Source organism: Cygnus atratus, chromosome 10 (assembly GCF_013377495.2).
Source record: "Cygnus atratus isolate AKBS03 ecotype Queensland, Australia chromosome 10, CAtr_DNAZoo_HiC_assembly, whole genome shotgun sequence".
Lineage (NCBI taxonomy): Eukaryota > Metazoa > Chordata > Aves > Anseriformes > Anatidae > Cygnus > Cygnus atratus.
The window spans coordinates 9,378,173-9,620,314 of record NC_066371.1 but is presented as its reverse complement, the minus strand read 5'-3'; the positions used below and the strand labels follow the sequence as shown (position 1 = coordinate 9,620,314).

The 242,142-nt window shown below is 46.3% G+C and overlaps 15 protein-coding genes and 1 long non-coding RNA gene across 26 annotated transcripts; 9 read left to right on the top strand and 7 right to left on the bottom strand.

Moving 5' to 3' along the window:
• The first annotated feature begins 4,920 nt into the window (after positions 1–4,920).
• Positions 4,921–17,226, top strand: IMPDH2 (inosine monophosphate dehydrogenase 2). 2 transcript variants are annotated; one of them, XM_035546705.2, is made up of 15 exons: positions 4,924–5,080; positions 5,207–5,255; positions 5,368–5,469; positions 5,703–5,777; positions 6,171–6,377; positions 8,493–8,580; positions 9,842–10,041; positions 11,075–11,165; positions 11,899–11,994; positions 13,374–13,445; positions 15,666–15,809; positions 16,018–16,162; positions 16,247–16,390; positions 16,766–16,849; positions 16,965–17,226. In XM_035546705.2, exons 1-15 carry the CDS (start codon positions 4,983–4,985, stop codon positions 16,984–16,986), a joined length of 1,617 nt encoding a protein of 538 aa, XP_035402598.1. In that variant the 5' UTR covers positions 4,924–4,982; the 3' UTR covers positions 16,987–17,226. The 2 variants fall into 2 exon arrangements, with proteins under 2 accessions (XP_035402599.1, XP_035402598.1); XM_035546706.1 differs by lacking the exon at positions 13,374–13,445 and having other exon boundaries at positions 4,921–5,080.
• Positions 17,227–18,703: 1,477 nt separating this feature from the next.
• Positions 18,704–19,963, bottom strand: NDUFAF3 (NADH:ubiquinone oxidoreductase complex assembly factor 3). Its single transcript, XM_035546700.2, has 5 exons — positions 19,868–19,963; positions 19,579–19,771; positions 19,394–19,460; positions 19,191–19,291; positions 18,704–19,037 (listed from the first exon to the last, which is right to left on the bottom strand). Exons 1-5 carry the CDS (start codon positions 19,924–19,926, stop codon positions 18,942–18,944), a joined length of 516 nt encoding a protein of 171 aa, XP_035402593.1. The 5' UTR covers positions 19,927–19,963; the 3' UTR covers positions 18,704–18,941.
• A 3,691-nt stretch (positions 19,964–23,654) lies between these two features.
• DALRD3 (DALR anticodon binding domain containing 3) lies at positions 23,655–28,249 on the top strand. Its single transcript, XM_050712785.1, has 13 exons — positions 23,655–23,834; positions 23,971–24,275; positions 24,353–24,621; positions 24,846–24,904; positions 25,000–25,122; positions 25,539–25,609; positions 26,147–26,205; positions 26,357–26,439; positions 26,764–26,887; positions 26,995–27,053; positions 27,152–27,265; positions 27,441–27,509; positions 27,729–28,249. Exons 1-13 carry the CDS (start codon positions 23,664–23,666, stop codon positions 27,846–27,848), a joined length of 1,626 nt encoding a protein of 541 aa, XP_050568742.1. The 5' UTR covers positions 23,655–23,663; the 3' UTR covers positions 27,849–28,249.
• Positions 28,135–32,983, bottom strand: WDR6 (WD repeat domain 6). Its single transcript, XM_035546987.1, has 6 exons — positions 32,917–32,983; positions 30,396–32,805; positions 30,107–30,202; positions 29,870–29,986; positions 29,471–29,589; positions 28,135–29,346 (listed from the first exon to the last, which is right to left on the bottom strand). Exons 1-6 carry the CDS (start codon positions 32,981–32,983, stop codon positions 28,859–28,861), a joined length of 3,297 nt encoding a protein of 1,098 aa, XP_035402880.1. The 3' UTR covers positions 28,135–28,858.
• Positions 32,979–48,730, bottom strand: P4HTM (prolyl 4-hydroxylase, transmembrane). The gene is made up of 9 exons (XM_035546988.1): positions 48,464–48,730; positions 48,300–48,381; positions 39,492–39,682; positions 38,777–38,873; positions 37,630–37,792; positions 35,842–36,027; positions 35,296–35,386; positions 34,582–34,705; positions 32,979–33,315 (listed from the first exon to the last, which is right to left on the bottom strand). Exons 1-9 carry the CDS (start codon positions 48,728–48,730, stop codon positions 33,092–33,094), a joined length of 1,425 nt encoding a protein of 474 aa, XP_035402881.1. The 3' UTR covers positions 32,979–33,091.
• Positions 41,802–46,357, top strand: LOC118248251 (secreted frizzled-related protein 5-like). Its single transcript, XM_050712827.1, has 4 exons — positions 41,802–42,127; positions 42,530–42,702; positions 43,550–43,639; positions 44,522–46,357. The coding sequence occupies exons 1-4, from the start codon at positions 41,802–41,804 to the stop codon at positions 44,854–44,856; spliced, it is 924 nt and encodes a 307-aa protein (XP_050568784.1). The 3' UTR covers positions 44,857–46,357.
• An 882-nt stretch (positions 48,731–49,612) lies between the features above and the next one.
• Positions 49,613–80,661, bottom strand: ARIH2 (ariadne RBR E3 ubiquitin protein ligase 2). 4 transcript variants are annotated; one of them, XM_035546998.2, is made up of 16 exons: positions 79,455–79,529; positions 75,641–75,987; positions 63,684–63,751; positions 61,921–61,984; positions 59,832–59,979; positions 58,993–59,114; positions 58,222–58,331; positions 57,044–57,161; positions 55,569–55,619; positions 55,452–55,473; positions 53,796–53,947; positions 52,579–52,722; positions 52,166–52,234; positions 51,320–51,403; positions 50,742–50,840; positions 49,613–49,849 (listed from the first exon to the last, which is right to left on the bottom strand). In XM_035546998.2, exons 2-15 carry the CDS (start codon positions 75,887–75,889, stop codon positions 50,769–50,771), a joined length of 1,473 nt encoding a protein of 490 aa, XP_035402891.1. In that variant the 5' UTR covers positions 75,890–75,987; positions 79,455–79,529; the 3' UTR covers positions 49,613–49,849; positions 50,742–50,768. The 4 variants fall into 4 exon arrangements, with proteins under 4 accessions (XP_035402891.1, XP_050568783.1, XP_035402889.1 ...); XM_050712826.1 differs by lacking the exon at positions 79,455–79,529 and adding an exon at positions 78,801–78,910; XM_035546996.2 differs by lacking the exon at positions 49,613–49,849 and adding an exon at positions 78,801–78,912 and having other exon boundaries at positions 50,378–50,840; positions 79,455–79,544.
• On the top strand, positions 79,679–90,869 carry SLC25A20 (solute carrier family 25 member 20). Its single transcript, XM_035547001.2, has 9 exons — positions 79,679–79,922; positions 80,397–80,489; positions 82,403–82,530; positions 84,727–84,817; positions 85,708–85,825; positions 86,982–87,054; positions 87,595–87,704; positions 89,081–89,205; positions 89,727–90,869. Exons 1-9 carry the CDS (start codon positions 79,818–79,820, stop codon positions 89,787–89,789), a joined length of 906 nt encoding a protein of 301 aa, XP_035402894.1. The 5' UTR covers positions 79,679–79,817; the 3' UTR covers positions 89,790–90,869.
• A 3,852-nt stretch (positions 90,870–94,721) lies between these two features.
• LOC118248252 (uncharacterized) lies at positions 94,722–111,640 on the bottom strand. The gene is made up of 2 exons (XR_004778697.2): positions 111,227–111,640; positions 94,722–95,458 (listed from the first exon to the last, which is right to left on the bottom strand). It is a non-coding gene; the product is annotated as an uncharacterized LOC118248252 (long non-coding RNA).
• A 99-nt stretch (positions 111,641–111,739) lies between these two features.
• On the top strand, positions 111,740–165,467 carry PRKAR2A (protein kinase cAMP-dependent type II regulatory subunit alpha). The gene is made up of 11 exons (XM_035547000.2): positions 111,740–112,144; positions 133,640–133,675; positions 147,648–147,700; positions 149,096–149,179; positions 153,804–153,910; positions 154,999–155,152; positions 158,285–158,386; positions 160,175–160,249; positions 162,509–162,574; positions 163,263–163,401; positions 163,978–165,467. The coding sequence occupies exons 1-11, from the start codon at positions 111,892–111,894 to the stop codon at positions 164,109–164,111; spliced, it is 1,203 nt and encodes a 400-aa protein (XP_035402893.1). The 5' UTR covers positions 111,740–111,891; the 3' UTR covers positions 164,112–165,467.
• A 4,222-nt stretch (positions 165,468–169,689) lies between these two features.
• Positions 169,690–172,515, top strand: RPP14 (ribonuclease P/MRP subunit p14). The gene is made up of 5 exons (XM_035546885.2): positions 169,690–169,897; positions 169,983–170,067; positions 170,526–170,602; positions 171,194–171,272; positions 171,881–172,515. The coding sequence occupies exons 1-5, from the start codon at positions 169,812–169,814 to the stop codon at positions 171,935–171,937; spliced, it is 384 nt and encodes a 127-aa protein (XP_035402778.1). The 5' UTR covers positions 169,690–169,811; the 3' UTR covers positions 171,938–172,515.
• HTD2 (hydroxyacyl-thioester dehydratase type 2) lies at positions 171,966–172,515 on the top strand. Its single transcript, XM_035546884.2, has one exon. The coding sequence runs from the start codon at positions 171,966–171,968 to the stop codon at positions 172,470–172,472; it is 507 nt and encodes a 168-aa protein (XP_035402777.1). The 3' UTR covers positions 172,473–172,515.
• Positions 172,516–174,447: 1,932 nt separating this feature from the next.
• Positions 174,448–210,299, top strand: PXK (PX domain containing serine/threonine kinase like). 6 transcript variants are annotated; one of them, XM_035546887.2, is made up of 18 exons: positions 174,448–174,696; positions 184,348–184,398; positions 185,062–185,109; positions 189,472–189,658; positions 191,616–191,693; positions 191,851–191,924; positions 192,807–192,881; positions 194,067–194,171; positions 194,326–194,427; positions 195,139–195,300; positions 196,623–196,740; positions 197,174–197,252; positions 199,440–199,488; positions 200,083–200,160; positions 200,577–200,663; positions 201,212–201,281; positions 202,259–202,318; positions 209,205–210,299. In XM_035546887.2, the coding sequence occupies exons 1-18, from the start codon at positions 174,595–174,597 to the stop codon at positions 209,408–209,410; spliced, it is 1,731 nt and encodes a 576-aa protein (XP_035402780.1). In that variant the 5' UTR covers positions 174,448–174,594; the 3' UTR covers positions 209,411–210,299. The 6 variants fall into 6 exon arrangements, with proteins under 6 accessions (XP_035402780.1, XP_035402779.1, XP_035402781.1 ...); XM_035546886.2 differs by having other exon boundaries at positions 202,256–202,318; XM_035546889.2 differs by having other exon boundaries at positions 174,449–174,696; positions 202,256–202,318; positions 209,094–210,299.
• A 618-nt stretch (positions 210,300–210,917) lies between these two features.
• PDHB (pyruvate dehydrogenase E1 subunit beta) lies at positions 210,918–215,492 on the bottom strand. Its single transcript, XM_035546891.2, has 9 exons — positions 215,243–215,492; positions 215,013–215,120; positions 214,873–214,935; positions 214,759–214,794; positions 214,387–214,672; positions 213,399–213,509; positions 212,676–212,767; positions 212,056–212,197; positions 210,918–211,698 (listed from the first exon to the last, which is right to left on the bottom strand). The coding sequence occupies exons 1-9, from the start codon at positions 215,372–215,374 to the stop codon at positions 211,553–211,555; spliced, it is 1,116 nt and encodes a 371-aa protein (XP_035402784.1). The 5' UTR covers positions 215,375–215,492; the 3' UTR covers positions 210,918–211,552.
• An 83-nt stretch (positions 215,493–215,575) lies between these two features.
• KCTD6 (potassium channel tetramerization domain containing 6) lies at positions 215,576–222,156 on the top strand. Of its 2 annotated transcripts, none has more exons than XM_035546893.2 (3): positions 215,576–215,641; positions 220,059–220,167; positions 221,360–222,156. In XM_035546893.2, the coding sequence occupies exons 2-3, from the start codon at positions 220,141–220,143 to the stop codon at positions 222,044–222,046; spliced, it is 714 nt and encodes a 237-aa protein (XP_035402786.1). In that variant the 5' UTR covers positions 215,576–215,641; positions 220,059–220,140; the 3' UTR covers positions 222,047–222,156. The 2 variants fall into 2 exon arrangements, with proteins under 2 accessions (XP_035402786.1, XP_050568738.1); XM_050712781.1 differs by lacking the exon at positions 215,576–215,641 and adding an exon at positions 217,026–217,043.
• Positions 222,157–223,781: 1,625 nt separating this feature from the next.
• ACOX2 (acyl-CoA oxidase 2) lies at positions 223,782–241,835 on the bottom strand. The gene is made up of 15 exons (XM_035546892.2): positions 241,746–241,835; positions 240,765–240,938; positions 239,621–239,783; positions 237,250–237,401; positions 236,679–236,786; positions 235,420–235,539; positions 234,864–234,979; positions 234,282–234,454; positions 232,778–232,940; positions 231,908–232,098; positions 230,480–230,641; positions 229,417–229,522; positions 226,539–226,756; positions 225,459–225,591; positions 223,782–224,507 (listed from the first exon to the last, which is right to left on the bottom strand). Exons 2-15 carry the CDS (start codon positions 240,922–240,924, stop codon positions 224,445–224,447), a joined length of 2,028 nt encoding a protein of 675 aa, XP_035402785.1. The 5' UTR covers positions 240,925–240,938; positions 241,746–241,835; the 3' UTR covers positions 223,782–224,444.
• Positions 241,836–242,142: the final 307 nt, after the last annotated feature.

Sequence of the window (242,142 nt, the reverse complement as noted above, 5' to 3'; positions counted from 1 at the left end):
TTCAGCTAAATTCGGCCATCGGGAGTCAGCTGCTGCCTCCTGGTAGGGTGACTGTCAGGGTTGCTAGTGCCACTTCAGCTGTCGGAAGCCTATAATCCTTTCACCGTACCTTAGCGACTGAAGTGTCTGTCTGTGGCCCTAACTTAAATATTTGATCAATGATTTGAGAGAAACTGCAGACTGACCACCTGTGCTCAGGTCCCAGTGTGTGCTCTGCAGTACTGCATGTGAAGTTAGCTCCAGCATGCCTGCACTTCTGTGTGAGCCTGCTGCTTTGTCTCCATCAGAAATGCAGTCAGCTGCCAGGTACTAAGTGTACAAGTCGCTTCGTTAGGCGGCTTTGGGAGTTGCTTCTTATTTGAAAAATTGCCAGAAGCTGGAATAACTCAATGGAATATTAGGGCAGTTTCAGGTTAGGGTTGAACAGATATTTCAGCTGAACTTTCACGAGAAACAGAATTCCATGTTACCTTGAAAAATTCCAGCTGATGCACTCTCCTTACTGCCCTTAATAGCAGGATGATCTAAAATCCTAGCAGGAGACAAGTTCTCCGTGGTCTCGGACTATACTGCTTAGGAGTGGAGGAACTTGGCACGTAGCCGTGGAGATCTCCTAATGATTGGTTTTGTTCTGATAGACTGAATTGTTTCCATTACTTTCTTGTTGTTCAGACCTACATAGGAGATGAGCTTGCTGACTTGGAAGTGGACTGCTGTACTGTTGTGTACCGTCTCATCAGAATGTCCACTGTGTTAATTTCATTCCCTATTTTTAGAGACAATCGATATACTGTGATTTAAGGATTATTTTTCTGGGCCTGGCTTCTAGTCTGGCTCTCTGGAGCTAGTTTAAAAGGTACAGTATTTCTAGGGTATAAATACTATGTTCTTTGATAGTGAAGAACAGGATCTGCTCCCTTTTAGGGGCTCATAGGAAGATGTGCACAGAGTAGCACAGACGAGTGCTGTGGCTTGGGGTTGCTATCCAAGTTCTGGGAAGTGTTCCCAGTCAAACGTGTAAAATAGCTTTTTAACACTTTCCTATAACCAGCTTGTTTGAATGCTGCTTAAAGGGCATTCCACCTAGGCTCTGAGAGTGCCAAACTGCTAGCTCTTGTATGCGTGTATATATTAAATGAGAACCCTCCGTGCCCTCTGCCTTGTATGAGACAGGCTGAAAATATGTCAATCTTTAAATAACTAAAGCTGAAAAAGTCAAGCTAGAAGACCCTGCATTGTTGGTTTCGAACTATGCCCATCTTGTCTCTGTGGTATGAAAGGAGCTGTAGAAAGCAGAGTATGACAGAGTATGATGAGGTAAAGCACCTCACACTCTGACATTACTCATGTATTGTCCTCTCTCTTGACGCTAATAGCATTGCTTTCTTACAGAAACTTGTAGTCCTCTACACACTTGTCTATGGCACCATTAGATTTTCATTCACTTTCAAGAGTTGAAGCGTTTTCTTTATGTGGTAATGGCTGAAGCAGCAGACCAGAGTGGTTCTCCGCTCCTGCCTAGAGCGGTGAGTGAAGGGAACAGTCTAGGTGTAGCTTAGCAGGACGTTTGTTGGCTGCTTTACCCCCAGAGATCTCCTGGGTTTCAGGTAGGAGACAAGGTCTGAAGTAGATCTTGCCTTAAAAGACTTATTGTGAAAAAGACTTATTGTGATCCCGAAATAAGAATCCTCTTCTGCGCTGTTGCTCCTAGGGCAGGGATTAAGAGTCTTGTTCTCGACTGCGTCAGGGCTACCAACTGCTTTGGTGTACTCTGAATGAATTAGGCTATCTTCAGGCCTCCTACACAGTGATAAGAACAGCTCCAGAAGTGGTAGAAATGAGCCCTCTGAGCATACGTGGGGTGGAGGCCTTCGTAATACTGTCGTTGCTCATCTTCTTGCTGATCTGAGTGCTGCTAGACACTAACTGGCTCTGCACAGTCTAACCAAACCGCGTTCTTATCCAATTTTAATAGTGACTTACTTGCAATTAGTGTTTGGGCTCTTAAATCACTGTTAAAGCGGGATGTAAACCGTCTTCCACCCTTATACGGGACTTTTCTCCCCATCTTCTTGCTGGAGCTGCTCCTCTCAAATACTACAGGGAACGTACCTTACTCTGTCATTTCAGCCTGTTCCGTCTCACTGGTGCCAATGCATATGAAAAAGCCCTTCTCAACTGCTGGCAGTGCTAACCCGAGCATCTTCCTACCTTAAGAAGCATCTCAAATCTTCTTCCAGAAGTCTCACTGACATGCTGCCCCAAGTTTCTGCAGCAGTTGCTGTGTCCCCTACCTGTCGGTTCCCTTCCGTTGAGCGGCTGAAGCTCAGCTCTCAGCGCCGCAATCACTTTCCCTCTACAACCCTGTGCATAGCAGCAGTTTGCCTGCTTCTCTGCTCTTATTTGAGCTCATCAGGATGGGGAGGCAGATCGAACCCACTTACAGCAGCAATAAACTGTGTCTAGAACTCGAGGGAACTGCAGGAGAGACCAAGGTGGAGGGGATGTCTCAGAAAGGCAGGGTCCAGTTGCAGCCCAGAGCCTCGCTTGATAATGAGTGTGCAGCCTATATGCAAAATACGTCTTGTCTGTCCCTCCCGTGTTGACCCTGATCTAAACAGCACATGTGATTGGCATCCTGCAAAGTGACCTTCAAAACTCTCCAGTAGCTTTGCCCCGTGAGTAACTCACACTACAAATCATTTTAAAGAGATGCACTCAACTATTTTTTTAATTTAATTTTACTCTTATATTCTCTGCTCTTTGTAATCTGCTTGGAAATAAAATGTTTTTCCCTGCAGCCTTTGTTGTAGTCTGTTTGAGAACCATTAAACTTTGCCTGGTGTTTCCGTTGGAACAGAAGCTAACTTGCCTATTTACTGCCGTGCCCGTGCACTAGCATCGCAGCTGAGTTCAGTGTGAGACTCCTAGGTAGGGTTAAGAAACCTTGATAGCACTGTCCTTATTTAAAATAAAGGGTTTATAGGCTAGTTAAACTGATCTTGGTCTGGCACAGTGCCTCCACTTCTGATCCCGTAACAGGTAACGCTGACTCAAGTGCGCGTCCTCGGCAGGCAGAGCTCTCCTTTGGAAGGCGGCGTCTCTGAGCTTGGCCTCCTGAACGAGCCTCTAGGTGTCCTTGCTGGTTCCTGTGGTGAGGGGTGTGAGCCTAGGCACGTTGTTTGCTATGAAGGACAGTGCCTTTCTTCTAGCTCCACGGCCCTAGCAAACCCCAAACACTGGGAAAGGGGTGGCTGGACAGATGAAAACTCTTAGCTGAGAATTGACCCAGGGTTTGTCTAAAACCAGGGTGAGGTGCAGTCTTTTGTAGGAGACTGTCAGGGAACCAGAAGTGAAACGCTGTCAGTTCTGGGCATAGCCTAATGGCAGGCATTGTTAACGTGTGGCTGTAGGAAGGAGATTGCATTGATGTTTGTGTTCACAGTAATAGTAACGAGATCCCTACTAGTCTCTGGGTTTAAGCTTTGAAGCATCACTGATTCCTAAGTGTGTGAGGGCCATCAGAACCCATGCTGCTCCTTCCTCGTAGCAAAGGGAGCATCCCTGCGCTTAGACATGCACCTTCTTTTCCTGCTGGAAACAAAGCCGCAGTCTGACCAGAAACATCTGTAACTTGTAGAAGCTGCAGCCTCTACTCTGTACGGATTACTGCTGTTGAGACCACATGAACTGCCTGAGACTCCTGCTATGGTCCGAAGCATCTCGCTTGTGTGGTTCCCCCACCCTGGGTAAATATAAATGTTAGCATCTACCAAAGCTTATCTAGCTGGTTGCTCTCTAAACTCTGCATTGTGTTTCAGACAACTGACCAAAACGTGTTAATCTGAACTACAGGATCGAACCTGACTGCCTAACCTTACGGCATACAAGCGCTGTTTATTTGAGTTCCACAGGAGACCTGAGCAGCCCTGTGTGTTCTGTACCCTATAGGTGGGCAACACGAGTAACGTGTTCTTAAGGCTACTTGCTGATCTTTGGACAAGGATTTAACCTCCTGCAGTAAGAACGGGCGGAGGTACAGGAGCACCATTCTTTAGCTTCCTGAACATCTTCGGTTTACATTCTTGATTGCCTTGGAGAGACTGCTGTAGCAGAGCAGGGGGAGAAGGGGCTGATCACTCCCTGGTGCTCTGAGGTCAGACCGGGTGTATCAAGACCTCTGGGGAGGAGGTGTTTCTGTAAGCACATAGCACGTGAAGTTTTCCTGATGCCCTGATGGGTCTGCCAGGAGGGGGAACGCCTCACACTGGAACCAGGATCGCTGCTTTCTGCAACTCCCCTCCACGGTGGGACTCTTTATGCTCCTTCCTCTCCTGGGGGCACGGTGCTGTTGTTGCTCCCTGAAGGCCCTGCTCGGTGGCACGGGCAGGAGGGCGATGCGTGGATGCACCAAGACCCTGCCAGGGGAGCGCTGGTCTGTGTGGCCTGGTGCTGTGGCTTTGGGGAAGGGGGCACACATGAGGCTGGCACAGTTTGGGGTAACACAATCACAGGCTGGCCGAGGTTGGCAGGGACCTCTGAAGATATTTCCAGGCGGGTTTTGGCTATCTCCAGAGCAGGAGGCTGCACCACGTCCCTGGGCAGCCTGTCCCAGTGCTCTGCCACCTCACAGCAACGAAGTACCCCTCGCACCGAGGCGGAGTTTTCAGCGCTTCAGCTTGTGCCCGCTGCCTCGCCCCGTGGCTGGGGACCCCAAAAAGAGACCGGCTGCGTCCTCTCGACGTCCCCCCCCTCGGTCCCCTCTTCCCCTGACTGACCAGCCCCGGTCCTCTCCGCCTGTCCCCGGTGCTCCCGTCCCTTCACCATCCCCCCAGCCCTCCCCGCTCTCCCTCAGCCCCGGGGCCCCGCCATGGCGCCGGGGCGGGGGGAGGCCGGGCCGGGGCGGACCGGGGCGGTGCCGCCTGGGCCCTCGCGGCCGCCGTCGGGGCGGAGCGGAGCGGGGCGGCGCGGCGCGGGGCGGCATGGCGGACTACCTCATCAGCGGCGGCACCGGCTACGTGCCCGACGACGGGCTGACGGCGCAGCAGCTCTTCAGCTGCGGCGATGGGCTCACCTACAAGTGGGGACGGGACGGGGACGGGACGGGGGGCGGCGGGTTGCGGGGTCCCGGTTTGGGGGGGGGGGGGGGGAGTGGTACCGGGGGCCCTGCGGGGTGCTGAGGCCTCTCCTGCTCCCGTTACCGCAGCGATTTCCTCATCCTGCCCGGCTACATCGACTTCACGGCGGACCAGGTGGTGAGTGCGGGCTCGGAGGGGACGGGGCTTTTGGGGGGGGTGGGTTCCGTTTTGGGGTCCCCGCCGCTCAGCCGCTGCCCCCCCCCCCCCCCCCCCCCCCCCCCCCCCGCAGGACCTGACCTCGGCGCTGACCAAGCGGATCACCCTCAAGACCCCGCTCGTCTCCTCGCCCATGGACACGGTCACCGAGGCGGGCATGGCCATCGCCATGGCGGTGAGTGGTGTCCCGGGGCACCGCGTGGCGGCCCTGCCCGCGTGTGCTCCCAGCGAGGCCCGGCCCCATCGGGCCCCTCAGGGTTTTATCCCTGCCGTGCCCCCCCCCCCCCCCCCCCCCAAGGGACGGATCCTGCCCTCGTCCCCGGCTCCCTGCTGGGGTTCGCTCAGGGGGAGGGCTTGTGCCCCCCCCCCGCCCGCCAGCCGCTCACGGCCACCTCCGTGTCCCCCCAGCTCACCGGCGGAATCGGGTTCATCCACCACAACTGCACCCCCGAGTTCCAGGCCAACGAAGTGCGGAAGGTGAAGGTGAGTGGGCACGGGCAGCTCCCCGCGGGTGGGCAGGGGGCACGGGCCCGCTGGAGGAGCCACAACCACAAGGGGAGGCCGTTAGGTGTGCGGGGCCCGTGTTTCACGAGGGGGGGTGCCAGTGTGGTTGTCTGCACAAAGCTCTTGCTTGTGCTGCGCGTTATCCCATGCCCAGCGTGGGTTTTGAGGACTGAGTGGGAATATTCCCCTTAATTTCATCAAGGAGGTTATTCTGGGAACTCCTGGGAATCTAATGCTTCTTGAGTGAGCCTTGGTGCTGTTTAGTGGCTCGTCCTGTTGGTGGGGTGGTTGCAGACCTCCGTGACCCACCAGATGCGTACCCAACTTCTGCTCAGCCCAGCGGCGCTGCTCAATCTTTTTTTTTTTTTTTAGAAATACGAGCAAGGATTCATCACAGACCCCGTGGTGCTGAGCCCCAACGACAGAGTGCGAGACGTGTTCGAAGCAAAAGCTCGTCACGGATTCTGTGGGATTCCCATCACGGACAACGGGAAGATGGGGGGCAAGCTGGTTGGCATCATCTCATCTCGAGATATCGACTTCCTGAAGGAGTCGGAGCACGACCTGCCTCTCGGCGAGGTGAGCGCCTGTCGGATGAGCGTTACGGTAGGAAGCAGTGCGGCTTGTGGTGAGGAGAAGGGCCGGTGCGTGGCCGTGAGGAGGCTGTGCCAGCTGGAGGTAGCAGGCTCCGTGTTAGCTCTGCCGGGCTGATCCGTGCTTCCAAGGGAGAGCATCTCCTTTGTTTACATTCCCTCTGTGACTCCTGCAGCGCAGGGATGAGTGGCTGCGCAGTTAGTGTTTGTGCAGCTCCTCCTGCGGGGTTATCTCAGTGCTGTGGGAGCCATCCTCTCCACAGCTGGTGCTGCCCCTTGGTTTACAAGTTCCCGGTGTTGCTGCTGCTGTCCCGCGTAGTGTCTGGTGTGGGCCGGGGCTGTGGCAGCTGTGCTGTGCCCAGCAAGCCCCCACGCGCTGCTCCTCCTTTTCTGGATCGCCTTTTCCTTCATGCCTCATACATGCTTTTTAAAATAACCCCCTGGACTTGAAGATTGATGGCTTTCCTTTCGTAATGCTGCCCTCTCAAACTCTCCTCTCGCAGGAGCACGCCCTGTGGTGCGGTGTTGATTCCCGTTAGCACTGGTACTCGTGTTACTCGAGCTGCGTAACCGTACACCTGCGGTGCTGTCGGGTTACACCAGCGGTGCCTCGGGGCCGGCTGCTGCTCTTGACTCACGGCTATTTTTAGCTCTTGCTGACCAAACCTGGTATCACATGCTCATCCTTGTTTGGTTTGAAATCTCCTATAAATACCCCTAACAGAAGTCCTACAGCTGCAGCAGGTTCTAAAAGTGCACGTGGCCCTTTGAAGCGATGCTGACCCATTCAGCAGAGCTGCATGAGAACCTCCTCTCATCCTTCCCGAGTGTCATTCAGCATCGTGGAGCTGGAAGCTTGCTGTTAGGGTTAGATGTTTGCCTCTGTCACCAGACGAGGCTGAGTGGATGAATGTCTCCTAGACCTTTCCCCACCCGCAGTCCAGCAGTGGTCTTGCCAACCCGTGCATTGCCATCCAGTTAAACACGCAGCTCTCCTGTAGCTCAGGAAGATCCCACAGACGTAGGGAGCACAACTGGGTATTTCTGTGACTTTTTTTTTTCCATGCTTTTCCTGAGATGTGGGTTTTGTCAGGGGCAGGATTTTGGGTGGATGCAGGCAGGGCGAACATCTTCCCTGATACAAAATGTCTGTTCTTGTGGTATAAATAACTAAAACGTCCCCTCTTTTCTCTGTTACGTGTGACTAACTCACCTTCCTTGAGGTTCGAACAGTCTGCCCTTTTAGCTTTGCCTGGCCTTCTTGGGTAACTTTTTATGGAAATGTGAGTTTTGTGATCGCAGAACGCCGTGGGTGGGAAGGGGCCGCGCGGTCCCTCCTCAGCCCCTCTGCCTGAGGCGCCTTCAGCTGGAGCAGGTTGCCTGGGGCTGTCTGGGCTGTCTCCAAGGATGGAGCCAGGAGCTAGGACTGCTTCTGTGGGCCACCCTACCGACGTTCGATGTCACGGTGAAGGCTATTTTCCATATCTCGTGTCAGATATCCCTGTGTTCCAGCTGCGGCCGTTGCCCTTTGCCTTTCTGCTGTGTTTTGGTGCTTGTTTGTCAGGGCGAACGTGGGTGAGCGTGTTTGTTTGGATTCAAGCGACTCCTTTGCCCCAGTGACCTTCCCAGCAGCAGCGGGCTATTCTGAGCAGAGTCCTGCCTGAGCCCGGTGCTGGGGGCTGCTGCGAACACAGGGCCGGGGGCAGCGTTTCTGCCGGCACAGCAGGGGGCTCTGGAAGCGTCTCCAGCCCTTAAATGCCTGTGCTCTATTAAAAGGGAGGCTGTTTGGGTGACATCCCAAGCAAGGGTCGTCCGAGAGTCGTCCCTCGCTTGGCAGTGCTCTCCCTCGGCTTGCTGAGGCCCCCTGCCATCTCCTGGCTTCACTGCACCGATGGGTTTGGGGGCTGAGCGTGACAGATCCCATCTGGCCACCGCTTGCACGGGGACAGAGCATTGGAGGCTGTTCCCGTGCGGTTCTGGAGGCGTGTTGCTGTGCTGTGGGCTCCTTTGTCTGTGGAGCATTTCACGTGGGCAAAGGGGTTTGGTATTTTCAGATCCGTGCGCGGGAGTTTGTGTGACTCGATCTTCTCCCTCCCACTAGATTATGACAAAGCGGGAGGATCTTGTTGTGGCCCCAGCTGGCGTCATGTTGAAAGAAGCAAATGAAATTCTGCAAAGAAGTAAAAAAGGTACCTGCGAGCGTCTGTGACGCAACGGAGAGCTTCGGGAGCTGGGAGCAGCAGTGGGAGAGAGGGGGCACGTGTCCCTGAGGGGGTGGAACACGGAGGGGCTGCGTGCCAGCACGAGGGAAGGAGAGCGGGGAGAGAGTGCCCGCAGCCCTCTGCCAGGGTACAGAGTTCACGTGCGTTCATCGCAAAGCTGTTTGAAGTTGGGGGATTCCTGGCAGCCCGGGGACTGAAAAGCGCCTGGCTGTCCGGCCACACGTCTTCAGTTCTGGCACCCGCTTCAGCTCTGTTTGGGTCTGGTAGTTTGACTTCAGCACAGCGTCGTGGATTTAATTATTAAAAAGGTGCACTTTTCCTGCAGTAAGTGTGAAAATACTGAGTCGTTTTCCAGCCGTGCCCACTCCTCGGTCTGTTTGCTGAGCCAGGGCTGCTGGCACCCTCACCCGCCGCTAGTGAGGACAGGCAGGTTCATTTATGGATCCTTGGCAGAACGAGGACTGGCCACAAGGTTGTGGTTATAATTAGAAAGTTGTTATTGCATAAAAATGTCAGCAATCAGCATTAGCTCATTATCTACAACGTCTAGCACTTAGCATGGCTGCACAGAATTTCTACAATTCTCGGTTACACGGATTATTCTCAGTTACACAGATTTTTCAGTCACCTGGACCCTCGGCAGATTGGGTCAAATTCTTAATAATGAGCACACAATAAAATAATCATAACTCAGGCTCTGCCTAAAAGAACGCGAGCCCCTCGCTCCTCAGAGGCAGCGGAAGATGGCGGAGCCATCCCTGGCCACTTGGGACTGGCAGCTTTTGCCATCCAGCAGCAGTTCTGGCCCGATTCCCACTCAGGGCTTGCAGCTGCTTGATTTTACAAGGCCAGTGCTCCCCATGCAATTATGTGTCCCCTTCCCTGGTGGGTGTCACCGTGTCAACCCAGCACCTGGGCTTTGATAACGCTGATGGCTTTAATTACCCTGCTAATGGGTATCCCCATGCCCTGGTGCCACGGAGGGGGAGAAAGGAGGAGGGAAGGTGATCCGAGAGCAGCCTGCTTGCACGTTATGGTTGCTTGCCTTACTGTTGGTTACATTAACCCTATTATCAGGGGGCAGGAGCAGGGGGTGCCTGTCACAGGCCAGATTTGATAACACACCTCTTTGAATCACCATTTCCTCGCCAGTTCCTGCCTGCCTGATGCTCCTGGTCTGCCGCGCTGCTCCAGGGCTAATGCGTGGTGATGTTCTGTTTGTTTCAAGGCAAGCTGCCAATTGTTAATGAGGACGACGAGCTGGTGGCCATAATTGCCCGCACGGATCTCAAGAAGAACCGGGACTACCCTCTGGCCTCGAAGGACTCCAAGAAGCAGCTGCTGTGTGGCGCCGCTATCGGGACCCACGAAGACGACAAGTACCGGCTGGACCTCCTGGTGCAGGCTGGCGTGGACGCAGTGGTGCTGGTGAGCCACCGCCGGCAGCGGCGCTGGCCCCAGGGGCTGGGTTGGCTGGGGATCCCGTGAGAATGAATCCCTCCTACAGTGGGACAGCAGCAGGGCAGTTACAAAAGGACCTGTAATGAGAAGTGTCGGAACGTGACCGTTTATTGACCTCTCAGTTTCATTCAGGTTGGAGTCCCCATATTTATCCTGCCTGGAAATTTATGTGGCCTTAAGGGAATATGTAGGATGTGGCAAAGTTCTGAAGGCTGAGAAATGCTGTCAGTTGATGCCATCCTCTGTGACGTTTCTAACTAGCTTTCTGTGTTTGACTTACAGTTTTCCTTCAACTGTTCAGTGTTTGTTGTTGTTTGATTCTCTTAACTGCCTGGTGTTCAGGGTCGCAGAGCTGGAGTCATCAGCCCAGAGCTGCTCTGCCAGTCTCCGCTCTGGCCTGTAAGCTTTCAGGCACGGCAGTCACCGCTGGTATTTGCACATTGTTTTCTCATCGATCGTTGGCTTGCAAGTCTGCCTGCTCTGAGGGCACGGCTGAGCAGTGTTGCAGCTGGAAATGTTTAACAGACACTGCCAGTTGCCTGGGCCACTGAGGATTGGCAGGGCGTGATCGCTGGGTGGTTGACAGCTGGTATTTCAGCTGTTCTGCTGCACAGCAGGGAGGGATGCATTCCTCCTGCCTTTGTTTCACCTGCAGTTTGAGACGAGGCTGATGGTAGAGCAGCTGGTTCTTATGTGCAGCCAGACCTGCTGCTTGTTACTGTAGGTAGTGGGGAAGCCGCAGGATTTTAGTGTGAAGGATATTACTGAAGTCTTTATGATAAAACTGCCTCACATGGGGAGGTACGTTGCTGTCTGGACAGCAGCTTCTCCTCTGGTTCTGTGCTCAACTTGGGGTGTTACATTTGGCTGCTCAGCCAGCTGAGCATCCCAGAAAGCAGAGATCCCAGAAAGCAGAGTAAAGATCCGAGGTTCTTCCAGAGCTGCATTTATAACCTTTTTGTAGAAATGGTCATTGAAATTGGGTTCCTTTCTGTTGCAGGATTCCTCGCAGGGGAACTCCATCTTCCAGATCAACATGATTAAATACATTAAGGAGAAGTACCCCAACCTACAAGTTATTGGAGGAAATGGTAGGCATGCGTTGAAGACTTCCCATTTCTAAAGTATGTTTGCTTCTTAGGCATAGAGGGTGCTGCAGGGACGTGAATGAGATGAGCCTGTTGATAAACGTCTGAACTTAAAATGGTGTCACCTCACTTGTGGAACAGAGGAAGACCGCTCTGCAGATACAGGGCAGTACCTGCTGCTGCCACTGCTGCAAATATTTTGAAACCTTCGTTCTGCAGCGCAGTGTGCTACAGTGCTTGGTAGCCTCTAATTAAGAGCCTACACATTAGCCTCTTCTACGCACCAGTTTTAAATTTTGGGTAACACTACTGAATATTGCTATCTGCAGAGATCTAATGGAAACGTTCCCTGCCTCTTGACTGCAGAGTTCAGCAGTCCTTGTCTTTACCAGGCTAGCATGTTACGGGTGCTGCAGTTGACCTGTGCTCTACCCTCGCTGCCTGGTGTGGCCCAAAGGGTGTTTGGCACCAGGTGGTGCCTTCAGTTACCTCAGCCTTTGGGTATAAGGAAGCCTGACAGACCGCTGTCATCTCATCTAATGGGGGCAGCTGGAACAGAACTCGACTGCTGCTTTTGCAGAGAGGCGTGGTGGCAGGGGACAGATAGCCCTGGCTCTGGCACGGGTGCGCAGCTGGTGTAGGGGGGGTGTGCAGCCCCGGGGGCAAGCACCAGGGCAGAGCAGGGTCGTGCACAGATCTGTTTGTCTCTCTTCAAACCAGTTTCTGCTCCCCACAGTTGTGACCGCTGCTCAGGCCAAGAACCTCATTGACGCAGGGGTCGATGCCCTGAGAGTCGGGATGGGCAGTGGCTCCATCTGCATCACGCAGGAAGGTGAGAGGGATCGGCTGTCTCCCCAGTAGGCTGAAGACATCCGTTCTGTAGAGGTACCCTGCTGAAAAGCAGCCCAGCCCGGACAGACTTCTCCCGCTGCGACGGCAGCGTCTAACAGCAGGCCAGCTCCTGCCCCTTTGTCCAGGACACACATCACTGGGCTCAAACCTTTGGGGTGGCAGCAGCAGCAAAGGCATTTCCCAGTACTGACCCACACTGGGTAGAGCAGGTGTGACACGCGCGGCTTTGCCCGGCAGGAGCCGCTGCCTCGGGGTGGGGTGGGCTCGGCGGGCGGCTCTGCGGTGAGAGGGACCTGCCAGATCCCCGGTGCTGCCAAAAACAGCCGTGGGGATGGGTTTAAGGCACCAGGCTCTCTGCTCCCCTTCCCTCCGGCAGTAGTGTGCGTGGTGCTTGAGTATCGTCTGCTGGGCCTGATGCCTTTCTGCAACTTCCAGGCTGGAATGGGGTTTCTGGCCGTCGTCTCTGCGGATAGCTGGAGCTTGTGCTGGGCAGAGGCAGTGCCACCCTTAGCTAAGAGGCGGAGAGGGTGTCTCCAGGGCCTGCAGAAAGGCTGCTCTGAGGACAGGCTCAGTCCTCGTGTTCTGAGCCCGGCAGGTGAGGGGCAGAGAGGGTAGTGTGAGGTGCTGCGGCCTGTGAGCACCTTGGTCTTTGCCACAGGAGGCAGCAAGAGGGTGGCTGACGGGTGAAGGCGCTGCATTAGCGCTCTGCTGACTGCAGTGTGGAGCCTTAGAGCAGCCCCGGACCCAGACTGTGCTCTTGCTTTGCCTGCTGCGGGCGCAGTGGCTGCAGGGGGTTCCCAGCCAGGGCAGGCTGCCCCGGGTGACCTTTACAGGGAGGCTGCGGTGCCCTTGGCCGCCTCCCAGGCGGCATCAGAGCGATGCCTCCACGGCAGGAGCAGAACCAGGATGCACGTGTCCTGCTCTGGCCCTGAGGCAGAGGCGTGCTCTGCTCTGCAGCACGGTGAACATCTCCAGAGGGTGCCGCAGGAGGTAGGGCTGGGTGCTGGCTTGGGGGAAGGAGCAGAGCAGAGCCAGAACATGGCACGCCACAGCAGATGGGGTTGCAAAACTTAACCACAGCTCCCCAGGTTTTTGGCCCTCTTTAGGGCAAGAGCTCTGGTTCTCGGGGTTAGCGGGTTACCTCTCTGGATGGCTGCTGGGGCAGGGCGAGCATGCGCTGTGCACAGCCGGGCCTGGCTGCCTTGGGACTGGCCTCTGGCTTGGCTCGGGCTAGGAAGGGTCTGCGAGGTCAGCTCTGTCCCACACCGTATGCTCTGCCTAGTCGCAGGTCACTGCTGGGGTCCTTTGTTCTGCTGCTGTTCTTCTGTCTCTAAAATGTGTGTGTTTGTTTTTGTTTAGCTGCTCCAAAGATCCCTCCAGACCTAAAGTCCCACAGCCCCAAATGCCCTTCTACTGTCACGGGCACCTATAGTAAGTCACTTGCCCTGTTCCCAACCCTAATTACGTGTCTTGAAGCAGGACCCTGATTTGGCTGCACATGGCCCTACTGCTTGTTTGAGAATAATTTAGCTGTAGATGCACTTGGGGTTTTGTGGCTTTGGATACTGGTTTTGAATCTGAAATTGAAGCTGAGAAGCCTTTCTGAATTCCTAAAGCAGGGTCCCAGCTGTCAAAACTGATGGCGTTCAGGCCTGTCCACCCTCCACTCCAAAGTCCAGTTCAGGAGCCTTCTGGCAGCATCTGCTGGCTCTCTAGCTGGGCACGCACTTGCTGGTCCAGCACCGGGAGGCAGTCCCCAAGCAGTCCTTGATCCTCCTCTAAATCTGGCCCCAGTTGTGGGGAAGTTGTGCACTGGCTGAGCTCCACTTGAAGCTGGCTCCCCTGGGGGTTACAAAGGGACTTGACTGCACGTGGCCAGCTCGGCAGCTGCGTACCAGAACCACATCTTTCCCCGCTGACGCCTGATCCTTAAGGGGAGAGAAAGGGCTCCCCCCACCCAGCACAGGGTGCAGCTCTGTCTGCTCTGCACTGCTCTGATGGTACCTGAGCAGATGCTGAAGGTGACCCTTGGTTTTTGCCCTTCCTCCCTGTTTTGGAGCACCTCAAAGGGAAAGGGGTTTCTGTTGAAGATCCTGGAAGGTTTTCTCCAGCGGTTGATCTTGTAGGGCCGCCCTTTGCAGATATGCTCAAAAAGACAAACCCTCACCCCCACTACTTGGTGTGTGCGTGCTCTGAACCCTGCTTTGGAAGCCTGCACTTGGAAGCTGTGGCACTGGGCACTGGGACAGCCAGAGCAGCGTGATGCTCCCAGGGGCCCCGAGCCAAGCAGTTCCTTAAAGGGCTGGTCTCAGTGGTTGCTGTCGTGAGGTTTCCGCAGGCTCCGTCTCCTGGTTCCGTCTATGGCACAGTCTCGTAGACCCCAGGCTTCAGACCCTCCCGAATCACTTCCTTCTCTCCACAGAGCTCTTCCTTTGCAGCATTTTGCAGCCTCAACGTGGCCTTTAGCAGCGCGGTACCAAGTGAGACCATCTCTTTAAGCCTAACGCCATTCATCTTGTACCTGGCAGACACTCCCTGGCTGGCTGAGACCTAGCTTGACGCAGTTTTGTTTGATTAAAACCATTTCTTTCATGATTCCTGCCTGGCTTCCCTCTCTCAGCACTTGCTGCTGAGCCCTGGGAAGGGAGCAATCGCAGCCTCTTGGCCTTGGCAAATGTGTCAGGGATGTGCGCTGCCAGCGCTGCTGCCAGCAGGCTAAACCACACCTGGAGTTTGCACTCTGAAGTACTAATCCTGCATGTCCGTAATCTTATCTGCTGTATCAGACTAACTGACTGAAGAAAAGGCTTCCAGTTAATTGTGGGGAAGGGAAGTCTCCACGCGAGGAGCTTATCTCAGCATACTTGCATGCCTGCAGCTGACAAACGTGTTACAAGACATGCCCTGTGCTGGTTTTCCCTCAAGCCTTCCATGCTCAGTGGAAAGCCTCTAACCGCTAGCGACTGGGAAGAGCAGGTAAATCTGGAGCTAATGAACTCCCTCCCGTGGGGCAGCTAAACTCGACCAAATCCTCATTGCCTCGCAGGGCAGGAACAAAAATGATTTCCTGTACGCCATCTAATCATCCTGCCCGTTTCCTTTTCCACTGCTGCATGTGTGTTTGTGTGTGTGCGTGCAGATATATATATATATATATATATATAAACACGTGTACATGTGTATATATACATATCAGCTCTCTCCCAGCCAGCTGCCTTGCCATGCCAGGGGCGCACCGGGCAGCTGCTGGTACACAGCGAAGGGCTGGCACTGCTAGGAGAAGGGGCGAGAGGCGGGATGTGGCTAGGGGTGCTCTGGAGAGGGGCTTTCGGAGGCTGCCCCGCTTCCTTCCCCAGCTCCCTGCCTGCTCGGGAGGAGCCGGGGGTCCTGGCTCGCCCCAGGTGTTCGACCAAAGACCCCAGAGCCCAGGTCACCACAGCCCTTGGAGCTGGGGGCCGTGAGGACGTCCCAGCAGGCACCTCCCAGGCATCGGCTTCTCTTGCACCGCGGCCTGGGGAAGGAGCCTCCGGGGATTTGTGCGTTCCTGAGTGCTGGAGCATGTGTGCGCTGCAAGCCTGAAGGGCCTGCTGGGGTGGGGACGCGCTGCTGCACGGCACCTCACCCCTTTTGCTGCTCTCTCCCCACCTGTAGTGCTGGCGTGCGGCCGCCCCCAGGCCACGGCGGTGTACAAGGTGTCCGAGTACGCCAGGAGGTTCGGCGTCCCCGTGATTGCAGACGGAGGGATCCAGACAGTGGGGCACATAGCCAAGGCCCTCGCACTCGGGGCCTCCACAGGTGAGCACCCGGCTCGTGCGCGCTGTGCCACGTGGGCAGCGCCCCAGCAGGGGCTGTGCACGGCGCTGGACTGGGCACGAGAGTCCACACCTGCGGGAGGCTGTGGGCACGGGTATGCAGCACAGGTCGGGGAGCCGTGCCCGTCACCCCGAGGGTTTGGGGGCCTTCCTGCCGCTGACACGCTGCTCTTGGTGATCCCTTGCACTAGTGATGATGGGCTCCCTCCTGGCTGCCACCACGGAGGCCCCAGGCGAGTACTTCTTCTCGGATGGGATTAGGCTGAAGAAATACCGTGGCATGGGCTCGCTAGATGCCATGGACAAGAACCTAGGCAGCCAGAACCGGTATTTCAGGTGAGAGATGGTGCTTTGGGGCAGCAGAGCAAGCTTCTGGGACCTATCTGCTTCACAGACTCTCTCAATTTTGCTCCCCTGCAGCGAGACAGACAAAATCAAAGTGGCCCAGGGGGTCTCTGGCGCGGTGCAGGATAAGGGCTCTATCCACAAGTTCATTCCGTACCTGATTGCTGGGATCCAGCATTCCTGCCAGGATATCGGTGCCAAGAGCCTGACCCAAGTCCGGTGAGTGCTTCCCCTCGCTTCCTGGTCCCTGGTCGGGACACGGTGCTGCCCGGTGGGGTCTCTGTGGGCTGTGCCCTCGCTGCAGTGCGTTCCGCACTCTGACTGCTGTAGCCCTCGTCTCCAGTGGGTGCTGCCTGCTACATTTGCCGGCTCCAGAGCTGCAGGAGCGTGGTCTCCCCTGGCACGTTCTGCTGGCTGGGCCTGAAATATGGTGGTACCTTACTCTGCCTGGCTCTTGGGAGCACAGCAAAGATCCTTCTGGCCCCAGCTGGAGGAACCAGTGCCTGCCTAGTCCCAGCTGCTTCAGGGGAACGTGTCAGAGCCTCTTTTCCCTGGACTCTGGCTGGCATGTGACTGGCTGTCCTTCCTCCTCAGAGCAATGATGTACTCGGGAGAGCTGAAGTTTGAGAAGAGGACGACGTCTGCCCAGGTGGAAGGAGGGGTTCATGGCCTCCATTCGTAAGTGCCTCTGCCTGGGGCAAGTGCTCATCCCTCAGCACCTTGTGTTCCTAGCTGCACTTTAGGCCCTTTCAGGTCAGTAAAAGGTCTCTCTGGTTTGCTGCTGTCCTCACAGGTACGAGAAGCGCCTCTTCTGAAGGAGGCCCGTTTGTGTCCATCATTGTGCCACTCAGCCCTGTGCCACCCTGCGCGGGAGCTGCTCGTGCTGCAGAAGTGCCATTCTTTTTGTGGGCTGCCTGGCGCTCCCTGTGTCTGTTGGCTGCTTCATCATCACCTTCAAGGCTCCGCCAGCTACCCAGGAACAGCGCTCCTGGGCTGGTGCCTGGAGCCTTGCACGTGTTGGCCGTGTTTTACAATAAAAAAGGAAAAGATGTGCAGTTGGTGTGTGTCCAGACCCCAAGCCAGCCCTCCCCTCTGTATGGCCCTTGCAGATTCTCCTTCCCTGGCACTGTCCTTCCCATCCTGCACCCTCAAGGGTGGAGGAACAGTGTGAGTGAAAAGGCAAGAAGCGCTCTGAGTTCAGAAGTATTAAAAAAATAAGTACTGTCACAGCTCCAGGGGCCTTTGCTGGGGTGTCACTGAGAAGTCATGAATCTCCTTCCAAGCCACTAAGGGGAGCTGATGTCCCTAAAAGGGGCACTGAGGGGAAAATTGGAACAGTCCCTTGACAGGGCTGAACAGTTAATGCAGCTCAGGGTGTTAACAAACCAGCCTGGCTGAGAGCAGAAAAGGAGTGGCCCCTGGGCAAGAAAAGAAGGGGTTGTCACGGGGCCTTTAACCACTGCTGGGAGCTGCCAAACTGCTGCGGGCCCCACTCATGCTGGTGCAGTGACGAACGTGTAGGTGCTTGTGTAAGTGTGCAGCCCTACACCTGCCTGCACACATGGGGCCCTCATAGCTGTGTTTTCCCAGGCTGGGCCTTCTCCTCCCCATCACGTCCTCCCCCAAATGTCCCCTAACATCTCCCACCTCTGCACCACCCAGCCCAGTACCAACCCCGTGCTGGGGGCACGGTCCTGCCGCAGGAGCCTGTTGGCATCAGGGCTCTGGCAAGGGCACACCGTGTGTCTGGTTGCTGGCAGGCATGTGGACAACGAACTTGAACACAGGCTCACAACCAAACAGCAGCTTGTGGGCCCATAAATGGGGGGGAGGTTTGTTTTTCTGCATGACTGCCCATCAAACCACTCCTGCCTGCCCAGGTTAGCTTGCAGCACCGGGTGCCAAAGGTATTTCACACCTGTAGCAGGTCCGCCCCCCCACCCCCACCCCCCCAGCCAAACGCAAACATTGCCCTTGCTGACAGGAGCTCGTTTACCACCCATGTTTTGTGGCTCTAACACTGCCTGAAAAAAAAAGCCCCATAGGACAGCGACATCAAATTAGATTTGCACTTGCTAAAAGCAGAGCCTTGAATTACAAACTAATCATATCAGCGCCAAACGTTAATTAGCACAGCCAGCTCGTTGAGCAAAGCTAAGCCACAGCCTGACTGAAAGCCAGGGACTGCAGCAGAATCCCCTCTGCGGGGCTGTGGAGGTGGCAGGAGGCTGAGCCTCGACCCAACCACCCCCCCGTGGGGAACAGCACCCTGCTCTGCATCCCCTGCTTGAGCTGTTCAAGCCTGCAGGGAGAGGGAGAGCAAGCACCACGGGTAACCCACAGCAGCCGGGGGCTCCCCAGGGACCCCACCGCTGCGGGAGGTCCAGAACCCCACAGCAGCGCCTCGGGCAGGTCGGGGACACTGCCGGGCAGCGCCATGTGCCTGTGCTCACACCAACGGCGCTGCTGGCAAGAGGCACGCGTAGCCTAACGGCTCATCACAGCTCTGCTGTGCGTTAACCACCAGACAAGTGCGCTGTACTTCCACTTTATGTGTATTCTCCTGGGGGAGCCCCCACAGCGTGCCGGGGGCTGTGCAGCCCTGGCCTCTCCCAACACCCTCCTGCACGCCGAGAGCCGCTGCTGGGCAGCCGGGCTCTGACAGTTCCTTCCGCAGCGTTTCTCCCTCGGGAGCAGCGATGGGGGAGCGCAGCAGCCCCTGCGCACCCGGCAGGCGAGGGGCTCAGTCCGTGGCGGAGGCGGGCGGCACCTAGACCTCCGTGTAGGTGCCCCGCGGAGGGATGAGCCCGGCAGCTACGAGGCGCCCTTCATTCGTTAGGAAGTTGAAGGTGGCACAGGCGTTTGGCTGGGAAACGAAAGATGAAGGGGTCGAGAGGGTGAAGGGGTCGCACTGCCCCCGTCCGTGGAGGGAGCTGCCCCCAGCCGAGGGCAGACCCGAGGCAGGACCCCCTCCCTCCGGCCCGCCTGTCCCCCAGGACGCCCCCACGTCCCCCCTCACCGTGTCCTGCACATCCACGGCGATCCCGCACGCCCGCATCTGCTTCTGCACGGCGGGATGGAGCCGCTCCACCCTGTCCCCGGTACCCAGCACCAAGATCTCTGCAACGGAACACGGTGGGGGCAGAGGGGGGCTGACAGGGACCCGAGCCCCTGACACCTTCCCCTAAGGGTGCCCGGAGGAGGGCTGGTTGCCCCACGTACCGATCGGGGGCTCCAGCAGCCGGAACAGCGACAGGCTCTGAAAGGAGATGTCCTGGTAGGAGCCGACCTGCGGGGACAGCGCGGTCCTGAGCGGGGCGGCTCGGTACCGGCCCCGGCACCACACCGGCCCCATTCCCATTCCCGGTCCCGGTCCCGGTCCCGGCCCCTTCCCGTCCCGCACTCACGTTCCACTGCAGGATGGCGCGGGGCAGCACGGCGCAGGGCCCCACCACCACGCTGCCGCTGATGGTGAAGCCGCGGGTGCTGTAGCCCTCGATGAAGGCGCTGCCGGGGTTCTCCGGCTGCAGCACCGTCACCCGCGTCCGCCGGTACAGCTCGTCGTCCGACGGCAGCAGCCGGTAACCGCGGCACGGCGCCCTGCGGGGACCCGCGGCGCCTCAGTACCGGCGGGGAGACCCCCACCGAGCCCCCCAGGACCCCCACCGGACCCCCCCCCCCCCCCCCGGCCCGCACCGTGCCGCCAGCCCCGCTGCCTCCCGGCCCAGCCGCCGCAGCGCCGCCGCCGCCGCCATTTTGTCGCCGCCGGATGCGGGGCGCGGCCCCGCCCCTCCCGGTGCCCCCCCCACCCCCACCCCCTCCCGCCCGGTCCCCACGCGTGGCGCTCCCGTGGGCTCGGGGCCGTGGGGGGGTGCTCGCCCCCCCTCACCATCTCTTCTCGCCCCCTTCCCCCCCCCAAGCCCCAGCCCGTGACAACGGCACCCGTGGGGAGGGGCCGGGGCTGCCCTGACACGGGGCGGCGGGGACACCGGGGCACACCGGGGGACACCGGGGGGGGACACATGGGGGGGTCCCGTGGCGGTGGCCCCGTAGCGGGGCTGAGGCCGGGGACTCCGGTGGCGGGCGGCTCCGCTGGCGCCGGGTCCGCCCGGGGCGGGCTTTGGCCCCGGCTCCGGAGCAAAACCGAAACCGGCAGCGCCGGGAAGGGGAAGCGGGCGGCACGGCGGCGGAGCGCTGCCTCCGGGGCTCCCCGCTCTGCCCCGACCGTGCCCGGGGGTCCCCCCCGGCCCCGCGCCACCGGGGAGGTCACCGGAGCTGCGGGTGCCCGGCGGGCGGAGGTGAGCGGCGGCGGGCAGCGCCGCGCCGCACCGGGGAGGCGGCGAGGGGCTCGTCCGCCCTGCACCGGGGGGCTCGGGGGGGTGGACCGGGGGGCGCGGAGCCCCGCGGGGGGACGTGGGGGCCGTCCCCGCGGCCGTCCCGCCGAGAGCGGGGCGCTCAGCCCCGGAGCAGCGGGGACCGGGCGGTGCTGGCCGTGCCCACCGGGCTCCTGCTGCCCCGTGGGGCTGCGGGCGATGCCCCCGGTGCGGGGTGGGGAGCCCCGGTGTCGCCCCGTGGCACGGCGGAGCCCCCGCCAGCCCCGCCGTGCTGCCGTGGCCTCCCCAGTTCCCGTTTCCCCTTCTCTCCGTGCTGTGCTCGGCGGGGAGCTGGGGGCACAGCGGCGGGGGGCCGGGACGGCAGCCACAGCCCCCTCCCCATGCCATGGGGCCGGAGCCAGGGACAGGTGTAACAGGAATCCCCGGTGTCGGTAACGAAACCGCTCCCGCCAGCCCACCGGGACCCCCCTACAGGGGTAGGGGAGCCGTCGGGATTCCCCGCACGGCAGGGGACGGTTTCATTTCCCCGGGTGCCCAAGGGGCTCCTTGCCAGGGCTGGGTGACACAGGGCTGGCGGCAGCGGGGGGGCTGCGCTATGCCAGTCTCCGGCACCCCCAGCACAGGTGCCGAGGCGGGTGCCCTCCCTCGGGGCTGGCTCGGGTTTCCGGGCCCCACTGAGGGCTGCTCTGGTGGCACCAGATGCTTCAGCCCCACCGGGGCTTTGTTCGGAGCTGTTTCCTTGTGGCCCTCCCCTTGGCACTTGGCCCGCGGCGAGAGGGGGGGAGCAGCGGCACAACCCCGGCCTCTCCCGGCACCCCCAGCCACAACCGGCCCGGCCGCGGCCCCCGCGCGGCTCCTCCACCCCGGCGGTAAGTTGCCCTTCTCCCCCTCAGCTCAGTTGACCCGGGTGCGGGGTGGTGGCCCCCGTGCCCGTCCTTCCACGGCGCCGGCGCGGGCAACGGAATCCCAAAAGCAGCTGTCCCCGCTGCGCCCAGCTGCCCTGGGATTTCGTTACCCGCGCTCCCGCCTCTGCCTCAGCCGCCACCGCCATGCACCCGCCGTCCCCACGCCTGGCCAGAGCTGCTCGCCCTGCTCTAACCCCTGTGTGGGGCCGTGCGGGGAGCAGGGGGGTGCGATGGGGCTTCACGGCCAGCCTCGTGGCTCAGCCCCGCATGCCGGGGGCTCTCCGGTGGGCTCTTGCTCCTGATGGCTAAAGATAGCAGCTTGCTTCCTGGGGACGAACCACCAGGGCCAGCGTGCTGAGTGGTGGTGGCCTCCAGCTCCTGGCCATGGTGGAGACGTGGCCACCTGCTTTGGGGCGTGTGGGTCCCGAGATGCTGCACGAGCCTCGTGCCACAGCCAGCCCGTGCGGGGCTCTCCCCGTCCCCCTGGGTGTCAATGGGCTGCAGGAGGCCGTGTGCCGGCAGGGGTGAGCGGTGCTCGGGCAGGATCCAGCCCCCAGAGAGAGACGGCTTTGGAATGACACGATCACTCCCGCTGAGCGCGCAGCCAGAGAGCCATCGGGGATGTCGTGTCTGTCCAAAGCTCTTTCGGCACCTCTGAGAGCCCCCCCCGGGCTGCACAGTGTGCGCAGGAGCCCTTTTCCTGTGCTGCAAGGAGCTGCAAAATGACGGCGCTGCCATGTGCTGGCCCCCCTCGGTGCTCTGGTGACAGAGAGGGACAGAGCCAGCCCCAGCCCTGCTCTACAGGCCCCATTGAGCGGCTCTGGGGGGGGGGATATCAGCCCAGCGTGCGTGTCCCCCCCTCGGCAGCCGGGCAGGGGGTCCTGGGCGGCTCCTGCCCTGCGGACAGTCAGCAGTTGGTCTGGTGTGAGCAGCGATTCTCAGATCACCTCTTGGCTGTGGGTGGTGCAGGGAGCACCCCACCTCAGGGGCTGCCTGGGGGGCCTGTCCCCATGGGGGGGCTGTGTCCCCCGCTTCAGGTTTTGGACTTGCAGGGCCCACGGAGGAGCTGCCGGGTTCCTGAGGGTGCCCAAACAAAGGGCTGCGCTGCCGGCATCGCCCTCGCCCTGCCGTGCACATAAGCCCCGGAGGAACCGGTTTGGGCCCTGCGGGCAGAGCGGCCCCCCCACCGCACGGAGGGAAGGGCGGGGGGGGACACACGTGCTCCTGGCTGCCACGGATGGGGGTTTCGGCGCTTCCTGGATACCAGCTCCCCACAAACCAGGCCCCATGGCACAGGGCTGCAGCCTGGGTGACGCACGGCCCCACCAGGAAGCGAGGCTGGGGCTGGGTGGGTGCCTGCGGGGAGCCGCTGCCGGCCCCCCCCGGGGCCCTGCGCTGCAGCTGGGGACATGAGGCGGGGACCCGCTGCCTGCAGGGACGGCAGTGCTGGGGGAGCTGAGTGGCACAGCGCGGGGCCCTGCTCGGCAGAGCTGCCACCGCAGAGGAACCGCGCTCTGCAGATGGAATCGCGAGCACGAGGGCGGGATCTGGTCGCTTCCATCTCCTTCCTGCCAGGCCGCGCTGCTGGGGCGGGCTGATAAGGAGCGGGGCTGCAGGCAGCGGGTCCCCACCGCAGCTGGGGGGTACGCGATGGGGTGCGCAGCCCCGCGCCCCGTTTCGCCGCCCCGGCTGCGAGGCCCGGAGGCTCCATGTCGGCAGCGTGTGGGCACGCGGCGCGGCCGCTTTCGGTTTCGCTTCCTGCCGCCCCCAGCCGGGTTTGGGCGGGCGCCGTGCGGGAGGCGCAGCACCGGGGCTCGGGGCGCCCAGCGCAGCGCTGCCTGCGGCTCCCCTGGGGGCTCCCCTCTGGGCCCCGCAGCCCCCCCGCCACCCCGCCATGGCCAGGCCGTGCCGGGCCGGCTCAGCCCCGCGGGATCCCCGTGCTGCAGGGCCAAACGCCCGCAGCCCCCCGGGCCCCCCCGGCCTGCTGGGGCCGTGCCCGGCTCCCCCCGTTGTGGCCGTGCCCCCCACCAGGCCTTGGCCCGCCACGCCCAGCATGGCGCCGCCGCACCGCCCGCCACACCCAACATGGCGCCGCCGCGCCGGCAGCCCCCAAGATGGCCGCCGGGCAGCGCCCAAGATGGCCGCCGGGCCGCGCCGCGCGCCTCGCTCAACATGGCGGCCGCGCCGCTGCTCGGGCGGGGGCCTTGGTGTCGTCACTTCCGCCCCGCCACCGGAAGCGGCGGCCGGGCTGCTATGGAGACGGCCGAGGGCCGCCCGGCGGTGGCGGCGACGCTGCGGGCGCTGAACGCGGCGCTGGGGGGGCCGGCGGCGCTGTGGGTGAAGGAGAGCAGCGCCCGCAACCTGCGGCACCGGGACTTCCTGGCGCCGCGGGCCGCGCTAAGGGCCGCCTTCACCGGGGGGCAGGTAGGCGGCGGGGCGGGCAGGCCGCGGGGCCTGGGGGCCGGGGGCCTGGGGGCCACCCAAGGGGCGTGGCTTACGAGCCAGGGGGCGGGGCCTCGCCTCGTGCGGAGCCCCGACCCCCGCGCTTCTCGCCCCGCAGGTGCCCGCTGACGTCATCGCGGGCGTGACGTCAGCGTCGGGCCCCGGGGTGCTGGCGGTGCGGGGCTGCCAGCAGACGGCGGCGGGGCTGGCCGTGCAGCTGCGGCGCCCCGAGGCCTTCCGCCGCCTGCTGGGCCCCCCGCCCGGCCCGCACCCCCCGCCCGCCGCGGGGCCGGGGCCGGGGCCGGGGCCGGAGGCGGTGGTGCTGCACTGCCCGGCCCTGCGCAGCCCCGCCGCCCTGGCGCCCCGCCACCTGCGCCCCGTGCTGCTCGCCGACCACCTGGCCCAGCTGCTGCGCGCCCAGGGGTGAGTGCCTCGCCCCCACGCCCCCGCCCGCGCCGTCCCTGCCGCACAGCTGGCACGCGTTTGTTGCTCGCCCGCAGGGTCGGCGCCCGCCTGGTCCCTGCTGTCAGCAACCAGGGGAGCCTGGAGGTCCTGCGGCAGCTCCGTGTGGAGTGGCCCTCCGGCGGTGCCGCCAGCCCCGACGCTGTCTCGGCCTTGAAGCAAGCGCTCGGCCGCTGTCCCTACGCCGCAGCGTGTGAGCCGGGCGCGGCCTCGCTGCCTGAGGAAGTCATCTGTAAAGTGCACCTGAAGAGCTTCGTGGAGCAGCAGGGCTTGGCGGGCTACGACCCCAACCTGGATGTCCTCCTAGGTGAGCCTTACGTGGACGGTGTCTGGTGTAACGGCAGGGGGAAAGGCTGCACAAGGCCCGTTTGTTTTTTCTAGTTCTTTTTACAGAGAATAACGGGCGTTTAGATTCAGATTGTTTCCTCCCTTTCGATCTGGTTTGAGCCAGAAACGCAGACAGCCTGAGGCAGACCCAGCTGGTGGGAGATGAGCCTTTTGTCCCACTCTGAGTGTCCTTCCTCCTTTCAGTGACAGAGGGGAAGCTGCGGTCCCTGGCTGAGCTGCAGCAGGCCGTTCTGCAGTGCACGGTGAGTGACCCCGCGGTGCTGCCTGGCGATCGCTCTCCAGATGTTCCCTTCTGTCACGCGGCAGCGTTTGAACTCGCTGCTGTGCTCTGCCGCAGGCTGGAGGCCAAGGGAGCCGCTGCAGCGTCGTGCACGTGGTGAGCTGCGAGGAGGAATTCCAGCAGCAGCAGATGGACCTGCTCTGGAGGATTTTGGATCCAGGAGCCCACACAGCTTCGCAGGTGAGGAATTGCACACCTTCCTCGTTGTGGCCCCCTGCGTCCTTGTGCTGAGGCAGCCCGTCTTCAACCTCTGCGGTGGATGCTGAGGCCCAGCCTCGCACCTTTGCACGTGTTCCTTTCCCTTTGGCAGCCCCCCTGCTCTTGGCTGGGCAGTGGAGCAGTGCCCATTCCCTTGGCATTTTAGCACTAAAGAAGGAAGAACAGGAGAAAACTGCGGGGACGCAGCTAGAACAGGACTGTTCTTAACTGAATGCAATGCTGTGTTTTAGCAGCCTCCCCTTTTCCCGTGGCACCTGTTCCCACGATGCGAACAGAGGTTTCCCTGGCAGCTCTGCAGGCGCGGTTCTTCCTGCGCCGCATTTCAGCAGAGCTTCTGAGCCTTTGACTCTGAGCCTTTGACCTCCTCCCTCTTTCAGAAGCACCTTGTCTGTGGGCCAGTGAAGGTGACGAACCCCTCGTTCCCCATCGGGGCAGACCAGTACTTTCAGTAAGTTGGTGCTGAGCAAGGAGCCCGTTGTGCTGCTAGCCTGCCGAGTCTTGTGCTGTGCCGTTTGGCCCTGCAGAGCTCCCTGGTGGTGCAGGGAGAATCCTGTGCAACCCCAAGTTCCTCTGTTCTGCTTTTCTGTGCCCCGGGGCCATTTCTAGAGGACTGGAGATGCAGGACGGGGCAGGGGAAGGAGGAGAACAACTGTTTTGCCCTCCCCAGGCTCAGCGTTCCCCTCTCGCAGTGCTGCTCTGGCCCTGTCAGTGGACAGGAGCTGAGCTGCTGCCTCCCCGCATTAGCAGACAGCCCTGGCATGGGGGCAGCCCTTCTAAAGCCAAAAGGCAGAGCCTGGACCCAGTGCAGCGGCATTTTCACCACTGCTAGCAGCAGTGCTGCTGCCCCTGGCCTGCTGCGGGCGGGTGCCGCGTGCAGTTGGTTGGCTGGGTCGGTGTTGCAGCGGGGCTGGTGGAGGCTGGGGGAAGACTGGGCGGGGGCGCACGCGGGAAGGAGGCGGCGGCTCTGAGCACGCGTTCCTCCCAGGCTCCGAAAGCGCCAGATGTACGACGCCTCCGTGCTGAAGTACGGGGAGCTCGCGCAAGGTGAGAGCCTGAGGGGCCGGGGCTGGGGAGGCGCCGTGGTTCCCAGCCCGCAGCCCAGCCTCAGCAGAGCCCCGCGGCCCCAGCGGAGGTTTCCTGCCTGGGCGCCGGGGCTGCAGCGAGCTGTGCCCGACGCCACCCGCGTTTCCCGCAGATGAGGCCTGGACCGAGGTCATCGACACCCTGACGGCGGCTGCCATCAGGTTTGAGCTGCTGAGCACCGCGCACCGCAGCCAGGTAGGGCGCCCACGAGCGCCGTGGTTTGCGCAGAGCGGGGCAGGCGGGCGGTGGGAGCGGGGCCCAGGTGGAGGAGCAGCAGGAGCAGAGGGACACGAAGCACGGCGTGAGGGGAGGCACTGCACAGACCCTTTGGCTGCCCTGAGCTCGGGCAGGGGTTGGGTTTCCACGGGGTGCAGCAGTGGATGCGCAGGGTACGGGCACGGTGCTCAGCACGCTGGTGGTCGTGTTCTGCCTGGTGGGGACAGCTCAGCTGCCCCTGTGGGAGGCGCAGGGCTGGCTCCGTGCCACGCAGCCCGGCCCGCAGCTCGCCCCTGCCCGCAGCTCACCCTGGACCTGGAGGCCAGCAGCATCTCCACAAAGGGAACCAAGAGCGGCGCCTTCGTGATGTACAACTGTGCCCGGCTGGCCACGCTCTTCGACACCTACCTGCGGGCTGTGGAGCAGGGTGAGCGCCCGCCCTGCCGCCCCCCTCCCCTAACAGCTGCCCCTGGGCTGGTCCTCGCGCCTGCAGGCTTCTCTGGCCACAACCGCGGTCTCCCCCCTCCTTTCCAGGAACGTACCCGCCTCTGCCACCAGCAGCCACACTGAACTTTTCCTGCCTCCGGGAAGAGGTGAGTGCAGAGGGATGGGGCCCGCGGAGACCTGCGTGCCCGCAGCTCCCCGGGATGGCTGCTCCTGGCCCTCTCTGACAGGTGTACGCCTTTCGCAGGGAGAATGGCTCCTGCTTTTCAACTACCTCCTGCCTTTCCCCGAAGTCTTGCAGCAAGCAGCACAGCTGCCCGCACCCAGCAAGGGGCTCCGGATCACAGCCAACACCGAGGCAGTAAGTGCTGCGTGCCAGCGCGCCCTGTAGGTGCTCTGAGAGCCCTACCCCTGGGCAAGGCCCCGCGTCCGCAGGGTGGGTGCTGAGGGGGATCCCTGGGGGAGACGGCAGGCAGCTGCACGGGATGGCTCCAGCCTGGCCAGACCCCTTTACTAGCACGAGCTCCGTGTTGCAGGTGTGCAAGTTCCTGATCCAGCTCAGCATGGACTTCAGCTCCTACTACAACCGGGTCCACGTTCTCGGGGTGAGTCGAATGGCCCCGGCTGGTTGCTGGAGGGTTGCAGCCCTGCAGTCATGCCCAGGGCGGGACCAAGCTGCGGGGTGGCTGCGCTGGCAGCAGGCTGCTGGGTGCCAGCAGGGTGACGGCCCTGCAGAGCCCCTCAGGGACATGGAAGCAGGGTGAAGAGGCAGCACTGTCAGGAACTACGGCCACCACCCCGTGCCACTGCCCTTCTCCTTGCAGGAGCCCTTCCCTCACCTCTTTGACCAGATGTTTGCCCGCCTCCAGCTGCTGGGAGCAGTGAGAGACTTGTTCCACCGTGCCCTGGCGACTCTGCACCTCCCTCCTCTCAGCCAGATCTGAGCCACCTCTGAGGAGTGGCACCATGGAGGGACAGCCACCAGCCCCGCGAGGGGAAGGACAGGCCACAGGGGGCTGCCTGAGGGCTACGGCTGGAGAGTCCAGGCACCCCTGAACCCCGTAGTGGTGCTTCCCCATTCCCAGACTCTGTTCTGAGGGTTTTAGACACGCAGCCCGTAGCTGTGCCCAGCGTGGGCGATGGGCGAGCCTGCCACCCGCCTGCTGGGGATGAGAGCCTGCAGCGTCCCGGGGCGCACCAGGGGACCAGCCCACCCACAGCACCAGGCACTGATCTCCAAAGCCATTTATTGAAGGGCAGCTCTGCCGGCAGAGAGCTCCTGCGGCCCGAGGGCTGCCAACGCTCCAATCGGTCCAGTACGTCCAATACAGTCGTTGCTGGACAAGTGCTGCGTGTCTGACCCAGCCGCGAGCACCAAGGGGCCGGGAGGGACACGGGTGTGGGGACTGGGGAAGGGGCTGTGCTGCCGCCTGTTCCCACACCACTGCCCCGCTGCAGGGAGCAGGGCAGGGCAGCGCCTGCGTGCAGCCCGATGCCCCAAGAGCACAGCACCGGGCTCTGCGGGGTGGTGGGACTGCACCCAGAGCACAGCCCCTGCCAGCACGAGCCCTGGAGTTGCTGAGTGCTGCCTGAAGGGGTGTGGGCAGTGCAGAGCTGCGCTCAGCGCTGTCCTGAGCAGCCTCCTCGCTAGGAGCGGGGCTGGAAAGACGCCCCCTTGCCCTGGGAGGAGAAAGGAGGGAGCTCATACCCTCCTGGGCAGGGCAGGCCCCGGTGGCCTTGCTCTTCCTTTATTGCCTGGAGAGCCGTCAGGGACAGGCCACAGCTGCCTTCCCCCCTGAGCCCCCAGCCTGGAGTCACCCAGGCGCGGCCGTGCTGTCCCCGAGGGACTGAGCCCCCCCCCAGCTCCAGGCTCGGGCAGGGGCCGCGGTGACAGAACGCCCGCTGTCACCGCACGGGCGCAGCTGGGAGCGGGATGTGCTGCGCGCCTCCCCTCTTACTGGGCATCGTCTTGCAACGGGGTGCCCGGGGCGGCGCAGCGCAGGAGCTCCAGGCCCTGCCCGCAGAGCACGCAGTACCAGCGCCGCTCCCCACCTGCCTCCGCCGCCTCCCAGCAGTCCAGCTCGGCCAGGTCGGGCACGTGGAAGAAGGTGGTGCTCAGCGCCTCCAGGCTGCCCCGGTCCAGGCGCCACAGGGTCAGGCGCTGGTCCACAGAGGCGGAGAGCACCAGGTCCGGCCGCAGCACCCTGATCCCCGTTACGTGGGCGGCGTGGGCGCAGGGCCTCGAGACCCGCTCCAGGACACGCAGGCGGGGCTCCGGCGCGGCCTCGTCGGCGCTCAGCGCCACCTCCAGCAGGCAGACGTGGATGGAGCCGTCGTCGCTGCCGCTGGCCACCAGGAACCGTCCCTCTGGCAGCTCTCGGATGTGGAGGCTGTTCACGCCGCAGCTGTGAGCCACGACGGTGAGCAGCGGGGTGCCCAGGGCTAGGAAAATAGGCTTTGTTAGGACGGAAGGCTCCCCGTGGCTGGAGAGAGCAGAGCAGCTGCTGGGACGGCCTCGCACCATCCCCTGGGAGGCAGGAGAGGGGCTGCCCGGGGCTGCACTCACCCAGGGGCTGCACCTCTCCCTCGGCGTGGTGCAGGGCATCCGCAGCTTCCCAGATGGAGGCGGTGATGTCCCAGAAGGCGACACTGCCATCGGTGGCAGCACTGCACAGGAGGTGTCTCCTAAGAGGGAGGTGTTCAGGGAGACTTGAGCCACCACCCTACAGCTCAGAGCGCAGACAGACAGCCCCCAGGTCCCCGCTGCCACCCAGGGGACCCAGCAGAACGGCCCCGCTGCCACGACGGAGCAACCTCCCCCTTCCCTCCACCAGCCCCGCTGCCATCTCCCGTCCCTGCTGTGCAGACGCCACAAGGATGAGCGCTCCGTCCCTTTCCACCAGCCTCGACGAGACTTCTCCCCAAAGCCCCGGTGCTGCGCGCCGTCCTTGTGCTCAGGACTCACCTCTCCCCTCCCGCCCCCGCCTGCAGGAACGCCTCCACCTTCAGCACGCAGCGCTGGTGGTGAAACGACTCCGCCACGAGCGCCAGCTTCTGGAGGGCCTCCAGCAGCACAAAGAGCCTGCGGTGGAGCAGGGGGGGGTCGGTGCTGGGAGAAGGGGGCTCCCAGCACCGCTCCCTGCGAGGTGCCGCCCTGCTCCTGGCGTGGAGCTGGCAGCTGAGCCCGCCAGCGGCTCCTCACCGCACGGATCCGTCGCTGCACGCGGCGGCCAGGAACTTGCAGGGCACCGGCAGCTGCTCGGTGGCGGTCCCAGGCACGACCGAGAGGGACATGTACCTGGGCAAACACAAAACACTTGCTCCACGCCCAGGTGACGCCTGCTGCCCCAGGGGAAAGGGAACACAGCACAGCAGCCCGAGCCCAACGTGGGTCACAGCCCTGGGCCCTCGGTGGTCCCAAGGACCGAGCCTTTCCCTAACCCCAAAGCCCCTTGGAGCTGTATCTGCCTCAGGCAGCCACCGAGCATCACCTTGTCTCCGGGTCCATCTTGACGAGCTTGTGCCGGTTTTTCATCCGGTCCCAGTGCTCGTCCAGCCGGTGGGAGGCCACGTGGACGACCTGGCAGGCCACCGCGCTCTCGGAGGCCAGGTCCGCGGTGCACAGCAGCCGGTAGCACTCGATCTGCGCCCGGCCGCCCGCCGAGAACAAGAGGGTGGACAGGTCCGCCGCGTCGGGCTGCGCAGGGCTGGCCAGCGCCAGCGCCCTCACGCTGGAGATGTGGTCGCTGAGCCTGGCGAGGGGCACGGCTGCGCGGGATCGCTCGCTGAGCGTGAGCACGCAGGCCGTGGTGTCCTCGCTGCCGGTGACAAAGACGTTAACGGTGCCGTGGCCGGGTGCCCGCACCGCCCCCAGGCGCCGCACGCAGGCGATCTCCCGCCCATGCAGGGACTCCAGCAGCACCTGCTGCTCGCAGGGCTCGGCCTCGCTGCTGTAGAGCATCACGTCCCCGCTCTTGATGTAGGCGAAGGTTTCGGCCGAGGGGCTGCTGCAATAGCTCCAGGAGCGGTGTCCTCCTCCGCAGGGGATGCAGTGGAGGTTCTCCCCAGTCCTGGTGCTCCACACCACAAAGTTGTCGGCGTGAAATCCCAGCACGAGCAGGTCCCCGCCGGGGGCGAAGCGCAGCTCCTCGATCCACTGCAGCCCTTTGCAGGGCCTGTGCTTCCACAAGACCTCCAGCCGCTGGCCCTGCAGGCGCAGCTGGCGGTAGCAGCCGTCCCGGCCCGTGCTGTAGAGGTAGTCCTTGTGGCAGGTCACCGAGGTGACCCCTGCCTTCCCGTGCAGCCCAAAGAGCACGGACAGAGGTTCCTCAAGGGGAAGCCCCCCACTGTGTGAAAAACAAGAGGGCTCCGACTCGCTCTCGGAGTCCTCACCAACCGGGGAACCTCTGTCGGCAGCGCCGGTGTTCTCCGTGTCCGTCCCCGGGGAGCTGCTGCAGGGGAAGAGGAGGAGGGAGCCCCGGCGGTCCCCGCACACCAGCAGCCCTCCCTGGGGCAGGAAAACGGCACAGGTGTGCCAGCGCTGCTTGCAGGGGGGCAGCCGGTAGCGCCCCATCAGCCGCACCGAGGGCGCCCGCCCGGGGCAGCAGGTGACGTCCATCCAGAGCATCTCCCCGTGGGGACCGGAGGCCAGCAGAGCGGCGGCAGTGGCGGGGGGCAGCCCGGGGCGGGGGGCCCAGCTGAGCCCCAGCACGGCCCCCTCGAACAGCCTCAGCCTGGCGGCGCGCTCGGGCCGGCCGAGGGCGAAGACGAGGAGACGCCCGCGGCCACCGGCCAGGGCGCAGAGCGCGTCGGTCCCGCCGGGCAGGGGGGTGACGGCCAGCACCCCGCGGGGCCCGCAGGCGGCGGCGGGGCCGAGCAGCGGCACCCAGCGCCCCGCCGCCTCCTCGTACGCCTCCAGCCCGCCCGCCTCGCCCAGCGCCAGCACCCGCCGGGGCCCCGCCAGCCGCACGGCCCGCGGCCGCCCCGGGGCTCCCAGCGCCACCGGCGCCGGGCTCGGGGCCTCCCGCCGGGGCCTCCAGAGCCGCGCTCCGCCGTCGGCGCCCCCGGTGGCGAGGCACCCCCCGGCGGGGCGCAGGGCCAGGGCTCGCAGGGCCCCGCGGTGCCCGCGCCTCGCCCGCCGCACGCCGCCGCCGCCGCCCCACTCCAGGCAGGCTCCGTCCTCCCCGGCGCTCACCGGGCTCGGGCCCCGGAGCGCCACGGCGGCCACCCTGGCGCCGTGCCCGTAGCACAGCAGCAGGCACGCGGCCTCGCCGCCCCCCCCCAGCTCGCCCACGGCCCAGAGCCGCACGCTGCGGTCCTCGGAGGCGGACGCCAGCAGCCCCCGCGGCGCCGCGTAGCTCAGCGCCAGCACCGCGCCCCGGTGCCCCCGCAGCCTCCGCCGCGGCTCCTCCGCCTCCGCCGCCCGCCACAGCACCACGGCCCCCGCCGCCGTGCCGGCCGCCAGCGCCAGCCGCCCCCAGCCCGTCCCCGCCAGCACGGCGCAGCGCAGCGCCCCGGCCCCGCCGCACCGCGCCCGCCGCAGCCAGCGCCCGCCGCCCCGCCACTCGTACAGCGCCACGGCCCCGCCGCCCAGCGCCAGCGCCAGCCGCCCCCCCGGCGCCCAGCGGGCCTCCCACACCCGCTCCCCCAGCTGCCGCGCCGCCCCGCCGCCGCACGCCGCCAGCCGCGGGGAGCCCCCGGCACCGGCGGGCCCCCTGCGCACGGCCAGCACGGCCAGCCAGCGGCCGCCGAACGCCGCCACCCGCACCGCGGAACCCCCCCCGCCGCCCGGCTCGGCCCGCAGCCCCAGCACGCTGGCCTCACGCAGCACGCTCCGCCGCCCCGCCGCCGTCGCCACGCCGCCGCCGGTCAGCAGGAACGCCGCCACCTCCGGGCCCGTGCCTGCCGGAGAGCGCGTCAGCCACCGCCCGGCCCCGGCCCCGGCCCCGGGCCCGGCCCCGGCCCCGTCCCCATCCCGCTCCCGCTCCCAGGCCCCGGCCCCCGGCCCCTCACCCGCCAGCAGCACGTCCCCGGCGAACTCCAGCGCCGTTACCGGCGCCACCAGCGCCACCGACTCCATGGCCGGGAGGCGCCGCCCTCCCCCGCACGCTTTTATTGGCGCGCCGCGAGGCCCCGCCCCCGGCCGGCGCGGGAAAAAGCCACGTGCTCGGTGCCCGCCGCCCCGCGCCTACAGCTCCACGTGCGCCCCCCCGTAGGCCTTGTCCACGGCCCACTCGCCCGGGCTCCCGGCCCCGGCCCCCGGCCCCCCGTAGCGCTCCATCTCCTGCTGGAACCGCTGCTGCCGCCTGCGGTTGGGGTCGACGTTGATCCAGTTGTTGGCGATCCACTTGGTGCCCTGCGTGACCAGGCAGCCCCCGTGCAGGGCGAAGTCGTCCAGCTCTCCCACCCAGCCTGCGGGAGCAACGCGCCGTTAGGAGGCAGCGCGGGTGAACGCTGACGCCGCTCCCAAACCGCAGCGCTTGTAGGGAGTCACCGAGCTACAAGCCAGGAGCTGGCTCTTCTCAGGCAGCTCCTCCTGGTGCTCCTCCACCTTCGCTCTACCCCATCCTAGAACACGAGGTTTTCCAGGTTGAGCTCCCCATGTGCAAGATGCCCATTGTCTCTCTGTCTCCGCTCTGTACAAGGGGCTCTTGCATTCTGCTTTGCAGATGCCATTTTTCGCAACTTTTCCCCAAAGGGGAAGGTGGCATCAAAGAGAGGGGCGCTGCCACTGGAAGGCTTGTGGAAGCCAGAGGTTCGAGGCCTCGCTATGCATTGTGTTTCAGCAGTTCCAATCAATCCTCTCTCTTAATAGAGATCCCATGGATTTTCTGTGGCAGACTTCTGCAGCCTTTTTCCATTTAGGAACAATTTACTCACAAAAAATACAACAGGGGTCTCCTAGCAGGGCAGTGATGGTGTTGATATTATTGTCCAACGGGACAAACAGCAGTCCTGTGACCTCGCTGAGGATTTTCTCAAGACGGAAACTAGCTGGGCTGCTCCCAAAAGACATGGGATGCTACATTCCTGCCTGCCAGTGCTCAAAACCCACCGTTGAAACGCTCTGGAGTCATGCTCCCCAAACAGCTTAGAAGACTGAGGTTAATCCCCCAGCCTGGCTGTCAGGGAAAACTGCACTGCACTTTGTGAGAAAGACAGCCCCAAGGAGATATATCATCGGCCTGCAGCTGAGCTACAAAGCAGGAGCCGGCCCCAAGCACGGCAGAGCCCCGCGCGGGGTGGACTGCGCCTCCCTGTGCTGCAGAGCTTATGGCCATGCCTTTGTCTGCCTCCCCTCCCCACCCCTGTGGGCAACACCACATCAGTGAAACACTTTGAATTGCAGACCAAGTTCCAGCAGGAGTTTCAGCTCACACAGCAGGGTGGAAGGCAGCTGGCGATGGCTAGTGCAGCCAAGGTCTTTGTTTGCTAGCTAGTCCCGTCCCCCAAAGACATCAGGAGCCACTGACCTACTGCCTATAAACAAAGGCTTTTCAGAGTCAGGAAGCTCCTAGCCAGCTGGTGACAAGTAGACCCTACAGTTCCCACTAGCAGGCAGCTACCACCCTTAGGCTCTCTTCTGAGCTCCCAGCTGCCGCAAAACCCACAGAAGACAGCTGTCACCTCCTGCAGTCCTACCCTCCCCAAGAGCCAAGTCTTGAAGGGGAACTCTACCTTCTCCATCTGACAGGTAGTTGTACCAGAAGACAGCAGTGCCTTGCTGAGGTTTCACTCGCAAATTGCCCTTGTCACAGTTCTTCCGAGTATCTCGCAGGTCAACGTCGTTCTGGATCAAAGACTGATCAAAAAAAAACCAACAAAACAGGGAAGGTGTCGTAAACAGAGCTGGAACAAAGCGCGCGGACTGGGTTGCCTCTGCTGCCAGCCATCACCCTGCCCTTGGCTTGAATGCCCCACAGGAACAGCTGAAGGCTGACAGGGCTTTCACAACCCATTTGCAACAGCCGATTTCAGCCCCCTGGAGATCCATGATCTGTTTCTGAGCAGTCGCTCGTTCCTTAAAGCATTGCCTGACGGCAGCACAGCATACCTGGAAAGATTTATCCTGAGATCAATCTTTATCAAGATTTTCCTCGTCTGAGGAAAATTGCCCAGATACAAGCAAGCAGGACCTGTGTTACGGCAGCAAGGTCAGAAGACCACCCCTTGTGCATCTCAGCAGGGAAGAGCTGCAGTTGCCAAAGCCCTGGACCTCTTCCCTTGGCCTCTGAGCAAAAACACTGCACGTGGAGCACAGCTTTCCCATTTTCTGGCTGTGAAAGCTAACGTCCTCCAACCTCACGCACCCCTTCTGCAGCTACAGTGAATCCAGAGGCTCACAGTGGGACTCAGAATCCCCGGGGTAACACGTAGGAGAGACTCACTCACCATCTCTTCGTACGTCCTGTTGTCAGCTATAGGAAAGACCGTTTCTCCTCCCCCGGTCACATTGTTCAGGTAGAACAGCACTGTCACGTACCTGTGAGGCAGAGCGCAGTGGCTGTCAGGGCACACAGCCGCAGCAGGAGATGCACAGGGCTGTCCCCACCCTGCCCTCCACCATACATCCCTCCAAGGCATCACAAGACATGCAGTTTACATCATTTTTTTTTTCCCAAGGACAAGACAAGGACAACAGAGAAAATCCCAAATCACGGCGGTGAGGGTGCATTTCTAGCCTCAGGTGGGGACAGTCCAGCAGCTCTGCAGAACCACTCTGCGCTCCTTGGGCTGGCCCCACGGGATTCGCCCACCTCCCCCTTCATCCCAGCAATCTCCAGAGCTCATTTGTGAGCCCCACCGAGGAGTCCCAAGCGAGGTGAGGTGAAACAGCTCTCCACACCTCTTCTCTAATACGTTCCAGATTGCAAAAAGCTTTTTTTCAAGACCTCGCTGAGCTCTGCAGTCCCCCCCGGCCAGATGTGCAGGCCTTACCGGCACGAGGTCTCAAAGGGAGCGCTTTCATTGGCGACCAGCTTGGTGTGACTGCAGGCGGTCTCGGGGAAGACGGGGCCGCTGTCCATGTGGGCATGGTAGTGGCCTCCTTGGTCGTACCGCACAACCTGCAGGGGCTCGCTGTGCTCCACAATCTCGGGGGGCAAGCGAGTGAGGCGCATTACCCTGGGAAGAGGAGAGCAGAGCAGGTGAGGGGAAGACAACTTCGGTCTGGTCAGCCGCTACTCCCGAAGCACCGAGTACATCCGGAGAAAGAAACCCCCCTTCCCCAAAAGACCGGAGAGACGGATGGGCTGCAGGAAGCATGCCAAGAGATAACTAGGTCCTTACAGATCTGTTAGACCATCAGCATCAGCTCAGAAACTCCTCGTCAAGGTTAATAAAAAAACAAAAACGAAGGGTGCATCTCCAGCAGGACTGCTCTCATGAAGACCTTGCTCGCTCAGAAAGATCCCTCCTTTGTGTGTCCCTGGAGCCTTCATGTGCCATCTCATCGCTTCTCTGGACTCCTGCACACCACCTACAGACCTCGGGGACAGTTAGCAAAGCACAGGGCCCCTGCTGAGAGTGAACGAGAGACTAGCTCTAGGAATATTCTTGGCACCTAACTCACCTTTCCCTGTTGCCTTTTCAACAGCCTCCCCCCAGGGCAGAGGGGCACGGAGGGCTCTGGGGTTTTTCCGCTGCTTACATCTGAGATCATCCCCAAGGCAAGCAGGTACCGCTCGAGACCTGCCAAAGAACACTCACAGCTCTGAGAATTTGGACTGGTGAAGCCCTCGGGGTGGGCGCAAGGGGGACGCCACACCAAGTCGGGATGGCAAAGCCCCTCCAGGCACCACACAGTCCCACGGAGGATTGTAACAGCGTCCTTCAGCACCGTGCCTGCGGGTCCACGGGGGCTTTCTAACGCTGGCAAACCGAAGAGGGTGAATGCAATATGCCAGTGCCTGTGTGTGCCGGCTAGCTGGCACGGAGAAAGTGGCAGCCACAGTCTGCTCTAATTAAGGCAATATGCAACCCCATTCTCCCTCTGGAATGTGCTGAAGAAAAGGAGTGGCCAACGGCCGTTTTCAAGCCTGAGGACAGATTTTACCCACCCATGTCCTGGGCGAGGACCAGCACCGCAAGAACGAGCGAGTCTCCAGCCAATTATCTGAAACTCACCACAGCTAAACGATTTGGCCTGCGAGCTGGGTTTCAACTCTTCCCAGTACCAAATCTGAGGTGAAGGGAAAGATAAGAGGTTCTCCCATCTGCTGTGAGACGCCCTGTGATCCGTGCACTCAGACGAGTAAACTAACTCGGTTTTCTCGAGATAAAGTCGTGCTTATTATTCAGTCAGCTCTGAGCAGCTATGACAGACTCCAGTGAAATGCATGAGTAACTAAAGCAAATGACAGTAACTACTGGCACGCAGACAGGATTGGAAAGGGGCAGTTTCTCCCAGTAAGCTCGTTTACTAATTAGAATGAGTTATTTCATATAATGCCAAGTCTTCTTGGTTTTATAAGGCTGTTCCCAAAAGTGAATGGATATGCTGAAAGGTTTGACTTTTCTTTTTCCTTTTCCAGGGGACAATACAAATTCTTGTTCTAATGAGAACCTCCTCTCCCCATTTCATGCCCGCGTTCAACGCTCTTTATACTCCAGATTTTCACGCGATTAGGAAGTGTGAATATTAACAAGTCTGCCACTGCATCTCCCAGCACAGGTGGTCCTTTTGCCTCCACAAACCCAACCGCCCCTTGGCTGCTCAGCCCTTACCTTTGCCGTATGGATCTCATGACCTGGTGCGCCCCCTCGCCCTGGTACAGCCAGGTGTGCTGGCTGTTGCGCACTGAGTCGCTCGTCTTCACTTTCTGGCTTCCCATGTACTTGTGGAAATCACGGATATTCAGCTGCTTGAACTCCTCCAGACTCAGCACGCCTGTGGGAAGACAGCAGAAGCAGGCTGCCCCTCGTGCAGGCAATAAATACACTGCTGCGTGCTGCCGGGGCTGCTTCCCGGGCACGCAGCACCCGCAGGCAGGAGGAAGGACCAGCCCCCGAGGTCAGCCTAGGGCAGCTCCTCAGGTGCTGCTCATCATAACCAAATCATCCACCGGTCTTATTTCTAGCATCCTGCTCACATCTCCCTGTCCCTGCTTCCCCTTACTCCACGTGGTCTTCGATGACGCAGTGCCACATCCAGGTTGTGACCTGGTCCCTTGGTGGCACACACCAGCGTAACAATGGAAGGAAGCAGCACTCTGGAAACAAGGCCCTGCCAAGAGCCCTTTAACAGGACCTTCCATTTGTACGTGTCCACAGTGGTGGAAAAGCCACTGACGACTCAGTCATACGCTCCTGCCCCTGCCAAGAATGCCACCAGCCCGGGGCACGGGGTGCCTTCCGGATATTTGGGCATTCACACGGGTACTGCTTCAACTCCAAAGCAGCTCCTCTCTGGTGCTCTCAATGCCAGGTCACTGGAAGAGAGCATGCACAGCCTGTGCATTCACTTAATTTGATTAGGAAATGAAGAGTTGCTTAATTGAGGACGCTCTAATTAGAGCAGCAGAGGTTAGAGTGCACGTCCGGGCCAGCAGGAGCCCTTGGGAGACCAGGGGAACAAAGGGCAGAAGTGGCCTCTTGGGATACAGAGAGCTGGCAGCAGCAGGGAAGGGGGTCAGCACCAAAAGCTGATCAAGGTGATCCCCACATCCACCAAAGCCACCCTCCCCTGCCAGGGAAGCAGAGCTCTCAGCCAGCTGCTGAAGTCTCCCTGCAAACAGGCAGGGAGCAGAGGGAGCACCTTAAAGCCCGCAGCCCACAGGCCTGGGCAGGGACATGGCTCTTGCTCCTCCCTGCAGGGCAGTGTCAGGAGTCCAGCACGCCAAGGACACGGGGATTCCCATGGAGCTGCTCTTACCGTTCCCATCAGGATCGGCCTTGACTGCAGTGTACATTTCTCGGATGTTTTCGGGAGTCATCCACCTGCCGTTCCCCAGGCGGGTGTGGGTCAACACCTGAAATTCAGACAAGGATCAACCAACGGGCACTGGTTTCTTGTACTAACACAACCCTACAACTTCCCTGCTTGAGGCCTGGCTGACTCTCCTCTGTAGAGCATCAGTCAGCCAGGCATCAGCACATCACTGCAGAAAGCTTTGAGTGGGAATCACCGGGCAGCCACACACACCGTGCAGCTGATCTGCACTGTTATTTCCAGTTTAGGTCATGGCAAATGACTGCTGAGGCTCAGTTAACCAATCCTTAGGTGAAGGGGACAGAGCTCTCTCCCTTGAAGGGAAAGTAAAACTGCTGATGATAAAACTGAATGCTTTTACTCCTCTGAGATAAGGGCTAAGAACAAAACACTTCCTCTCCAAGCCACATCTTGGAGAGCCCTCAGCAAGCTCTGACCTCCAGAGGAGTGCCTGGGAAGCGACATCCTTCAACGTGCCCGGGTGCACCCTGCCATACAGGACAAGGGTGCTCGTTATCCCCCTCCCAGGCTCACTAATATGGGAGACTTTGCTGATGTCCTGTCAGTTGTGGGAAGGCACAGCCAGCCCTGTCACAGGCTGCACAAACAGTACAAATTCACTTCACGAGGATACCTAGCAAGAAGAAATCCACGCTACCTCTTTGAGCTGCAGCTGCCCATCCTGATTGTGGTCAAGCAGATTGAAAATGTCCATCTGGCTGATCTCTATCATTTCCATGGCTTCTTCGTAGTCATCCGTTGGTAGGATCTGGCTCTTCTGCAGCCCCTTCAGCTGTGCCAGATGGATGATGAGCTTGCATTCCTCCTCTGTCAGGAAGTCTGGAATTTCTGCAGGAAAAGTGTGAGCAGCAACAGAGACTGAGGAATTGTTACAGTGGGACCCATACCAATGGCAGGCCACCCAAAAGAGAAAAAGAAACAGAAATTTAGAAACTTCCTAACAAGTCAGGGGGACGGGACATTCAAACACACCCACCCTTCTACCTGAAGAGCTCTAAAGCAGCACCCGCCACACACCGGAGGGTGGAGGCGGGTATTTTTACAGCAGCAGTTCCTTAATGTTTGGACCCTGGGGTCAAGCCCTTAAGTTTCTTGCAGACCAGCACAATGCACAAAGGAGAGAACAAACACGGGCATATCGCTGCGTATTATCACTTCAAAGGTTACGTGTGGAGCGCAGTCTGGGAACTACTGCTCTACAGGAAGGGAGGCCACAAGTCTTTGCAGTGGAGGCGGTGATGGCCAGGGTTTCAGGCTTCCTTACTCTCACGTGGAGCAGGCAGCAATCTGCAAAAAACCGAATGCCTTTCGGGTGGAACCTGCCACACTGCTCTTCTGTGAAACTCAAACAGCAAGAGACAGCTTCCTGACTTATTCCAATCCGTTCCCTTGATCCCCAACTAAAAACGATCTTCAAATGTGTTATTGAAGTGGAAGGCTCTGCACGTTGCGGATGCCACGCTCCGTACCCAGGCAGCATCCCAGTATCACTGCCTTTACTTTGCAGCACGACAGCAGCAGCAGTCATGCAATTCTCAGATCCCAAGCAAATTTTAATTAAGAGAATTTAAATTAAGCCCCCGCTGATGACTGAGAGATCTCTAGCTGCACGGTGCACTGCACACACACTTGCGCAGCACTGCGAGATCCCGTCCCGCAGCGCGGTTACGCGGCTGGGGACATCCCGCTGCCTGGCTCCTGTTACTGCTACGGCTGCCTCATTCCCAGCTGCTGAGGCTTTTGAAGAGGGAAAGAACCACCATCAAAGCAGGACAGGTTTAAGTGCTTCTGGACCCAGAGCCCTGCTCTCTAAACTGCAGCCCGGCAGAGCTTCTGCAGGTGTGTGCCGAGGACACGTTATATCCCAGCTACAGCAGCAATCCTTCAAAGGGGGAAAGGAAAAAAAAAAGTTAATTACTTCCATGACCTTAACTCAACCCTGTCTGCTCCAACTGTCACTGTGCAGTTGGCTTCTTGCTAAGTACAAACCAGAACTAGCCCTGTAGAAAATGAAATGAAGGCCCAGAAACACAATGCAGCCGGCTGTATCCGTAACACCCTCTGAGGAAACAATTTCCGCCACCGGCAGCACAGAGTCCTCGGAGCAGGGGATGCTTCAGAGCCGGAGCTTCCGCCAGCTGGGATCAACTCGGTGGCACGGCACCAGGTCAGCGCTAACCGTACAGGCTGGCAAGCGACGGTCCCAGTATTTCCAGTTACCTCAAACTGGGCTAAAATAATGACGGCTTCTGGAATCTTAATTACGTGCCGGAGGAAGGACAATCCCTCTCTTCAGCGGTGGTAATAGGATTTCGTAACGAAGTACAAATCGTGTTAGCCAGGAAGTGCTCTCCGCCAGGCAGGTTGCAAGGTGAGGGGCTTTCCAGCTAAGCGCCGGCAATCCGGAGCGCAAACAGCCTTTCTCCACAGCTGTAAATTAGTTCCTCAGCTCTGCGAAACAGTTAACTTCTGGCTGCGAGACCATCCTATCTCCCTGCCCGCTCAACAATAGATCCAGCTAAACAAATGCCTCCTAATTGACTTTGAGCAACACTTGATTGCTTTTACAAAAAAAAAAAACAAAAAACAAAAAACAAAAGAGAGGAAAACATTGGGCTTTATGAAATAATGACTAATCCTGGAGCGAGAGAAAGGGGATGGGTTGGCGCACTGGTGTCAAACAGAGGGCCCCAAGACACACGGCCAAGTCATTCACCCCTCCCCGGCTGCCCTCATTTCCACACCTGCTGATCTAAGCCAAACCCCTGCTAAAATCTAAACAATCGGGGCCGCTGGCAAACGAAAATTGGAGCATTGTCTTCCCCATGAGGGCTCTGAAAGGGCCGCACTTAATGAGGATGGATCGTCACGGAGGTGGCTCGCAGGCTATAAAAGGCAGCCCGCAGTCCGCAGCAGCTCAGTCCGGGGTGCGCCGCTCGCTCCGAGCATGGAGGCGGCTGGGCGCAGGCAGCCCTCGAGGCGGGGAGGCCGCTGGCTGCCGGGCCTCCTGGTGCGCCTGCTGCTCTGGGGCTCCCCGGGGACCTGGGCGAGCTACCTGAGGAGGTCATCCAGCTGCACGGCCATCCCACGGGGCATGGCGCTGTGCTACGACATCGGCTACTCCGAGATGAGGATCCCCAACCTGCTGGAGCACGAGACCATGCCCGAAGTGATCCAGCAGTCTTCCAGCTGGCTGCCCTTGCTGGCCAGGGAGTGCCATCCCGACGCCAGGATTTTCCTCTGCTCCCTCTTTGCCCCGATCTGCTTGGACAGGTAAGAGGTTTTTACGAGTTATTTCAGCCGTAGCCAGTATTTCAGCCCCGGCAGCACGACTGCATTCGCCTCCCGAGAGCAAACACGTGAAATCCGATCGTTGTGGCCACTTTCAGGCAGCGCTGCTCCGCGCAGCGAGGGGACGCGGGATCACCCAGCAGGGACCTTCCCTCTGAGCGTGAAACACGAACGCTCCTGAGGGAGGGAATAAAATTCCCGTCCGATGATCAAAAACCAGCCTTTTGTTGTTTGCTCCCTGGGTTGGCATGCCCCAAGTACACTGAAGAGCCCACGGCGTGGCGGTGCACGACACAACCCCGTGGGGCAGGCAGCGCGGCGGCGGGGCTGAGCCGTCCGGCTGCTGCGAGCCCACCCTCCCTGCCATCCCGCCTCCCTCCCCAGGCTCATCTACCCCTGCCGCAGCTTGTGCGAGACCGTCAAGAGGAGCTGCGCGCCCGTCATGGCTTGTTACGGCTACCCCTGGCCCGAAATCCTCAACTGCGACAAGTTTCCTGCAGACCATGAGCTGTGCATCTCGGCAGTCTCCACGGACGAAAGCTCCTCCAGCAGGAGAAGTAAGGGTTTTTTCTCGTTCTTTTTCCCTGCGCCTTGTTTGTGTTCCTAACGCTTCTGGCTGTAAGCTGTATTTAAAACAAAAGTGGAAATTTTGTTCTCTGGGGGAACTCCCCTGTGACTAGAGAATGAGCAGAGCGCTGACTGAAGCTCGTTCCCTCGGGTGCTGTGCTCGTCGGTCACCTGGGTGCCATCGGACCCCGCGGGGCTCGGGGCAGGGGGAGAAATCTCTGTAAAAGACACGGGAGTGCACGGTGTGCAGCCGCCGGGAGGTGAGGGGTGCTTCCAGCCGAGCTGGGACACTGCAGCCCTGGTGTTTCTGCTACACCCAGGGTTCACAAACACGCAGAAAGAAAGGTTTTTCAAGCCATTAAACGTTAGGAAACAGCACAAAGGGGCACGATCCTCTGCAGACATGAGCTACACAAGAAAAAATCTTGTGATTGTGAAGACTGTGAAAGACAAAAAGCACCCAGATAGTAACGAACACTGGTGGGAAACTCAACAGAAACTACAGGGAGAGCAGACGCCTCCTTTCAGCCCCACCGGGTGGAACCTGGCCCCACTGACTGCTTTACGGTTTCGTCCCAACCGGCCGCCGTTCGTTAAGCACTTTCACTGCTGCTGCAACAAGCAGCAACAGACGCAAGCCGAAACAAAGCACGGCGAGCAGTGCCCGCCCCAGCCACGGCAAAGAGAGCTTAAACTTTTCCATCCCGGCAGCCCAGGCTGTCCCTCGGGGACTGGGTCGCTCCAGAGGAAGCACTGTTTCAAAACTGCAAGCCAAATTGTTTTATGCCTTTTGCAGCGAGGTTTGACAAGGGTGGTATAACCACATTTCTGTTGCAGCAGTGCCCCGAGCCAGCTGCAAGGACTGCGAGCTTGAGGAGGCCAGCACCGCCAGGGAGATCCTGGAAAACCTCTGCGCCAACGACTTCGGTGAGTGCACCCACCTCCTCCTCCTCCTCCTCCTCCTCCTCCTCCTCCTCCTCTCAGTCGCTGGCCCGGCCTCCAGCAGCCAAGCAGTGGCATGCACAAAAAGCGGCTTGGCCACAAAAACACGACTTGGAGGAACTGCAGCTTTTACAGCAGATCCCAGAGATTTTCAGTTCTCAACTTACCCGTTAAGTAGCAGGACGACCCAGATCCATGCAGCACCGAAGGGGAAGTCTTGCTTATTTTCTGTGGGCTCTGATTTGTTTTCAGCCTGTCTGCTAGATACAAGCACTGCACTGGTTTTCTCAGAGACCAGCTTTTCAATCGATGCCCATAAAATCCTTCACAAACTCCACGTTAGCCATTTCAAACTTCAATACCATCGTCCCAGTAGTGCAACTCTCCCTCTCCCAGCCCAAGCAGGTGGCAGAACTGAATCTGCTCGGTTTGCTGGCCTGAAGTTTGCAGGACATTCTTCTGAATTAAGGCACATAACCTTTACAAAAGAAGTTAAATTCCTGGGCAGCTGGCAGCCATGTCATCCCAAAATCCCAGCTCAGAGAAAAGTCTGGTGATTTGCACGAGCCCAGGACTTCGGTGCATCCACTTGCTTGTGCCGCTGCTTCCTGCAGGGTTTCTGCGCGGGCCGCGGTGCTGCCGTGCCTTCTTCACTCATGAGAAAAGCAGAGTGAAAAGAAGAGCGTTCAGTACTGGGAATGCTAACCACAGCTGAGGACTTTTCTAGGTTCGCTGCAATTACATGGGGTTGGACGGCTGTGTCACCACACCACAGGAACAGCGAGAAAGCTTCGCATTGCTGCGTTGTTTAAGTAGCCGAGAGCTACGAAATGTAAACAGAACTAACAGCTCTTTTTCCCCCTCCAGCGGTGAAAATCCGAATCCTCAGGAAGAACACGACCACAACAGTCTCGGACTTTGACCTGGACCCCTCCAAGGTGGAGGTCCTGAAGCACGGCCCGCTCCTCCGAACCGAGATCCCAGGCAGGCTCCAGCAGTGGCTAGACATAGACGCTACCTGCGCCCACAACATCATGAGAGGCACTCACGCAGGGGTCTTCGTTGTCAGCGGAGAGGTGCAGAGCGACAAGGTGGTGGTGAACAAGGCCTACGCCTGGCAGAAGAAGAACAGGAACCTGCACCAGGCAGTGCGGAGGTGGAAACATCACCGCTGCCCCGAGCAGGCTGGCAGGAAGGTCTGAAAACCTCGACTTCAACAAGGAGAAACCGCTCCCTTTCCTACGGCTAGAAAACTCCTCTTCCTGGCAGTTGGTCTTCCGGAGATGCACAGTATTTTTAGGCGATTCAAAGCAGTCATAGCCAGCAGATAGGGCCTCACCACAGATCCCTGACAGATCCCTAGAACTGTTTTACTGAGACAGAGCTCACGGACACAGCCTTAACACACTGCTCTCTCAAGGTTCTGCAAACCCAGGACTTACGATAACATTGATCTTGCCCGAGTGCGGGCTCACTTTCTGTCCAGAAATGATACTAAAGTTTCCCTGACCGATTAGAGATGCTTTTTATGTAACGGAGCAAATACTTTACTTTTGAACAGCCTGAAGTAAATTATAGGGGGAGAGGAACCCACCCAGGCAATGCCTGGCCCCTTAAAAATTAATGCGAACCTCATCTCCTGAGCAGTCTTTCAGGCTGTCCCTTCAGCTTGCTGCTTGAGCGTTCACGGGCATCTGCACAGGCAAAAGGAAACAGCCCTCCTTGAGCAGGAAAGGCACACAGCAGAGAGAGATGAGGATTTTTGCTCCAGTGGGAACACTTTTTTTACATTAGAAGTTCAGTTTGGATCAGAAGATTCTGGTAACTGCAGAATTACTGAAGGTACCACCAGAGCCTTGAGAGAGCAGAGCAGGGCTGGGACCTCAGCTGCTGGAACAGCTCCGCTTCGGTTTGCAGCAGCGGTTTGCCTGGGGCTCGGAGGGGAGCCCCAGCCCAGCAGCAGGTATTTCTGCACAACCTGAAACTCCCTTCTTTGCAGATCTTCTCCCTGCCACCTCAGAAATGTTATGCATCTTCCTGGCCTTCTCTCTGCATGCAGAAAAGACAGAAAATGGCCTCAAGAAGCTCTCTGCAGATCACTCTCTCTCCCAAGACTGTAATTACTTTCAGCAGTGAACACAGCCATAGCTCGACACGACAGACCACAAAGCAGAACACAGCAACCCCTCAAACAAGAAAACAAGTCGGATTTCTGCTGTCTAACAAAGCGTTGTCCGTGGAAAGTTTTCTACACTGGATTAAACTTGGGACTGAAATAAGGAGACGACAGAGAAAAACAGCTTTGGGGATAAATATGTCCTTCCCTGTGCAGAAGTCGGCAGCCTCAGTTGTGGAGAGAACCACCAGCTTTGGTGGAGACACATTGCCTCCCTGTGCTCGTAAAGCACACCAACAGCCCGAGCAGAGATTGCCTCTTCAGATTCGGTGTGGGCTGAGATTAGCACTCACGATGCTCCCACTGAAATTCAGCTGCGCCCTGACATTTGTGCAGCGATTACTTCTATTCCCCGAGGCTCAGATGGAAAACGCAGTGAGATTTCTTATTTTTATTCCTCCCTGCTGCCTTGCCTTGCAGACTGCCGCCCAGTCCGCAGAACCGGCTGCCAGGTGGTCCCTGCAGGGGCAGGATCCTCCGAACAGACTGCATTTTGAAAATACAACAGAACAAGTAAAAGCTCCGAAGGTTGAAAAGGCTTTGTCTGATACTTGTTTTCCATTAACAGGATTATTTGATTACTAGTGTTTCCTAACTAAAAAGTGCACAGATGGTCTGACTTACAAGCTTTAGAAATGACGTCTCATAGCCAGAGGGGAGAAAAAATAGGGCAGGGACTTTTGCATAGCTCTGTGAAATACACTCGGGCTCAATGCAGATGACTTACCCACATTTAAAAAACAAACCGCAAGTTCCCTGGTGGTGCCCAGGCCCATGCTCCGAAGCACAGAGCTCACATTAAGCCATTAACGAGCCGTCTGCTGCCTGCAGTCCCACTGCAGCCGGCTTTACTAAAAGCAAACCAGCCACTTACTTCCTTAAATTGGCTCTTGCACGCCACAACACTTCTTGTTAAGTGAAACCCCCAGAAATTCAGGAGCCTCTCTTTGCCAGGGACTCCTGGTTTCGTCTAACACTGCCACGTTAAATCCACACCTCCGCTCGTTTAAACAGCAGCAATGCAATAATTAGCTTTTAAAAGTTAGTTTAGATTGGTGGCGTTTGCATAGATAGAGAAGTCTCTGGAAGTCTTTTAAAGCCAGGGCTGGCTCCTGGCAGGTTCATCTGGGAGATAAGAGCGGTCTTGCAAGTCGAGGTTTCTAAATAAGGGCCTCCTATCGGAGGAGAAAAGGGAACAGACTTGTGGGGGATCTAAAACATTGACTGTACATCGCTGTCCCTTGAGCTTTCCCTGATGCCAACCTCAGAGGGCAAAGCCTGCCCCAGAACCTGACAGAGGTGCCAGAGTGACACACCAGAGGTTGTGGGATTACTGCTGCCAGGAACAGCCGGCCTTTATCAGCTTCAGCTCCTTCCTTGCAGGTCGGGATCAGCTCTTTTACATGAGCAGTACCTGTGGAGCAGAGAAGGTGGAAACAGGAGCAGGAAAAGCAGCCTGATCACCCCGGATCCTGAGTCTGGCCATTAGAACAATCTCGTGAATGCTGAGGGGTATTCGTGTGTCAGTTTCTGAGGGGTTCGTGTGTCAATTTAATGAATGTCTTTCAGAGATCCACTTAGAAATTTGCAAACCAGGAGTATCACCTATGTAGAAATGACAAGAGAACTCTGTATATTTCCTACAGATACTTGTTGCATTAAAGGACCTTAATAAGAAACTTATCTGGTTTATGGCCAGGTTTTCAGCACGTATAGTTAATTTTTAATCAGAAGAAAACTCGTATTATTGACAAAACACCTAAAAGACTCTCAGCATCATCTTTGTCAGAGACAACAGGTTTTCCCTGAATTTGGAGTAATAGGGACTTCATAATTGTTTGTCCCCAAAAATTAATTGGTATATTCTCAGCGGATTTCCAGAGCACAGAGATCAACCAGGGAGACTTTACCAACCGCTGCAAGAATCACAGAAAGGCAAAGGCGGCTTTAAAATATCTGAAATAGGGATGTTGTGCGGGTGTGCGCCAGGGCAGCCAGAAATAAAGACAAATCTAGAGCAGGACGCAGAACGGTGGAAGACATTAAGTCTAGCACTTCTGGCATTATTCATCTCCTCGGCACTGAAGCACCAAGTCGCTTTGCCACCGTTTATTGCCAAAACCTCGCGCGCCTCCTGTCCGTCCCTAACACCGAGGGGCTTCTTCGAGGTCCTCTTCGGTGCTCGTCTTCGAATGGGTGGTGGGTCAGGGGGACCCTGCGACGCCTGGGAGGCCAGCCTTTTAATCAACCACCAACCTTTTAATTACTCGCTAACCTTTTAATCAGCCACCAGCCTTTTAATGAAGCTTACAGCCAGCCTCGCCATCCACCTTTCAAGCAACCTTCCAAACCCCAGGGTCAAATCCCGGGGGGTGCCCGCCCCGTACCCGCCCCCCCGCGGGCCCAGCCCCTCAGGGAGCACAGCCCCGGAGCCCAGCCGCGGGGCAGCGCCCGGTGCCCGGCACTCACCGAACAGCAGCGGCTTGAGGCTGAGGGTGCGCACGGCGTGGGCCCTGCCGGGCACCAGCTCCACCCGCTGCGTGTGGCCGACCTGCGGGGAGAGCGGCGGTGAGCGGCGGCCCCGTTACCCGCCCCGCCCCGGTTCCCCCCCCTCCCGGTTCCCCCGGCCTTGCCTTGATGCCCTCCAGGCGCGGCAGGGCGCGGGCGGGCGGCGGCGGCGGCGGCGGCGGCAGCGGGGAGGCGGCGGGCGGGCCCCCGGCGTCCCCGGCGCTGAGGTGCACGAAGAGCAGCAGCCCCAGCACGTTGAGCACGTAGAGGTGGGCGAACACCATCAGCACGAGGAAGTAGGGCCGCGAGCACACGGGCCGCGGGCGGCCCCCCGGCGGGCCGGGCAGCGGGGGCCCCTCCGGCCCTGCCGCCGCCGCCGCCGCCGCCGCCATCAGCGCGTCGCGGCCCGCCAGGCCCCTCGCGTCGCCGCGGCAACCGGGCGGCGTGCTGCGTCACCGGGCGGGGACACGGCCCCGGCTGCTTCGCCGCCCCCCCCCCCCCCGGTACCGGCGCTGCCGGCTCTTCGCGGCCACCCCGCGGCCGCGCGGGGCCGCGTGCCTGGTGTGAGGGGCAAAGGGGCCTGCCCCCGTCGCAGCCCTGCTCCGCCCGCAGCCGCTGTCAGCAGCTCCGGGACACCCCTGCTCCCTCACCAGGGAAGGGAGGCAGGAGAGAGCAGCCCTCTCCCTTTGAAAACCTCCGCTGGGAACAAGCAGCGGGCGCAGGATTAGCTCCTAGGGCTATATTCCTCTTAGCAGCCCTCGTTCAAATCCACCCGCCCAATTTTAGGTGCTGCGAAAGCTTGCCTCGTGTCTCGGGTACATGAAAAGGGCCCCATATGCTGACACGCAGGAATCTAGCGCCCCCAACCCCCAGGTTAACCTTTGTTGTTTTTATATAGTGTCACTTGACAGGACACATCAAAGGCAACGTTTCCACACACAGCATGGAAGAGAACCCCCTGATGTCCTCAACTCAGAGGCTCCAGCTCCACCTTACCGGCCGCGCACCCCCCGCTCCTGGTGCAGGTGGCACACACACGCCTGTGAAATCTGAACACGGGGCCTGCTTCCTACAGCAAACAGGCAAGCATCAACATTTAAGCAACCTTTTTTTTTCACGTTAACCCCTACCAAGATAAACTAGGTTTTCATATTTTTATTTTAGTGTATATTTTACATTAGAAAAAATGTTAATAGAAAAGCTCCACATGCTCCTAACAACCAATTTTCTGATAAGTCCTCACCAGTATTGATACTAATATACAAATAAATTAATTTTGCTAGTTAATTTCCTGCCTGGCTTGGTGCAGGCTCTGCACGAGCAGCGCACACCTATGTTCAAGTGCCTGTCCACATTGCCAACAAGTGCCAGGAAGCGTGTTGTACATAATCGTTCCTCCTCATAGTGTCGCGGAGTTTTAGTTTCACCTTGATGAATGGGATCAAATTTTCTCAACCATGTTACCCAGCAGGCACAAGTATTCTTTACCAGGTTGCATGGATTGTTTCACCCTGAAAAAGCCCCAAGCTTTGATTAACAACTGTATGCTACTATTCCCTCATCACTCATTTTGGCAATACAACACCCTCCCCACAAAAACAAGGAAAGCAAAAAATCTACATGGAAGACCTAAAATTCATCAAATGCAGAATGTGACCTGGCTCAAGGCATATCTATCCCCCCCCTTGGTGACCTGCTCCCTCCCCTACAATTCCTGTTTGCTTTTGTTTGAGCAGCAGGACTTTGCACAGCTGATTTACAAGAAAAGAGATGTCACATGTAATTGTACTAAATCACAGCCACTGCTGGTCCTGTCAGGTCAGACACAGCAGCAGCCACTCTTAACACCAGCAGCTCTCCTCATGCAATGCCAGTGCTACAATGTCCTGGCTAAAGGAGCATCAGGAAATACAGCCGAGTTATTTTGTACCATCCTTCGGTGCCTAGGAGGATTTCTGGGTCAGAGGAAGGGAGCAGAAGAGAGCAGAAGAGCCCATTAAAATTTACCAGCAGATTAAGGAAAAACACTCCACTGCCAATTTATTTTTAAAAAGGGTTGTGTGTTATTCTAAGGTTTGTCTGTATAATTGTACAACCGTTGAAAATTACATAAATTGTAATGATCTAATACTATTAACAGCCATTCAGAGAAAAACTCCCTCCCCTTTTGAAACCATCAAGGGCAGGAGGGAAATGTCCCAGGAAATATGCCAATCTGGACTCTGGCCTCTAGCCTGGCAGAAACAGAAACAGAAAGATAAGAGAACAAACTGGACTAAGATGTGGTGTTTGCATGTGTCTGACTTGCAAGGGGAGGGGTGGCTTTGTCCTTGGCCGTGTTCTCCCAGAGGCAGTGCCTGCTTATCCTGGTGAAGCTGCCATCACTTCACTTGCTGCTCTCACCCCTGCACTTTGTCATTTCCTCCTGTCTTATGTGTCATGGAAGTCTTTCAGCAGGGTCCTTCGTCTCTGCTCCGCTATGTGCATCTGATTCTCTAAGTCCTGGTAAAACAAAAGGTAGAAACAGTTAGTGTGAATTCCCCAGAGGTAAGTACATTTCTTTTTAGGGACTCAGCTCATCTGATAAACACCAACCTTCACACTTCACGTGCGCTCTGGATCACAAGATTACAGATCCTGTTTCCTTTTGACATAGGCTGACTGCAGTTACCCAGCTCTTGCTCTGTCTAAAAAGCCAAGCACTTAAGGAGTCTGCTCTTAACCAGAGGTCTACAGGCAGCTTCCTCCACACTTCTGCTGGTTCTGCTTCAGTTCTCCAGGACTCACTGCAGCCCTCCCTCCTCTCCCATAAAGCAGTGAGCATTCCATTTTTACAACACCCACTGGCTAAAGGAAGAACGGCGAGATTCTGGGTCTAGTCTCTCAGCATCCTCACTGAACTGCCTTAGCTCTCCTGCAGAAGTGGTAAGCCTGACCATTACAAAATCTGGCCAGCAGGCTCAAGCAAGCAGAACACTCACCCCTCTGTCATAGCTGTCTGCTCGCTCCACCTTCCATGAGAGATTTTCAATTTCAGCTTCCAGCTGGGCCTGCTGGTATTCAAACTGCAAACAGCAAAATTAGAGACAGCAACAAGAAACTGGCTTAGTGGAGCAGCCTCATTCCACAAGCTATACTTGAGGAGCAGACAAATGTGTTCTGCTGACAGCTGTGCTGGCAGAGCAGGTTTGTGCCTCCTCCTGATCTGCCTTTAGCTTCCAGGAGTTCCTTGTGTGAGCACTCCCCAACCTGCCTCACTCAAAATTAACCATGTCAGCCTAGAAACACTACAAGCCACAAATACCTACTAAGTCAGCTCACTCTGCCAATAAGTGGGTCAGGAAATGCTCCTGTGAGCAGCTCTGCAGGCAGAGCTGAGGGACTGCTAACCACTGCTGGGAGTAGTAACTTGTTCCACTGGCACAGTCAGCTCCGCAAGAACATCTGTGCACAGCCTGAGAGACTGCACATGATGCTACGGGAAGAGCTTGGATAATAGCCACAGCACTGTGACAGCCTTACCAAGGAACAAATGTACACTTCAAGCCTCAAAATATTTTGGATAAATTGCTTGTTAGTGAAAGTGCAGTGCTGCCCTGGGAAAACAACGTAACACATCAGAGGACTGAGCTGCTGGTCCACTCAAAGTGAGGAGAAAAGTTGCAAAACCACGTACGTTTGTCCTGTCCTTACCTCAAACTCAGGACTACTATTTCAGACACTCAAGTTGTGGAATTGAAGAGGGATGTCTGTCTATTCATTCATCCCAGCATGCTGCCAGCTACACCCCAAAAAGCTGTAAGCGAAAAAAGAGCAAAACATCTTACCAGTTTCTTTCTGGGACCAGACTCCATGTAGTAGGCATATGGATATGTGTACTGCAGGGTATAACGACACTGTGGGGGGCCAGAGGGGAAGAGAGAGAGAAAAGAAGGACAAGAGCTCAGACCTGGCACAGTCAGTTGTCTACAGTCACTACAATGAGCTACCTGCTGACAAGGGTGACTGGACACTTGATGCTGGAACTTCCTACACCTTCCTTGGAAGGATCTGTACAGTTAAAGTGTAACTTTCCAGAGGTCACTTCCAGATAATTTTTGGCTAGTTCATGACCTAGAAAGGAGGTACTGTCCCACACATCCATAATCCCCAAATTCCCTTCCTCTCACTAGGTGTTGTGAATTCAGCATTCTCGTGTGTAGATTCTCTTCTCTGCACCAAACAAGCCACACCTACCCACCTTTGCAAGGAGTTTTGCAGCATTTTGTAGGTATTGCCAGTCTATCCACGTTCCCAAGTTGTTCATAACTCTTTCCTGGATTTTTTCCTGGATTCGCTGGTACGTCTGTGCCTCCAGCTGCAAGCTTTTATTGTGATTCTCCCACTGCAAGGGGTGGGGAGAAGGGGAAAGGAAAAAACAGCATGAGACCAGAATACTTTTGCTGTAAAAGCACAAGCTCTAGCAAGCAGAAATCAAAGTGGGACAGGAGTCCAGCAAGGCAAAACATGCTGTGGGAAAGAACAGCAAGGCAGCGGCTCCAGTAGCAAGTAGCAGAGGCTGTGTGCAACAGACTGATGGCAGGAAAGAGCAGGGAGCAAACCCAGCTCCTCAGAACGGGAATGCCCTCTGGTTGCACAGTGACCTTGTATCTAACACAGTGGAGAGTAACAGTGATTCCCCTACTTAAATGATTTCTACAGAAAGGACAAGAGTTCAAATTAACATTTAACACGGGCTCAGTGAACTCCAACAGCCACATGCACACTGTAAGCATGGCCATTTCCCAGAGCCTGTTGGTCTAGAGAGCCAAGAATGAACACATTTATTTTATCATAGGACTTGGCTCATAGTATGAAGAATAAACTCATTTTAACGGGGAAAACAAGTGCACTGAAATGCAGCAGAATCGAACCTCTACCACATTCTCTTCTAGAGATGCTGTTCTAGAATTGCACCATATGTCCAGGTGCATTGAATCAGCTGTGGGGACAGAGGTGCTGTGACTGCAATTAAAAAAAATGTGATTATGTGACCCTTTAGGAAAGCTTTGCTACAGCCAATGGAGTTTTGAACATAAGAGAATTTATTCTTTGTTTTTATAAAGACATACTGCAAGGAACTGAAGTTCCCAAATCTTGAAAGGAAATAATAGGAGCAATATCTACCTACTGCAGCAGCACCCAGCCTGCAGGAAAACAATATAGTGGCACAGGGGTAATACTGATTTTCTCTAGCACAGGGAAACGCAGGAGCAAATGTGATTTGCTTTGGGGATGACATTAGTCATTTGGATGGGACTCACAGGGCGGGACTAAGTAAGAAAGAACAGGGCCTGAAAATTCAGCACAAATTCTCTTTGGGCAGTTTCTTGCACGGAGATTGCTGGCAATGACCTTTGCACCAGGCAGGGAGCATTAAAAGGCTACAGCAGCTCTGGCCAAAGAGATGTCTCCTACCCTCTCAAAATAGAACAAGTACTTCTTAAGGGCCTCCCTGGCCTGTGCTTGCTGACTCTGGTTTACAATATCAGGATTCTCTTTGTACCGACTGCATTCGTAGTACTCGCTGCCATGAGTCTTCCAGTCTCCCAGACACATCCAGCAGAAGTCTGCAGAAAACAGTGAAAAACCCACTGTGATGCCCAGAAAAAAACCACATCTTTAAGAGAGAAAAGCTTCAGGAGACACAACCCATCTGCTTTCAGCTATTTCTGCTAAGCCAAGAAATATACATTTTGTATCATCTTGCAAAACAGAACACACCAGTGAGCCAAAAATACCAGCCTGTCTCGAAGATTTTCACTGTACAGCCTCCTGTGCAATTATGGAAAGTAAACCCTGGAGTGCTGCATTCTGTACACCAAGACCCATGCACAGATCTTGTGCTCTGCACAGGCTGTCACTCCGGGTTAAAGAAGAGGCGGGCTGTGGTCTTATTTGTGAGATGCATCCTCCCCACTGCTGGCGTACTGCCCCATGCGAATCTCTGGCTGAATAAAATACGAACAATCAAATCCAAAAGAAAACTATCTCATGCAGAAGTCTGCCCTCAGCTCTCTCAAAGAGAGAACTACCTGGGTGACTTCAGGTATCAGTGGTTAATAACGCTTCAAGTTAGGAGCCACTGAACTGGGAAGAAAGTGGAGGAAAGAGAGCAATAGCAAAACCCGTTTAACGGTTTCCTGATTTCAGAGCGAGGCTGTGAGTGTTCTGCTAGAAAGGAAAAAAGATGGAGATTAAGTTGCTACAATAAGAATCACTTTTGTATCACTGATTACGAGAGACTGAAATTGCTATTTCCAGAGTTCACCAGCCTTCTCGAGTGCTAGTCACCATGGTACCTTTGCACTTGCTTGCTCACCCTTGTCACAGAGCTCCATCAAATCACATCCAGTGCTGCTGAGGACCCCAAAGCAAAGGAAATGAGAAAGGACAGCAATCTTTAATCATCATCCAAATAAGGTTCTGATATTATAATATTTCCTAGCAGCACACAACACAAAGGGCCTGAACACGAGCTATCTTGCTCCAAGGCAACAGAAATTAATTCTGCCACGAGAAGATCTTTGCAAGAACAGGCTGTCACTTTGTCGGAGCACACAATGGACCAAAGACAGTTCGGCCGCTAATTGCACAGGGGTGGACTAAGAAATCCAACAGATAATGTTATGCGGAACAGTTCACAACTCCTGCAGTTTCAGCTGGGCTGTGCCTCATTATTTCTATCAGCGAGCAGAAGGACTTAAGCTGATCTGAGTAAAAAGATCAGTTCTGCCAGTATTTTCAGCTGATGATAAGTACATTTACATGGAAAGCATTTAATAAGATCATTTCCACTGTTAATATTACAGCAGAGATGAACACTTCTCTATTTATTGGACATGTCAGGGAGAGGGAGCCAAACTAGCGCTGAATCAGAACCCAGCTGAGATCATAGACAATGGGGAAAAAAGCTACCACGCAAGGCTGTAATTAAAACCCTGTTGACCTTTTACTAGGGGGGAAAAAAAGAAAATTGGCCGGTGTTGACAGTTCACCTTTATAGCACAAAAAAGAGAAGAGAACATCTCTAACCCCCATTACTGAGAAAACTGTTTTCCAAATTCTACTTACCATGCTTGCATTTGGAGCATTGCTGAAAGAGAAGACAGGAGGCACTGGTTAGTGGGAAGTGGAAAAAAAATTCTGCTTAGAACAAGGAAGATCTGATGCGTTCAGGGAACTGCTCACCATGTGATTGCAGCCTCCATTCTTTTCAATACAGATATTGCACTTCGGACACTGGGGAAACAGAAGCATTTGTTAGACCCAACTCTGTCTCTAGCAGATTTCTGGAGAATGACAATGCTTGCATGATTATTCTACCCTGGCTTCCCCTCCCTCCCTCTTTTTTTTTAAATATGCAGATGTGAAAATATTAACATATACACACTCTTACTCCCACCAATTACTGGCAGCTCAATTTAAAAAGGAGGCAGAAAGCCAGGGATGTTACACAGCAGCACTGGACTGCTTGCTCCAGAAAACAAGTTTGCTGCTGTTACTCCTAAAACTGAAGATCTCAGACAGCATTTAGCAGTTGCCCAGGTACAGGCACACGTGACAGAAGCTTCCACAGCTACTTAGACAAGATAACCAGCTCTGTATCCTGCCTTCAACAGCCCCTAACAGATGATAACTTAGCTAGTAGAAGAGAATGTCTGACCACAGTAAGCTGCACACTTCTTTGCTCCATCAGCAGTCCACTGATGCCGTGGGGTGTCAAGTTCAGGAACATTTTTTGGGTTGCATAGGTACAAAGAAGGAATCGAGTTTTGTTGTTTTTTTATAAGTTTTAACAGCAGGTAAAATGTGTGCCACGACAACGCTGAATATAACAGAACCTTATATTTACAAATGAGCACAGCAAACACAGCGCCATCACATGTTGACATCTCTCCAGAAAAAGAAAGGTATTTAGGGTCTCTAGTCTAATTACGCACTTTCCTAACATAACTGAAGCTTGTGCCTAATTAGCACTGTTACAATTGCCATCAGCTGTGGTAAAATAAATGCCAGCCGACTAAGAACTATTTTGAATTCAGGCCACAAAATTCCCCAAAGAAACTTAAAGTTCCAGTCTACAGACAGCTAATCTAGCCGTTTATCTACAACCTTTTAAGATAATTCTACAGATAGACTAGAGTGCACAATATGTAGTACTATATATTTTTCCTGAGTCTAAATCTACTCGAAGTACTTCACCATCTAAGTTACAGATTTCATCTAACACCCTTTTGTTTTCTTTGCCAAATCAGGACTATCTCCTTCACCTAGTTCACAGTACTCCACACAGGTGTTCAGGATTAAACACCACCAGCATGTACTGACTCTTGCACCCTCTCTTTCCATTTGAAATATACCGTCACTGGTCATTTTGAAGCAGCCACAATTCTGCCTTTTGCCCATGGGAGGGCAGCACACCTGGCTGCCAAAGACATTCACACTAGGTCTGGAGTGAGGACCATGCTGCAGGAGGGCAGCTGGACCTCCTGCACAAAACATTCCCAGCACATCCAGCTGTGTTGTGTCACTGTCCTTAGAAAGCTGGGAGAATTTACAGCCTGTGAAAAAGCAGCACGCGATGCTAAGTATGTACACAATTGTAGCTTGCTTCCCAGGCAGGACTAGAGGACAAGGAAAAACACGCAGGTGCTTGGCCTTACATCTTTAGTGTGAGCACTGATGTAGTTGGCTGTTTCGGAGTCATCTGCACACTTGGTGAGCCATTTCCGGATGGTAGCACAGTCTGTAGGTGCGTGGTACATCTGCCGACACTTAAAGCTTAATAGAGAAAAGAAGAAAAAGACACATCATATCAATTTCCAGGGAAGTTATTCAAGAACTGAGGTTTTCCTGATGACCAAAATCTGGGAGGCCAAGTGAGGGTAAGGGATACAAATGCACTCACGTATTACCAGAGTGCAAAGACCAAGGCTGAGGCGCTGCACAGTGAGAGCTCCAATAAACCACCACTCTCCTATGCAGAAACTGGCACCAGGATGAGAGTGAAGAGGCCTTCTCTGTCAAGAACGTGTCTGAGCGCTGACACATCCCTCCCTACCGACTCTACCTACGCCTGCTCTAACACGAGTGTAGAGGCCTGGAGCATACCAGTGGCTTTACAAGTAAAATAACTCCAGTGACAGATATCATGCTCCTGCATTAGCACAACCCGAACAGCCCCGGGTGAGCAAGGGCTGTTTGCATGGACATACCAGGGAGCTGGGGCTCTAAACCAGTTGTATTGTGCTCCACAGGCATTCTCAACAGCAGTGATGCTGGAGACCAATAGCAGAATACCCTTCAGCAGCCCTACAAGCTACCTTTTTTCTCTTGCCCCATTTATACCTGAGGCAGACAAGGAACATTAGTGTTCCTATTCAGCAGAAATTTATTCTCCTGTCAGCCTCGAAACACACCAGACACTCTGGGGATCAAAAACTTGTAATAAGCCTAAAAACACAATACCAGCAGATAGCTGCAAGGCCTCCACAACCATTACCAGATTCTCTACCACTCACTATGACTGCAGCAAAATTTGTAACCTAGCCAACCAGCAAATCAGAAAGGAAGATTTTTAACCCCTTTGTTACTCAAGCCCTGTGTTCCCTGACTGTCAGAACACCCAACTCCAAGGAGTTTAGGGAGCAAGGGGAAGGCTGACCACCTGCAGAAGTCAGACACCGAGTGTCCAATTACTCAAACTAACTCAAGTTACAAACAACTCTAGCAAAGCATTTGAGATGCTTTTTCACACGCTGAACCTGTTGGCAAGCAAACGGAGTAGCTCTGAGGACAGCATATAATTTCCCCATGATCTTTAACCTTTTCTGTTTCTTACCAGAAGACCTCATTGCAACGATTGCACTGCACTCGCCGGGCTTTTGGCTCCTGTACCTGTATGACCATAGGACAATCTGCACCAGGACACAGCTGCAGCTGATAATGGCTCTGTGAACATAGCAAGGTGATAAGATCAGCAACATATGCAGAAGATCAGCAACATTCCCCATCCTCATCTTATGCCCCAGAATGTACTCAGCTGCTTTCCTGTGGTGCCTGTTCCCTCCCACTTATTGAAAAGAGGTGACACCACTCTTTCATACTGCTTCCTTGTTTCTTTACTTTTCCCGGCCTGTTCCCAGTAACCAGAACACTTTCTGCACATTTAACCTTAACCACGTATATCTTAATATCAATAAATCTCACATAAAATGTTATTGAGCAAACCAATCCAGTTGGTCCTTCACTAAGGTGAGGGACTTACTTTTCAGAGCCTAAAATATCCGTGGCAAGAGCAAGGAGGGCTTTAAAACTCAGACTTAAGTTTGAAGTTCTCAGCTGAAACACTCTGAGAATTCTACTTGAGGAAAAGAGCCAAGCACTAGCCAAGCAGTTACTGGGTGACCTTACAGCAGAATTTACTTTGGCAACCTGCTAGAGCATTTTGTCAGTGAGGCTGTACCACAGGAGCACCGACGTCATGTTTATGAGGGACAATTCTGCTGCAGTTACTGCATTTCTAATCAGAGATGCAAGGCACCTCAAACAAAATTTCTGCAAGTCATTGGTGAATTAATCTGGGGTATTTTAAGCCTGAAAAAGACAATACCTCCACATAGTCCCTGAAGAGGTAGCGCCTGTATTTGTCTTTCAGCTCTTCGCTAGGCAGCAATGGAAACACAAAGTCTTCTGGTGTCCGAAGTAGGCAGTCCTGAGCCATGCAGGAGACCCCTGAGAAAACAGCGTTTCAGCACAGTGCAATTTGTGCTAAAAGGAGCAGAGACAGAGATAGCATTCAACACAGTTTCCTAGGTGCCATCTGTTGTTGTGGCAAGGGGGACACAACTGTGAAACAGACCTAGCAAATCTATCAGGGCTGCTGAAAAGCTGAAGCCCAACTGTCTTCACGGAAAGATGACAGGGCACAAATGTATCCAGGATCAGTGTTTCAACCGGGATTCACAAAGTCACATACTTAGAGCAGAAAATTGGATGTTACTGCCACACCAGAAGGAATGCCAGGACACAAGAAGCACAAAGCAACTCTGGCTACTACTGGCTTCTACCCAACGCAAAGGGAACAGATGTTTGCATCCACACCGATTCCCAGGGCAATGCAACAACACATCACCCGAGATGGAATCTCAAAACACAGAAGATTTGCAACTTTTAATTTGCTACAGTCACCCTGCTGAGATCACAAAGGGGAGGAGAGCAGCAAATGGAACTCTGGACTTGCAGGTTTCGTTAGGTGGGAGGAGAGCTCTCCAGGTGGTATGCCAACGCTCACCAGGGATTCAGGTAAGACTGCTAGTTAAAGTTAGGTTTGTCGCAAGAACCCACTCCATTTTCTCATTACTGAGATATTTTAGAGCAATTCAGCCGGTAGTCTGAAGAGCAGCCAACATGTAAAATACAGACCCACTACCATACCCAGCTCAAACTCACCAACTCCGACGCCATCCTTGACAAGCACTGTACAATGCTGCTCCCAGCAGCTGCGACAGAACTGGTGCTGACAAGCCAGAGAAAGCAAGTTCTCCTTCCGGACAAACTGCATGCACACTGCGCAGTGATGGGAGGAATGTACCATTGCCTGCGAGAGACAAATCAGCGTTATGGTGAAAGCATCCCGGCTCCCCTGGCGAATTCTCACCTCATCCACAGTCGCTTTCATCACCTTCACTGGGACAATGGTCTCAGATGAGCTCCAAGCCAGAACAGGTTCCCAAGTGACTGGCGTGCTGGGGTGCTGCACTGCCCCAGCAGTCAGCCCTTCTCATGAACCTCTTCAACCTCATGGAGCACAACAGATGTACAGTCACTGAACAGCTCCTGCCTCTCGTCTAGTGCTACCCAGAACTCACCTTTACTTTTCTGGTTCTTACTTTCTCCTTGTTTGAAAAGTGAGAAAAGAAATCTTTGTGTATGTCCTTTCCTGCATTTACTGATATTCTTTGTTAGCTGGGTCAGACTCGATCACTGTTCCACAGGCCATGAAGAGCAGCTAGAGCTGGAAGCAGGCTTAGCAATGCTCTCTTCCTGGACAATGATTTTGGGTACCGTATTTGATATGCAAATGAAGGTACAGCACGTAGAGAGCTTATACAGAGAGAAAAGGTTGTTCACAGACCATCACAAAGTTCAGGGATCTTCTCACATCTCTTATTTTCTGCCTACGCTACATTTGGCAGAATAGGCTTCATCTCTCCAACTGAAAAGGATTAGAAGGTTTGTTTCAAGTCAGGCATAATCCTGCTATTGCTTCACCGGGAAGCCGTCTGGTCTCCCCGTGGGTAGTGCAGAACTAATCCCTAGACAACAGATCCAGCCTCTAACACATTTTGGCTCACCCTTGGGACCTGAAGAACTAAGTCTAGCACAGCATTTAGCAAAAGGGAGGCTCTACAAAGCTGTTAACAGGACTTTATGCTCCTATTTCCCTTTTCACAGAGAAGCCATATAATCACTTTCCACTGCTTAAACCTTTGCTACTCGTTGAGAAGCTCGTGCGAGGCAGACGTCAAGCTGCCATGCATAGCTCCGCATGCCAGAGACAGGGAGGAGCGGCAGCATGAGTGCCCAGCCACATGACCAGTAGAGCTTGTTTTGTAGCATGACCACATGAAAAAGAAATAAAGCAACTTTGTTCTAAGCAGCCTCACTTATGGACAAAAACAAAATTCACCAACTCAGCAACTGCGCAGATCAACTGCTCAACTCGAGCAGCAAGCACACTACCTAGAACCTTTGCAAGCCGTCCCTCGGAGCTTTTCTCTGAGCTGTCCCACTGTAGCTTCTCCCTGTACGGTCAGTTGCTCTACAGTATGAGTGTATGTCCCAAAGAGTCCCCCCAAAATACCATCATTCTGCACTAGGAGCCGAAGCACAGAGCAACTAGCCCTACCACATACAAAAAGACTGTACTGTACTGCTATCAAACCAAGTTTGCCAAGCCTTAAACTAACTTTTAGAGGAAAGAAAGTGTCCAAGAACACACGGAGCCCTGGCTGCAAAACACAAGCTGGGGGTTCAAATGTCATTACTGACTGGCTCAGCAGAAACACCACTGGGAGATTTGGCTTAAGCATCTCCGAGCAGAGCAGTGGAGCCAACTTAGCCATCTCAAGAAAAAAAATGTATTCTAGCCACTGACAAGCACTGCTCACCCTGTGCAGCCAGAACTTCCCTTAGTGTCTTTTACAGAGCGAGCAGTATCAGAAGAGGTAGCCAGGCCCATGCACTCTGCTCCTGCCATTGTTTATCATCACTCCTGCCAAAAAAAATAGCTTAATTTTCTTGAGGCAAGTAATTCTTGAACACAACCTGCAAGACAACAGCAAAGCTGCTGTTTACGTCAGACACTTCTTGAATGCAGTCTCATTTAAAAAGTAAACCCAGCACTTATTTAGGGTGTAGGACCTTGAGTCTGCAAGGAGTTAACATGGGACAGGCCCATTGGTAACGCACACCTCCGACAAGGTGGGTCGGAGGCACCTCTGCCAAGGGAAGAGACCAAAATAGTCAGCATACTTACATGTTTGGATGAGGTGGGCTGTACTCGTGCTTCTACTAGCAACTGGGCAGCATTAGACTTGTGCCTGAAAAGGCAATTAAAGAACGATCAAATCCATTTCTGAATACATTTTGCATTGTTAAACTGGTCCTTCTCACCTGAATAAACAGCAGGCTCTCTGCAAATGGTAGTGGAGGTGTTGATGAGGAGCATGGAAGCGTGTGCTGTGTGAGGCCCCCTCACAAGGCGAGCTGAACTCTCATCACCACAACTTTACGATAGTTTCTTCAAAATGTTGATTAACATTTCCCTTCTATTCTTCAATAGATATTTTGCTACAAGTGCCCTCCTGCCCTGAGAAATTTTTCTGAAGTGTAGCTTTTTCTACCCGCACTAGTATTTTCACTCCTCGAGTAGTCTCAAGCCATTGCCCATGACAACACACTCCAGCGAGGCTCCTGCCTGCCTTCCATTCCTTTGTAAAATCAAGCTGTCCTGGTTAGGTCTCACTTTGGCTGCAGTCTACTGCCTAGCTAAGTATTTACTTTATGACAGATTATCACCCTTTAGGCATATGAAGCTGTCCATCAGCAGCCTTAGAATTAAACAGGTCTTGCTCTTTGTGATTTCCATTGCAGAGGAATGCTTGCATTGCCAATAATAAATCAGTGAATTCAGGAATAGAAAGGAGCGTCAGAGTTGGGACTATGAAATAAATCTTCAGTCCCCACAAGCACTTTTAGGTGTGTTTAGGGATCTTTAATTTGATTATGCTACTTTATACCAAGACAGAGATCTGATGACCAGATCAGCTGGAGAAAACTTGCAAAGTCACAGCTTGAGAAGTAAACCCTTCCTTCCCCAGAGTTCCTCTTGTTTAAACCTTGTTAGTTAACCTGCAGAATCGCTCTGAGCTGCTGTGCAGGAATCTCACCCTCCACATTCCCCAGGGAAAAGCTTTCACAGGATGCATGGTAACCAACGAGCCAGTTACCAGAGATGCTGCGACAGTATCCATACGTGAGATGCGTCTCCCATACGTTCTCTGGATGAAGCTGCTGGCTAACAGGGCCAAAAACGGCACGGCAGAATGAGTCAGGCTGATGTGCTCTCTATTTTCAGACAATGTTCAGTTCTGAGCCAGTATTTTCTGGAGGGGCTGCCAGACAGCAGTGCCTCCTGACACACTTCCCGCATACATTTGGGCAGAGTCCGAAGCCTCCTTTTGAAATCAGCCAGAGGACTCACTGCAGTGTGACACTGTCAGAGCAACAAAGGGGCTGCACTTGTTAGTTCTCTCACACCATCGTCTGCTGCTCTCCAAATGCCAGTCAGCTTGGAAAAAAACCTCACATTCAGAGGGAGCAAAAATCTCGAAGCAAACGTACTAAATTGTACATCAGCATAAGTTCAGTGTTTCTTTATGATTTCTGGCTCATATGTTCCAAACAGAACATATGTTAACTTTATATTTGTTTAAATATAGATGCAGCTCTCTCAATCTGCTATCTCATTGTTTAAGCTGTGTGCATCTCCAGGGTTCCCAGCGTGAAGATAATTCCTCAGACTGAAAGACATTCGCTGACACTCCCCTCTCCCTGTTTACAAATTCTTTACAGGCAATGCAGCCTCAACAAAACAGCATTTCTCCTCTGCTCCCTGGCACGGCAGTGCGGCCTGCTTTCAGGTCCAAAGATGCTTGTCAAAAGACACTACAGGAGGACTCTTGCAAAGAGAGGGGGAAAAGCACTGAGCACTGAAGAAATAAGATTAGTTACACTTACCTTTCCAAAATCTCTGAGATTTGCCAGTGGAAACTAACTAATACAAGTTTTGCAACAGCATGTGACACCTAGGTTAAAAAAAAAAGAAGAAAAAAAGTGAGGTATATTTTGAGGACACATCTCTGCTCAGGACTATGATGTTCTTGTAAGGCTAATAAATTGTACAAACCCAGTAAAACAGCTCAGTGATATCAAATTCCCATTAAACTAGCAGACATAATTTCACAGCCAGTATATCCACAATATACAGGTTGGAATGAAGCATGGATGTACCAAATTAACTCAAATATTCATCACAACAGCACAGAGAAGAAGGAATAGGGAAATCACTGGATTAGTTTAAGTAATCCTGGAAGCCCAACATCGAGCACTAACTGTGGGCACCCCTTGAGAGGCTCAGACCGGACTGGGCTCGGGGTCCTTGAGAAGTGCCCCTCATCGGCCCCGCAGGGCAGGCTGAGGCTGCTTACAGAGCTGGAGAAGCAGCAACAAACTGCAAGCACAGACATGCTCTGTCAGCACAGGGTAGGGGGGAAAAATAATATACATATATACATAAATATATTTTCCCAAGCTTTCAGTGTAGAAAAGAAAGTTGTTGTGCACTGGAATAGACTGGGGTTATGGAAAGCTCCTCTGGCAGGGACTATTTCCAGGCAGGCTTGCTCACCTTACACGGGCTCCTGGCAAGCACTAGCGCAGTCCATGCTAGCCAGAGCAAGTGCCTGAGCAGCCTCTAGAATCCTGCCACACGACATTTGAAGTCATGTTACAAGGGTACAAGCGAGCAAGTTCCCCTTGCTTCTACGTACCGGTTCAGTTCAGGAGAAAACGGACTGGTCTGCTCGCACCCACCGGGACCACAAGCATCCACTGGGCTGCTGAACTTTACCCGGCCTCTGGACCCTTCGTGCCTTGATCGGGCTCACGGAGTCCAAACAAGGCAGGCCTCCTGCAAACACAGCGCCTCTCCCCTGGATTTGGGGAGGCTCCTGAGCCGACCTCCTCGCTCTGCTCTGTTTGGAGCACCTGAGCAAGGCCAGAGCTCTGTCTCCCCCACTCAGAGAGAAGCCATCACCATCACATCTCTGTCTACCACACATTCAGAAAACACAATTTCTTCCATCCCAGCTGCAGGAAGAGATCCATTTTTTCTAGAGAAGCTGCCGGTCCCAGTCACCAGCCGGAAAGCCACAAACCACCTCAAACCCTGCTGCAGGTGAAAGGTGGAGCCCGATGCACTGGTAATACGGCCACGCAACAACTCCAGCACGGCCCCACAGGGAAAAACTAGCTGCGGCTGCTGCTTCTGTGAAACGGACAGGCTCTGCACACCTACTGGCAACGTATCATTACCCTTCTAAAACCAACCCACTGCAGAGGTGCAGTTTCACAACGTGACAGACCTATTCCTGCTACCTCTGCTTTCTGATCTGCCCAGGGTCATTTTTCAACGTTCAAATAAACTTCTTCTAGAAGAACTGAAGCACCAGCTCATGCTGCCAGAGACCTGGGAGGTGACCTGCCCCGGCTTCACCAGCAATGGGATGCATGGAGCACACCCCGGCAGTGCTCGCTCCCAGCGCAGCAGCCTTCGATCAGCGGCAGCGTGGCACACGGCGGACACGTGCAGCCTGCTCCTGTTTGCACGGACGAAGTGCCACTGCCCATCTCAGACAGGTTGCTTCAAGACCTCTGCCTGGCGGACCCAGGCAAGAGCTTCAGCTCGGGACAGACACCTTTGATTTGCTTGTACGAGGAAGACATCTGCATTTTGTTTCTGTAAAACAAACAAGCATCAGAAATGTGGTCTCTACAAGACCGGCTTCCTGCGAATGCAAACCACATGCTAATGAATCATTCTCTAACAGTAACTAAATTATTTCTCGGTAGCAGTAAGAACTATCATCCTGACAAGAGGAAAAAAAAAAAAAGACTTAAATGGGAAGCTCATCTGTAACACATGAAAATGAGTAGCTTTTGGTTGGATTTTCACAGCCTGAGGTGCAGCATCCGTCGCAGCACCACGGCTCCAGGAACAATATACGGAGCGACTTGTTCCCAGAGGAGGAACCAATCGACAAGTCCCTCCAAGAATGAAAAATTACAGAAATACAAACGGTAGCGCTTACATCTAACAAACTGCCCTAACAATGAAACGTTTTTGAGACACATTGTTAGGTAAAACGCAGAACTAGTGTTCTCGAAAGATGCCAGGTTAACAGATCTGGAGATAAGTCTATCATGGAAGAAATTTAAAATCAAGACGAGTGATTCTGCAAGGCTATTTCTTTTTATTCCAGAACATGCTCTGAGGAAGTCCCATCATAAAGAAATTCCTTTCTGGCCTTGGCTGTGAACCCGACTCCTCACAGTGGCCAAACTTTGCTCCCCACCGACACGCTCTCTTGTTCTTGGTAGGGGATGAAAAATAAAGCTTCTGCAACCTGTTTTGCTCCATCTACAAGCCCTGACCAGACCAGCTGTAGTGCCAATCTTATTACTCGCATCATAAAATCACCTGAAAATAAAAGATTTTGAATTCTTAACGCCATGTTCATGATGCGAGTCCACTTTCACAAAAGCCCCAAAGCGGAAGAAAAGCACCCACTGCGGCCTCACAGCACAGAAGTGAGTCTCGGCTGGTACTCAGGGCACGCTGCCCAGCAGGGCGATTCCTGGACAGCCAGGAGTTTTACACAATTAAAGGTCTCAAGCTTGAGAAACATTTCAGAAAGAGCTATGATTCAGTCCTCTATCAGCAACTGGGTGACACAAGGGCCTTAGGTCATCCAAGACCAGTAACACCTCATCTCAGACACAAAACGAATTGGAAAAGATGCTTTTGAAAAACTGCCAGCTTCGTTTCCACTTTTCTGTTCTCTTCTCAGAGAATTAAGACCCAAAGAAGATGCAAGATGGCCCTCTCAGTGCCTTGCTGGCAGCAGGATATTTGAGTAAAATACTTTTATAAGGACCCCAGTGCAGAAGGGAATGCATATTCTAGATGCTGCATTTCTATTTCGGTTTTTGTGTGCAACTGTAGAACGGTGCCAATGCTTCTGCATAACTTGAGTCCTCCAGAACTTTTCCAGCTCTGGTTAAATTTATTAAAATTGAGAAGAGGAAAACTAAAAACAACAACCAGGCTGGAAGATTTTATTTCAAATCATATAATCTTTTAGGTCAGAAAAGACCTTAGAGATTATCAACCCGACACATCAAGTCCCACCACTAAACCATGTCCCCCAGTGCCACGTCTCTTAAATACCTCCAGGGACAGGGATCCACCGCTTCCCCGGGCGGCCCGTTCCAGTGCTTGACCACACTCTCCACAAAGAGAGAATTTCTTTCCCTCATTCTCATTTCCCCTTTTTCTTACCATCAGTTTAAAACTTGCAGATCAAAGATTGGCTCAGTCCAAAACTGAACTTGGAAAATTCCTGACTCAAGACTGGTTTCTTTCTCTGTGATCGGGGTGAAAAGAGAAAGTTGGCTGGGCAACACATCATCCAACCTGCAGTTTCCAGCTTGACGTTCAAACAGAAATTTGGTCACTTCAGAAGCCTTTTCCAAGTCTCCCTCAGTTTAACTCTGACCTCCCAGCGACAGAAGACCGCGGATCGTCAGAAATGGGCACCCACCGCTCATGTTTGGCACCGTGCTGGAGAAGTGGCGCAGCGCCTCTGCACGAGGGAAGGGTGCCAAAGAGGAAGCTGCTCTGCTTAACGGGAAGTCTCTACAGGAGTTATAAAAAAAAGTCTAAAAAATTTACATAATGCCGGACAAAATTAGATTCTGAAAGTAGAACAAAGAAGAAATGTCATCACATTAAATACGTTTATTCGCTTTTTGAAGAAGAGAGCACAGTGTTTTTCCCTCCTTATTTCAATCTCAAGGTTAATCTCCCTGGGCTCTCTCTTCTCCAAGATAAGCAAAATTCTCACGGTTCTGAAGTGTGAGAAAGAGCGTGGCACTCTTGGACAAGGCAGTATCAAAAGAATTTGCAAAGCTGCTCTGCAGGTACCTTGCTGGGTTTGGAAAGCACAAAGACAGCTCTGCCTCAACTTGCTTCCCCCGATAAGCTGTGTTGTTTGAAGAGCTGAAGTTTCATCTCTCTACAGCAGAAAATCTTTTCAACCATGCCACTTTGACAGTTGCTCATTCAGACAGAAACGTTTCCTAAAAGCTAAAAAAACAGTCTTTTGTAGAGCTTATATTCTACAGAAATTGCTCATGCATATTGATGTCGCATGCATACATAGCTCATGAGTTCATTTCGCTTTTTCCGAGGGATGGCCTATTTTTTTGGAGGTCTGCTTCAATCCTCACTTTTGCAGAAATCTGGTATCAGGAATTTAAAACGAAAACCCCCACATGATTCTCAAAGATATTCAAGTCAGGGTGAGTTGGAGATGTTGTGATCTGGATGGAGCTGACGTCCCCTGGCTTTGCATCAAGCTGACAATTCACGTTAGATCAGGGTTGCGCCGAAACGCCTGGCCAAGACGAACACGAACCTGGCATAAAGAAATGCTACTTCCATTTCTTGTGTTTCCCCTAATCAAAGGTTTTATACAAATACAGCTAAGCAATTAGGATTAATCTTGAGAGGTATTTCTTTTAATCCACAAATACAGGTTTTGTTAGTTCTACCAGGAAAGGAAAGATTCATGAAAATACTAGTTTGTGTTGCATCAAAACTTCTAAAAACACGCTCCAATTCTTTAGAACAGTAAGAACACAGAGCAAGAGCTTCTGAAATTGTGGCTGTGGTAAGCAACGATGGGCAAAATAGAAGAGACTGAACTGAGCTCACAGTGGAGAACACTAACATGTCAGAAAGATACCATACTTTTAATGGAATAATTTTGTTGAAGAAAAAAATACCTTCACATGTGCTTTACTTTAGGATACTGGGGTAAAGAAAGTGACCCAGAAATTGAAAAAAAAATAATACTATTTTACTCTCATTTCTCATGTGGAAAATAGATCTGATTCTGTACATATCCCACTGGAAGAAACTGACTTCCCTGTTTTTACTGGAGGATTTATCAGAAAACTGCAGAAATATTAGGAATTAAGACAAAAAAAAGGCAACCAAAAAGCTTTTTTTTGGACCACGTTTTCATTTTTGCTTTGATCTCTCTCTCTTATAAGCAGGCTTCCAAAACTCAGTCCTGGTGGAAAACTCCCGAGGTTGCAGGGGCTCGAGCTATCATTGACATCACCTGCTATAAACACCCGAAGCGTTCAAAGTCTTGCAGCAAAGTCCTCCCTCCGCAACCGTCACGGGTTTCCGAGCGGTACAAGGCCGTTTTCAGAACTGAGCCCTAATTAATTTTGCTCAACAGCAAAAAAGACAAAGTTACAACAGAGCAATCGCATGCCCTGCCTAAAGTGTTCTGGCTTCAGTCGTGCTTTCAAAAAGTGAGAAAAGGTCATCATCCATCTCTAGATACCAGCCACAGCACTGCTCTGAATTTTTGCCTGATGTTTCACCCTCTGCTGGTGCTGCCCTGGTGAAATAAATGCAATTTGGAGCCCGTAGCTGCAGCCTTGGCACCACGGAGCGGCCCCAGCGCTGCGTGAGCCCTGCTTCATCCCCGGGTTTGACTCTGCAGCCTGCCACTCACCTCTGGCGTGCAGAGCCCTGGTGTCGGCACACAAACGAAGCATATTTAGGAGGCAGAGAGCAGTTTGGGAAGGACAAACACCACCAGTGTTACTGTGCGAGGCTCACGGAGCTGTCAGCGCACAGCCTAGTCTGCCACGCGCTGCAGAGAGGAGATCTCAGGTTAAATTCCAAGTCCTCTCTAATCCATCCACTCTCCTGCACAGGACAGCGCAAATTTCAGCTGCCAACAAACAGGATCAGTGGGACTCAGCTAGGAAATCTCCACGTACGTATTTCTCAAGCTGTTACGCTATTCCTCCTGAGAAGATTCAGAAGCAAATTAAAAAAAAAAAAAAGCTTAAGCAAGACGGTGTGCCAGAAGGCATTGTTACAAAATAGCTAGGAGGTTTCTTTCAAAGATTTAGAGTCAAAGAAATGCGGCAAGAGAGCTGTAAGACTGCACACGGGCATAATACTGACACAAGACTCACAGCTGTACTCGCAGAAGGTATTTTTTTTTCCAAGGCAACGTCTGAGATCAGCAGGGCACGCTGCACTAATTCACCGCGCGCTGCCGAGAGCCCTGCAAAGCGCCCCACTGCTGCGCTCACCTCAGCCCTTGTCTAGGGACTCTCCAGCAAAACATAGGAGAAGTAGAAAATTCTTTCTGGCCACATGGAGGACGCTTGGGTAACAACCTGAATGACCGTGAGTGGGAGCAGTGGCTCAGGACACAGCTCACGGGGCAGCTAACTCAAACTGGCGAGCACTGGCGCACGCACACGGCTTGGGTAACTGCAGTGAGTAATCCCTGTTCAACCCCAAATAAAAAGGCCTCCACCTGACAGTCCTAGCTTCTACGGGCATTTTTTTTTCCTTTTGTACTAAAGATGAAGAGGAGGAACGCCTGCTTTGTAAAACAGCTTCACGGTGCACAAGTGAGCTCGTTTCTGTTGTGCCATCCTTAACAGCCACAGCACAGGGAGCTGGCAATGGACTTCAGCTGCGTTGTGCTGCTCCTGTAATCACCTTGTCCAGCTGTACGGCTGCAACAGGGAGCAGTTTCTGAAAGATTGTTTAGACATTTTTAGTGACTTCTGCCTTGCCTCCACCTCCCACCAAGACCACACTCATCAGCAGCTGTGCACAGATCTTCTGCTCGCTGCAGTGCCACGCTGGCTGTAAGACACACGTAACGTCAATCACAAAATGCGTGGGCTGTAATCACCCTCCACATTTGTGGCTCATTTTTCCAATTAAGTTGAGAACTTCGGCAGTCCTGGGCAATGCAGGACAAAACCAATTTCTCTCCTCAAATGACTTCATGGAGTTGTCATAGTTGCAAGGTCCAGGCTCTCCAGCCAGCTCGCCTATCTTGCCAACCAGAAGCCTAAGAACACTTACTACACTTTTTAAAAAGCAGTTTGGGAGTCAAAATAAAACACACACCGAGGACAGTTACAGACATCCTCGTAAGAAGTTTACCCTACTACTAAAACACAGCCACCGTGACCCTGACAGGCAACACCACAGCTCTTGTACAGCACAGCTTCCAGGATCTTTTGGGAAACAAGAGCAGAGCAAGGACGAAGGCACTCCTCAAACGTGTTCCTAGGGTTACAGCTTCAGATGGCGTGCCCACGTAACGCTGGCTGGATGTCAAACCGCAGAACAGCACAGACGTAAACCTGCATGCCCCAACTAATCTAGGGCTCACAGGTACTCTGAAATAGCGCGTTATCGTTGCCAGCCACCACCCCGTGGGTTTTGTGGAGAAGTCAAATTTGCACGTCATGGTCTACCACTTACAGTAAATAATATTTAAATATTTACTAACTTTCTACTACTATATTTAACAATTTTGCTTAACCTCACATATCCTTGTGTTCTTACAGGCACCAACTTTGAACACGTATTTTTCAAACTCTGTTTTTACGTACGTACATTTGAATATTTCAAGGAGCTTTAAGCACAGGAGAGGTATTGGGGTATTTAGGCACAGCTAGTCTTTCCTGATTGCCATTTTATGTTGTATGCAAGTTCCATTAAGTCGTTACGGTGTAAAAAAGGATGACGACCCAACAGCACAGGTTTTCTCAGACAAGCACCCCACACTACATACTGGTCGTGGTTTGCAGAGTGCTACGGGGAGGCAGGAGTCAGTCATTTGACATCTCGCTCTTTACAGACTTTCTGCAATCGCACCGAACCGGCGTTCTGCGGGTGCCAGCTCCTTTGGGTAGAGCTGCTCGTTCCGGCTGCCAACCTCCGCGCACATGACTCTGGATCTGCTAAAGATGGTATTTGAGAAGGACGGCTGCCAGCTTCCACCAAGCAGCTCTACAAACTAACTGCTCTGTGTCAGCGCAATTTGAGTGTGTGGAAGGGTTTCAAAGGGCTGTGTTTTTATGAGCAAACGCTAATTTGGTTGAATTAAGAGACAACATCAATAAGGTGAGCAAAAATATGTGAAAACAGGTTTAACGCTGGCAGATCAGCAGCAATAACAGATTAATAGGTTCAGTACTACGTCATGGCATCGAATCCTTTTTTGCATCTATATTTTTATTCTTCAGAGGATGGGGTTCAGAGAAACGCATCAAAAGTGGTTATTTCACAGATCAATGGAAATATTTGTTGTCAGGTAAATATTAGCAGGTTACTCACGTTAATTAACATTTTAAGTTCTCCAATCAGTTTTCTCAGTTTTACAATCCCTTCAGTTTTAGTGAAAAGCCTACAGCAGTATCAAGTGCCTGTAAAACAACATCCCTCTTTCAGTGTGCAAAAATGTCAGCTTCCTCGTGACTGACAATCAGCTTCTAAAAAAATTCTAAAGTCAAGGTAACATTCTTCATGAACTTTAATTACAAATTGCTTTATCTGGTTGTTTAGATGGCCACTGTAAGAATTTGGTAAAAAAAAAAGAAAAACAGAAAGATCCATCTCATCACTGAAATAGCGAAAACGCTGCCGGTTATTTGGAGCATCACAGATATTCCAGGCGTGTACAGAGACCCTCCGCAGAGCCAGGAAGTGTCATTCACCACCAAAAACAATATGACCTCATCACACTCCTAATTGCTCGCCAGTAACAGGGTCAACTTTGTTTGTGTAACTGCTGAGTCTCGTACTGTTTGTGTGTATCTGCTGATTCTGCCACTCTGGGACTCACAAATGTGGAGTTGACGGTCATCTTGAAAACAAACTCACTACTGTCCAATTTTAATTCATTATTTTTTCTGAAAGATACTGGATTTTATAAATATATCTACTTCTTAAACAGAACTGCTGCAAATTCCTTTGCTGGTCTGCAGGCAACAGGTGCTGCTCTGCTTCCAGGACTACTGTCCTTAACAAGTGCTGATTGTTGGATCAGCTGGGCTTTTGGGGAATGAAAAGCGATCTGCTTCAATTCACAGGCCTCTTGGTCAGAAAAATCACAGTTTTGGAAAATATTAGCTTGAGATTTTCTTCAGGCATGTGTAAGTGGTAGCTCAGTCATCTATTTAGCTTTGGTAGGAGTGAGAACAACTTTGGCTTTAATTCGCAAGGAATGAGAAAGGTAGCCAAGAGGGTTTCCAAGGAAGATCACCCTTTACCTTGACGCTTGAAGAAAACAGCAATTTGACAGTCAGCCTGAAATAGCTTAATAAAAGTTAAAAAAAAAAAAAAAAAGAGGATTAACGAGCAGAGCAAATTGCGTACTACTTATTTAGACTGTTATTAGCTAATAACAGTACAGATTGAAAGTATGAAACGTAAAGCTCTGAATACTTGGTTTTGGTCTTAAAAGAGCATAGACAAAATGCCGTATAAGAAACACACTCACAAGACTCCTTCAATTTAACCTTCAGAACATGAATCACCTAACGACAACATATAATAGCAGAACATTCAAACCCGGCTTTGAGCTCATTCACTGTATTCGGTTTTTAGTTTGCTTTAGGGATTTGTATTAGTCTCTTCATTTCTTGCGATAACAAATTATTCTGAGTTCATGTAATGAATTGCCTTCAACACCGCTCCTCCTGAAAACAGTCTTTAATTTACCTTCTTCTTTCCCTGCCAGGGGCAACCACTCATTCTTTAGTACGAGCTAATGCTGAAAAAGCACTACATAACCACTACACATCACAAAGTCCAGCCCTGGAAACAAAAGGAGATGAAATCAGCAAAGTGAACTAGGGTGCTCCGAAAGAACAATCACAGATATCCAAAAAAAAAGACACTGTAACAGGTAGTCTTCAAGGGAAGGAAAAAAAAAAAGAGCGCAATGAGGTTAGAGGAGAAAAATGTTACTACAGATCTGACAAAAAAAAATCAGCCTCTATTTATGCATCTCCTCTAAGTCAATGGAAAAAAATGATAACAAATAGTTCAACATGTTCTATCCAATTTCCTTCTCCTCCATGCTAGCTAACACAACCCAAATTCTTTCCCCTCCAGTTTGTCTGAGAAAACAAGCGAAATCACAAGTTTCCTTGGGGGAAGAGAGGGGAAGGAAGAAACAGGGTTGCTAAAGCATTGTAAGAAAGGATGCCAGGAAACAAAAAGCACATGCTACAGATACACAACAGATTTCCAAGTTAAGAAATTTGTAATTCTTGCACCACCGTTGCTAGAAACACAGAGTTAACGTGGCACTTCAAGAGCCCGAGACTCAGTGAGTGGCTTACAACATTACATTTTTTCAGGTTTCTACCCAGATTTATTTTTATCTTCTCACGCAAAACCCACAATGTATAGCACTTCACTTTTAAGCAAATAAGCAGGCACATTCTTGAAGTGAAAGGAATCTAAAACGTTCTCTCCTTGGGCTCAAAAGAGTAGCATTTGGGGCCAGATTCAATCTAGCAGGTTGGTATTACCTGGTGAACTATCACCTTTGCTGTTTTAACATCAGTGAGACCTCCAGAATTCTTGGAAAAACTGATTTCAACTTTGGAAGCCGGATTTTAATGGCTAAATAAAGTATTGCTTTTGTTAACTTAATTCCAGAGAACAAAATGGCAGGCGTCGCCTTTCTGAAGGGTGCTTCATCTGAAGGCAAACAGTAAGCAGCAGAAAACCGTTTCTAAATCTTTACTTATTCGCTAAGAACCAAGAGCAACTGGCAGCTGGATCAAAAGTGCTGACCAACTATTCTCATTTGCTCTTTTCTTTTGCCTCCCTTTTCTTACAATCTGCAGGGAGCAGCAGGCATTCAGAGCTCGAACTGCACGTTTTGAAGAAATCACAGTCAAGAGTTTGAAAGCTAAGAAAGAGTAAAACATTTCATTTTCTGTGGTGGTGAACGCTGGAAATAAGCACAATAGACAGCAAAATCAGCTCGAGATGCAGTATGGGCACACTTTATAGCCTGTAAGCTTTAGACTTCAGGGTTTATACCATTTCCTTAAGACTCTGATGTATAAAGGAGGATCAAGATCTCAAATTAATAAAGGTTCAGGCCAAATTAATATGAGTTAAAAACTATCCAACGAGGTTTTTACGTGCTGCAGTTACCTGTCTTCAGGGGTTGCTCCAGAGACCAACAAGCACTGGGAGACGTGCTACAAGGTAGACACATTGCTAATTTCAACCAAATGCCAACACCTTGCAGCTGAGGAAAGTCAGCTTTCCTCTGACCTGTGCTTGGACCAAAGCACACTGACGAGGCAGAAAGGGAACCTCCCCTTATTTCTAGTCTATGCTAGAGTCATCAGTTGCACAAAGAGGAGGAAAACTTCACAGAAGTCTTACTGAATGTAATACCACGGAGCTGACTTGGAGTGGGAATCTTCTGTGATGAATTAGTCACTACAAGAGCTGGCAAGTTCATTGTACTTTAATTGCTTGTCACTGCACCGGGAGGGTTAATGCCTGGCACGACAGCTGATCTGTCTTTTTTGAAAGTCTATGATTATTCACTCAGAACCAACAAAGTGAGGTGTTTTTGTTAGAATTGGAGTTTTAGCGCGTCTTCCTATCTGTCAGTTATCTTCTCGAACACAGATGAACCAAACTGTACCATCTAGGATTTGATTTCTTTTCTATACATCCTCTTTGCACTGATGCCAAAGTGTTTAACTCAAGACTTTGGGCATGAATCTCAGCTCTGCAAAAAAAAGTTGTAAGAATCAACATACAGTAGGGAAGATTTTCAGGCCCCCAAACCAGCGTGCAACAACCATAAACCTCTGAATCCGTTTTGAACGAGGGACCTTCACGAATATTCCTCCAACCCCCCGTAACAGTAACATTGCCACAGCTTTCATTTCCAACTGTACGGCTGGCATTTGCCTTCTCAATCGCAGACTTACTTTACCCCTGTGTCAATGCAGAAACCTTTCCTCACCTTTAACGTGGCAGCCAAGCTGGCCATGTGTTCATTCAGAGTGCTCTCCGACTCCTTGTAAGTCAGGCAGGTGAACTGATATTCCTCTGGGTCAAAGGCATCTGCTCCCTGCTGCTCCACGTCGTTGGCTACCCCATCATAATAATCCTCAATATCCCCAGGATCCTCATCCTCTTCCTCCTCCTCGCAATTAGGGTCATAATCCTCTTCATTGCTGTCAGAGCCCTGGCTGTTCATGTCCACGGACATCTTAATGCCCTGCCAAACTGCAGACCAGGAAAGCAATTGCAGCGTCTTTCTCTCCTCCAAACTTTATCGTTCTTTTGATTTCATCTGAGCTCTGTCTCCTAAGGGGGGAAAAAACAGTTTTTTTCTGTTGCCTAAGAAATGGTAAGAGAGGCCGCGGCAGCGTCGCACAGGTGATCAAACAGCCAGGAACGGCCCGACCCAACGGCCCAGCTGAGGAGGATTTGGCTGCGCAGGCCCCTGGTTTGGATCCCCTGCAACTCATGCATCTGCAGAGCCAAGGCTGCTCTGGCAGGTGAAGTCTAAAACCTCGGAGATGGGTTTTTATTGCACTATTGCCTGCCCCCCAGCGAGGGCCCCAAGACTTCCGCCATTCGGAAAGCGGCCCCATAGCCTTCACTACATATATTTTCAGAAATCCATCCGGATTTTTAACATTAAGATTTTACCAACAGCCCGTAGTAGTGCAGAAAAGCATCGTCTGCATTTCAGCAGCAGAAAAAAACCACTTTAACTAAAATCACAGGAGCTATGGAGGCAACCTGTGATACCCTGCACAAGTCCACGTTGCTCCAGACCCACAGGATTGAGTAGGACTTTAGAAAACATGACAGGCAAACAGATCTTTCTCAGACACCCCATTTAACCCTCTCCAACGCCATCCCAAAGAAACAGTGGTGTTAATAATCCCTTTGACTAGGTTCTGCTGGACGTGATGTGGCTCGGGCCTCATCTCCGAGGGGGGGATAAAGCAAGTGCTCTCGTTACCGCCTGGATGTACGCATGTATTACCTTCTGAACATAAACATTTGTACTCAAGTGCTGGCAGCTGCTGTTCAAGAGGAATCAGAACAGCCAAGCTACTTTCTCAGAGTCTCACCGGTATTGGAAAATTCACGTGAAATTCATTGGGAAACAACATGAATTAGAGCTCTGAGAGGTTCAGCAGGCAGAGCACTTACCATGTAACCGATCCCTTTAGTTTCAAAAGAGAATCCACTGAACGCAAAAGAGTTAAAACCCAATGCTGCAACCAAACTTTTCGGATGAAGATATAGACGTAAAAGTTGTATTTTCTACAGGCAGCATATGTTGGTTTCTTACATGTACATGGCATTTCACATCATCTTGTTAGCTCTGATACACACATATAACACCCCCACGGTTTCACAATTTGTAGCTGCTAGGGAACATAACCGAGCTTTGACATTCCTGACTTTAGAGCACAGAAAATCTCAGCTGTAAGTCTTCGTTATTTTTCCTCAACTTGTTTTCTGGTTCCAATAAACTGACCAGGCAGCACAGATAAAGCACTGAGAGCCGTGATGTACCATTCAGCTGAGGCGACTTCAACAGATACAAACCTCCTCCAGTGCGAGAGGCTGAAGGCTAGGAGCTAATTATATTATCCCCGGAACTCTGGTCTCCGTTCCTTTCATTTGCCTCTTGATTTCTTAGCAACTCGCAGCGTAGCAGAGATCCTTCACATCACCGCCTCCCGCCGAACTCGGGAGGAGCAGTGACGATCTCTCTCCACGTTGGAAGGACCCAGATGCGAAATCTGGTTTGGCAGACACAAGGCAAGCCTATACCGCCCGTCCCTCCTGTCTGCGTAGAGTTAACAGCGCCGTTCCGGCTTAACCTGCATCACCACTGACCCCTTGCATAAAAGGAGCAACAGATCTTTACCGTCAAGTCTCATGTTAAAGGAACCGCTTGTCTGAGAACCTAAACCCCCCCCAAGCGTTCCCACAGGGATGTCAGTGGCTGAACGCGTGGCAGTTGTGCTCAGCAAGCCTCAGAGCACCACGAGGCCCAGGCACATCTCACCGGAAGAGCTCCCAAACTCAGTCAGACCGTTCCACACGTTAGAGACGGAAAAAGCACGTTTAACTTACGGTCCGCGTGCGACCTCCGCGCGTCTCAAAGCAAGGGACTGCTTTTAGAGGCCTCAGCAGAGCGAGGGGCCTACACAGTACCTGAGCAGTTACGCGCCAGCCCCAGGGAGGGCAGAGTCTTTCTCCGGGCACCTAACGCTTAACTTGAACAAACAGAGGAGCTGCTCGTGTGGGCAAACGGGGCGTACCAGCAGGGAGCGGGCAGCAGAGCGGACGTCTTTTGTGAGTCCTGTCACAGCACCCTAGGAGAGCATTCATCTCCGGCTTAACTTAACGCCGGACGGACGTGTGTGAAAGAGAGGAGGACCAAAGGCTTCTGGGGACAAAACCCAGCCAGGTGCCAAGAAAACAAGCGACACAACTCACCTAGCGCTCAGCCTCACGCTCTCAGACCCGTTCAGCTCTCGGAATACAAACTAAGAGAAGACATAGCTAATGTTTTATAGTTCTAGATTAAGACAATAAAGATGATAAACTCAAAAAGAGGGTCAAAAGAACAGAGTATTTGGAGTAACTTAATTACTACCGTTATCCCCCAGATCAGCTTATAAAGTTTTAAACAACATTTAGATCGCTTTCCTACACGGCAGCAAGGTGAGGTCCCACTTCACCACCTCCATCCAGTGTGCTCCCTCACCTCCCTAGCACTGACCCAGACCCCCTTCTTCCTCCAGCCGCCCTGCAGGAGCCTATAAATGCCCCCATCCCCACGCCCTGCGCCTGCAGCTCCAGCAGGGATGTCCCCTTGCCATTGGTCTCTGCCCTCAGCACAGCCAGACAGCGAGTTACCACGTCCCTCCTCGTTTCTGTCTCGCTACATCGCTTTCCTCTGGCTCCTTGCCCTCTGTATCTACCTCCGTGGGACTTCTCTAACTCTTTCGGAAGACACTCCTCCCTGCCGCTTCTTCTGTTGGGATTTCACAGTTACTTGAATGGATTTTTTCCGCCACTTTTTTCTCTCGCTTCTGTATCGACAATTCTGAGCGTGACTCGAGTCTGCCTCTGGAATTACTTACCCACGCCAACTTTAAGCGGACTGGCACCCTCGCTTTCCTCTGAAGCCCTCTACAGCCCCCGCTCCACGCTCGCTATCAGCGTTAATCGCATCTCTGCCTATGTCACTGGCGCCTGTAATCCAGGGATCAGCCTCAATCGCCTCCTCACACACACAGCACGCGCCCCCGGCCGCCTCCCCCTCCCCCGCGCTTCCAGGGGTGATTTTTCCACCCCAGGAGCCAGAAACCAGAGCTGCAGCCCGCCCCCTCCCCCCCCCTTTGTACCACGCCTGCAGAGACCCCCGTGCAGCCGCCCCCCCTCCCCAGGGGACCCGCGGGCTCCCCTCCCGCCCCCCCGCTGTGCTGGGCCCCCCGAGCCTGCCGTACCCCCCCCGCCCCCCGCCCCCGGACTGCGTCCCTCCCCCCCAGGAGCAGGACGGCCCGGCCCCCCTTCCCCAGGGCCGCTCCTCTCGGGGCCCCCCGGTGCGGGGGGAGCGCGGCCCGGGGCAGCGCTGGAGGCCGAGCCCCCGGACAGCGGCGCCCGGTACGGCTGCGGCGGCCCCGGTACGGGCCCGCTCCCGCTTGGGGACACCGCCACGGGCCCGACGGTGCCCCCGCTCCCCTCCCGGTCCCCTCAGGGCCCGGGCCGCTCCCCCTCAGCCCCCCCGCACTCACCGGGCTCCGCGGCGGGCGGGGGAGGCGGGAGCGGGGCCCGGGGCTCCTCCTGCCGGGCCGCCGCTGCTGCACGCCGGAAGCGCCGGCCTCCGTGTGGCGTCACTTCCGCCGGGCGGGGCGGGAGGGCCGTTCCACCGCCCTGAGGGGAGGGGGGGGGAGAGGGGGAGCGGGGCGCTACCACTGAGGAACGGGGGGGGGGGCACGCGCCCCGCTCCCGGCGTGCGCCGCGGCTCGGCGCTGGGGGAAAGGTCGCGGGGCGGCGGGGGCGGCGCTCGCTCGGCGGGGACGGAACGGCCCGGCCCGGCCCCGGCTCTGCCGCAAGCCCCGCCGCCGCCTCCGCAAGCCGCCGCCGCCGCCGCCGCCATGGCCGAGCAGCCGCAGCCCATCAGCCCCGTGAAGAACTTCTTCGCCGGCGGCTTCGGCGGCGTGTGCCTGGTGTTCGTGGGGCACCCGCTGGACACCATCAAGGTGAGGAGGGTGTGGAGGGGGAGGCGGTGAGGGCCGCGGGGACTACGCTTCCCAGCGGGCGCCGCGCGGGGCGCGCCTGCGCGCTGCGGGAGGACTACGACTCCCGGCGCGCCCCGCGGGGAGGCGAGGACTACGACTCCCGGCGTGCCCCGCGAGGCGGCGGGGCGCCCCCTGCGGGCCTGGGGGCTGCAGCGCTCCCCTGGGGCTGCGGGCGGGGGGTTGGGCAGCGCCCGGCCGGGAATTACCTGCGGGCATTAAGCACGTCGCCTGTTGCACGCCTGAACGCTCGCCTTGTTCTCTTCTGTAAAGGCTAAAGCGGTCTAAAGGCTAAAGCTGGCCGTCACCCACGCCGCGAAGGCTGCTCTCGCTACCTGGTGGCCCCAGGGAGCTGTTCTCCAGGTGCCAACGCTCAGCAGGGCGACACTGAGCAGGGCAGCACCCAATACACCACCGTTTCTTCTCCCTCCCTGCCAGGTCAGACTGCAGACCCAGCCCAAGCCGCAGCCCGGCCAGCCCCTGCTCTATTCTGGGACCTTCGACTGCTTCAGGAAGACTCTGGTTGGAGAGGTACCGCAAAGCTGGCGGCTGTTCCGTGCGTCACAGGAGCGGGGCCGTGTGGGAGTGTTCCCCCCGGGCCATACAAGTCTTGGCTTATCGGCTGAGTTGATGCTAATTCAGATGTTTCATTAGTCGACGGAATTTGAAGGGAGATCTCGCTGGTAACGCTCAGCATCCGCTTGCTCCAAATTTAGCTCTCGTTGTTTTGTTAGGAAGTGCTTTTGGTACAAAATATCGCGGTATTAACGTCTGGAGTGGAAGACTGGAGTTAAAATTGGCTTTGTTGTAGTTGGTGGCACCGTGCTGTGTTCGGCATTCGGAGCTGCCTCTGGAAGTCCTAAAATAGGCAATGACTTCTGTTGATTCAAGCAGTACTTTTACTTTCTTCTGTGAACTATCTGTGAGAAGGCAGAGGAACGTTTGTTTAAATTGTAGATAATACACTTTTTTTTTATTCTTTTTTGACTACAGGGACAATTATAGTAGTTTTGATTAACCTTCTTCAGAAGGTAGACAGCAGTTTTCCCTCCTGGATCGGCCATATCATGTGACTGAACTATAGTCTATTTTGTTTTTAGAAAGGCACGCAGCCTTGGTTTAAAGACTTTAAGTGACACAGAATCCACTCAGCTGCTTCATACGTTTTTCCAGTGGCTATTTACTATTTGGAAATAATGACTATAAAGCCCACGTGTTTATTTACGTGTCTTAAGTCTGATTTCTAACCACTGGATCTTGTTAGGTAACTCTACTAAAAGAATGAGCTGTCTCATATCTGAAATCTACTTTCATGGTGGCATTCGCAGGTTGTTACATAACCAAAGTAAATCTCGTTTCCCTGGTCTCTCCCACAAAGCACTGAATTGCTCTGCTAGCTCTGAATCTGTTGCAGTTTTTAACACCCCTGCTGAAGCACAGACGTCAGAGCTGAACTGTAATAATAACCTTCTGATTTGGCGTTCAGAAGTAACGCTGCCTCTCTACTCCTACTCAATACTCATCTGTTTCTGTGAGGAAAACTGAAGCTTCTCTTCCAAGTCCCTTTGTTTCCCATTGCTCATGGGAAGGTTGAGCAGGAGTGTCTGATTTTTGTGAACCCAACGGGATTTGATTAGTCGGCCGTATCTGTAAGCGTATGGACACCCGTTGGGACACACTGAATTATTTTGGGGAGGAGGGAGGATGAGTGATTGACTGGCAAATATTGAATTTGTGCACCTAGCCTTTATCTAGACAGATAAGTGCTTCCTTTTTATAAGAAAAAAATCACTTCAAAGGCAAGGTGAATGAAATAAACGCTGCTGCTGGGTCTGCATTAGAATTTTTCCATGTGTGCAGCTTGATGAAGGGAAACGTCAGGGATGTAAATTTGTATGGTGAAAGCTTTGATTTACAGAAGGAAAGGAAGAATGATTTCCTCTTGAACTCATTCCAAACTGGGTTTGGGTGGGGAGTAAAGTAGCTCAGGTTAGTCTCCCTGGCTCTTCCTTTACCCAAAGAGTGAATTTGCTCCAGCGTTCTCAGGCTCAGTGTCAGGATTGTACGCTGCTGCCTTTGATGACTTATCAATAAAGCACATGTACATTTTTTTGTATGTACCTGAGAGGAAGGACTTTCTGACCCAGTCTAATAGGAGTTGCATTCAGGTGGCTTTCAACTAAACTTCCTCATACTTGAGGTGTAAGTTCTGGATTGGAACAGCAGGGTGTTAAAGGTTCTGGTGTCCTCCGGGAAGGACAGCTTTCCTCTGCGCCAGTTAAACGTGTACAATTGTAAACGAGCAATAGATGCTGTAATTCCTCTGATTAATATGACTGGCTAGCTGATATTATCTTGTACCGTCGCATTTTGCTTGTCAATAAAATGAAATGTGTGCAGAGCGTATGCCAAAAAAGTAATTCTTGTGATAACGTTTCTTGCAGGGAGTCCGAGGCTTGTACAGAGGAATGGCAGCTCCTATTATCGGAGTGACCCCCATGTTTGCTGTGTGCTTCTTTGGATTTGGCTTGGGAAAAAGACTCCAGCAGAGAAAACCTGATGATGTTTTGACGTGAGTTTCTGAGTTAAGCAGATAGTTGGGAAAGGCACCCTGAGGCTCTTGCAGCTTCTTTATTGTCACACTTTGAGTTGTGGTGTAAATTTGTCTCTTCTCCTAGGTTATAAATATAGTTCTGAAAAATAAAACACTCGTGTGTTTTAACGCTTCTGGAAGCGTGGGACTGATAGCACAGGCTAAAAACAGCCAGGATGTGGGCAGGTGCTATGCAATTCCCTTTCTACGCAAGAGCGAGCCATTAAGGAACAATTCCATTTTTGTGGAGCACAGTGCGAGTTACATAATGATAGCCTGCGAACGCTCACTATTAACAGAAACTAAGGAATAAATACTTTTGTGGTCAAGCAGTCTTGACAAAATTGACGTTCAAAAATCCCAATTTTCTCTTCCCTGCTAGTTGTCGCTCTTGCTGGGCCCTTAGTTTAGGGTATAGTAGTAGCCATGGACATGTTTCATTATTAATTTCCAAAAAGCAGTGTTTATGAGCAGCCTTCCTCTCAGACACGTCTAACCTCATAGGAAAGAGAAGGGAAACTAAGAAAACTTTGTATTGCTCCCTCCAAGCGAACTTAAGCCTGAGGAAAACTCTCCCATAGAGTGCTCCCTTAACTTCTTTGCTGAATTGTGATTTATAGCTCCCCAGGAATAGACCCGTAGCTTAGCAACATTTCGTGCTATTATTTGTGCAATACGTAGGAGCCCTGTCGGAAAGCGGGAGTCCATTGTGTTGAGCCGAGCGTGGTGGGGTGGGGAGGGACGGTTTCTGTTGGAGCCTCGCCTGCTGTCTGGGTGGTGTGAGCGCACCTGGCGCGGAGCGAGCTCCGTCTGCTCGGATCACGCGGAGGGAGGCAGGGCCGGGCTGTGGGGGCGCTGCTGGCTTTCCTTGCTCTTCACTTTACCACGGTGGCATCATCGTGCAGGCAAGGCTGAAGAGTGAGACAGGGAGGTGGTGAAGCCTGGAGAATTCAGGGAAACAAACGGGCTGTGGGCTTACCGCCAGCAGCCTGAACACCTCGGGGCTTTGCGTTTTGTACACATCGTATCAAAGGGAAGTTAACGGGGAAGGTGGAGAAGTGCGGTGTGGTCTTTTGACTATTTATGTAGAACTCCTTCCTCTGCTCTGCCTTGGAGAGAAAGAACGCAGGTCAACGACTAGGTGGTAAATCCGTCATTGTGCACAACTGTGCTGCCCCTTAGGTGCACTTTACACAGCAAGATACGGTACTCGTGGCGTGTGAGGGCCAAAAAGAAAGGTCAGACCTAGCACCGTGGTTGTGGGTCTGAGGCAGGCAGGAGTGCAGTGGTTCACCACGCTGATTTTGCAGGGAGATTTTGGAAGGAAGGAGATGGAAAGAAACCTGAGGAGCCTATTCTGTCTTTTCTGAGGCTGAATAATCTCAAGGTGAGCTAGAAAACTCAGAGCTTAGTCTGAGCAGGAGGTGCATGCGAAGTGGTGGGGGAGGTTTGAAAGGTCTAGAAGATGGAAGTGGAGAAAATTGGATGGGAATTTAAGAGTAAAGAAAGGTGTAAGAATTGGAAAACCTGGATAGAATGCCGTCTCTTTGGCAAATGGTGACAAGTGGAAGGTGTGGAATTTAATTGAGATATTAGATCTTCTTACTAGGGAAGGGTTGGATGTCAAAATACATTTGTGATGCAGAAAGCCTATTTAAGGGACTTCTATCGTAGACTTTTCCACGTGAAAGTAGATGCAGAGTGGGGGGGGTATGATGCAGGTTGGCAGGACAGACTCAACAATGGCACAGAACCACTGAGAGGTTACAGAAATGAGGCTAGTGACTGCGCAAGCAGGACAAAGTGTGGAGGCTGAGGTCACTGAGAAGAATATGGGAGACTGTGGGAAGAAGAGACCGTTGAGAATAAAAATCAATGGGAAATGCTGTACAAAAACCGCAAGTGTGAGGAATATTAGCAAATACAATAGCTGTGAAGAGCTGACTTATGGTTGCTGTGGGAACCAGGGCTTTGAATCCTAGAGATCTTCAATGTTTAGCTCTAATTATGCATTGATGAGGCACTTCTGCACCGATCAAAAGCAGCGGATGCATTTCTAGTTCCACTGCCAACCTTGTATGAAGCAGAATAATCTTGTGATACAGAAGTCTTTCTGCCCTTCGTTTCCTACGTCCTGTGCTGTGTTAGGGTCTCACTTCTGTTTTCTCTGGGCAGATATCCTCAGCTGTTTGCAGCTGGCATGTTGTCGGGAGTGTTCACAACAGTGATCATGGCTCCAGGAGAGAGAATCAAGTGCCTTTTACAGGTAAGGAATTGGCTGATGGTGGAAGGAATTTAATGTGAGCGGCCTTGACTTTCCACACCAGGAACTTCCTTGGTTAGTGTATTCGCTCTGTTCTGGTTTTTGACAGGACTGAGACAACTGTCATTTAATGCAGCTGTGTCACGAAGAAGCATTACACACCGTGACAGCATAAGCACACACAGCATTCGCTGCTCCATTCACTTCACAGAGCACAAGCCTCACACTGTGTGGCATTATATGAGGCATCAGGGGATGACTCAGTCTGCTTTAAAGCATGGAAAAGCACAGCTTTTCAGAATGAAACTTTCTCTGAAAAAAAAAAAATAAAAAAATCCCAAACTGCTAGGTCACAAGACTTTGTATTGTAAAGATTTTTCCATTTTCTTGACAAGTTCCCAATACGTAATTGAGGAAAGTACTTCAAAATACATGGAATAGTTTTTGAAAGTTTGGGTGACTGCTGGCTCTACACCTCCTCGAGGGTTTTTTAAAGCATTGTAGGCAAATGTAAACCTGAGCAAACGAAAATACTGTCTGTAGCAGAGATGGGAAGGTTTGCTTATGTCAGACTCTCCTGAGCTCTCTTAGCGTGGTGGTGGGTGTTCACGTGTTAGTGCCGACAGATGTGCTATTCTCATGGAACGTTCTTTGCACGTACAAATTGTTTGGATTTCTCTAAATTTTAAGGCTACTTTTTGTCAGTGCAAGTATTACCTAGCTGGTTTCAGTTGTTTCAAACTTAACACTGGCAAAAAATAAGGGAGAATCTAGCCACTGCATGAACAACAAATATATCCTCAGCTTGCATGTGGCTTTCTAATTATTGACTAAATGATTGTTCACCAGCCAGAAACCTTCACTAGCCAGAAACTGTCACTTTAATCCTTCAGATCCAGGCAGCTACAGGTGAAACTAAATACACTGGCTCTTTGGACTGTGCAAAACAGCTGTACCGCGAGGCTGGGATTCGCGGCGTGTACAAGGGGACAGTGCTCACCCTCATGAGAGGTAACCGATGGAAACGTTCTGGTGCTGCTTCATCTTGGGGTACTTGAAGATAAGAAGCCTGGCGTGGTATCATGGGTCTCACTGCCCCTTTAGCCAATTGGAGATGCCCTTTTTTCTTTTTTTTTGCAGTCTTCAGAGTTACTCCAGTGCCTCAAAGGGACTGAGAAATAAACATGAGATTCTCAGTGAGTGAGGAAGAGATTAGATGACAGAGATTAGAAGGATCAGAGGGATATAGGAAATAATTAAGACATGAGAAGCCCAGAGGAATTAAAGGAGAGGAGCAGAGAACAAAGAGAAAAGAAAAATACAGAAGTGGGCTTTTTTTTCTTTTCTTGGGAGAAGTATTGTGAGTGCTGTCTGTGACTGCTGTGTAATAACGATTGCTTTAAAAGATATGATTGAAGCAGTTACGCTTTCTAACCTTTTGAGTGTGGGTTACCTTGGATTGGGATGTCATGACCCTACTCAGCAACAGCAAGAAAGTAATTGTGCCAGAGGCTGAAGGCTTTACATGTTTGGGGACTTTCTCCTTTGAATAGCGTTAGATTGTTCCCTGTATTGGGGCCGTGTTTTCCAAGTATAACCTGAAATGTCTTTTTTTGATATCTCAGTTTAAGAATTTGTTCTGTCCCCTGCTTCTCATAGTAGTGTAACAGCTAGCAATTCTGGCAGGGTCCCTAGCCAGAAGCTGTCGTCCAGCTTAGGCGTGAGCTAAGAATGGGCTGTGGAAGTACCTTAAAACAAAGCAAAACGAAACCTATCAATAACAACAGCAACGAATCCAGAAATCCAGCTTCATTAGAACAAATAGTGTGCCAAACTTGTAAAATTCCTGAACTGCTCTGGTTTGCTATGGAGCAATGAAGAAAGCTTAGAGCTGTCTCAGCTTAATGGTAGGGTTACAATCTGATTTGAAGGACTGCCAACCAAAGCATTCAAGGTATTTTTCTAGTTCTTCCCTTCAGCACCTGCTGTCCTTGGGAAAGTTCAGGTTCCTCCATTTCCAGAGCAACAGCTTTTTTTGTTTGCAGGGAATGCTCAGAAAAGGAATCTGGATGTATTTAGAGGTGTTGCTGAGTTGGCATGGGACTCCTATGTCTCTAGGCTTGGTTTTGTTTCCCACTACTCAAAGATTTTGTTGTTTACCCACTAGATGTTCCAGCCAGTGGAATGTACTTCATGACGTACGAATGGCTGAAGAACATTCTGACCCCTGAGGGAAAGAGGTTAGTGAAATCCCATAGTCAGCGTTTCCTGGACTAGCCAGACACTGCTGTTTAATTTCCCCAGTTAAGAAGGGATTTAGAGCGGTATCATTAAAATAACCCCCCAAAATTGGTCACTCATTTTGAGTTGTGTTGTTTTGGTCTGGGGTTAACTGACAGAACAATATTCTGCGTTTTGCTCAGACTCTAACCTTGGATCTTATTAGCCAAGTAACGAATATTTGGAGTAGCTCTTTGCTCTTTCACCCCTCTGTGTGTGCAAAAAGATGGTTTGTTTGTTTTGTGTCCCATTCCCCTGCATTTTGTGCTTGTGTTGCTGAATTAAAGGATTTGAACCTTTAGGGTGGAGTTGGCAAATTTTTGCCCAGAGGACTCCAATTCTTGCTCAGATACTGCACTCTTGTCTGTATCTGCAGCATTGTGCTGCCTTCTGGCTGTCTTTGGTTGTCACTTTAGTCAAAACGGATGAGTTTTTACTATTTATTTATTTGTTTGTTTGTTTATTTATTTATTTTTCCTCCCACCCCATCCCTGCCACAGTGTGAGTGACCTCAGTGCGCCGAGGATCCTCTTTGCTGGGGGCTTAGCTGGGATCTTCAACTGGGCAGTTGCCATTCCACCAGACGTGCTGAAGTCCCGCTTCCAGACCGGTGAGTAGCATGCCAGCTTGTCATGGCCACGCTCGGTGCAGCGCCCCGGGAATAGGCTGGACACTTGAGCACTGCTTGAGACGAATACATGAAAAACCTGTGTGTGTTCGTAGCTTTTTAGTTGGTTTCCGTGCAAATTTTTGGCAAATCAGGCTCTCCTTCTTTCTCTGCCTCCCTTCTGATACAATGATCCCCATTTTAGATACCTGTTCTGAAATCTAAGCATGGAAATCATAATAATAGAACCAGGTGCCTTGACTGTTTTATTACAAATCTAAGTCTTTGAAGGGCTTTGTTGCTTCACTTCAGACACAGCTGTGTAAATTCTAGCCTGTGCTGCCTGCAGCGTTACAGTAACTGGGTGTGCCTTGCTGAGAGTATTGCTTTTGGACTAACAGATCTGCTCTAAGCATCTGTGGCCTAGTTATAGTGAGGATGGCCCCAGGCTTTGAGCTTCAGTGGAGTTTGAGTTCTTCATTGGTTTCTCTGGGAGTGCTATTCAGTGCTTATTTTTACTAAGGCTCTCCTGTAGTCTCTGCCTGTGGACTCAGCTCTCCACTGGACATCTTTTGTGATCATGATTTAGTGCAGGAAATTTCTTTTTTTGTGTGAGTAGTGGCTGCTGTGGTGGTTGGCTATTGTACGGAGGGCCGTGTGTGAAAGACATTACAACTTTACGTCCTCGTTCCACTGAGCCAATCTACAATGCTGCTTTGAAGATGACGTGGTTTCATGGTGGTTCCGTTTAGTTGGGTTGTTTTGCAGAATACTGGTTCAGAGGGCTGGCAGAGGCAGTGCTTTCCTGAGGTGTCAGGGGAAGGAAGAACCTGTTCTTTGAATAGAATACATTTTCAAAACACCTCAGCAAATCTTTGTGACATCAGCATTAAAATAGCCTGTGCATTTCACTGGAATTTTGTTGCTCTTCTTGGTTGGGGCACATGATAGGATCACTTTCTGCTTCTTATTATCTAGCTTCATCAGTTATTAATGATGGCCTTCCTATCTCTTGGGAGAGTTGTCATCAGCAGTGAGAGTAACAGCTCAGGCATCCAATCCCGACAGAAGTTAGTTTCCTTTTTCTTCCCCCACCCTCCAGATGTCTTAATTATGTAAATCCTTTGTGGTGATGGTGAGCACTTAGCTTCTGTTTACTGAGCCTGTTGTAAGCCAGCTGTATTATTTCTTTGCTTTTGACTGAAATAAGTCATTTTCCCAAGCTGATACTTTCACGACATGGCTTCAGCAGCGCTTGGATTCTGGTGACACTTAGGTGTTGTAGCAATACAAACCTGTTGAAAATCCTGGGCTGTTAAATATGCCTTCAGTATTTGTGACTGCCATACAGCTTAGCTAATGTATTTCATCTCTTGCAGCTCCTCCAGGAAAATACCCAAATGGCTTTAGAGACGTACTGAGAGAACTTATCAGAGAGGAGGGAGTTGCATCTCTCTATAAAGGCTTCACAGCTGTCATGATCAGGGCATTTCCCGCTAATGCGGTAAGTAAATTGCAGTTCCAGATGGGTTTTGGGGACCTGGCCATCCAGTGCATATTTGTAGTCTGCCGGGGAGATGACTGGCTGCTTAGTGTTGTACCACCTCAGTGAGATTCTCGTTGCTGTAGGTACTTTGGGCTGTTGGTGTCTGCGTTCTGAAGTGTACCTTAATCTAGGGGGAACTACCAACCAAACCAACAAGTTCTAAGCTGTGCATGAAAGCCCTTTGACTTACTCTGACAGTATTTCTTGTCTGATTATACATCCACCGGTAGAATACAGAAATGTGTGGATAAGTTTGGACTGGCTTCTCCTTCAATAAATAACAGACTTAATGGATTAGAAGTTCTGCATTTGTATGAAAAGATATAGCAGAATTCTTGCCTCTGGTACAAGACTTTTTTTTGCTCTCTTCCTCTTCCCGTATCAGCCATGTCAGGTGTTTATAGTGCTACACTCAGAAGGCTTGTTTGGAATAGGTTTTTTAGAATCCTGATTTGTTCTGTACGTTCTCTCTTTTCCAGGCATGTTTCCTTGGTTTTGAAGTTGCTATGAAGTTTCTTAACTGGATTGCACCAGGTCTATGAAGACTGCAAAGTCTTTGAAAATCAGAGAGGAGAGGGAAGAGAGTACGAGTCTGCCTCAAAGGAATAAATGAATGATCACTTGAAGTTTCAGGAATGATTGCTTGCCTAATACCTTTTTGCCTTCCTCATATTCTTTAGGTGGTGCTATGTGCCGTTCAGAAATGTAAGCCGTAACTCTGAAATAGAGTTGATGAGGAGTTAAAGGTGATACACCTGTCTTCTGAGCCAATGTACCACAGCAGTAATGCTGCTAACAGACACGCTACACACACTACCTTAAGTACTTCCTCATGGAAGAAGAGTTTTCCTAAATATTAATTCTTTATTTACTGAAGAAACATAGAAATGAATGCTGAAAAACTTACTTATTAGGCAGCGTGTACTTAACTTTGAGGGCATAAGTTAGCAGCTGCACATACTATAGTATTTACAATCAATGTCAAGTAGCGTTCTTATCTCTTGCAGTTTTTTCAGTTGTCTGTTTGCATGTTGACAGCAAATCCTACATGCGTGTGATGCAGCAAACACAGAACTAAGCAGGTGGGGTTAGAGTTAGGTTTGGGTGGGTTGAGAGGCATTACAGATACCTTACAGGATATTGCACGCTTGCCTTTTCTGCGGAACTAAGGGGAAAAAGGCATTATGCTCAAACATTTGCAGTAAACTTCACTAAGGTCGTCAGTGGGGAAATGTTTACCTGAACTTTTCTCTGAAATCCCTTTGTCACTTTCTGTCCCATTGAACATATCCCAAATGTGGTTTCACAAGAACAGCACAATTCATAAAAGTCCTTGATGTATTTGATCAAATGTTGCAGTTCAGAAATTTTAACGGGACTTCTAAGAACTCAAACTAAGAACTCTGACACGAGGGGGGTACGTGAAGGTGACACTGGCTCTGCCATCTTGTCTAACTTTATTCTAACTCCTGTTCCTCAGTTTTATTGTAATACTATTGAGCACAATCACATTTTAATTTGAGAAATGACTAATCCTAACAAGCAAAAAGCACTTTTAATTTCTCCTGGTTTTGATGCAATGTTGTCAGAACTCAATAAAGCTAGCTGCTGTTCGGCTACAATGTGTGCTTTGGTTTATTTTTGCATGGTTGGCTTTGCAAAAGTTTTCCTATTCTTAATTCTGAGAGGTGAATGGGAGATAAGTTGTGCCATGCTGTGTTTAATCTCTAACGCCTTGCATCTTAGCTTTTGAATTTCTGGGCTCTTTAACATGAGGCCTGGAAATGAACGTCCTGCACCTAACATTCATCTTACAAGTCCTGTTAGGTGCTGTGTGGCAGCTGAAGCTCTTAAGCTATAAAGCCAGACACTAAATAACACATCTTGTCTGTGGAAAGGATTTCATGTTTTTCAGGAAAAGGACTGGACGCAAATGCAGGGGAACAGAAAAGATCTGTACTGACGCCCCACAGAAAAGGCAACTGAGAGGTTGTCCTTGATCCTCTGTGGGCGTGTTGGGCTGTGCCATAACGAAACAGTCCTCACCTTGGCTTTCCACAGACGGGATCTTTCCTCAGTCCATTCCACCCAATGCTGCTTCAGAAGCTCGGAATTCCATTTTCCTTCCCAATTCTTAGGAAGGACCAGAAGGGAACCTGCCTTCCCCAGAGTCCACCTTTGTGATTTACCTTTGGGAGGGGAGTGGGAGGTGTCAAACCATTGAGAGAGCCCCTGGGGTGGGACAAGCCCGGTTGCTTGGAGTTGGCTCTGCGTTCTCCCTGTCTTATTGCCAGCTGCAGACCTTCCCCATTGCCTAGGAACCTGCTGCTGCTCCTGCCTCTCAAATCACTGCAGCTATGGATGAATGAAATGCTTAAAGCGTGAACACCAAGTTAACACTGGTTCAGAGAAGCAGTAATTAAAGGCCATTAATCTCCAAAATAGTTTTAAACACAAATCTAGGTTTGCTGAGGCTAAATCCAAACTTGTTTCAAGAGGAACAGGTCTGTGCTTGCTAACCACCCAATGCTCTCCCTGTGCTGCTTTGGTTCCCTGCCTGCTCTGGTCATCTTTCTGGCTGCAATGCCTAGAAGTGATTTCTGCCAGCTTTAAAAAGTGTCATGAAGCTTTTTTTTTGTTTTGTTCTGTTTTGTTTTGTTTTGTTTCTTTTTCCCCTCTTAAGTTATACGTTCCAGAAATAGTGACGCTTGTTGGGAGGGACAGATGTGCACATCCTCTCAAAATTCCAAACACCTGCCTGTTCCAGCTGTCCTGTCAACTAATGCATCGTGGGCAGCTCCTGATCTCATAGGAAGCTAGGAAGAACTGAAACAACTGTCCTGGTTGTAAGTGCTGTTTTAGATAGTTTTTTTATCGATGCGATTGCCCAGCAGATGGCTGTCTGGGGCTGTCAGCAAGATGGACAAACCAGCAGATCTGAAGTCAAGGTCGGAAGCAAGCACACCAGCTGGTGCCCACGGGCTGCTGCTTCCATTGGTGGCAGCTGTAGCTTTGTGTCAGGCTGCAGAAGTTTTATGGCCAGCAGGACAGACAGGCAGCTGGAAGGGAGGAGCCTCTTCTCCTTCTCTACCGTGGCGAGGAAAGCTGTCAGCCTCCTGGCTTAATGATAACCTGTGCCGAGGGGGAATGGGAGACCTGCTATGAGCCGGGCACTGGGGAGCCTTCTCGGTGTGTGTGCTGTCCTGTTTGGTGCTCCAAGTGCTTGAACCTTGGCTGTGCCACCACCAGCTCAGGCTCACCTGCCCGTAGCCTGCAGCAGGACTTGCTCTGAAAGATACTTCAGTTCTTACTGGTCACTGTAAACCATCTACCTCCTTTCTCCCCTCTAATACATTTTCATTTTTTTTTAGCACTTCAGATCCCTTTTCCAATTTCAATTATCCTAATCATATTCTTCCCAAGCTGAAGTTTTCGGAGAGCTTTGCATTTTGCATAATAAAATTCTGCCTGTTTAACATGCTCGATTCCATTTGGTGCTTTTAGATAAGTAAAATACAGAAAATGGAGATCAGGAATGAGCGGCTGCTTTCCAACAACAGTGGTGGGAGGAGAAAAGTTTTGGGTAAGGTGCCTGGAAATGTTTAAAAAGCTGCTCGTGTCTCAGATTCTGCCATACAAAATTTGCCAAATGACTGTCCCCTCTTTCTGTGCAGCAGACACTTGCCTTGAGAAAGCACCCAGTGGAAGCGAGGGAATGGGCTGCAGGGCAGAGTACACTGCGTGATGCTGCGTGCTTGAAATGGAAGAGCATTTCTAATGCAGCGCCTTTTGTGCACAACTGCAGACATTTCCCATCAGCTCAGCGTTAGAATAGTTCTGTAACTGTATCTCAAACCTGGTAAAAATACAAACCTTAATTAGAGGATGGATAGGAATTTTACTAAGATCTCTACGTTCAGTTTAGTTTAAGCAGTTTATAACTCACAGGTTCTCTCTAGGCTTACTTGAAATGTGGCTATAAAGATCAGAATCAAAGTTACAGCAATAGGCTACAGATAAGCTTTACTTCCCTTTGTAGATAACAGTTTGAATGTAAATTTGCTGAGGTACATGATGCTGTTGCTAACCCTAGGTATGGCTGACTGGAGGGCTGCACTGTTTAGCTGTGCAATGAGCTGACTTCCCTTCCTTATCAGAGCCCTGAGTGCAGGCTTCTCTAGCAGGGCTGCTGTGCTGTGTTTGAGAGAAGCTGCACACAAGCTGCTGATACCTAAGTAAATTTTGAGCTGCCTGGTTATGAACACCCCAATGCTGAAAGCAGATCCTAGCAGCACCATTTCTTTTTGGTAGTATTTTCTAATACTGTTTCCTAATAGTTATTTATCAGTGGCAGGTGCCTGCTCTTCCTCTCTCCATTTATACAGTCAAAATATATTAAACTTCCATTTTGCCTTGAGTACTTTTTCTCTGTAAAGGCAGGGAAACCAATTTTCTGTCCCTTCTTATCTTTAATCCCTATATAGATTTCAGCAGAACCAGCTGAAATGCTGAAAAGGTGTAAAACTACAGCGAGTCCTTCTGCTCAGGTTAAGCCAATGCAACTGAGAACAGCTCCCAACTGCCTGCATAGACAAATCCTAAAAAAACACTTCCCTCTGAAACACAATCCTCCCCGCTCATTCCCCCCCTCCCCACTCAGCCTGGACTCTGTATCAATCACTGCCAGGCAATTATCTGATTTGCTGACTGCCTCCTGGCCGGAGCCAAAGTTCAGGAACTGGCAACTGATGGGAGATCTCTCCGAGGAAGGGAACTGGCTGTTCTCAGAGCGCCTTCGCTCACTTCCCAGCAGCCGTGGGTGTGCATAGTTTCAAGACACCACGGGCTTTTGTAACATGGTTGAACTCTGGATCCAACAGCAGAGGCTTCTCTTGGAAAGGAGCCTGAAGCTGCCCCAGGCAGAAGGTAGGAGAGGAGGGAACGCGGAGACCTGGGTCTCTTCCTGCTTTGCTAGTGCCAACACCACAGGGAAATAGGCAGGCTGCTGCTGCTGCTGCTGAGGTGGGGAAGGTGTGTAGAGAAACTACTGTGCAGCCTTCCCAGCAGCAGCAGTCTCTGTCCTTACCCACCTCGTGAGTACAGGTGCAGAAAGTTGAGCTTTCCCAGCCTCTTTTTCCCAGGTCCACCCCGTTTCCATTCAGCAAAAGCTACGTTGGGACTGCAAGGTTCGGTTTCATCTGAGCCCGGAGGTGGTTCTGCTTCTTCAGGAGGCATCACAGGTGAGGCACGGTGTGACAGCACTGATGTGAAATGTTCGTCTCTTTTGAGGGGAGTGATACTTTGTACTATGGACTAGTTATGTTGTGTGCTGATGAAAAATTGCTTTTTTCCCCCCATTTTCCTACCTTTGGGTCCAGCTGAAGGAATGAACCACTCCCGTGTCACAAGCACTGTTTGTTCCAAAAGCACAGTCACTCCTGGCGTTTCTCTCAGCAACGATAACAAAATGAACACATTCAATTTTTTATCTGTACTTGGCCCGTGCAGTTAAGGACACAAATGGGGGGGTGGCTTTGTATTTTCCACCTTTACAGGAATTGCAGCAGCAATTAATTGCTAAAGCCTGACACTAATAGCCTGGTAGGTGAGGCATGACAAACCGGGACCCTAGGTGAGCTGTTCCTGGGGAGGTCAGGAACAGAGGTTTCCTCCTCCATGTCCGAGGCAGCACCAGCGTCCATGGGGCAGAGGAGGGGGTTGTTGCCAGCCCTCCTGCGGTTCAACAGTTGTGCATTGCTGGTGCAGCCCCGCCATGTGAGCAAGCAGCTGTCAGCTTGGCAGCACAGGAATGTGTGTAAATGCCGGAGGTGTTTGTTGGCATGGGAGACTGCCTCGTCCCGGAGACTGCCTCGTCCCAGGGACTGACCTGTGCAGCACTCACAAAGTTTTGTCTTAGGCTTCAGAAGCAGGAGTGCGTAGAGATGTGTGCAGGGAACAGTCCTGATGGGAATCGGATCACGAAGCCTGGCTCCTCCACCACTCCCTGAAACAGCGGCTCAGGCGTAAGCAAAACAGGCAGGGGCCAGAACCCTCTCATGGACTGATCCAGTATCTTCAGGACATGTTGAATCATTTGGGGAAAGTGAGGTTTCTGTGTGCCTCTTTTGCAGATCGAAGTCTGTTCTTCCAGGATAATGTCTATCCACATTTTCCAACAGTACGGTCTGAGGACATTCCTCTGTTAGGAAATCTGCAAACAAAAGGAAAATTTGTCTTTTTAGTTTTGTTTCCTAGTGAACTAGAATTTATTACGGCTAAGGTTGTTCTTTCTGGAAAATATAAAAGCACACTGTGTCACTAGGAACTGCCTTACTTAATCAGACCACAGATCTCTTAGCCCCAAGCTCTGCCTCCAGTTGGAAGAGGAGCAGGAGGCACAAAGCACTGCAGCACTTCGCCAGCCCGCACCTCCAGTTCTGCCAAGCCACATCCACAGCTGAGGGATGTGCTGAGCTCCAGACTGCATCTGTGCCTTTGCGTTTCAGAACTCTGGACTCAATTTTCATTATAACCACCTTTTGGGCACCTCTCTGGTTTTGGCCTCTACAATATCCAACAACAGCAAGTTGCAGCTTGTTCTACACACCATTTTTTTTTCTTTTGACAGAAAGTGTATTCCAGGTCACAGTTTCTTTAAAGTCATATTGATATTTTCTATTCTATTCTCTAATATTTTCCCCTGGGCATTGGCAGAGTTGATAAATTAAAATTGGTATTGATTTTTAAATATGCTTAAGAAGTTTCCTTATTGAGTAGTTGGCCAACATTCTGCCTTCTATAGGTTCCTCTATAATTAAAACCCTCTGTCTGGCCCATCATTTCAGATAATTTTGAATTATCTGGAAAAAATACTTTTCCTAAATTGACAGTATTCTTTGCTGAAGGTGGTGTACAGATTCATAAAGGATATTTTTTTGTTTTTAATTTAATCCACGTAACCTAGCAACATTTACACCATCAATAAACAACTACTATTTTTCTGAGGAAAAGAATGCCCAACCCATTGTTTTTCACTCTGTTGGTAGTACTGGTAATATTTACAATTCCCAGTGCGCTGCACTTAGAGAGTCTTTTTCTTATTTCATATTCCTTTTAGTCACACTTCAGCTCACCTGCTGAAGCTTTGTTCAGAATAATTATAAGATACCGAAGTGAGATATCCATGGAAAACGCTCATCTTGATTTTTCTGTTTAGTTTTTCTGTTGGTTGTTAAAGGAGCTCTTTAGCATATTAGTCATATGGCTGCTCTAGATTCTCTGAAATCTGACTGCTAGGAAACTTGAAATCTGCTAAATGTTTGCTCACAAGTATTTTCTGACGGTAGCGCCTTGGCAACCATGTAACTTTTGATATTTGCCAAAATTTGCTTTGAAGAGGAGGATCTTCTCAAAATCACTGGTTTCCTGTGATGTTTGTTTTAAGGAAACGTGAGGGCAAACCGCGGTACAAACCCCACCTAGATGATCACGGTGATAAAAACAGGAAATCCAGTTCCATTAGGTACATAGCTGCTTTCACGTTGTCATAGGCAATAAATGAAAAAAATTCACAGAAACGATGGCTGAAGAGCCATCATCTAGCGGCTTCCCAGGCCCCAAGACAGCTTAGTCTGAGCTTCGTTGGTATCACTGAATCACTGAAGGGACGGAGGAGGAAGGCTTACCTGGGAGAGGACTTTGCACAGGAAGCCCTGTTCCAGTCCCTCGCAGCCTTTTCTGAGTCAAATGATCAGAGAAATCGCTCTGTGACCTGGCAGCGGGGATGACTGTGAGTGCTTCACGGCCATCAGGTATTACCTGGCATCTGCCGAGCCTTGGTAAATTCAGCTTGATCCCAGTTTGTTTAAACCCGGTGAATAGATTCTGGCTATGCTTGTAGTGTGGACAGAAACAAACACCTCGGGCTGCAAATACGAGTACCTCTCAAAGGGTTTTGAATATTCAGTAGAATTCAGCTAGGCAGCCACAATCCCTTGTTGTCTTACTGGGTTTTACATCTGTAAACCACAGCACATCACCACCTACCGCTCTTGTTTTAATTATTCTTGATGACTGTTTTTTCCCCAACACCTTTTTTGCCCTGAAGTATTGTTTGACTTCTTTTTGTAAGCATACATATACAATGAGGTTTCCTTTCTTTACTGAAAGCACTGAGCGGTCTTCTTCAGTCTCTCTGACTTGGTCCAGCACCAGAGTATTCATTTTCAAAAGTGTTCTGGCTACCAAGTACTGCTTCTAAGGTTTGGTCACGTTTTTCCTCTTGTTCTAGTAACTCTCGCCTAATCTATTTCAATAGGAATTTAGAGATTAATGAGAAATCTGTTATGCTATATATGTGATAAGAGCATAAGTAAAATGTAACCTCGTTTCCCTGAGGACAGTCCTCAGCAGTCTGAGAGTCCAAACTGCTGATAGAGTGAGTGTTTGCTGCCTTATCTATTTTACCTTATTTATTGGCTCTTTTCCTGTAAAAATATAGACAGTTGAAAATCCCAGCAAGAATTTGACCTTTGCCAAAGTACTGGAGTATTTTAAAATACATTTTAAACTATTTGCTTTTGACTGTGAGCAGTCGCTGAGTACTGTGATACGAATAACTCAGTAAGCAACTGTGCCCTTTAATACAAAAACCCATCGCTTCTTATTTTATATTGAACTTCAGTCTGAAGAGATGTATGTGTAATGAAGACTGCACCACTTCCCCTTTGCTCTAGCTGAAGAAAATAGCTGCTGAAACAGGCCTGCCATATCTAGCACACGATCCATCACTCTCTTGAAATAAAATAACAAGTGTACTGGTTTTAGTTTTGTCATTTTTGCCTTCGTTGTTTAGTTGATATTCAAATGTCTCAGTTTAAAGGAAATTAGTAATTATTTTGTTTTTCAGAAAGCTTCAAATGTGTTAATTCTGCAGTTTGGTGGTGCCAGCCCCTGTGCAGAAGTGGCTGCCATGTCCCTGGGGCTGTGGGAAGCTCCTGGCTGGTGGCTCTGGGTTGGTGCTTAGCTCCTTTTTTTTTTTTTTTTTTTTTTTAACAAATAGAATACAACTGCAGTGGCAATATGCTCTTTCCAACTCGACCAAGCTACCTACAGCTTTCTTTCTAGGCACCAACATTGTCACTGGGCAACGATTCCTGCTCACTCCCAAGAATCCTCCCATGTAACCTTTCAGGTTGTTCCTCATATACTCAAATTCTCTATTTTGGCTGCACTTTTGCTCCTGCAAGAACATTTTCCAATCTTTTGTCCTTTTTTCCCCTCCACTTTCCACGCCAAGTGGGTTTCACATTTGCCATGGCTTTTTTCATAGTTAGTTATTGGCTTCTCTATCCAGACTATTCTTTTGCACGTCTGAGACTTGGATTTTGATCCCAATCAACTGGAATACATTTTTCCCTTGTTTAGATTCTCTCACTAGGTAAAAAAAAAATAAATCTGGAAATGGAAAGAAGCTTTAAATCGGCATTCTTTCTGCTATAGCTTTCTCTCCTTTTGAGACCTGCTCAACTTCCACAGTATTTCTTTTAAAGTTAGGCGGCAAGGTCTTGAGAAAATAGCTCATTGCTTTTGAGATAAACTCTTATCTTTTTTTTTTATAATTTAATATCCCTGTCATTAAGTGGAAAATTTCACAGTCCATCTTTGTGTCTGTTACGTAGCCTAGGAAGTAGCAATAATGCCCTACACTGCCAGTTCCTAGCACGGCTCAGATTAAACAACTTCGCAGTTAAAGTGTTTACATATTACAGTGGTTTTCCTCCTTCCTTATTTCGGGCAATTTCATCAATCAAGTGTTTTCTCATTCATTTGTTTTTCCGTGCCTCTCTAGCACTGCCTTGCAGCTCGGGCTCAGTAGGTCGCTCCTTGTTCAGGTCTAGTACACATCAGTGATACCTTCCCTTCCTTCACTGTTAGTCCTGAATTGCATCCCAAAGGCGTCAGCTTGAGCCCTCTTCCCGGGTGTCATATAGGTCGACTGATCCTCTTTTGCATTTTCCATTTCTTTCTTGTCTTTGCCGTTATGTTTTCATTTCAGTCTGAAGCCAACCAAAATTGCACGCTTCAAACACCCTTTTTAATAAAGTGTTTTCAATTTGCAGAAACCTTAGGCAGCAAATCTTTTGTAACCCCGTGCTGTGCTTTAAAAGGGGTTGATAGGTTTAGAGTAAAAATGAATTTACTTTGCTGTATGAAGCTGAACTGAAAATAAATAGCTAAAATAGCTAAACTGAAATGGCTGTTCTCTGAGCCAAGCCCCATTTTGGTGTTGCATCCTCAAATCTAGTAGCACACAAAAGGGTGTTGTCAGATAAGCAGAAATCAGCCAGCTGTTCAGGGGAAAAAGCGAAGCTAGCACTTTCTGATGGGGTTGTCAAACATACAAGGAAAACAAACAGGAAACACCGTGCCTCTAACTTTGATCATTTTTAGGTACTTGAAATACTGTTCGTAATGGCCATGTTCCCTGCCATCAGAGATGGCTCAGCGGGAAGCTCTTATCAGATGGAAACTGCACGACGTGCAATGATCCGGGCAGCATCACTTCTGATCTGCCTCGGGGATGCACTCAACTGCCAGAAAAAGCTGCATTGCCACTTGCCTTTATTTCAGAGTTCAAATACGTAGAGGCAGGGAGGAGATCGAGTGAGACAGGGCATAATTACGTTCTTGTTTCTCGTCCCATTAAATGCGAACAAAGGAACAACCGCAATGCACATCCCCTGCGCTGAGATCCTCCTGCACACACGCAGCAAGAGCCAAACCTTGCCACCACTCTTCCCGTCTCATTGACAAGTCAATGTTCTGCACGTTAAGGATTGCTCCGGGTGACAAGAGAAATTAACTCTACAAAATCTGAAAAAGGACTTGACGGAGTTAAGACCGACAGGGGCTTATTTTAATAATGCACACGTACCGTGAATACTAAATGCTCTTTCAGGTTTCTCTAAGCCACGGTGTAGGTCTAGGCTGTATCTTTTCCAACTGGTTTGTGTTAGCTATGACTCATAAAAACGGTCACCTTTACAAGGGTGTTAAAAAAGGTAGGTAACAGTTGTTTTTTCTTTCTGTATGTTGCCTCCAGCTTCTTTCTGACTGCAAACTGAACATCGAGGAACTGCTGCTACTGCTCTGCATTTGCAAGGGAACCCCCTTGCTAACTGCAGACAACGTGGAGGAGCACCAGTGTGGGGACCAAGCCGCTTTGAGGCGACATTAGAATCATAACCGTGCACATTTGGGACGCGTTACTAGCAGTGCAGCTCAGGGAGCTGTCATTTTTCACTTTCTCAGTGTGCTGAAGAGAAAAAAAGACGAGTCTCTTCCCCAAGGCTTTCTGAGTTTAAGAATGGGGCACGACACAGATGAAATCCTCAATCGGGTGGGAGCCCAGGATCAAGGAGGCACGCTGGGCTCTCTGCACCAGCCTCCCCACACGTTTCTAGAGAGCACTGCTCAGCTGTGACAAGGAGATCCAGAAACCACTGCCACGTCTGTTGGGGATGGGACAGTGGACAATGCTGCAGGACAACCCCTGATAGATTCTGTGAATGATCGACTGAAGAAATGTCATAAAGGATCCTGATGGGGAAGATATGAAGTGATTTTGACACAGAGAGGGAAGACTGAGAAATTCATAGCAAAGGGAAGTGGTGGGTGAAAGGATGAGACAGGAAAGTGAGCTTTGTGGTGGAGTTGGTTGTGAACCAGAACAAATCTGGTGTGGCTGAGCCATGGAAAGCTCACAGAAGGACGGACCAGATATGTGATTCAGCTGGAGAGGGTAAGCGAAGGCTGGATCTTTCCTGGATGTGAAAGGAAAACATGAATCCCAAGGCTACTGATGCAGTTACCAGAGTCATTGAGAAAAAACAAGAGAACAAGAAAAAGCAAGAGGTCAGGGAAAGCTGCACCCTTTCAAGGGCAAATGATGCAAAACCGCACACACTGAGAAACATTTCTCACAGTTCAGGAATCCTTTATAAACACAAGCATAGCTTTCGTTGTGAGAATAAAGACAGCTAATGTATTGACGAAAATGCACAAAGGGCTCGGAGAGAAAGGCTAAATATCAGAAATACAAGCCTACATCAAGGAGTAAGGTCACAGTTACAAGTACAGAGAAAATGTTTACTTTAAAACAGGTATGTTAATGTGGTAGAGGCATAACACTGCAGCATATGGTGATGTTCCCAGAGGCAAAAAGGAGCACTAGATCCCTAAAAGCAGGCTATGCTCTTCTGTGAGAATCAGTGCAAAGCTTAAAAAAAAAAAAGAGCTAACACACAAAAACAGGAAACAGAGGCTTCTGTTCAAAAAATGCTATTTATTCAAGAGCTAATTACAGTGGGCAAGAGGCTTCTCAATCCAACAGTGTGAAGGGAGAAAATATTCCCACAAGAACAGACCAATGATCAGCAAATTACCTGACTTTTTGTATAAATTCTTCTCTCCTTTACCGTCTTTTTGCTTTTCAAATTGCTCTTCATGTGCTGTGGCTAACTGATGTCTACACATCAGACTTTGAATCCCTTCCTCTGATGAGCAGTTTCAGTTGGCTCCAGTGAAGTCCCCAGAAGGAATTTTGGTGCCAATCTCCACGATCACCATTGTGATAAAGGGTCTCAGGGCTCTTGAAGACCTGTCAGCATTTTCCTACCAGTTGGGTCTGGTTGCTGGACTGCCTGCAGTCACCCAGGTGGGAGGCTGTATGTCTAACAGTATTAACACAGGTATTTGCCTATGTAAATCGATATTTAATCCTCTGCCTACAAGACACAGTGTAATGTTTATCCACCATGATACAACGCTGGACTATTCTAAGATGAACGCACTCAACTACCTCCGGTTGTAGATGCATAGTGCGACACACGACATTGCTCCCCAGTTATTTCTGATGTCACAATATGTTTGCAGGTCCTGGTTATATAAACCAAGAACGACGGCCTCAGCACTTGCTCTCTTCAGCTAATCCCTCCTGCTGACACTGTCCTTCCTGCTGTCTTATCCTAGCACACTAAATGGCGAGCTCCGTTCGGCAGCGGCCTCGTCTGACCACCTGCGAGGGATCACGCGTGCCAGGCTCTGTCTCCAAACCCAGTGGTCCCACCCAGAGGCCGTCCACCTCTGCCTGTTTGCCATTCTCCCCGCAAGGCCAGGGCTGCCCTGCTTTCTGGGGCAGCTGCTTGAGGCGATTTGCTCCGGCAGCATCAGCCCGCCCGGTGTCGCCGAGGCAACGCGGTCCCCAGGGAAGCCGACGTGTTGCTGCAGCAACGCGATGCTCTCGGCTGCAGCCGCCGCTCCCATCCACGGCACCAGGATCTGGGCTTGCTGGAAGCACCGAGTCCTGCCAGGGTTGAAAAGTCAGCGTGGCCAAAGGATCACAACAGAGGCAGACACAAACTTGTGTTTGTAACTCCCACTATAAAGCAGCTGCAAGGCAAAGGCTTTGCCAGTACCCACACAATTCACAGCTCTGAATGAAATGACTTCTGTCACGTTCCTCTATTGCTCACGATCACATGTTTGGCTTCATAGGTAAATTATGAAGATTCTCAGCAGGGTACATTTAAATGATGCTGTCAGTCTTACCCTGGACCTCTTGATTCAGCAGGTAATTTCAATACAGATTCTCTGATGGCTGGGATAATGTAACAGTATTTTAAAATAATATAACACCGAGGAGTAAGAGGGTAAATATTTGGCAGTCCATAGAAACTGATGACAGCTACTTTTCCAGAAAGTGGGGGAAATATCCTATCACCCTTGTCTGACCTTCACAGAAAAGGTTGAGGGCTGTTCTAGCTCTTTTTCAGCAGAAGTTTCCTATTGCTCCAAGGCACGGCCTCATTAGTTGTACATTAGTGGTTTCCAGGACAAGGCCCCGTTGCAGCAGGTTATCACCAAAGAGAGAAAGAGCTCTCCTAGAGCTTATAATACACTGAGGCAAGGCTGGCCAAAGGGATGGATCACAAGAACAGCCAGGAAATGACAGAGTCCACAAAGCCCGTGGAGTCCCAGAGCCAGTCCTGGCCAGGAGCCGTGCCCAGGGCACACGTGGGACCTGTCCTGCTCCTCTCCTGGGGCTGAAACACTGGAAAAACGGGCTGGTTGTTTTCTGGCCAGCTAAATTGCTCTGATCACCTTCCTTGCCAAGATTTCTTCCCAACACCAGCTGGCTCTAAGAAGGCTGCTGCACTAGTCCTAATTGTCTAGTCACTGTTGGGAGCAGAGTGCTAATGGGTGTCACCTGCTGCGCTTCAGACTGTCAATGAAGACAAAGTCATCGCCAAAATTTGCTGGTTGAAAGGCTGGGAGACTTTCTATACAGGAAATCCTAGCCCCCAACTCATTCTGATCTTATTACAGAATGGCAGAGCAAACCCAAGACTCTTGCAAGTTTTAAACCCCTGGAGCACTGACAATAAAAGTCAATGATCCAACATAGACGTTTGCTAAAAATTCTGCAGTTGATATCTATACCTGCACAACCCACATTTTGATAGCAAGACCTTAATTGCTTGCATTTTCTTCTCATGACTGAAGAGATGAAGTATCAAATATTCGGGCAACAAACCTTTTTAAGCCTTCATAAAATAATTTATTTGTAACGACTGTCTTTGAAAATGGATCCTGGCAATGGAAATGCTCAAAATATGAACGTATACAGAACTTTCAGAGTAGGGAAAGGCTTTTCCACATTGGTCTAGGACCTGGCAGTATGATTCTAGGGTAAATCCTGCGTGCACCACCCCAATGTAAGCGCCTGCTGCTGACTGCAGGAGCAGGAGGAAGTGCTGTGAAGGTGGAGGTGCCTGTGGGGCAAAGCGTACAGTAACAACGCGATTAATTGCTCACTGCCGCTGCTCAAGATTTTGCAACAGCAAAACAGCAAATTTTATGTAGCAACTTCATATTTACACCATATTCTGGATAAATATGAAAATAACTCACTATCATTGTAAAAGTAGATAAAAAGAGTTTTTCATTAAATAGCTTTTAGGGACATAATGGGAGTGTAATGAAGACAGGGCTTAACAGAGGCTTCTATCATTGAAAGAGACTCTTGCTTAATTAAAGAAAATCAGAGTAATACCTGATTACAGAAAGATTTCATCAGATCTATATTGAATACTGGTTCACAGCTTCTTGTATGCTCTGAGGAAAGATAACAGAGACTGAAAGTATTTTGCAGATATTCCCAGGAAAACACAAAAAAGGCTAGCACTGAAGGTTGCACAAAGCACTGAAAAGGTTTCTGGAGAAACTCAACACACAAATCTGTGGATGCCACTGCATAACACAAAATGTTAAGTGTAGGAGGATTCCTGCTTTTTCCACATCGGTCTCACCAACTGGTTGACCTGGTATTAATAATAAGAAGTCTTGATAACTACACACGGAAAAATCTTTAAAAGTTTAGTGATAAATATTGCCAACATAGCTGTGAGGAATCTAAAGAGCCTTCTGTGTGGACACTAGATGTCAATGAAGAGGCACATCAAACCAGCTGTAAGAAAGGACTGTGCCGCTTCATTCTCTAAAACTAGATTCTTCTTTCCATCTTTTTCTAATACAGCTCTGTAGGGCTGATAGCCTTGGGGATGAAAATCTCAAAAAGATGCAGGAGAGGCACTGTACAAGCAACACCCATCCAATTAGTTTCTGATACAGACAGGACCTAACTCATAGTTGAAGGCAGCAAGCATTTTTCAGCCCTATAAAGCAATCAGTTTTTTGCTGAGATTCCCAATGAGGGATCTAAGCATGGTTAGGTACCTCTAAAATCCTCTGGCTTGGAAGCTGGGAGCACCCATTCCTTTAACGAAGACATCCACGCGGCAGCCAAACATCAAGTACTTTTATAAAACTCAAGAACCTAAACTAATTTGGAAAAATGGCCTAGAAGAAAGAACTTTCACATTCCCATTATCCTCCCCTGAGGCATATAATCCTCTATCAACATTTTTATAATGTATGCTCAAGCACAGCATGTGAAGAATGACAGAAAAATGCAATTGGAACTGCTTACTAATTTTCTCTGAAAACTGAATGGAGCTTTGGAGCACTGGTTAACTGAACTGCATGCTGTGCTATACGTTTAATTAAAATAAGTGCTAACAGATGTAGTAGAGCTCATAAAAAGGTTTTCAGAATAAAAAATAAAATGTTGGGGATTTGGTGGACAAAGTCTCATTTATTACTGCTGTAATTTATACTTAATACTGCAATTTTAATGCTTAGAATTAGTCAACACGCTGTGCTGAGCTGGAGGGATTGGTAAAACAATCCACGCACTGTACAGCACAGTGCCATGCCATCTTCATGCACTGCAAATCTAGGCACGGAGTGGATCTGTGAGCACGAAATGGGAGGGGCAGGGACATAAACACTGGAAACAGTGAAATGTGTTAATGGCTTTCTTCTTGAACTCACCATAAAGCGAGGCCAAAGAGCACAGACGTTGTGACTCCTAACTGCAAGGGACTGGGCGCTGAAAGACGAGGGAAGAGCCACAGGCTTGTTGTGAAAGGAGGCTCGACTTGCCACATCAGAGGAGGCGACGGGATAGACTATACATTTGGGATAAACCTGGCAGCTGAAGCTTGGGGAACGGCAATAGTTATTTGGCAAGAAGCTGGGGAAGATAGATGATGAATGGGAAAATGCAAAGGTGTCCGTACAGCAGAGAAATGGTTAATAACACTCAATGGACAAAAGTGAAACCAGAAGATAAGAAAATAGGAGCTCCAGCAATAGTGATAGACAGAAATTTGTCTGATGTATGCCAAAGGACAGGTAGTGGCACCTCTGGACTGCATCATGGAAATGCTGGTAACCTGAACTGTGTAAGGTAGCAATGTGAGAAGACGGAGGGAAAGGACAAGTATGTGAATAAATACAATCACAGGTTGCAAGCAAGGGCTCAAGGACAAAACGAATTTCAGAGGTCTTTTGCAGGGACACACCCCTTAATCCCAACAAAACTTCTGTTTGAACAGGGTCTGCTGACAAACGTAGAGAGAAATTGATACTTCAGATTCAGTTTTTGAACAAAATACAGGCCAGCTAATTTTCTGTCTTCTGTTAGAACAAAACAATCTGCAAATCTTTTATCTTTATTCTGTAACAATGCCCGGGTATTGTAACCTCTGCAGAGCCAGTCCAGCAGGGCTAGGGCTACCTTGTGTCTGTCTGGTTATCGTGGGGCATGCACCAAGGTCCATTTCCACACGCTCTCTTCATACCAACTTCACTGGAGACTTCTTCATGCGATGTTTTCAGCGCCGAGGACAGAAACAAAAGTCCAGCCAAAGTGGGTACAGTTTTCACTTCGTATTCAAGAGAACCCAATGACTAGCTAAGTTCTTATTTGCATATTTGCTCTTTACACATCGGAGTGCAGTTGCTCACAGCTTCTCTGATATGGAAACCATAAATTTTACAACTGCTAAGTGGTGTTGTTCAGAGTGCTTTAAACAACATGGCTGTCCCACATGCCTGATGTCACAGACAGTACTTTTATCTAGATCCACACATCTGGGATTTTATGTCTTAAGTATGACATGACTGATTTTCAGAGCCATTTATGTTTACATCAGGGTAATGCCTTGGACAAATGTTTTACAAAATCGGATATCTTAGAATTGATGCTTTGTGCTACCTGAAAAATCGTAATTGTTCCCAACAGAATCAATGTTATCAGCGTTCACAAACCAAATTATGTCAATGAAAATCTGAAAATTGATACAGATGTTTCTCCTACTTTGAGACCAATGGATGCAGCAATGTAACTTCCCAAGAATTATCCAAAATATGTTCGATTGACTAAAGGTAGTGACAAAGTAACATATTTCAACTGAAACCAGTATTTATATATATTTATTCCAAAGGCTGACTTTTTTTCCTCCTGCCTTGTTACTAGTGACAGACAGTTCTGTATCATTTATTGAAATACTGAGGACTCATTCTAGTCACTCCAAAAGCCAACAAGAAATACGTTGAATCTTGCTTACTGCCACAAGCAAACCGGCTCATTAGAGAAACAAAGCATTGGTTTCTTAGGTTTAGTACTTTCTTAAGAATAAAAACAAACAGAAGCAGGAGAAGCTGGTTTCTCTTGTGCATTGTTTTAAAGGATCTCTGCATCCTGGTAGCCAAGCCCTGGATCACTCTTTCTTTTGTTACCATTACACTCTCTACTAAAATGAAAACTCAGAGGTGTTCTGTACTTTATGCACAAATAATGTATATGCATTTTTACTATGTATTAGAGAAAAAAATGACCTTTTTCTGCCATGTAAAGTAGAGGTGAGTCCAAATTTAGAGATGTGGAGATCATAAGTGCAAGCATGAAAAGCATAGTAAAATTTGAGTAGCTACAGAAAAGAGCATTTAATGTGATCACAGGAAAAAAGCAGGCTGCCTTTAGAGGAGAGACTGGCACAGAGCGGGGGATGTAGAAAATATAAAGACCCGAGGTTTACAACACTTTGCGTAAGATCATCAAACAGTTTTGTCTGCCCTCAAGTCTAGGCTCCGTGATGCTAGGTGGAGGGGCTTTGCAGTAAACTAAAGAAGTTAACTGGCAGGAAACACAGGAAGATGGCACACAACCCTGCCTACTTGATCCCAAATACAATGTTCAACTCCCTCTGTTTTAATGTTTTCATACTTATCAGTGTGGCCTTTAAATTATCTGACATTGGTCTACAGCTTCTTAATATGAACAGCAGAGGTATAGGACCAAAGCAAAAAAACCTACTACCTGTAGTGCTAAGATGCTCTGGACTCTGACTGGATTAATTCATAAAGCCTGAAGTGGGTCAGACCGAAGGTACTGCAACCCTAATAACCAGTCCCAACAACGGTTAGCTGTAGGTGACTGGAAGGACAGTGTGAGAAATGGGGAACGAAAGACAATCCTTCCTTCCACCTAGAACTAACAAATAACTGGAAACCAAACCAACCGCTGAACTCCAAAGCCACTGCTGAATCTATTCCTCAGCACGTTTTGTGTCAAAAGCATCCCACAACAGCAAACTCCGCAATTCAGCAAGCCAAGGGCAGGGTTTCATTTTCTTTGTATAAGGCCCAAACCTGGCTTTAACTCAGGACTGCTTTGGAACGTACCCAGTTTGAAAGGGCTTGCTAGTGTGTCACCTCCTGCAACACGCAAAAGCTCTACTCGTGGTAATAAATCCCACTTCCCTTAAACAAGAGATTGTGTTTTCTACTATCAACCACCACAGCAGTTAGCGTGCTCTTGCATTATCCTAGTGCTCAATTCTTTGCAGTGAATTCGAAGGCATGTGTAATTAAACCAAGATGTGCATATGCTTCTATAGCGTCTGAGTTCTGGCTGGTGCTGAAAGGTTTATGAGAAGTAAATTATTACTTGTCATAAAAGGGATTTATTTTAGTTTTTAAGAGCCAGTCTGGAGGGTTAATTTGATCATCTTTCCCCAGTGCAAGATTACAGAGACTATTTTGCTTTTTTTTTTTTTACTTGCAACTTCACTGCTCCTGCTGCTAGGACAAGCACTGAGGCTCCATCATAGTCTCAATAAGTGAGCGTCAAAGTCACTTAAGACTCAGTAGGAGATGCAGAGCAAAGGGAAGAGACCTCAGCATTTAGGAGCCTTGACACATGATAAATATAGGAATAGAATCATAGAATATCCCGACTTGTATAGTTCTCAGATACTAAGAAATTATTGGGACAAAATATGATTCTAAATATATATATATATATAGGAATACTGTGGGGACCAGCTTTACCATTACAGAAGTCCATATAATTCCATACTGGGTGCTGAATACACTCCAAAACAGTGGAAAGGAATTGCATTGGTCATGCTACAGGAATTAAAGATGTTATTATAAAGGGGATCACACTAAGACTACAAATACATTTCCTAATTTCTTTTCTAGCGTTCTTTTAACGTGGATGCTTATTATAGCAGCGATTAAAAAAGTAATGCAAATTTAGGGTGAAAGAAAGCTTAATATGAGCTATATGCATGCACAGCAGGCAGCATTACAACTAACTCCACCACAAACAAGTCTCTTGCCTACAGGTGCCATCAATTCAGACCCTCATAAAAAAAAAAGTATATAAAGAACTGGGATAATCGATGGTGTAAAACAGTTTGAAACTGCTTCATGTGACCTTGGATGCTTTTTATTTTGTCCAGTGACCTTCAGAAAGAGGCTGAACAGACCTCTACTGTTTGCATTCCTCTGAAACTGATTAGTTATATGTGCACATATAAATATCAGAAGGCTAACACAATGTAGCTCTTCAGAGACTTAACAATATTTACTGGTAACACATTTTTTCATATAAATAACCAGATTTATATACACAGGCACAAATGAGAGAAAATTATCAACAAACGTTAAAAGCTAATACAAGAGCTGACTAATGCCAAAAGCAGGCAATTGTCAGGTGGCTGGCTGGCTGTTGTGCAAGACTGGGAAAGAAAAATAATTGTATTCCCTTGGAATTAGACATTCTTTCTTCCTCTGACCCTACTTGCCAATGCTTTTTTATTTCTTACAGCACTTTTTAAATTTCATTTTTAACTCTTCACCACCAGTAATATCTACAGCAACTAGCTGGCAAAGGAAGGATCTCATCAGAAGTCTTACTTCATTTTGTTTGAGACTAACGAAATATGGTTTTCTTTTTGATAAAAACCATTTCCTCAGATCAGTTCTATCAGTAGCTAAAGTATGTGCATTGAGCAGTTGAAATGTGCTGCTGTATTGTTTGAGACCATAAGAAAGATGATATGGCAGGAGTGATAAATTAAAAAGCAGAATTAATTGTTTTTCTAGAAAAGGGACATAGCAACTGTGGCTGCTGTAAAAAACAAAAATAAATTAAGCTTCACACTAAACCTCCAGATAAAATGATGAGATGTGGAAGATCTACCTCCTGTGCTTGTTTTTAATTCATTCGTTCACATACAAGAAGTAATCTTACTGGCATAAAATATGGGAGCCATATTACACAAAACACCTAATAGAGAGGCTGGATGCTGTTGTAAGAGCCACAAGATTCCCTAATGTCCTTCCTCACCGAAAATAAAGCTAGTAAAAGCACCAAATAGGGTGTTCTCAGTCACGTCCTTCAAGCAACAGTGATGAATAGACTATCTTTGCATGGGAGTGTGGGAAAACCATCTGGATAAGCGAGGGGACCTTTTGGCACACGAGCAAACAAAACCACAACACAATGAATTGCCTCAGCCAATTCTGGGCTTCTAAGTGAAATTCATATTTTGAGTACAAGTTGATTTCTGCCCTTTTATTGTTGAAACAAAGGAAGAATTAAACAAAAATATTTACATTGACAACAGGCAGCGGCGTCACCAAGCCAGCATCCCTGTGCCCCTCATGTTTGCACAGCCTATTTTCTCCCAAGACCAGCTTTCCAACAACGTCAAACCTTAAGGGCCCCATGCCACGGGGCGAGTCGGCTGCCCTTGGGCATTCGCCAAACCTTCCCTGTACACACAAACAGCACGAAGCACGGAGGTTTTGTACAAAGAATACAAGAAAAATCTGAGTAACACATTTAGGAACATACAAGGTGTCTCCAAAGCTCGCATGTGTAAGCGATTAATGAGGTGTTTCACTTTTCCAAAACCCTTCCTGCTCTCAGGTGCTCAGTGTTAAGCAGACAAATGTTATTGGCACCATTTCACAGATGATGGCGTTATGGCTTTTACCCAAAGGTATGAAGAGTTGCTCGTTTATTCTCTTGCACTCAGCAGCTTTAAGAGTGTTCATTGACTGGATTTTGACCAGGAACCAGGGGGGTCAGAGGGCCTCAGTGTAATCCCAACCAAGGGGAAAAAACCTCCTTCTCCCGCTCCTCTGTGGTGCTCAGGGGTACTGTGGGTTGGCAGAAAGATGAAGAAAGATGAAATTAGTGCGGGGGGTCACTAACCTGAAGAAAGCTGTGAAAAACCGCCTTTCTGCCACACACTTGTGCATATCCAGGATCCTGGCTGACGAGAAGCAAGAGCGTCCGCCACCTTCCACAGTTTACATTTACTCCCTACCACACCATAGCAGTTGCTCTGTCCCAAAATTAATTTAAAAGTCAGATTCACAGGCACCACACGAAAGCATTTCGCATCCCCTTCAGCCCTCGCTGCGGGGCAGAGGAGGGAGGCACAGCCCGGTTCCTCGCCGGCACACCCAGGCAGCCACCACCCCGGGGGCACCCGGATCCCGCGGCGGGGGGTTCCTGGGGGACACCTGAGGGGCACCGGACCGCACACCCCAGCGCCCCGCGGTTCCCCTCCTTCAGCCGAGGCGGGGACCAGCCGGGGGGAGCCGCTCCCCTCAGCGTCCCGGCGCCTGCGCGCGGCCGCCCGCCTCCATGCTGGCTCGGCGCCCGCTGCAGCGCCTGCGCAGCCCGGGGAGCTGCCGCCGCGGCCCGGCCCCCCCCGTGTGTGTGTGACCGGAGCGGCGGGAGTCAGGCGGCGCCCGCCGAGGGAGGCCCCGAGCCCGCCACCGTCACAACCGGCTGCGGGGCGGCGGCCTTCTCCTCGTCCTCCTCCTCGTCCTCCTCCTCCTCCTCTTCCTCCTCCCCCCGCCGCCGGCACCATGAGCATCGAGATCCCGCCGGGCCTGACCGAGCTGCTGCAGGGTTACACCGTGGAGGTGCTGCGGCACCGGCCGGCCGACCTGGTCGGTTTCGCCGCCGAGTACTTCACCCGCCTGCGGGATGCCCGCGAGCGGGAGGCGGCCGGCGGCGGCCGCAGGGTGGTCAGCTTCGACGGGGAGCCCATGCAGACCGAGTCCAACGGCGAGGAGGAGCCCGACCGCGGCGACGACGACGACGACTCCGACTTCGAGCGTAAGCCCCCCGGGGAGGTGTCCCCGTCCTTCCCCCCCCCCCGTCCCCTCCCCACGCACCGCCCGGTAACCGGCGGGGCCCTTCCCGGTGAGCGAACCCCGTGCCGGTGCGGCGAGGCGACAGGCGAGCTCTGTCGCGACTGTCGGGTGTCGCTGCCGCTCGGTCGCCGCGGTGAGCGTGCCCTCGGCGGCTGGGGACGGAGCGGGCTCCTCGTTGTGCTTCAGGGCGCTGTCGTGGAGCGCTGGAATAACCTCACACCTTGCCGGACAGCCAAAATTCCAACCCAGCCGCCCGCTCCTCCTGGCCGTAGCTCCATCAGGTAGCGGAGGTGCCTCCCCGCGGGCCTTGCCTTGCCTCCTGTGGTACTTCCATTTTCGCTCCCTCCACACGCACTGCGCTCTGCCACGCGCCCTGCACGCAATTCGGGCTCTGTCTGAGCCCTGGTGCGAGAAGTTACCTGAAATGTTGGTGAGCGGTACCTCTTGGCACCCCCAGGATTTGGGAGTGCGGTTCCTGAACACTCTCCGAATAGTCTCTCCTTGTTAGAAGGTAACTTAGAGGGGAAGAGGGGATAAGGTATGCTTTCCCTAAACTTCAAGTGAAGGTCTTACGCCCTTGACCTATAACGCGAACAAAGGTTTCTGTGTTTTATTTATTTATTTGTTTTTAATGTCATTGAAGGCAACTTTATTTTGCGATCAACTTATCATGTTGTAGGCTTTGAAAGGTCTTCTCCTGGGAAGTAAGTGTAATGTTTTCCTGGTGAATGTTGGCAACTGCAGCTGAAGCAGTCCTCTGGAGTTAAATGTTTTCAGATGGAAATCTATAAACTTTATGGTGCTAAACAGCTTCTCAAATACAGCCTTATGTGGTGAGGCTGTCCAAAGCTGAAAAGTGGTTCCTTTGGTTCAAGTTTCTGCTTGTCATCTTTCTGTCTTAGAGGGAAAACTAACAAAACCGCCCGGTGTCACTTGTGCTGGTCAGAGCCCTGGAGGCAGGTGGCACTGTCAGTGGGTGCTGGCTTGCTCCTTATCTGCAAAAACACGCCGTTCCAACGACCTGGGGAAGGAATAGTCCCGTGTTCTAGTTAACAGCAGGCAAGAGTCTCTCTGTAGGGTCAAGGAAACAATTTCCACATTGTTTAACAGAGTGTGGGATGATCAACCAAGGCTATGTGTTTTTTCAGACTTCTGTCATAACTGTTGTCATGGAAGACCTTGTTAACCAGAAAATGATGAAGTTGGAGGTTCTGATATCTCTGCCCTCTGTGAACTTTACAGGAAAATACTTCTATCTTGTTATGGGAGACCAGATCCTGTGTACTTACAGACTGCTCAGTATTTAAAGGATCATTTCTAAAGATAGATAAAACACACAAACTGAAAAAGTCACAGATAATCCCACTGGACAGGCTCTAATACCATGCATTTTTTCATCCTGGACAACTTAGGGAAGATTCAATTAATTTCATCTTGTTTTCCTGGGTCAACACTATTAGCTTCAAGTTGCAAAGATAGGTCAAACGGATGTTTTAAGAATGCTTCCATGGGCATTTCTAAATATAATGATGAAATTGGTACTTCTGTAAAATACTACGTTAAGAAAATTTAAAGCTAATTTAAGTAAGTAACCTAGTTATGTATGTTGGCTGTATGAAAGATGTCTGCACAAGTAATGTGGTTGTCTTCATGTTTCTACTTCCAGCATAATACTAAATCTGAGTATCTCACTAGACTGCATCTGCATGCTAAGAGTTAGGGAACATTTTGGATAAGTTGTGTTTTTTCATATGTTTTGAGTACGAGTGGTAATAAAAGGGAAAAATAACTTAAAATCAGAGTAAGCTCTGGGCTGTTGGAGTAAACAGCATGGCAAATGTCTTCATGTAGCCATAGTGGTACCAGTGGTCCCCTTTCTGCCATAGTGGCACAACATCAGCGGAGTCAGCAACACTAACTAGACCACAAAAAAGACTTGCATTCTTTTGTGGCATTTAAGAAATTACTTCCAGGTTTATGTTTATTCTCTGGATCTCCTGGAGTTTCATCTCTGTTCTGTGTCCTTTTTGTGTATATGAGCAAGAGGACATCTGGATCTGGCTGTTCTGTAGAGAGGGGTGTGAGGAACGTGTGGAAAGGTGATGATGACAGTGGAGGGAAAAAAAAAACCTTCAGAAGTCTTCGGCTGTTGGGCTGTGGCAGCGTTGACGCATACGAGGCTTTATTCAGAGCCTTTGTGTTTGATTCGCGTAACTGCAAAGTTGACAGGTCGATAGAGTTGGGGACAGACTCAAAGTGACAACTTCAAAAACCAGGCTGAGAATGTAACCAAGGATGGGTACGTATTCTCACGAAGTGTCCTTGACCGTGACACTTCCCGTTGTAACAGGGAAGCTCTGAATGGATGCCTTAAGGCCCTGAAATGAAAGCCACAGAAATGGCTTTCCATTTGTGAGTGACAAACCTGAGGGAAGCGAGGCAGCTTTCCTTCCCGGGCAGTTAAGGCCGTTGCACAAAGGTGCAGGGTGCTGCTCCGTTAACTTTCCATTTGGTCTCCTCAGCTGGGGTGGTAGTTAATTAAAATAAAAGAAGAAGAACACTGTGTTTCTTCTTGGGGACATTAAGCGTAACCAACAGTGGAACTAAAACATTATTGAGATATGTTCTAACTTGAGCAACTCAGACACTTTAACTAATGATAACTATTTAGTGCAAATTCCATTTTTTTTTCTTCCCTGGGGTTTCACCTTGATATTGGAGAAAATGTCATGTGCTTTTCAGCTGCTCCCTGAGCAAAAGAGAACGCTTCTTATATACTGCTTGTGAAATAATCCTCTTCTGTATGCTCAGTTGTTATGAAGGAAAATGGTGCATGTGAATCTGAGTGAACAGGTAAAAAGATGCTGTTCAGTTCTGCACTGCGCTTCTCAATGCAAATTCAAGGGTTTGCTAAATGTCATCTTTAAAACATCAATAGGATGTCTGAGCAGAAGGGGCCCAGAAGGAAGTACGGAAGCGTGCTCTTTTACATCATTAGATCTTGGAAGTGATACTGAACAAGAGTTAAGTCCATCTTTTGAAATCACTGTCTTCTTAATTGCCAACAGAAGTGCTTAATGTTAATTTAAACCAGTTTCGGATTGCTTACTACTGTTCTTAATTGTGAGCATTATTTGCTGATGATTTCTTATTCTGGTCTTGGATGATGTGTCCTGTGGAATTCCTGAGGAATTGTTGTGTTAGTTCAATCACAAAGAATTTATGTAGTGCCTACATTGATTTACAGGTCAGGCGTAAGTCTTTGATGTTTTCCTGAAATAATTCAAGGAAATTTTATTGAATTACAGAAATCAGATGGTAAGAATTTTGGAGGATGGAATAAGGAGAGAATAGTGGCTCTTGTGAAGAGTACTGTTCAACTTCTCAGATGTAATTCAGATTCATGGCTTATTGCAGGTGTTCCCATGAGACACAGTCACCTTTAAAATGAAAATACTTTTAACTTGTTAGTAATACTTGAACCTACTTCCTCCATAATTGTTAATTTATTGGGAATAAAGCACAGTAGTGCTGTCCTCACACTGTTCTTTGTCTGTAACATTAGAAGAGCCTCTCCCTGCAGAACATCTTTTTACAGTGTTATTGAATAGTATGATGCAAATTCATCCAAAAGAATAGCTAATCTATTTAAAAATCTAGGCAGCATAGTGGATACTTTCATAATTTGATAATTATTGCTGCTACTTTTTTTTTCCTTTGAAATTTGACTGGCTGATATGGCTTAATAGCAATTATAACCAAGTTGTTTTAGTTACAATCAACTAGTCCCTAGATTTTTAGGAAGATGGAGGAAGAAGTTTTAGATTATGGTCTAACAGTTAAGCCTTTGAGTTTAGTATACAAAGAAATAAATACACATCTTCATAATATGTTTACAAAGCATATATGCGTAAGTGTTGCATTCTGAAGGTGTAGAAGAAAGCTTAGAGTTTTATTTATTCTTTGGTCTCCATGAATAACATTAGATCAGTTATAAAGCGAAATATCAGCGATGCATTCCTGTTGATAATATTTTAAGGGGAATATATTTCTTCACTTAATATTCCAATTTTTGTTGGGTCTTGGCACCATGTTGTCTGGAACGTGTTTAACATAAAAAATACCAAGTGAAAGACGACCATTGTGCAGCTGCTGTACTTGCACGTGTCTTTGCTTTTGCAGAGCCAGCTCTCACCGACTGAAATCTGAAGGATACTCAGAGTAACCACCGGTAGTACTAATGGAACTTCTCTGCCTATAGTGGTCTTGTTTGCACAGGGGAGCTTTGAAGATAAAACTAGGTAGTGAGGAACACTGATTTCACTTTTCTTTACTTACTTGGACAAAATATATAATGCTTTTCTTCTGGTTTTCTTTTTTTGCTTCTGTACTTGCTTATCACAGAAGACTTGCTTTTCATTGTTTGTTCTCAAAATTGTACTTATTCTATTGCAGGATTAGACTAGGACTTGCCCTTCGAACTACATCACTGTGTTAAAAGAAGTCACCGTTTGTATCTCAGAGAAGCCTGAAAGAAGGTTTCATCAGTACGGTCTTCAGTACAAACAGAAATTTACCTAGAACGTAGATGTAACCTGTTTTTCTTACCTAAGATAGCAAGAGAACTGGAAGTGCAAAGTGAGAGGACTCAAGTTGCTGGCTGGCTGAGGAGCGGAGCGTTATAGATGAGCTGGCTGAAATGTGCAGGCATGACTGGGTACTGCTGCATGTCTATTAACTTACATTTGGAAGGAGGAACTTGTACGTTAACTATAAAAGATAAGCTCCTTGCAGTCTTGCCATTGCATAGTTGTAGTGTTACTTGTAACATTCTGCCATCATCGCTGCTGTTATTCTTGTAACATCTTTTAGGAAGTTTGTTACAATCCATTGAGAAAGATAGCTTCTTATTCAAATTTGCTTTTAGTGACTTGACGTAATCAAACAGCTTTTCTTGAGTAATCTGTACACCCTAAAATGTGGGGGATGAGGGCAAGCAATACTTTTTTTTCCACTCTAAACTACTTAATTAATTTTTGTGATCTGTTGCATGCTGGTAACTCTTCACTTAACTGTGAAACTTGAAGTTTTCTGGAAGAGTTTTTGAGACCAGCTATAGCTGTATAGATGAATTAAATTCTAGAACTAGTCTCTGCTCTTTTAGTATCCTGCTGTTAAGTTTGAGCAAATAGAAACTGCCTTCTCTGTGTACTACCCTCTAAAAAGGGCATAAATAAATAGAAAGGAAGTGGATGACTAGCCTTTGTAAATAACTGCTGTATTCTGACAAGCTTGTGTTTCCTTGTTGAAAGTTATTGTAAGAAAAATGGTATGAAACTCCTAAAATTAGATTCCTCTAGCTGGTTCAAGAGTTAAGCCAAAGGAGCTTTTTGTATTGCAATACTAGATATCATACTTTATATTAGCATGTCTTTGTGCTAGTATTTTCATTTAATAAGCAAATATTAGAGTGATGAAAGTTCTGTCAGTGTTGCAGAGTCCCATCTTCCCCTTTTGCTGGCAGTGAACTTTAGTTGTACCCTCTTACCTAAAATAGAGCAATGGTGATCGCGGGGAGGAGGAGGAGGCAAGAGAACAAGCTCACTTCAAGTTATTCACCAGTCAGTCATTAAAAAGCGCTAATGTTTAACAAAGAGCAGTTGCTCATTATTCAAATCAAGGCTGGAAGCTTAGCCAAGATGAGCTATGAATGTTTCTCACTGGCTTTAGTAATGCTTTCCGATTCATGAATGATCATAATAATTTTTTTATTTTGCGGAAGAAAGGAGGCAATGGCAAATACAGCTCCAACAGCCTTGCTAGTTCCTCTTTTAGTGGGATATTAGTCTTGCATCTTGATTCACGCAGGTTTAGGCTTGGTTTCTTTTCTTAGGTACCATCAGTTGCACTATACGTGATGCGTCCTCTTCTGCACTCTGCACCTCGTGCAGTCTAGTGCTGGGCAGATTGGTAGTGCACTTATGTATCACTGATACGAAACAGACAGAGCAAGTTGTAACAGCATTGGTTAGAAAAGTAAGTAGTGGGGAATTCCAGAAACCTGAGCATGGACAAAAGACCAATGCATAAAAGACTCTTGCACCAAGATGTTAATTCTAGTAAAGGGTGTGGGCTTAGGTGATTTTTTTTAATGAAGAAAAAGCCTTTTGTTTTTAAGGTACAGACCTGGAAAAGTCCGAAATTCGAAAGTCAGAAATCTATTGCACAGATGATCAGCTGCTTTGTGGTCATTTGTATGTTTTTTTTAGAGGAGGTAAAAAATTTTGGTGATCGTGTTCTCTGTGTGCTTTAACAGATAGGATACTTAGAAAGCAGAGGAGATATAGAAGATTGCCTGTCTTACAGTTCTCATACTGCTAGGATTTGGTCCATTTCATAAATATACATCAATTACTATATAATAAAGCCCAGCATTATATTAGTAGCAGTTTTGCTCTTAGCCCTTTCCATACCAAGGACATTTCTTTCCTATGTAGAAGTTGCAGAAGATGAGTAGTGGTCATTTGGCTCTGGTATAGACTTAGAAGTTCCCTTCAGAAGGGAAGACAGCTCTACAAAAAGCCTTCCTTGACAGCATGTGGGAGGGACTGCAGATATCCCTTCTTTAGCGCTGCTTTTATGATAAAGAAAAAAAACAAATCATTTTTATTTTTGTTTGAATTTGCTAAAAAATTTCAAGCTACTGTTCCTTCCCTTTATTTCCTGCTGACTTTCTGAGGGTGGCTTGAAGAACAGCGTTACTTCTCCTCGAGAATGGTGCAGAGCCTCCAGGATCTCAGTTTCCAGCTGGCACGATAGCAGGTTTCATTCTGAGGACATCTCACAAGAACTGGAGCCCAGCACTCCTTGGATGTTGGTGAAGTTCAGCCCAAGACAGTGCATGATGAGGGTCCTTACCAGCAAAATCGAGCAATTGTCACCAAATTTCTTTCTGAACCGTTGCCTAAAGAAGGATTAGGATTTCAAGCCGGAGGTGAAGCGGTAGTTTTGGTAAAAAGATGTTCTTCCATTGGTAACTTTCTGTTCTTCGCTGAATCTGAGAGGTGTGCCGTGAAGGACTGCAAAGCTTAAAGTACTGCCGCTCTTCTTGCAGAGCATTCTAAACACGTGCATGGGGTTTGTGTGGGGAGATGAACTGTGTATCTTTTGGATAAAGGTTGGAAAGCTCCTCGGTAGGCTTTTCATCTGGATTTTTGGATAGGTTGCAGTGCCGAGATCCTCGTTCATGGTGGTTGTCTATTAACAGACTGCTATAAAGCAGGATGTCACCATGGCCCTTCATTTCCATTTTGGCTCTTCCTCCCCTGGGATAGCATATTGTTTGCTGCTTCCTTCTCAGAAAACTGTGTTCTGTAGGAGAGATCTTGAGGAAAAGAAAAACACAAATATTTGGTGATCGTGGTTGGTTTTTTTTTTGTGTAGTTTTTGTTGTTGTTTTTTCTTCCTTCTGAGGCCCCAGTAAACACTGCCATTTCTGTGGCAACGCTCGTGCTAATCCTGCTCATTGAGGACAAGTTGCTTCTGCAAGGACATGCTGTAGTGTGGGGATGTGGTCAGTCTTGGGTTGTCATGGACATGCAGAGCGTGTCTGTGTGAAGGATGTCTCATGCAATGCCCTTGGGTGAGAATTCAAAGGTGATGGAGTTTCCTTTTTTTTTTTTTTTGAAAGTAACAGTTTTTTATCACTTAATGTTATCAATGTATCTGATTAAAATTCATAAGTATTTGTAAGACTGAAAGCTTTCTCAGTGATAAGCTAGGAAAGATGGCTCACTAACATTCACTTTATTAACATTCACAGATTAACATTCACTGCTCTGCCTTTAGCACCTTTGGGGAAGCTTCTGCAAGGATTCTTATTTTAAAATACTACTACTTACTACTACTGAGAGTGGTAATGCTACTTTAAATACTTCAGTTTATCAGACATATAGAAATTAAACATCACTGGCTGTAATTTTTATAATGTTTTTAATTCTAACCCTTGAGGTTGTATAACTTTATCATAAACAGACATATTTGTACGGGCTTCAATTTTTCTTGTGCTCTGTATAAGCATCTGTCATATCCCTGCAGAGTCATTATAATTTCTCACTGCTGAAGTTATTTGATTATTAAGTGTTGTGTCATGCATCTTGTTTTATTTATAGCTTTTACATGTAGACATTATTAAGTGCTCATAGCTAAAAGATTTGCGGTGTGCGCTGTTTGTTTTGAAGTAGAATGTAACAGTGGCTGTGAAGAGCTTTATACCACAAGTTCTGCTGCTAAAAATGAGTTCATCTGGAAGCTGAACCATGTAGTACTTGCCACCTGCTGCAGCTCACTTTGGCTAGGGACCTTTTTTTATTTCTACTGGCATATTTATGATGGAATGAATGATAAATTGTGCCCCTCTGCAGGGTCTAGAAGTGTTCTTGGGCATAAAAGTGGATTTTTCCCTGAGATGGGGTGAACGCAATGATTTTTACTATTTGTATTCTACTTTTTATTTCTATTTTACTTTTTAGGAAATAGGACAAAGCTGTCTGCCTTCATCCTTTCCCTTTTCCACAAAATCTTTTTCCTGTAAGAGTACGCAGGGTGCAATTACTGGAAGTGCGTTTTGTTGTTGGCTTTTTTAATTTTGTTTTCATCTGAGATCGTCTATCAAAAGGCATCCTTACGTGGAGATTACTCTTTTTACAGCTATGCTTTGTTTAAGTAAGCTTTGTTAATGTTTGACTTTAATATTATTACTTTCATAAATCTGAAGGGGAAAAAGCTATAAAATGCATTCTGCTGAGATGTGCTACAGGAGTTACTTTTGCTTACCATTTTGTTGTATATCACAGCTAGAACATTTCCCAGATAAGAAGTTTTAACCTTAAAAAAATAAATAAAAATTAAATCATGCATATTTAGAACCCACTCAAATTTATTTATACATTGTTTGCTAAAAAGAAACTCATACCCAATTATATTTGAGTGGAACAAGATCCACTTGCGGATCATTGATGGATAATTGTGCTGGTAATACAGCTGTATGTGGTATAGAAGCCCAAAATTGCCGGTGATGTTAGTAATGCTTCTGCAGGATCCGTGATAGCACAGGAGGTACACCAGACTATCTCATCCCTCCGTGCCACCCAGCAGTCCTCTGGTTATCGTCCTCCCTGAGGCTGTGCTCCCTGCTGCGGCGGTGGGGAAAGGCTACGGCTCTTGCTTGGTTGTCTCCCAGCTGAAGCACCTGATGGCAGGAGGCAGGAGTGGCCGAGTCAGTTGTGCTCGTACAGAGGGGATCCTGCACCCTGGAGATGAGGAGAAGCAAGGCAGAAATCCCCGTGCCCAGCACTGTGATTCTGAAGCTACCACTACAGGATAAAATCCTGTAAATCCCGTGCCTAGTGGCACCTTTTCTATCACTACCGTAGATAAAACTGTATATAGGAGTTGAGTTTTTTTTTTTGTTTCAGAGTTGGAAACCAATAACATCAGTTGCAAGCATATCTAGAATTTTTATTTTTAGAAAACCTTGTTCAGTTGTTTATGGCTTTGCTATGAAATGCTATAAGATGCTGATAGGATTTCCTCAAAAAAGTTTTTTTTGAACATACCAGATATGAGGATGCTAGTTATTTGAATACATTTTTATTTCACAAATACAATAACAAGTCTTTGGTCTTTTTTTAAGCACCAATTTCGGTATCTGTTAAAATCAGGCTTCGAGAAGAATTGAGCCAGCTCTTTAAAATGTTGATCTTTTGAGAAAGGCCAGTTTCAGAAAGGTCATTCACACACTGTTCAGGCAAGGGTGAATCTCTTCAGTGGTGATTATGCTTACAGGATAGAGTGCTAAATCCTGGAGAACGGTGACGTGGGGAAGGATGCAGAGGCAATTGTGAGTAATCAATAGGTGCCTTTTCTGACACTGGTAAGAGGGTTGATAAATATATTGAAGTTTGTCTAGAATGGGGATGCTCATCATCATTTTTTGGCTTCAGTAGAATAAGAAACAAAGTACTAGCTTTAATGAGCTGTTGGTGTCTACCAAATCATGGAATAGTTGAAGTTGGAAGAGACCTGGAGGTCATCTGGTTGAACCCCCCCCTGCTCAAGTAGGGCCACCTGGAGCTGCTTGGCAAGACCATGTCCAGGCAGCCTTTGAATATCTCGGAGGACAGAAACTCCGCAGCCTCTTTGGGTAACCTGTTGCAGTGCTCGGTCACTGTCACATTAAGGAAGAGTTTCCTGATGTTGCAACAGATCCTTCCTTGTTCTGGTTTGTGCCCATTGCCTCTTGTCACTGGACACCACTGAAAAGAGCCTGGCTCCATCACCTTTGCATCCTCCCTTCAGGTATTTCCCTACATTGGCAATATCTGCCCTGAGTATTGTCTTTTCCAGGCTGAACAGAGCCATCTCTCAACTGTTTCTGATAGGAGACGTGCTCCAGTCCCTTCATCATCTTAGTGGCCTTTCTTTGAGCTGTCTCCAGTATGTCCTTGCCTCTCTTGTACTGTGGAGCAAAGAACTGGACACAGGACTCCTGCAGGTGCTGCCTTACCAGGGCTGAGTAGAGGGGAAGGCTCACTTCCCTCAGCCTGCTGGCAGCACTTTGCTAATGCGGCCCCGGATACCATTAACCCAGCATATTTTGCCTAGTGTACACAAGCATTCTTATGCCCTGATTTAAATGTGGATGTGTGAGATTAAGCTCTGAATCAGCTTGAAGTGACGCTTGATGCTGGTGTTTCTAATTGAAATTCCTCTTGCTCTTTTATACAGATCAAATCAAATGACAGCACAATTCATTCCAGCTTTATCTTATGTAAAAACATGCTATATTTATCATCCAAAGCAGTAATGGCAGTAGGAATTGGTAATGAAATTAGAAGTGACCCAACCAAAGAACCATGGGCTTTTATGTGCCTCCTTTTTTAGCTGTAGGATGCTGTTCTTAAATCCCACTACCTAGCTAGCTATAATTACACAGTCCTGAGCTCTGGCTGACCTGACAAGCAGAGCTGTGTAACATCCATGCGAGGCATATAAAACACTATGCCCTATCAGTGTTGCTGCTTGTTTGTGCTGAGCTTCAAGTTTTCTCTTCTTCCATATTTTCCTTCCGAGTTGCTCTCTTTTGTAGAACTAGTTTTTTTACAGTTGCTTCTGACTGTCTGTCACATGAGATACAGTACCTGACTTTGAGAGTGACTCCAATCTGTTTTATCTGAGACTGTAAATAGCTAAGATGCAAAAGGAAAAGCTGCTTATACTGCATCTCGTCCATAACTGCCCACGTTAAGTCTTCCTTTCTGTTCAAGTGCAAACACGAGCAGACCAGCTATGCCACTGAAGGAAAGCTCAGGCTAACCTCTTTTTTTTTCTTTGCACTGAAACAGATTGGAATCGCTGATATAATCAGCGGTCATCTCTCGGCTGGCTGTGTGCTCAGATTTGGGACCGAAACCTTGCTCTGGCCCCTGACTTTGATTGCTGCACTTCTACCATAACGTGCTCTGAAATGGTGGTGGATGCGCAAGACACGGCAGAGTGCAAGCACAATACCACCGTGTATGGATGCTCTGAGCACACACAATTGTCTTCCCCTTCTGGTCAGTGTAGTTCGCTTATTTGTGTTGGAGCTGCACTGACATTAAGCAGTATTTGTTAAGCCAATTAGGCTATCAGAGAAGGGCATTAGAGTCGGAACACTTGGATCGTGATGACTTTCTGTTCTATGTCGCCTGTATTTGATTAATTATTTTTGTGGTGACACACCTTTATCTTAACAAGCAATGATCTTGTAGTTTTCCTAGATTTGTCAAATAGTTTTTGTTGTGATACTATGGCAAAGACCGTGGAAGAGGAGAAATTCACAAAGAATGTCTGTACTGTATGAAGAGCAAGTGTAGCTGTTAGTAGGTAGAGGGGACACAGGACCTCTGAGATTAAATAACTTGCAGTGCACGTAAGATCAGCTTGACAGCATACCAACTAGTTGCTTGTGTTGTTAGGATAACTCTAGTTTGTGTGTGTATATACATTTTTCTCTGTAGGTTGCTGGTTGCTGCCCCATTTGTTAAGAACTTTAACAGAAGAGTACAAGCTGAAAATACATAGATGGCTGGGAAAATGTGATTTTGTATTACCGTGGCTTGGCAAGGATTTGAAGCAAGTGAAGTTGTTATTAGCTTCCTGTTTTTTTTGAAAAGGTAACTGTATTGCTCATTCCAGAATAATTTGTCTGACATTGTTAGAAAGTGTCTTAAATCATTGAGCATAGCTGTTAATTGAGTTTAGGTGCTCTTACATGCTTAGTAGTGCTAGAGTTTTGGATTATATAAATGCTTTGAGCTTGACTACACAGTTTCAATTGCACTGAAATTATTTTCTTTGTCCTCTGTTTACAAGTTAGTTTTGCTTAAATATCTCTCCTAATAAAAGATGTGAGTGTTCAGTTGCCTCTTTGAAAATTATGGCTGAATATAAATGATATTTTTCTTATAGGTAGTTTAAAGTGCTAGTAAACTATATTAGGTATGAATGGCACCGTAAACTGTTTCACGATAGTAAATATTTGATTTTTCAAGATACCTTTTATGCTCTGATACCACATTATTTAAAGACACTATCGGTCTCAGTAGGACTGTATAATAAGCCTGCCAAGCAGCTGCCAAGTGCAGATATCCAACATTTACATTCAGTGTTGTGTGATGGTAGCTGTGACATGATTCCAATTAAAAGCTTGGTCTGCACACTGCAGATGTGTTCTGAATATTAATGTGTGCTACAGACAGAGCAGATGGAATCTTTTTTAAAATACAATGCAGTGAATGTAAAATTAAGGTTGGGTTTCTGGTGGAAACAGAAGCAATCAAAATTCTTTTTTTCCCTTGTTTTTCATTGCTAAATCAGAAGATCTGTGTATCGTCATCCTCTTTCTTTGCATATAAGAGGAAGTGAGCTCTTCATTATGCATCCAAATAAAAATACAGCATTATGTCTAACTGAAGTTGTCTTAAATGCCAAATGTACCTAGAAAAGTATTAGGAACGCATACAACATTTGCTATGCCTTAAAATATGCCGATGCCTAAAGGACAGATATGAGGCAATGGGTAATAGTTGAAATGTAGGATGTTATTTGAGGAGTTGCTTGCTGACAAAGGCTGTGTGAAAGTGTGCGGGTACTTAACTGGGATTTGAAGATGTCATGTGAGGTATATTAGGGTACTTATTGAGGCAGGAAGGAGAAGGCTTCCTGTGTGAGCAGGAACTGTAGCTTTCCTCCTGTTGGTGTTATCTGATCCTCTCAGGCGGGGTGTGAGCAGGAGCGGTTGTGCACACCCGCCGGGATGGGCATGTGAGCTGTGGGAGTCCCGGCCCGTAGCTCGCCAGCGTTACTGTCGTGGTTGTGACACGCTTCCCTCCCACTCTTCTCCTCAATTTTAAGTACCTTATACCTGGGGCTACATAAGCACGAAAGGCAGCACCGGTGATTGCGTTTTCCCCTTGAGCTGTGCTGCTTCCATGTGGGCTTTTCCCCAGGTGTGCCTTGGCGTGCTGCTCGGCTGCTGCACCGCCTGCCTCGGCCTTCTCAGCCGCTGGCCTCGCCTTGTGGAGGAGTTTCCCGGCCTCAGCAAGGGCCCTCACCTCACTCACCTCAGCGGTGCGGGCACGCGTACGGAGACGTTGGCTGCATCCTGAGGGCGATGCCCGCCTGATGAGAGCGGTTCTAAAATCTAGGCCAGGCGAGAGGGGATATGGGGCTGCCCCTGGGGCCTGGGAGAGGGCAGCAGCGAGAGGGTCCGGGCCTGGTGTCATTGGCTGCTGTCATTAAAGTTTGCGCTTGCGTGTTTGGGCTGGTAGGGGGACTTTAATGAGGCTTCTGAAAATGGAAAAAACAAGCCCCATGGCCGGTTTGGGTTTTAGCATCATCCACGTCATGTTCACCTGTACGCTTCTGTTATCTGTGGAAAGATTTGTGAAAGCAGCTCAGTTGGAAATAATCAAAATGGAGCAGCTGGCTAGACATAGCTAAATGACATTTTTGTGACTCATTTAGAAATTACCCCAAGGTTTCCAAGTATGGTCAGTGAAACTCAGCTTTACAAGCAAGCCGAAAGAAGTTTGTGTTGTCAAGTTTTAACATATAGCAATGACTCTGCACCTGATAGCACATCAAAGCATAGAGATCTGGTTAAAAGTCTTAACGGTTTGATGTTTAAAAGATGTGAAGACGTGAATTTAAGTCTTCTCTAAGTGTCCAGGAAATAAGAGCTAGAGTTAAAAATGAAAAAAATCAGTTCAAACATGAAAGTAAGTATTGCTTTAAAAGAACTGAATTTGTCAGCCAAACATTGCTTTAAACAGCACTTCCGAAGTTTGTCATTGCATTTCAAAGATCTTAAATACCCTGAAGTATTATAGATTTTTTTTCCCCTCAATATCTACCTTTTCTGGTGTGGTGGGAGTCTGGAAACTGGCAAGGTGAAGTTTGAAAATGGGGCTGGGAGGGTGGCAGGGAAGAGCCTGGAGGGCAGGGAAGGGCAGAGGCAGTCCTTCCTTTGCCACCGCTCCGAGAGTTGGGGTGAGTTGCCTGTGCTTCCTACTGCTTGGGAACTGCCTCCTCGTTCCCTAGATAAGATGCCACTATCTTTTCTTGCCTGAAGCATGTATTTAAAAAAAAACCTGTGCAGTTATTTCTTCTTGCTGGGGTGTTTCTGTTACTTTGTAGTCTCAACTTCATCTTTGACCCTTTCTAGCTTTTTCATTGTGAAAGGATCCCTGGGGAAGTTGCTTCCAGAGTTATGTTCAATCTCTTTACTTTTTGTCATCTACTTTATGTCAGGATTACAAATCAAACATTATTTTAAAACATTCTTGATACTACTAATGTGGCCTTTGGCCTCCCTATTTCTGAAATGGATTCTTCCTCACTTGGGCTTTAGGAGGAAGCTTAAATTTCCCCTTTTCACTCAGCGGTCACCTTAGGCTGTCATACTGTGTCTTGCCTTACCATGCTTCCTGGTGTCCTGTCTCTTGTGACAATACTTCAAGGATCTGTCAGTTTCTTTTCATATCTCTAGTTCTTTGCAGCATCCTTCCATTTCCACATAGTGTGTAATTTTACTTTATAATCCTTGAAAAATATCCAAGCCTTTCATTTCGGTCCCTGACAATTCAGTTGTATTATCAGCACTGTGGTATCTTCAAGCACTGTGATATCTTTAAGCACTGTGAAATGCATCCTTTCAGCTGAGATTGGGCCTTAGCACTGGGAATTTGTCTAATTTCATGTCTGCAAAGCAAATGCACACATTATTGTGAACCATTTGGTCTTTGTAATATAGAGCACGCCCATAAAAATGGTACAGTGTTTGGCTGGATCTCTGAAACACGTCAGCAAGAAATAGGAGAAGGGTGTGTGGGTCATGCCGCCGCAATGTCAGATAATACGGAGTGCTGCTTGATAGGTATTCATTCTCCTGTGCTTAGGATTCGGTTAGGCTGCGTTAACTCCTGAATTCCAAACGCAGGGTTCATTGTGTAACAGGAACACGGTCTGTTTTGGTATTGAATTAATATGTGCTGACACCATAAGAAAAATCACTCCATGTACTACAGTGCACTCAGTCATGAAATAAGGATACTGAAATGGTGGTGCGTTATTTTTAAAATATCTTCGATTTAAAAAACAAAAACCTCAAAACAACAGAAAGCAAACCGCATGCACAAACCTTTTAGTAGCAGTTCTTGACGGAGAGGCTATAACCAGAGGCTTCCTGAAATTTCCGCAGAGAACCAAGCTAAGATTTATGGGTTTCTTGGATTTATCAGCTATTTAAAGTCTGTCCATTCCAAAGCATATTAATTTTTCTTCTTTGCTTAAAAAAACAGCCAACCCGAAATAGCATAGCAGCTTTAATAATTTCATGAAACATCTTTTTTTTAACTGACATAGCTGCCTTGCTTGTTGACTCAACTTTTTCCTTTAGAAGCAGTTAATACATTCTTCCTATCAGAAGGGCTTTAAAAAGCTCAGAGAAAGTTTTCAGGAGCTCCTTTAAGATGAGGCTTCCAGACGGTGTTTTTCCATTTTATGTCAGTAATTTTAAAATCTAAATTAAAAAAAAAAAATCAATTAAACTGGAGACCAGGATGTGGTGCTATTTGGTTTTATATTTTATTATTTCTTGCTGCTGCTGCGAGCTATTTTTAAATACCAGGAATGAAAAAAATATCTATGCTTCTGTTTTCCTGTAGTAGAGAGGAAAACAGCGTTTAATATAATTGCTGTTATTGTTTTACAACTTAATAAATGTAAAATTGCCTTACGGAAAGGTTAAGTGTGTGCGTAAACACAGGCAATCCTGGATCACGGTCTCAATTTTTCTCCTTTTTTGTTTTCACGTACCTCCGTTCATCCTTTTAAAGAAGGCTCTTCCTCCCTAGTGTTCCCTGACCTTGTGTCTTCCTCTGGATATCTGGCGTGCTTCAGCTGACACCGGCAGGATCTCTCCTGTCTGTCTCTAACCAGGATCTGAATTTCCATCCTTTCGGGGGGGGATGGGAGGTAGTAAATAATAATGTGAGTTGTACCTGTAAAACTCTCCTCCATTTCGCTGTTTTCTTTTTCTGAAAGAAACAGACACCTACTGTTTGGTTCCAGAGCTGTTTTTTGGGGGAAAAATGTGGTAGTTTGTAGTCCCGCTCGGACTGCCCCTTAGCAAGCAGTGGTCTGGAAGGGGTTAGTGGAATTTGCCACTGCTAAGCAGGGACATCCTGAAGGAAATCGTGGATACTTAACTGTTATATTAGTTCTAGTCACAGAGAACCCTCTTATTTTACTTACTTCTTGAAAAGCGAGTTCAGATCAGCGTTTATTAGAGTATGATCGTATATTTGATGATGAAAGTCTTGTTTCTGCTCTAGCATTGTATTTTAATTACTAGAAATCCTTAAAACTTGGTACTTGAATCTTTACGTTTTCTCACAGTGGCGGTTCATATTCATGTAAGTCCATTAACATCTTGGTGTGTAGAAAAACAGGCTGACAGCTGTAGTCTAGCACTTCCTTATCGTAACTCGATACAGCATTCCGCAGAGACAGTCACGCCTCGGATTTATGCTCCGCTCTGCTGCTGGCATTTCAGCTTTAATAGTTTATAGTGTCAACTCACATGCTGTTTGGATAATCGTAACTGACTTGTTAAATAAGAACGGTTTACATACTGCTTCTCTCTTTGTCTCTGTTCACACAGGATGATTTTACGCCATGATTTGATGGGAAATTACTCTGGAAGTCACAGCCTTCTACTGATTTGTTATATTACTGCTGGCATTATATGCTGTTGGAACTCGGGGTGCTATTCCACTGACTTTATGCAACCTGTTGTAAACTTTGCTCCATCTTCCACTACTTTCGAAAAGTAGTTGGGTTGGTTAGAATGTTGCATAGAAGATGTAGATTAAAGGAAATCATTTTGTTGTGCACACAAGAATTTATCGTGCCACTAAAAATTATATCCAGTATCAGAAGCAATCAGTATGCATCTCCCCAGTTTAGTTAGGAAGCGTTCACAGATCCAAGTAAAAAGCAAAGACCTTGTGGAAGAGGAGGAGAAGTTTTTAAGGTTTCCAGTACGAAGTGGTAACATCTTGTACCCTGAATGCATGCCTGGAACGCCAGTTCTTCCTTTGTCCCTGAATTTTTTCCTGTGACCCTGAGAAGGTCTTTGAGTTTTATTTATTCTTTCTGTAAGAATTTAAAATTCTTAGTGTGTGGAAGAAGAAGATGGCAAGAGCTGGGAGAAAGACTGTTGTCACTTTTCTGTTCATTTCAAGCTTTAGCATGTTTCGTAACCTCACAAAGCTTATAAATAGTATAGAGAAATATCTTGCGCTTTTGGGTGGAAGTGTAACTTTTTAAAAGCTCGGTGCTGTTCTTTGCCGGTCACTTTCAGTACACCAACAAAGAAGGGATCCCACGCGTTGTAGGAAAAGCATTCTTTTAGATCCTATTTGTAAAGTTGGGAGAACAATTTCATTGTCAGTTGTTTGGCTTAAATACCTTAATTGTTGGTTTGGTTTTGAAAGCAAGGGTAAAAACAGGTAATATGTGTGTGCTTCTTCCTTTGTATACTTTTTCACATCTGGAGCTGAGTGTTCCCACCTGCCTGCACCAATGGTCACAACTCTTGCCACTTAGGCATGGTAAGCCAAACTCCAGTGTCAAATATTTCAAAGAAAATCTCAGTGTCAAACTGAAGAACTTTTGAGAAATCCCTGTTTTTTTGTCTCATTTTCTCCACTTTTGGGAAGTATTAAGAAACAAAACCAAAACCCCCAAAACTGTTTCAGGTCATTGGTTCCCAGCATTACGGCATACCAGCCTGTGTTCGAGGTTTTATATCCCTCAGTCTTCAAGTGAGAAAAGGAGCTACTAACAAGCAGTAGTATAGCTGTGTGGCAGTAGTGATTTTTGCTGTTTGATAGAAATCATGTTTGTGACTTTGACTAACAGAAGTGATTTATTTATGCAGCTGATTCAAATCCATTTATTAAATAAACGGAGCAGCGTACCTTCATGTAGGAAAAGTGGTGCAGTCTTTTATTAGCAGATACATATGTCACTACTTTTGTGGAATTGGGTGATTGAAAGTAGTGTCAAATGTTTTTGAAATTGGGAAGTTGAGCAGTTTTATAGCGTTCTTCTTAGAGTGTTTATGGTGTATGTGTGTATATATGGCATTCATACATATGTATGAATGAACACGTACTTTTTTTTTCCCCCAGTGCGGGAAAAGGAGAATGCTGAATGAGGTTAAGCAGTACTGATATAAAGTTGATAACTACTTATTTAGTAAGTATTTATTTAAGTTAGAGAACTGACTGGTTCTAGGAGGCGAAACTATAAATAAAAAAGAATCCTACAGCCAGAAACTTACAATTTCTTTTGAGCTGTGAAGCAGCCCCTGATGAGTGTTCCTACCTAGTGCTTAACCAAGGCTGTGCCTCAGGTCAGTCTGGGGAATATGCACACGTTCATTAGAGACTTCTGTTTTTCCTTGAAACAGTTGAGTAGTTTTCCTGTCCGAAGTCAACTCTGGCAAAACCACAGAACGTGCAGCTTGATGTCTTTCCGCTGTTGATGTCACCTGCCATCAGTTCCAGGGAGGAAATTGGGCTGTTTTGGCCTCTTCTGGTACAATGGTTTAATTTACCGTAGGTTTCGTTGTTTTCACCTGATTGCTGAGTCTTGGCTCCCACAGGACAAGTAAAAACAAACACTGTGCCAAAGGTACGAGATGGTTCGTGATTACAAACTTTAGTGTTACTGCACAAGGTTTTTGACCTAAGGGAGGGTTTATAATACAATCATCTCACAGCAAAACCTTTTAATCTCATTTTAATTTCTTCAATTAACACATTAGACCTTAGACACAGCACACTGGTGTGCAGGAGGGACATTTGAAGTGTGGATACACAAAAGGAACGTTTCCTGTTTCAGAGTAGCAATTTCTTGTTGAAGGTATCTCTGCTGAAGGGTGCCGGGTTGGTGTAGGGGATTCTCTGAGTTCTTGTCACTACTATAGAGGACGTGTGCTCTAAAGGCTGCTTTGGTCCAAGGGGTTACTGTTAGTAACCTATGAATATTGCTTTAATACCATGAATATTGCTTTAAGTTAGGTGCCTTTTTGTGTTCAGTCCAGAAGCTCTTTCAAAATAGGCCTGGCTACTCATAAATGCGTTAGTCCCTTCTACCCCATCTAAAGTTGTGGACTCTGCCCGCAGCCTAACGCAGGTTTAGTGGGACCCTCACAAGTTGTTCTCGCAGCGCTTCTTGATGCCAGTGCCTTCTGTGACAAGCCACAAGTATTCCATAGGAGCAGCTCTGCTGTCTGCGCGACTCTGAAATAGTCATAAACAAAGAGAGCTCTTCATTGGTAAGCTAAAACAAAAGGAAGTGTTCATCTTCTGTGGTAGGAAACGCCAGGTTTTATCTCTTTGGCATAAAAATAGTCATCATCTGACAATGTATAAAAGTGAACCTGAAATTTTATAGGTGTTAAAACTGTCACTGGTGTAAGGAAAAGCAAACTATCAATTTAAGATTAAATACTTTGTGGAGGCAGAATAATGGTGCTCTCTTAACTGTCCTTAAGAGGTTATATTTTTTTCTCGTTTTTAACACTGTGGAAAACTTGGTGCTGTTTTGATGACACTAAACCCTGCTACGAGATAAAATAAGCAAGATTCTTAAAGAAGCTGTAGTCTTTGGAAAGTGGGTGAGCCATGAAGTTGCTGAAAACACTCAAAAGAAGAAGAGTTTTTGTGGATTTGATTGAGAAAGCATTGATATTCCTATTCTGGTAGTGCTGAGATACAGGAACATTTCTAACTTCTAAAATAAATAAATGAATGGTGGTATCATTAAGGCTTTGGTAGCACGTGTCCAGCTCTGTCTGATGCATGTACTCTGCAGTATAAAGGTTCATCTAATTCTTAAATATTTAAAGAATGGAATAGGAATGTCACTGGTTACATCAGAAAAATGCAATTATCAGTTGTGCGGAAGAGGGACGGGGAAAGCATGAAACAATCAGAATAAAATTGCTTTGGTTGTCAGTGGTGGGGGCGCAAGTGAGTGTTTTGGTTTTGTTCTGGGCTGGTTTGTGAAGCTTTACACACTGGTTATTTTTGTGTTGAGACTGAAGCAACTCAAACACAGGAACTTGATTACAGTGGAAAAAAAGGAGAGGATGCTGTTCACTAAAGTGTGGCTTAATGTAGAAATGCATGTGAATAGTGAGATCAGAGGGAATGTTTAATTAGTATGTATAGCTAGCAGCACGAACAAAAAAGCAGTGAAACGGATTGTCCATCTCAGGATTCTTTAGCTTTAACGGGAGATAATTTTTGTCAAGGGGAAAGACTGGTGCTAGTACAGGAGCGCTGGACGATGCACTGCTTCAGTTATGTGGCTCGGGGTGTGTAGGGGTATGGAATGCTTTAGCTAATGGGTTTCATCAGCTTCTAATCCATGTTAATTAGGTGTAGCTAACAGTGTTGTGATGCTTCGGAATATTGCTATGTAAAGTGGGCTAGAGCTTGATGGTAGGTTAAGATTGAGTTACCTCTGTAGGGGTGTGTGTGTGTGTATGTTTTTTCAGAACTGGGTAAAAACAAACTGTTTGCTCTCAATCTTAGCATGTGATGGCCTGCTGGAAGATAAAATTTTAACTTTGAGTAAGTACTTATTGTCTGGTGAATAGGTGGATGAAAGCTTTATATCAAAGCATTTATTATTTTTTTTGTTTTTTTTGGGGGGGGAGGAGGGGAGATTTATATGAAATTTCTGTAGCAAAAACTACCATGATTATTCAAGATGAAGACTGTGAATTCTTATTAGTAAATAGAATTTGTAATTTTGATTTTTTTTTTTTCAGCTCCAGTTATTAACCGATGCAACAGAAGAGTATCAGGTATGTTATTCCTTTTAAGAATTTAATGTTACTCCATTTAAGAATTTAATGTTTCAGATGAAGTTTTGAAATGTTCATTTGACTATAGGAATTGTATTTAAAATGACCTTCTTACTCTTTATTGCTTTTTTATTTCTTATACTGCTTGCAGTATTTTTATTTCAAGTAAAGTATCTTCAACTTGCATACAGTAGTTACAGATTCTCTCCAAACTGCTTTATTTCTGCCTTCAGTATTGAAATGTGGAATGGTTACATCTGGTAAGTTGTGATTAGCTGCCTAAAGATAACCAGATGATCGTGATTACCTGGGGTACTAATGCAAATTCCAAGGATACATAAACCCATGGCAGATACATTTTCTTATTCCTGTTGCTCCAAACTGGATACAGCTGAGGAAATAGGGATAAGGAATGGTGCCTGTAGTTCTGTGCATCTTTTTTCATTTTGATGCATGTAGCAGTGCTTCAAAACGAGATCATACTGATTTTTCAAGTTGCAGGGAAGTTTCACTAAGGAGCAGCCTTATGAATTACTGAATTTTCATTTAGATGTTTAGTTATTAAAAATCTAAACGTGGTGTTCTTGGGTTTTTTGACTGTACTGGCAAATGCTGCTTTAATGACTGTAAATATTTAGCTGTCATTCCGTAAGATTTACTCAAAGTACAGGTTTTCTAACCCACGGGCAGGAATTGGACAGGAAGTTTACTTTTGCTAGTTTTAGAAACCTTGAGCAGATGAGTTTACTCCTAGCTTATGCAGTACTTCAAAAAAATACTTCAAGAACATCAGGATTCATAAAAACTGCTTGAGAAATAGTAATCTATTAGTAAGGTCAAGCTAACCTTTTAAATTTAAAACTATCTTGATTGTGGTTTTTTTCCGGAGGAACAATTAATTTTCTTTGTACATTTTTTTCAAATCGCTGACCCAAAGTGATGATACTGCTTTTGTATCGCGTTCGCTCCCCATTTCTGCTGCTGTTGCCAGTTAATCATCTCCTGTGCTGATGTGCTCCTTGTTGAGGGAGGGAGAGTGGCGTGCTTGGCATTAAACTCTTCCAAGTGGTTTGGCAGCTGTAAATGCTCTGTAGAGAATACCAGTTGCTTCTTGACCAGAGAAACACGGCTTTGTGTGCTGGTCAGAGGTTCAGCCTGCAAAGCAGGTGGCCCTGGGTGGGTCAGCGAGAAACTCCACAATCTGTGCAGGAGGGTCATCCTGGGAAAAGGGGGCTTATCTAATCACGTTCGTGGCATTATTTATAGAAGTGCAGAGTGGTAAAGTAGTGTTCTTATGAAGAGAAACAGCCTTTTCCAAGAAGCGCGAGGAGGGAGAAAGGGAAATGAGAGCTCGATGTTCCCTCAGAATTTATTTAATGAACACATTACTTGTGTATAGCATGTTTGGCCACGTAACAGGTTGAGGTTCTGTGGCAGGCACTCAAACCTCAAGCATTGTGTCAGTCCTAATTTGTAACAAGCTGGTGACTGACTTGATTAAAATATTTGAAAAATCGTAATCTATCTTTGCAGAAATTGCATGTATCCCCCCTTCCACCCCAATTTTAAAATCTCCTGACTATGGGATGCAAAAGACTGTGGTGCCGTTGGCAATTTCAGTGCTAATTACCCAGTAGAACAGTCTTCTTGCTGCTGCTTTAAGCGAATTAGCAGTGTCTGAGCCTTTTGCTGGTATGAGTAACTCATGTTACACTTCTTGCTGCCTGACTCAGTCTGCCCAGGCTTGGTTTGGATACCCTGAGAACCATACAAATATGTTCCTGTCCAAGAGCTGGATTGTGTTGAAATTCATTCTTGCATGATTACATTTCTTGATCTTCTTCCAAGTACAGGGGCTCCTGACAAACTTTTTGGTTTGTTAGTCAGGTCCCTGTCTGTAGTGAGAGCAACCTCAGAGAATACCACTGGCCCTTGGTTGGTGACTGCAGGCTGGGCAGGAAGGTGGGAGACATCAGTGGTGTCTCCTCTCACAACCAATATCAAAGCTATTTCAGAACTGGAGGGAAGAGAAAGCATTGCTATTTGTCCCACTGCAGCAACTGATACATAGCACTGTGAAGAGTGCTACTGACAGCGTATGAATGAAAGTTAATTGTGTTTTTGGAATGAAGACTGTCACGCCTACTTCAGTCTCAGTTGGGCATAGTTTCTCCTCTTCCTTTAGTCTTATCTTTCAAAAAAGTAAACTTTTTTTGCTGGATTTCTCATATTACCATTTCTAGACACCTTTGATTCATTCTACAAAACACCCACTCTCCAGCAGACTTGCTGACTTCTTCACAGGATTAAAAAGAAAAAAAAAAACTGACAAAATGACACCCATACTATAGACCTGTGGCAGAAAGTTTGCATCTGTTTTCTCCAGTGATTTCAGTTTATCTGAGTGACCCGGTGTACTTTGTCTCCCTCCTCAATCTCCTTTTGGTCTCTCTGGGATCGGAATGGGACTGATGACAATTTTCACATTCAATTGCTTTATAAGCAATTAAATTATATAATGTAGGGAAGCAAGATATAGTTATTTCCCCAGTCTTTTTATGCCATCCAAATAACATGGTTGTCAGGATCTGTGACCATTTCCATGTTAATATAAAATTAACTGAATGGATGGGAGTTGCTTTGTTTAGTCCCTTTGGTAGGGGCAACTTTCAGTAGAGACTCAGTGAAGTGGGAAGGATCAAATTTGCTGTCTCTGGAAGCAGGTGCTAAGCCCTCTCCTAAGGTGTGATTGCAGACAGAATAAATGTTTATATAGTGAGAGAAAATTTTTGCTGACAACATTTTGGTAAACTTTGCCATCCTTGATGCTAAGGAGGAGTGTTGCACTGGGTGGTTGCTCTTTCACAGGATCACAATGGTTGAGGTTGGAAGGGACCTGTGGGTCCGTCTGGTGCAACCTCTGCTCAGGCACGGACACACAGAGCAGGTTGCCCAGGACCATGTCCAGGCAGCTTTTGAAGATCTCCAAGAAGATCTTTATTTCTTGGTGCTGTGCCATGGCTCCCGTTATCTTCCTGATCTTATCTATGTGCTTGTGCCTTGTTAAAGAGAGAAACAAGATGAGAAACACAGAGCATGGAAGAGCCTGCACTAAGCAGAGGAGGCTGTTCAGTCCTCAGCTGTGTGTTTCTGTGCTGTTTTGTATCCTCACCGAGGAAGGAAAATCTACCTCTTTCTGCTTCTCAGATTGTCTAAAAAGCTGTTTTCCTGTTGGCAGACACTGTTTAAAGGATTGCACTGTCACAGATACAGCTCAAAAGTATTCTGATTTCAGACGCCATGTTTGTGAATGTAAATCTTCAGTTGGTATTCTTGAAGTATGTTTAAAGTTAAAAAACATACCAAGAAATTATTTGATTTTTTTATTTGTTTATTTCAATGGGATTTAATAGAAACTGAAATTTGCCTCTTTCAGATTAAAACATCCTTTCCAGATTACATGCATATACTTCAGGGTGGGATGGGATTCTAACAGAAGGGCACCATTTAGCAGCGTCGTGTGTTTTTTTGAGCAAAGCTCAGGTCACGTTACCTTCTCAAAATGGTCAATGTCACAGCCCATCACTGTTTGATTGCAAGACATTTTGAAATTCCAACTCAGCCCACTCAAACTGCCTTCATGAATAATGGGAACAGCATTCTATGAAATCACAGAATCATAATTATGCTTTTAATTGTCACAGGAAGTATTTTTTCAGCTTCATCTTCACAGTTTTTATGACTAGTCAGTCCACATTTTAGCAAGTGGAGAGAGAATGAGTGTGTACATATACATACGTTACTGCTTTTCTCATACACCAGTCCACAGATATCTAAAATCCATTCCTTCCATTTGAAAAATAATCATTGCCTGGTGACATTCCTGGATTCAAGTGCCTTTATGGGTCATAATATAAAAGAAACTTTATCTTCTATTTTATAATGTGTGGTGTTATTGCTGGGAACGTTAGCTAAGTGCTTGGTAACAATAAAAGAAAACATTTTCTGTGTATCCTAGCTGGAATTGCAGCAGTTTGCAATAGAAATTATCTGCGTTAATCCTTATGTAAATGTTTTTATCAGTATTATAATTGTATGAGCATCTGTCATTCAGTATTTTTCATTAATATTCAAAGACTTTGGCAATGGCCTCAGGTTTCTCGTGTAGTATCCCCAACAAATACTGGGTTTGGAATCAGTTTTTTTGAAGTTTCTTTTTCTTCTTTCTAGCAGAGAAAACAGAATAGTTTTTTCATCTTCACATAAGATTTTAACATATTACTTTTAGAGAGCGTAGGGGTAGAATTTTGTATTTCAGTAATGCGTAAATTGATGCCCTGGCCTTTTCTCTCCTCACAGGGTGTACTTCTGTAAGAGGCCCATACAGTCGTTGATTTTGTCAGTAGGGGACTCTATCTTCAACTCTCCTCATTCTTTTGGCTCCTATCAAAGAAGAGCAATCATCTCATAAAGTAGATATGTTGTTGAAGTCTGATATCTCTCTGGGCTTTGCGGTGAGATACAGCATTTTCTTCACACCCTGGCAAGCTGAGATGTCAGGATATGATAATATTATGCATAGTAAAATCTTTTTAGTAGCTTCTAGACTTTTAAAATGACAGCTCTAAAAATCATTTTCTAAGAAAACTTTTATATTAATTATTGCCAAGCAATGTGTTAGTATTTGGTTTAAAAAAAAGCCCCACAAAAGACACAACGGTTTTGGGATCCTGTTAAAAATAAGGACATCTAAATAATAGCAATGAAGAGAGAAAGCAAGAGGCAACACTTTTTTATTTTATATTTTTTGGTTTCAAGTATTTTCTCTTGCAGCATGCTATCTGCTACTTCAGTGATTAAAAAATCTCATCACCTTACATCATCAAGGGAGGGAGAGAGTGACTGACTTTCTCTGTGCCATTCTCTTTGCTTTCTACTTGCTAGACTACTGATTATCAGAGGATGACTTGTAAATCATGATCTTGTTTCTTCTCTTGCAGCTATTTAATGAATTTCTATCCTGATTATTCACCCTCCTACAAAACTGATAGCATAACAAACTCTGCTGAAAGGTTTTGAGGCAGATGATAAACAGAAAGAGACTTCTGAGTTCAGAAATCCAAAGTTTTACGAATGGCATGAACAGCTTTCCTTTTTCAACAGCCTGATGCCTCTATCATTTTTTGCTAGCCCTAATGATTGCAAAACTGGTATCATAACTAGAGTGAAAATAATACATTTTGAAAAATGTTGATATGAGCAAAAGCCAAGTGTGTGGGATGACAGATGAAAGTGGTGATAAATTGTGTGGGTGCTCTCATGTAAGAAAGTGCCTGAATCATTATTCGTTAAACAACAACAACAAAAAAGCCTATTTTCTGTTTGCAATACTGGGACTTGTTTAAAAAATCTTGGCATGTAATTGGCATTCAGTGAATAATGAAAAGCTTATTTTCAGAAATTAGCAGTCGTGACTTCACAATTACTTGTATCTCACACTTGTGAATAATTCTGTTTGTAATTTGCTAGATTTTTTTTTAAGACAGAGAGAAATGCAACACCTAATGAGCATCCATATCTAAGGCTTAAGTTAGTTTAGTATCTGGTAGGACCCAGTCTGATCCAAACTACTAAATGCAAATATAAATGAATAATTAGTGCAACAGTAGAGTAGATTTCATTCAGTTTTTCTCTTTGTTAAATCTTTCTAAATAACTGTTCATTCTTATAGTGTTACATCATTAAAAATGTCCATCTGTAGCTGGATATTTTAAACTCAAATTAGTCCTTTTTTATTAATTGGGAGAGTAAGTTATAACTATGCACATTTATTAAGCAGTTAAATCATCTAAGGATTAGTCTTTCAAAAGCATTCAGGTGGCAAAAGGTGCAGGTGATTAATTCTTTTACATAAAGGGTCATTAAAAGGTGTACTTAAATGCTAGTCTATCTTTAGGTATATAAATACTTTTGAAAAATCTCAGCCTTCAGCTGAGTTTTTTATAAAATTTCATTGTCACTTTTTTGATGGGTTGGAGTGGAGGTTACACTGATTGTACATGGAGATTATTATTTTTTTTTTTAAACAGCTATGTTTTATCATGCAAATTCAAGCCCAAATGACAATATTCTCACGTAGTTTTGTTGCACATAACAAATTGAAAGCAAACACGCTGGAGGAAATCATATCATGATAAAGGCTAAAAAGGCAGTTTTATACTTAGTGCAAGGCATGTTTCTGTGATGTATATATTTGGAGTGACCTCAGGAGCTAGATGTGATTTGCATTGTTCGTGTTAATAAATAAAGTACTACTTTATTTGATTTAAATATGAAAGGAAGTTTTCAGGAACTTCCCTGAGTCATTTTTAACACCACAACACCTCAGTCAGTCTGCACGTACTCCAAATAATGCAAAGCTCCAGAGGTCAGCATGCTAAAAACTACAGGGAGTATAATGCGCTTAAAGCAATCTCAGTTAGGAAGTCCTGTGACCACTTTTATAGTGATCTTATTTAAAGAGAGGCTTAATAAATCAAGGCTTGGCACTGGGAGATGGGTATTTGGCTGCCAGAAGCACTTACCTGATTCCATCATTACTGTATCTGAATGTCTGTTTCCCACATCTCCAGAGTTGGGCACGGGAAGGAGTGTATACGTGTTCCGTTAGGGATAAAGGAATTTTTCACCTATCTGGACATTCTCTATAAATCCTTAACAATCACTTCTAAGTTTCGGAACCATTAATTTCAGAAATGCCTTCCAATGCATCAACATCCTTCATTTCTCTGTCATAATCGATGCCAGGAAGATGCAGGTGATTTTCATTGCTAAGTATCTGCTGCTCTAACACACGAGTACTTTGCCTAAGGTGCTGGTGGTTCTTTTAAAATACCACGTGCCTTATTGCAGGTTTAGCAATTCACATATCAGAAATGCATGTATAAAAACAGCAAATGCCTTGGTCCGGAAACTGAAAGAGAAGTTCTTATTTCTAAAATGGAAAAACACTACTTCTGTTTTATTCCTCAGCTAGATTGTCTTTCCTACCTATTCTTTGCAACTAAAAGCCTGGAAGATGCATTTTTATTTTTATTTTTTTACGTTGTAGAGGTATACATTTGAGCCATTTCTTGGAACTTGTGGTGTTTTGATGTAACCAGAATGTGAAATGACCAATCTCCATGCTGTTTTTGACTGAGACGCAAAGTATTAGTGTTTGTCGGGCATGTCGACATTTTGGTGCTTAGTTTCTGGTTTTATCTGCTTTGGTTACATAACCATTTAGAAGTGTGGTAAGATTTATGTGACTGGCTCAAACAGAAGATCATTAAAGCTGAAGATTTACTTCTACAATTGTGAAGCTGGGTGCTCTGAAATAGTAGTAGCATCATGTTTTCCAGGAGACCTTTTTTATGGATGACTATCTCATCGGTAAGGCTCTCTTAGAAGGCTTGACCAAGGTCAGCAGCATGTTTATCCATGTCAGCCTTCTGATTCCTGAACCTGCAAGAATAAAGCTTGCTTCACGTGAATTTCTCAGGGTGCACCACATACAATGATAATATCTAACTCTAAAATACTCTGCTATATTGTTTAAAAGTAGAAAAAGAAGTTAGAAACAAAAGTAGCAACCTTTAAATTACTGTTTAAGATCTAAGGGACAATATTTGGGGTTTGGTTGTTCCCGTGTCAGAGCTGCGAACTCTTTTGATACTGCTACATGGAAAGCTTTATTTTTAAGTCAGTCCTCTACTGTGATGGAAAGCTTTTTGTTGTTGTTACTTTTCATGCAGGCTTGCCTCCTACTGCCAGGTCCAGAGCAAAATAGTGTCTGGTGGGATACTGGGCTCTGCTGTCACGAGTGGAGACATGGAAGCCAAAAATGCAGCGGTCCCACTTGTGGCTTAGTAGTTGGCTTCTGTGAAATCGTGTAATCTTGTCCCTTGGCTTCTCCAGCTGTACAAAAGAGACACGGCTTGCAGAGTGCTGTGTTTGATCTATAGAGTGCTTTCATGATAAGTCATCTGTAAATTGCAGGACTTAAAATAATAAAAATTTACAATCTAGAAATTATGTAGAATTATTGGAGTGTGTACATAAATGTTCATTTAGAAGATTTTATTTAGAAAGATTTTATTCAGCTATTTTTGCAAGCTTTACGATTTTATTATTATTTGCCAGAACCTGAATTCTGTAAGGTGGGAGGGTAGCCCCTTGTGAGCACACAAAATGGAAGGATGAGCTCAAGTACTTTGCATAACTTGTACATAAAGATATTAAATAAAAGTTGTGCCTTTAAATAATTCCACAGGTGACTAAATACAGCAAATGCAGTGATAAACATTGTTTATTTGTTTTTTTAAAAAGTAATGTTCCTCGGGTTGTACTAAAGAGGTAGAAGAGAATTCTGTCCCCAGTCCTGCATCAACACAAGTTTTCTTTTAACTGCTTCTGAGTAGGAAGAGGATTTCAATAAAGATGTACGAGCAGAGGATTGTCTTCTGAAGATTTACTGTAAAGAAAAAAAAAACACACAACCGCGTTATCATGGAAGTTGACATTTATAATTGATTATGGAGGCTACTCTGAGCTCACAACTGAAATTAGTATGAAGCAGGAGTGTGTGACGCTGGCGTTACGGTTTTATCACAAGCCATTGTCACTGGAACTGTCGCATTTCTTTCTTGGTATGTCAGAAAGAAGACAAGCTGGAGCAGTGTGATGTAGATAATAGGCCTGGAAAGTATGTAAACATACCGAGGGAGCGGTTATCAAAGGTTTGTAAAGGCAAGGACAGCAAGCACTGTAATACATCATCTGGTTGATTGCAATGCCCCAGCCTCCATGGGCAAAAACAGCTCTCCAGAGTTGTGCCTTGGGTAGCTGTGATCCAGACTGGCTCCTTTCAGGCTCTGTCTGCGACCTCATTTACTGCTTTATTAAAGTAGTGAAATACCAGAGAGAAATACCAGTAGTGTCCACATCAGAGATGGGCATGTTCAGGTTGGGTTAGGAATACCAGCAGTGCTTTGGGAAAGCCAGTTGAACATTGTTACCTTTTCTTCTCCTAAACTACCTGTGTTTTGTATCTTCACAGGTACTCTATAATGCAGAATAACTCTGCACCTGTCGAGTTGAATTCATTCTATTTCACTTTTAACTTTAAATTAAATTTGAAGCTGTTTCCAGAACTGAAAATCCATTTTTCCTTTGCCACCTAGATTCATTATTTCTGCATATTTATAAACTAAATTTTTTTACATTTTGTTTGACGTATACGGTCATGGGAACGGTGGTGTGGTTTGAATATTTTGTGTCAGTATCTGACAGAGAACTGAGGGGGTGTTTGCTCAAGTCCCAGTCACTGTAAGTTGTGTCTCAGTTATGCCTCTTTGAGGATTAAGAATGAATCTGTTACCGTCTTTGACACGGTGAGATCTTTAACTCAGGAAACAGTGCAATTGCTAAAGCAAAAGTTACTGCGCTATCCAGTAACAAAAGTGAGACGAAACTTGAATTTGTTTCCCAAAGTACAGCAGATCATATTGAGCTACGCCAGCTGTTTGAGCTTCCTAAGTTCATCTTGACTGCATCGTTTTGGAAGTGCCTGCTTTAGCAACTCAGCTGTCAAAGAGGGAGTGAGAAGCCACTGGAAGCGGTCACCTCTCCAGCTGGCGTACTGCTCGCAGAAGAGGCTACACATCTATCCCCTAAGAGGCAGACTTACGACACGCTGGAAGCTTTGGCAAGCTCAAATGCAAGGAACATAGCCTTAAACATAGTGCAAGATTACCGATCCAAATAAGTGGCTGGAAAGTTGCTCTGCATTTGCTGCTCTGGGTGGATTTTTATTGATGGGTCTCATAGGATACTCTAGAGGTAATGTATCCTTCTAAGTAAAGAGGAGTGATTAGGGTTTCACTCCAAAGTACAGAAAGTGCTATCCGAAATTACCCAGAGAATGACAGAAGCAGCATGTCTTTGCGGCTTCTTCCGATAACAGCAAAAATACCAACAAAGCATTCAGCTTATATAAAACTCAGAATTTTGATGTCCAGTATTAAAAACTTTCCTCCTTTGTCCAAAGATCTTCAGATCCCAGCCTCTTGGCTGCTATTTTGAAAGAAAGAAAACAAAAAAAGTGATGTTTCAACCATGCGTTTCTCACAAAGGCTTTGCTTATGGGAGCTGAAGTATTCCGCAATTTGCATAGAGCGCAAGGACTTTGATCTTGACAAAACACATTTTGCAAAGCAGTATTATCTTGGGTGCAATTAAAACTTGCATAAACAAAACTGATAGTTGTAGAGGCCAACTTTTCTTCCTACTTTCAATTCTCTCCCCACCTCTTGCTTCCCCCCCACCCCCGCCATCCACAGCTTATGTCACTGCTGCAGCCAGAAAGATTTTTATTGCTTTCAGATGCCGTCACCTGCATAACAAAGCACAGATCGAAGTTGCATCATTTCTGAGCCTTCAGAAGTGTTAACAGATGTGCTGCTTCTTGAAAGCCAAAGAAGGTGCCGTATGAGGAGAAAGCTAAACTAGCTGTAGAAGCTGTACAAGCTGAGAGAGGCAAAATGTAGATGTTAAGATATGAAAAAAAAAAAAAGAAAGCTTTTCTCCCTAAAGCTTCAAAAGGTTGAAAACTCTTCTTTTTCAAAGCTATTTGAACTATGTTGGTAGCTTTGGAAAGACGCTTGGTCTGCATGAAGTGTATATCGATGCTGATACAGCTATGCTATTGGAAATATGTAATCAGCGTGTCACTCCTGTACGGGACTTTCAGTGGTGTTTTCATACCTAGCATTTGCTCGAGGGCCGAGTTGTGCTGAAAATCTCACGTAGGAAAGGTGTGATTTCAGAAGTCACTTATTTCAAAAAGCTTCGTACTCAGGAGTGCAGTGCCATGGTCTGCAGAGCACAGGTTTGCCATGGAGCTGTGAACTTTTTACCCAGGGAGACTCCCAGGTCAGTCCTGATCTAGCATTGCAAATAGCTCCCCTCTGAGGGTAGGGTGGGCTGGATGACCTCCAGAGAGAGATCCTTTCTAACCAGTGTTTAAATGAGTCTGAAAAGATGTGGGCCTTCTGTGCTTTCTGTGGGCCTTCCAGAATATCGCAGTATTAGGTTAAGCTTGAGTTCACAATTCATTTTTTATTTTATTTTTTTACCACCCAACAGCAGGTATGTTGCATTGTGCTGCAGCTCTGCCTGCAAGCAAATAGTCTTGTCAGTCAGAGCTGCCCGTTGAAATCCTAAATGCCTGCCCTACTCCTGCTGCACGAATAAAGAAATCTCTGCAGTAGGCTGAAGAAGAAAAGTCTTCCCGTTATACTTTTCTATTTGATTTTTGCCACGTTTTTATTATATTTCTGTGTGCCCCTTGTCATGTTAAAGTGATTTCCATATGTAAGGGAAAGGTCCTAAGTCCTGGTCTTATGCCTTAGCGGGCTCCAGGAATCTGTTTTCACCCTTACTGGGTTGTAAGATGAAATAGGAGAGACTTAAATGTACAAATCCCAAACAAAGCTGTTTGATACTGGTTTGTTTTGCTTGCTTTATTATATACTTTGCTCTAATGCAGTGTACCATGGCAATGAAACTTGTCTTCCCAAGGACATCTTGAAGAGAACTTCCTCAAGTAGCAGTAGTTACCCTGCAGTTGAGGCAAGAACAAAACTTAATTTGCAGCTTAATATTGAGAATTTAAATGATAGCTTTATAATGAAGTATGATGATGTCTGAATTCATAGGTGTGCATCTTAAATGTGTTTATATGCCAGGTACTCTAAGAGACGTAGGTAGATGCTTTTATAGTACTTATTAAAGTACATAATAAAGAATTGATCTCTAGTTACTGGTAAGATATGCTGGTTATAAAGGATAAAGATAACTTTCATCTCCGGTTTTACTGTACTGGATAAAACAAGGAGCCTTTCTTTTAAGAAAATGTTTCTTATTAGAAAATTCAAAGCTTTCATAATAGACATTGATCTATGCTGCAAAATGAAAGGAGGAGGAAAGCTTTCACACAGAAACGCTAATAATGTTCTCTTTGTTAGTGCCTTTGTGTAGCATATTAAGTGAATGTTTGCCTACCAGTCCCAGTTCTGGACTCTGAGCCATCTACCTTCCCGTAATGCAGCCATCCTGGGGCTGTGCTCTACACCATACCATTTTTTCAGCGTGGGAAGGATGCTGTTTATCCTTTGTGAAGTACCTGCCCTAAACGTGGTAGACCACTTTTTTCAAGTAAGAGCGTGTGTTGTAAGCACAGCGCTGGTGCACCGTTTCTGTATTGTGAATGGTGCAAGCCAGAAGAAGCAGTGCAACGCCAGGTTTATTGTACTAATAGCAATAAGTACTCATTAAATAGCTAATGGTTATATGATTGGGATTTTATATTGTGGTGCAATGAATGGAATGCTTGCGTTGTATTCCGGTCTCTTCACTGTCTCCAGAGAAAAAAAAGAATCAAAATGTAGTTTGCTAGAAAAGACCTGTACCTTTTAGGCAGAAAAAATAAAATAAAATAAAATAAAAATAAAGACAAGCCTTTCCTACCAAATTATGCTAACCTTGCACATTTCTGTAGTCCTTTCTGAAAGCACGACGACAAGGTCAATCGTTGTATATGCGTTTTCAAATTATTTGCAAGTTGCTGAATGCTAGGCAGCCTTCTAGATTTTTTTTTCCTGTCTGCTTATTTTTATTTATACTTCCTAAGTCCATTCAGTTATTATATGTCATTGCAGTGAGCTTCTGGGCATTGTGCCAAGTCTTCAGTATTGTCAGGATGCTGGATAAAGTACAAAGAAAAATGCTTGTCTGTGTTTCCTTGTAACATTTTACAAGTATTGTATAGCTTCAGCAGTGAGACCATCAGCAAGAGCAGGAGTAGATGAACACAGGACTGACTCTTGCTTTCTGTCTGGGCAGATAGTTAGAATGTACACTTTGACACGTACGAACGGCAAATGTCCACGAATTAACGAGAAAATCTGTACCAAGGACCTAGGCTTCTTTCAGCCAAAGGAGTCTGTGTTTAATATTGTGAAACGGTGTAATAGCATAACTGTGAAGATGAGCCTTTTCTGAAGTAATAAAACTGGACAAAAATAATCTGAAATTTTAGAAGCTCACTGTTACCATTACCTCACCCATAGCTGATCCTCTAATTACAATGACCTGTTTGGAAGCCTTGTTCCTATGCACTGGAGTGTATGGTTTCCACAAACGTTCTTTTAAAAAAAAATCAATTTGTGTGATTTTTTCAGTGTCATTTTCATATTGGAACTGGACGTTCATTTGATTCAAATGTAGTAAGATATAGGAGCATATTGGGGGAGGGGATTAAACATTTTTTGTTATAGAATATATTATGGTCAAGCTGATTATTCATCTCCCAGGTTAAATTCTGAGTAAATGTGTGATTTCTCTGTATTAAAGCAAACAAACAAAAGCACAACAAAAGCTGTAGATACTTGCAAATTTGGCTTGAGGAAGAGTGAGTGCCACATGCCTCTTTGCCCTTTTTTCAGTGAGTTTTGCTATATATAGTGTACTGCAGAGAGCTGGGCAATGTAGCTGCAGTATTTTCCCTCTGCCTGTGTTTGTAAATGAATCTGGATTTGTAATGTGTTTGTAAATGAATCTGAATAGTGATTGTTATGCTTTGATAAAAAAATGAAAGGAAATCTACCCATGCACCCGAGTACTCCATAGGCAACATTACCTTCTGTTGTAAATTACAGACTTCTTACATGAGAGTTTGAGAACAGCTCTGCTGTGCTTGTTCTGAGAATAGATAGAATTTAAGTCTCTGACACCATTACGACATAAGAAAACAGGTTTTGTTTTTTTTTTCCTGTAGGAAAATAAAACACAGATAATAAATCTAGAGGAAATTAACTTAAACTTGCTTTGATTGATATTCTTTTTCTAATGTACTCCTTTTTTTCTATAGTTTGTGCTGAGGCTTTCGATCCAGATGAAGAAGAAGAAGATACAGAACAAAGGGTAAGAATGAATGAATTGCACCGTGCTTGGTTCTCTCTACAGCTTGACAAGCAGAAGTCAGTACGTCAGACTTCCTTACCATTTGTGCATTTCATTCTGCGAGGTGGTGAGGTATGCTGTCGCTGACAATGTGACATTGCTCTGAAACTTAAGGCCACTTTATCACATACGCTTATTTTGTCACTGTAGCTTTAATACAGTTTTACTTCAGAGGACTTGATATCTCTACTTAAGTCTACCATCTATAAAAGTTTGGATATTTTCCTTTCTTAATTATCCTTAATGCTTGTTGAGGCAATTCCTAGAGTACTGGTGCTGTTATGAAGGTTTAGTTAAACTCAAGCACAGCTGTTCCTTCATGGGCGTTTGAAATTCCTCGCATGCTTTTCACTGCCTTCTTGTCAAAGCAGTTTGCCTGGGTAGGAGAAATACTTCCTTGAAAGGTTTTGAGACTTGTGACCACCTGTTCTATTGTTTTTGCAAGTTGGAAATTTCTAGGAATTGCAAATCCAGGTACTGTTATTGTCTTTCTTTAGAGATGTTTTATGTGAGGAAATCCTGTAGCCTGGATGGGTCAGTGTTTTCCCTAGGGACTTTCTGCTGTTCCATTTCCAGATTCCATCTCTCTGATGGTTACACTTCTGCAAGGAAAAATCTAAGTCTAATCTAATTTGTCTTGAACGAGAAGATAGTTCATACATAAGATGCTACAAAAAAAAAAAAAAAAAAAAGACTGACAATCAAAATGGTTTTAAACGTGGATACATCTATTTCATCAAAAGGGTTAATTTTCCTGACTGCTGGCTCAATATTAGTAAAAAAAAAAAAATATATATATATATATATATCTTTTTTTTTTCAAATGAGGTCTGCTACTCAAGGTTGGACAAAGAATATTTGGAAATGTCTGCTAATGTAACTGTTTTTCAGAACTCTTGTTATTCCAGAAATACGGTTAATACAGTGAATGTGAATGCTTTTTATACGTTTTCATAATTATCCCCCCCCCCATCAAAAAAAAAGTGCAGATAAATATTTTTATGAGACACAGTGAATGCTGGTTACTTTAACATGATGAGAGGTTTATTTGTGACTGTATCTATGGCTCAGTTAGAAGGGAAGGGAAAGGTATCCTTTTACTCTTGTCTCTCTTCAGTGTTTTTTAGCATGTGTTAATTGTCAGCATAATATTTTTCTGTATTTTTCTTTCACTCTGTCTTGCATTGTACATTTATATGTAAATACTGTTTATGCAAACAACAAAAAAGAACTTTATACTATGTTACTTTAAAATTGTGTTTGTGTTTTCATTTTGAAGTGAAGGTTCAATTTGTAATCATATTTCTTTGCTGTCATGACAGTTTGTTCATTTTTACTTTTTTTTTTTTTTTAAAGGTAGTTCATCCAAAAACTGATGAACAACGATGCAGACTGCAGGAAGCATGTAAAGATATCCTGCTCTTCAGAAATCTAGATCAGGTAATATCAGTTTAAGGAAATCTAAACTGGAGTTGCTGTTTTGTAGCTTGATCTAACAGTCCAGACACAGTTATTGTGATAGTTTATACAATTTTAATTATAAGCAGACTGGCTTGGGGCATGTATCTGAAGATTACTGTCAATGAACAATAAAAACAGGACAAATTGTCAGTTATTGTGACTGTCAGATCACTATCCCTGCAAATTCCATTTTTTTTTCTGTTTTTGTTACAGAAAAGTATTTTATAAATTCTATTTTTCTTTTACTTCTGGGTACCATTACACTTGATTTGCTTTTCCTGACAGAACAGCTCATAATTTCGTGGGCAATTTAAAATTGAAATAACTTACACAATTTATAATTGTTGAACTCTGTCTGCATTTGCTTGATTTTAGATTGCTTCACCTTTTTTTAAATGTCAGTGTGTCAGTAAATCTTCTGCAAGTGAATGTAAAAGTAATGTTTTTAGGTTGTTCTTGTTCTTCATCTTGCAGATTTATTGCTGAAGTTAATAATTAATTGCTGCTTGCTTCCGCATTGGGTTTTAATGATGAGCATCTCCATTGCTGCTGGCTCTTAGAAAACGTAATTGTGTTTTTTTGCCTTTCATTTTTTTTAAATGAGGTTCGTAGGATAGTTCAGATATGTAGGATAGTTCAGGAATGGACCTCTGGAAATCATCAAATCCAGCCTCTGAAAGACCATAGAGCAAGTGCTTCTCATATCTGATTTGGTGTTTCCAACAAAATGGAACTGACATCTCCACTACAGGTTGATTTTATTTTATTTTATTTTTCTATTGTACTGTCATAAAAACAAAGGGGAGGAATGAAAGCTGTAACACCAGCAGTGGTCCCTGCATCTTCCTGGTTTGAATCACAGCTTTGTCTGAGATATGAAAGGACGTAGTTTATGGTTTCAGAAATGCTGCTCAGCTTTCCTTGAAGTTCTCACAGTTCTTGGTTGCTGTACAACCTCCAAGAGTCATTGAACTGCGTTCCCAAAAGAGTATTTAAAAGCTTTTGACTGCAGCAAGCTTAAGAAATTCACATTCAGTCAATAAGTTTCCTTGAAAGCTGTCCTTACAAAGACTGTTCTTTTGCTGTTCTGGGATTCTGTCATTGTATCTATTTACTTAAGACATTTAAAATGCTCCTTTTGCAAGTAAACCGATTGTGTATAGTAAAAAATGAAACATCTAAGAATATTCAGCAGCTCAAGGGGTATCTACAAAATGTGATCACTATTCAAATTGATTAGGCTGATCTTTTAGCTTCCAGCAAAATCACTCAGAAGCAAAAAATTAATAAGCAGTTCATACTCGAAGATGACTTTGAAAAACATATCTGAGCTGAAAAAGTGGCCTTAGAAAAATACTGCTTCTTGGGAAAAGCTTTGTAAGCAACTGGGGAGAGAAGTAATGGAAATGGTCTTAACTGCAGCTGTTAAAGACTCCAGCTTTAAGATAGCACATGGCTGAAAGATGACTGCAGTACATACATTAATTATAGTATGACAAAGGGCACTTAGCAGAGAGGGGAGTGTTTTCCTAGTGTTAAGTACACCTAAAATGGTGTATGGAACTTGCCTCCTTTCACCCCTCATCCCAATAATTTCTTTTTAACCTCCTCTGCAGAACTGGGAAATATGACTTGTGTGGAAGGTTGGGTACAGAGTACCTACTGAATAGCGAAATGCATGGCTGCTGCTTTTGCTCAGTGTATAATATCCTTTAATAATTGTGAGGAATACTTCCAAAGTGAGGCTCAAAATCTGTTCTTTGCTCCTTAGCTTCCAAAGAGCGTCATGTAAAACAGTGTTGTTTTTAAAACAAAACAAAACACAACAAACTGTAAGACCCTTCAAGGAGTAAAAGTGTGTGACTCGAATGTCCTGGCCAAATTCATTCCTTTTCCACTGGTTGCATGTGGGTGAACTGTGCTGAATTTAGGTCCAGTGACTCAACTGCCCTTTTAAATGTCTTACCTTGTATGATTAGTTGATGTCATACTTGGTATCAGATACAAAGGAGCCGATGTCCAGTGGATCACTTCTAGCAAGGTTCACACAGAACTTTGGACTGAAATCAATCCAGATTATCAGAGAGTTTAACCCTGAAGTTTTGAGCATGCCCAACGATACACCTGATTTATGCTTCAATCTAAAGTGCAGGGGGAGTAGGTAATCTTTCTGCTGTTTAAAGCTGTGAATGAAATATCATGTGTATGCTCCCCAGTATCTTAGAAAGGAGTTTGTAGAATTTTAGTTTTGACTGAATTTCGTACTGGGTGAGAGCAACGCCTCTTATCCTTAGCAGCAAGGCCCTCAGGCATCCTCAGTACCCCTATTTGAAACGAGGGTCTTACAGTTCAGGCATCTGCTAGACCTTGTCCTTTTATTAACAAAAGAGCTCAGTGTTTCATTTACTTAAAAATAAGTCTGCCTGTTTATCCTCCAAATAAAACACAGCTGAGTTACAGTATTTTTAAAAAGCTTTTTAAGATTTATATTGCTTGTTTTCTGACAACTGTTACTTAAATGCATGCTGTGAAATAAGTGGTTGAACAGCATTCAGGCAGTGGTTCTTAATTTAGTTTAAGCATCGAGAGAGTTTTTAAGGACAAGAGAATAAAGTTGGATTGAAATGAGAGGCAATATTTTCAGTATAGAGCCGGTGTAGAGCCAAAGCCACCTAGAGCCAAGCCTAGCACTGACTCGTCTGGAGCTGAGTGGTCTACAGCCCCAAAGTCTAGTTCCAAATGCTCTGGAGTCAAACAATGCAGAGCCAAAATGCCAAGAGCCAAACGGTCCAGAGCCAAGTCTAGCACCAGAGAGTCTGTCAGTGAACAGTCTAGAGCCAAACAATCTTGTAGCAGAGCCATCTAGAGCCAAGTCTAGGGCTGAACATCTGAGATACCTTGCAAGATCATTATAAATGATGATGAAAGAAATGTGAAAATTAAAGAAAGACTTTTTTTTTTTAACCTGGGGTTTTATTCTGGAGCTCCTGTGAAACAGGAAATGGAGGAGGAATGCATATACTTTCTGTGAACTGTAGTGTTTCATATGTGGGAAATGGCAGGGTGCTTGCATACTAGTGCCATGGCAGTAATGTCTGAACCAGCTCTGTGAAAATGAGAAGATTATTTATTACAGTGTTAGGTGAAAGATTGTTTAGATTTATCTAAAAGATATATTAATAATTTGCTGTGTGATTGGGAATGTAGTTTAAAAGCTTTTATGGCATGTAATTAAAAAATCCTTGCTAGTCTGTGCCAGCATGGAAAGGACCATGGGAAGGGAGCTGGAGAAGAAAGGGATGTTGGTCTGAGTTTCTAGTGTTAGAGAGTTTTATCTCATGTCTGGCTGTAAGGTGAGATGGCTCCTAATCCCAGCTCTGCAACCGATGTGCCATGTAGGCGTTGAATAAATCGGCACATGTCTGCAGTGGGAATACTGCTGTGGGATCGCACCGTCTTCCAGTGGGCTTTAACAAACTGCCTATCTTCTGTGTCTTAATTTCCTAGCCCTTACAATGGGGAATGCTGTAATGAAAAATAATGTAACCAGTAATGTTGTCAAATACATTGAGCTTCTAACATAGGGCAAGTGTTAGACATTTATTTTAATAACTTGTACATCTCAATTCAAAATTTTAGTCGTTAAGTGAAAATGGTGTAGGATGAGTGTAGTCTTTAAGGGGGAGGAGATAACATTTATTTTCCCTGGCTGGGTGGTTTGACCTCTCCCTGTAGAAAATGGGTGAGGCCTTTATATGAGTGGCTTCTCTCACCAGAACAGATAGATAGTTGTGAAAATCTTTGGATGACCTGTATTTGCAAGAGCGTTAATAGCAGTATCATGCATGGTTGTGCTGTCTATGTGTGGGCTTTGACTTTTACAACTTCCTTGGCTGCGCTGCGTACAAAAGAAAGTTTAGTCATGGCTCATCAGAGAAACCCCATTTGCATCTGCTATGCTGCCAAAGCTTATCCCATTTTCTGTATGTGCTCCCCATCGGTGGCTACCTGATCTCATCTGGTACAGAAGTTGCAGGTTCTCTAAGACACAGAGTATCTGGGGAAATAACTTTGTTTGTCCAGAGGCTTGTTGAGTACAGCCCTTGTCATGGTTGGGGCTCTTGGCTGATGACAGCGCAAATAAGATATTAATAAATCGTGGTGTGGTTTTTAGACATACATATAATGAAATATGTGTACTGCTGATATAAATCAGTATGTATCCATTGCAGTGAAGATGTGTCAGATTATACCAAGTGAAAGCTTGCTTATACATATGCGCTTAACTGATGCATACCATTTCAGTGCCAAAGCAATTTGAACATAAATTCAAGATAATAGCCCTTCTGTAAGGGAAGCATCTGTTTGTCTGCATTATTGAACTTATATTAATAAGCTGGAAACAAAGTGAGGTACTTTCTAGTTAAAAGCAAAATTCAATATCAAAATTACTTGTATTTGCATACAAGTAAAAATAATGGAATGCATGTTGCAGTTCATTATCCAGATCAGGTCAAATGAATTTGCCTTGTCCAGCAAATAATGCAGAGTTGTATTTTCTGAGTGTGTTTTTCTTTTTTCACCCCTCTTGTTTGTTTTATAGGAGCAGCTGTCTCAGGTTCTCGATGCCATGTTTGAGAGGAAGGTGAAACCTCAGGAACATGTGATTGATCAAGGGGACGATGGAGACAACTTCTATGTCATTGAGTGGTAAGCAGCTATGCCTTTGAAAAGTGAAGCATGTTTCTTTTCAGCTTCTTAGAAATAGCAGGGAATACCTAATCCAAGACGGTTTCCAAAGGAAACATACTTTTTGCAATTGTTGCCTCTTCCTTTTGTCTTTCCATGTTCCCCTTTAGGTTCCCATTGACTTTTGGATCATTTGCCAAGGGCAATCAAATGTGACAGAGGTGGACATCCTCGTGGTGCGTCCACCATCTTACTGAGTTGCCCTTTTCTGCTTTTTTTTCCTTAGGGATTTTATATTTTTTCATGTGAGCATTTTTCTTTTGAGTCCTACAGCTATGTATGATTACCATCTCAACAATGACACTTTGGTCTGTCTTTATTCTTCTTATCTTGCAGAGCTTTAGCTCACAGACTGTCTCACAGCTCAGCAAGTTCTCTCTGTAAGGCTGAGCCAAGGTCACCCAGTGACACCTCACCCATACAGTCCTTGGGCCACAGACATCTGAATGCTAGGCTGAAGGTTACATGCCTATAGTTTTTTGGAAACAAATGGCACTAGTAAGTGACTTTCAGGCTGAGGGATGGGAAGAAGTTGTTTTGTTTCACTCAAGGTGCTCACAGATAGCTCTTTAAATCAAAAAGACGTCTTCCCTCTCTGAGAGGCATCAGAAGCACCAATCTTCAGAGATATTGTTGAAAATAAAGCCAAATAAAGGTTATAGATGGATTCGAGACACCCCAAAGGGGCCTCACTGGGTAATACACATGCTGTGAGAAGACAGATGGAGTTAAAGAGCATCCGTACCCATCCAACTACTTTTCTTTCCCCTAGCTGGATCACTTAAAACAGCATTGTCAAAATACTATGCAGAGGAAAGCAATTAGGTTCTGGCCAGGTCTACCGAGACTAAAATGCTTTATTAATGGAAAGATATTGTGAAAATACTGTAGCTAGAAGCAGTTTAGTGTCAGGCAATTGGAAAACTCAATAAAGCGTGTTCCATCACACCTAGCAATAAGAGGACTATTTGTATAACAGCAAAAAAATGTTTTTGATGTCTGTACTGTGATGTTGTCTAATGAAAAGCATCTTTTCCATTGTTTTCCAGGGGATTGTATGATATTGTTGTAGCAAAAGACAACCAGGCACGCTGTGTGGGCCGCTATGATAATCACGGCAGTTTTGGGGAACTGGCGTTGCTGTACAACACTCCTAGAGCTGCCACCATTGTTGCCACGACAGAAGGAGCCCTATGGGGACTGGTAAGGAAAGAAAGTTGCTCTCATATGCGTACTATTTGAAATACTAACTCACCATATCTAGCAGCAGGTGCTTTTCTCAGTATGATTCCTTGTGCTAATAGCTATTTTATCATGATTTGTTATCTCACCTTGTTGCATAAAAGATCCATTGTGCAAATGGTTTTGGCCACCCTTCTAGAACAACTCATCTGTAAAAACTGTGTTGCTAGTTCTGTCTGTCCTTTTTATCATTTTGCATTTGTTGTTATCAGAGCTTTTGTTAGGGAAAAACAAACAAACGTCCCTTCATCCTGCAGAGAACAGTGGAGACATTAATGCACATATTTTGCAGAGGGGAAAAACAGTATCTAAATAACATTCTTTATTTTCAACTCACCTTTATGCCATTTTGTCCCCTTTAAGGGATATGGACAGCGTTGAATATCTTCTTGAGCATGTCAGTAATTTGAAGAGTAGGAAAACTGCCCAAAGCTTTGTTTTCCCTCAGAATAAACTGTCATGATGTTTCTGGTCCCTTTGTGTTACCCTGGAAGAGGTTCTCAGGTCAGTGTGACCTTTTGAGATACCAAGCTAAATGGTAATGTTGCTTTGTCTCTAGCCCAGCAGTGTTTAATGTGAAGCTGTAGACATTAGTTTCCTATTTTAGTTCTTTTCTCTACGCTATTTGGATAAGGTTATTTTCACAGTGCTCTCTTACTCTCGTCGGTAAGGGCTCACATAATAAGCAAATTGTGCCATCAGAGAAGCCTTTGAAGCCAAAAATGTTGTATGCTTTTTGTGTGCACGGGGCTCCGCAGCAACAATCGCTGGGGGTTCACCATGTGTTGTGACCTTGATTATACGACTGATAAGCTGCTACACACCGCATGCTTATGCAATCTCTGCACTTGCTGAGAGAACTGATTTTCCTTTTCTTTGTGATCTGAAAGAAAAGATTTTGGTAAATCAGCCAGGGAGTAATGTCAGTATCTAATTTCTTGAACAAAATAGCTACGTACACAGCCCATTCATAGAAGGAAGAAACTGAGAAGATGATTCTTTGTTCCAGTTTGCCTTTGAAAAGAGCTACACAAATCAGGTTAATTTTGTTTTCATTCTGTGATTACATTCACTTAATTAGCAAGATGTAGTTGAAGGGAGACCTTTTGCTAGATGTCTGTCCTGTGGATATTTTATTAACTAAGGTTCCATTTTCCTGTCTAAAACTTTGGTTATTTATTCCTGTTATTCTGTTGTTGGCATGTCTTATTGTATTATTTTGTGCCTGATGTAATTTAAACATATCTTTATTAGTCTGCAAAAGTAATTGCTAAAGCTTATAGGTTGTCTGCCATTTAGGAGGTGCAGGTTACTCCTGCTGCATTGCAGGCTTAGGCTAACGGAAGGCTCAAACACGAAGCAGTAATGAAATGGGAGTTTTCTATGGAGCAGAGAAATGTCCTCACCGTTTGCTATTGAACGTGTCTGGGGAAAGCCTCGCAACTGTGCGTGCTTCCATCACTGCTCTGTCTTTTTGTCCAAATACTGCTGCTTCTCCTACCTCATTGATACTCTGAAACAAATGAATTCTGAATTTGTTATGTTTTTGCAATTCCCCTGACAGTTTCTGCACCTCTCTGCTTTTCTAAAGGTGTACATATGAAGAGACTTCTACCACTGAAGAATTTCTTTAAAACAAAAGAACCCCCCCCCCCCCCCCGCAAAACAAACAGACAAAAAACCAACCAAGTAACCAACCAAAAAACCACTAATCCCTCGGGCTGTGCCATCTCTTGTCCTTTGGATAACAGTAACGCTATTCTGTTCATCTGTCACCTCCTTCAATTTACATATTCCACTAGTGCTACCAGCATCAGTCATTGTTTCCTCTCAAAGTATATGTAGCCTGCAGCCCATAAAACTGTTCTCTTACCTGGAAACACCACTTCACCTCAAAATCTCTTCTGAAGTATCAGTTGATGTTTTTAGAAAATGAAGATGCAGTCTGTCAGGGACTTTGGATGTTGCTGCTAATTACGTGGTATATTTAAAATATATATATATATATTTGGGGGGGACCTTTTTCCTGACCGAATTTCTGCTCCTTTCTTCTGACTTTATTTTCGATTTTCCCATTTAGGCTCACATCATTTATAGGCTGTTAGCATTACTGTTCTGCAAACACTAACAAAAATACTGGGGGGCAAGTGCCTTTCCCCTTAGCCTGGGTGTGCTGTGTATTTGCAGCTCTCTTGTACCCCTTCTCAGCAGTGTTCTCCAGTAGTTCAGCCCAGCCTTTTCTGCGTGCAAATAAAAAGCATTTCATTAAGATCTCTGACGATAAACTCGCAAACATGTCTGCCACTGCAGGTACTGAGACAGATGTAGTTAGCTGGGCGAGCTTGCCTTCACTCAGGCACGTACTGCCGCCCACTGGCCATGGAGCTGGTACAGCACTAACTGCTGCCTGAAAAAAGAGAGTCAGCAGGGCAGGTGGTGGAGCAGCAGGCTGGAAATCTTGCCCAGTATTTAGGCTTCAAAAGCAAACCGAAGCATTTTTACATCTAGAAGGTGCTTATGGTGCATGTGGACAGATAGAAGTTCAGAAGGAGCCAGTCCCTGCAAAAAGCTGCCTCTTGGATCCTTAATGGTGGAGGAGGAAATCAAGTCTGTTGCTGTTTGATACTCTTTGTGCTGATCTAAATCTGAATTGAGGACAGAAGAATCCAGTTCAGACTTAATCCTGTAGTTGCTTTACCAAATAAGTGTTGCAAATTCCAATTTCCAATGGCTTCAGCAAGAAGAGAATAATTTCTTTATTCTATGTGGAAGCATGGAAGATATAATAAAAATTGACCAAAAAAGAAAACAAACTCAACTCTGAAAAACAGTACAAGATAGACTACAAGGGGAATTCTTAAGTGCTTATCTGAGAAGGACCAAGTTTGTCTTAGAGCTCCCTGTCTTTCAGTTTGTTGTTACAATAAATACTCCCACAAGAGCTGTTAGGATCACCATTGCGAAGGATATGGTGCCAATTTAATAGCCTGACTCTCATATCCAGTGTTTCTTACACTGCTTAGTTAATGTTTGTTAGTTCTTTAATCAATAAGCATTTTAGTTGAGAGGAATAATTTGTGCTGTTTCTTGCAGGATCGAGTGACATTCAAAAGAATTATATTGAAAAACAATGCAAAGAAGAGGAAGACGTACGAGTTATTTATTGAATCTGTGCCCCTTCTTAAATCCTTGGAGGTAAAGACTCTCGGAAATATCAGATTGTTGCACTAGCGTTAACACTGCAGTCAGTGTTTCTGCTATATCAGAAATCTGTGTCAGTTTTGCATACAGATTTTTAAGAGCTGCTTTAGTGTCCCATTTGCCGTACAACTGATTTTACGTTGTTGAACAACATGTACAAAATGTTGTACAACATTTTTTTCATATCCTTTGTTCACAGTAGACAATTTTTATCCTAGTCTGTATAAACATTTAAAAACAAAATATAAAACAGAGAACATGTATGAAAGTGAAAACTGGGACTTGTGACTTTGGTTCTGTTTGAGGGTGTGATACTGAAGTAATGGTACAATCACTGAAAAATTTGGCCTTCGTTGACTGCGAATGGTTTTAATTTCATAGCTGTGGGCCACACCAGATCTTGCCTTAAACCTTAACCCATATTCAGGAGTTAAACTAAGAACAGGCTAAAGAAAGCACTGCTGCCTGGGAACAAAATGACCAGGCAGAGCTGACACGTGTTATGTTGACGTGTGTGGTACATGATTGTAGGAATGTGTAGTCACTCCTAAGCTGTGCTCAGACTGTGTTTTCAGAAGGGTTTTGTAGCCATACCAAACTGCTTTGAACGTTGGTATGTTTCTGCCTTTGCCTTATATCACAACTTAGATTTCTTTGTTAGCATTGATATTTTGTATTTCAGAACATCTTTTAATCCTCTTAAGAGAAAATTACAAAATGATCAAGTATCATAGGTGTGAAAAGCAACCTCTAATATATGTTAGTTTGGACATATGCCGATAGCTGTGGAAGGGGTGAATTGCATAACATCTTCTCCTTCGATGGCTGGCTTAAACTAGTTCAATCAATGTGACTTTTGAGCAAAATGACTCATAAATATTTAAGGATATAGAAAAATAACTCATTAGCACTGCATGGCTTTTTGCATGACACACTGCAGTTGAATCATGCGTGGATCAGAATTAACAGTTTCTCAAACATGGGTTAGATTGAAGTGCATTTGTGAAATGAATGGATTAAAACTGAATCATCTGTTGAGGTATTCATTTTTAACTGTTTAAGATTTTCTTCCTTTCTGAATACATTTTTACACTGATCTGAACAAATAACATTGTTTTGTGGTATGCTGGATGAGAAGCAGGAAACACTGGAGATAAATTTAACTGTCCTTTCTCCCTTCCTGTTTGTGAGGGCTTAGGCATGTTTCACTGCATGTCAGATTAGTACCTCCTGACCTTGCTGCTGGGCATCCTGTTGCAATGCCTGCTTACAATTTAGACTCAGTATCTTCTTCAGATCACCTCTTCCTCTCACTAATCTAGGAGTGAGTTTTGGGACTGGGAAAAAAAAAAAAATTATTCAAGTGTATGGTGATTAAAATGTTTTGAATTTGTGCTGCTGGTATTCTCACTGCAGTTTGTTCTTAGGAAATTTGTGACTTTTTGTAAGTGCTTTTGTCAAATTTCATCTGAATCTCACAGGACGTATTTTTGTTGTTGTTGTTCTAAAACAGCCAAATCTGTTATTTTAAATTTAGGGGGTAAGAAAAGCACACGGATGGGACACTAGAAAATTTTATTTGCCTATTGATTATGGTAGTCTTGAAAACTGTTGAGCAGTTTAACAAAGTCATTGTTAGGGCTGCATTTTTCAGTACCCAGATTCTGTGTGTGTGTGTGTGTGTGTGTCTAGTGAATGCATCTTCAATTCTGAGTTACAAAGTTTACTAGAGATGTACTGTAGCAGACAGATAATTGTGCTTAATTTTCCTCTTCATTCTAGGCATCAGAGCGAATGAAAATCGTGGATGTTATAGGAGAGAAAGTGTATCAAGATGGGGAACGTATCATTGCTCAGGTACTTGGAGTCTAAATTCCCATTTATCATTCTCTCATCTCTTCTTCTTTTCCTGTGTGGAACTTATAGAATCATGTTAATTGAATCAACTTGGCATCACTTATTTTTAATTTAAACAAACTTCCAGTGGGCCACACCAGATCTTGCCTTAAACTTTTAACATCCGGTTTGTTTAACCAGCTTTTGAATATTTGGGGAAGTACCACTGAGTCTTTTGCTACGTATTTTTTCTATTACTTTAGCTTCTGTTTTTTCTCCTTGTGTCCGCTTGTTTTTCATAATTGGTCTTTGAAAGGGTTCAAGAGGAATGTGCCTTAAGCTGAAAGTAAGTCCGTCTCTGCAGTTTTCCATGGAAGCTATTTTCCATTCCCAGCTGTACCTTTTATAGGCATCTGTGACCAGATTAAACAAGGAGTCACAATCACATAGTAAAAGCATCTCTGATTTCTAGGTCTGACTAAGCAGCACAATCAAACAATTCAACAGGAGCGTGATTTGAATAAAACTAAATGAACTCACTGGGAATATTTTACTAGTTGGACTCAACTGAGTTAACTGTACTGTCTAAGAAACTATCAGTTACTTAAACCACTCTTTTCCTAATGCTCTTAAAAAGAGTATTTCAGTGTTGTAGTCTGACTTCAACTGACAGTCTCTGGTTGTTGATATGTTTTGTCTGCTGTAATAGATCAAGGCCAGATTGGTGGAACGTGAAGCTGGACAAATTCAAGCTGAAGCTACGTTTTTGTTGGCTGTGACAGAAATAACTTTTTGGGATATTTTTACTGATGAAACACCAGAATTTTGCATCAAGTTTCACTGGAAGTTGCTTTGTATATTTACTTATTTTATGAAAGTGCTCTAGTTCAAATAGGAGTTAATGCAAGAAAGTCCTTGGCCTATCAGAAATAGTAGGCTTTTGATCACAAGTTGTCTTGTTTTATAAATGGAGTGTGACTCCTTGATAATGTCTTGAATAGTTGATCTTAATTACCTTGAATGTCAGATAACACTGAATGTAGGAAACCTTAGTTTGCTGATAACCAAATACTGCCAAATAACTTCTCTCCAAAAAGACGCTCGGTTTTGTAAGCTGAAAATCGTGTTGCTTAAGAACCTGAGAAAACTGGACTCTCAGAAAAATCAAAGCTAATAAATCAGCCTCCAGTTGCACAGTTGGTTTTAATCTCTCTAATAAGTGAATTAAGGACAAGGATGGAATTACCTGTAAAAAAAAAATACAAGTAGGATTAATAGTCTGGATTGTTTGGGGTGATAGTGAAAAGATGATGAAATGTTATGCTTGGAAAAGACTGCTAGCTCTTCCGTTACAGCAGTTGCATCAATACCATGAACCCCTTTTCTCTCATCCAGAACACATTTCAATAGCTACTCTATGAGGATCTTTTTGGAGACAGTGTCAGAGGCCTTCCTGAAGTCTAGGTAGTAGTCATAGGACTTTTTCATAGAAACAGCTGAGTTTGACTAAAACAAAAATTTTTACTTAATGCTCAGTTATTCAGCAACACCTTAGCATATCTTTGTAGAATTTGATATAAAATGGTTACCAATTTGGAGGTTCTCCCACTTTCCTGGTGTGACTTATTTTCATGTAATGGCATGATGCCATTAAGTGCTTCATTCCTTACTCACTACCTTTCTATGGCTGTTGCATCATTCCTCATGTAGATGGCTTGCATTCTGGATGTGGTCCTCTTCCTTTCTATGTTAATGTTCCTCAAGTATAGCTATTCTGGATTCTGCTGATTCCACTATTTTAGCTAGGATTGGTTGAACTCATTCATACTTAGTTTAATGGATCTTTCTTCCTACTGACATCTAGAAACGTGGTCACTGACTTGATGTTTTATTAAACCTTGCTTCTGAAAATTCTAGGCTCAAGTTAGTTTCACTATCTTCTGGTTGCTTTCATGAGTATCGGAAGATTTGTGTTCACTTAAGTGATTTTGCTCTGTACTGTCAATCCCCTTTGCTTCTTTCCTTTCTACCTCCCCTGTCACTGAAGGATGTGTACTAACAGTTTCTTCCCCTGTGGGTTCATCTGATATAGTTGCATAACCAGTCATCTTTTAATGCTTTAAGAATTTGAGTGTCACTCAATTCCAGCAGATCTCTGCACAAAGCCTAGTTCAGAATGAATGCTTTAATACCACTTCTATATATATATATATATATATATATATATACATACACGCTTTTACAGTAAACAAAAAAAAATGTTTTACCTTTTCTTCACAGGGTGATAAAGCAGATTCCTTTTACATTGTAGAATCTGGTGAAGTAAAAATCATGATTAAAAGCAAGGTAAGTTCAAATTGGGTGATCAAGCTTTAGATTAATCCCTGATTTGATCAATTAATGTGAGCAGTGTGCAAAAACTTAGCTTATTTTAAGATTGATTTTTTTAATGATATTTATCCTTGTCACTTACGTGATATAGGTTGTAAATCCCTGTATCTGTTCTGAAGCGGCCAGAATTCAGTTTGCTAAAGTTGGAAGGTCTTTTGCTCGTATCTGCTTCTCTGCTAACTGACCTGATGTACTCTCGCTGGCCTTAAGTGTGGAAATGAAACTTATAGGATTATAGCAAACTGCAGCTAACAAAGCTGGGACATTTTATCTCCAGTGACATAATAGCCATTGGCATTTGAACAAATCTCTGTACAGCCTGGAGCAGTCCTTAGGGAGCAAAGTCTCATGCATGAGAAAACTTTGTACCTGCGTTAGGCCACTGTAATAGCAGTTCCCAAAGCTGTAACAGTGAGTATCTGCCAATCTCAAAACTTGTGGGCCAGCATACACTTTTCTTATCAAACTTGTAATTGGACATTCTGTCAGGGTATTCTACCAGTACAGGGAATGATTTGGGAACTGCTAGTTTAAAAGCTCTAAACCAATGAGCGGTCGCACATCCCCAGGATATCTGGGATTAACTTGAGCCTTGTACAAAGACAGAACTGCATGTGAATAATTAAAATGCACTGTTCTACAGACTATGACGAGTAAGGAAGCTAACCAAGAAGTGGAGATTGCTCGGTGTCGCAGAGGACAGTATTTTGGAGAGCTTGCACTTGTTACCAACAAACCCAGGGCAGCCTCTGCCTATGCTGTTGGGGAGGTCAAATGTTTAGGTAAGCAGATGTTCTATGTTTCTAGTTACTCTCTTCTGGTCTTCACTTGTTTTGTGGACTACCCCTGACAGAGCAGCTATTTGAAACCTGGCCAGCCTTTTGGTACCTTGTGGTCAGATGCTAGAAGCTAAGAGCATTGGCCTGGAGTGGATTTCCATGATGAGGTCTGAGAAGCACCGTTGTCTCCTGCTCAGACCTTTAGTTTCAGGTGGGTGGGGATAACTGCCCAGCAGGCTCTGTTTTCCCTGCTTGTATGGTCTGTGCCCTTTGAAAGGGGGAACTTGCACCAGGACTCCAGACTTCAGCATCAGCTTCTTATATAGAGATTGTTTGTCACGGCTTCCAGGTGATCTGTTAATGCCTACACGGCGTGTATAGGTCAGGTGTGTATTTCATTAATCTTGTTTCTCCAAGCAACAGGACAGAGAGAAATCAGAGATAGGATTTGTTTGTGTGGCTTCTGTTGGAGCCTCAGAACCAAATGGATTAGACTGAATGACTGTGTTCTGAGATCAAAAAGTAGATTGGCATGTGGTGTCCTTTTTGATAAACAATCTTCACTTCTGTTCTTTGCAGTCATGGATGTGCAAGCATTTGAGAGGTTGCTTGGACCCTGCATGAATATTATGAAGAGGAATATAACGCATTATGAGGAGCAGCTGGTGGCAATGTTTGGCTCTAGCATGGACCTGTTGGATCCAGGGAATTAGGCACAGGGTACCTCAATGCCTTCTTAGTTCAAGACACAGAAAAGCCTCCTATCAGCAACACAACTCACAAGGAAAATGGACACTACGGAACAGTTACTGCTGCTGTCTTCTTGGGCATTTTAAAAACCATAAGCAAGTCTCAGCACAGATGGATTGCTCGCTCCCTGCCTCCACTTTGCTGCTGATACTTCATTATTAGACCTAGATTAAAGATGATTCTAACCCCGAGTTCACTTACTTGGTTCAGAATGGCATCTGTTCAACAGTTCAAGTGCCTGATACGAAATCCAAAGTGTACAAGATACAGAAGCCTCCTTCCTCCTGGTGTTCCCGTTGGGATAAATTTTCAGATCAGATTTTGTGGTGGGAGGTTGCCTATTCTGCAGAGGCAACCTGTGGAATACAAGCCTTGTATAGGCTTATTATCTTCTTGTATTGTTTTCCTTACACAATGTCAAATTTGCTTTTAATTGTAGCTTCTGGGTTTGAAGTTAAAATACCAGTGGAGCTGGTTAATAAGGTGGCACTGAAGTTTTCTTCTACCTGCTGAAAGATGCAGGTACTATAGCTCTTTAAACCAAGTAAACTGAGCTGGGGACACAGGTGAGAGTCTGCTTAGCAACAAAATGCAGAAAATGAAGCATTACTAAATTTCAAGTGTTTTCTGAGCAGCAAAGAAAATTGTTTTGCTCCACGCTTCCCAAAAAGTGTGCAGTGAGTTCAGGTCAAATGGCTGGAAGGTGTCATAGTTGTCATCTCCCCAAATTTGCTCCTCGTTTCTGACATCAGGTGGATTTTATTGTGGTGAGATCACAATAGATGGCCACCTTCTGCTTACGGAGATCCTTTATACTGCTAGATTTGCCAGGGTGCTGTTGTCTGGGTCAGTTTTAAAACTTTATAAGGAGGTGAATATTATGTAATTTAAAGGAAAGCTACTTCTGTACTTATTTATAGGAGCTCCTCCCCGAAAAAAAAAAAATCACGGTATTCTAACTTTATTGGACACTTGGAGTCCACTTGGCTTCCAAATGCCATGTTGATTTTAAAAACTTTTGAAAAGTTAGTAACATTGGACTTTGCAAAGCAAATGTCTTTGCTAACTAGGCAGTTGGTGTACTTGAGGGATCTTTTGGGTTAAGTGATAGCTAAGCTAATGATGTTTATCTAAAATACCTGTTAAATTTGCAGCATTTTCTAGGTAGATTCTATTTCTACAGCTTTAATGGACTTAATTGGTATACAGCTGAGATTTTATCAAAGTACTATCTAAATAAGAATCAGACCATAAGAAGAACATTTTTATGGTGTGAAATGGAATATGTATACTAAATCATTGAATTTGTAGGTAATAAATCTAGTGACCCTTTGAATTTGCATTCTTCTGCAGCTCACGAAAAACTTGGTGGTGTTTTTATGGGGATGATGGTATTTTAATTGTGGATGCTAATGTAACAGAACCTGCTCTTTTTATTCATGGCCATCTGAGCAAGAGCAGAAGGATGCCAATGTTGAATTCCTGTTTCTAGTTATGACAGTGGACATTTCTCTAAGGCACAAGATACTTAGCTGCAACTTAGCTGTAAGTTGATTTCCGGGTGATAAATATTTTTCCCTAAATTGATGAGGACGTCCCAGTTCCTGCAATATGAGTAGGATGGAAACTTGATAAGTTTGGCTATTGTCCAGTAACTGTAATTGGAGTCATATTTTTATATGATGCAAGTGATTTGTAGTGGGCACCACTGAACAAGGTGTTTCCTTGTTCTAGTTGTAATGTGTAGTGGCTGTTCTAACTGCATGTATTTTAGAACAGTGAATTGCCCTTGCTTTCCTGGGCTGGATTTCTTTTTCTTTTTTTTTGTTTTGTTTTGTTATAAATTACAGCCAAAGAAGCAGCAGGTACTTCTTTTGTGCTTCTGAGGTTTTACACCAAAGACAGTATCATTCTTTTAATTACAGATTTTTATTTTTTTTAAGACAAAAAATAAAAGAAAGAGAAAAAAAAGAAAAAAAAACACACTCATCGGGCCCTTACACTGATATTTTAAAGTTTAAGATAGTTTGGGCTCTAAGAAAGAAGTCTCTCTAAAGCCAGCTTGTGACTGTCTTGCAACCCAGATATAAGCTGGTCTGCAAACCAGTATAAAGAGAAACTTGCTCTGAATAATGATCTTGGGGTCTTTGCTCCCAAGCAAAATATCCTCTCCTTTGTCTGGAGGAGCCTGGCAGGTTGGGCTGCCTTACAGATGGATTCCACTTTGGTTCTCTGCAGGACAGGACTGGATACCTCAGCAAATGCAAACATTGGCAATTGTTTTGAAGTTTAACCAAAAAAAAACCCAACACCCAAGCAAGACCAATGTTAGATTTGTAAGGTAATTCTGCCTGGAAGGGAGAATTTGAGCAAACTTTTGAAGTTTTATCTTTCTCTAGATTCCTTGAAGCAAAGGCATACTGGGCAATGCCATCCTGCATCCAGGATCTGTGACATCATTCGGTGGTGTAGAGAGGCAACCTGACCTTCAGCTGAAGGAGAATGAGCCTGTAAGAAGGCAGGTCCATGTAAACTGTTCTAGTTTGCAAAGTGTGTGACTAGTTTGGTCTGGTTTAACCAACATGTTCTGGGCAAATTTGGAACATGAAGGTAGTGATAGAAGCTTCTAGCAAGATGCTCAACATAGCCAGGCATCTGGATAGCCAAACAGCACCAGCAATGAGCAAAGTCAGAAAACGTGCAAAGGGTGATACCAAGACCAAGGAGTGATGTGAGGTGTCTGGTAGTAAAGTTCTACCTGCATTATTGTCTAAGTTTATTCCTTTTCTCTATGACTGTTCTCACAAATGCTGGGGAGAATGAGCACAGGTTTTTTGTTGTTACTGCTCAGTGTTCAGTAAATCTTCTGTGGATTCTCTGACAGTGGAGAAAGATCTAGTTTTTAATAAAAGAACTCAGCAGCAAAGTGGGTAAAGAGGATAGTGTCTTTGAGACTTGGAGGAAAAGGTCTCATTTCTGATTTCCTGCTTGTGATTGTTGTGAAGTCAGTGAGAGGAGCTTTCAGTGGTCGAATATCCTGGCATATGGTATTTCTACTTAATGTCACAGCACAGGTTTCACAATGTAAAAAAAAAAAAAAAAAAAAAAGGAGGGGGCAAAATGCTCTCTTTTAGACAAGAAAACAAAACTGTGCAATTTTGCACAGAGGGGAAAAAAACCAACCCTTTGAATGTCACTTCCATTCTTTCTTTTCTGTTGGCTGAAAATGGACGCTTGTTCATGACTTGTATTTGTAAACTAGTCTTGCCAAAATACAAACACTGTTTTTTTTTTCACTCCAGATAATTTTTGTTGTTACAGTTATTGCTGATTATTTTCACTTCTTTCTAACCATATATTTTATTTCAAGAGGCCTTCCTTGTGGATTTTCTCCTGATTGTCTGCAGCACTACACTGCTATTTCAAGGTGGAAGAAAGTCACTAACCTCATGGGAGAACACTCAACTCCGCTTAGCTGGCTGGAGCTAATAATGCATTACTAATTTTCCTCTGCTCTGTGGGGCAGAAGGGGAATTAAATTCTGCATAAAGTTGCTACCTCAAGGCTCCAAGTGCTTTAAAAGTCTTTCACATGGGAGAATTTCATAAGACAGTTCTTAAAATTGGTCTGTTCTTTTGAGTTAAATATTTTTAATTGATTCATTGAGGGACCCTTATTTTAATTCATTTTACACTTACTATTTGATTCTCAAAGGATGAATAGCTGCAAAGTTTGGTTCTTGCAGTACAGTGTTAACATGAAAAAAAAATATCTGACGTATAAGCATATGGTTTTAACAAGTTAAACCACTCGGGTTCAGCTTCACTTTTGGTTAATAAAAAACTGACATGTTGTGTCCAGCCTTCCTGGTACAATCCTGTGTGTGCTCTTTATTGTTTACTGCAGCTGACACAACCCCCCGCAGCGCTTACATCAGGAGCAGGCTTTACAGCAGCTAACTAGATTTTCCTGGAGCGCCTGAGTTTCTGGTGCTTGTGTTATCAGAGCCTGATGGAGAACAGCACTCACACTATTGCAATAACCAAAACAGGTTTGTTCATTATCTGACCGCCACTTTTTGCCCTTTGGTGACAAAATTTTACTAATATCTTAAAAAATAATACAAAATTCTATAGAGATTATTGCTCCAAATAAAACTGGCTGCTCTGACATGTTTGCCACATTATTGTAGAGATATTATTTGAGCACTGTGCTAACTGGTTCTCTGTTCCTAGGAGGAACACTAGAGATCTCTTGCTGTCCTACACTTACAGCTACTGAATTTTATGTGGCAAGCTGTTTTTTTAACCAAACTAATAATTTGAAAAACAAACAAACAAACAACAACAACAACAAAACAACTTTGGTATGTGTGAAATTATCTATTCCAACATTCAACATTTGCTTTTGCTTAAGCTTCATTTCTAAGCATTTGGTATTTCTTGTACAGTTTTTAAATGAGTCTGGGAGCATAGTCCAGGTGGATTGTGGTGCTCATCATGAGAAAGCCTCTGCTGCAATACAGAACTTCAGCTTTGGGCCCTAAAGGAAGATGTTGACATGTGAAGGGGCTAGAAGGCAACAGCATGATGAACAAAGATCTAGAAAACGTCATGTTTTACAGAAGGACAAGAAGAACTGGGATTTTTTCCTCAGGAAAGGAGGACTGAGGGAAAGAGTGCTGGGAATCTTCAGTTCCACAGAAGATTTTATTGAGGAGGAATGATCCCATATTGACTAGGACCGGCCTCTTATTACAGGTTATAGGCTATAGCAGGGAAGATCTTGACTAAGCATTCAAAAGATCTATCTGGAAGACAGAATAGGCTGCTTGACAGCCTATTGTGAAATGTGTCGCCGTTTTCTTGTGAATACCTCCTTCAGATCACCAAAGGCTGTAGTTGACCTAAACGTGCTGTCTCCAGGTTTGTGCCCCATCAGCAGTAGGAAGAGGGCAAGGCCTGCCCCTTACAGCCTGACACCCAAGAAGGCCGTCAGTGTGCTAGGGTCAGCCCCAAGGCTCACGAAGTGCCTGGGCCGGAGGGGGCCAAGCTGCTGGGGGCAGAGAAAATCCCGAGGCTGAACAGAGAAAACATCTTGAAACCTGAAATGCCTTTACACAGACTGGTTAGCTTGATGACAAATAACTTTCTTGTGCGTCGGGCCCTATCTTAAGTGTAGGTTACTGCAGTGTTACCCTGCCAGGTGAGCGTTCATTCTTGGATGAATGTTTTTTAAAAGAAGGAAAAATCCATGAAGTTCTTAGGCTCAGGATGTTATTTCGCCTTGGGCGTTTTTTTTGCGGAGTAAATGAACTTCCACCCTTTCTGCCGATTTTCACACAAGTCTTTCAGATCAACCACAAGCATTTATGCAGGTCTCAGGTGTTTTACCACCGCCCGTTCCCCCAGCTCCGGCGAGACTCGTTTCGGCCCCGAGGACTCCTCAGGCCATGGTTTAGTGGGTGACATTGGTGGCAGGGGGACGGTTGAATCAGATAAAGGTTAGAAAACACTTCAAAATGATGATTCTACGGCTACTCCTTGCCTTCCTCGCCCTGAGGCGACGCCCCCGGGCGGCGCTCAGCCCCCCCGTCGCCATGGCGACGGCCTTGACTCCGCGGGGCCGCCGTAGGGCGGGCGGGCGCCGCCATCACGGGGCGGATGGCGAGAGCGGAGCCGCCGCCGGCCGCCTTCGAGCGGCGGGTGCTGAGGAACGCGGCCGGGCACCACTACCTGCGCGTCCGTCTGTGCGTGGCCCTTTCCCCGCCGTGCCGTCCCGTCCCGTCCCTCTTCTCTCCCCTCTAACCGGCCCTCTGCTCTGCTTCCCCGCAGGGAGCTGCCCGACGGCGGGGCCCGGCCCAGCGCCGCGCAGCTGAAGCAGCTGGTGGTGGCGGCCCTGAGGGAGCTGCACGGAGAGGTGCGACGGGACGGGACGGGGTGGCTGGTGCTGGGGGAAGGACCGTTCCTTGCTCCGCCGTGCGCCTGGGGTTGTGCCTCTGTCGTCCTGCGGCTCCGGCCCGCCCGGCTCTGGAAGTCGGCATGGGGAGGGTGTTGTCCTGGGGTGCTTCGTGAGGGGGAGTAGGGGAAGGGAACAGCGTGGGTGGGGGAGCCCTGACTACTATCCCCCCCCCCTTTCTCTGATTGCTGAGTGGCTTCAGACAAGGCAGGCCGTGTCTGGGGCCCGCAGCTGTGTTGTGGAACCCAGCTGCCTTCTGTCAGAGCGGTGTTGCAGGAAACGAGGGGTGGTGTAGCTGAAATTCGTGTGGGATTTGAGCATAACTTTCCCAAAGGCATGTGCTGACAGTGAAATCTCTTGGTTATAAACCCCAGGAAAAGCGTGGGATGGCACTTACTTAAAAACTTATTTTTACATAGGTTGGAGCAGCTTTGCCTGTTGATGTCTTAACGTATGAGGAGAAAACTCTCTCTGCAATATTAAGAGTTGTTAGCAGGTAAGGTGCAATTATGTGTGCACTTTAGATACAGTCATGAAAGTATTTTTCACTAAAAAAGCAGAACTCTCAGTCTAAGAGTGGTCTCTGAGAGTTAAGGCTAACTTGCAGCTACCTGCATGGAGCATGCAGAAAATAAGTTAAAATTCACTGAGATTTTAAACCCAGGTGCATCCACATATTATTCCTGCTTTAAAACAGAATGGTCTGGTGGGAACTAAGCACTGCTGAAATAAGTGGCATTAGATATCTTTCTGTCCTAAAGATGTGAATGGTTGCCAGATTTAAATGAAGACAGCTGTGGGTGATTTAGGGGAAGAAGGAGTTTAAAGGCCCAGAAAGAACTTATGAAGGGGGCCAGCAAAGTGAGTTTGACAAGGTAACGTTAAGCATCTGTTATGTTGCAGTCATTACAATAACCCTTTATGGCATAGTGTTGCTACTAGCACTCATTGGTGGAATTACCTGCTGTTAAACTCTGTTAAGGTTTCATTACTCTTTACGTAACATACTTTTCTTTAAGATGTTTATGTTGCAGGAGAACAGAAAAACAAATTTTATTAATAAATCTTTTGTATTTTTTTCACTTAGTGGCTTTGTCAAGCTGTGGAGTGCTCTAACGTTGCTGGGCTTCTACCAGAACAGAAGGTGTGCCTTTCGAGTGCTGCAGGTAGGCCGGATGGCTTCCCCAAATGTCAGTTCTTGCTGTGTGATCGCCTGGCTAGTTGAGCATGTGGCCTCTTAATAGACAGGTGGCCTACTTGCAAGAAACTCTTGGTTTGGGAGTGAAATGCTTTTCAGTGCAGGTGTATAGGCCTGTGTTTAAGCAGTTGTTTTCTTACACTGAATTTTGTGAAATCTGACAGTAGCAGCTGTCTCATCACTTCATGGTTTCATTCCAATGAGAAACATTGATATTAATATATCTGTGAAAAAATAATTTCTGGAAAATTTTGTTCTTTGCCTACACCTTGGTCCAATCCTTTACTTCCTTACCCTGTTTCTACCCTTTTTAATAGTTAATGTTGGCTCACTTCATTTAAAAATGCATGCATGAATGTGCACCTTCAGAGCTTTTTTTTTTTTCTGAGGATGCTGCTGAATAAAACAAGTTCCAAGAATTCTTTGTCTCTGAAGCCATGAGTAACCAAAATTCTGTTCAGCCATAGCTCTAACTTTTAAAATATTTTATTTAAAAGGGAAATCTTCAGTATTTTCAACTTTGAGTGCATTTGATTTTTTTTAATGCGTTTTTTTTTTTTTTCCCCCCCGAACTAGACATCTCCGTTTCTTCTTGCGTTATCTGGGAACAGTAGAGAACTAGTCTTGGACTGAATGCGGTTGTTGGTTTGATTGTAAGAAGATGCTGCTGCTCTGCAGGTGTGGAATTTCTAGAGGGGATTTCCGACAAAGAGCCTTGACAAAGCTGACAGTTACAAGCTCTCTGCTTGGATGTTCCTTACTTCAGAGTTTACATATAAAAGTTGGAGACAAAGCTGAACTTACTAAAGCTTTTACACAGAACGATGTTGTTACTTTTTCTGATTTAACAGGTGACACAAACCCTTTGCATTTAGATGAAGATTTTGCAAGGAAGTCTAGGTTTGGGAGAACTATTGTACATGGAGTTTTGATCAATGGACTTATTTCTGCAGTTTTGGGTACTAAAATGCCTGGTCAAGGTTGTGTATTTCTTTCTCAGGCGATTCGATTTCCAGCTCCTTTGTATATTGGAGAAGAAGTCATAGCTGCAGCGGAAGTTAAACGACTGAAGACCTCTGTTGCACACATCTCAGTATCATGTAAAGTCAAAGGAAGTGGAAAGACTGTTATGGAAGGGATGGTGAAAGTCATGGTGTCAGAAAGTTAGAGCTGTTGATCTTATGCTACTTCACAGTAAAGGCAAAAATACATGTTTGGTTTTGACTGTCTGTTTACATGGCATCTCTTAATCCAGTACATTTGCAACAGAAAACCTTCACGATCTTCCAAAGACTATACACAAACTTAATCCTGATGGTAACTGCATTAAGAGACTTACAACTTTTAATTTTTCTGTGTACCATCACACTGAAACCAATGGAACTAGGCACTTACGCCTTACAGATGTGGCACTTTCAGACAAGCTGTGCTACAGTGGAAAGTCTAGAGCGGTAGGAGCTTATATTGAGGCTGTTCCTTTCATCAAGGCTGCACTTCATAGTAGCCCAGTTAAAACACCTTATAACTGTTTCACAAAATAGTTACATTGGTAACAAACACAGGTGAAAAGGGACAATTCTGTGCTTTTAACAAGCAAAACAGACAGGTGAAGGTACTGATACACATGTACTGCAAGATTGCTTCATGTAATCTGTATTGAACCTCTAGCTGATGTTGCAGTGCTCTTTTGCAATGTGTTAGCTAATAAAGCCTTTAGCTCAGTCTATTAGTAGTAGCCAGCCTTAATATAAACAACACACTCTTCCTAACAAAGCTTGAAGATGCAGCACTTGAAATACTTTATGAGGAATGATGAGGACCATCAGTAGTAAACGTACAGGCTTTTTTCAGTTGGTGACTCATTTTCTGGCTGCTTGTTACCCCATCCTTTTCTCTGCAGCAGAAGTGCATTCTGCATTGATACAAATAATCTCAAAAGTTGTTTGCTATGAAAAGAAAGTTTGTCCTCAAACAGTGTGATGAAGGCCACTGGTAAAACAGCTATATTGTCTAGGTGTGATGTCAAATACAACCCTAATGCAACAACATACCTCAGGTGTTAAAGGAGGCAGGATCACAGGGAGGGGCAGCTGCAAGTGACAACAGTTGTAACATTTAGGCTGACTAAAATGTGCCTGCTGTTTTCAAAGCACAGGGCTTGGCCTCTTCATAACAAGGAACCAGTACTGAGAGCTTTCCTTATCTTTTGTCTGTGAGTTGATTCATTTCCTGCTTCTTTTTTTCTGCCTTAGGTCACTGCCTGATAACATATTTTTGCTATTCAAAGCACTGTTTCGAATCAGGCATCTACTTCTCTAGTTGTGAAGTTAATGCCTATTACCAGAATGTGTTAATGCCTATTACCAGAATGAATCAAATCTGAGGGTGAGACAGTAGGCGGGAGGTTGAGGCAATAATTAAATTTGTATCTGACCTCCAGGGTAACTGCAGGAGAAGTTTGGGAAGAGTCAAACAAGCTTGCTGTTCTAAGCTGAGATTTAACTGCTTAATCACAATGCACAGCCATTTTCCTGTCAGCGTGGAGCGGCAGAGGGGAGATCGAGGCTGTTTGTGCCAACTGTTCTAAGTGTGTGACAAACTGTAGATCTGTAGTCTTATATACTTACAACATTTGAAGTGAGGTTAATTTCTGTATGCAGTGTAAAAAGTCAAAAGGGTACGTGGGCAGTAGGTTTCCAAGCGGGATTGCTACGTGCTATGGAAATACATTTGGGATGTTGCTACAAGGAAAGTTAGGCTGTGGAATTCATTTTGCCGCCTTCCATTCACATTTTGCAAATACTCTTTAACTAAAATCACTAAACCGTGCAGACGATACCGAATCCTACCCAATTTTCTCACGATAGTTTGCCTAAGGAGAGGAAAAAGGTAGGGAGCTGCAAGCCCCAGCAGTGCCTGGGGGAAAACCTCCTGCCGGTCTGTGGTAGCCAAGCCGAGGGCGGGCTCTGCCGGGGCTCGACGAAGCGCCGAGCCCGGCCCGCCCGTGACGGCCGGCGGAGCGGGAGCAGGGGGTTACCTCAGCGGGAGCCTGCCCGCCGTCCCCTCGGCCCCGGCCGGAGGAGGAGCGCCATGCCGCCGCTGCGTGCCTCCGACAGAGCTCGCGGCTCCCCCTGGCGGCCGGGCGGCCACAGGGCGGGCGGGCGGCGGCGCTAAGGCCCGGCGGGGCGGCGCGGAGCTGCCGTGTTGACAGCGCCGGGAGCTGGCCGGGAAGGGAAGCAGGTTGGCGGCGGCGGCGGCGGCGGCGCCGGGTCCCCGCTGCCCTCCGCGGCATGGCTTTCATGGAGAAGCCTCCGGCCGGCAAGGTGCTGCTGGACGACACGGTGCCGCTGACAGCGCAGATCGAGGCGAGCCAGAGCCTGCACTCCCACACGGTGAGCGGCGGCGGCGGGCAGGGCCGCGGGGGCGGCGGGAGGGAGCCGGGGCGCCGGGGGGGGACCCCGAGAGGCGCCGGGGTAACCGGGGGTGGGCGCCGAGAGGGAGCGGGGGGGGAGCGGGGCCGGGCCGGGCGGCTCCCCGGCAGCAGGCCCGGCGGGGTCGGGGACCGCCCGAGGAGCCTCCGGGGTGGGCAGGGAGCGAGCCCCGGGCGGCGCGGGGAGATGGGGGCGGGGGGGCAGGGGGTGCCCGGCGGGCCTGGGAGCTCTGGAGGGGGCCCTAGGGGGAGCCCGGGGACCGCAGGGGGTGAGGGGGCAGCCCCCCGGGGAGCCCCTCCGGTAGGGATGTGGGGTAGGGGGGCTGCTGGCGCTGCTGCTGCTTCCCCCCGCCTGTCCTTTCTGTGAAATGGGTCTCCTGCCTGCAGCAGCTCGGTGGCTGCGTGGGGCGGGCGGTGGGCTTCGTGTTGCCTCGGGCTCGCATCTGCCCTGAGAGAGGCCTCGCACCGTAGGACTCAAGAAATAAGTGTCCATAATTTCTGCTTGTCGTGGGATCCATCACCACGTTTGGAGCAGAGGTGGGTTCTCGCTGGCCCATCTCAGTAGCCGAGATGAAGTTACTTTTGCTTGGTGCCACTGTAGTGGGGCTGCCGAGCTGCAGGGATGTCCCCAAAGCTTGCTTTCTGTGTCGCAGGGAGCGGCGGCACCCAGCAGAACGAGCCCTCTTGGGACTTTGTGTCACAGGTTAATTCTGGGATGTGCGGTACACATGCGTGCCACCTTCATGAGAATTGTACTGTCTTTGAGCTTGCAGTAATAATCCCAATTTCATAACCTCCTGTCTGCAGTTATTTTCCACCTTAAAAACTAGGCTTACTTACAGTATGAGCAAGCAGTACTGCGATAGAGAATCAGAGAGAGAGCGGGCTGTCACTTCTGATCCCTGCCTTTAGCTCAGAGCGGGGATGTTGGGCTAAAAAGAAGGCCAGAGGCACTACGGCAGCAGGTACACCGGTAGGAAGCTGGCTTTAAGTGGAGAGAGGGTGTTCCTTCTGCCCCTTGCACAGCATTCCTGCCTTGTTGATCCCTTTATTGGTTCCTTGCAGCTGGTGAATGCTCTTAAATGTTCTCGACTTGTATGACGATAATTGTAGATTCACCACGGGATATACAACTAATCTGAAGATTGTCTTATTAAATAGTTTTCCTATAAGCAGTCTGCACTCAGGAAGTATTGTAGTGTGGGGGGGCTTTCTTGTAGATGAAGATCTCACGTTTACTGATATCCCAGTCTTCCTCTGAACAGAAACCACATGTGAAAAATCTTCTAGAAGATCTTGTGAACCTAGTGGGCCACGGCTCTCAATTGTAACCCCTCTTATAAATAAAACTGATCAGGTTTATCCTGTGGCAAGCCTAATACTTTTTACCTGTTTCAGTGTCTGAGGGGCATATGTGCCAAGTTGCGTGAGAAGCTGCATAACATCTAATATTCCCCAGTTAGCAGTCTGTATTACAGCTTCATCGTTAACTTGGTTTGTGTTGTGGCTTATTACGCTGCTTCATGAATGCAAATGACAGTAGCTTTTCATGTTCTTTTGGTTTGCGTGATTCTGGTTAGGAAAAAAAAAGGCACAAAATTCTTTTAGAATGAGTACTTGGAAGTAGATTTTCAATCCAGACTCTCTGTGTGTTGCCTTGTCTGGGTGAGTTTGATAGCAAATGTTGTCCCCCCCGCCTTTCATCTCTGTATTCTGTTTCTAATGGATGTTCAGAAAAAAATCTCTACTGATTCGTTCTGATCTTCTGTTAATAACAGAATGCTGAAGCACTGTGCCTTTTGATTTAAAATCTGTCTCTACGATACATCTATTAGTAATTGTTTGTTTTACTGCAGAAGCCCTGTTGATAGTTGAAAGATGGTTTGAAGTGTCTGTAGCACAGATGGCTTGTATAGAGACAGTGTGGGATAACAAAATACAGGAAGCCATAACAGAGACTTGCTTTCTCATTTGATGTAAGTGGAGTATTTTGTCATTTTGGACTTTTCATCCTATGTCCCTGGTATCTGAATAATTTGTTTATTAGTGGGCAGTGCTGTCCACGATTTGAACTTGCCTGGTTTAAATAAGTCATGGAAGTAGATCCTTGTGTTTGAAGTGGTGTATAAATGAATTCCTTCTAAGAAATAGGGATATATGTTGGAAGTTTTTCTGTGGGGCGTTAGAACTATATTATATTTTATTATATTATAGTTGTAAGGAAGTAGGTTATCTTTATCTCAGTGCTTTTTGGGGTTGTCCCTCACCCCACCTCCAAGTGATTTCTTAACAAGGTATAGATCTATACAGTTCTTTATCCCAAATGAATGTTTGGAAAACTAGGTCTTCATATGCCAGACCTGTTCTAAAGCTGAAATACAAGGTCATCCAGGAATACATTTTATATTCTTTTGTCAGCAGTATGTATTAAAATTTTCTAATCCTTCTTAATGCTGTAAGAATCACTTGAAGTTTGCATTTATAATTTTTTCCTATATATCACTGCTTATAAAAGCATTCACGTGACGATGATGTAGGCCCAGATTAGATGCACCTTTAATGTGACAAACGAACTAGTAATAATGTAAACTTTCTACAGGTGTTGAAAACAGCCAGTCTTCTGAATAACCAGCTGAGGAAAAGGCAAAGAATTTCAGGAAGAGCTCCGTAGACATGGTGAAATACCAACCAGAAGACCAAAGCTTGTGTCAAATGAATAGTTTTCTGGTCTATTGTTCTGAGCAGTTTCTGTTGAGATTTAATACAACAGACTGGGTGAATGTAAACTGAATAACTTAGGGGCTGTACTTGGCAGAAATTTAGTTTCTGTTCCCTGGGAATGAAGGTGAAAGTAAAAAATAAAGCTCAAAACCAAACCTGAAACTACTACATAGTACCTCAACTCTCCAGAAACCTAAGAAGGGACAAAGCTAGTATTCAAAATACTCGTTTAGAGATTTGTACTTTTTGCTTAGTAAGAGCATACTGATCCCCCGGTATGTTTTGGTTTTAGATTTTGAGGAAAGCAGCTGCAGACATTTCTGGTTTGCTCACAAGCTCTTTATGTTTTTTCCAAGTGAAAAGAGCTGAGAAGCTCTTACTTGAGTTAGTACATCTGAGCTGGTGTGTAATATCCGTGCCTTTGTGTTGCAACAAAGATATTGTCAGCAGAGTTTTTCTTTCTGCATGTTTATTTCAGGTGATAACTGAAAATGAAAGCGACGCCTTTTCTTTTCTACAAAAGTTGTTTTCCTGGTTACACGTGTTACAAGCGTTCTGACTTCTGTTGGAATGTGTGCTTACCTGCGAATAATTGTATAGTGCAGTGTTTATAGAGTACATTTCATTTTGAAAGCCAAATAAATTTATATTGCAAACACATTCCAATGGTATCTCACTTAATAGATTTGAAATTACATAGGCAGACCCCCGTCAGCTTTGTTGCATCTCCTTCTATGTGCTTTAATCACATCACTAGCACTGAATAAGACACGAGAATAGCTGTAAAACTTCCAGGAGTGTGTTGGGCACCTCACAGGCACGGTTCAGTGCTCTTGGTAGGTCCGTGTACCAGCCATTTTGCAGAAAATGAAGTTGTTTTGTTGCCACTGCATTTGCTGTCTTTAGGAGTGGCATTACATCCGCTGTATTAAACCATTTCAAGTGTCTCATCTAAATGCTGAATGTTGTGCTCTGACAACAGAGGCATTCTCAGCACTACAGCTTTAATACATCTTCACTGTTGAAATTGCTTCGTGGTGCAATCTTTCCTCTGTGTGTTCACTGTGTAAAAGTGGCTTTCTGTGTAAGCCTTAAAATAGGATGCTGCATTCTTCCACCATAACCTAGACATACGCCGTATTATGAACCGCAAATCTGTACATACAAGTTTTAGAGCACTTCGAAGTAGTGAAACCACTAGCGAGTAATTCTCGTACACGTACTTCTGAACATTAATTCTTTTCCAAAGCAATTCTCCTTTTTCATGCATTTCATGTTGAAATTGAAGTAGCGAAACAGCCAATTTTGCTACAGTACATCCTTGTCTGAAAGGCATTTGGAAATGAACAGCTGAAATAAATCCCTCTTGTAACATACTTTCAGAATTTTTCATTTTCCTTAAGCGACGATGAATGTTGACACTCATAGCTTTTAGATTTAAAAAAACATGTTGAAAAAAGCACTTATATTTTTTTTCCTGCATTATTTCCTATATGTTTTTCTGTGCTACGAAAAATGGAGCCATATGTTTCTAGAACTTTAGAATATATTTTAAAAGCTTGTAAAGGACTTTGCACATCTGCTTTATAAGGAGTTCAATCTCTATAAGGTTGCCTTCGCTTTGAAAAAAGATATCATGAAATTACTTTTAGAGGTGGCTTTAGACAGGGAGCTATTAGAGCTCTCTTGTTTGATGTTTTGGTTATGTGGTTCTTCCACAGGACTTTATGTATTTTAGATATTCTAGCCTTATGGTTTCCAGTGCTGAACTTACCAAGTTATATTGCATCTGTAACTCCTGCAAGGACCACAGGCAAAATATTGGTTCCTACAAAATCTTGCAGCATAATTAAGGTATTTTTATTGACTACTGAGTCTTTCCTGAGAAATGCTGAACATCTTCCCCTTTCTGACGAAGGCCAGGGTGGTACGGCGTATTGAAATGCCCTCGTTTCTTTCATCTCCCTCCGCAGCTTTTCTCGTTCAGTACGTTTCATTACATGTAAACGCCTGTCCTATTTTCTTCCTGCAGTTGTCCTACTTCATAGGTTTCACTTGTTGGATGGCTTAGTCACTACTACAGTGCAGTGCAGTGCGCTTGGAGCCGTACAGTGCGCCCACTCCTGTGTGCTGAAACACAGGTAAACACCGCCGGCGCTGCTCCTGCACCAGATGGGCTCAGCAGCAGCTCGTGCCAACTGTAAATACGGACTCTGCCCTGGAGTGAAGAGGTGCCCGAGCTGAGCAGCTTTCCCGATTTTGTTGCTGCTTTTCACATGGGAGATTTTCTAAATAAACACTTAAAAGAGCTTCTTATTAGAAATAGTTGCAATCCAGCCTTCTTAAGCAGGGATTGTATTCATGCTTAATTAGGCTTTCCTCTCTTTAATGCTTATAAAATAAAGCCCTTTCAAACTTGCAGTTGATGTGACCTGAAGGTGACTGGATCTTTATAATGGTTGGCTTTTCAAGCCTGTTGGATTAAACAGATGCAGAGCAGAAATCTGTAAAATAGGCTGGCTACCCTGAGCCAGAAATTTGGAGACAGTTTTCTTGGGAAAACAAAATGTATTACCTAATATTGGCCGAAGACTCTCTACTTTTTTTTTTTTTTAATATGAATCTCTAATTGCACCACTTGGTTTCCTATTTTTGTCTCCGCAAAAGCCTTTTATTCCGTCTGCTTTCTGTTTCAATGACCAGGAGAGGCGATAAACAGCAACTGTTGAGTGTTGTGACATACTTTGCTGTGTGACTCGCACCTAGGAATGCAGACAAAATTACCTGTGAGGCTCTGAACTGCTGACGCTGGTGTTTTAACTAAGGCTGGAATGCTGAGGTGTATCTTGGGGAATGGGAGGAAAAAACACCTCAGAAAGGCTCTGAGTGGAAATGGTTAAGCAGGGTAAGATCAGGGTAACGTTAATGCCAGGCAGTAATTGTGGGCTTGCTGTTGGCAAAGGATTGGAGAAGGGCAGCGTGTTAGTCACTGAGCCATGTGGATGTTTGGAAAACACTTTTTTCGGGATCTCCATCTCTCTGTAGTGGTTGGAAGAAGATTTTAGGAAATGACTGTGAGACTGGGGTCACGCAGCTCTCCCTGCTCCCAACACTGTTTTCCTCTTTCTTGACTAAAAAGAGCAGCCAGGAAGCGATCCCCTAGGTAAAACTGCTTTGCTTGGCATCTTTAAATACACACATACATACGTGTACGTGACGAACTGCTGCTGGAACGCTGGGCTTGTGGCAGGAACTGGCTCAGCAGTACTGGGAGGAAAAGCAGCGGGCGTACAAACCTGACCCGCGTGGGACCCCCAAGGGACAGGAGGTGGCCTGGGAGCGGTGGTGGACCTTGTGCAGTGGGTGCTGGTGAGCTTGCTGCCCTGGGGCCGCATCAGCAGCACGAGGCCATCCCTCTTCTGCCAGCTGAGACCTTTCTGTGCAGTCTGGCAGCTGTCGGGTCGTTGTTGAAGTTGCTCGGTAAACTGAGTCCTGGAAACAATTCTGAGCCGTTCGTGTAGGAGTGAAAGACATCATGGGGATTTCTGCGTGACTCACGGGAAAGGGTAGCTAAATTAGACCTCACTGAGCCTGGTCTTAAATACCGAAAATTTTCAGCAGGAGTGAGAAAGGGCTAGCAACTATCAGAGCTGAGCCCTGTCTGTCACGTTTTCCTGTTCTATACTATGCAGTCAAACAGAGCTTGTTCGGAGTGTGCCTGTCTTCCTTACAGCTTCAATTTCCTTCCTATGGGCATGGTCTCTGTCCTGCTAAAATTGGGCGCTGTCATTAGCTGTCTTCACCACGTAGTGCTGAAGTGGCCAGTTCTTCACTGAGTTCAGTGCTGATGTGGGGAGCGTGGTGGGACTTAGCCTTTTATCACAGACAGAACTAACAGCCACATCGGTAGAGGGATGCTCTCTTGCTGTAGGTTGTGAATCCTGGGACATAAAATGTGGGGTCAATTAATGCTTTAGGACACCCGAGCAGAACTGGTTGGGAAAACCCTATGGTCTGCGTGAAAAAATAGTTGTGGCCCAAGTCTGTTTTTGTAATATAATCGTCCTGTGAAGATGAGATCTGGGAAGGAAGGAAATGAGAGAAGTGTTTATCACCACGCTCTGCAGAGGAGACGACTGTCATATTGATCAGAGTGGTTGTATGCAGCACGATGCTTTGACAGTTGTCTAATGAATTGGTGTGCTCTGCCTGTCCGGGAGCGTTTTCTTGGAGTACAACAGCAAAGGTTAATTGCTGGATAACGAGTAAGTGCTACAAGGGGTTGGGCAATAACTCTGCTGCTTTCAGAATACTAGAAAAGATGAATGACTGAACACGGTGAATCATCCCTGACGTGTTTTGTTTTTTTTTCAGAGAAATAGCCAATGTTCCTTTGAGACTTGCTGAATAAGCAGTTGCTGCATTTTTCTGGCTGAGAGCGGAATAGTCTCTTCCTACTTCCCAAAATGCAGTAACAGTCACAAAATTGGAAAAGCCACGTTAGTTGTGAATTTGTGTGTCTGCTTAATTGGTTTCTGTTAGAAAATTTCCAAATGTTATTAAGCTGGTTGAATTAGAATCAGCTCTGTGGAGTTTTCTTATCATTGCTGAGGATTTGGGCTTCTTGTTTTACAGGAAGTTACCTTGATTATAATGTCAAATACTGTGGTTTTCATGCTAACTAGTCTCGAATTTGTTCTCATGGATAGGGGGTTCAAAGTTGCTACAGATATTCGATAGCTGTTGCTGATAAAGGATATTTTATGTGAATTTGAGAAAATGAAATAGCTTTCTTGCCTGAACAGCATTGTGGTTCAGAAGGAAACTCCAGTAAATAAATCCTGGGTGAGCTAAGGCTGAACAGGCAAGGTAACATCGTCTGATGAGTGTTGCCTTCGGCTCTTGCCTGCAGTAGTCCTGATTCTTGCTTTATGCTACTTCCCTTTCATGGTGATAAGTGTTAAATGGAAGTTTAATTCTAAGGTGGGATTCTCTGATGTGCTTCACTTTGTTTGCTGGGACGCTTTTATTCTTCAGTGTATAAGCTCTTAATTAATTTCATTTGAAAGAGAAGAACTAGTTCTGTGTGGTTCTGAAGGCAACTTCCCCAAAAAAACAGAAGACATTTCATTATACTTGAACGAGGTTAATAATAAATGTCTGTGCTGGATTTCTGACTGTGAGGCTGAATTTATAATACTTCATGGATCAAACTCTCAACTGATCGAGTTATCTGTGTGGTGTGCGGGTACGTGCCACATTTGTAGGTACCGTTATTGTTACAGAATGGACAAATTGGGCATGTAAACTTAAGGTGCTGGAAATGCTTTTGTTTTTAACTTAATTATTGTTTATTTGTGATAATTTGGAATGCGTCTTTAACTTTAATATCTGAAGAAAACCTTGTCCCTAATGCTCCGTTCTGTCCTTTTCATTTCTGCGAGACTGCTGTTGATGTAAGCTGTTCAGCACAATGAGGTGGTGTTTGAAATTGAAAAATTATATCAGGTGCTATTGAAAGTTAGTACCGGGGTGAATGAAGCCATGTGAGCTGAGTGTGGTTCTGCCATCCATGGCCGAGCAGAGCGGAGAAGATGGGTTTGCTGAAAAGGCTGTGGGACGTGCTCCGGGCCTGCAGCTTCGAACTTGGGAGGAAAGTGTAAAAGCATAGGTGGCTGGGTGGCTTCTTCCATCTCTTCTGGCTCTGGTCGCTCCTTGACACTCCTCAGTGCTCAGCACTGCCTTTTCTTGAGCAGCACCATGCCGTTGTGGCTCTTCGTCTTCATGTCTCTCAATGGACATCATGTGGCCAGATCTCTGTAGCAAGACGTTTTTTTTAAAAAAAAAAACAAACAAAAAAAACAACACTGCGTTCATAGAACTTTCTGTAGAGGCAAATGTTAAAGGAAGTACCTATTACTATTCTTATAGTCCAGATTAATTTTATTTCCTTGCTAATTAAACAATACGGCAACTGTAGGCTTTAAACGGAGATTATAGGCAAGTCCTTTTCCTGGAAAGCCTAGTGTATGATCTCGAAATGCCCAAAGTGTCTTTAGAACTGCTTTCAAACTCCAACAGAGTAGAGGTGAACAAAATCACCGCTTCCTCAAAGAATGTCTTTTCTGAAGAGGTGCACAAAATACTTGGTATCTCTGTTCTTGAGGTAATTATTTAAATTGCTGCATTGACCGGGCATTAGTCTACAAAAGGTGTGTTGAAGCTTGAAATGAGAAGACTGAGAAGAATTGTGCTTTCTGAGTGTAATCCTGGTGGGAGAATTAATTGATCCTTAAAATCTAAAGGATAATTTAAATTAATGGTTGGGACTTGATCATCTTAGAGGTCTTTTCCAACCAAAATGATTCTATAATTAAATTTGCATTAGAAATGAAGAATTACCATCGTGAGGAACTGATATGTTCTAGTTACTCAAGTACATGCCAAACCTTTTTCACGTAAATATAACCAGAGGTTGGGCAGCTGTGGGTGCGTACTGGCGTTTTGCTCTGTTGTGATGGAGGCAGTAATTCCTGGGGACCGCTGGTTAGATATTGGAGGTGGGGAGAGGTTTCTTCAGCTGTTCTCAATAGAGATGATGTTCGTTGAGTATGCTCTTACCTTTTCCTTAACTAAGTGAGAGTGTTCAACTGCTTCATTCTGCAAGCTCTTGGACCTCTTTTCATCTTTACCTCTGCAAAGCAGTGGGTGAGTTGCTGGTGATGGTCTGAATGAACTTAGCTTGGACCTTCACCTCGAAGCTCAAAGTCTGGAGCTGAATTTTCTGCTTCTGAATGTTTCCTAATTGGGTAGTGGTCATGTTTGGAGAAGTGCCTAATAACTTCCTTCATCTCGTTAGTTCTCATTCCTAATAACTTTTTCTTTTTACTAGGAATACATAATCCGTGTTCAGAGAGGAGTTTCAGCGGAAAACAGTTGGCAGGTAATTTTGTAAACTCTGGTTCAGGAACCAAGATGCATTTCTAGGAAGAACTTGAAAATTCTCTCTTCCTAGCTTCTTAAATTTGAGCTGGAGAGGGGAATGGTGGTGTAAATTGAGAACATGAAGTGCTTGAATACTTTGGTCAAAAACTGAGAAAAACACTGTTACTGCCAGCTACAGAAGGCAAGTATTGTGAATTTTCCAGGAAAACAAAAAATGCCTGTCATGTTATTACCATGTGTTGGTGTGGCTGTCATTTTTAAATTTCAAATGCCAGTTTGCCTCCTCTAGTGCTAAAATCACAGCCTTGCTGATCCACAGCCAGTAAAACCTAGAAGTAGTAATGAAGGTGATGGTGAAAAATTGTTGCTTCTAATAAGGCAGAAATGCTTTGTTTGTAGGCAACTTTGCTCATACGTATTTTTTGGAAAGCTGTTTAAGATAATATTCAGGAATGCATTTTTGTTCTGGCCGAGATATCCTTAAAAACTCTTCTTTGGCTCTGGCAGTATGTCATAAATCCAGTAGTTATGCATTTGTACAAAAATAGCTAAAAGAAGAGAATTACAAATAGGAATTACCTCTCTCTGATGGGATTTTGAACAGTAAAATGATAATGAGAAAAGTAATGTGCTTCCTCAACTTTTTCTTTATATTTTGCAGATTGTGAGGCGATACAGTGACTTCGACTTGCTTAATAATAGCTTGCAGGTAACTTTTACCCTTGATATATAAATATGAAATGTCAGAAAGATATATTTAAAATGTCTTGAGATATTTTTATATATTGTGGTGAAGAAAAAATACAAATCCACACGGCTATAAAGGGAAACTATGATTTCAAATGTAACTTAAATGTATGCTTTTTCACTCTTAGGCTTTTTTTTTTCTTGTAAAATTATAATTTTAGCATCAATAGGACCAATTTATATACAAATGGTGGAGATTGGCAGATACTGAATCTTTCCCTTCAGTACTGTGACTTTTCCGGTTTTGTGTGTTATTATTTGTTCCTCCTTTGATTTGAAGAAAGCCAAGGCACATACCGACCTTATAAATTCAGCATTGAAGTGCTATGTGTCTCATTATTTATATTCGTCTAAAAGCACTTCCAGATGCTGCTTATCATGTGATGGATTTCTGTATCACTGAAAAGTGTTCCTTACTTAAACACAGGACTTACTGTGTTTTCTTTTGCTTTTTAGGACAATTATTTCTTTTTAGTTCGTGTGGGAAAAAGCAGGGTATAGGAGCGTGTTTGGGAGAAGGGGGGAAGCAGCAGTGACTGGCATCTCCTGGAGTGAAACTTGTTACTCGAGATTTCCATGGTACTAGGCAAGCAAGACAAAAAGCGAGCACTGCTGTGACTTGAGGGTATATTTTTATGCCTAATTCCCCCCATTAAATGTGTGAATTTGGGAACTTAATATAGCTTCCGCTCCCCTCCTCCCCCCCAGTCAAATCAGCTATTTGCTTGATGAGCCTCGGTGAGCAAAAACATGTCAGGATGTTGAATCGTGCACGCTGATAGGGCAGGAATAATTTGAAGCAGATTAGAAGGTAGATGGGAGAGCAAATTAGTCATAATTCAATAGAGGCAGTGTGGTTGGGTTGTGCAATTATTTTGTTGAATATGCAGTAGCACACAGTAACTTTTGTCATGACCCAGGAACCTCTCATGTGATGTGCTGAATAAATGCAATACAAAGGTATCTCCTGCTCCAGCAAAATCCAAGATTTAAGATTAGATAAGCAGCTATGGGAACACAAGGAAATGAAATGGTGCTGGTCGACGTAGTGCACAGGAGTCATTGTAGTCTTAACCATTGTCAAGTTTTGATAGAGATCACCGAGAAACAATTTTGACGAGGCTTTAAAAAGAAGATAGTTCATTTTATTTTATTTTTTTAATCTACTGTAAGTCCCTCTTAACCATGGGGAACGTGTTAAGGCATGAGAAAGCTTTGTTGTCTTCTCATTTAACTTTCAAATGAGGCAGCTTTAGTGGAAAGGCAACAGACCTTTTTAGACCTTAAATTTAGAGATGACAGGCTAGGCCTGGGTGGATGATTAGAAAGGATCAAACAGAATCATCGAGACATACTCCTCTAACTTGGATAGGAGGATATGTAGAGGGAAGCTACATTACATTAACAGGTCTTGTTCGTTAACATTTGGCCTTCATCAGTGCAAACTCCTGCTCACTCCCTGAATCTCAAGCTCCTAGATTATTCTGCTTTCAACTGTCTGGAAGGGCAAAGATGTATCTGTGCTTGGAGATAGGCTTTTCTCCATACCTCTTGTAGGGAGCCGCCCTCAGACGTGTAATTCTTCAGCCCAGCAGAGGTGAGTTTTAAGCCATTATCAAGGTTGCACAGCTCTGCTTTTGACAAACACCATTCTCCAGCCTTGTTCTGTATGTCAGGGCTCGAGAGACACCAGACAGTAGCTGATGAGAAACATGCTGAAATTAGTCTTCCCCCAACTGTTTTTTTCTTGAGCTTTTTTTTATAAATTGCTCTTTGTGATGCTGGAGCTGTGGTTTTCTGATCCATTAAGACATACAACACTCCTCAGCTCTTTCCACCCAGAACTCTAAGCAGCAGTTATTTCATCACAATGTTCTGGTCCTGTGAGTTGTTTTTAAACCTTTTAAACTTTCACTTGTGTATGTAGAAATTAATAAAAAGTAAAAACAAACAAAAAAAATCCCACAACCAAACAAACCACCACCGCCAAAAAAAAAAAGGCAATAAGAAAATATGAAAAAAAAAATCCTCTTCCTTCAAAACTAAAATGTCACCGGAAAAAAAAAAACCACACTGCTAGGGGTTCCTTTGCGTGTAAAGCTCTTACTTCTTCCAGTTTTTGTGACATACCCAACCTCTGTAGGTTTGGGCGCTTCAGTTTGAACACAAAGCGGTGGCTGAGTTGAAATGCAATTTTTCTACTGTTAATCTGAAGCTACCTGTGCAATAATAGTAAGGATTGAGAACTTAAAAATGTCCTAGGCTAAGGGATGCAGCTCTACCAAACGCCTTGGTAATAAGGAGAGGTGTATGTCTGTGACCTTGATCTGCATCAGAAAGTTTCAAGCCAGGTTCCCCGAGCCCCAGCCACATACCAGATTGAAAAGCTCCTTGCAGGCCATTCTGCATTTCTTCCTCTTTGCTTCTTTGACAGAGATGTGTGGAGATTATTGCTTGCTCTTCTGCTCTTTTAAATGAGCTACTGGTACGGTGTTTGCAGCAAGGTATCTGGCTTTTGTGAAGCGTTTTATTGCAGCTCTTGAACAGACATTCCTGTGCAGGCTGTGTTTGGAAGATAAGGAAGTTGGTTCCCAGGTTCTTCTGTGGCAAAGCCCATCCTTGGGTCAGAGCTGAGCTGGGGCCACTGCGATGTACGCCTGTGTTGGAGAGGTCGGGACCTCGGTGAGGTGGTGTCTGGAGTAGGCAGTGTTCTCACTGTGCCATGGGTTTTGGCAGACAGCTACAAAAACCTGGGGGTGAATGCCACTTTCTGCTGGAAAATAGAAAATGTGTGGTTGGCTGAAATGAAACAGAAGAAGAAGTAGTGGTTTGAAAGCATCTGAAGTAGGGTCCTTTTCGCTCTGACGGTAGCCAGCTGTCAGGTCAAGAAGGTAAAGTTGATTATGACTTGACATGCTTTTCAAGTGAGTCGTGTCAGAAATGCATTTTGTTTTTATTTAGAAACTTCTGTTGGGGTAGGAGTGGTCTGCCAAAGGTTCTGTATGCCTGTGGTGTGCAAACTGATTTGGTGAATTGCAGGTTGTAAGTAGTGCACTGTTGCTTTGGGGGTTATTATTTTGTTTTTCCTTTGGGTGTGAAAGAGCATTAGTAAAAGCTCAGTGGATAGGATGATTTTTATTAACATCTTCTGTAATTCAGACGTAGCCACAGCTCTTTTTCAGCCTATGATTTGTAGTCAGAACCAGAAGGTTTGGCAGGGGGAAACAATTCCTGTGTTCAAGGAGGAGAAAAGGAGAGGGATTGCTACCTCCGCCACAGTTCGTTGAACTAATCCTTCCATTTTTCCACTAGTTAAAATGAGGATTGTTCAAACCCTCAGAAGTCCCCGTCTTCTTGGTGACCTGTTTGCTTTAGAAGTGAGGTTGTTGCATTTAATGGAATTGATTCCTGCAGTACACCTTTCTTAAAGATAACACCTGTGGAGATGGAGCATACCTGGGGCAGATGCTTTGATCTGCAGGACAACGATGTGTTAACAACATAAAAAATTTATTCTGGTGATTCATGTGATTTAATTGAACATAAACAGTGTGCAGCCTAGTTTTGTTTTCTAAAGATGATCTCTTTGGTCTGACTTACATAAAGCTTTGGATTTCTGCATAATTTTTCATTTTCCTATTTTAAAGCATTTCTCAGATTTTATCTGAAGCTTTGGGTCACACGTCAACATTAAACAACTACTGTATATCTGCCAGTAGATTGCAGCTATTTCTAGGCTGAAAGATATATAGCAGTTTAAAAAATGTATAGCAACAAATTCAGAAAAGAAAGTGGAAAAGTTGCACCATATCTGAAGTTACAAATTTAAAATACTGACAATAAGGGCTTCAAATTACCCATAAAAGCAGTAGAGGCAAGAGGAAAGTTATTAATCTGTACTTCTTTAATAAAGCATAAATCTTGCAGGAGAAAATGGTGTTTTTTTTGTTGTTTTGTGTGCTTCTCCTGTATGTGTGCAAAGGTATGTTGTACAAAGGATTTGGCTGAGAACTGGAGCCATTTAGTAGCTGAAAGCTTTGTGTAGTGATCTTAAATGCATGACTCACCAGAAAAAATCTATCTCCTTGCATCTTCAGTGCCATTCCGTTTATGGATCTCTTCACACTGAGATGCAGGCTATTGTCTGACTACCTCTCTCTGATAATAGTACCTTAAAAACCATAAAAGCTTGTATATACACGGTATAGAAGGAATTATGTAGTAGTTAGCTCACTGTTCAGAGTCTTTTATTTTCTGGATTGTTAGTCTACATCCCTGAGGCATTTTGAGAGCACTGTTAGTAATTTTCCTTCTCTTTTTTAAGATCTCAGCTCTAAGTCTACCTCTTCCTCCAAAAAAGTTGATTGGAAATATGGAGCGTGAATTCATAGCTGAAAGACAGAAAGGACTCCAGGCCTATCTCGATGTAATTACTTCCCATCACATACTGTCTAACTGTGAACTCGTAAAAAAATTTTTGGACCCAAACAGCTATTCTGTAAACTACACTGGTAAGTGAGGAATTGTAAAACTGCGTTACAGCTTCTCTTTAGCATGTGTGCATGTCTTCCATGAATGCTGGCAAGGATTTACACTAAAGCATGTTACAGGGGAAGTAAAACTATCGTGTGTAACTACACAAGCTATCAAAACTCTTGTGTATAACCACATGCAGGGTATGATAATGTTTCTCCAGGTCTGTGTATGAATGATGCTGTGATTGTCAAATCTAAATGTTTGAATTATTCTACAGAGGAGTGTTGAGGGTCAGGACTTATATAAGCTGAACTTGGGGAGAGGGTGCTAATGAAACCGAAATCTATTTTTTCCCCAGTTGGTGATAAATGGTTGGGCTGGGGGTTGGAAGTTATTTGTTTGCCGGGGTGTGAGGTGGAGGTAAGCTTGTCAGTTCTGTAGTCTGCTAAAACAGCTGATCTTCTGAACACCAAAGCTTAAATTTGTCATGTTTCTTAGATTTTTCAGATCAAGGGAAATAAATGTGATCATCTTGTCTGGCTCCCACTATCACTTTGAACCTATCTCAAACAATTAGTTCTAGGAAGTGGCACAACCCAATGTTTTTTCCATGGCTTGAATAAGCCATGTTCCCCCCATTGGAAAATGAGTGCATCCCTTAAAACGGTATCCCAGTGATCGGTTCTCTTCATTATTAAATGTTTCTTCTTTGAGTTTGACTGGCTTCATCCACTGGAAATGGTTAGAGTTTGTATGATAGACTGAAAAACTTCCTCTTCGTGATGAAACCCACACCACAGACTCTTTGCAAAATGCAAAGCTTGTTTTCATAAAAGCACGGCCAGCCTACTCAAGCAGGAACTTACCGCTTCCTTTTCACTTGTCTTTTTGCTCTCTCTTTATGTAACATTTTTCTGTCTTCAGCTTCAAAGTGCAAAGAACATTTCCCGGATGTTTATGCTAAGCTGTGGAGGAGATGTAGATTATTAGTAACTCCTTAAGGATGCAGTTTGTCTGGCTAATGCTGAGCAAACAATTTAAATCCTGTAGGAGATACTGTGATTTCTGTGTTAATTCTGAATGCTTTCGTCAAAATTATTTTTGTGCCAGTTGCAGAGAAGTAAGTAGCAATCAAATTGTTGCCTATGGTCTTTGGAGACACATCAATTTGTCTGTTTTTAATCTCGGAGCAGTGAGCTGATATTTATTGCACTGTTACCTCTCTTTTTCATAGCATATTTTTAGAGAGAGGATAGACTGCAGAGAGATATGGTGCATCCTTACCTTTTTGCTGAGTTTCTAAACCAAGATAAGCCATGTCAGAGAAAACTCCTTGCTGGCATGGTTCCCTTTCTGCCCCTGCTGTCACCACTTCCCACTGAGATTTCCCCTTAAATCGCTTCATGAATACACCAGTTGTATTCCCAGCTGTGGGAGAATTCAGTAACCAGAAGGGTGTCGGGTTTTTGTTTTGTTTTTTGTTTTCTTTCTCAGAAATGCATGGTGGATCACGATAGCTAGAAAAATACCTTTGCCTGCACTGAAAAGGGCAGAATAACATGTAACGAAACAAAGATGATGCATTTGCATGTTAAAAATGACGGTGTAGATGCACATTAAGAGACTTACAAGTTAGCACTTCTACAGACACAGCAAAAACATTTTTTAATCTAGTGTAGGGTATTCCAGCTGTGGAAAGTCTTAGATAAGAGCACTGGATTTAGGCTTGGAAATGTAGATCTAGTAAAAATAGAAGGCTAACCCATTAAGCTGTGTTTTCTGAAGGCAGTGCTTTCTCTGTTTTCTCAGTGGATTTGAGTTCTCAGGTTAAAAATGCAAATGCCCTTTAACTGTGTTTTTATCTGATTTCCTTTTAAAGTGATTTTGCTGACTGAGTCTGAATTCCTGCAGGCTTCCTTCTGGCATTGAACTTTACCTAATATGTGTAAAAATCACATTAAATAGTCTCTCAAAAACATTTATTTTTTCCAGAAATTGCCTTACAGCATGTTTCAATGTTCTTCCGATCAGAGCCAAAGTGGGAAGTGGTGGAGCCATTAAAAGATATAGGTAAGAAGAACATGTATGCATGAAAACCTGTCTTATTTTTTCCAGTGGGTTGTCCTGAGATAACAGTACTATCTTTGCTTACAAACCTTGTCCTGCCTGTAAGCCATGTGATTTACTAATGTTTTAATTCAACCTGACGATGACTCTTTTCTTGTAGGTTGGCGAATACGTAAGAAATATTTCTTAATGAAGATAAAGAATCAACCAAAGGAACGGCTAATGTTAAGCTGGGTATATATACTTTTATAGTATTCTCTAGTCTTTAATAATGAACTTTCCTTATTTTGTTTATATCAACTGCCTGGTGTTAGTGACAGATTTAAGTGCTCAGGCTTTGAAAGCATCTTGAGAGCCCTTAGTTGGTTTTGTGGTGTGGAAAATTCTGTTTCTTTCCTCTGGTGGCAAGTCCAATTTGAAAATTTCTGTGCCAGGTTCCCACTCCTGCACCCCCATTTACTGTTTTTCAGTTGTGATGATGTATATAGCTGGTGATCATAGTGTCACATAGCTCACCAAAAGTAACAAGGCGATTCTTTTTCAATATTGGGTTATTTTTACTAGGTTGTTTAGTCGTTCTGACAAGGTAGTAGGTGAGAGGCACGAATTGCTCCTTTGCCACAGGCATTTTTGGACCCCAAATAGTTTGTTGTTACTAAACAGTTATGCTCCTATGTTGAAACCTGTTGCCCTCTTAATTGTATCAGCATAGCTGTGAGACTTCACTGGAGGGTGGGTGTTGCTAAAACCTGCAATAGAAGGAGAGGTGGTTTTGGTGGAGGGGAAGAAGGGTGAGAGTTATGCTTTACTAGTTCACAGTTTACACAGTGCCTCAGTTTGGGTTTGGCAGAGTTCATACAGGGGTAGTAATAGAGGTCAGATATGGAGGAGGAAGCAGGCAATAATACTTGCTTACTGTAAGGTCAGATGCTTTGTATTGTGAAAGCACGACCTTACTCATTCAGCCTTTTAAAGTTTGCTTCTTTGTGTGTAATTTGCTGTTCAAAATTTACCTTTGAGCAGCTGCCTTAATTTGTGAGAGCAGAATATAGAACATATTTTCTTTATGGAATGCAACATATATTGTGATGCCTTTCTTTCCCTATTTATTTCTAGGCTGATCTAGGCCCTGATAAATACTTGTCTGACAAAGACTTACAGTATGCTGTGAAACTTCTTTCCTCCTGTTCTGTGAGTACTCCTTGAAGACTTTTAGATTGTGCCAGCACACAGAAAAGTGCTTGCAAAGGCTGATCTTGCAGAAACTATTAGAAATAGTTTGTAATTTTCCTTTCATTTAAAGATGTGTGACCCTCGTAATTAAATTCCCCACACAATATGAGCTAACATGTTCTCAGTGCAAACAATAAACCTGCAGGATTTTTACAGAAGTTTCAGAGTTGTAGCTAATTGTATTTTTCTCTTTTGCTACAGTACTGTGAGATCATGGGCTTTTATTTCATCTTCTCAATGCTTTTAGGCTGTTAGGGTAGTGCTGCCTAGGTGTCATTGCTATCCAGTGTACTGGGGATATTCTTGGGCAGCAGTGCACAAGGCAGTGGAATGAGTCATTATTTTTTTGGTTCTTTGAACTTGGGACAGCAATGTCTTACTAGAAGCACGATGAAGGCTGTACAGTGTAAGCTCCTGTGCGATGCCAAATTATAAAACTGACCTTATAAATCCAATAGACATGTCTGTCTGAAAAACTGGACTGGCTGAAAAGGATGGTGTTTTAAATGGATAGACCTCTACGTGCAGTCGTGAAACTCGGAAGGTGCATGTACCAAAAGAGGCTGAAAATTAGGCTTTTTAACCCCCAAACCAGACCAAACCCAATATCTTAAAATAAGATATGAACAGAGGTCTCTTCCTAACTAGCAATTTCAGTTAATGTATGTGTTGCACATGTAATTTATTTCAACATGTGCTGTCTCATTTAGTTTCATAATGTTCCAGGAAGTCGTTACAATGATTTCTAAAGACATAGAGCTGTTACGACAATTATTAATCCTGTGTTTCCTTGTGTGCCATAGTTGTATAAAACCATGAATGAATTTGTTAGCCTAGCTCATGTATTAAGCGTTAATGGGGGTGGATTCTTCATTTGTCTAAACTGCCTGTCTTTTAATTCTTAAAACAAAGAGGACAGTGTATTTTTATGGATTTTCTGTGGATATTCAGGAATGTCCTTGTGAAGTTTTCTTTGCATTTGCTTCAGGTTAAGAGTGAATACCTTGAGCAAATGTCACTGGCAGAATCCAATTTATTATTCAAACATACAATTCAGACAGCTCTTGTGTTTCTTGTGAATCAAGCAAAAATTAATTACAAAGTCTGTTGTCTGAAACTTACCTACAGTTTCTTCTTTTGTAGCATCCCTATATTTACAAAATCACTTTTGCCACTGCCAATGAATCTTCAGCACTGGTTATTAGACCATTCAGTGAAAAAGGGACACTAAAGGACCTTATTTATAAGGTAATGTCTTCTCTCCCAATTCGAATGGTAGAATATTTGTTGGAATGACCATAGTATGTCATTTCTAAAACTGTTTACAATGTATTGCTAAACAAACTAAGACAATTCCTGGCTTTTCTGGGCATGATATTTGATATGTATACTTCTTTTAAAGGCAAAACCAAAAGACCCGTTCCTGAAGAAGTATTGCAATCCTAAAAAAATTCAAGGTCTTGAACTTCAGCAAATAAAAACATATGGAAGACAAATATTAGAGGTAATTTTTTTTTGCTTTCTTTACCAGCCTTTATGTGTTGGTGGGTGTATGTGTGATTGTTTTTGATGTGTGGTTGTTTTTTGTTTTTTTTTTTTTGAGATCAACTAAGTAGAAAAAATAGACAAACTTTTGTGCATGCAAGCTTTTTTCTTGGCAGCAGACTTCAAAGCTAAATTTAAATTGAGATTAACTGCTGGTACTTGAATTTAGATATGTATGTGTGAGGCCACTTCTGACAAAAAAACAAACAAAAAAAGAATAATATAAAGGCAGCTGTTACATGTGGAGCTGAGGTGGGAGAGAGGTGGTAGTGTAGTTTATATACTGTGGGGGGAAAAGGGAAAGAAGTAATTCATAGCTTATGGAATATGGACCACAAAATCATTGTCACTGATTTTTTTTTTTTTTTAAACTTTTTAAACTATAATATTTAGTAGAATTGTGACTTTTAGTTTCCACGTCTCTCTGGGAGGTGTCTATAAGCCAGCTTTGAGTATCAGCTTCAAATGTTTGTTTTGTGAGAAGAAATGTTACCAGTGAAATGGGAATGAATAGTCAGCCAAAGGTGATGCAGATAGAAGATCAAGTTGAGCAGGCATTCCAAATTAGAGGCCTTGTTTATTATGTGTCTGCTTTAGTATCGGAGCATTTGAGATCTTGAGATCATCAGAGTGTCTTGTGATAGTGCTTCTGTCTTGGATTTTTTTTCAGGTATTAAAATTCTTACATGAGAAAGGATTTCCTTATGGCCATCTTCACTCAGCCAATGTAATGTTGGATGGGGACACGTGCAAGTTACTGGATCTAGAAAATTCCTTGTTGGGACTTCCATCATTTTATCGATCATACTTTTCACAGTTTCGGAAAATTAATGTAAGTTTCAGAAAATTAATGTGTCTGACTCTTACACATCCCTTGATCCTCAACTAGTGTTTGTGGAGAACTGACTTGAATGAAAAATGTCTCCCTCAACCATCCCCTACCACCTTTTTTCCTTTTTTTTTGCTTTCAGTGTGGCTGCACAGAAGTTTTGCTGCAGCACACAATAGACGCTGACTGTAGTGAGCAGAAGGGGAGTGCAAGTTAGTGTTTTCTTGACAGCCGTACTGGCACAAATATAGGTAAACGGCAGCCTTGTTTTTAAGACCACTTTTCATAGTAGGCCTGTATTCCATAGGAACATAGGTATTGTTTACAAGTTTTTCCACTTGAATGTCTGTTTAAGGAACACGATTTAACTCCTAACTGGGAGTAATAGGCAGCCCTATCTTTGAAGGATACTGTGGAAGTTGATTAGATACTTGTAGACATCAAGCTATTAAAAAATATTTTTCAAAATTTATTTGAAGGGTGTCTATTAACTGCAGGTTTATACAGGAAAATACTATCTTCCTACAAAATATTAAACCTAATTTGCCCTGTTGTAGCAATACAGACTTTTAGCTAGTGCCTTGCCTTGCAACGCTTATTGTAATAAATTACATACAGCATCATGAGACAGCTGCTTGCTGACCTTGCAAAACAAGTTTTACTGTGTTTAGCAAGAGAAGTGATCAGAAGTTCATGGTTAGTCCAAATCTTTTAGTGCCATGAAAGCACTAAGCATCCTCCGGTAAGAGAAGCCACCTCTGTATAAACATGATTCAGAAATCTCAGAAATATGCTGTCTGGGAACTTAGCACATACGTACAGCTTGTACAAGCCCAAGGAGGGGTGAAAGAGGCTCTCCTAGCTTTGTTTGGTATGTATTTCTACAAGGAGGTAGATACAAAGACAGCAAAGTGGCAGCTGGTCATATTGTCATGAATCTCATTCTTTGCTGTTTGAAGTAGCTAGGAAAAATGCGTTCAGCTGTGATTTGTATCAACATACGGTTCTCTAATCTGCGGTGTATGAAATGAATTTGCTCCTTACGCATTTTTACGGAACATGACTATAATGTGCTCTGGTTTGCATTATCATTTGCTGAAAGAAAGAAGTAACTTCTTTCGCTTGAGATGGTAAGATTTCATTCGAGGTAAAAGTTGTGCAGGGTTAGGCTGTGGTTAGGAACTTAATGATTCCTCTTTTCATGCAAGGCCACCTTTTTTCTCAAATGTGTTACCGAATGTTTTAAAACCAGTTGTGGATAAACCAATTAGTTCTGGCAAGTTGTGTGTTTTTCATTTTTATTTTTTATTTTTGTTCCTCTACAGACTTTAGAAAGCATTGATGTACATTGCTTTGGGCACTTACTGTATGAAATGACATATGGAAGACCCCCAGATACGATTCCAGTAGACAGCTTCCCTCCTGCACCATCCGTGTTCGTTGGTTAGTATACGTTCACTCAATGTCAGTCTCAGCTTCCTGGCTACCCTTACCTTTTACTGAAGCTGAAATGTTGTGAAATAGGAGACTAGGATTTTGCAGCCTGTAACCGGAAATTATTATTTAGCAATTTTAAAAAATAGCAAATGTGTTCTTCCTCAAATACATAGCATATAAATATGGTTTTTTAACTGAGTGATAAAACAGTGTGCATTGATTAGATGTCTGGATCCCCTGGCCTCATGTCTAACATTCTTGAAAAGTTCGTATGTGTAACAATAATACTATAATAAAAAACATGTGTCATAAAGCTTCATCACTGCTTAGTTGATGGAATATGTGGGGGAGCATAACACAGAAGTGCCAGGCTTTCATTATAAATTGTTTGCTATTCTGTAGTGCAAAAATGTGTCCATACTTATTTTTTCTTTGGTAGTGTCTGTGTTGGAATCCATTCTGACCTGTGAAGCTATGAAGAATGGCATGCCAACTGTTGCACGGCTCTTACAGATGCCGTAAGTGTTAACGTACTTGTTCTGTGCTCATAGTAATATTTTTAATTATATAAGGAGGAAGAATCTTTTTGCTCATTCCTTATCTGAAAGATTTGTTCCTCATTCTGAGGGATGTGTAGTGTATCCCAAGTGAAGGTTTAAAATTGATGGACTTCATAGTCCCATTGCTTGTGAATACGATAGGTGCTCATTTAAAATTTCTGTCTCTTGGGGTGCTGGAGCTGTTACGAATGCATTTTACTTAGCATGGCGCTATGGTTTCAAATGGTCTAGCTATTAAGCAGTGCAAGCATGGTTAAGAACATGTACAGATCATTTAAAGCATTTGGAATAAAGAATGTTTTTGTGTGACCCTTTCAGATGTACTTCAGTAGATTTGGCTATCAGTTTACTTACGACTTAGCAAAATAAATGTCTAGCTCTGCTTGGCAGTAACATTTAGAATGGGTCAAAGCGTTGTGCGGAAGTTCTGGCTGGTGTCTTGCAAGGCTGGTTTAGGGATTCAGTGAAGCATAAACAGAAAATATTTCCTTCCAGGCTGTCCTCCTAGTGATGTAGTGAAGTAGTAAAGGCAGATACAGAGTGAGATTAGGATGGAGCAAGGGAGCAGTGTCAGTGCATGACTGAGCTGGAGATATACCTGTCTGCAGTGCCACCCTTCCTGCAGCTGGGAGACAGCATTACCAGGGAAGTTGTCTGCAGTCACTGTGCTGCGACGTGTCATCAGCGTGCTGAGCACAGAATCACAGTTCCTGGTGGGCTTGCTTTTTGTTAGTATGAGGTGCCAGAATCGTGACCTCATAAATGACAGATTGCCCATATCTAAATCTGGGTCTGATCTCACAGCGTACGGATTGCAGGATGTTTAGAGCATGCTCCAAGAGTCATATTTCCTGGGTTGGGACGGGTCCCTGCAGTCGTGTCCCAACCTTCTATTCCTCCTATTCTTCCCTTCCTCTGCTCCTGAAGGAAGCAGGAGGTAGAGAGAAGAATGTATGGAGAAATACTGTAAGAAAACCGAATACAGGAATATCCCAAGTGTTAGAAAATGTTGAACAAACAATCTATGCCTGGCTCTATCTGCTATGTAGGATATGTACTACATTCCCTTCATACCCATACTCTTTACAAAAGTGTTTTTCATAATGTGTGATGTGATGAATATAACTTAAATATTTGTTAAGCTATTCCAAATAAACTATGAGTTCACTGAATTTTGCAAGGATATGTAATCAGAAAGGGGCAGAAAATTGACCTGTAAACAAGTGTGAGCTTTTTTTTTCTTTAGCCTTGTTTTAATTTATTTCTGATTTTTTTTCATGGACTACTGATCTTACAATCTTGATTCTATATTTAATTTTGTTTTCTCTAGTATAGAACTGTGATAACTTTCCATAGTGAACGTCAACAGAAATCTCTGAAATGCTTATTTGGGAGGCAGACTTGGTGATCTCTTTCTGGGACAGTTTTCTAGTATGTTCTCCAGAACAAAGTACCTTGAAATGGACTAACTAGTTGATTTTCAGACTAACATTGCCCTCTAGTGTCTTTGTTTTGGATGGAAAAGTATTAATCATTTGTGCTCATGCTGATGGAGGCGAGAGTGAAACTGTTAGAATAGTCGCTTTAATTACCTTTGCCAGAGTATGGACAAGAATGCAGATATTTTGAAATGTTAAGTTTGCTCATTGATCTTTTACGTGGTTCTTGTTAATGCTAAAATAACAGTTGTGCTAAGAGTTCACCTGAAAAGATCAATGATTTGTTAGGTGAAATGTAAGTAAGGTCCCTGGCAATCTTCTGTTATTAAGGAATCAATGTACTTACAAGGAAAAAGCATTTGTTTTGGGAAGCCCTTGTCTGCCTTTGATAATTACAGCCATTCTTTCAGCTTACAAAATTCTTCTTAGAGTCTTACTAATTTCTGCTGTCAGTAGTGGCTATGTTCTGAGGGCTAGATGCTGCTAATTTTAAAGCAAGGCTTGGAAAATAAAAAGCAGTACATAGCCTGTGTGTGTGGGGGGGAACAAAACTGTGAGGTAGGGATGAGAACAGAGAAGGAAAAGAGGAAAGAGGGAGTTAGGTGAACAGTACCAGTAGCATTCCCTCTGTTTCTGCCTATCTCTTGGACCTATCTCTTGGAAATAATGTTCCTTTTTTTTTTCTTTTTTTTCCACCCACTCACAGATTATTCAGTGATGTCCTGCTAACAAACTCTGAGAAACCACAGTTTAAGGTAAAGTTGAACGGTGATTTGCTGATGTTCGTGGAAGCACCAGGTTGTGGGTAGCTATGCATCAATTAACAAACAGGGTAGAGGACAGCTGGCTTTACTTGGCTGTATGGTGATTCCCGTTGGTATTTGGATTCCTTTGCTGAATCATACCCAAGAAAATTATATCAACCCTTAGAAGAGGGCATAGTGTGACCCATGAGTGATTCAAGTGTAGCTCTTGTATTGGAGCTAATTTGCATGATTAATCATGGTGTCCTACTTAGCAGCCTCGTTTTGCTCAAATTGCTAAGGGCTGTGGAATCTGATTTTGCTAGGTTAGACCACTGGCACATTGTAGCCAGCTGCAGTGCTGGGACTTTCAGGGAGCTGCTTCTTGCCCCCATTGGGGAATTGCCCCAGAGCAGGCATGTGCTGCGTGTCTTGTGGTGGTCGGCCTTATGGCATTTTGGGGATGTGACCAGAGTACCAAAATAATTAGCAGTCCCTGGCTTTAGATGGGCAACATGGTCAGATACATGTTGAGTTTTGAGCAGTGAAGTTGTATTTTCCTTTATCATATTTTGTGCCATGATTTCTTTCCCCATTCTGTGTTAGGTTCCTACTAAGCTAAAAGAGGCATTGAAAACTTCCAAAGAATGCATAGAAAAAAGATTAACAGAAGAACAGAAATTGGTAACTACTGTATTTCTTTACTGTATTCCCTACAGACGTTGTTTCCTCTTATCACATTTAAATAGTGAAAGTGAGCTTTTACTCTGTGATTTTGAGCAATAAAGGTTTTCATCAACAGATTTGCTTTCCCAAAAATACAGTGTTGAGGAGCTTTAGAACAGCTGATGAATGTATGGCATTATACTGTTTTAAGTGGTGCAGCTTCACAGTGACTCCTAAGTTAAAGGATCATTTTAACTGCAGTGTGAGGCTCCATACTCCACCAGCAGCAGTAAAGATTAGAGTTAAACATGAAAAAAGAAAACTAAATGTGCAAAGTGACTACAGTGTTTTTTCTTGCAAGCCAAGCATATGCCTTGTCTGAGAATATTTGAGATCTTAACATTGTCTTTTTTTGTTTTCCTTTAATTCTGAAGATTCACCAGCACAGAAGACTGACAAGAGCTCAGTCTCATCATGGTTCTGAAGAAGAAAAAAAGAAAAGGAAGATCTTAGCAAGAAAGGTAATCAGTCTTTAAATAGGTTTCTCACACACAAAGTTATCGAATGTGTAGCGTGACAACCACAGGTGTGCTGCTGTATTCTGTTTTGTGCTTTTCTGTACTACTTCCTTATTTGAAGTGATAACTCTTCCTAAATGGTAGCAGACTTGTATATTGGTTTAACCTGTTGGAGGTTACTTAATGAAAACAGGCTTAGTTAATACCTAATACACAGATAACAGCCTGTGCTGCTGCTGCTTGCTGCCCAGTGAAGGTCTTGGAGCCTTTTTTTGTGCTTCTATAGCACACTGTGTTTCTGATCCTTTTTAGTGGGTCAGTTTTCTGCATTTCCCTTGCTGTCAGAGGGTACTGAAGTTGTCCTTTTTGCTTGCCTGGAGGTATTTGAGCACATTACTGCCACATGTTGGATGCAGGGAGAGCACTGTTGAGCATTGATAAACCTTGTGTGATACAGCAGATGGCTGTTACAAATCTGTGTGTCAGCTCAGTCGTCATCAAGGAAAGAGGTTATTCATTTGCACCTTCTGTTTCTTTTGCTTTGTTTAAAGAAGTCAAAACGCTCCGCCTATGAAAGTGGGGAAGAACACTCAGCAAAATACAGCAACTCAAATAACTCAGGTAACTACAGAGAGAAGAGTTTGCTTCTACACAGCTATGACAGTTTTTTTGTTGTTCCTATAATATTCTGGCTTAAAAGATGCAGGGTCACCATCAGTTTACATGGTAATATTGGACTACCAAAGCCTGATAACACTGTTCTGGGTATTTAATAATAGATAAATTGAGGGCTTAAAAGTGCCAACAGTTTTAGTTTTTCAGCTACCTAATATAAAAGTGTGTCTTCTCTTCTGTGCTCCATTCCTCAAAAAAAATAAAAAAAAATCAGTCTCTTCAATCTGTTTGACATTTGAATGGCATAATAATACCATTGATTATTTGGGCCATTCAATGATGCAGCCTTCAGAGAGAAACTCTAGGGTGATCTGTATTCTGTAGTAAGTTATTAAGATGAATGAAAAAAATATCTTTTCAGTTGCTGCTTCAGTGTCAATTTCTAAAACAACAAAGCATTTGACAGGTCCTGTAGTTAAAAGGAATGGTCTGTACTAATGAAAAGTTTGACAGTTATCTTGCATGGTTAAGAGACATGCTGTCTGAAAGCAGCCTATTGTGGAATTGTCAGATATCAGAATGACTTCTGGAGCACAGTAACTGACTAAAAATCATCTCTTAGAAGGAGAAATGGGGTGCCATCCATGCAGTGGCACAACTCTTAAGGAAAACAGAATTTGGACGCTGAAATCCAACAGCCTAAGCAACAGAAAAGAAGGGTTTCCCATTGAGGAGTACTGTTGAGTGTGCTTCTAATGTGTTTGGACCTTCTCTGTGAATACTGTGTGCCATAAAGCGTCTCTGTTCAGATTGGGTCGGAATGACAATATCCGTATGAATGGGAATTTTTCCCAAGTTTTCAGTGGAAGCAGGATTGAATCATCAGTCAATAAAGTTGGCCTGTTTTCAACAATCTGTCTTGTCTGACTGTGTTGAATTTTATATCACAGCTTTAGTTACTAGACTGTTGTTTTATTTAGCAGGCTCTGGGGCGAGTTCCCCATTAACATCTCCATCATCCCCCACTCCGCCCTCTACAGCAGGTAAGCTCAAGAGTCATTACAGTGTCTTTTTCTTTGCGTGTTTTTTTTTTTTTAAACCTCCCTAACTGTATTATTTCCAAAGATGATTATGGGATGATGGCCTACAAGGATGGAACACAGGAGATGGCATTTATCTTGTATCAGCCTGAGGGTGGGCATTTGCTCTCTTTTGAGGGCCATAGAGAACTTCTTAATGCAGTTTCTTTTTGTTTAATAACCTTTTCTTGTGGTATACCTGTGTGATTTACCCATAGAGTATAAGTGTTTGTTTCAAAATCTCTATTAGTCTAGTCCTACCAGTATTGCTACCTTCCAGACATTTTCTGGCTTTCATGTTGCAATATACATTTGTTCTGATGTTAATGGCCAGGGGACTCTGAAATATTGTTTGTTGATCCCTTGTTTTTGTGTATTGTCTGTTTACACCCGTACTGCTGTGTTGTAATTTCAGAGGTTTTGTGTCTGACAAATTGAGTGGCTTAGGCTGCATAAATCTCTTCTGCGCTAGCCCACTGGTAACACCAGTAGAGCTGCTTATGCAGACAAACAAATCAGAAACTGATTTGGGTCAAAAATAAGCACTTTATTTTTGGCCAGTTCCCTCTTCCAATTTGCTAGGTAGCTGTGCAGACAGTTTTGCTAATGTTTAGGACAGGTGGTGGGATGTGGTGCAGAATCTGCTTGAGTGGGCATTGCCAGAAATAGAAATACTTGTGAAAGTTTGATTGCAAATCTGAATATTGAGCTACAGTTGACGGGTTTCAGTCAGAAAGGCTAGAAGAGCAGCACTGGCAAACATTAACAGCAAAAGATGTTAATGGAATATATATCTGGAAGGGAAGCTGTCTGTAACGTTGTCTGTTATGACAACTCGTGCTATAGAATTCCTACTCACAGGAGCTTTCTGTAGAGTACAACTTGTTAACCAAAGTGAGGAAATCAACTTTGCTGTGGGTGGTCTTTCAAAGGATGCTACAGCTTGTGAGTTTGAGTTTAAACCATTTGTGCTGAAATTCAAATTAGTCACTTCTCCTTCAAGTTGAGAGCATGTTGAAGTGTATGTTTTCTGAACTAACTTCTTCCAGTTACTCTAAACAAGTTAATTGCAGTTATTGTGTTGCACAATAACAGCTCTGTTCTCTGGATGCATTGACTCCTAGCTGGAGGGTTTATTTCAAGGTCTGTACGCTTTAAAAAGGAAGTAGCTGAAAACGCAAAAGACAATCTCATGCCTTCAAAAGGGGATTTAGAAAACATCATTTTTCTTTCTGAAATAAAAGTACCTTTTACTTGCATTTTGGCTTTCAAGTGTGTTGGAACTTGACTGCAAGCTCTTTCAAGTTTTGAGCATGTGGTGCAGGTTTGTGTGTAGACATGGCTCAAATGGCTAAAAACGGCTCATGTTTTGGCCCAAAAACTTGGCTCTGATGTTCCCACCCTTTCACAGTGTTGGTGGTTGTCCTGCTGGCAGTGTGCACTTGGAGACTTTTAGTGATCTGCCCCATGCCTGACATGGTGCACAGTGCCTGACCTGCATTCAAATCAGGCAGTGCTTTAGTGGGCTGATGGTATCGATGCATTTGATTTGGCGTAAAGACAAGTGTCACCATTTCAGGAATGCTTTCATTAGTAGAATTTATAGAAGAAACTTCAGATACTAGCTCCAAGAGAAAGGTAGTATGTTTGATTTTTTCACCAGCAGCATTGTCCTTGTAGCTGTTCTGTGCAACTGTGCTGTTCATGACCTGTTGCAAGACTCACTGGCCCCATGGTAGGACTTTTTTTTGTGACAATTCATGCATCTGTAGCTTCTTTCTCTTTTTTTTCCTGTTTCTTTTGGTTTACTAAGGGTATTTACCTCTAAACCAAAATTGCTTGTGGATATCAGTGTGGTGAGATGACCCTCAAAAGGGGAATGAGGCTTTTAGTCTGTCTTCCTGGTTTGGTTGTGGTGTGTTAGTATCATGGCATGTTAAAGCGTCTTGCTGATATAGTGCCAAACCAAAAAGAAGGCTGATAGGGAAAAGTGTATCCAACAGAAGCTTCTGCCCTTGTGGCCTGTAACCATCCCCGTCAATGTAGTTTGTGGGTATGTACAGAGCCAGAAACACTGACCAAAGGTAAATGGGCTCCAGGCTGCCATGCCCCAGGCAAGGAACCTCTTTCAGGGGGTTTCTTGCACGTTGAGATGTGCTTCCTCTCTGGACAAAGTGTGAGACTTCGCTTGCAGTGGAGTGCTTGGTATAGTCAATGCAAAACGTACTAGGAATGAAAATGATCGCAGCTAGTCAATGCAGATCATACTATGAATGAAAATGAGTGCAGCTACGATGACTGCAGCTGTAGGATTGAATATATTACCTGCTTTGAGGGGAGAGGTGTCTGGTAGAGACCTGGATTCCCATGGGAGTTTCTCGCTAACTAGAATGTTTGTTTTGGGCCAGTTTTGTTGCAGATACCTGGATAACTACCATCTTTGAAATGCATTGTTTAGATCAGTGAGCCTAACGTAACTTCTGTGTTTCTGACATTCTCTCTTGAATGTTTATTTTTTTTCCCCTCTACTTGCACACTTTTGTCTACTTTGCTTCCTTGAAAATCTATTACTTTTCTTTGTGGCTAGGATCAGAAGGGATGTAGAACACTGTGGTATGGGTTATTTAAAACTTCACTACGTTTCCTCTAAATCCAGTAAGCCCATAACATTCCCGCAAGCTCTCTTACAATAGAAGTTTGGAGGGTGCCATTTTGGCCAACCCCTTCTAAGTGATATCAATAAATAGTATTGCTGCCCTGTGCTTCCCTGTGAGAATAAAGTGAGAGAGTTGTACTGTACTTTAGCTTTTTCTGTGCCAGTTGTTCTGAATCCTTCAGTACAACATATGTTTCCTGAAGAGCCATATGGTGCATCTTTTCTGCTCTTCAGCTGTCTATAAGACCATTTTAATGCTTTAGCAAGCGCTGTTCTTGAGTGTTTGATCCATGCAGCGTAAGTGTAAATACAGGTGTTAATATGACAGCACGTGTTCCACGAGCTGAATGAATGTCATCTTCTGTGGCTAATATTCCTTCAGATTTGCTAAGTATCTCTCAACGCACTTTAATACTGTAAAGCTTGAATTATAGCATGTGCAATTGAAAGTATGTGTGTTGCATTTGTACATCAGGTATAATAATCCTTTATAGCCTGGAAAATGGTGGTTCATTGTTCAGAATTCACAGCATTGTATACGTAATACGAAAAAAATCAATCTGCTATCCCCACATATTTTTGAGAATGAGAATGTATTGATTTTTGTACTAACTTTTCAGCTAACACTATCTGTTTTTCTTACTTTGACACGAGATCTGGATGATTAACTTGTGTCCTCTCTCTTTCTCTGCTGTCTTCAATAGAGCATGCATCATTTTGAACGTGAATTTTCGGAAAAGTAAGCTAATGCTGATTTATCTCTTTAAAGATGCTCTGTTTCTGTATGGGAAAGTTGAATGCAAATCTTAAACTTGCTTAGTATTGGGAGGGAATAGAAGAAAAAGATCGGAACATTCTTATGGATTATTTTAATGAAATACAGCATCTTTAAAAACTATCACTAAAATGATTTTCTTTGTTTGCATCCCATTCTCAGCAAATTTTTAATGCTATTTGCACAATTACTGTCACTTTAAATTCATAATTAAGTTTTTGTTTCAATTCAGGCATCAAGTTTACAGCATCTGATTTACTTCCTATTCCTTTTAACACACTCTCTTAACAAAAATGTCCCTGTAAAAAAACCCTTGGTAAGTTCTTGTTTGAGTGTTTTATTCTTATAACTGTGTAAATGAGTAAATATGTGTTTGCAGGCAACTCCTTCCAACATATGTATTGGAAAGGGCTAGTGATAATTGAGCACTTGTCTGAAATATTTTTCCTGGTAAATATGGGAAAATACTTCATTGTTGGGCAGAACAATTTTATCAGTAGATGTAGCTGTGTGCAAGTACACTGGAGTGAACTAAGATTTCCTTTGCACCGCTCATGTCCAGAAGGGAAGGACAGTGTGACTAATTGAAATGAATGGATTTGAAGGATTTTCAGAATCACACTCTTCATTAACAGGTTCAATATGTAACGGTCACAGCTAGTCAGATACCATCTTAAAACCTGCGTGTTTTTGTGTTTTAAGGCAGAGATAGGGTGTAAGATCTCCTAAGAGTTTATTTCAACTGTAAATATTTCAAGAATATTTAGTCCTGAGGAACTTAACACACTTCCAGGAAGAAAGGTGGCCTCTCCCTCTACTTCCCTCTCCTTTATGACACCATTCTAAAATAACCAGACCAAAATTCGAAGGTAACACATGGAAACTTGGCCTAATAATTCCTATATATTGGCTTTTTACCTTTGTCAAATGTGTACCTTCTTTTGCTGAATATATTACTATTTGTATTCCAGAGTCCTTGCCACTGATCTCATGATCGTTCCCTGTTGTGTCTTGTACAACTACTTGCATAACCTCTTCGATATCATCTTGCTGTTCCAGTTAAAAATCTTGTCTTTGTTCTCTACAACTCTTGCATCTCTTTCATAGAATCGTTTAGGTTGGAAAAGACCTCTAAGAGCAGCTGGTCCAACCTTTAACCGAGGCCATCTCCTTTGTGACGAGCTGTTCTTGGCTCTTTCACAGCTGTTAATCTGATCCCAAGTTTGATGCTAGTGTTGGGACGCCAGTCCTTTGTGTTCAGCCTCGAAAGTGATTACTTTAACTGTTCTTGGTCTTGTTCTTCCTGTGGCAAATTGTCAAGTTTTGCTTTGCTGTGCTATGCTGTCAGTCTGTATACAGAGACATGAGAAACAGGACACTAGCCTAGGGGATGATTTTCCAGTGTTTCTAAAAACAAATTGACTTACATCTTTGACTACTGTAAAAACACAGGTTTGGATATTTAGATGACCTCAAGGCATCAATACGCAATTTGCTATTTCGGTTCATGCTAACATTGTGCAATGTTCTGATTACTTAAGAGAGTAGTTGATCCACATGCAACGGGCATGTTAAATTGTTCTAGTTGATCTCTGGTATTTCTACTAAGACTTGAATATTACTTCTGAAAGGGAGGAGTGTGAAAACAAGAGCCCGATACAGACTTCCCTTTTCTTGTCACAGAGGAGGGTTTTCATGCCAATGAGAATTTCTTCTGTGAGTCTGAAGTGCTATAATCCTAGCGTGTATTAATGTTCATTGGCAAAATAGAATGCTTTGTGTAAATACTCTTTATTTTGAGCTTGGTACCATATGGTAAAAGTCTCTCTTAAAGACTGGTACAAATTGAAAATGAAGGAGCTTTGAGTTATGACTTTCATCTAATACAACTCCTTTATTTTATTACAGCAGCTTTTTTTTTTTTTTTTTTTTTTTTTTTTACTATTGCCTGTTAGTCTGAGAGCAAGCATTAGTGAGAAACTGAGAGGGAAGCATAGCCCAGAGAGCATCTTGACACCTTTTTTTGCTTTCTGTGGCTGAGCTTTATCCTTTTGAGTACTTCTTGAATCCATGGCACACAATTTCTATTAACTTCTTGGTATTTATTTACTTCACAGCAAGCGTTCCTACTTCAGAAACTATAATCTCTTCTTTGGCCTCAGGTTGTTTGCTCTTTTGTCCAAAAGTATCATAGTTCTTGCCACTTACTGGTATATTCCTCTTTGCAGGTTAGTTACCCAAACCAAGTGTTGGGCTGTAGATGTCATTTGTCTCTCTAGCCATATTTTGGAGTAACTCACGAACTAGACGATGGAGTTAAAGTTCATCATTCAGTAATCCTAAAATCTTAAGCTGTATGCCCCTCCTCATTCCAGAATATAAGAGAAGACAGGCCCATCATTCCCATACGGCTTGGGATGTGCTGCAAATGCCACCTTCACGTGGTTGTCTTGTGGAACACCACAGGGTCACCTCTGGCCTTTGCTCTTACTCCTGCCGTTTATCTTTGATTACTTGTGTAGAAATCACGGTGTAATGTGCAGCAGCTGAGTTGCACAAGAGCAGGGGGTTCAGGAGAGCAGCTTGGGGCAAGTCAGGCCATCTGCTTGGATCTGAGCTGCCAGGATCCTCACTGATGGGTTAGATGCCTGCATGCAGAGCTCTGGTCTTTGGCGTCCCAGCGCTCTCCCTGTAAGTTGTCAGGACACGGAGCTTGAAGCACGATGAGACAACACGAGAGGGATGTGACTGGGGTCAAAAGCGAGGGCCAGACTGCAAGGTGGGGGTACAGGCAGAAGGCAAGTGGTGTGAGTGGCAGATTGTTGTGATTCATTTGGCCTCTGAAACAAGCATTTGCTTGTTTCTCCATGGTTGGATGGTCTGACAGTGAAAGTGTAAAAACATTTTCATAAAACCTCTATCTGCAGTTAGTCATCTAAAAATGAAATATAACCTGACCAGTCATCACAAATACTACAGCAATGTGGTCCACGTGTGTAACGTTAGTCATGTAAATATGAAGGTAGTAAGATTTGCTCCCAGTATTTGGTACTGTTTGTGACCCAAAGAGCAAACTACTTCACTGGGGACAAACAATAGAAACTGAGCCTGGGGAGCCATGTTAATTATCCTTGTTTCCCTCAGTGCAAGATCACATTTGAGTCATGTTTTGCATCCTTGAGTACTGAGGCACTTCAGGCTTCTTTTCAGAGGTGTCTCAGGTGAGATGACTCACCTGCAGATAGAGGGATTTGATCACTTTGGCATTTTTCACCCGTTCTGTTCTTCACACTGCACTTGCTTTCAAGGGATGACGTGACTAGTGCAGGACTGACCTAGTCTGGCTACACAGCCACAGCGCTCTGCGGCAGGACCTCCTTGGCATACTCAAACGACATCTTCTCTCCTCAACTCAACAGGAGCATCGTCGATACCCCCAGCACCGCCACCGCCGCCCCTGCCACCAGCAGCTCCTCCTCCAAGTACAGAGGTGCCAATGCAGCCGAGCCCTCAGCCCGCTGTCAGTGCAGGCAGAGGAGCTTTACTCAGCTCCATTCAAAACTTTCAGAAAGGAACTCTGAAGAAAACACAGACATGTGACTACAGTGCTCCCAGGATCAGCTGAGGCTACCGGTTACACCAGGATTGAATTCCCCTTCCCCTTCCTGTGCTGTCTCGGAACAAGGCCCTTCTGTGTGGCGACACTCACCAGCATAGAGCGGCTAACCACACTGTAGCTCTGTTTTACCCCTCTTTCAGCTTTCCTTGAGCAGCAGCACTACACTGTGGATTGCATTGCCATGCTAAGTACTCCATTCTTTATTTGGTTTTAAGAACTTTTTTCTCTAGCTACACTATCAGGGCTGTATAGCTGAATAAAAATTTGAAAATAGGAACGTCCACGATCCAGGTGAATTAAGGCATTTTTTTTCTAGTTCTGTTTCCCCACTTTTCTTTTCAAATTACAGGAATCTAGTTTTAGTCTGCTGTAAGATTTTTCAGTACTATTCATATAACTGTAACTCATCTAACTCTTGCTGCGTTGAATCAACAGGTTTTGTTTTAGGTAATCCAAAAAAATAAAACCAACCCACCAAACCACCCTTTAAAGTGTACTGCACAGGTGAGGGAACTGGAGAATTAAATCTTATTCCCACCCTATTTGTTGGTGGAGTAAAAAATGCTGTCTCAAATTTGTTTAAATAGACATCCTACCTGCAACTCTAAAGGAAACTTTTTTTTAAGTAAGGAAACAGTTGAAATGGGAGTTAATAGGGCACTGGGATATTATTCATGATTTAGTTAAATGGGACTTCAAGTTAATTTTACAGCGTAAACTTTATTGAAAGATCCTTTTTGATTTGACTAAAACCTTAAATTGCACTTTAAAGGATTATAGATAATCCATTTTTTAAATTCAGATACATCAGTGTTTGTTACTATGCAGAGAATGTCTGTACAAAGTTTCATGTAACCTGTGATATTCAGTCATTTTTATTAAAATGTTAATGGAATTCCTCCTGCAGTGTGGTGGTGGATGTATTCTGATAGAATTTTGCTTGCAAGCCAGACTTCTAAGAGCCTAATAGCACTTCTGCTACCGGGAAATACCCTGAGAGGTATTCCTGGCTTGTAACTGAAATAGGACCTAAGCTCTTCCGTCTGCTTAAGAGAGGTAAGTATCTCCTCTCCAACAGCTCAGCAGAAAGGCAGCTTTTCCTGACTATAGAGCAAGCCATGCTGCAGACTGCTACAGGCAATGCTTACTCTCTTATCAGGACAGTAACAGGAGCTGCTGACCAAAACCTACCTGTCAGGAATAGCCCCTTAGCTAAACCCCGGTATGTGGTTGCAGCTTAAGCAGTTTAAAGCTACCACAACTCTTTCCCAGCTCTTCAGACACAATCTGCGCAACTACTACTTTTGAATAAATAGTTTATTACCGAACTCTGAATAAAATACCTTTTCCCCCCCCCACGTAAGAACTATTGTTTGAGCATTCCAGTGTTAGTCCCTCTGGCAAGTTTAAAAAAAAACTACATAAAAGCAAAGAAATATGAGCAAGTGTTTTATCGCTGTACGTGGCAGCTAGTAAAGAAGATGTATGTGACAGCTACTAAAGAATAAATAGATAGTATTTCCCCTTGCATACCGAAGAGGATCAGGATCTTTATTTAAGCTTGTGTGCAGAAGCTTTTCTGTGTAATGAAAGAATACTTTCCAAACTAAGCACATTAGTTCTCTCTTAACCCATACCACAGGCCACTTTGTACAGATAGTTGCACTTGCTGAAAGCAAGGCTTTGCTCAACTCCAGTTTGATTCTTCACCATCAGTAAGCCTTGCAAATAGCTCCTAGAGAGCTGTGCAGCGTTCCAGGACTAAATTCAGGGCAAATTCCTGTTTTACTACCCTTCTGCACTCATCCACCATCACAGTCAGTTAAACACAGGTAGTCTGATAATTACAAGCCAAGCAGAAATTCAAGTTTTTTTTTCTTCCCTGTGAATTTTGAATACATGGAGAGATCCTAACCCACCTGTACAGCTGAAGTACAAGCTGACTAACAGATAAGCATTACCACATTTTTGCTTATATCACGTGTGGCTTAGAGGGTAACCCTGTTACACGTAGCCATATAAATATTCTGGGAGATCACTGTACTTTACTGTACAAAAGAAGGTAGCTATACAACAAAGTTATGCATACAACTTGCCTTACACCATTAATGCTTTTTAAAGCAGGACTTTAAAACATGTATTTACAACTCAGATATTCAAAGTTTTCTTCACTGCAAATATTATGTCCTTCACTTGAGGTATGCAGTTATCTTCTAAAATTTTTGCATAAGGCATAGGAACGTCTGCACCGGTAACACGCACAGCTGGAGCATCCAAGTAGTTAAAGGCAGATCCTGAAACAGAAGACAGGTGTCAGGTTGCTGCACACTATGGTTTTCTGTTACTTCAGCGTTTAAGTCTTAATATACTTTCAACAGTTTTCTTCCTGTAGTTCCAGAGATAGCTGTTCCTGCTTGTTTATCAGCATGCACTGTGGTTTAGACAAAAAGTTACCATCCTGCTTCTCACAGTCAGGCTCCTAGGATAAGGTTTACACCAGAAAGCCAGCTGAACTGACCATGTGAACATCATTACAGCAAGACAGAAACACTTAAGCTCCGACTAAGTTTCTCTTCATCTGCCGTTATCACAAAGTCATCAGAATTTAGACAAGGAAATGAGATCAACTTGCGTATTGCAAATCTCAGTACCTTCCATGATCCTGGCACAGATTTCAGCTCCTACTCCAAACTGTGGCCAACCTCCTTCTACAGTTACAAGGTGGTTTGTCTTTATAACGCTGGCTTCCACCGTTTCGATATCCATTGGTCTAATGGTGCGCAGATTTACCACCTGAAAGAGGCACTGAGTGAGTTTTGTTATGATCTAAGCATGTCATTTACTACCGTTTGGGTACGCTGTCCTCTAGCACTTTGATCTAGTCTGACTTTGAGGATAAGACTTAAAGTTAGTAATTTCATTAACTTTATCCTAACAGACTCTGCAGAACAGTTTTGGCGGCGCCTGGAAAGTGTCAGGCAGATGAGTCTTGCTATAAATAGATACAACCACGCTGATAGGTAACATCATTGTTCTGCTTATATAGAGAGACCAATCTGAACATCTTTAGTAGTTCTGCCTTAATTTTGCGCTGAAAACATCAAATGCAGAAACATGTAACACGCACGCTTAGCTTGTTGATTGCTAAGGCACTTAAAATGTAAGAAGCTTGTAGTTTATAAACTGACATTTTGCAGAGCCCGAACAAGGACACTGCCTGCCTTTTTGTCATAGTCCAGGGAAAGGGAGAAGCAACAGAAACGCCACGCACCTCACATTCTACACCTTCTTTGGCCAGTACAGCAGCTGCTTCCAAACAGTGTCCAACAGGTCTTGAGTGTGACACTAATGTAACGTGAGTTCCTAGAAAAGGGTGTTAAAAAAGCAAATAAAGACAAAGCTTTTCTCTAAGCCCTAGATTCTTTTCAAGGTAGCATTAGTATTCTCTTGTAAATTTAAGTCCCTTTCATTTAGTTAAAAGGTTGTGTTCCACACCCGTGCTTAGCATGGAGAGTGGTAGTAGGACTATGAAGACACAAACTTTATCTTTTAATTCAGAGATCAGATATTTAATAGCTTTTATATTTTCCCTTTTGAGCATTTGTATCATTCAGTGGTAAATTATGAACAAAGAGGCTGAAATGCTACAGCGATCTTATTCATTTTTGAAAAAAAAAAAACAAAAAACTAAAGGTGAAGAAAAAAAGTTTCCGTGCCCATCACCTACACTATCCCTATAGTAAAGAACAAATCTTTTAGAAAGGTGCTGCTTGAAATGAGATACAGGGAATCAGGTAATTTTTCTTTATACAGGGAACAGCACAATTAAGTATACTACAGTACAAATAGCATTGATATTTGAAACACTTTCCTGCATCCCATGACAGGAGCCTCTCTCAATAGCTGAATTTTAAAAACAAACAAAGAAACAAACAAACAACAGTCCCCAGGCAGTTCACTTAGTAAGGATACATAAACCACGTTCTTGGCTTACCTTCCCTTTCTATTTTGGCTTTTCCAATTGGAACAACAAAATCCTTTGACTGTGCCTGTTCAGACATTTCAAAGGGAACACCATACAGCAATTCGTTTTCCAGCATCACAACTAGAACAAAACATATTTGGATTAACTTCTACAAGAAGAGGTCTGTGCTTATGAGGAACTGTATTGCAGCAGACTGGCTCAAGATACTAACTCTGTCCAGGCAACAAAGACTTCGGTACATTTGCAGAAGCAATAATAACAACAACAACAACAGTCTACTCATTGCTACCGAATCATTTTTAAAATTGTCTAAAGTTTATCTTAAACATGATAAGGTATCTAGCTTTTGGTACATGACAGTGATAGGTCTTTACGCAAGAGTTAAAGAGCTTCGTATGTTTCTTCCTTAAAAAACAAACAACAAAAACTGACAAAATACGAGCTGGGAAGCATATGCTGATAAACGTAACCGACTTACAAAGCCTTTGTTTTTAAAAGGGTAGACTGTAAAATTTGAGTCTGTACACTCAGCTCCACAAACTAGATCAAAGAAAATGGGAAAGGTCATGATGAAGAACTTTCCGTAGAATTTCTAGTTTCAGAAATGTTTTAAATTTTGCACATGTACTTGTGAGAAATAAAAACAAAAGTTACCCCACTTTTGGTTAATGAGATTCTGAATTTATCATCTGAAAAGTGTATATGATCAGACGCTACATGTAGGAACTCTTCCTGACTCATCTCCCTCATTTTTAACTCCTTTACGATAGGTCCATAAACACATCTTCTAAGCTTTCAGATCGGTACCAAACTACCATTAAGGATAGAACTGGCAACAGCACAAAATCAGAGGCTACTGCTAGCAAGCCAAATGACCACTAGTATCAGCATCAATAGACCCGAGGTGTTTTTAGGTTGAAAAAGATATATATATACATATTTTTTTTTTCAAAATGAGGCAGAACGACTGCTAGATACCACCGTGATCTGCGTTCACCTGGATTATCGTCCCGGATTGCCGCTTTCAGCAGACCTTTGGCATCTTCTGAGCTCCAAGGACTAACAACTTTGAGTCCCGGGCAGTGCCCGTACCACGCCGCGAAGCACTGCGAGTGCTGGGCAGCCACGCCAGCAGACGCCCCGTTGGGGCCCCGGAAGACGATGGGCACGGGGATGGACCCCGCGGACATGTAGCACGTCTTGGCAGCCGAGTTGATGACCTGATCGATTGCTTGCATGGAGAAGTTGAACGTCATGAACTCGCACACTGGTCTCAACCCTGCCTATGGAAGTCAGATGAGAGGTTGGTAAGTTAACAAAAAGCGGTTTATTTTACGGTGTAATTAAGAAGGAATGTGAGTTTACAGACCATGGCGGCGCCGACGGCGATTCCCGTGAAGCCCATCTGCAAAGAAACAAACGGCGGGTAAGCACGGGGGGGGGCTGAGCCGACCTCCTAGGTGTGAAACGGGCGAAGCCGTACCTCGGAGATGGGGGTGTCGATGATCCTCTTGTCCCCGTACTTCTTCCACAGCCCCCTGGAGATCTGCGGGGCAGCAAAGCGCCGTCAGCCCCCGCGGCTGGGCCCCCCCCCCCCCCGGCCCCGTAACGGCGGCCGCTCACCTTGTAGGCACCGTCGTACTGGGCCACCTCCTCCCCCAGCAGGAAAACGCGCTCGTCCCGCTCCAGCTCCTCGTCCAGCGCCTGGTTCAGCGCGTCCCTCACCGTCACCTGCGGGGCGGCACCGACCGGGGGGCGCCGCGCTCGTACCGCTCCCGGAGCACCGGCACAACCCCCCCACCCCCCCGCCAGCCCTTCCCCGGGGCTCCCCCTCAGGGGACGCTGCCCCTTACCTGTATGGCGGCGGCGGCGGAGAGGCGGAGGCCGCGGCGGGGCTGCAGCAGCAGGCGCCGTGCGGCGGGGCCGTGCTGCGGGAGGCGGCAGCCGAGGGGCGCCAGGAGCCCCAGCGCCCGGCCCGCCGCCATCTTGGCCGTGTCCTCTGCGGGGCGGCGGGAGCAGCGCGGCCCCGCGCCCACCTCTCGCGAGACCTCCCCTCGCAGGGCCGCCGGGTGAAGGGAGGCGGCGCCCCGCCCTCACCCGACCGGAGGGGGCGGAGAAAGGGGCGGGGCTTGAGGAGGCCACGCCCCCTCCCTCCCGCCGCCCCGGTCCGCTCCCCCCCCCCCCCCGCCCCCGCCCCCGCCGCCGCCGCCGCCGCCGCCGCCGGGCCCTGCGCGGAGCCGGGAGCTGCGCCCGTGAGTGCGGGACGGGGCCGGGCCGCGCCGCGGAGCCTTTGGGGGGACCGGGGGGCGCGGGGCTGAGCGCCCCGGGCCGGGGCCGGGTCCCGGTTCGGGCGGGGATGCGGCGGGTGCCCGCTCGGGCCGGGGCAGCCCCGGGGAGCGGGGGGCTGGGGAGAACGGGGGGTGCCGGGGGGGCTCCCGCAGCCCCTCGGGGGGCAGCCCCGGGCCGCTGGGGGCTGCAGGCGGAGCGCGGCGCTCCCGGCACCGGCTGTGCTGAATCACGGCCCCCGGGGGGGTGCTGCCGCCGTGCGCTGCCCCGGTGCAGCCCCGCACCCCCTCGGTGCGCAGCGCTCCCGGCCCCGGGGCGTCCCCGCGGGGCCAGGCCGGCGGGAGGGGGGTGGTGGCGGGGGTCCCCGGGGGGTCGCGGGGCGGGACCGGGACCGGGACCTACCCGGGGTCCCGGGGGGCTCGGGGCTCACGGTGGGGCCATTGGGGGGGCAGCGGTGGTGAAGGCTGAGCGCTGACCTAAGGAGCTCAAGGAGAGCAAGGCTGAGTGAGGCTGCAATCAACCACGGCAGTCACCGTGCCTTGGCGCGGGGAGGGTGAGGGATGCTCCCCCGGTGGAGGCAGCCGCTGTGTTAGCAGAAGTCTCGCTAGCCACTGGCTTAATAACCTGCTGCCTCCGTGCCCAGGGCAGCTCCGTGCTGTATCATCGCGGCTCTGCGCTGCCGGCTGCTCCCCGGCCGCGCAGGGCTGGGGAGGACGGGCACTGCTGGCTCCAGCCCGGTTTTTGGTAGTTCAGGTGGGTCGCTGATAGCGATTTACAGTAAAAACTTGCCTTCAGGTTTGAAGAGAGGCTCAGGAATACAGGGGTTGTCCATTGACAGCGTAGCCGTGCTGGGAGCAGGAGTTGTGTTTTCTCATCTTTGGGGATCCAAATGTCAGTGGCTAGGAGCTCACCAGGTGTGCGAGTAGCTCGAAATACCACGTGTATTCATCCGTATAAATGCACTGCTAGCTTTGTATAGTTCCTGTCAACTTAATATTGATCTTGAAACCTGTAATACCTACAGAGGTTAAACAGTTTGTGTAGATGTTGAACAGTTGGGGTTGTAATTTTGCTACCAAGCTGTCCATTAAAGACCAGTTGTACAAGTAAAGCCTTCAGTTCATTTCTTGGAGAAAACTAGCTGAAAAGGATTCGGAGCAGCTCCAAGTGGTACGTGCCTCTTGACTTTTAACTGCTAGGTACGTTTCTCCTCCTTGGTGTAGCTGTGTATGATGGTACAAACGCTATGACTTTCTCCAGGTGCAGCGTGTAGCCTGTGGCCATGACTGAGTGTGATTGATGTCCGTGGTCCCAGCAGTGAAAACGCTTCCCAGTGCTGCTGGCATCCCCCGGGTCCGTCCCAGACGTGTGCGTGTCGGTTCGCAGATGCAGACGTTCAGCTGCCTCTCGTTTGCTTTCTCTGAATCTCAGCTTGCAAAATGGTTGCACGTTAGTAGCTCTGTTCCTGGGAGAAGCCCTGCTGAAGTTAATGGGACTACCTGTTGCAGTAATGTTGCTAGTAAATAGCCTTGTAATCCTCTGAGTCATAAAATATTAAATAAGAGTGAGCGTTTTATGAATGCAGGTATCCAATTTGGTGCATGTACTATAAAACGATGACTTGGGTGCTTTTCTTCGAAGGTACTTGCCTCTCATTGCTAATTTCTAGCTCTGGATGTGCTTGGTGCAGGGCTATGACAGCTCCGATGACCCTGGTAACGCTGCGTGTCTTCTCCCCACTCGCAGAAAAAGCTTGATGAAAGCACGGCTGTAGGTTGACACGATCGATGCGCTCCTGCTCTCACCAAAGAGCGATGCTCTTAAACGGTGTCAGCAGTTTGTCCGGCTGAGGTTCATCCCACACGAGTACTCCTGGCGGTTATTAAAGGCAGGCTGCACTGGGCTGCATCCATGTGTCGCCTGCTTGTTGCGGTGGGGATGGTGTTTCTGCCTGGTGGCTGTGTGCTGTGTGACCCGGACCAGTGCTGGCTGGGGGCCGCCGGTCCTGGGGTGAAGATGGAGTGAGTGTCTGCCCGCCCACACCCGTGCATCGCCACGTTTCGTTCAGGAGGAATTTGGAGCATTGTTGAAAGGCAAATTGTGAATTCCCCACCCTTGTTGTGATGTGGTTTGCTTGTCCTTATCTCAGGTGGTACCCGAACAGCGCTATTTTTGCCTGTGAAGTTGTCTGGAAATGCAGAGCTCCCAGGCTGGCGTGGGGAGCAGCAGGTAGCTGTGGTCACGTTCAGGCATTTTAGGATGGCCTCCTTGTGTCATCGTTTGTGCTGCGCGTTTTGCTCCACGGTGAGCTTTGCCAGGTGGGTCTGTGCATGCCTGGCGATTCTCGATCCTTACAGAAAGGTCGGTGAGACTTCTCATTGCCACTTCTGTGTTGAGGGCTGGGTTTGTTTCAGCTAATTGCTCTCGTAACTTACTTGCTGTGGTGCTACGTAGCAATACTGTGATCAAAGATCAGTTCATGATCAGAAAGTTGCCGTCATACAGGCAATTGAATCTGTTTCTTTCACTGAACAGTCATTGATGGGAAAAAAAAAGTCTTGATTCATCTGTACTTGGGACTCAGTGAAGTTCCTGGACGGCTGAATTATTTCATCTTCAAGTGAATGCTTTTCTTGAAAATGAGATACCTAGGCTGGTCTCTCCTATGATTTTAATGCATCTGTACGCTATACTGATGTACATGACCAGGGGAACAGCTATAAGTACGCGTTCCTTAAAGGAGGGGAAAAAAACCCAAACTAGAAACTGGAATGTGAAGGGTCTGGGCTATTGATAAAAGCTAATGAGCTGTACTCGAGTGACAATTCAAAATAGAGAAAACCTGAACGACTTCAAAAAAATAATTACAGACATTGGCAAAAGAGCTCGCATTCCAGGTTTATCTACTGGTGGGGGTGTGTGATTTAGTATACTTTCTTGAGGCATGCTCCATTGCTAATTTGTAAAAATAGGATCCTGGTATGACTTGTTCTGTACCTTAATTCCTTAGTCTTCTGTTGTCTGACCTCATGATTTTCATGCAGTGGTTTTGTGTTTTCTTCTCTTGATATACCTCAGGTGTAGCTGAGGCTGTGCCCGTGCTGCTGCCCCCCAGGCCTGGCCTGTGGAGACCGCTGCGGGCAGGGCAGCGGAGCCCAGAGCAGGTCGCGCCGCATTGTTCTGTGGAGGATGGCAGAACTTGCCTCGTTTTCTAGGAGTGAGAAGGGCAACGGTTGGGAATTAACCGTGAACCGTTCATTTGTTGAGAACGTAGGGCCCTGTCTCAGCTAAATCCTCCAGCTGCTTTTAGCTGTGTCCGTGCGCTGAAGTTTGCTGGTACCGGGGATGGGAGCAGAAGCCTTGGTAGCTGTGTTGTCTTTAAGATGTAAAAATAAACAAAACTGCAAAGCTGCACCCTACTTAAAACAGGCTGACCTAAATTTTCAGCAGTTCTAGCAGAGACGTAGATTCTGGGTAGGGAAGCCAGCTTACTGACAGCTGGCTTCTCTACCGGCGTGTCCCTTGGCGTGGTCAGCAGGCCACCTTTGGAAAGCCGCCGCTGGTGCCTGGGCTCATTCATGGCCCCTGCCTCGAGCTGCAGGAGCCGGGCTGTGGATTTTTCTTGCCGTGCTTGTGTGGAGAGAGTCCCCTTGTTATGCAAGTCAGCGGTTCAGCATCTTCTGGGAAGTTACAGCGTGAACAACTTCTCAAATTACTTTCGTTGGAGCGTAGTTAAAAGGATGTTTGATGTCCTCTTGCTCGTCCCTAAAGAGATTTCTTTCGAGAGCGTGTGTCTGTGCAGTCCATTCGTGCGCTTTCTTTGTAGATTAATGTTCTTGCTATCAATTGCAGTTCTCAACTAATGAATTATTAATTCTGCAGTGAGAATTTTTTTTCTTGCTGTTCATTCTTTCACGCATGATTTATTCTTCTGCACAGTTTGAAACTGGAGCACGGGAATTTTCACTGGCGTTCATGGATCACGTGCATGACCCCAACGGCAAATAAACAAACATTTTTAATTGGGAAAAGGACACTTGTCTTTCAAAGTGCTCAGTTTTCCAGGTGAAAAGTAGTCCGTTTGTAAATGTAAATTATCCTCAGAGGCACGTTGCGTGTTGTTTAACAAATCTGGGATGGTCAGAACAGCCAGCAGAGTGGCTCTCCGTGTGCTCTGGAGGCAGTCCTGTGCTAGTGTGGAGGGAGACGCAGGGAAAAGCTTGTTTGCAGATTCTGCTTCTAATGTGGCTTTGTAGCTGAATGCTCTCCTGGCAGAGAGCCTGCCTTTGATTTGAAAGCATTCCCCTTGGTTGTTCTTGTAGATACTTAGTCTGCCATGTTTTGTTGTTTGTTTTGTGTTTTTGTGTGTGCTTTCTCCTGCAGGGAGATAATAGGAGGTGAGCTGCATATCCTTTCGACAACCTTCGGTTAAACTTGGAGTACCACGGCTCAAGCAATTGAACAGATGGATAATGGAGACTGGGGATATATGGTAAGTGATCCTGTGTAGATGTGTGTGCAGAGCTGCACGACTGGGCTTTCAAGATCTCGAGGTAGGAATCCTTGCAGATCTGTCTTGTGTAGATCCAGAGTTTCAGTTATGTGAGAAGAAGAACTGCGTGTTAGAGGATCTAACTGGAGTGCTTCCCCTCACATGCTGTTTGTGGGGAGTGCTCCTGTTCGTATTTCCTAGCAAAAATCAGTGAGTACTTAACTGACCATTAAGCTTGTTGTTGCCATTTTCCTAACACACAAAACCTGAAAATAGTTTGTGCTTCTTGCATATAATTTTAAGGACTTCATCATGTTATTTATAAGGAAAAATATTTTTCCTTTAAATCCTGTCCTAAACCAGGCAAATGCATCTTATTTTTCTCCTCTTCTCATTCTCTAAACATTCTGCTGCCATGCATATGTCTCTTTTTCTCTGGCTGGCCTCAGTCCTGATTGTTAGGATTGGTGGCCAGATGGGATTCATGTTCCTTTCTCTCTTGCTTCCTCATGTGCTATCTGGAAGCTGATGCAGACTGGCTTGGTGCTCTGCCCCCTCTTCTATGCAGCATGCTCATTTTCAAATAAACATTTCTTTTGAGAGTTAAAAGCTGGAAGATTTTTTTTTGCTTGTTTTAATGATGCCTTTTAACCAATGCATCAATTACTTTGATTGTGAGCTCTCGGTCTTGGGCCTAAACTTGCACTGTCTTCCTCTTTTGAGGGAGAAAAAGAGGCTTAAGACTTGTTCAGCTCGTTTTTGTTGTTGTTGTTCTTCCTCTTGAACGAGTGACAGATTTTGAAAGTAAGGAGCACTGATGGACCTCATTCAGATTAACGTGTTCTTCAGGAAATGTCTCTGTTTTCACTTCCCCATCTGTAAAATAGGAAAAAAAAATCTTGTCCAAATGCAAAACTTAATTCTGTGACAGTACGTCAGTTAAGATTTCTAAAGCATTCTGGAAATGTGCTTTCTGAATGTTAAGTGTGATCCTGTCTAGTTGCCGGCTGTGCCTTGTTGCTGGGTGGCTTGGATTTGCTCAGGTTTGAACACCGCTTAAAGGCTCCAAATGGGAGAAGCGAGATTCTTCCTGGAGCCTGCAGTTCTCAAACAGCATTTGCCGTGTGTGTTGGTGAGGTGATTAAGTCTTCTCGCCGTGGCTTGACAAACTCTGCACTTTCTCTCTTTCTAGATGACTGATCCAGTCACGCTAAATGTGGGTGGACACATGTATACGACATCCCTCACCACTCTAACGAGATATCCTGACTCGATGCTTGGGGCCATGTTCAGGGGAGACTTCCCCACCGCCAGGGACTCTCAGGGCAATTACTTCATTGACAGGGATGGACCACTTTTCCGTTACGTTCTTAACTTTTTAAGGACCTCAGAGCTAACTTTGCCACTGGACTTCAAGGAGTTTGACCTGCTTCGGAAGGAGGCGGACTTCTATCAGATCGAACCGCTCATTCAGTGTCTCAATGACCCCAAGCCTCTGTATCCTGTGGATACCTTCGAGGAGGTGGTGGAGCTGTCCAGCACCCGCAAGCTGTCCAAGTACTCCAACCCGGTGGCTGTAATCATCACGCAGCTCACTATCACCACAAAAGTCCATTCCTTACTGGAGGGCATTTCAAACCACTTCACCAAGTGGAATAAGCATATGATGGACACCAGGGACTGCCAGGTTTCCTTCACTTTTGGGCCTTGTGACTACCACCAAGAAGTGTCGCTCCGAGTCCATCTGATGGAGTACATCACAAAGCAAGGCTTCACGATCAGGAATACCAGAGTTCATCATATGAGCGAGCGTGCCAATGAAAACACAGTGGAGCATAACTGGACTTTCTGTAGACTGGCACGGAAAACAGATGACTGATTCTGACTCCGCAGGAGCCATTTCAGTGATCAGCAACTTAATTGAACAGTAAACCCAAGAGAGCCTGGATTTTGACTAAAGCAACAATGTGGTCTTTTTTTATACGAGTATTTATTGTTTATCATTAAGGACTGGAGGAGTTTCATTCTCTAGCAGCTCTGTCCTTTTGTCCTGTCCAGAAAAAAAAATGCATGTGCCTGTTCAGTCAAGACACCTTTTTGTTTGAAAGAGGGAGTCTGAAGAATTAGTACAATAGGGTATTTTGTGTCATTAACACAATTCTCTGACGCAACTTAAAGTGCTAAAATTACCTCTGTTTAAACGGTTTCTAATCCATCTAATGCTACACCACTGGGAGCAAGAAACAAACAGAATTTAAGAGGCAGATGGGGAAAAGCTGCTATCATGTAGACTAATTTAGTTTTTAAATCAATAAACAGTATTGTAATATTCTGCAAAAACAAATCCCACCCTTTAAAAGTACTTGATAAGTACAGTTTCTTACAGTTATGACAACTGTTTCTTTCTATGCATATAAATCAAGCAACCAAATATTATCTGTAGCCATGGAAATATGATTAGAAATATTTATATTGGATTCTGAGTGCAAAATGTCCCTGTGGTAGAATTCTTATTTTTAATGCCTGGTGCAATATTACTCCCAAGTGTAATGCCTGCCAGTAAGAAGCTAATAAAAATGTGAAATACAGAATACTATTTTGTATTTTGTTTGTCTTCTAGAACTCTAGTGCTTTATAAAACCACCGAAGCATGTTATTTGGTGCTTCAGAGTAGCGCAGATGCTCTGGTAGGGCTCCGTTCTCCTCCATTACTGACATACTTTCTTCCTTTTTATCTTAATCAGTTGATCCAGCTGTCCTCATTACAGAAAAAAAATCTTATGTTTGGAAAACTATGCGCTTTGACCAACAGAAAGATTGCAAGTATTTGTACGGACTACAGGGATGGGGATAGAGGGAACACAGAGACTAAATACTTGCAGCTACTAGCCAGTGTTACCCAATTTCAGTGATTTATCTAATAGTTGTGGATATCATATATACATGATTCTGTATTTTAACTGAAGTACTGTTTCTGATGCTGTTTGATTCAAGGCACTCAGTTTCTGTGTTCTTTCCTAATTTCATGTAGTCATTTCTGCTTCTCTTGGGCACTTTGTCACCATTATTTGTAGAATTTCTGGTTACGCTCTAACTTGAATGCTGTTGGGAGTAGAGTTGATGTTTGTTTTGACTGAATGGATCACGTTCTCCTGTGACATTCTTGTCACAAGTGTTTATTACCACAACTGCTTTGATTTCTGGGCTGTGTGGACCATAGCTCTTTGGGGACCTAAAATGGGGGTCTGGAGTTTTGTGGCTGTTGCTGGCTCGTGAAGCCTGGAACCTCTCAATCAGGTTTGTCTCAGTGTGTATTCTTCTGTCATGTTTTGTCTCCCCTCTTCATACGTTGTAGGGATTTTGACTTTTGTAGCAAGTGATATTAAGAGCTTCATTCTTCCAGAGGTGGAAAAGAAAAGCTGAACTGATGAAGCTCAGGAAAAATAGTTGTTTCCTGCCTGCAACATATGGTAAGAAATATTTGCGTTAGCTGTCGCTGAATTATAATCACAAGGTGTTCTTTGCAAAACTTCATTTATGAGCAAGTTAATGATGGGCCCGGAACAACCTGGCTTTTCATAATTATGAAGTATAATAACTAGAGAAGTGGTATTCCAAATAATACACTTTATTGGAATCCAAGATCTATCAAAAGACAGTATGAGCAGCTCTATTAATGGGAAAGTAAATTCTGCAGAGAGGAGTTGATATCGGCTTTGTCTGAATCTTCATTAGCAAGAAATACTTAACTGCTGAGCAAGTTAAGAGCTTTTTACATTGTTGAAACAAGTGCATTTTCTAGCGCGCTTCCTGATATAAAAGAGTAAGTTGTTCCTAGAAACCAAGGACCATAATTTTACATTCCTAAGGTTTTTCACTAAAGATTGCTGGTATTTTTTTTTCTGAAGACACTGTACAGTTAAAACAAACTGAGGCTGAGCTCGTCTTTTTTTCCTTAATCTACATGTAGTAGATTTAAAAAAAGAATAAGACAAATGGTTCAGTTTCTGATGCTATCTGAACATTTCAGTCAGAAAACAGCAAAACCAATGCTATTTCTGACTGGACTGCTTCATAAAAGTCGGTACTATTCACAGTTGTTTGGCTTCTGTCTGATTAAATGCAACTGGCTGGCTAAGAATCATGTCTCATACTTCTAGCAATTGCAAATAAGCAACTGATGATTTATCTCTGATTAGCTAATATTGATGCTTCAGAAATGAACTGCCGCACAAAGAGCGGGAAGAATGGGGTGCCCTTCATTTGGATCATGGTCTTCATAATTTCGATAGCTTGTTGTGAAGAAGTGGCCGCAAATACTTTTCATAGGCTGGGCTTATCTGTTTGGAAAGAGAATGCAGCATGGAATTAATGGTAGTTAAGGAAAAAAAAATTATAACCTCTTCCCGCTTCTTAAGACTGATCTCTGAAATGCAGAAACTGGACTATGTATATGTATATACGTATATAAAAAATCTACTTCAGGTATGTGCAGGATCTTTCCCCATCAAGTGCACTGTCCTTCATAACCAGTACACAGTACTTCTCATACCAAATGGGACAGCATACTATTTAACTTCAAAAAATGTGCTTGAACTTGAATGTTTGCTAAAGGCAAGTTTTCTGTTCAGCTGTAGACTTTCAAAGGGATTGCTGATTACAACAGTAAAAGTTTCACTTAAGGCAAAATGAGTTTTCAAATAGCAATAGCCATTTGCATCATGCAGGATTTTACATTTCTACACAATATGGATGAATGAAGAAGTGAAAGTAAAATGCTAAAGATGAAGGGTAAAATTGCCTTGCTTAACATTTATAGTCTTTTTGGTTAAACATATTATTAAAAGAATTAAGTATTGCACCTGTAAAAGTATCAGTGAATGGAAAATACCCTGCAGTTAGATAGAGTTGTGCCATAATATTACCCATGTAAACAGACTGTTGTTTTAGCTTATTTTGTACAACGTTACATCAGTGTCATAACCTTAAAAAAAAAACCACACCGGTAGCATGACAGTCCAGCTCCCTTGTACAAGTTCTAGTACTTTGTGTCCTGTAACTCATCACCAGATTGTAGTTGCCCCTCTAGCCCACGAGCTGTTGCATGTCTGAGCTAAGACCGTAGGTGGCATAATTGGAGTATCGCAGTTCACTGTTCAGAGCGAGATACTGAGGTTTAAGAGGTCTTTTGCCATTTAACTTTTATATGTATAGCTTTGATTAAAAGAAAAGCAAATAATTTCTGCTCTGGCTAATAGAGAATTTGCTAGGCTGTAATCCAGCAGCTGTACCTGCTGGTTGGTGGGTGACTTCTGAGCCCACTCATAAAGCCGTTGGTAAACGTTTCCATCATAACTGCCGAGTGCAGAATTCAAGCTCTTGTCTGTGAAGTCAAAAGCATCCACTAGTGGAACAGCATCCTTCCTAAGGAGTAGAGGAAAGGCATTCGTATTAGTCAAGTAGGTATTGCTTTGTAAGGGAGGAAAATAAACTGAATGTTGGTTGTCCACGTTCCTTGGTCTAAAATGCTTGTGGTGGTTTTCCTTTTGCCTAGACTATAGGGAAAATGCTGCTTGTTTTGATTCCTCAGAGGCATGTTCTGTTAAAGCCCTGAGTTAAGTCTTAAGCTTATCACCACTTCAATTCTGTGATTAATCCTGAAAATACTTGCTGTTTGGCTCAGTCCCGTTCAGCTCTTGGCTATGGTGTATTCTTGTTTCTCTCCAGGTCACTTAAGTAGGACCTTACACACAGTAGCAGCTCACTTCTCTGCACCAGATGTTAATCTGCTCTTAACAACACTGAGCATTGAAAAGATCAGCCCTTTGTGGAAAAGCCTATGTGAGCATTGTGGTAAGTTAAAACCTTAGCATACCTCGGAAGTCACCTAGTAATAAATAGTGTCAAGCGGATGCATCTGATCTGAATGTAGTCAGAATTGTTTGGGTACCAGTTACAAGTCACCAATGGCAACAGGCTGTATTAGCTGCAGCTTAAGCAGATTTTGCACTGTATGATCGGTTCCTGTAGCTGCTTCCTGCCAGTGCTGTTTTGACTACATATTTTCTTGCTTTTGCTCTGCCGCAAATGGTATATTCAGGATTTCTTGATTTATAACTCACAATTTCATTTTACAGGACTTTAATTTAGTGATTGCAGGGGAGCTGGACCCTTAGATTTGTTTTGCTGTGAAAATGAGCTCTGTGTAGATGTTTCAGTGAATTTCTAATGCTGCCAGGCAATGAAAATAAAAATCGGGTGAGGTGAATTGACTCTGGAAATGTTGCCATAGGTACAGCAGTACCATTTTATATTTATTGCAGGGACAAACTGAATGGCTGTGTAACTCCTCTTGAGCTAGAGTGGCTCACCGAATGACACCCAGGAGGTCCAGGTATGACGCTGTGATCATGTCCATTTGAGCTCCAGATATGTATCCATCATGCAGAAAGAGTCCTGCGTTTGAGAAGATACCGTGTAATGCAAACAGATCACAGAGATGTTTCATAATCTTCTGGATGCCAGCCTTGTTCTCAAGTTTTTCCACAGTCTCTACAAAGTTTTTCACAGTGATGTAGTGGCAGTGAGCCTGGAAAACAAATACAATCAACAGTGAATGCACCTCTAAACACTTCTAAGTAGGCCAAGTGACTCAAACATTCTAGCAAAGAATATAAAACCTTTTCATTTCCCTGGCAGTTTACCAGTCTGTATTCTTTGTCTGCTGATTGACTAGGCCTTTTGCATTCATGCCTTACTGCTACAGTAGAGGAGAGAAATGGGGGGTATAAACAGTCACCACTGATATTTGTAAACTCTAGAAAACTGCTTCAGAAATCATGGTGGTACCTCACATATTTGTGATGAATACTCCAAAGAGTTTGTATGATGGAAACCCACTGGAATGTGCTTGTGTTAATTTCTAGCAAGTGAATGTTGGTTATATACAGCAGAAGAAACTCCTGTTGGGCTCATGGTACATTGGGTTCAGTGGCTATACAGCTTCAGCTCTGAAAACATCCCTTGCTGTTGGAGTAGCATCCAAACTTACCTCTTGCTTTTGTTGTTTTAAATAAACTAATAATTTCGGGGTGAGAGAGCAGCAGAGTGTCTGCTAACTTGCAGAAATACCATCTCAGCACAGCTGAGCTCCAGAGTAAGTGAAAGAGGATGACTCCACCTGTTTGAGGGGGTGACTCTTGTTATGTTGACATTCCTCTGGGTGGTTAGTGGTGGTGGTATCTGCGTGGTTTCACTCCTCCGTTGTACAGTTCTCCTCCCCGGTGTGGGTGTATCCAAGGCACACCTGTGTTGCAGCTCCTCCTAACAGCATGGTCAAGCAGTGTGGAGGTCAGTGTGGACTGCAGAACCTGCCTGAGAAACTGGGTGTCTACTCAAGCAATTAGAGTGTGTGGAGTCTGCAGCAAACCTGTAACTGGTGTCTGAGCCACCTGGCTGAGAGCTGGCAGGCAGTTGTTCATATGGCAGTAGTGTGGGTGAGGCTCCAGAGAAGGTATGGAATAAGTAGTAAATACAGAAGTGCCCCAAGAAGACAGCAGGCTGTCAAGGTTTTAAAGCTATGGGGAAGATAAGGTTTTGGGGCAACTCTTATTCTCCCTGAAGATATCTAAGAAGCTCTGGGGGCCTGGATCCTGTTTTCTGAGAAGCCTAGCAGCACAGCTATCACTTAAAATATAACAGCTAGGCCTGTGTGTATGTTAAGCTCTTTGGAAACTGTTTCCTTCTGTCTAGCCTCCTGCCTAGGTTCTCCTCCTTCTCCATCAGAGAGCCAGATTCCTCTTCTGAAATGTGGTCTCTCTTTCTCTTCATTCCAGAGACTTTGGCCACAAATTTGAGCAAGCAGAGGAGGAAATGTCTCGTTAATGTTTGTGCACAGGGAGCACTGGTCAGAAAGTCTTTTCTGGAGGTAATCTCTGAATAGGAATGTTTTGTTTCAGTTTCATTCCACTAAAATGTATTTACATTTAAACATTATTGGGAAAGTAATTTTAAAAATGTTGCTTTGATTAAAGGAGCTCTCCTCTTATTGTTCATCGTACAAGATCACTTACTCAGTGAGTTCTTGTTTTGCAAGATTAAGTAACTGCGCTTATCAGTATGAGAGGATCAATGCTTCTAATAGTTTTGGAATAGTTTCACCTTCACTAAGAAAGAGTTTGGCTCATCAGGGACTGAATACAAAGTGGCTGTTCCCTTGGGCTATTTCCTACTATGCGAGCATCTAGACGATACTGCTATGTTTAAGTATGTGTAGAGTTCCTCTTTCCCTGCAAGGGGCTTCTTGCTAAGTCCATTTCAATTTGGGTTGGCTCTGGCTGAACCACAGATTACAGCAAGATGTTTTTCATTAAAAATTGAATGAAGCTAAAGTAAGCCACAGATCTGTTTCAAAATATTCCTTTCCTCAGTGAAGGAAGGAAGGAAGACCTTCACTATAATTGTAGGCAAATTGCACTTAACCACATTAAAAAAGAATTTTGCTTCCTGGAGATACTGAAGTATCAGTGATTTTGGCTTTCATTTATATTTAGGACCCTTTTACCCTCTTGCTTTCTTTTCTGCTTAGTTCTATACTAACCACTTGCTTGGGGGAACTAATGCTGATCCTATTTCAGCTGAAGGAGTGCAGATTGCCTATCCAACCCATGTGAACTGGGAGTTGGTTTTAGGCCTCTAATTTGCCTTTGCTGATTTAATTTCTTTCATCAGTAATTAACACTGCATTATCACAACTTTTCATTTTTCCCCCTGCATTTATCTTTCCTTGTAAGTGCAGCAGATGTAAGAAATAACACACGTTTCACCCTTGTGGTAACTCTACCGTCCTTCAGTAGGGTGGCTTTGGGGAGGCTTTCATCTGAAAGCCGAAAACAATGAATTCTTATTAAAAGCTAAACATAAATTGGAGATGGTGTGCTCTCATTACAGGCCATGGGAAGTCTGATTCTGCTACTGGTGGCAGCAGAACTGTGTGTTTTGTCTCCCTTTTGCTTCTATCCCCTCTAGTCTTTTTCCACCTGGCTTATGCAAATTTTTGTTCGTAGTAGGAATTTGTTTCCTACTATGATTTTCTGCTGTGCAGACCACAAGGATGCCATTTGTGGTGTCCCTTATATGCTAGCAGAAAACAACAAAAAATTTTGAGACTTTTTTAGGCTAATTGTGCTGTTTCTATTTCATATTGTATCATAGTGATGAATGTCAACTAAGCATGTAAATTTTGCTAACCTTTGCAGCCTGTACCAGCTGTACCGTGCACTGGTTCCAAGCTTCATGCTTTTTGACTCCTGACTGAATCAAGTCCTGTAGTTTAGCTGCTGTGCTGCTTAAGAATCTGGAAATTTAAAAAAACAAAACAACAACATAATACTTGTATATAAACGTAGCAGCCCACATGCGCTCATTTCATACTCAGACTTGTGCATGATCATATGTCAAAATGGCATTTCAACCTTTGAATTGAGAGAAGTTTGATTATGCAAAATCTGCACCCAGACCACCCAGGTACTAAAGGATTTCTGCTTTTAACTTCCATTATAGCTTACTGGAGTTCTTCTGAGTTTTTCTTAGGTTGTGTTTAAGGATAGCTTGCAAAACAAAATAGAGCAATGATAATATTAGATTATGTTGTCTCTGCTTTTCTAAACAGGGATCCAAATCCTGCTCCCATTTACAGCAAAGCTTTCAGAGAATGACTGTGTTTTTATACCAGTTTGAATGACAGTGGGATTGCTTATCTGTTTACTTTACTTTCAAAGATGACACCTATATGACCCATAATACTAATGTGCGATACCATTTTTAATTGAATAGCTGAATGAGTAGTTGAAAGGCTACAGACAGAATGAGAGGCTCTGTGTTTGCTGTGGTATTAATTGAACACAAATGCCATTTTGTCAGGTACGTGAAATTTTAACTTACTGTATAGGACTGCACAAGGTCCAATTGCCTAAAGGTGTTACTGGATGACAACTCAGTGATGTGGTCTGGGATTTACTTGAATGGTGTCATCAGCTTTGTACAGAATCAACTCTCTGGAATATAGTTTTTATGTAGCACATGGCTAAGAAACTTTTGGTGTTCTGAACATGAAAGTTTCATATTAAACATTTGACATGGCTGTTAAACCTGTCTGAGGGGTTAAGGCTTCCTTTTCTTTTTCAGGAGCAGATGGTGCCAATTCTTGTGGAATTTGTTATTCTACCTCTCTTTAAATCAATGAAGAAGCTGAGCTCTTAACACATTTCTGCTGTCAAACAGAGAAACCTTCTCTCCCGTCCTTTGTACCGACCTGATTGCTGTGTGTTGGTAGGCCTCCACATAAATGTCTGGATTGAGAAAATCCAACTTGTTCTTGGCTGGACACTTGCCAGGTTTCACTGCAGCCAGATAAGTGACAGATTGTGGAACGGGCTGGCCAGCACTAGCTGCTGCGAAGCACTTAATCAGGAACCTGGGAAGAGCGTAAAAATCAGAACAGTCCACTGTCATGATCTCCATACAGCAAATGGACATGCAAAAAGTAGAGTGGGGCTTCCCTTGATTGGGTGAGAAGCAGAGAGGTGTGACCCATCCCATCAGTGGTCCAAAAGGGACTGAACAAGTGATGACCTTTAGTTTTGCATGGTACTTGTGGTCAGCTGATCTGTGATGGGTCTCAAGGGTAGCCTGTTCGCTATATTAAATGCTCCAGCAAATCTGTAGTAATGCTTTTTTTTTTTTTAAGGAAGGAACTTCCTGTGGCTATTAGCAGCCTCAGCAGCATGAGTATACCCCATCCCTGGAAGTGCTCAAGGCCAGGCTGGATGGGGCTTTGAGCAACCTGATTAAGTGGGAGGTGCCCATGGCAGGGGGGTTGGAATGAGATGATCTTTAAGGTCCCTTCCAACCCAAACCCTTCTATGATTAGATATATTGTCATCTTTGCAACCTGAGACTCAGTACTGGGAGTCTTAATGGTGGCTTGAACACTCAGTCACATAGTAACAGACATGAGGTCCTTTCCTAGTGCTAAACATGCATCCAAGGAGCATTCCCCACTCCCCTATTTTTTTGGCACCTCAGCTATGACCTGGTGTGACTATGTCTGGCCATGAAAGGTTACAGCACTTCTCGCCTGACCTTGCTATTGATCCTGTGAGAAAAGGCAGTAATGAGTGCAGAAGTGTATGCATGCAAGCACAGAGCTATGTGGTAGCTCCTTTGTCTGTGAGAAGTGTACTGGTTTTCTCCTTCTAGTAAAAAAGCACGTTATTAAAAGTTCAAGCAGATGTGGTTTCTTTCTCTTCTGTTTCATCTGCTCTGGATAATCATCAGTCTGGTGTTCTTGGAAGCATGACTCATCTAGAATCGGTATCCATCAACTTTGCCTTCTCTGCATCAAACTCACTTTACCAATATCATGTTCTATCTGTTGCTTAAAAAAAAGAAACTACAAAGCTTGTATAGCAATGCTTTTGCTGCGCTACTAGACTAAGAGGAAAATGAGGTTATGCAGAACAGCACCTGCATATGTCCCAAAACCAAAAATAGAAGAGAGAATCCAATTCCCACACACCTTCATGCCTACTAGACAGAAAACATGAATAGTTATGGCCTGAGTTGTATTTTTAGAGGATGCTATGAGAAAGGAGTAGCTGGTTTTACTGGTTTTGGAGAAGTGGTAGAAGCTGAATAAATTAAGGAGCAGGTTTTCATCTGAACAAATTTGAATTGTTACCTGGCAGTTTGCAGGAGCAAAATTGTGTTCTCCCCTTCATAGATACAAGAGGCAAGTATTTTAGTGTACAAGGAAGGGAGTCCACTCAGCAGAGAGTAACCATGTCCTCCGCATGCCCTGAGGCAGATCTCCACTCCTGCAGTACAGTACTGACTAAGCATAGCTTTAAAGCCTGAAGAAGATGCATGAAGCTGTTTAAAAAACAAGTAAAAAAGCAGATCATTAATGGTGAAAGTGTTCTAAAGCAATGCTCTGAATATGTTCACAAAGGGTAAAGTTTTCTTTTTTGATTTTGTACAATTTCTGGGCATGAGATCCTTTGCATGCCAGTGCAACACCCAGTCCCCAAGCATGGCTCTTGGTTTCTGACTGGGATGCCACACATGCCCGTGCTGGGCACGGTGTGGTCAGCTTATGCATTTTTGGGTTTCTCTCAACCAGCAGTGGCTTTGGCTGCTCTTGTTAGAAGCATGTGTTCAATTTAGGCTTCCAGTTGCAAAATCGTATGTTGTATCTGCAAAGTCACATTTTTGGTTTTGCCTGTGCATTTGTAGATGAAGTTGTGAAATAATGCTTTGCACCACCAGCTACCAGGAACGATGTTTTTATCAAACAAACATGCTTTGCAAGGACATTGCACTCTGCAATAATTCCCAAAGCCAACAATTTGGGGCGGTAAAGCAAATGCTGTTGCTGACTGGTTGTGAGCCTAGGACAAGGCATTTCATCCTTTAGTGCTTCAGCTTTCTCCTGTTATCTAGTGGTGAAAGGAATGCTTGTCCAGTTTGCTAAAGTACTTTGAGACTTAGAGATGCGAAGGGCAATGTTAAGTGCAAAACAGCTGTCGGAGCCGATCTTGCAGCAGCTCACCTCTGGCAGCGAGTTGAAGTTCCTCTCCTGGATCTCTTTGTAGCCCCTGTCAAACAGCTTGTGCAGATAGTTGTTGATGAAATGGAAGGCATAGGCTGCTGCCAACTGAGGCAGCAATTTCTCTTGCTGGGTCTGGTAGTCAAGGATTTTTGCTTCTTCTTCCCTGTTGGAAGACAGGTGATGAAGTATGGAAAGCATGGACACACGCACAGCTACTGTAGATAGTTCACCTGAACGTTTTTCATTACCAAGAAGCAGTACGTGAGAGGGACTCAGCCATCTGCTTAGTCTCCCTGCTCTCCCCGTCCCTGTGCTGCCAGCTTGCTAAGCCGTTAGACAAACAAGCCCAACTAGGAAAAAAGTGATTTTTCTTCTGTGTTGGTGAACCAGACTGTCAGAGTGGAAAAGGCTCTGCGTGATCAGTCAGTACAGAGAGGGGGAACAGAGACTGCAGGAGAGGAAGAGGAGGAAGGGCAGCAAGTTGGTAGGTGGTGTAGCCAAGGTGGTGGCACTGCACCCTGGAAAGCTTTTGGTTTTCAAACTGGATCCTCTGGTTCTGGGTGTAGATAGGAGAATGCCAGCCGCAGCTGATGCTCCTGCAAGGCAGACAGAGGTAACTGTGCTCTGACATTGTTTTCTGATCAATCTAAAATAGAAGTGACGAGGTTATAATTAAGCTTGTCTTAATAGCTGCACCTATGCTTATTTTTTGTCAGTTGTTTCAACCTTCTGATTCAAGTAGAAAGCAGAAAATCTTCTTTCAGGTAGAATTACCTTTTGAATGCACAGTTTGATTAAAAACAGTTTCTTCTCTGCTAGGTCAGACTCCTCAGTGTCTTTGAAAACACTTGAGTGTTAATTATTTTAAGCTTTCTGTGCTTTTTTTTTTAATGTTCTTTATGGCTTCTGCTGCATTTAGAATATTTAGGACTTCAAGTGATGAAATTGGTTGTCATAATGATTCAGCATGCTGCGTTCCTGTGTTTGGTTTGCATTTGAAACAAACCATGTTCTCATTAGGAGATTTAAGAGGAAATTTTTGAAATCTACTCAAACGAAAATACCTATTTAAAAATTACAGGGATTTTTACCAGACTAAGAACATTCACTGTTGTAAAATGTGGATATTGGAACTGTAGATGTTGGAAACCTTTGTAACGTTGCATCCATTAGTAGGGTGGTATAGAATAGGAATTCAGCAACTTGTCTGCTTTGTCTGGATTCTGCTGAGTTATTGGGAGGCCAGTTGAGAAAAACAGGTTGCCTGTGTAAATTGCCGAGCTATTCAAACTATGAAACTTATCTCAGATAAATCTGTAAACATATTCTTTTGTACTTTGACTGAAGCTTATTAATGTAAATATCAGGAGAGCATGTTTGTAATAGTCTTCCTGTCTGGGACAGGAAATAAGCCAATGAAAGCTGAAAAGTAGAAATACAGAGTGGTGTGGTGGAACATGCTGTGAGGTCCCCTTCCCACTGCTGCAGACTTGCATGGCATTACCCAGGATTTAACTTGGACTGCCGGCGAACTGCAGAGTATCTGATGGCAATGGTGCAAGCTTTCATCAGAGGTAGAATAACTTCATCTGAAAGGAGGGAAACACGTACTGTAGTCATAGTGAAATAATTAATCTTCTGTGACCCATGTCTTATATAGGTGCCATCTGGCTGAACCTAAAACAGAGAGAGGATTTTAGATGTCTTCTTTGATACTGCAACTTCTCCCTACAAGGGACGGTTGTGTAAGTTCTGTGCGTAGAATAAAATGAACATTGAAATATTTCACTGAGAGCAAAACTAAATATTTCCATGTGTGATGGGGGAAACCTGTCTGTTTGAAGAGACACATTCTTACTGCTTTTGACTTGGATATCTTCCGCCAACCCCTAACCTTTGAATGTGGAATTCCTGTTGCAGATTTTCACTTAGGATTCAGATAACTTCTACCCTTGATAAAACTTCAGAGACTTGCATACACCTCAAAGGGAGACTTTTATACTAAATTTAGGCAGGTCGCTGTCGTCTCTCTGGCTGTGTGATGAGAGTCTGATTGGTGAGTCTGTGATTTGAATGCCGTACGTACCTCACAAAACTTGTTCAGCATGTTCTCTCTGGGGATGCGCACATTCTGGAGCATGAGGTAGCCATTGTCAATGTGCTCAAAATTCATTTTGGGACCAATGTCTCCTGCAGTTATGCCTGCAGCATAAGAAAACACATCCCGTTTACTTCCACTTGAACTTTTGCTTTTTTTCCCAAGTTTGCAGCAGGCTGGGGATCCCAAAGGAAGGGCATGTTCAGCTCTCCTTCTTCCTCAACATGGTTGATCTTGCCTGAGGGATGCAACAGGCATTTGAGTGCTTTGTAGTAGCTTGTTTCCGTGATACTGCTATGGTGCTGGCTGGGGTAAGAACTGAGGTGTTAATGCAGAAGTGGTCAAAGCCCCCAAGCTTCTGGTTAAGAACAGGGCTCTGGATTTGCCTAAGGATGCAATAAATCTTTCTTTAGATAAAGAGGCTGTGGTTTGGCAACTATAACCATCTCTGCTCGCTCTCACTGGGCCCAATGTTTTAGAAAACATTTATGGACAAAACAGGCAGAGCACCTGCAGAAGTGCTACAGCGTGTGGCACTGTTTACCTGGGCACAGTGAATGGTCCCGAAGGCTGCGTATCTGCACGATGAAGGGATGCACGCCGTAGCACTTCCCATGGACGTAGAGCTGAGCAAAGACCACTGTATGGGTTGCTGACCTTCCCACTGTGAGAAGAGAAACAGCCACATTGCCTTGAGACAAGGCACGGTACAAACACTTTCACAGTTCACAGCAGTCAGTGCTAATTGTGCACTGGGTGTTGCCCAATGTCACACCCACCCCTGGCGTGGGTCTGGGTGGGTGTGATCCACAGGTGCTGGAACCTGGAGGATGCCTAAATCTGCAATCTGAGCTGCTCTTGGCTCACAGAAGTCACATAATGAAGCCTGGATGACGAGTCTGCATCACCAGATGGGGAAAAAATAACAAAAGTTCACGCGTTACTGAGGGAATGGGAAGTGCCGTCTGTGTCTGTTGTGAATAACTCCAGTTGTTACTGGAGATGCTGGGTTTGTATGGGGAGTGTTGCTGTCAGACCCTGGGGCACTGCAGGTGTGGTGCTGCAAGGGAAGAATGGGAAGTACAAAATGATGGTGGTGCTCTGCACCTGTGTACTTCTTGAATGTTAGAGGACAAAGGGAAAAAAAACAACTATATGGTGAAAATAAAAAGGGAATGCTCAAGCTGCTAAGCAAGTCCTCCTGTGAAGGAGAGAAATGTGTCTCTGTGTTCCTCCAGTTACCGTGATGTGCTCCGTTCCCTTGTGCAGGGGTGCCTGGGGTGCACATTGTGCTCCTTTGTTTGGGAGGTCTGGGAGACCTGCCCTCCCAGGGCTGCAGGGCACTTGTCCCAGTTGTGCCCAGTTGGTGCTGACCAAGTCACTGGACACAGCAGGTAAGTGTCTGATGCAACTATTAAGGACTGACTGATTTAAGTTTTTCCTGTGAAACACCTTCCTGAAGGGAGCTGGGAATTTCACTCTTGAATTCTTCATGCAGAGACTGCCTGTTGTTAGGGATTATCTGCCCGCAGCTTTTGGTCATCTGAGTTTTATTTACAGAGAAGAGGAGATTGATTCCTGCAGAAGCAGGCATTTTCAAGGGCTTTAATAGATAATGGCCACTTCCTTCTGGCCTTTAAACTTGTACAAAGCCCTTACATCTCTTATTTGCCTCTAGATGTTTGCATCTCTTATTGAAGTCCTCTGCTGGCACCTGGGCCCTCAAACGTGGAGCTTAAGCAAGGCAGACCGAGGAACTGAAGGAAGCAAATGAGGAAAACCAAACTATCGTGTGGTACTTACTGTCTCCAGGCCACCACTTCATTGCAGAGATCTTTGGTGTGTTCAGTATAAACTCCTGTGTAGTGGTATCAAAGACTGCTGTTGTTTCCAAACCCTGAAGATAAGTTCCTTTAAAAAAAATTAAAAAATTTCCTGGTGTATCACAAGGGTGATTAGAGAGAGGGGAAGCTCCCTGGAAACTGGTGCGTGTATAATCAGGCTTTTGGGGTTTACTCTTCTGGTGAAAACCATGAAACAATTCCACAGCAGCCCCCCAGCACAGCATCTCCTGCAGAGATCTCTTGAGCCAAATTGTACTTGGCGAGCAGCCTGGCTGGTGGTGACTGTCCCCTCGAGCTGGTGTGACTGCCTGGCATCTAACCATAAGCTTTCACCCTAGCTCTTGTTATTTTTTCCATGCTGGCAAAACCCAAACCAGACATCTCCAGCTTGCTGAGCAACCAAAGGCGTCATTTTTTCCCCCAGCCACCCCGCTTCAGTGACGCATGGACAACTTGAACTCAAATCCCCTGAGAATCTGGGCTGGAGCCTTTCATCCTACAGAAACACTGTGATCTCCCTGTAGCCTTACCATGTCCCAGTTCAGTCTGGGCATAACTTCCTATGAGCTGGTGTTTAGTGGCAAGAGGAATCCATTTGGCAACCTGTTCGTCAGAGCCCAGGACCGAAATACTTCTCATGAAGACACGGTGAAGGAGAAATGCCACGTCTCCTGCAAGCGCCCTGGGGAGAAGGCACAAGTGGTGTTTTTACACTGATGAAGTTCCAGGGATGTGATTAATGCGGCAATGACGTGGTGGCAGTCACTAGGCAGTACCACCTGCTGAATTTTGATTTCTGCATTGTCATACTCAACACAACGTGCAGCATCAGTACAGCATTGCAGGAAAAGCGTTCTTTCAAGCTGGTTTTTGTTCCTTCTTTCATAACATACTTTGCTTAAATGTCACTAGCTCATTATTTCACTTGCTTTTGGAGGAATTAGCTGTTTTGAGTAGCAGATGCTGAGCTCCTAAATCACACAGCCCAGCTCCATCAGTCCTGCGTCTCTGATAGCTCTGTAAACCCTTCATCTTTTTTTGACTTCACAGGAATTTTTTTCCTGATTATTGAAATCCCATTTTAAGGCTGAGCTAAAAAAAAAATAAAAAATAAGCCCCCCACCCTAAAGCATGGTAGGCTAAATTACTTCCCATTCTGGGGAAACACCTAAGTATGTTGGCTTGTTGGCTGTACTCTTGCCTAGATGTTAGCTGTTGGTCACTGTCAGAGACAAAATACTGCGGTTCATGGGGCTTTGGCATGACTTGATGTGTGTTTTCTTGTGGAAAAATGTAAATCCATCCTGTAACACCTGTTTTAGTGTCTGGTCAGGTCCTTTGCCATCTGGCTGGCTCATAGGGCTACATGCATCCTAAAAAGCACCACTGCAGAAGCTGTCTATGGCAACTTGGGCACAGTGATTTCCATGGTGCAAATCAGATACTCATTTGCTTAAAGCTTTTTGGTTTTTGTAAGAAACCCTAAGAAAATGAGGAATACAGAATATGGTTAAATCACCTCACAGATATGAGTACAAATGCTCTCACACCTAAAAATAAGTGCCTCTGCTGTTCTCATTAGTTTGGCTTTACTGCAGTGCTCTCAGAAGTATCCGTTTCTAGACAAGTAGCTTTTATTTTTAACAAATGACTGTGAGCTTTCTTTTATGCTGGACCTGAGAGAGAATTGGTTGTGTTGAAAAAGGGGGGAAAACTATGAACAAAGAAGTTAAAGGGAAATTGCTTTGATTTACAGAGATAAACTTAATAACCCCCCGGCAGCCCATCCAGAAATAATGTTACTGTATCTGTGATTTCAAAGCTGGCTTTTAAATGTGTGTAAGTGATTCAGCCTGTCCAGCACCAGGACTTTTGTCAATGAGAAGTTATTGCTTGCCTTGTATTTCATAAGAAAAGAGCTGTCCTTCCACGCAACCTGTGCTCTTAATACAGCAAAATACGATCACACAAGGCTGGCACTGCTGAAGCTCTTGGCATCAGGGGGCCTGATGACAGCAAGCATAGGTAGGACAGACTGTTGAGTTTTCTGAGGTTTTTAAAATTTGGAATATCTTTATTCTGAGAGAGGAGCAAAGAAGTGCTTTTTATTGGGAATGTAATTATCAAGTAAAAGAGCTCTTGATGGGAAATTTCCCATTTATCACTGTAGGAGGCATAGCTTGGAATTATAATCTTTCATATGATGAAATACTGGAAAGTGACTTTGAGTGTCACTGACGATTTGTAAGGTGCAGACGTTGCTCTTTTGAATGAGGCTTTTTAACTTGCCCCTTCTGACTGACAGTGCAACCCCGCCAAACTGGCAGTGTGCACTGGCCAATAGCAGCGTGCTGCCTCTATTTAGCAAAGGGGGAGAGAAGGTGGGGCAAACAATTACAAAGTGGCACTCAACCCCATGCAGAATGTTAAGAAAAAAATGTGAGGCATTTTGTTCCATTTATCTATAAAATAAATGGTGTTTCCTTGTTGTTGTTTGTTTTTAATGCAATATCGGTTTTCTAGGTAAAGAAAATGTAATGTTAACTTTGTCTGGAAGTCAGTAACATAACTGGAACAGTAACACTTAATGGCTGAGGACCAGTATGAGAGCTGTGGCACAGGTAAAAACTTGCTGAAGTGAATATATCACGTTGGTGATGTGAACTGCTGGGATCTATCAAGCTGATCTATCATCTGGAACTTCTTGAGAAGTTCCCTGATGCATATAACAATTTTCCCTTTACCCAAGCATGCTGCTGAAGTGAAAACCTGCAGCATGTTTGTATCAAAACTTGATCTGTTGACAGTTGGCCTGTCCCAACCTTTGATCAAGCTGATTCTTGTTGGCAAGCAAACCTTTTAACCAAAAGTTGTACATTTATTAAAAAAAAAAAAAGTCACCTGTAGATATATACAAATTCAGGTCCATCCTCTCTCCATCCCATCTCATGCATCTTTTTTTGGAGGTGAACGGCCTTTCTGACTGCTGCTTCATACCTCTCATTCTGGGTTTGGAAATACTGATGTTCTCTGCTAAATACAGGGTCACGCTCGATCGCTTCAACTGTAAAGCAACATGGAAGAGTTTATCTCTGTGGGCTGGAGAACAGCAGGTAGCACCTCAGAGTCCCCCCCCATGGAGCCTTGTCCCCAGGGGTTTGGTGGGGCGGCAGAGAGGCACATCTCCTGTGGTTTAGATCCGACTCTTTTACCTCCATATTTGAGCCTGGCTTCAACCCAATACAAAGCTGCCCCTCCTGTTTTCCTGTGCCAGCAGCAGAGCTGTGCTCACTGCACCGCAAAACGGGTGCAGGGTCCCCACCAAGCACCCTACAGCCCACCAGCACTCAGCGTGCAGGAGGTGCCTTTATGCCTCAGGAAGAGAACATCGTGAATCCATGCACATGAAGCATGCAATTCCACTGACCTTGTTCCTTTCTCATCTGATAAAAGTATAATGCAGGTGTAGCTATCCCTGGAGGTGTTCAAGACCAGGTTAGATGAGACCCTGAGCAACCTGATCTAGTGGGTGGCATCCCTGCCTATGGCGGGAGGGTTGATCTTTAAGGTCCCTTCCAACCCGAGCCATTCTATGATAATTACAGAGACAAAAGCAAACAGCATCCCTGGCGCACCCACCTCAGGTGTGGCACCTGCACAAGGAACTTCCCACCCACACAAGCCTCTTGCCGGGAAGGGTTGTCCAGCTGTGATCACAGCGTGATGCATGTTGCTGTGAAGCTCCCCTAGCCCCAGTGCTGGGACAGATGCCCACCTGCATGACCCTCAGTTGCTGTATCCCAGTTTAACCTGCCTTGGCAGAGACATTGGGAAAGAGAACAGGGATGGGGAAAGGCTTCAAAGTGGCTGTGGAGGAGTCATGTTGATTTACACATGCAGGGGACCTTAACTCCATGCTCCTGCTCTCTTTGAAGGCAGTAAGCGAGCACCTGGGAGTACAAAATCCACTGTGCAAAGCGGCAGAAATAGCAGGAGCGTTGTACCCTGGTACTGACCCGCAGCCGCTACCCCAAGGCTCACTCACCAACCGCCCTCCGCACCCGCGTGTGCTCAGCTCCGCCGTCCAGCACGGTGGTCAGCCTCTCCACGCTGAAGGAGGCCGTCTGCCTCTCGCTGGCGAGGTCGGGATTCACGCTGCCGAGGCCGAAGCCCTGTGCGTATTTGCTGGTGTCCAGCAGAGCCATCCTGGTGTCTGGAACTGATGGGGCTCGTTAGTCGTTGGCACACGTTTAATCGGCTGTGGTGTTATGTGCAGCGAAGAGTGGGCTTAGCCCATGGATTGGCCCATGCTGTGGGCTGGTGCAGGTAGGTGGGCTGGCCTGGGGCAGGGCTTGCACAGGGCTGCTTTCTGCAACTATTGCAGAGCACTGCAGTCAGCAAGATTAAGTGTACTTTGTACACAAACAGGCATGCTTCCATGCTGGTTTAAAAAAAGAAGCACTGCCTTGTCCTTGTTGCAACAGGGGTGGAAAGAGAAAGGTTGGATCACTCCGAGAGCTCAAAATGCGGGTTGAATGAGTGTTGTTTTTTTTTTTTTTAGCAAACTCTTCATTTTCATCACCTTGTCCTTTCCCAACGTTGTGAGAGGAGTTCAGACTTGCACGTTGCACAAGTACATGTTAACGGTGACGGCATTCCCAGCCCCTGCCCCGTCCCCTCCCCAGTATAAGCTGTGACCTTCCAATGCCTGTTGCAGCAGGGGTGTTAGTAGTAGCGATAACAGCAAGGAGCGGGAGTGTTACTAACAATAATAAGCGTTATGGGGGAAAGCGTTAATAATAATAAAAATGCGATGGGGAGGAGCAGTTCCTTCTCTAGGCAGAGAGCTGCCTGCCTTGCCACGCTTTTTTGGGGCAATATTACAAAAAGTTGGATCTCTGGGGCCTTGGCACCGCCTCTCCCACCCCGCGCTCTGCCGGGGCCGGGGCCGGGGCCCTGCCCCTCAGCCGCCCGAGCCTGCCCCGCTCCCTGCCCGCGGCCTGCCATGGCGGCAGCCGCCCCCTACCTGCTCTCGGGGCCTGCCCGGCCGCGGCTGCCGGCGCTCCCGGGGTGAGGGCCCTCGTCGCGGGGGTTGGCAGCGCCCGCCCCCCTTGGGGCGTGTTGCCGAGGCCGGGGCCGGCCCCTGTCGGTGGGGCGGTGGCTGCCGGGCTGCGGCGGGCTGGGCCTGGCGAGTAACGGGGCTTCTCTGCTCGGTGGGAGCAGAGCGTACCCAGCACGAGCTGCTCGGCTACCTGCCCTTGTCCCAGTGTCTTTATATATATACATTTTTAATAAATAAAACTGTAAAATCGCATAAAGCACCCTTATTCTGAATGGGAAGCCAGCCACGCTGGCATGAAGAGAGGAATTTGCCACTTGCTTTGGGGCCTTTTTGTTACCTCTGCAATCCCAGCGACCTTCCT

Excerpts from the sequence above, each read along its gene's own strand:
- ACOX2 (XM_035546892.2), bottom strand. The coding sequence starts at position 240,924 with ATGGCTCTGCTGGACACCAGCAAATACGCACAGGGCTTCGGCCTCGGC. Across the intron at positions 225,592-226,538 it reads GACCTCCTGGGTGTCATTCG|GAAGGATGCTGTTCCACTAG; the intron begins GTGAGCCACTCT and ends TCTACTCCTTAG. Across the intron at positions 224,508-225,458 it reads AGTCACCCACCAACCAGCAG|ATAAGCCCAGCCTATGAAAA; the intron begins GTACAGCTGCTG and ends CTTTCCAAACAG.
- PXK (XM_035546886.2), top strand. The coding sequence starts at position 174,595 with ATGGCTTTCATGGAGAAGCCTCCGGCCGGCAAGGTGCTGCTGGACGAC. Across the intron at positions 174,697-184,347 it reads AGAGCCTGCACTCCCACACG|GAATACATAATCCGTGTTCA; the intron begins GTGAGCGGCGGC and ends TCTTTTTACTAG. Across the intron at positions 185,110-189,471 it reads TGCTTAATAATAGCTTGCAG|ATCTCAGCTCTAAGTCTACC; the intron begins GTAACTTTTACC and ends CTCTTTTTTAAG.
- LOC118248251 (XM_050712827.1), top strand. The coding sequence starts at position 41,802 with ATGGAGGCGGCTGGGCGCAGGCAGCCCTCGAGGCGGGGAGGCCGCTGG. Across the intron at positions 42,128-42,529 it reads GCCCCGATCTGCTTGGACAG|GCTCATCTACCCCTGCCGCA; the intron begins GTAAGAGGTTTT and ends CTCCCTCCCCAG. Across the intron at positions 42,703-43,549 it reads AAGCTCCTCCAGCAGGAGAA|CAGTGCCCCGAGCCAGCTGC; the intron begins GTAAGGGTTTTT and ends TTTCTGTTGCAG.
- ARIH2 (XM_035546997.2), bottom strand. The coding sequence starts at position 75,889 with ATGTCCGTGGACATGAACAGCCAGGGCTCTGACAGCAATGAAGAGGAT. Across the intron at positions 63,752-75,640 it reads GCTTGGCTGCCACGTTAAAG|GTGTCACATGCTGTTGCAAA; the intron begins GTGAGGAAAGGT and ends TTTTTAACCTAG. Across the intron at positions 57,162-58,221 it reads CGTTGCAATGAGGTCTTCTG|CTTTAAGTGTCGGCAGATGT; the intron begins GTAAGAAACAGA and ends TTCTCTATTAAG.
- RPP14 (XM_035546885.2), top strand. The coding sequence starts at position 169,812 with ATGGCGAGAGCGGAGCCGCCGCCGGCCGCCTTCGAGCGGCGGGTGCTG. Across the intron at positions 170,068-170,525 it reads TGAGGGAGCTGCACGGAGAG|GTTGGAGCAGCTTTGCCTGT; the intron begins GTGCGACGGGAC and ends ATTTTTACATAG. Across the intron at positions 170,603-171,193 it reads ATATTAAGAGTTGTTAGCAG|TGGCTTTGTCAAGCTGTGGA; the intron begins GTAAGGTGCAAT and ends TTTTTCACTTAG.
- IMPDH2 (XM_035546705.2), top strand. The coding sequence starts at position 4,983 with ATGGCGGACTACCTCATCAGCGGCGGCACCGGCTACGTGCCCGACGAC. Across the intron at positions 6,378-8,492 it reads ACGACCTGCCTCTCGGCGAG|ATTATGACAAAGCGGGAGGA; the intron begins GTGAGCGCCTGT and ends CCCTCCCACTAG. Across the intron at positions 16,391-16,765 it reads AAGAGCCTGACCCAAGTCCG|AGCAATGATGTACTCGGGAG; the intron begins GTGAGTGCTTCC and ends CTTCCTCCTCAG.
- HTD2 (XM_035546884.2), top strand. The coding sequence starts at position 171,966 with ATGCTGCTGCTCTGCAGGTGTGGAATTTCTAGAGGGGATTTCCGACAA.
- WDR6 (XM_035546987.1), bottom strand. The coding sequence starts at position 32,983 with ATGGAGTCGGTGGCGCTGGTGGCGCCGGTAACGGCGCTGGAGTTCGCC. Across the intron at positions 29,987-30,106 it reads TGCAGCGACGGATCCGTGCG|GCTCTTTGTGCTGCTGGAGG; the intron begins GTGAGGAGCCGC and ends GCTCCACCGCAG. Across the intron at positions 29,347-29,470 it reads GGGAGAGGTGCAGCCCCTGG|CCCTGGGCACCCCGCTGCTC; the intron begins GTGAGTGCAGCC and ends CTATTTTCCTAG.
- KCTD6 (XM_035546893.2), top strand. The coding sequence starts at position 220,141 with ATGGATAATGGAGACTGGGGATATATG. Across the intron at positions 220,168-221,359 it reads ATGGAGACTGGGGATATATG|ATGACTGATCCAGTCACGCT; the intron begins GTAAGTGATCCT and ends CTCTCTTTCTAG.
- DALRD3 (XM_050712785.1), top strand. The coding sequence starts at position 23,664 with ATGGAGACGGCCGAGGGCCGCCCGGCGGTGGCGGCGACGCTGCGGGCG. Across the intron at positions 26,206-26,356 it reads GTACGGGGAGCTCGCGCAAG|ATGAGGCCTGGACCGAGGTC; the intron begins GTGAGAGCCTGA and ends CGTTTCCCGCAG. Across the intron at positions 27,266-27,440 it reads TCACAGCCAACACCGAGGCA|GTGTGCAAGTTCCTGATCCA; the intron begins GTAAGTGCTGCG and ends TCCGTGTTGCAG.
- P4HTM (XM_035546988.1), bottom strand. The coding sequence starts at position 48,730 with ATGGCGGCGGCGGCGGCGGCGGCGGCAGGGCCGGAGGGGCCCCCGCTG. Across the intron at positions 37,793-38,776 it reads GGCCGATCCTGATGGGAACG|GCGTGCTGAGTCTGGAGGAG; the intron begins GTAAGAGCAGCT and ends GTCTTCCCACAG. Across the intron at positions 36,028-37,629 it reads ATGAGATCCATACGGCAAAG|GGTAATGCGCCTCACTCGCT; the intron begins GTAAGGGCTGAG and ends TCCTCTTCCCAG.
- SLC25A20 (XM_035547001.2), top strand. The coding sequence starts at position 79,818 with ATGGCCGAGCAGCCGCAGCCCATCAGCCCCGTGAAGAACTTCTTCGCC. Across the intron at positions 79,923-80,396 it reads ACCCGCTGGACACCATCAAG|GTCAGACTGCAGACCCAGCC; the intron begins GTGAGGAGGGTG and ends CCTCCCTGCCAG. Across the intron at positions 85,826-86,981 it reads AGTGCTCACCCTCATGAGAG|ATGTTCCAGCCAGTGGAATG; the intron begins GTAACCGATGGA and ends TTTACCCACTAG.
- NDUFAF3 (XM_035546700.2), bottom strand. The coding sequence starts at position 19,926 with ATGGCGGCGGCGGCGGCGCTGCGGCGGCTGGGCCGGGAGGCAGCGGGG. Across the intron at positions 19,292-19,393 it reads GCTGCTGGAGCCCCCGATCG|AGATCTTGGTGCTGGGTACC; the intron begins GTACGTGGGGCA and ends GTTCCGTTGCAG. Across the intron at positions 19,038-19,190 it reads CCGTGGATGTGCAGGACACG|CCAAACGCCTGTGCCACCTT; the intron begins GTGAGGGGGGAC and ends TTCGTTTCCCAG.
- PRKAR2A (XM_035547000.2), top strand. The coding sequence starts at position 111,892 with ATGAGCATCGAGATCCCGCCGGGCCTGACCGAGCTGCTGCAGGGTTAC. Across the intron at positions 133,676-147,647 it reads ATGCAACAGAAGAGTATCAG|TTTGTGCTGAGGCTTTCGAT; the intron begins GTATGTTATTCC and ends TTTTTTCTATAG. Across the intron at positions 163,402-163,977 it reads TGGGGAGGTCAAATGTTTAG|TCATGGATGTGCAAGCATTT; the intron begins GTAAGCAGATGT and ends TGTTCTTTGCAG.
- PDHB (XM_035546891.2), bottom strand. The coding sequence starts at position 215,374 with ATGGCGGCGGGCCGGGCGCTGGGGCTCCTGGCGCCCCTCGGCTGCCGC. Across the intron at positions 213,510-214,386 it reads AATCCGGGACGATAATCCAG|TTGTGATGCTGGAAAACGAA; the intron begins GTGAACGCAGAT and ends GTTTTGTTCTAG. Across the intron at positions 211,699-212,055 it reads CTGTGCCAGGATCATGGAAG|GATCTGCCTTTAACTACTTG; the intron begins GTACTGAGATTT and ends CTTCTGTTTCAG.